We start from the raw sequence: 247205 nt of genomic DNA, 5'->3' as shown, positions 1-247205 counted from the left end.
ATGTACTGATAAATTTGTTGCTACAATGAGTATATAATTTAGAATATAAAATTAATCTATTATATTTGTTGTTGTTTTGATACAGGGTAAAATCCAGTACCATGAACACATCACTGAAGGATTTGAAAACATGCCAGCTGCATTTATGGGAATGCTGAAAGGAGAGAATTTGGGGAAGCAATAGTGAAAGCATGAAAAAAAATGACACATGGAATCTAGAAATCATTTGGATGATTACTTAGTTTCTTTATAATCATTTAGTAAAAGGTATGCTGTCTTCATGATCTAAAAACCATTAATTGTAATGCATTTGATCTACCTAATAAAATACATTGAAGTGGAATATAATTAGCAAGAGAGAGTGAAAATTTCATATTGAACAATGGCCAAGTGAACTTACTGCCTGCTATAGTTCCCTCAGGGTTATGGTAGAAAATAATGGCTTTTGAGTCCAAAAGTTTACTGCTTCTGTGACCTTGAACTTCTGATTTTTCATCTGTAAAGTGAGGACAGTAACATCTGCTTCACATACACATTATACATTTGTTTAAAACACCAGCATAACACGTGGCATATATTAGGTACTCAGTAAGTGTTAGCTACCTCCCTGCAGAAATCAGTGAATTTGAAGTGAAGATCACCACCCCTATGGCTTATGGTTACACAAGGAGAAATAACCATTGCTGATGTACACGGACTCAGGGGAGCCCCCATTGGTCCTCTGTGGGCAGGTCTAACGTGGCAGACCAAGGAAGGAATCTATCGCTTACAACAGCTACAAAAAAAGGTAACATATGGGAATCTTTATAAGCCAACAAAAATGTGAGAGATTATTATAAAGAAAGCTTTGAAACATGACTGAGGAACACAAAAGAAGACTGAACATATGGAAGTTACCATGCTCTTGGACTGGGAGATTCAGTATCATGAAATGTCAGTTCTGTTGATCAATTCTGCTACCAAATAGAGGAGGGATCAAATTGGAGTACAAGGAAAAAATAAGAGAAAAAAGTGTGCGATTGTGTGTGTGTGTGTATAAAACCTCTGGAAAGATGTATATGTGGTTTACCCTGTGACCTAAGGTCTCTGCTTGATCTCAAAAGAGTTGTTGATTTTTTTATGCTCAATGTTTTTCTTGTTGTTAGGACAGACTGATGACACCCAAACGCAATACATGCTGGACCAGAAACCAGAAGTCAAGAGCATGTGTGTATATATATACATACACACACATATATATATTTTATATATATATATATATATATATATATATATATATATATATATATATATATATTGGGTTTTTTTTTTTGGCCTCTCTGTGTGGCTTGCTGGATCTTAGTTCCTTGACCAGGGATTGAACCCATGCCCTGGCAGTAAAGTGCAAAGTCCTAACCACTGGACTGCCAGTGAATTCCCAAGAGGATATATTTTAAATTTTGATAATACTTACCATTTTTTCTTTGATGGTTAAGTGCTTTTAGTCTTTCACCTAAGAAATCTTTGCCTATCTGTAGGTCATGAAATTTTGCTCCCATATTTTTATTCTGTAAGTTTTATTACCCTTTTAGCTTTTACGTTAGATCTGTGATGGAGCAATAGGGGATTGGGATTGACTGCAAAGGGGCAAAAGAGAATTTTCTGGGGTGATTTCAATGTTCTGTTGGGATGGGGATGACATAAGGGTAGACATTTGTCAAAACTCATTAAACAGTACATTTAAATGCGTGCATCTTATTGTATATAAATTGTACGTCAATAAAGTTAACTTTTAAAAAGAAAAATAGGTCCAGTACAAAATTTAGGCCACAAAACAGGAGCTTCCTTGCTCCCAAAGTGCTATGGACTCCTGGCTTACTTTAGGGAGAAAGAAGTACAATAAACAGCCAAAGAAAGGCCAACATCTGTAAGATCCACAATCACACGTTACATTCTTTGTAGGGAAGCCTCCCAAGTGGGCACTGATATATTTCACCTTAAGAGGAGACAGGAAGAACAAAGATCTTCATGTTTCCCCCATGCCCATCTAAATCTCTTTCCAGAACTTATTTTGGGCCCAACAGTAAGATAGGTATCCATCTTTATTTTTTCCAAGAGACAAGCTAGTTTTTCATATGCCACTTATGGAATATTCCATCTTTTCTTTACAATCTATTAACAGATAACATGGTTCCACATCTAGACTCATCTGTTTGTTTTTTCCATTACATTTTTAATTAATTAATTAATTAATTTATGGCTGTGTTGGGTCTTTGTTGCTGCACGCAGGCATCCTCTAGTTGCGGCGAGGGGGGGCTACTCTTCATTGCAGTATATGGGCCTTACAGCGCGTGGGCTTCAGTAGTTGTGGCACACAGGCTTTGTTGCTCCGCAGCATGTGGGATCTTCCCAGACCAGGGCTCGAACCCGTGTCCCCTGCAGTGGCAGGCGGATTCTTAACCACTGCACCACCAGGGAAGTCCCTCCATTACATTTTTGATTGGTTGTTGCTGGAGTTCTGGAGAGTTTTTAACTACACCTATCAATCTATGCACAATTAATTTGTGCATTTCTGGAATAAAGTATTAAAGAAAACAGTGCTCTTCTGAATACAGTATTTCAGATTAATGCATTTAGAACTTTTGCCACAACATTTTAGCCTGATGCTTATGGCAAATCCATAACTGCTGCCAGGTAGCTAACTGGACTTGATATAACTCACTGCATCAAGAAAATACGATTTTTGCCGGCAAGTGCTATTATTCTACAACTCAGACATTTAGTTTATGTTCTGTGGTGTATATCCCAGGTGTACAAATCTTTTTCAGTGAAATCTTGATAGCAAAGTGGTGGTCAACATTCCATAGACATTCCCTGGTAAGAACCAGGCAGGATATCACCAATGACAGATTTTATCAGCCCCATTGAAAAGGTTAAGCAAGATCTACAGGGATTCCAATTTTAAGGTAATAAAGAATTCTGCCTTCTCTCTGGAAAATCCAAAACAATATAGATGATAAGAAACAAAAATTGGGGGGAATTCCCTGGCGGTACAGTGGTTAAGACTTGGGCTTTCACTGCTGTGGACCCGGGTTCAATCCCTGGCCGGGGTAATAAGATCCCACAAGCCGCGCATTGCAGCCAAAAAAGAAAAATTTTTAAGAAAAATTTAGGGGAAGCTGTAGAATGTTGTCATAAAAAAGACAGAAAATAACAGGTGATGGTGAAAAGATGAAACAATGATTTTACCAATTTACTCATACACTCCTGGTGGAATGTAAAATGGTGAAATTTAAAGAGGTAATTTTTTGCAGCATTATTCACAATAGCCAAGGTATCAAAACTACCTCAGTGTCCATCAACAGATGGATTGGTAAAGAAAATGTGGTGTGTGTATATATATATATATATATATATATATATATACACACACACACAGTAGAATAATATTCAGACTTAAAAAAAGAAGGAACTTCTGTCATTTGCAGCAACATGGATGAACCTGGAGAACATTATGCTAAGTGAAATAAATCAGAGAAAAACACTGGGGCTTCCCTGGTGGCACAGTGGTTGAGAGTCTGCCTGCCAATGCAGGGGACGCGGGTTCGAGCCCTGGTCTGGGAAGATCCCACATGCCGCGGAGCAACTAGGCCCGTGAGCCACAATTACTGAGCCTGCGCATCTGGAGCCTGTGCTCCGCAACAGGAGAGGCCGCGATAGTGAGAGGCCCGCGCACCGTGATGAGGAGTGGCCCCCACTTGCCACAGCTGAAGAAAGCCCTCACACAGAAACGAAGACCCAACACAGTCAAAAGAGAATAAATAAATAAATAATTTAAAAAAAAAACAAAAACAAACAAAAAAAAACTCTTTAAAAAAACACTGTATAGTACCACTTACATGTAGACTGAAAAAAAAAAAAAAAAAAGAACGCATAGAGTAGAAAGTAGAAAAATGGTTGCCAGGGTTGGGTAAAATAGGGAGAGGTTAATCAAAAGGTGTAACTGAGTTATAAGATGAATAAGGTCAGAGGATCTAGTGGATAACATGGTGACTACAGTTTTTAACACTATATTGTATAGTTGGAATTTGCTAAGAGAGTAGAAGTTACATGTTCTTGCCAAAAAAAAAAAAGATAAATATGCGAGGTGATGGATGTGTGGACTCATTTCACAATGTATATCAAATCATCATGTTATATACTTTAAATAACTTACATTTTTGTCAATTGTACTAGATTGACAAAATCTGAAAAAAGGTGAATTTTACGTAAATTCCATCTCAATAAACCTGATATAAAAATTAAGATACATATGTAGGCCTTCCCTGGTGACACAGTGGTTAGGAATCTGCCTGCCAATGCAGGGGACACGGGTTCATGCCCCGGTCCGGGAAGATCCTGCATGCCGCGGAGCAACTGGGCCCGTGAGCCACAACTACTGAGCCTGCGCGTCTGGAGCCTGTGCTCCGCAATGGGAGAGGCCGCAACAGTGAGAGGCCCGCGCACCGCGATGAAGAGTGGCCCCCGCTCGCAGCAACTGGAGAAAGCCCTTGCACAGAAACGAAGACTCAACACAGCCAAAAATAAATAAATTTATTAAAAAAAAAAAAAGATACATATGTAAGCCCAAACAATAATATTTGAAAACATATATCGTTTGGAAGAATTTTACTGACAGCGCAGGAGAAAAAGCCTCGACTGCCTTCTGAAAAGGTACTGATGAGATCCGGACGATTCACGAGGTGGAGGAAATCAGCGACTCAAAGGAGAGAAAGTGCTTGAAAACACGCATCAGAGCGGTTCAAGCCCCAGATGCCACTCCCACCCTTCATGGTCAGGGACTGTCCATCACCCTATGAAAATTTCACCCCCACAGAAATCTTAGGTATTATCTTTCACCAAAGAGAACTTGAGAGGCTTTTAACTTGGGGACCCTGGCCCTGGAGGACATAAGGCTGAAAACAGATTAAGTGGAATTCTGTATACGGGTGAACTCCAACCCCCATACTACCATGCAGCTTTCTTCCACCTGTTCCAGAAAAATAGCCAGGCTTATGGCCCCTGGCAGCTTAAGTCCTTCTCTAGAAAAACTGTAGACCCTTCTGAAGAAATAACACTGCTCCAAGGACTGACAGACACTGACATTTAGGGTTCCAAAGGCAAAATCTAAGTGAAGACCCCCATCACCCTTCCGTGAAGCCCACAAATTGACCTGCTGCTCCCATGGACTCAAACTTCCAACCCAGAGACCCTGGACTTTGAGCTGGGAACATGGATCGAATCAGACTTCGGACTGTCTCCCTCGGGGAAAGTATGTACAACGTGTGGTTTGGGAAGAAGGAAAGGGTGTGGTTATCCCAAGCCAGAGGTTCCCAAACTTTCTTGGTTACAGCATCCTTAGTAGCAAAATCCTTTTCTCACAGTGTCCCTGGGCCAAAAGAAATACCTGACTGTTCCATTTGCTAAATAGTTAGGTCCAAGCAACATATTAGTTGGCGCCATGTCCAGTAGTTATAGCTGTTTCCCTAAAATTTAAAATATCCTAGGAAGCCCTTGTGAATTCTCTACAGTGCCCTGGGACACCTTTGCACCAAAATGGGACCCAAGGTTCTAAGCTTTTCCAGGCCAGTGCTTAGAAACATTGTATCATGTTCCAGGTCTTGCTTTCCTTGCCTCTGGGACCTTGGAGGCCGTATGTTCCAGATGGCATGACTACAAAATGTTGGAAAGAAAACGGTGGAAGTCTGACTGGGAAATAAACTTTTCCTGAGTTAACGTCACTCTGATTTGTTGGGTTCTCTGTGGCCAGCACTGTGTACTCCAACTCTGTACTGTTCAACATGGTAGCCACTTAAGGCGACTGAGAACTGGAAATACGGATAGAGTGCCACATTTCAAGGTTTAAAAAACTGAGGCAGAATAAATATTTTTCCATTAAACACAACTTTATTGTTTTGGTAGAACTACAATTCACTTTAACTGTTGCACGGCACAGGACGTTGCTGTTGTATTGTAATGCTTGTACAGGAACGTGCATGACTTCTAGTATTACAGATAAACACTTCACCAATCTAGTCAGTATCAACAGACTGATTCAGTTCAGATGATTTTTTTCTATGCACTGAAGTAACATCACAATGTGTCTACTTGGATATTTTATGTAGATAGTACAAGTTAAAGAACACCTATGCAGACAGCACAAATTACAGTGACACCTATATGTAAACCATAATCATAAATTGAGACACTTATTATTTTAACTGTAATATAATAAAATTATCTAGGCTAAAAATATGGAAAAATATTTAGATTTTTAATGAAGGCATATTAATGAGGCAGAATTCAGTGCAATACAGAAGCTAGTACCACGAGTACAGCAAAGAAAAGAGTGCAAGAGGGTACAGTGCACATTCGATGATGAGTAGCAAATGCAACTCACTGCAGGCACAGCAAGATGAGAAGGCTGTTTGTTGTACACAAGTGTTCAATACAGTAGACAATATTTAAGACAGCAGCTAATAGTTATTTCATTTTTTCAGCAACAGTTTAGTGATAAGTATTCTCCCAATAGTCAAAAAATAATCCACGAAATAAGTCCTACGAAATGAGAATTACATTTCCATCAAAAAATTTAAACAATTTTTAACAGGATTTCAAGCTTATACTTGGCCAGCTATAAAATGGTTTAAATTCTTGCACATGTGCGCGCGCATGCACACATACACACACACACACACACACACACAAGGATCTTCGATGGAGAGATGATAAAAGAAACGACCATTTTAATTATGGTAATCTAGTTAGAAAATTATGAGGAAGACTTAAAAAGACACATAAAAATTGAAAATTTTAATTAACCTTCTAATTTTGCTCATAGAAGACAAGAAATTTCTCGTAATATCAAAGATCAATTGGTTCAAAATTAGGAAAATTTCAAGTACTTAGCTTTAGGTATGTAATATAAGATATAAGACACTGCCAATTGAAAACTTTGAGTACATTCTGTCTCAAAGAACATCCAAATTTATAAAGAAATGTCAATTCACTGCCTAAAAACTCAAACGCATGACAGATATTTTTGACAATTTTCCACCGGATAAAGAAGAAATTTCAACTAGAGAAAAAAATTCGTTTCTATCATAAAGATAAGACTGCAGCTGTGTTAGGTCCAAAGACAGATATACTGGAATTTTAAAGCAAGAGAATGGTATTTCCCTCATTGCTTTGTTCCACTATATGGTAACTATTGAAAATATCTGTTCAGTTTTCTGAAGCAGACTCCAAGAAGACAGACATGAATATAGATGTTAAAATTCTTCCGTACATGTGTGCAAATGATATAATCAATGCTAGTTTATGAAACTGTTGAAAATAGTGTTTTTAATGATCTTGTGTTCTTTACTGATACTCCTTGGTTGAATCATAAAAGAATTTTACAAAGATTTCCTGTACTGGGAATTCCAATTCAAGATTTTCTTGAAACGAAAGGAATGACTGCTAAGTATTCGAAAATCAAAGACAAAAAGTGGCAGTATCACACTGAATATGAATGAGCTACATTTGAAGCTTCTTAGAATGGGAAAAACTTGTGACCTACTCAGGTGAGAAAAATTAGTTAAAATTGAAACATTTCATAATATAAACAAAAAATAATGACTTTACACATTTTTCTAACATGAGTCAACATGCAAATTTTCAATGTAATCAATAGCATTGTATAAATTGGCTGCAAAATACAAGAAAAATGTGAAGAATGGTTGATACTGATAAATTTAGTTTTGTTTCCATGTATGCAATGCCTCATTGAATTTAATGGTAATAACAGAGTTGACAGAAGAGTTGAATTTATTTAAACAGATATTGCTTTGAAACTATATGCTTTTGTTTCAAAATCAAATCAATTCTTCTAATAAAAAGATGAACAACTTTGTAAATGTGGATGCAAATATCGAAGGAAAATAATTTTCTGATACTTGAAAAATTTAGGTATATGTAGACTAACAACAAAGTGCATTTGGAAGAACTATGTCAATCTACTTTTTAACTCTAAGTTTTATTAATCTCAATATGGCTCAAGTATTTCAAATAAAAATTTAGTGTATGAACTAAGATGTGCTGCAACTGTAAAATACACATGGGTTTTGGAGACAGTGCAAAAAAATAATATAAAATATCTCACCAATAATTTTTTTTACTGATTATATGTTGATATAATATTATGGGTATACTGGGTAAAACAAAATATATTATTCACCTGTCTTCTCTTACCTTTTTAAAGTGGCTACTAGAAAATCTGAAATTATTACGTGGCTCACATTCTATTCCTAATGGGCAGTGCCACAGTAACTGAAACACCTTCCAAGTGGTGTTTTAGAGCCCTCTTCTTAAACGTGAGTAGTCAAAGATCACCAGAAGTTTGAGGAAAGCCTCCAAGGAGAAGGAGAGAAAACAAGTAAAAACAACTTAGAGGAAAGATAATGAAGGGAGAGGTAATACTAAAAGACACCATATTAGCATCCTCAGAGAAATGAGTATTTCACCCATGACACAAACAGAATATGATTTTTTTTAAAAAGGAGTAAGCAGAGAATCAGAAAATGCACTTGGAAATATAAATATGACAACAAAAATAAAACATTCAAAACATTTAGTAGTAGAGTTGGAAGATAAAAGTTGACAACAGCTTCCAGAAAGAAGGATAAAAACCAAAGACATGGAAGGACTGATGTCAGGGAAGATGGAGCAGTAGGAGGTGCCAGGAATCCATCTCTCCACCTAGACAACAATTGTACTGGCAGAAAGTACCTAAAGTGATTATTTGGAACACAGGAGTCTATTTTAAGGCTTGTAGTGTCCAGGAGAAACCTTAAAGTGGTAAAGTGCAACTACTAGTGGTGGATTTTAGCCTTTAGCACAGTAGCAGCTACCCATTCCCCATCAGCCAGCCTAAACATTTCTAGTTTGACTTGCTGGAGCCAAGGTGGGCAATAAAGACCTTTTCCTCCAAATACCAGGGTCCCAGGTCCTGACTGTGGATGGTTGCTTCTGATCAAGAAGGAAGAGCAGACACAGAGGTGAGTGGCCATTCTTCCAACTCCCCCCACTGGCTAAAGTGGCTCCCAGGGGATTTAAAGCAGGGGTCCCCAACCCCTGGGCCACAGACCAGTACCGGTCGGCGGCCTGTTAGGAACTGGGCCGCACAGCAGGAGGTGAGCAGTGGGCGGGCGAGTGAACCTTCACCTGCCGCTCCCCATCGCTCCCCATCGCTCGCATTACCGCCTGAACCATCCCCCCACGTATGGGAGAATTTAGAAAGCCTCTGCCTCTGCCCAGGGAAAGGCAGGCTCAGAAAAGACCTGAGAAAAGTCTAAGCATTCACCACAGACTGATAATTGGCACAGAGACGACAACAAACAATAAAAAAAAATCTGAGAAAGAGAATCTGATTTCCAGAGCTACCACACTACAGTAGTCCCCCTCCTTATCCATGGTCTGGCTCTGCACAGTTTGTTAACAGCTGTCAACTGCAGCCCGAAAACACCAAATGGAAAATTCCAGAAATAAGCAATTCATAACTTTTACACTGCACACCGTTCTGAATAGTGTGATAAAATCTCACACCATCCCACTCCAACCTGCCCGGGATTCCCAACCAAAAACATCTTCTGCTCCCAACATCTATCCATCAACATCATGTTCAGTGATCCAGGATCACCCAAAGCAGATGATCCTTCTTCTGACACAGTGTCAGAAGGTCAATAGTAGCCTAATGCTATGTCACACTGCCTATGTCATTCACCTCATTTCATTTCATTACATAGGCATTTTATCATCTCACATCATCATCATGAATACAGTATAATAAGATATTTTGTGAGATAAACCACATTCACATAATGTTTATTACACTATATTATTATAATTCCATTTTATTATTATTGTCAATATTTTATTGGGACTAATTTATAAATTAAACTTTATCACAGGTGTGTATATAAAGGAAAAAACATAGTATATATAAGAGTTCAGTACTATCCCCAGGTTCAGTCATCCACTGGGGGTCTTGGAACGTATCCCCTGCACATAAGGGGGGATGACTATGTAAGATACACATATCCAGTTTTCAACAAAAAAATATCACAAGGCATACAGAGAAACAGGAGGTATATCTGAGGAACTCAGACCTGCTAGACAAAGACTTTAAAATAACTGTCAAATATGCTCAAAGAGCTAAAGGAAGGTTCTGAACATGTTGGCAGATCAAGAGAGAAAATGAAGAAGATTCTTCAGAGCAGAAAAAAACTGGGGAATATGTATCCATTAATGATTAATTTAAAAAGGAATGCTCTCTTTGGTCGCACTTTACAAAAAAACAAAACCATAAACATCTTGAATATCAATAGGGAAAAGCCCCAGAAGAGCTACAGGTAGATTTAGCAAAGCTGTAAGTTATCAGAACCACTCTATAGGGAGAGACACCTAAGGACTCCAACCTGAAATAATCTCTTAGAACTTGTGAAAAAAAATAAAAGAAAAACCTCATGCAAAATGAAGACTGGAAGCCCTGAAGAGAGAGCTCTCAAGCACATACCAACTTACTCTACGTTCCTCAGCAGGAAGAAAGACTTCTCCCTCGCCAACAACAGCCCGGCCAATGAGAAACCACTGCAACTCAAGCCAATGAGAAGCCACCACAACCCCGAATTCTCATTCTCCTCCAATGAACTTTCACTCAAAACAGCCCCTCCTAACTTCCTCCTTTCCTCTGTAAAAAGAACACTCCTCACCTTCCTTCTCCAGACATGCCTATAAGTTTCACCATAGTTTGCATGTCCCAGATTGCAATTTCTCTGTTATTCCCAAACAAACTCAATTTTGCTGGCCCCTGGGGTAGCCTTTAACTCTATGTTCATTAATGTGTTGAATAGGGATCTTTCCCTTCTAGTTAAAAGGACCAGGATGGAATGGGAAATTATTTCCACTCCAGATTTATTTAATTCAGCAAATCAGCTCACCTGCACCACAGATGATTCAACTAAAAGGAAGACCACTAACTAAAATCCTCAATTTTCAACTCCACCAAGTGGAGGCCCTTAAATGAAACACAAACCCTCCTGGTCTTTGCCATTACTGCAAAAAGCCAGGACATTGAAGGAAAGACTGTCACAAGCTTAAGTGCGCCAGGCACCTTCAATCCTCTAACCAGCTTCCCCAATTCCCAGGGAATTGCAGGGGTTTTCCCCAATCCTTCCCCTCAGTCAACTTAGAGAAACCACTCTCCAGCTTGGGAATGAGTCCCTCCATCCTCACTGACACCAGAGCTACAGTCTTGGGGCTCAACCTCACTGTTACTCAATAGCCCCTGACTCAGAGAATTAAAATGGTTCAGTGGGGGGGGGGGGTCTCAAAATAAACCTCCCCAGGTTCCTGTCTGTTAACCTATCCCCTTTGGTTTAGGCTCACTAAGAGACAGCTACCCTTTTCTCTTTAGTTCCTCTATCCCTGTTCATTTATTGGTCCAAGATTCCTTAGAAAAATGTCATGCTGGCATTTCTACCAAAAGGGGACGATAAATCTAGAATTTGATAGCAGCAACCAAAATAGCCAACTGGATGAATCAAATGATCTAGCTTTTAATACATTAAAGAAAGCTTGATAAATCTCCCTACTATTGATCAACTTCCCTTTTTCCTCTTCATATGAGAGAAGAAGAGAAGCACTTAGAGTACTTACCCAAAAGCATGGGGATCACCATCACCCCATAGGGTACTAGAGTTGGCAGCTAGACCCTGGGCACGAGGATACCCCTTTGGTCTTAGAGTCATTCCTGCTACTGTCCTTTTAGTTAAGGCCACCAAAAAAATAATCATGGGATCCTCTCTAATCATCTCTGTACCCCAAAGAGAAGCCCCACCTGTTCAACATATAATCCTGGGAAACCTGTCCGCCCTGCCCCCAAACATTTTAAATTGCCCAATGGACCATCAGAGTTGGAAAATGGACTTTACTCAGCTACCTCACCCCATGGATACAAATATGTCTTGGTAATGATTTGTATGTTTTCCCACTGGACTGAAGCTTTCCCACATAGACAAACTATTGCCTCTTCAGTAGCTAAAACTTACTGGAAAAAGTCATCCCTACCTGATGAACCCCTCTTGAGCTCCACAGCAACAAAGGGACCCGTTTTACTGGTCAAATATTACAGCAAGTATGTGTTGTTTGGCCAAATCTTCAGTACTTTCACTCTACACATCATCACCAGGCTTCAGGACTAATCAAATGAACTAAGTGTCATCAAAACTCAATGGGGGGGGGGCGGGGCTTTGCTGGTGGTGCCGTGGTTAAGAATCCGCCTGCCAATGCAGGGGACACGGGTTTGAGCCCTGGTCCGGGAAGATCCCACATGCTGAGGAGCAACTGAGCCCATGCGCCACAACTACTGAGCCTGCGCTCTAGAGCCCACGAGCAACAACTACTGAACCCACGTGCCACAACTACTGAAGCCCACGTGCCTAGAGCCTGTGCTCCTCAACAAGAGAAGCCACTGCAATGAGAAGCCCGTGCATGGCAACAAAGAGTAGCCCCCGCTCACTGCAACTACAGACGGCCCATCTGCAGCAACGAAGATCCAACGCAGCCAAAAATAAGTAAGTAAACTAATGAATTAATTAATTTAAAAAAAAACTAGAGTTTAAAAAAAAAACTCAATGCGGTGGGGGCGGCAGAGTCAAGATGGCAGAGTAGGAGGACACGGAGTTCGCATCTCCTCACAAGTACAACAAGAATGCATCAAGGGGCTTCCCTAGTGGCACAGTAGTTAAGAATCCTCCTGCCAATGCAGGGGACATGGGTTTGAGCCCTAGTCCGGGAAGATCCCACATGCCACGGAGTAACTAAGCCCATCTGCCACAACTACTGAGCCTGCGCTCTAGAGCCCATGGGCCACAATTACTAAGCCCACGTGCCACAACTACTGAAGCCCGTGCCTAGAGCCGGTGTCTGGCAACAAGAGAAGCCACTGCAATAAGAAGCCCATGCACCGCAACTAAAGTAGCCCCCACTCGCAGCAACTAAAAGAAAGCCTGTGTGCAGCAACGAGGACCCAATGCAGCCAAAAATAAACAAACAAACAAATAAATAAATAAATTTATTTATTTTTTAAAAAAAGAATGCGTTGAAGTAATCCTTGCAGAACACCTACTGGGTGCTAGTGGGGGACCTTGGACACCTAAGGGGATGGGAGGAATCACTGCACAACCAGACTGGGGGTCAGGCCGGAGTTCCTATGGTGGGAGCACTGAGTCTAAGACGCTAGACTAACAGAGAACCTTAGGCCCCAGAGAATATTAATCAGTGTGAGCTCTCCTGGAGGTCCTCATCTCAGCACCAAGACCCGGCTCCACCAAACTGCATGCAAACTCCAGTGCTGGATGTCTCAAGCCAAACAACCAGCAAGACAAGAACACAGGCCCACCCATCAAAAAAAATGAGATGACAAAAAAATATGTAACAGATGAAGGAACAAGGTAAAAACCTACAAAACAAAAAAAAAATGAAGAGGAAATAGGCAACCTACCTCAAAAAGAATTCAGAGTAATGATACTAAATATGATCCAAAATCTCAGAAATAGAATGGAGGCATGGATTCGGAAAATACAAGAGATGTCTAACAAAGACCTACAAGAACTAAAGAACAAACAGTGATGAACAACACAATAACTGAAATGAAAAATACACTAGAAGGAATCAATAGCAGAATAACTGAGACAGAAGAACAAATAAGTAAGCTGGAAGATAGAATGCTGGAAATAACTGCCAAGGAGCAAAATAAAGAAAAAAGAATGAAAAGAATCGAGGACAGTCTCAGAGACCTTTGGGACAATATTAAAGCACCAACATTCAAATTATAGGGGTCCCAGAAGAAGAATAGAAAGAGAAAGGGTCTGAAAAAATATTTGAAGAGATTAGAGACAAAAACTTCCCTAACATGGGAAAGGAAATAGCCACCCAAGTCCAGGAAGCACAGAGAGTCCCATACAGGATAAACCCAAGGAGAAACATGCCAAGACACATATTAATCAAACTAACAAAAATTAAATTCAAAGAAAAAATATTAAAAGCAGCAAGGGAAAAGCAAAAAACAACATATGAGGGAAACCCCATAAGGTTATCAGCTGATTTTTCAGCAGAAGCTCTGCAGGCCAGAAGGGAGTGGCAGGATACATTTAAAATGACAGGGGAAAACCTACAACCAAGATTACTCTATGCAGCAAGGATCTCATTCAGATTTGACAGAGAAATCAAAAGCTTTACAGACAAGCAAAAGCTAAGAGAATTCAGCACCACCAAAGAGCGTTACAAAAAATGCTGAAGGAACTACTCTAAGCGGGAAACACAAGAGAAGAAAGACCCACAAAAACAAACCCAAATCAATTAAGAAAATGGTAACAGGAACATACATATCGATAATCACCTTGAATGTAAATGGATTAAATGCTCCAACCAAAAGACACAGACTGGCCAAACAGATACAAAAACAAGACCCGTATATATGCTGTCTACAAGAGGCCCACTTGAGACCTAGGGACACATACAGACTGAAAGTGAGGGGATGGAAAAAGATATTCCATGTAAATGGAAATCAAAAGAAAGCTGGAGTAGCAATACTCATATCAAACAAAATAGACTTTAAAATAAAGACTGTTACAAGAGAAAAGAAAGGACACTACATAATGATCAAGGGATCAATCCAAGAAGAAAACATAACAATTATAAATATTTATGCACCCAACATAGGAGCACCTCAATACATAAGACAAATGTTAACAGCCATAAAAGGGGAAATCAACAGTAACACAATAATAGTGGGGGACTTTAACACCCCACTTACACCAATAGACAGACCATGCAGACAGAAAATAAATAAATACAAGCTTTAAAAGACACAACAGACCAGACAGACTTAACTGATATTTGCAGGACATTCCACCTGAAAGCAGAAGAATACACATTCTTCTCAAGTGCACATGGAATGCTCTCTAGAATAGCTCACATCTTGGGTCACAAATCAAGCCTTGAAAAATTTAAGAAAATTGAGATTGTATCAAGCAGCCTTTCTAACCACACCGCTATGAGATTAGAAATCTATTACAGAAAAAAAACTGTAAAAAACACAAACACATGGAGGCTAAACAGTACGCTGCTGAATAACCCAGAGATCACTGAAAAAAATCAAAGAAAAAATTTTAAAAAACCCACAAACAAATGACAACGAAAACATGACGATCCAAAACCTATGGGACGCATGGGCTTCCCTGGTGACACAGTGGTTAAGAATCTGCCTGCCAATGCAGGGGACACGAGTTCGAGCCCTGGCCCGGGAAGATCCCACATGCCGCAGAGCAACTAAGCCTGTGCGCCACAGCTACTGAGCCTACACTCATAAGCTTGTGTGCCACAACTACTGAGCCCGTGTGCCACAACTACTGAGCCCGTGTGCCACAACTACTGAAGCCCGTGCACCTGGAGCCCGTGCCCCGCACAAGAGAGGCCACTGCAATGAGAAGCCCGCACACCACAACAAAGAATAGCCCCCTTGCTTGCCGCAACCAGAGAAAGCCCGTGCACAACAACAAAGACCCAGTGCAGCCAAAAAAAAAAAACCTATGGGACACAGCAAAAGCGGTTCTAAGAGGGAGTTTTACAGGAATACAATCCTACCTCAAGAAACAAGAAAAATCTCAAATAAACAATCTAACCTTACAACTAAAGCAACTAGAAAAATAAGAACAAAGAAAACCTGAAGTTAGTAGAAGGAAAGAAATCATAAAGATCAGAACAGAAATGAATAAAATAGAAATGAAGAAAACAATAGCAAAGACCAATAAAACTAAAAGTTGGTTCTTTGAGAAGATAAACAAAATTGATAAACCTTTAGCCAGACTCATCAAGAGAAAAAGGTAGAGGATTCAAATCAATAAAGTTAGAAATGAAAGAGGAGAAATTACAAGTGACACTGCAGAAATACAAAGGATCATGAGAGACTACCACAAGCAACTATATGCCAATAAAATGGACAACCTAGAAGAAATGGACAAATTCTTGGAAAGGTACAACTTTCCAAGACTGAACCAGGAAGAATTAGAAAATATAAACAAACCAATCACAAGTAATGAAATTCAAACTGTGATAAAAAAATCTTTCAACAAACAGAAGTTCAGGACCAGATGGTTTCACAGGCAAATTCTATCAAACATTTAGAGAAGAGTTAACACCTATCCTTCTCAAACTCCTCCAAAAAATTGCAGAGGGAGGAACACTCCCAAACACATTCTACAAGGCCACCATCACCCTGATACCAAAACCAGACAAAGATATCACAAAAAAAGAAAATTACAGACCAATATCACTGATGAATATAGACACAAAAATCCTCAAGATACTACTAGCATACAGAATCCAACAACACATTAAAAAGATCACACACCATAATCAAGTGGGATTTATCCCAGGGTTGCAAGGATTCTTCAGTATACACAACACAATCAATGTGATACACCATATTAACAAATTAAAGAATAAAAACCATACGATCATCTCAATAGATGCAGAAAAAGCTTTTGACAAAATGCAACACCCATTTATGATAAAAACTCTCCAGAAAGTGGGCACAGAGGGAACCTACCTCAACATAATAAAGGCCATATACGACAAACCCACAGCAAACATCATTCTTTTTTTTTTTTTTTTTTTTTTTTTGGCTGTGTTGGGTCTTCGGTTCGTGCGAGGGCTTTCTCCAGTTGCGGCAAGCGGGGGCCACTCTTCATCGCGGTGCGCGGGCCTCTCTCTATCGCGGCCCCTCCCGTTGCGGGGCACAGGCTCCAGACACGCAGGCTCAGCAATTGTGGCTCACGGGCCCAGCTGCTCCGCGGCACGTGGGATCTTCCCAGACCAGGGCTCGAACCCGTGTCCCCTGCATTAGCAGGCAGACTCTCAACCACTGCGCCACCAGGGAAGCCCAAACATCATTCTTTTTTTTTTTTTTTTTTTTTTAAAGGATTTTCTTATTTATTTATTTATTTATTTATTTATTTTTGGCTGTGTTGGGTCTTCGGTTCGTGCGAGGGCTTTCTCCAGTTGCGGCAAGCGGGGGCCACTCTTCATCGCGGTGCGGGGACCGCCCTTCATCGCGGTGCGCGGGCCTTTCTCTATCGCGGCCCCTCCCGTCGCGGGGCACAGGCTCCAGACGCGCAGGCTCAGCAATTGTGGCTCACGGGCCCAGCTGCTCCGTGGCATGTGGGATCTTCCCAGACCAGGGCTCGAACCCGTGTCCCCTGCATTAGCAGGCAGATTCTCAACCACTGCGCCACCAGGGAAGCCCCCCAAACATCATTCTTAATGGTGAAAAACTGAAAGCATTTCCTCCAAGGTCAGGAACAAGACAGGGGTGTCCACTCTTGCCACTATTATTCAATATAGTATTGGAAATCCTAGCCATGGCAATCAGAGAAGAAAGAGAAATAAAAGGAACACAAATTGGAAAAGAAGTAAAACTGTCACTGTTTGCAGATGACATAATACTATACACAGAAAAATCCTAAGATGCCACCAGAAAACTACTACAGCTAATCAGTGAATCTGGTGAAGTCACTGCATATAAAATTAATGCACAAAAATCTCTTGCATTCCTATACACTAACAACGAAAGATCAGAAAGAGAAATTAAGGAAACAATCCTATTTTCCATTGCAACAAAAAGAATAAAATACCTAGGAATAAACCTACCTAAGGAGGCAAAAGACCTGTATGCAGAAAACTTTAAGATATTGATGAAAGAAATAAAAGATGACACACACAGATGGAGAGATATACCATGTTCTTGGATTGGAAGAATCAATATTGTGAAAATGACTATACTACCAAAGCAATCTACAGACTTAATGTAATCCCTATCAAATTACCAATGGCATTTTTCACAGAATTAGAACAAAAGATTTTACAATTTGTATTGAAGAACAAAAAACCCCGAATAGCCAAAGCAATCTTGGGAAAGGAAAGTGGAGCTGGAAGAATGGAGGAAATCAGGCTCCCTGACTTCAGACTATACTACAAAGCTACAGTAATGAAGACAATATGGTACTGGCACAAAAACAGAAATGTAGATCAATGGAACAGGATAGAAAGCCCAGAGATAAACCCACGCACCTAGGGTCACCTAATCTATGACACAGGAGGCAAGAATATACAGTGGAGAAAAGACAGTCTCTTCAGTAAGTGGTGCTGGGAAAACTGGACAGCTACATGTAAAGGAATGAAATTAGAACACTCCCTAACACCATACACAAACATAAACTCAAAATGCATTAAAGATCTAAGTGTAAGACCGGACACTACAAAACTCTTAGAGGAAACATAGGAAAAACACTCTTTGACATAAATTACAGCAAGATCTTTTTTGACCCACCTCCTAGAGTAATGAAAATAAAATCAAAAATAAATAAATAGGACCTAATTAAACTTAAAAGCTTTTGCACAGCAAAGCAAACCATAAACAAGACGAAAAGAAAACTGCCAGAATGTGAGAAAATATTTGCAAATGAAGCAACTGACAAGGGATTAATCTCCAAAATATACCAATAGCTCATGCACCTCAATAACAAAAAAGAAAATCCAATCAAAAACATGGGCAGAAGACCTAAATAGCCTTTCAGCAAAGAAGACATACAGATGGCCAAGAGGCACATGAAAAAGATGTTCAATCTCACTAATTATTAGAGATATGCAAATTAAAACTACAATGAGGTATCACCTCACAGCGGTCAGAATGGCCATCATCAAAAAGCTACAAACAATAAATGCTAAACAGGGTGCAGAGAAAAGGGAACCCCCTTGCACTGTTGGTGGGAATGTAAATTGATACAGCCACTATGGAGAACAATATGAAGGTTCCTTAAAAAACTAAAAATAAAACTACCATATGACCCAGCAATCCCACTATGGGGCATATACCCTGAGAAAACCATAATTCAAAATGACACATGCACCCCAATGTTCAGTGCAGCACTATTTACAATAGCCAGGACATGGAAGTAACCTAAATGTCCATCGACAGATGAATGGATAAAGATGTGGTATATATACATAATGGAATATTACTCAACCATAAAAAGGAACAAAATTGGGTCATTTGTAGAGACGTGGATGGATCTAGAGTCTGTCATACAGAGTGAAGTAAGCCAGAAAGAGAAAAACAAGTATCGTATATTAACACATGTATGTGGAATCTAGAAAAATTGTACAGATGAACCTATTTGCAAAGCAGAAATAGAGACACAGACAGAGAACAAACGTATGGACACCAAGGGGGGAAAGGGGTGTGGGATGAATTGGGAGATTGGGATTGACATATACACACCATTAAGTGTAAAAGAGACAACTAATGAAAACCTGCTGTATAGCACAGCGAACTCTACTCAGTGCTCTTTGGTGACCTAAATGGGAAGGAAATCCAAAAAAGAGGGACTACATGGATACATATAGCTGATTCACTTCAATTTACAGCAGAAACACAACACTGTAAAGCAACTATACCCAATTTAAAAAAAAAAAAAAAACTCAATAATCAAAATTTGCGGAAATCCTCCAAATACTTTGGCCAAAAGCACTGCCTCTGGTCCTTCTGAATCTCAGGTCCAGTCACTTTGGAACTCATAAACTCTCACCCTTTGATCTAACTGCTGGGCACCCCATGCATCTAGCTCCTGGCCTCTTTCATGTACAACTAATGAAAAGAGATATACTACAATGTTGCATAGGTCTAATTACATCTATTAAAAATAACCATGCTTGGGCTTCCCTGGTGGTGCAGTGGTTGAGAATCCGCCTGCCAATGCAAGGGACACGGGTTCGAGCCCTGGTCTGGGAAGATCCCACATGCCACGGAGCAACTGGGCCCGTGAGCCACAACTACTGAGCCTGTGCGTCTGGAGCCTGTGCTCCGCAATAAGAGAGGCCGCGATAGTGAGAGGCCCGCGCACCGCGATGAAGAGTGGCCCCCGCTCGCCGCAACTAGAGAAAGCCCTTGCACAGAAACGAAGACCCAACACAACCAAAAATAAATAAATAAATAAACAAATTTATTAAAAAAAAAATAATCATGCTTTAATAGAGCAATCCTCTTAAAGATGAAGACGTCAAACGCCACACTTTGCAGCCTGGAGATTTCTTTATTGGAAAAGACATCTCCACAAAACACTTTATTCAACCATGCTGGAAAGGCCTTTATCAAGTGTAACTGACCAATCCTTGCACCACCAAACTCCAAGGAGTTGACTACTCCTGGATCCACGTGTCTCATCTAAAGCCTCAAACCCTTATGGGACCTGCACACCAACTGGTGACCTCACCCTGAAGATTTCCAAGAACTGAAGCAGACGACAGCCAAAGGAGACAGCTTTCCCAAAATGATGAGACCAGGCCTGTATACCCTTTTCTTGCTCTTCTTATTTCCCCCCTCTTTCTTGGAAAGGCAACGCTCTTGTCCACATCTCCCAATCCATTGCAAAAGGTGAAAACCTTTCTGACTGTTGGATCTGTCACCAGAAACTCCAGTCTGCTCACGATGACTGAGACCCCTTGGTCTTATCTGTAACCAGTTTCTCTTTAATCCCAAGTGTCACTGCCAATTATATCTACAAGCCTACGGATGTTACCTACTGGGTTAGGCTGTAAGAACTGGATGTTCCCATACCTGTTTCAATCTTTCTCAAGCCACAACCATACTAGCTCAACCTTGCTCTTTTTATAAAATACATACCTTTTAATCCTTTTTTTTTTTTTTTAATAAATCAAGTTTTTTTTTTTAAATTAATTAATTTATTTATTTTGGCTGTGTTGGGTCTTCGTTTCTGTGCGAGGGCTTTCTCTAATTGCGGCAAGTGGGGGCCACTCTTCATCGCGGCGCGCGGGCCTCTCACTGTCGCGGCCTCTCTTGTTGCAGAGCACAGGCTCCAGACGCGCAGGCTCAGTAGTTGTGGCTCACGGGCCTAGTTGCTCCGTGGCATGTGGGATCTTCCCAGACCAGGGCTCGAACCCGTGTCCCCTGCATTGGCAGGCAGATTCTCAACCACTGCGCCACCAGGGAAGCCCAATCCTTTTTTTAAATTTTATTTATTTTGGCTGTGCTGGGTCTTTGCTGCGGCACGTGGGCTCTTCGTTGCAGTGCACGGGCTTAGTTGCAGTAGTATGTGGGACCAGGGATAGAACCCGGGCCCCCCACATTGGGAGCATGGAGTCTTAACCACTGGATCACCAGGGAAGTCCCCCTTTTTATCCTTTAAATGCAGCTTTTATGTGGATGCAAGGTTGCTCTAAGGCAGGCATATCTATAGACTTTAATATGATTCAAGAAAAAGCAAAGTCATGTGACAACTTAAAGCAGAGAAAGTTGAAAGATGGAAAGATGGAGAGTTTAATGCCTGCAAAGGATGGTTTGATAATTTTAGAAAGAGGTTTGGCCTAAAACAATGTCAAGATAACAGGAAAAACAGCTTCTTCCGACCAAGAGGCAGCAGACTTCCCCAGATGCCACTAAGAAAATTGCTGAGAAAGAATATCTGCCTAAACAGGTTTTTAATGCAGATGTTTAAGTGCCCTATCATGGAAAAAAATGACAAAGGACATTTATTAGTAACAACGAGAAGGAAGCACCAGGATTTAAGGCAGGAAGGGACAGGCTAACTCTACTGTTCTGTGCAAATGCAGTGGAGTTTATGATCAGGGCTGCCCTCAACTATGAAGCTGCTAACATGGAACCTTGAAGGGAAAAGATAAACACCAGCCGGGACGAGAACACTTTCTGCACTGGTTCCATCAGTGCTTTGTCCCTGAAGTCAGGAAGTAACTTGCCAACAAGGGGCAGCCTTTTAAAGTTCTTTTGATATTGGACAATGTCCCTGGCCACCCAGAACCCCGTGAGTTCAACCATGAAGGAGTCAAAGTGATCTACTTGCCCCCAACACAACATCTGTAATTCAGCCCCTGGAGCAGGGGGTCATAGGACCTTTAAGGCTCATTCCACATGGTACTCTACAGAAAGGACTGTCAGTGCTATGAAGAGAACCTAGACAGAGAGGACACCATTACAGTCTGAAAGGATTACATCATTAAAGACACCATCGTTGTTAAAAGAAAAAGCCATGAAAGCCATCAAGCCTGAAACAATAAATTCCTGCTGGAGAAAACTGGGTCCAGATGTGCATGACTCCACAGAACTTACAACAGAGCCAACCAAGGAAATGATTAAAGAGATTGCGGATATGGCAAAAAAGTGTGTGTGTTGGGGCGGGGGGGGGGTTGAAAGGTTTCAAAACAGGATCCTGGAGAAATTTAAGAGCTAACAGAATGAACAGAAGATGACTTGATGGAGATGGGTGCTTCTGATGGATGTAGGTACAGTGAATTGAAACCTTCTGGAAAGGATTCACCATTCTAGATGCCACTAAGAACATTCATGATTCATGGGACAAGGTCAAAATACCAACATGAACAAGAGTTTGGAAGAAGTTGATTTCAACCCTCATGGGTGACTTTGAGGGGTTCAAGACTTGAGTGGAGGAAGTAACTGCAGATGTGGTGGAAATAGCAAGAGAACTAGAATTACAAGTGGAGCTTAAAGATATGACTCAATTGCTGCAATTTCATAATAAAATTTTTAAGGAATGAGGAATGCTTCTTATGGATGAGCAAAGAAAGTGGTTTCTTGAGATGGAATCTACTCCTGGTGAAGAACGCTGAAATGACAACAAAGGATTTAGAATATTACATATATACACTTACTTGGCTAAAGCAACAGCAGGGTTTGAAAGGACTTACTCCAATTTTTTATTTATTTATTTATTTATTAATTATGGTCTGTGTTGGGTCTTTGTTGCTGTGCACGGGCTTACTCTAGTTGTGGCAAGCGGGGGCTACTCTTCGTTGTGGTGCGCGGGCTTCTCATTGCGGTGGCTTCCCTTGTTGCGGAGCACGGACTCTAGGCAAGCGGGCTCAGTAGTTGTGGCACACGGACTCTAGAGCACAAGCTCAGTAGTTGTGGCGCACGGGCTTAGTTGCTCCGTGGCATGTGGGATCCTCCCAGACCAGGGCTCGAACCTGCGTCCCCTGCATTGCCAGGTGGATTCTTAACCTCTGTGCCACCAGGGAAGTCCCTCCAATTTTGAAAGAAGTTCTGGTGTGAGTAAAATGTTATCAAACAGCACTGAGAGCTACTGAGAAATTGTTCATGAAAAGAAGAGCCAACCCATAAGGCAAACTTCAATGTTGTCTTATTTTAAGAAATTGCCCCAGCCACCCCAACTCAGAAACCACCATCCTGATCAGTCAGCAGCCATCAATGAGGCAAGACCCTCCACCAGCAAAAGGACTGCGACTTGCTAAAGGCTCAGATGCATTTTTTTTTTAGCAATAAAGTATTTTTAAATTAAGGTATGCACATCGATTTTTTAGACATAATGGTATTGCACAATTAACAGACTACAGTAGAGTGTGAACATAACTTTTATATGCACTGGGAAACAAAAAAATTCGTGCTATCCAATTTAGGCAACATTTGTTTTACTGCAGCGGTCTGGAAGTAAACCCACAATATATACAAGATATGCCTGTAAACACAAAGATGCACAAATCTAGACAAATTATAATCAAATTGTCAAAATCCAAAGACAAAGAACCTTGAAAGCAACAAGAGGAAGTAACTCATCGTATAAAAGGGATCCTCAATGAAACTATCTTACTTCTTCTCAGAGACCTTGGAGACCAGAAGTCTGTGGGTTGATATATTCAAAGTGCATAAAGAAAAAAACTGTTGGTTGAGGATTCTATATCTAGCAAATCTGTTTATCATAATAAAGTTCATTAATGAAAAGATCACAGCTAACATCATACTCAACAGTGAAAAACTGAAACCTTTTCCTCCAATATCAAGAATAAGACAAGGATACCCACTTTAGTCACTTCTATTCAACACAGTACTTGGGTCCTAGCCAGAGCAATCACACAAGATAAAGAATTAAAAGCCATCCAGCTTAGGAAGAAAGAAGTAATATTATCTCTTTTCACAGATGACTTGATCTTATGTGTTGAAAACCCTAAACATTACACACACACATACACACACACACAAAAACTGCTGAATAAGCAAATACAGCAAAGTTACAGAATATAAAATCAAAATTCAAAAATCAGTTGCATTTCTATACACTAACAGTCAACAATCCAGAAAGGAACTTAAGAAAACAATTCTATTTACACTATCATCAAAAAGAATAAATTACTTAGAAATAAACTTAACCAAAGAAGTAAAAGATTTGTACACTGGAAACTACAGAACACTGCTGAAAGTTGACACAAATGAATGGAAAGACAGCCCATGTTTATGGACTTGAAGACTTAATATTGCTAAAATATTTATACTACCCCAAGTGGTCTTTCGCAGAAACACAAGAAACCATCCCCAAATTCATATGGAATCTTAAAGGACCCCAAAGAGCCAAAACAATCTCAAGAAAGAAGAAAAACTCTGGAGGCCTCACATGTCCTGATTTCAAAACATACTACAAAGCTACAGTAATTAAAACAGCATGGTACTGGCATAAAGACATATAGACCAATGGAATAGAGAACACAGAAACACATCAGTGCATATGGGCAAATGATTTTCAACAAGGGTACAAAGACTACACAATGTGGAAAGGATAATATCCTCAACAAACAGTGCTTGGAAAACCTGATACCCACAGACAAAAGAATGAAGATGGACCCTTATACCACACACAAAAATTAACTCAAAATGGATTAAAGGCCTAAATATTAAGACCTGAAGTGATAAAACTCTTGAAAGAAAATATAGGAGGAAAACTTCATGATACAGGATATGGCAATGATTTCTTGTCTATGACACCAAAACCACAAGCAAAACAAAGCAAACACAGGCAAATAGGACTACATCAAACACAAAAACTTCTACATAGCAAAGAAAACAATCAAAGCAGTGAAAAGGAATGGAATAAGAAATGAAATTTTTCCTTAAAAAAAGAGGCAAAGGACTTGAACAGACATGTCTCTAAAGAAGGCATAGAAACGTCTAATGAGTACATGAAAAGATGTTCAACATCACTAATCATCGGGGGATGCAAATCAAAACCACAAGATATCATCTCATACCCGTTAGGATGGCCACTATCAAAACACAGAAAAAAGTTAAGTGTTGCAAGGACGTGGAGAAACAGAAACCCTTTGAGCACTGCTGGTAGGAATGTGAAATGGGTGCAGCTGCAGTGGAAAACAGCATGGAAGTTCCTTAAAAAATTAAAAATAGAATTATCATGATTTAGCAATCTTGCTTCTGGGTATACAGAAAACTGAAAATAGACCTTGAAGATATATTTGCACACCCATGTTCACTGCAGCATTTTTCACAATAGCCAAGAGATAGAAGCAACCTAAACGTGTATTGGTGGATGAATGGATAAAGAAAATGTGGTATCTATATACAATGGAACATTATTCATCCTTAAAAAAGAAGGAAATCCTGTTGTACGCCATGACATGGATGAACCTTGAGGGCATCCAGCAATTCCACTTCTAGGTATGTATCTCAAAGAACTGAACACAGGGACTCAAACAGTATTTGCACACCACTGTTCATAGCAGTGTTATTAACAAGAGCCAAAATAATGGCAATAACCTAAACGTCCATTGAAAAATGAATGCACAAACAAATCATGTGGTATATACTTACAACAGAATATTACTCAGTGTTAAAATAATGAAAAAAAATGAAATTCTGATGCATGATACAACATGAACCTTAAAAACATCATGCTAAGTGAAACAAGCCAGACACAAAAGGACAAGTACTGAATGATTCCATTTATACGAAGTACCTAAAATAGTCAAAATCATAGACATATGAAAAAAAAAGTCAAATAGTGGTTACCAGGGGCTTGAGGGAGGAGAGAATGGGGAGCTAATGGTTAACTACTAAGTTTCAATTAGGGATGATGGAAAAGTTCTGGACGGACTTCCCTGGCGGTCCAGTGGTTAAGACTCCATTCTTCCACTGCAGGGGACATGAGTTTGATCCCTGGTCAGGGAACTAAGATCCTGCATGCCACGTGGTGTGGCCAAAAAAAAAAGTTCTGGAGATGAACAGTGGGGATGATTGCACAACAATGTGAATGTACTTAATGCCACTGAAGTGTACACCCAAACAGAATTAAAATGGTCAATTTTATGTTATGTATATTCTACCACATTAAAAAAGAACTCTAGTGACTTCCCTGGTGGCACAGTGGTTAAGAATCCACCCGTCAACGCAGGGGACACAGGTTCGAGCCCTGGTCTGGGAAGATCCCACATGCTGCGGAGCAACTAAGCCCGTGTGCCACAACTACTGAGCCTGCGCTCTAGAGCCTGCAAGCCACAACTACTGAAGCCCGCGCACCTAGAGCCCGTGCTCTGCAGCAAGACAAGCCACCACAATGAGAAGCCCGCGCACCACAACGAAGAGTAGCCCCCGCTCGCCTCAACTAGAGAACGCCCACGCGCAGCAACAAAGACCCAGTGCAGCCAAAAATAAATAAAAAATAAATAAATTTTAAAAGGAACTCTAAAATAAGTAAATAAAAGTGAATTAACTGACAGGAAAAGCCTTGTCTTGTCCTGAGACAGAAAAGAAATTTCTTCAATATAAACTCATTAAGAGGAAACATTTTTAAATGCAAGTTCTTCATTTTGAAGTAAAATGTGTCATAGATAAAGAGCATAAAGTATAACAGGTTAATAAAAGCAATTCTATAAGGAGTCCAAAGAAGTTTAAAACCTTTTGATAATCTAACCCCAAAAATGAATTTAAATATTTAGATAACAGGCCAGACTAAATATCCTTTAGGCAATTTTATGTAAGCAGTTACTGAAACCAAACTTTTGATGAATATTGTACAGCAGGATTTGAGGTTGTCTTCTGTGCCTAGTACATGGTATTTAGAAAGTTCATACTGGATAAAGGACTTATAGGTAGAATAAAAAGAACTGCAAGTTAATAATATAAATAACGTGTGGACAACACATTTCACCAAAGGAGGTACATCAACAGCTAAAGAACACATGAAAAGATTCTCAATATCATTAACCACAAAGAGATACCACTTCAATCACTAGGTTGGCTATAATAAAAAATACAAACAATAACAAGGGTTGGTGAGGATGTAACTTCATCAGGAACCGTCATACACTCAAGTTCAGAATGTAAAATGACATAGTCACTTTGGAAAACAACTTGGCAACTTCTTAAAAAGTTGAACTAAAATTCACCATATAACCCAGCAACTCCGCTCAGGCATCTAAGAAAAATGAAAACATTATGTCCACACGAAGACTTGCACGCTAATGTTCAAAGCAGCATTATTTTTCACAGCCAGAAAATGTTAACAACCCAAATGTCCTTCAACTGGTGAATGGACAAAATATGGAACATCCATACAATCAGATAATATTTGACAATAAAAAGGATTAAAGTACCAATATGCTACCTCACAGATGAATTCAGAAAACCACACGGATGAACTCAGAAACAAGTTAATGAAAAACTAAAGACGACCACATATGATTACCTTTAAATAAAATGTCCAGAAAAAGCAACTCTAAGGAGACAGAGAGTAGAATGATTAGTGGTTGCCTAGGATCAGGGTGGGGATGGGATTACTCTAAATGGGTGTGAGGGATATTATCATGATGATAAAATGTTCTAAAATCAGATTGTGGCACCAACTGTACAACTCAGTGAATTGGCTAAAACTCACTGAATTATACATTTGAATGACTTTTACAATATATAATTTATACCTCAATAACACAGTAAAGAAAAAGGGGGTGGGGGTTATGTTCTGGATTCCCAACTGCTATTTATATAAAACTTCCTCTTATGAATGCTGGGGAATGTAAGAAGTAAACATCCTGGAACAAGACTCTTCTCAAGATTTTTACGTATTTAATTCTTAGATTATATCTTTCCAGAAAAAAAACCAAGGTTTCTATCCTTTCAGAAAAAAACTTAAGCCGGGGTGAATAATTCTGATAAGCCATATTCCTTTCATGACTAGAATGTCTCCAGCTGGTCCACTTAGCAATAACTACATAGACTAATTTATCCCACAGCAACACTTGAACTACTGTGGGGTGGTGCACAAGGAAGAAACCAAAAACATCATCCAGAAGTAGCACTGCAAACTAAACCCATTAAATCACAGCAAATATTGCTGAATCTCATGAGCATTAAGCATCTCTTCACTTCCGGAAGCCGAAAGTTTACCCGTTTTGTTCTCTTTCTATAGGAGCTGCCTCAAATTTCAACTTTAGGAACTCTGCACCACTGCTGAGTCAGTGGGGCTCCTCTAGAACCCTATGACCTGAGACCCAAACCTAACTGACCCAGGGTTTTCAGTTCCTTTTTCACAGTTAGAATTATTCAGACTCCACCACTGACATTCATAAGACATAACCCACTAATATCTGTATAGTCTATTCCTGTAAGGTCTAATTTCATAACAGAAAACTTAACTTAAAATTTATTCTGTATCATCTCTACATTCTTTTCTTGAATTTTACTATCAGTGGAGTCTCTTTAGATTTTAGGATACGTATTCTCCAGATGGTAGGGGATTGTAATGTCAGTTTCCTACGGTGGGCAAGTAAAGCTACATAAATAACTTTGCAAGTATGAGAATAGATTCCCCATCTAAAGGTAGCAGCGGCTACCCGAAACCAGCTGACTGCCCCACTGAAATATGGGCCCAGTACTGTCAGCCCTTATAATTTTTCAAAACAAGACTCTTTTTTGGGGGGTATGAAATTTCCTAATTTTTAAATGATGACAACTAATTACACACATACACACACACACACACACACACACACACAACCACCTTACCATACAGGCCAACTAAAACATGTAAAAGGGCCCAATCTTAGCTTGTGACCTTTGCCATACAGAACGTTTGCAATTAAATTACAAGAAGCTGTACTTAGTACAGACAAACTCTTTAAAAAATAGAATTCTATTTTGCAAAAGACAATCCATCCAAAATAGCCGTTTTCAGTACCCGTTTCCCCCCCAACCCCTCACCTATTTTCCTAGGACTGTTACTCTCATGGCTGAGATGGCCCAGGAGCATGCCATCGAGATTCCCAATCCCCACGGCCAAAGTCTAGAGGAAAAACAGGTTGGGGTGCTTTGTCCAACCAAAACACTCCCTGAAGGCAAACCTGTTTGAGCTCTACTGACTTGTTCCTGTGCACAGCATTTGAGCAATTCTGGCATCAAGTATTCAAAAAGCATACTGCATTGTCACTAAGCCAGAAGTTCAGTAGCTTAAATGAGTTATTTTCTACTAGGGAAACTTGAAAATGCCAAAGAATCAAAAATGTTTAACTTATTCCCACAGCTTCAGAAAGTACCAGAGGTACCAAGGAAAGAAACCTCAGAAATCATTAGTCCCACCCCTTCACTTTACCAGTAAAGAAACTAAAATTCAGAAAGGTCAAATGATTTATCCAAGGTTATATAGGAAGTTGGTCAGCAAACTGGGACAGAACCCAGATTACCTGACTACAGTCAGGTCCTCTTTCTATAAAACTACATGGTAGTGAAAGCGGAAGCTAGGAGAGAAGGCAATCTGAAGAGAAGAGGTTCGTAAGATGGGCCCTGTGCACCCCTCTCCTGCTTTTTAAATTCACATTTGGCTTTTCAGAATCATTTCACATCTCATACTACTACTTTCTTCTCTTTTCACGTGACTTTACCAACCCGAATCACTATCTACTGAAAGTTGACATCCTTGCAAAGAAGAGGGGTGAATGACAAAAAGTATCTTTTTCCTAGCTGCCAACCCATCAAAGTTGCAGCTACTAATCAATGCTGCGGCAGTTTACACCCCAGGTTTTTAATGAGGGACTAATGTGACTAAATTTCCTACTAACCAATGTTGTGGTAGTTTACACCCCCAGTTTTTAATAAGGGACAATTGTGACTAAATTTCCTACTAATCAATGTTGTGGTAGTTTACACCCCAGGTTTTTGACAAGCGACAACTGTGACTAAATCCCACCCCCCACCTTACTATATTTCCAAGAATTACTCTGCAGAATGAAATCCCCGATGCCTGATGAGGCCAGAATTACTTTTGAACGTCTTCTCGCATTCGTTACATTCATATTCTCTCCTGCCGGTATGAATTTTCAGGTGTTCTACAAGGATTGAGCTTCGACTAAAGGTTGCTCCACAGTAGTTACATTCATAGGGTTTCTCTCCAGTATGAATTCGATGATGTTCGTTAAGAGATGAACTCTGACTGAAGGATTTTCCACAGTCCTTACATTTATAAGGCTTGACGCCCGTATGAATTCTCTGATGACGGCTAAGGAGCGAATGGGTAGGGAAGGCTTTCTCACACTGGGTACACTTGTAAGGTTTTTCTCCTGAATGAAGTCTCTGATGATAAATCACAGATGTAAAATGGCTAAAAGTCATCCCGCAATCATTACACAGATACGGCTTTTCTCCAGTATGAATCCTCTGATGTCGGGTAAGGCAAGAATTCTGTCTGAAGGCTTTCCCACACTCACCACACTTATAGGGTTTCTCTCCGGTATGAATTCTCTGATGTTTGGAAAGGGATGAGCTATGACTGAAGGATTTTCCACAGTTTTTACACGTGTAGGGTTTTTCTCCAGTATGAATTCGCTGATGCTGAATAAGAGATGAACTGTCACTGAAGGGCCTCCCACATTCTTTACATTTATAGGGTTTCTCTCCAGTGTGAACTCTCTGATGTTTAATGAGGTGGGCACTCAGGGTGAAAGATTTTCCACAATCATCACACTTGAAGGGCTTTTCTCCACTGTGGGTTCGGTGGTGTGGTGTGAGTGATGAGCTGTCACTGAAGGCTTTTCCACACTCATTGCACATGTAGGGTTTCTCCCCAGTGTGAATTCTCCTATGTTTGGTCAGTGAGGCGCTATAGCCAAAGGCTTTTCCACATTTGCTGCATTTATGGGTTTTTTCTCCAGTCTCAGTTCCCTCGTCTTTATCTACGGCTGCATCTTGATCTAAATCTTTCCAACATTTTTCGCATGTAGAGGAGTTTTTTCTCTTACTAAGGGATGAGTTTTGAGTAAAGGCTACCCCACAGCTACTGCACTTCTGGGACTTTTCCCCAAAATGGATTTTCTGATGTTTCTGATGTTCAGTCAGAGATGAAGAGTGACTTAAGGCTTTCCTGCCTTCATTACATTTTCGTGGCTTTTCTCCACTGTGTTCCTTGCGGTTCGGGACAAGGTCTGAATGAAAACTGAAGGGTTTCTTGCCTTCGTTATACCTCCGAGATTTCTTCCTTAAGTAGATTCTGAGATGTTTAATTAGGTCTGAAGGTGGTTTGAAGTTATTTCCAAAAGGGCTCTTTTCTGAGTCAAATTCCTCACCCTTATTGCCTCTCCCTTGAGTTTTCTTTTGTGTGATTGCTACTTGTGAATGTTCCCTATCACTACGACCCTCCTCTAGTCTGCCATAATGTTTCCAGGATTCTCCCATCAAGTCACAATCACCACTCATTAGATACCTTTCTATTATTTTATCTAAAGTCGATTCTTCCATAAGAACATCTTGATTTCCGCCAGATTCCTTCAATTCACCGCTAAGTTCACACTCTAAAAGAAATAACAAATACAATATTTCCTGTTTGCAATAAAGGAAGCTGCTGCATTTGGGACTAAAATAGGAATAGAGACAGTAGAGACTGTAAGAAACAGGGTGTGGACAATTCTCAGAGTGTCATAAACCAGGGAAGGGAAAAGTGACATGTGGGAACTGGGGAAACTTAGAGCTTAGGAAAAATACTGAGGAAGATGAAAGGTTTGAGCTTTATAGTTAGAGATGCAAGTTCTCACCCTCATTTCAAATTTCTGTAATAGGTTCAAACTTATTCCTCTTGCCATCCAATCTATTCTCCTTCCAGATAATAATGATAGTGCAAACGTTTATTGAATAATTACCAAATGCCAGGTCCCATACCAAGCACTTTACTTGTATTTCACTTAATTTTCACAATAATCCTATGAAGTAGGTCCTATTATTATCCTTGTTTTATGGATGTGACAACTAGGCACAAAGAGTGTAAACAGCTTTCCCAAGGTTACGTGTACTGTAAGTGGTAGAGCCAGATTTTTAACCCAGTCTGACACCAAAGCCCACACTTCTGACCCCTGTACCATACTGCCTCTCCTCAAAGCAGCCAAATAGCACTAAGTTTATAGACAATGTTAATCACATCACAGATATGCAATAACACCTATGCTAGACTTTCAAAGGTTACCACAATCTGGCCCTACCAATCTTATGAATACTCTAACCAGGCATCCATCCATTTATGGTCCCTACTACACGACAGCATCTTAATACTTCATACTGCCTAGAATTCAATCCCTATGCACCTTCACTATCACAAACACAGAAAATCTGATAGGGCCTAGGGTACAAGTCCCACAATCTCCAACACCACCCTCTCGAGATTTGTGCTCCTCTCAGAACCCTGAATTCTTTTATTAACCACATCATTCATCCTGGCTCTTAGTTATGAGATTCCAGTGTCACTTTCATAAGACTTTTTAACCAGATAACTATAAAATACAAAATCCTGGATGGCTCTCAAGACTTGACAGTCACCAACATGCCATCCAGACTAAGGAAGAACTGGAAGCTTAGGGGCCACATAAGCCCCAGCCATGACCGCATCAGCAAACACCAGAAGCATCTGGGAGGCCAGGGTAATGCTGGTGGCACATGTCACCAGAGGATCAATTTCGAAAAATATCACCCAGGGTTACTCTGGGAAAGTTGGTATGAGGCATTACCACTTAGCAAGGAACTAGAGCTTCTGCCCCAATGTCAACCTGGATAAACTGTGGACCTTGGTCAGTGAGCAGATATGCTAAATGCTGCCAAAAACAAGACTGGAGCTGCTCCTATCACTAATGTGGAGCAATCGGGCTACTACAAAGTTCTGGGGAAGAGAGAGCGCCCAAAGCAGCCTGTCATCCTGAAGGCCAAATTCTTCATCAGAAGAGCTGAGAAGATTGGCAGGGAGGGGGGGTGGGCCTGTCCTGGCAGCATGAAGCTACATGGAGGGAGGTTCATTAAATGCTAACGAGCGCCTTTCAAAAAATAAAGAAATAAAATAAGACATAAAATCCCATTACCCAGAAGTTAACCATTATTTAAAATTCTGTGTATTTTCTTCTGGAAATTTTTCCGCACATTGTAGAATAGAAAATCTATGTATAATATGTACAGTTACTGTTTTTATTCATAATTCTTTCCCACCTCATTAGTTAATTCTTCATGATTTTAATCACATAATAATCCATCGTATCAATATATTACTATTTAGTTATTTCCTTATGGCATGTTTATCAAATGATTAATACTTCCTCAGAACTGAGTCATAAAAGTGGAATCACTGAACCAAAGGGTAGAAAAATTCTATCACCACATAATACATGATGAGAAGTATCTGACTACTCTTCTATGGTCAAATGCTTTTTCTCTAAACCTTTGCAAATTTGATTCATAATAAATAGTACTGTTCCTTAAATGTAAATTACATTGTTGACCAGTGATTTGGAACACTTTTTTCACGTTAACAGCTTCTTAAATTTTATTTTTGTCAGTTATTTTGGTTAGCTATCTGCTGAAGTTCCTTGCTCATTTTTCTAACATACTCAGTGTTCCTTACTGATTTGCACGAGCTTTTTATAAATCATAGCCCTTGATTCTGGCTTTGTCTGTCAAAACCTTTTTCTCCATTCTGTTGTAAATGACTTTTTAAATAAGTTGTACATCTAAATGATGCTTCTTTTACATAAGCATCTTGGGGGGAGAGGCGTGTATTTATACCAATGCTGCTAGATTTTACTCAAAACATTTTTAGAATCCGTTTTCAAAACAACTCTCCCAAATGTACTTATAAACATAAAAAGACAACTGCCGTCCTTTATTTGTGTAACTATGCTGGAAACAGCCAATAGGTTGACTAAAATGAACGGTTAATAAGATGGAATAGAGCAAAGTAAATTATTGTTTTTTTCCTTAAAATAAACCAAGGTATTGATATATAATAATTTATTTTGATTTTTAAAAATACAAACTAAATATGTTTATTATTAAAGTATAAGGAAGAAAATAGAGAAAAAATGTAATCCCTCAATGATAACCAGTGTTAACATGGAATGTTCTCCAGACAGTAAAATCCCACATGTATCTATACATTTAAACATATACATGTATATGTACATTTTTTTCCTTTTAACAAATTATACTATACATGCTGTCCATTGAACGAACTCCTATTTCTTCTCCAAGACTCAATTCAATTGTTAATTAAGCCCTTGCTCCTGTATCTTCCCACTGCTCCTTACACATGCCACCATTAGGACATACATCCCACTACCAACACGTTTAGTTCTGATGTCTGCATCTATGGCATCCATGGAAACGTGCCTCTCAGAGCTCCTCCTCCGGGGTGCTTACCCAACAGCCCCCCGCTGCTGCTCAGTGACCACCACAGCATCACACCAAGGCCACTTTGCCACAGGTGCTCCCAGTCAATTTCAAGTATGGCAGGGATACTAGGCCCATTTCCGTGAGGCATACGACTCTGATAGGTGACTCTTGGCGGGAAGACTCTTTTTTGGCTTTGCCAAGACCTCCTCAACCTGCACTTCAATCTAAGACTCATCCTACCCAGCCTTCCTTCCTTCCCTCTCTCGTCACAGGTGTCAGACCTGCATCACACTCTGACAGCAATCCCAGCCTCTTCCAGTCCCCTCCCAGCTTTCCTTCCCTGGAATTCTCCCCAGTAAGTCTCTGACCTGGCTAATCGTATCTGGGCATCTGCTTCTCGAGGACCCAAACTAACAGTCTCCCCTGTTAAACTGAACATTCCAGGACGGCAAGGTGGATATTCTAATCATCTTTCTATGTTAGCACCTAGCCCACCCAACATTTCCAAAATTCCTCCAAATGGTTTGGTAAAGCAACTACTTCAATTTCCTCCTCCACTTTTCACCGACTCACCTGGTCTGGAGCCTCTTGAGGCTTGTTTTTGCAGCAGCCGTGGTAGTCCAGCCCACTTTAGCTGGGAAATCAAATCTAACTTGGAAACTGGAAAGCCTGCTCATAGAGAAAAGAATAGAAAATGGCTGTTTTTGCCTAGAACAAAGACATTCCAACATTCACAGCCTCTGGTTCTCCAGGGAAGAAAAGGATGCTGCCAAACAGACTTCAATACTGGCATTTGAGGAGAACACTGGGGAAGGTATGGCCTTGGCGACAGCAAAATGATGCTCAACATTTTCAGCTCAATGAAGCAAAGACTCTTTCTTGGAGAAAACATTGTAGAAAAGTACATTTTTAGGACCCATTTTTAGGATAAGTCACATCACCCCTGTAAGCCCAGCCAAAACAGTTAATAGCACTTATCTTTCAATAAGAATGGACAAAAAGATACCCAGCTTAGATGCTAGATTATGAAGAGAAGATGTCTTTACCCAGAAATTCTAGGTTCCTATAGTTCTCCAGCAGCACTTCCTTATATATCTCCTTTTGAGAAGGCTCCAGCGTCCTCCACTCTCCTCTGGAAAAGGTCACAGCTACATCCTTGAGTGTCATGGATTCCTAGAACACCAAAGACAGCCTTTTTGCATTGGGTTATTCCCAAATAGATCCTAAGAATTCAGAGAAGTAGTTAGGATACAAAGTACTAGTTTTGATGGTATTCAAGTTTCTGAGAATTCCAAAGCAAACTTCAAGGTAGCTATTATACATCTATTACAAGTGACACAGAACAAGATTATGAAACAATCCCTGCCTTTGCCATTTAGTTCCTGGTGTGAAATGCTGTACAAGGATTCTCTGGAATGTCTAACACTGATCAAATTCACCCTAACACAATGATTTCTAGGATTAACAGAAAATATTAAATGAAGGATACAAATTACATTCCCAAACCCGAAATCTGCAGAATATAAGCACTACAGGCAATAATTAAACATGTAAGAGTAACATCAGTGACTATATTCTAAACTGTAATTTCCAATTGGCTCTAAGTAGCAATTATTTTCTATCACAATGAAACAAGGATCTGTGTTCAATGACAAACTCACACTTACAATTACTCCAAATTACAAATGAGCACAATTAATCCTTAAAACACACTTTCCATAGCATCCTCTACAGCATGACATTTTGAAAGGCAGTACAACAGAGTGACTATTAGCACTTGGAGTAGCTTCCTGTGACTCTTATAACAAATTACCACAACTCTGGTGGCTTAAGACAACAGAAATTTATCCTCCCAAATTCTGGAGGCCAGAAGTCTGAAATCCAGGTGTTGCGGGAACTGCACGCCCTTCAGGCTCTGAGGGAGAATCCATTCCTTGCCTCTTCCAGCTACCTTGGCTGTCAGCATTCCGTGGTGTTCCTTGGTTTGCGGCCTTATCACTCCAATCGCCATGTCCCTTTCTCCTGTTCCTGTGTTCAAGCTCTAAGTACACTTGTGATGGCATTTAGGGCCCACCCATATAATCCAGAGTAATTTCCTCATTTCAAATCCCTATTTTATCACATCTGCAAAGACCTTTCTTCCAAATAAAGTAACATTCTCAGGTTCCAGGGATTAGGAAGTGGACATATTTCAGGGGGCCATTATCAGCCTACCAGAGCACTATTATTTACCATTGTGAATAAGAATTTTTTTTCCTGACTGATAATTATTGGTATACAGGAAACTTACTGATTTGTAACCAGCTACTTTTCTCAGCTATTGTATGAGTTTCAGTACGTGTTCGGTTGATTCTCTGAGGTTTTCCAAAAAGACTATGTTATCTGTAAGTAATATACACTTGCTTCTTTCATATCTGTACTTACCTCATTTCCTTCTTCTAGCACTGTATTGGCTAGAATACTCAGAAAATACTCATTAATAGCAGTAAGGTGAGACATCCTTATCTTCTTACTTTTTATTGTGAGGACTGCTTTTAATTTTCCAACATTATCCAGCTGGAGAATTTTCTTATCGTGTTCAGGAAATATAATTCTATTTCCACCTGGCCAATTTTATCAGGAATAACTGTTGAATTTTAATAAATATTTTTGTTTTTATTAGAGTCAGACATGATCAATTCTGGTAACTGAAGTAAAATAGCATATGAAGAATGAGCTCTAAGAATGTGAAGGCTGTGAGGAAAAGGAGACTGTCTTAATTATTCTAGCGTCTTTATACCACCCAGGAGGAGCTCAGTGAGTATCTACTTAAGAATGAAAACCTGTAACCATACATGGTGACGTATGTTACCTAAACTTACTGTGGTGGTCATTTCACAATATATACAAATATCGAATCATTACATCATACACCTGAAACTAATACAATGTTGTAGGTCAATCAAACCTCAATTAACAAATTAACTTAAGAATGAAAATTTCCGGTAAAAAAAAAAATGAATGAATGAAAACCAGTGAACAGAAGCTTACTTGGGACTCAGTATTTGGAGGAACAGAAACTGTTTTATCTTCTTCAGGATTCTCCTCTTGGGAAATAACAGAATCTTGAGAGATCGTATCTACGAAGGGGGAAAAAAAACAGTCCAACCTTTTAAATGAGCTCCTCAGACTAGAAATTATTATATATGTCACTCTGGAGAAAAAGGTCAGAAAAAACAGAAAAAAAGTTTTCCCTACGCTTTGAAGACACACAGGACAGCCAAAGATACAGTTTCCTATTAAAACCCAAGCTTCCCCCCCACCTCATAAAATATCCTTTCAATTTCTAAGCTCACAAAAACTGATTTCATTCATTCCATATACCCACTGTTTTAACATATTTAATTTTCATAATAATCTTTAAAATATTTATAAGGTATATTAAGATGAAATAACACATCGGTTTTATGTAGTAAAGTGTTTTCTTCATAGTCCTTGCACAGTGGCTTGAGCAAGAATCACTTATTAAATGAAAGTGCTCTTTTGGGGAGTTTACTTTCATATCTTGAGGAGATCTCTCCCACTTCCTCCCTCCATCTATTAATCTCACCTTCCTTTTCTTCAAGCACTTGGGTCAACTCCTCCACTAGGGTCACCACTTCCTCGCTACTCTCAGGATGTTGTGACCTGACCCAAATCCTGATCTCCCCTGGCAAAACGGTCAGGAATTGCTCAAACACCAAAAGCTCGAGAATCTGTTGTTTCGTGTGGATGTCTGGTCTCAGCCACTGAATGCAGAGCTCCCACAGTTGATTCAGGGCTTTTCTGGGTCCAGCCTCTTCGGAGTAACAAAACCACCTGAACCTCTGTCTGAAAGACTCTGGGTCAACAGTGTCTCCTCTTAGGAGCGCTTCTTGATCCCCAGGGGTCTCCATTCTTAGCACCTTGTTTTGTTCACTTGAGACCAAAGTGTGAAGATCTGGGGAGATGGCTGTCATCTCGTTCAGGCTACTCCGGCTTGCAATGTGTATTACCAGGAGGAATTCAGTCCCCTTTAGACTTCGAGTGTCAACACAGGCCACCAAAAGGCACTCTCCAGCAAAATATCAAGTGTTCCAAGGATCCACTTTATGGTCTTGCAGAAACTGTCAAGAAATATAAGTTATGAAATAAATGAAACAAATTGTGACTCCTAAAAAACACTGTTCTTAGTTTGGTTCTGATACATACACACACACACACACACACACACACACACACACACACATTCTCAGAGGCCTAGAACCGCCCTACTGTATTAAAAGAATAATTTTCTCTGTAGGTGAAAAGCTGAGAAGTTACTTGAGAGTAATTAAAGGTACCCTCCAAGAAAACAGTTTCTTCAGACTAAATACTCATCAGCAAAACATATCAGAAAAGGCTCACTGCTACAAGAGGATCCAAACCTATTCCACTCCTGCCCTCTCTCAATGAATGGCCACACAATTTCCCACCAGCTGCTCAACTGAGAAACTTGACTTCATATTTGACTCTCAAATTTCTAACAAAATCAATAACCAAGATCTGGTGGTTTTATTTCATAAGAACCTCTCCATTCTCTCCTACTGAAACTACCTAAGGACAGCCTTCTTCAATTCAGTCTCACACCAAAGCCTAAGAATTCCTTCTAATATGCAAGATATGGTCCTATCACTCCCCAACTGCCTCAAGATAAAATTCAAACACTGAAGCCACAAGTGATGGTCTAGAAACCCTGCCCTGATGACCTCACCTCCAGCTCTAGCTGCCCCTGATGGACACTGCAGCCGTAAGAAGGTATCTCTCCATTTCCAAAAACTCCTTCCGCCTTTGCACTAGAGCCATTCCCTCTCCTTGGAATGCTGCCTTCTTTTCCTCTCCTACCAAGCTTACTCATTAAAACTTGACTCCTTTCCACTGTCACCTCTTGTATGAGGCTTTCTCTGATTCCCAAGTGCTCTTCTGCACAAAGCCTGCCCCGTGTTGCATGCATTTTCTCATTCCACAAATAACTGACCATATACAATGACCTGAAAGCAGGACACTAAGGAGACAGGCATGGACAGTGAAACTGGGCCCCCACCCTCACAGAGCACCCAAAAAATGACAATATAGTCTGAGATGTGCTTCACTCCGGCAAGTGAGGACACTGTCCTCCAACTGCAACTATCATACCAAAAATTACCCACCTCCGAGCACAAAGGCCGGCACACAGTATGCATTACGTCATTTCTTCCTCCGCCAAATATTAGGCGCCCACCACGTACCTGGCGCCGCGCTGGACACCTGAGACTCTGCAGTGGTTAAGCAAGGCACCTGTCACGATCTCCAGGGAGCTTACAATAAAGGCTCTGCGAAAATGTGACGCAGGCAGAAAGAAGTTCTCAAACGAGGGGGGTGCGGGGGGGAATTTGCCCCGCAGGGGACGTTTGGCAATGTCTGAAGACATTTTGGTTATCACGACTAAGGAGGAGGGATGCTACAGGTACCTAATGAGTGGAGCCAGAAAGGCTGCTAAACAACCCGCAGTACACGGGACAGTCCCCTACCCCCATGCTCACACAATGAATTTTCCCGCCCAAAATACCAAAGTAGCGAAGTTGCAAGACCATGGGCGCAGGGAAGCGATGGAGGAAAGCTCCATCCAGGAGCGCGCCCACCTCCCGCAGAAGCTGCGGCGTTGGGTGTGCACAGCGAGACTGCCCTCAGCCCCCACCCCGCCCAAGGTGCGCCCTCGGAGCCGGCGACCTGGCCGCAGCCCCCAAACTAAGGGCCCGGGGCAACCACTACCTGCGTCAGGACCCGCAGCCATGACCCACACCACCGCAACAAGCTTCTAGAAACTGGTCCTGCAGGAGCTGCGCGCGCAAGCCCCACCGGCGGGGGGCTCACTGCGCCTGCGCAGGGGCGCAGAACTACGATTCCCGGGATGCGCCTGTCCCGCTTTGCGAAAGTCCCGTGCTTTCCATAGGCTCCCAGCCCGGCCTGTTGCGCATGGTCTTTGGGAAGCGCTGGTGGTCTCAGCTGCGGAATTATTGCTGCGCCAGAGGCCTAAAGGCCTAGAGCCGTCTCAGGTTTTCAGATCTATGATGTTCTGTTTCCTTGGTAACCTCAAACCGTCCCTCCCCTCTTCCTTACCCTTCTCCGAAATCCAGGCTGCAAAAACCCACTGCAGAAGCATATTAGTGGTGCATTCACTGCAAGCCATAATTAATGTCGCAACTTGAATTAAACAAATATTAATTTTATGGCTTACACACCTGCCACCATAATGGTCCAAACCACCATCATGTCTCGCCTGGATTATTGCAATAGCTTCTTGATTTCACTTTTCTTCTCTTGTCTCTTCACGTTGCAGCCAGAGAGATGCTTAAAAAACAAAAAACAGATTATGGACTTCCTCTACTGAAAACCCTCTAAAGCCTTCCCATTTCACCCAGGGTAGAAATTCTAATTTTTACAGTGGGCTACAAGGCCGATGGAATCTGGCCACTCATAACCTCCCTGACCTCTATCCCCACTTCCCTGCTCTAGTCACAATGGCCTCCTCGCTCTCCCTCTCCCTCCAACCTGCCTGGCACGTATGGCTGACTTGCTGCCTGCCTAGGTATCCTGTATGGCTCACGAATCTTCTCAGTGAAGCTCTATCACTTCTCTGCTTAAAGTGGAATCCCATCCCCACTCCTATTTCCCCTTTCAATGTATCATATCATTTTCTTATTTGATTACTGCTTATTGTCTGCTTTTTCACTAGACTATCAATTCCACAAGGATAAGGATTTTTATCTGGTTTGTTCCATGGAAATACACTCTCCAGGCCCTAGAACAGTACCTGGCATGTAGTAGGTGCTCAACAGATATTTGTTGAATATGTGAATGGTACTTGCAGGGATTACTGGGGGAATAACAAAAAGGGCTGACGAACTCCAGAAGGATTGTCGGGAGTGTCCTATAACTAAGTGACTTTTGGAGCGGTGCCCTTGGGAGAGAAAAGTATTCTAGACTGAAGGAGCAGGGTGAGTCAAGGCTCTGAGACTTTAAAGGAACAGAACAAGCTCAACTAAATGAACCCCTGCACTCATCTCACAGACAGCAAGGCAAGCCGAGGAAACGGGGCTGCCCGAAGTCAAGAAGCTGTCCAGTCCCAGGTCTGAATGCATTTTCTTCTCCTCTACCACCTCCCCTTGACTGGCTGAAAATGGAGGGGACATCAAGGAGAAGCTGGAGGGGGCTTCCCTGGTGGCGCTGTGGTTAAGAATCTGCCTGCCAATGCAGGTGACACGGGTTCGAGCCCTGGTCCAGGAAGGTCCCAAATGACGCACGTGGAACAACTGAGCCCCGTGCACCACAACTACTGAGCCTGCACACTAGAGCCCGCGAGCCACGACTAAGCCCATGTGCCACAACTACTGAAGCCTGCGCGCCTAGAGCCCGCATACCGCAACGAAGAGTAGCCCCTGCTCGCCACAACTAGAGAAAGCCCACGCAGAGCAATGAAGACCTGATGCAGCCAAAAGAAGAAAAAGAAAATTCAATTCCTTAAGACAGGAACCTCTTATTAAAGAACTATATCATAATAACAAGAAATAGAGAATGCATAGGTTGGAAATTTAAACATGACCTTTGCCCCTTTAAGAGTTAATCTCTTATTCATTGTGCTCCTCTAGTCATCAGAACGCAAATTTTTCTAATTATCTCTTCTATTCTTGAGAAATGCTAGACCAACAGAGTACTTTGGATTCCCAGAGAATTTATGGCAACAAGGTAATTTCTTTTTTTTTTTTTTTTAATGTTATTTATTTATTTATTTATGGCTGTGTTGGGTCTTCGTTTCTGTGCGAGGGCCCTCTCTAATTGCGGCAAGTGGGGGCCACTCCTCATCGCGGTGCGCGGGCCTCTCACCATCGCGGCCTCTCCTGTTGCAGAGCACAGGCTCCAGACGCGCAGGCTCAGCAATTGTGGCTTACGGGCCTAGTCGCTCCGCGGCATGTGGGATCTTCCCAGACCAGGGCTCGAACCCGTGTCCCCTGCATTGGCAGGCAGACTCCCAACCACTGCACCACCAGTGAAGCCCGGTCATTTCCCTTTTATCTATTATCATTTCAACCTATGGTTTGTTTTTAATTTCAAGCAAGCTTAAATCAAAGTTTGGGACTTCGGATTTTCATTCTGCAACACCCAGAAATGAAAGGCTATGCTGTTGCTGGATCATTTGGTTGCAGTTCCTTGGGGGATGATCTTCAATTCCTGTTGCAGAGATCCTGGGAGCTGCCCAGTTCCTATCCTTCATGATGTTTAGTTTTTCTTTGTTTCTGTGAACTACTCCAGTACTCTTCTTCAAATATTTTTGTACATACATGAGATTTTTCTGTGCCAGGAACCAGAGAAACCCCAACTGACAGTACTCAGTGACAATATGTAGATAGTGAATAAAAGTGAGGGAGAAGAAGGGATTATAGGCTACTCCAGGGTCTCTGGTTTGATCAACTGGATGCTGGTTCCACATACACTAAGGGACACAGGAAGAAGGTTTGAGAAAGAAGATTAAAATTCAGTTGGGGATACATTGAGTTTGAAGCACATGTGGGACATCTAGGTAGAGATGACAACTGGAGAAAGAAATTAAAGAGTCATTTAGTAATTAAAGATGAGGGAGTGAGGATTGCAATGAAGAGGAGGTGGAGTGAGAAGCGGTCTGTGGTTAAAACCCAAGGAAATGCTGACTTTGAGGGGGTGGCAGAGAGAGAAGGCAGTGAAGTTAACTGGTAAGTAGAAAAGAATCAGGAGAAACTGGTAAAGGAAAACCAACAGAGGAGAATTTTGAAAGGGACGATGGAGTCAATAGTTCTAATGAGATTGGAATGAAAAAGTGTCCATGGGAGTTTGCAGTTGGTTGATCCTCAGGCAATTAATTTCAGGGAAGTCCGGGGGGTTGAGGAAAGAATAAAGGTGCAGCCTGAATATGAGAATGGGAAGAGAAGGTATTGGGTAGGTTATTTTTTCAAAAAGAGACTAGGGACAGAATAGGATAAGAAGGAAGAACACTGAAGATGCATTGTTCTGGAACAAGGGTCCTCAGGAGTACATGAAGATTTTCTTAGGATATAGGGGCATGGACAGTACTAAGAAAATCAATCTCTAGATCATATATAGTGTTTCTTCAAATTGCTTTGCCTAAGAATGCCTTTAAAAATCAGGATGTCCGGGCTTCCCTGGTGGCGCAGTGGTTGAGAGTCTGCCTGCCAATGCAGGGGACACGGGTTCGAGCCCTGGTCTGGGAGGATCCCACATGCCGCGGAGCGACTGGGCCCGTGAGCCACAACTACTGGGCCTGCGCGTCTGGAGCCTGTGCTCCGCAACAGGTGAGGCCGTGATAGTGGGAGGCCCGCGCACCGCTATGAAGAGTGGCCTCCACTTGCCGCAGCTGGAGAGGGCCTTCGCACAGAAACGAAGACCCAACACAGCCATAAATAATAAATAAATAAAGGGGAAAGAAAAAGAAGTTCTGCTTATAAAAAAAAAAAAAAAAAAAATCAGGATGTCCTATTTCACAATGGCCCTTCTCTCACTTTACAAAAGCAAGCCATGCCTCTCAGCCATCTCCCGACTAGAATAACGAGGGTTGATTGCCCTCAGAGGAAGAACTTGACGACTACCATCAAAGGGACAATTTGATATATTAAATTAGGTAATGAGGAAGTGAATAACAGCAACTGGGTATCTTTTTTTTTTTTTTTAAAGCCCCTGTCCTTTTCATTGAGATACATTTCCAATAAAATTTTACTTTTCATGTTTAATAACTCTCAAAAGCTGTAACATAAAAAAAGCTGTAACATAAAAAATATGCTAATCACTAATAGTTGAAACCTTAAAAAATGTTGTAATGTATTTATGTTGTTTTTGATAAGTTGTGTACTATTAATTATGATTATTCATAGTAATTTTTTAAATAACCATAGAAAAATTTTCAAATATTTAAATTTATATACATATTTTTGTTGAAGAAAAGGATGATAAAGTAAACAATAAGACTTTCAAGGTTAAAACTATATTGCCTTAGTATAAACTGTTGTGCACTACTCCTCGTTGCAGTGTGCGGGCTTCTCATTGCGGTGGCTTCTCTTGCTGCAGAGCATGGGCTCTAGGCACGTGGGCTTCAGTAGTTGTGGCACACGGGCTTAGCTGCTCTGTGGCATGTGGGATCTTCCCGGACCAGGGATCGAACTCGTGTCCCCTGCACTGGCAGGCGGGTTCTTAACCACTGTGCCATCAGGGAAGTCCCAGGCCTTTATTTTATTTTATTTTTTAAAAAATATTTATTTATTTATTTGGTTGCCTGGGGTTTTAGTTGCGGCACACGGGCTCCTCAGCTGAGGCATGCATGTGGGATCTAGTTCCCCGACCAGGGATCGAACCCAGGCCCCCTGCAGTGGGACTGTGGAGTTTATCCACTGTGCCACCAGGGAAGTCCCTGGGCCTTTATTTAAAATGCTACTATTTACAATAGAATTCATGGTCAAAATTTCTTCTTTTCAATTATTTAAGTAATAAGGGGAAATTTTAGATGTCAACCTAAAAATGTGCAAATGGGTTACATTGTTTTTCAAAAAAAATTTTTGGGGGGGAGATGTGAACAAAAACCTGTGAAGTCACTGTCCTAAGGAAATCAGAGGAGGTAGAATCTTCTGGTATAGGGATAAATCCTATCCCTAGAAGATAGGGGACAGGTTGCCTCATTCTCCAAAATGCAAGGTGTAGTATTATACTGGACCAGATCAGCTTTTTGCCTTTCTCCAGTGATATTTGGGAGGGGAAAAATAAAGTGAATGGTGGGGTTTGCCCAAGGTTGGGAATTGATTGGCACTGTATGTAAGAGAGAAATCAAGGAAAGAAAAACTTGAAGGTGCTAATAAGGATTCATTGCCATGAACATAAAGTGGTCAAAAACTTCGAAGTGATGATGAGGATCTAAAATGTACTCTATGTTCCTAAAAATAAAGGCTTAAGCTAATCAGGATTTTGTTTTTCTCATTCAGTAATAAAATCGGAATCAGGCTGACCATAGCTTGTATGGCAGCTCTCACAATACATTCAGAGACCTGGCCTCGTGCTATGTTTCTGCTTAAATGGCCTGTAGGTATGTCATATTCACAATATGGTCACTGGAGCTCTAGCCTTGTCTAAATTCCAGGCAGAATTAACAGAAAAGGCAGGAAGCAAAAATGACATATCTGTTGACTCAGACCCTTCTAAACAAATTACAGCTATTGCATTAGTTTCTAGATGCAGTCAGCCATTCCACAATTGGAATTGCTTCAAAAATTGCTTTTCCACAATCTTCTATGTTCTTTCCACCTAGTCTTCTAATAGAGAAGTTTGAAGCTTCTATGTTTTCAAACTCATTTTTTGTATTTTCTCTCTCTTAATTCTTCTGACAGACATACTTTTAGCATTCCTCTATCTCCCAATTTGCTAATTCTCTAGTTTGCTATGACAAGCCTACTGTTTTACTCGGTTATTAAAATTAAAAATAAAATGTTCAATGATTAAAAAAATGTACTCCAATCCACAGGAATTAGTAAAACAGAGGAAAGATTCTATATGGTGGTTAGAGATTGATGTTTCTGAGTTCAAGTTTTAGAAAGTGGAATGTTTTGAGTCATGACATGGTTTTATGTGCCATGAAATATGTCTTCAGTCAATAACTGACCGAGAGGAGCAGAGAAGAAGATCATTAGGGTTGTGCCTCTGTTGGCGGATTGGATCCAGTCCCTAACTTTTTCAGCAACCGAAACAATTAGACTTATTTATATAAGTCTTATTTATATTAGACTTATTTATATAGAATTTTGGCTTATCTGGGGCTCTTTGGGAATGGATAATTGAATCTTTTAGGATAGCTGGATTTTCTAGATAGCTTAGAATTAAACCTTTAAGCACCAAAAATTGCTTACTTATTATAATCATTTTAGATGAAAAGCTTTGTAAAATATACTTCATACTTCCTTGATTTTTGTTGCTTGAAATTAGACATAATTTCACCATTTCTTTTTTGTTTTGTTTTGGCCACACCATGCAGCTTGTGGGATCTTAGTTCCCCAACCAGGGGATTGACCCCAGGCCCTTGGCAGTGAAAGCACGGGGTCCTAACCACTGGACCACCAGGGAAGTCCCTATTTCACCATTTCTTGTTGTCAGGATTAGCACCATAAACATCACTTATTCAAGTGAAATGATTTCAGGGCCTGTGTGGTGGGTAGTGCTTTCAGTACTTTATAAATAACCGCAGCATGCTTTGCTTTTTGAGTTCTTATAGCTTCTTTTCATAATTTTCCTCCTTCTTCCCTTGTTTTCAGGGTGTCCGTTAGTACTTTTGTCATCCATGTACCTGCCCAGAAGAGTGCCCTCTAATATTCTGCTTCTACTCTGCTTTGACTGACTATGGAAGCAAGATTGTTCACCTTATCAGAACCATGCAGATACTTAGTGTGAGTAGGACCTACAAGAGGGAGAGGGGACTTCTAAGGAGTAAAATACAAATTTTTAGTTCTTGGATTTTGTGATATATTATTTTGGTTTCTCAGTGGCCTTTCTTGGCCCCCCTCTTACCCTCCCCCAATTACTTCTTGTCTGTTTTTTGAAACTGAAAAATAGGATGTACAATATTATGTTAGTTTCAGGTGTACTACATAGTGATTTGACATTTGCATACATTACGAAATAAATGATCACCAAAATAGGTCTAGTAACCGTCTGTCCCCAAAGTTCTGATATTATTGACCATATTTCTTATGCTGTATATTTACATCCCTGTGCTTATTTATTTTATAACGAGGTTTGTACCCCTTAATCCCCTTCACCCATTTTACCTTCCAGTCTCCTCCCCTCTGGCATCACCCGTTTGTACTCTGTATCTATGAGTCTGTTTTCGTTTCTTTCAATTAATTAATTAATTAATTAATCAATTAAACTTTGGCTGCATTGGGTCTTTGTTGCTGTGCATGGGCTTTCTCTAGTTGTGGCGAGCGGGGGCTACTCTATGTTGTGGTGTGCGGGCTTCTTATTGCTGTGGCTTCTCTTGCTGTGGAGCATGGGCTCTAAGTGCGCAGGCTCAGTAGTTGTGGCTCACAGGCTCTAGAGCGCAGGCTCAGTAGTTGTGGCACACGGGATTAGTTGCTCCGTGACATGTGGGATCTTCCCAGACCAGGGATACGAACCCGTGTCCCCTGCACTGGCAGGCGGATTCCTAACCACTGTGCCACCAGGGAAGTCCTCATTTTGTTTTCTCTGTTTTGCCTTTTAGATTCCACATATAAGTGAGATCATATGGTATTTGTCTTTCTATGTCTGACTTATTTCACTTAGCATAATGTCCTCTAGATCCATCCATGTTGTCCCAAATGGCAAGATTTCTTTCTTTTAATGGCTGAATAATATTCCTGTATACATGTATCCATTTCTTCTTTACCCATTCATCTATTGATGGACACTTAGGTTGCTTCCATGTCTTGGCTATTGTAAATAATGCTGCTATGAACATTGGGGTGCATGTATCTTTTTGAATTAGTGTTGTTTTCTTCAGGTAAATACCCAGAAGTGAAGTTGCTGTATCATATGGTAGTTCTATTTTCAATTTTTTTTTTCAAATTTTTCTTTTGGCTCCACTGCACAGCTTGTGGGATTTTAGTTCCCCGACCAGGGATCGAACCCAGACCCTCGTCAGTGAGAGCACGGAGTCCTAACCACTGGACCGCCAGGGAATTCCCCTATTTTCAATTTTTTGAGGAACCTCCATACTATTTTCCATAGTGGCTGCACCAATTACCATTCCTACCAACGGTCCATGAGGGACTTTCTTGGTTTTTTTTTTTTTTTTTTTGGTTGCATTGGGTCTTCGTTGCAGTGCACAGGCTTCTCATTGTGGTGGCTTCTCTTGTTGGGGAGCATGGACTCTAGGCGCACGGGCTTCAGTAGTTGTGGCATTTGGGCTCACAGTTGTGGCTCGCAGGCTCTAGAGCGCAGGCTCAGTAGTTGTGGCGCACGGGCTTAGTTGCTCCACAGCATGTGGAACCTTCCTGCACTGGGGCTTGAACCCGTGTCCCCTGCATTGGCAGGCGGATCCTTAACCACCGTGCCACCAGGGAAGTCTCCTGTCTGTTTTTTAAAGTTGAAATAAATTCTAGATAGGAAGTATCTCAAGGCTACTATTCAAAACCATAGTGCCTAGTAAGATGATGATGTTATTTAGTGGGAAAAATAAACTATAAGTAGTTTGAAGGAAGAAGCAACTATAAAAAAGCTTAAACAGTAGTGATTAGAAGCAGCATTGTAACCTGCTATAAACTACTGTATATAATGAGATGTTAAAGCCATCTTTTTTTTTTTGCCTAACAATTCCATGTCTACATATAGAAATATGTGACTTCATAAAGGTATACTTATAAGAATGTTTTACAGTAGCATTGTTTGCAGTAGTAAAAAATTGTAGAAACTTAAATGCTCATCAATAGGGGAATGATTAAATTTTGTCATGTACTTATCATGAAGGGTCTTTTTTTCTTTTTTGCAAGTCTTTGTTAAAGACTATCATGCAGTCATTTAAAAGAATGAGGTAGTTCTGCACATACAGATCAGAGTGGTTAAGAATGTAGACTCTGGGGACTTCCCTGGTGGTGCAGTGGTTAAGAATCCACCTGCCAATGCAGGGGACATGGGTTCGAGCCCTGGCCCGGGAAGATCCCACATGCCGCGGAGTCACTAACCCAGTGCGCCCCAACTACTGAGCCTGCACTCTAGAGATCACGAGCCACAACTACTGAAGCCCGCGCGCCTAGAGCCCGTGCTCCACAAGAGAAGCCACTGCAATGAGAAGCCCATGCACAGCAACAGAGTAGCCCCTGCTCGCGTCAACTAGAGAAAGCCTGTGCACAGCAACGAAGACCCAACGCAGCCAAAAATAAAAAAATAAATAAATAAATTAAAAAAAAAAAAAAAGAATGTAGACTCTGGATCCACACTGTCTGGGTTCAAATTCCTGCCTCACCACTTACTAGTTTGCGGCACTTTTGTTTTGTTCCTCAATCATCCTGTATCATAAAAATCCCTACTTCATAAGATTGTTGTAAGGATTAAATGAATTCATCCAAGTAAGACACTTTAAATAGTGCCTGGCACAATTAGTATAGCTATTATTACTGATATAGAAGGATACCTGTGATATAGTTTTGTGAAAAGGTAAAGTTACACAGTAATATGTATAGTAGGATTTCATTTTTGTCAAAACAAACAAAATCTGCGTGTAAATACCTATATGTGATTTGCACACATGTGGGATTCTGGAATGCCTATATAGGAGGAATTTATGAGTTGCTAACTGGCCTTGTCTGGAAGTTAAAATTTCAAACGAACTTTTTTTTTTTTAACTTAGATTCTATACTTTTGGCAGGGGTTGGTGGGGGTGGCTTGGCTTTAGAAGGATCTATTGGAAGTTACGGTAAGTCAAAGTTTCCCCATACTACTCCTTGGTACAGTCACTCTACACATTCATAGAAATGGTCAGGAGAGGTTGTATGCACCAAACTGTTAACAGGGATTATTTCTAGGGAGTACGATGAGGGGATGGTGAGCAGGAAGGTGGCGGACAACCTTTACTTTTACAAAAAGAGCCAAAATGTGCTCAAAAAAAGGGACTGGTTAACTTAATATACTATGAAGTCATTAATAAAAAGAGTGGTGGTGGTGTAGAGCTTTTTGAGTTAACGTGGAAGAATGTTTATGGAGGAAAAACACTGATACAGAACTTTATCATGAGTCTGAACCCCCTCCCCACTTCGTTATTTTGGGGGCCGTATACACATGTGCACAGAAACAAGGCCTTGGAGGGTGCACGCTCAACTGTACCTGTTAACCATAGTTTCCTCAGGGGAGTGGGATGCCGGGAGGGGAGGCAAGGCCTTTCATTTTCATTTTTAAATTCTGAATCATTTGCAGTTTTTACAAAGATCATGTATAATCTCTACAATAAAAGCAATAAAGGACATAAATGTCTTTAATGTTGTGTAAGTACCTTTTACTTGCCCAAGTTACATCTGGAATGACATATATTCATTTTTCAAGACATTAACTAGGGCTTTACAGATTTCTTTTAGGGATAAAGGCAATTTCAATTGTTAGGATCTTGATTTCTTCCTCTTATACCAAAAAAAAAAAAAAAAAAAGTGTATCTGACCTTGTACCTAATTTATGACAGTACTATCACTTAAAGTACAGCAATTATGCAACCCCTTAATTTGAATTCCATATTGCAAGTGTTTTTCACTAAGTGACCTCACGGACAAACTGAAGGCATAAAGTTAAAATCGCTATATTCAAAATAAATCACTCGGGTTACCAAAAAGAACGTAGGGATTAGAATTAAGATCTAAGAAAACAACTCCTATAAGCATATATACTTGAAATTGAACTTTAAAAATCTTGGCTTATTGAACTTTAGTGGGGCTTAGTGATCTTCCCTCACTAGGTAGTCCTAGTCTAGTTTCGAAGAGCATCAGAAACCTACACTTTATCACTATCTTAAGTAAAAAAAGGCGCCCTGGGCACCGGGGCTCGCCCGGGACTGAGTCAGCGGCGGGGCCAAGAAGTTCGGCGGGAGGCGCAGGGCGGGGCTTCCTCCCGCCGACTCCGAACCCGGCTCAACTTTTCCGAGTCCACGTCTCTTCCTTCGGAGAGGCGTGTTTCTCCAGGTCGGGACCAGCCAACGTGACAACTACAGACCTTTACAGAAAGAGCTCCCGTCCCGCCTCGAGGACCTCCCCCCGGCCGGGGCAGCCCGGACCAGCTCGACCAAGCCCCTCACGGACTGCAGCGCGCGGCTCCCCGAGGCCGAGCCCGCCTCTCGCCTCGCTTCTGGGCGCCCGCGTCGCGGCGCCGAGCGCAGCATCCCCGGCATGGAGACCGGCTCGGACTCAGGTCAGAGGCCTGCGCGTCCGCGTTCCGGAGGCCTGAGGCGTTCCGCGTCGGGGCTGCCGGGGGCTGCGCGGGCAAGGAGGGGCGGCGAGGAGCGGCTAGGCCGGGACGCCAGTGAAGGCCGCCGCGTGCCGGGTCCGCGCAGGGAGCGCTCGCGGGCCGGCTCCCGCGCGCGGGGCGGGCGGCGGCAGGTGGGCAGGACGAGCCGCGAGCGAGCGAGCGAGCGAGGGCGGGCGGGCGCGCGAGGGGCCCGGCGGGGGGGCCGCTGGGAGGATGGCTCAGCTCTTTCTAAATATAAAACCGGCGTGAGTTGGGCGAGCGCGGCGCTGAGCCGCAGAGCCGCCGCGCGGGCCGGGCGTACCGGGCCTCGGCCGACGGACAGCGGCGGCTCCGCAGAGGCGCCGGACTGCCGGAGAGCCCGAGTCGCGAGCTCGCGGGGGACGGCGAGAACTACGCGTGCAGCGAGGAGGACGCAGGCGGCGGCGGCGACGGCGGGCGGGCCTCGTGGGCGCAGCGCGGCCCGCGCCGAACTACCGGAGGCGGCTGCCGGCCTGTGCTGCACCGAGAGCGGCGAGCCCCCAGTGCCGCCCGTCCGTGCCCTCCCCCTCCGGCTCCTCCCTCCCTCCCTCCTCGGCGCAACATGGCTGCGGCCGCCGCCTCCGCCTCCCAGGACGAGCTGAGTAAGTGCCACGGCCAGCCTGCGGCCGCGAGCCGGAGCCGGCGCAGCGCCGGGCCGGGGGCGGCGGCCGGGGCCGGGCGGGAGGGCCGGGGAACAGGGCCGGAGAGCAGGGCCGGGCTGGCGGGCGGGCGGCGGCCGCGGTGTGCGGGGGGCTGGGGCGCTCGGGCCTGGCGGGCGGGCGGGCGGGGCGCCGGCCGCCGCCGGAGTTTGTAGGCCTCAGGTTTGCACCGTCACGTTGCGAAATTGAAACCGGAGCCCCGGGCGGAGCCACCTCTGTGTGCGATCCGCCCCGGCCTGGAGGTGGGGGGAGCCTAGCCCCCTGTCCGTGGGGGCTGGGCGGCCGGAGCCCCAGGGGGGCGGGCTGTGTCTGCCGTCCCGTCTGACCCCTCCGTGGACCCCGGGCCCAACTGTTAGGCGAGTTCTAGAAGTGGAGCTTTCGGGGAGGAGGAGAAGGTGCTGTGTTGTGACACTAGAAATCAGCGGAAAGGTCAGGAACAGGCGGTGACCCTCAGGTGGAGCAGGAAGGACGGGCGGGCAGGGAGGGTCGCGGCGCTAGCCGCAGGGGAAACCTCGGGGTGACAGCGCTTTCAGAAAGGAGAGCCAGTGCACACTTGACCTTAAACGTTGCAGTTTTCCGGGGGACGGCGATCCACGCTCGGGGAGAGCGGTGGTCACCCTGAATCGCAGGCCACCTCGCCCGCCGCCCGGGTTCGCCTCGGTGCTTTGTGGGAAGTGTAGTCCCCGGGCGCCGCAGGCCCACGCTGGGGTCATAAAAATTGAATTTTCCTAAGACAGTTTCTGATTGCGTTTGGGGTGGTTAGGTGAAAAGCTTTAGGCTGAGGTGTTTTCTCAACGCTGCCCTTCAGTTTATGAAGAACAAGAAAGGTGTTATTTAGGGATGAGGTGGGTTTTAAATGGAATGAAGCCTGGGTGAGGTGTCTCAAGCCTTGTGAAGTTTCTGTTGTTACAGCCCTCTCTGAATTTTCATATGAAAGTAGCTATACGCACAATAATTTCTGTTTCTTTGGTGCTTGGCAGTTTAAAGATACTTTTATATACATGATCTCACTTTTGTCCTCCTAACAGCCTAGTAAGGCAGGTAGGTAGGAATTATCCTTGTTTTAAAGAGGAGGCAGGCTTAGAGAGGTAAGTGCCTTGCTGCTTTGACACAAAACTGGTGTAGCAGCAGTGGTGTTTGCTCATTTTGAGGCTGAAATAAAGAATTGGTGTCACCCTGGGCAGGATGGAGAGTCTTGAGTAGACAAGGTCTCATGCGGTGGTTAGAGATAGACAGGGCCTGATAGCCACAGAGTTGATTGCTTGTGTGTCAGTTCCAAGCTGGAGCACCACCAGGCCTTTTGGGGAGATCAGCTCCCTGATCTTTTTTCTTCCATTTTTTGTTACTGTGGTAAAATACACATAATATAAAATTTACCATCATAACCATTTTTAACTGTACAGGCCAGTGGTCTTAAGGACATTCATATTGTTGTGTAACCATCACCACCGTTTATCTCCAGAACTCTTTTCATCTTGCAAAACTGAAGCTCTATGCCCACTAAACCCTCCCTTTCCCCCCTCCTCCCAGCCCCTGGCAGCTACTGTTCTACTTTCTGTCTCTATGATTTTTTTAAAAAAATAAATTTATTTATTTATTTTTTGGCTACGTTGGGTCTTTGTTGCTGTGTGCGGGCTTTCTCTAGTTGCGGCGAGCAGGGGCTACTTTTTGTTGCAGTGTGCGGGCTTCTCATTGCGGTGGCTTCTCTTGTAGTGGAGCACCGGCTCTAGACGCACGGGCTTCAGTAGCTGTGGCACACGGGCTCAGTAGTTGTGGCACACGGGTTCTACAGCGTAGGCTCAGTAGTTGTGGCACACGGGCTCAGTAGTTGTGGCACACGGGCTCAGTAGCTCCACAGCATGTGGGATCTTCCTGGACCAGGGATCGAACCCATGTCCCCTGCATTGGCAGGCGGATTCTTAACCACTGCACCACCAGGGAAGTCTCTGTCTCTATGATTTTGATATCTCTAGGTATCTCATGTAAGTGGACTCATACAGGATTTGTCTTTTTGTGGCTGGCTTATTTCACTTGGCATAATGTCCTCAGGGTTCATCCATGTTGTACCATGTGACAGGATTTTCTTTTTAAGGCTGAGTAATATTCTATTGTATGCATATGTCATATTTTCTCTTCCATCTGTCGAGGGACACTTGGGTTGCTTGTATGTTTTTAGCTATTGTGAATAATGCTGCTATGAATATGGATGTACACATCTCTCTTTGAGACTGTGCTTCCAGTTCTTTTGGATATACCCAGAAGTGGGATTGTTGGATTATATGGTAATTCTATTTTTAATTTTTTGAGGAACTACCATACTGTTTTCCACAGTGCCTATGCCATTTTATGTTCCCACCAGCAGTAAACAAGGGCTCCAGTTTTTCTAGGACCTTGCCAACACTTGTTATTTTCTATATTTTTGATAGCAGCTATCCCAGTGGGTGTGAGGTGGTCTGACGTTTTAAGTTGTTCCAGTGCAAGATATCTGAGTTCATGTTGTAGCACTAAACACATTAAAATATAAATTACTAGTTGGAATGGGGAACAAAACTAGAGGAAGAATTGGATATCATTCTTAAGTGGCTTATGTATTTGTATATATGCGGTGTGCTCCTGTACATCAGGTACCTGTTAAAACGTTTTTACTTCTTCTGGTTGAGGAATTTATTGGCTTTAGCAGCTACTGGAAAAGTTAGGAAGAAATAATTCCAGTGCTTGCTTTTTCATTGTTTTGTTTGGTCAAGTCACCAATCTTTGGCCACAGATGTCTATTGACTTGGTTTCTGCATTTCTTCAGGAGAGCTTAAATACTTGGCACTTGGTACCTTGGAATAATTTAACTTGAAATCACACTGATATATACCGAACATGTATATAAGGAACTTCAAATAAACCATTTTCAGTTTCAGAAAGGTTATAGTTAAAGGAGAGATGGCTGGTAAAAAGGTGCTTTTTAGAATTCTGCTATAAAAAAAAGGAGCTAAGTATCTGAATATTTGCTGGCTATTATTTCTGACTAGTAGATGATAATAAAAGTAAACTACTAGATGCCAGCATTGGTTCTCCCCCTAATATTTTATCATAAAACTCTTCAAAAATACAGAAAAATTGAAAGTGAGCATTCATATACCCACTACCTAGATTCTACATGTGATATTTTACTTCTAGCTTTATCACATATCTGTCTATTTTCAAGCCACATTTTAAAATGTTATTTTAGTTATTTTATTATTTAAAAAAGATTGTGGTAAGATACACATACATAACAAAATTTATCATTGTAACTTTTTAAGTGTACAGTTCAGTGGTGTTAAGTACTCAATCCATCTTATTTTGATGCATTTCAGAGTGAACTGGAGACATCAGTACACTTCCCCCTAAATGTTTCAGCACTAGCATTGTTTTAAGTGCTTTGTGTATATTCTCTTTTTTAAAGATTTTTTAATATTTATTTTATTTATTATTATTTATTTTTGGCTGCGTTGGGTCTTCGTTGCTGTGCACGAGCTTTCTCTAGTGGTGAGTGGGGGCTGCTCTTTGTTGCGGTGCGTGGGCTTCTCATTGTGGTGGCTTCTCTTGTTGCAGAGCACGGGCTCTAGGTGCGTGGGCTTCAGTAGTTGTGGCATGTGGGCTCAGTAGTTGTGGCTCGTGGGCTCAGTAGTTGTGGCTCGCCGGCTGTAGAGTGCAGGCTCAGTAGTTGTGGTGCACGGGCTTAGTTGCTCCGCGGCATGTGGGATCTTCCCGGACCAGGGCTCGAACCCGTGTCCCCTGCATTGGCAGGCAGATTCTTAACCACTGCGCCACCAGGGAAGCCCCTATATTCTTTTATTCATCAAAATAATCCTAAGAGGTAGGTAAAGTTCTTATTGCTGTTTTATGGAGTGGAAAACAGTCATTTTAGGTTCCCAAGGTCCCTCAGCTAGTAAGTGGTGGAGTTGAACTGGATTCCAGGTGGCTCACAGGCACTCATAACCAGCCTTTAGGCTGGATTACCTCCGTGTACCATAGAGTGTTCATGCTGATTAAGAGATCAAATCAGATGCATTGCTAAATTCTCAGCTACTTGATGCTTTAATCCAATGATTTAACTGCTGGTTAACACTGCTATGGTGTCCAAAAGAAACATGAAAGTCTACTGATGGAATTATAATACTACTGAGAAGAAAGAGGAAGAGTACTTGTAAACAGATATGTAAGGACCATAGCGTATGATTTGTTATAGTTAGTAATGCTAGAGTAATATTATCATTTTTGGTTCCCAGGTCTGTTATTTTGAGATGTATAACTCGTAACACTGCCTTTCTATACATTTTAAATCAATGCGTTTTACCTTTGCATTTGAAGTGATATACATGTCATAAATTTAAATGAAATCTGTAGCTGCTTTCAGTTGTATCTGATACTACACTCTGTAGGAGCTCCTGAGAAGCAGAATTGACAGGTTTGTCTTTTACTTATCTCTTTTCTTTTCTTTTCTTTCTTTTTCTTCTTCTCTTTTTTTTTTCGAGTAGTATCATAGAGTAGTATCATGTATGAAAGTTGTCAAAAGGTAAGCAGGATAATCTTGGGTTGGGGTTTGTTAAAATTTGTTATCCTTTCAAAAATATCCTGTAATTGTCACTTTGAGTCAGGTGATTGTAATAGAATAATGGTAAAGCTAATGTTTTTTGAGAGCTTACCATTGTGTTCTAATCACTTTGTACAAATTAATTGATTGAATCCTTACAACAACCCTGTGACTTCGGTACTATTGTTGTCTGGTGTTGCTTCTCTCATGTTACAGAGTTAGGGCTTGAACTCAGATTTTTTGATTCCAAAGTTTATTTTAATTCTGTGCTGCTACTGTACTAGTGTCTCTGAAAGGGAAAATATAGTTTATAAGAAGATCAACATGGCTTTTTTCCCCATGTCTTGCTAGCCTCCAGAAGAAACCTGCTATAGTGTATAAAATGTGGCAATATTCTGGTTCATTGAATAGGACATACTAGATTTGGGGGTAAGATGCCAAAATAGAGAACAATTAGTTCTGACTGTTAAAGGCAGTTCTGAAATCTAGTTTGTAAATTACGTAAGGTCATAGTCTGTAGTTTTCTTTCTTTATATTTGGGGTAATATAACTGTTTGGAATGGAATGAAATTCAGTGCAAGGCATGTGGGCTAGTTTTTCTTCTAATATTATCCTCTGCCAGTTCATGGAAAAGTTGACATTGTAGTTATATTTCAGCAATGGGTAGGGAGATTTCTGACAGAGGGAAGGAAGCATTTGAGACTTTTCACCTGGTCAGCTGTTCAGTGGTTTCATGTTCTGGGCTTTATAATTCTAAGGCATCCTTAGAATCTGATCTTCATTGGGATAAAGACAGCTCATGAAGGAGCAACAGCCTATAATCTTAAAGCACATTGATGCTATTCAACTTGACCATTCGACACAGCCACTTCAATTGCAAAAGTTGGCTAGATAATCAACATGTCAGGTGTCTTCTGAGAGAGTCTCTGCCAGTGCCAGGCATCCTAGTGGCTCTTTTAGAGAATGAGATGGGGAAGCTGTGTGTGTAGCTGTGTAGGTGAACGTGATTCTGTGAGCATACTGAAACAGCCCCAGAGAGATGGCTGCTTTAATGACAGCCATATATGCAGCTGAGCTGAGCTATGTAGAAAGGCTAAATCAAGCCTGTATTATTTTAATTTTGGGTACTTAGCCAGATCGGAAGGTTAAAATGGAAAATAGTAATGATATTTCTGTTTTTTATAATTTCTAGTTTTCTACTTCTACCCAATCTGGTTTTGAATTATGCTTTCAGTAAATTGTAATATTTAATAAAGGCCAGTGTTGGCGAGAATAGTTGGCACTGGGGCATTCCACCTTGTTCAGAAGATAGATGTTAAAATTATAGGCACTGCCAGTGTGCTCAAATGGTCTGATCTAAGTTGCTGGTCTCTGGTTTCAAGCCTGGCCGGTCTCTGCCTTGGTGCTTGCCATCTTATATGACTCCAGTTCTTTAAAAATGGAGTTACTAACATATGGTCCTGGCCTCACGGGTTTATAATTCAGTGTAGAGGCAGATTTATATATAAATATAAATAGCTAATAGGAAGTGTGATACGAAAAATGCCTAACACAGTTCTTAGAAATGTCAAGGAGTGAGGATAGTATTCCAGGCTAAGGGAACAATAGCTTGAGCTCAGTCATAGAGTTTGAAAAATATTGTGCATTTTCAGGGAAAGTTGGAAGGAGTCTGATATGCTAGAATGGGGGTACTATGGCTGCATGAAGTACTAGGAAAGGAGTTAAAATTTGGAGTCTGAGACTTGGCCTTTTCTGCCTTTCACAATTTGGGATCTTGAGCAGACTATTTTACCTTACTAAGTTTAAGTTTCTCATACAATTGGGATAATTAGAAATACTCATAGTGTTGTTAGGCTTAATGTACATGTTAATGCACTGTATAAACAATTAAATTCTGTATAGATTATTATTTTTAGTGGAGGGGGTGGTAGGAGATAAAGCTAAGGAAAGGAAAGGTTGGGACCAGCTTGCCTAGGAATGCCAACACAACTAGTTTTTATTTATTTTTTTGGCTGCGTTGGGTCTTTGTTGCTGTGCACAGGCTTTCTCTAGTTGTGGCAAGCGGGGGCTACTCTTTGTTGCGGTGCGTGGGCTTCTCATTGCGGTGGCTTCTCTTGTTGCAGAGCATGGGCTCTAGGCGCGCGGGCTTCAGTAGTTGTGGCTCTTGGGCTCTAGAGCACAGGCTCAGTAGTTGTGGTGCACCAGCTTAGTTGTTCCACAGCATGTGGGATCTTCCTGGGCCACGGCTTGAACTTGTGTCCCCTGCATTGGCAGGTGGATTCTTAACAACTGTGCCACCAGGGAAGCCCAACACAACTAGTTTGAACTTTGTTCTGTAGACAGTAGAGGACCATCAAAGGCTTTCAAGCAGGGGTGTAACCTGAGTAGACCCTTTTATAAGGATAACAGGTGGCAGTGGTATAACATTGATTGCAGGGGTCCAGAGACCAAGAGCAGCTAGACTAAAAGGAAGATACTACAGTAGCCAAGTTAGAAGAAACTTAGGGTCTGAACTGGGATAGTGGAAGTGGATTTGACAGGTAATATAATCTAGAATCCCTAAAATATGTAGAAACTATTGGCTGAGTAGTGGAGAGTTATTCAACAGAAGGAGTTAGAGAGGATTCCCAGAATCTACCTAGAGATTAAGGGGTTCGAGAGTATAGCCTCTAGACAGATTTGGGGAGGTAAGAGTGGAGAGAAGAGAGAGCAGGTTTGTGTTCAAGAGATAAATCATTTGTTGAATGAATGGGTTGAATTATTGAGGCACCCATGTTGAGTTGTTTAGGGAGACTGTTTTGAATAGTGACTAAAACCTCTGTTGAAGTCAGAACTGGTTTTGAATCTTGACTCTGGCACTTTTTAGTTTTAATGTCAAGGGATCTAACTTTTAAGCCTTGGATTTCTCATTTGTAAAATGGGATAACAAAACTATTTTATGGGGTTGTTATAAGAATGGGAAGAGATAATGCATGTTAAGAACTTGGTATAGTGTTGGGCACATGGATTACAGGTGTGTGGGAACTTTGGTTCTGAAACTTGGGAGAGTGGGGGGTGATGTGGACGGATTGTCCAGAGGACAGCTGTCTGGGGGCTATGAATATATAGGGATGAGAAGAAGACAGAAAAGAACCAGGGAAGGGGATCAGAAGTGCCTAGAGAGGGCAAAGGTTTCCCAGGGTTATGACGATCAAATGTTTGCATTCTCAGTTGTTATAATGTGTTAATCAAGTGTGCCCATCCACTAATACTCTTCTTATAAAATTATTGTGTGAATCAGACACTTTGTTCTAATTTTAATGTAAGGTTTTGTATGTTTATGATATATATGTAGACACACACAATGTATGTTGTATTGGGGTTTTTTAGCCTTCAGTGAATAACTAGCAGTATATATGTATTTTAAGTATTAACATATTTGTTCTACACACTCAATTTTTTTAAATTGAGTATTGTTGATTTACAATGTTGTGTTAGTTTCTGGTGTACATCAAAGTGATTCAGTTATACACACACACATACACATACACATATATTCTTTTTCATATTATTTTCCATTATGGTTTATTACAGAATACTGAATATAGCCCCTGTGTTGTACAGTAGGACCTTGTTTCTACACACCAGATTTTATTTATGGACATATTCCTTACTATTTCTCCAATTTGGTAATCACTATGATTTCCCACCCTCATTCTGAATTTGCAAAGCAGGGCATCAAATTAGGAGCTCTTAGCATGGAAATGAAAAGTGTTTATTTTGTTTTTTTACATGGTAGCTATGAGTATAAATCTTTTAATTGTTTTTTTTTCCCCTGGTGTTCTAAATAATAGATTCTTTATACAATTGCATATGTACGAGTGGATGAACACACCATTGGTGATCCAGAGGATTTTTGTCAAGACTGGATAAACCATGTATCACATTGATTGTAGAGGTTAGTAGATTTAGTTCCTTAGGATGTGTGCATTTTTTGTAGTAGCATTTAAAAATGCATAGGTTATCAAGTAGCAATTTCCCCCCAAGATCTTCATGGGTTTTTCTCCTTTTCTAGCTATCCTGAGAGAATCAGTGAAGTTCATTTTAGTTTATATATGCTTGAAGCTTCTATTCTCTGTAATCACATAAACATTAATTTAAAAAATTAGCAAGCAAAAGATAAAACTTGAAGATGTTCTTTAGCAGTGTGTGCAAGGAAAAGGCTGTGGGTGTTAGTTTACAAGTAGTATTGTCTGCCATGACCACGAAGTAATGATTTTATGTGCTCCAGGAATGTCATCATGGATTTAATTGTTTTATTTGTGAAAAGAGGTAAGGAGAAAGGCATCATCATGGTATTTGGATATTCCTGATTCTGCCATTTTGACATGCACTGTGATGGAAAAGCCACTTAATTCTACTTTGTTCTGAGGCTGAACAAGAATATGGTGTCAGTTTCACTCTTGGATGATATTGGATGGTCCTTTGATTGAAATTCTGTAAATTCAGATTGTAATTCTCTGATATCATGAGCTCAATATCCAGGGAGTACCTGAGATTTTGTAGCTTCAATCCAAAGGTGCATTTTGTTGCCGTCTTTCAATTTAACTACTGGATTCCCCTTCCCCCAGTGCATTCTATTGTTTTTTGGTGTGTCTGTTGCTGCCAATGGTGTATGATGCCTTAATTCATTAGGTGGAATTTTGAGTTATGGAATGAATGGAATGTTTTATAAACCAAAGTTCAACTTTAGAATAAACTTTGACTTATTTTTACTATTTCACATATCTTCATTCCATTTTAGAGAAATGGAAAATTGGAAGGTTGAAGAAAGTGTTTAGAAGAGAAAGGACATTATTTACGCCTAGATTCTTTTTTAGAGCTTTTGGACCTGTATAGATGTGTTAATTGCCATATACCGAAGGCAAGCAGGTCAAACCACAAATGCTGGGATTTAAATAGTGACTTAAATAAAAGACATTCTAGAGTTTACACATCCAAATGAGCATTGTTCTAGGTAATTAGCCGCTTTGGGTGGATCTTAACTATCATACATTTGACTTGTATGCAGTCTGAACTCTTGCATAGAATGTATCATCTCCTTTAAGCTGACTTTCATAAGCTGAACTAATCTTTCTGCTCATCAGTTTACTAACACTGATTTCTAATTGGGCGTCTGCCAGCTGCTGTATCTGGGGGAAAGGGCCTCCTTGGGAGTTGGAAGTGTTTGTGGACCTCAGTGCATCTGGAGTCTGGCACTTGTTCATTAAATCTAGGGTACAGATGAGCGCTGCTGTTTCCTCACTTGACCCAGCCCTGCCAAGCTAACTGTATGATGTCTTCTCTCCCTCCCTCTTTGTGTGTGGTGTTGCCGGGGGTTGGAGAGTGATGGGCAGGGGCCGTGTGTGAACAGGGAGGCATCGCCTTACTTTGGGCTGTACTGGGTTGGTAGGGGGCTTAAAGTAGCCTGACATCATATGCAAATGGCTAGGACTTCTGAAGTGGCAGAAGAAAGGCTTCTTTCCCCTTCCCTGGAAACAGTCTAGTCACTCGTGCATCCTGATGCAGGGGTTTCCACATTGGGGTATCTGCTTGGGCCCTGGGGCTAAGACTGGTGGGCTAGGGAACAGGAAGATGGCTTGTCTGATTGCCTTAGTTCTGGGGGAAAGGAGTATCAGCAGGGACTTTGTCAGCAGGAACCTCCTGCTCAGGACCTCATTGCCTGCAAAGGTTCTTATCTACTGACCCCTTGGTTCTTGGGCTGCCCTGGGTGGAGGGAGGCAACTCCCGCAGGAACCATGATGGATTGTCTCTTTCTGGGAATGAATCCTCCCCCAACCCCTGACTTACTATATTTGTGTTTACTGCTGGACTTTTCAACATTTTCCTTTTAATACATTGGTGTTTAATGAGTTCTTTTAAAAAAAGGTGGGGAATGGGGGAAAGCCTGTATTTAAAAACACAGAAGTGGACATCACAGTTCTAAGCATTAATTCCTAAAGAAGTATCCTACTGGCCTCATTTAGATTTTGCCAAGTATTAGAGTGGCATTTAGTGAATTGAAATGGTATATAGGAACCAGTAGATGATGTGGACTTTAACTACCAGTTAGTATTTGGTTAGATTTTTAAAAATTAATCAATTTATTTTTGGCTGCGTTGGGTCTTCGTTGCTGCATGCGAGCTTTCTCTAGTTGCGGCGAGCGGGGGTAACTCTTCATTGCCGTATGCGGGCTTCTCATTGCGGTGGCTTCTCTTGTTGCAGAACACGGGCTCTAGGCGCGTCTGGTTTAGTAGTTGTGGTGTGTGGGCTCAGTAGTTGTGGCTCGTGGGCCCTAGAGTGCAGGCTCAGTAGTTGTGGTGCAAGGGCTTAGTTGCTCTGTGGCATGTGGGATCTTCCTGGACCAGGGAGCGAACGCATGTCCCCTGCATTGGCAGGCGGTTTCTTAACCACTGCGCCACCAGGGAAGTCCTAGATTTTTAATTCTGGTAGATTGATCTACCAGAAGAGATTGAGTATTACATACAAAATCTAGATGCCAGCTAGGGCTTCCTTATTCTTCGTAGTTTTAGCCTCAGACTCCTAATTGCAGATTGTCAAAGTCCAGAGGTACTCACCCACCTACCCCTGCAATCTATCACATCCAATTTTTGTGAATTTTCTAGTTTAGTTTAACTTATGCTTTTCTTAGCTTCTGGGCTCCCATTTCTGAAAATGGTGTTTTGGTTCCACCCATGTCAGTTTGGACGTGAAACCCGCCTGTTTCACTGGTACACACACACACACAGTCCTCTTTTCCCAGGCATTTCAAGAATTCACTTAGCTCTTCAAGAGCTCGTAGCTCTTAGATGTGGTGAGTCATGGGGAAAGGGCTTGACTTTCTGCCCTTTCCTGGTCTGTCCTCCCCTTCCATCTTTTTTTTCTCCTATCCTTCTCTTTGCAGTAACTACTGCACCCCTCCTGATTTAGAGCAGAATAGTTCTGTCACACAGTCAGACCTTCTGGAATTTCTCTCCTCCTCTTCTTTTTTTTTTTTTTTTTTAAAACCTTAAGCACTTATCATGACATTAAAAACATAGGGGTTCCCTGGTGGTGCAGTGATTAAGAATCTGCCTGCCAATGCAGGGGACACGGGTTTGAGCCCTGGTCCGGGAAGATCCCACATGCTGCGGAGCAACTAAGCCCCTGTGCCACAACTACTGAGCCTGCGCTCTAGAGCCCGCAAGCCACAACTGCTGAAGCCTGTGCGCCTAGAGCCCGTGCTGTGCAACAAGAGAAGCCACCGCAATGAGAAGCCCGCGCACAGCAACGAAGAGTAGCCCCCGCTCGCCGCAACTAGAGAAAGCCCACGCGCAGCAACAAAGACCCAACGCAGCCAAAAATAAAAATAAATTGAAAAAATAAAAACTAAAAACATATAGTCCCTTTTCCAAGAGATTCTGATGTCAGGTGTTATGAATTGCCACTAATCCCCTCCTTTCCTTTGCCACAGATGTTAGATGTATAAACTTCTAAATGGCTTTTCCAAATATGAGGAATTAATATTTCATACACTCAACAAATATTTGAGCAACTTCTTTCTATAAGGCACTAAGTTAAATGCTGGGATACCAAGAAACTACTTCACAGTTTCTCAACCTGGAGTAAATGAGTAGGCACTCAGGTGGAGTCACACCTCAAAGAGCTGTTATGGTCTAGGGAAGGGATGATCGGGCAGTTACATAATGTACAGCAAAAGATAACAAGTGCCAGGAGAGATGTAGAAAAGGTCTGTGGGAGTTTGTAGGGCCAGGATGGGATGTGTAAGTGTGGAGCATGTAGTATTTGAGCTGGACCTTGAATGGAGAGGATTTAGATATGTGGAGATGGAGAAATGGTCAGGAGAGGTTGGTAGAGTATTCTTGGATGAGGGGCTTGGTTGATCAAAAGAATTGTGCAAGAAGAACATATGGTGCACTTAAGAAGCTCTTGCAGTTTGGACAGCTGTTGGGGAGCAGTGTGATGCATGGTCAGGAAGGTCCTTTGTGGCTAGATTGGTCTACTCTTTTTTTTTTTTTTTTAATTTTATTTATTTATTTTATTTATGGCTGTGTTGGGTCTTCGTTTCTGTGCGAGGGCTTTCTCTAGTTGTGGCAAGCGGGGGCCACTCTTCATCGCGGTGCGCGGGCCTCTCACTATCGCGGCCTCTCTTGTTGCGGAGCACAGGCTCCAGACGCGCAGGCTCAGTAATTGTGGCTCACGGGCCCAGTTGCTCCACGGCATGTGGGATCTTCCCAGACCAGGGCTCGAACCCGTGTCCCCGGCATTGGCAGGCAGATTCTCAACCACTGCGCCACCAGGGAAGCCCTGGTCTAGTCTTAGGAAGGACTTCCTCTCATCTGATATTCATCTCTGGCATATGCTACATGTGCTAGCTGCTTATTTTTTAATGTACTTTTATGGAAGTAGATTTTTTTCCCCCCTTGGCAAAAACCTTCCGTTTACATTTGGACACGGTGTTAAGGTGGTATAAGCAAAAATGGGGCACTTACTGTAAGGAGTCATGGAGTCTTATGGAAATAAGAGGGACCCTCAGGAGGGGTTTGGAACTAAGGACTAGATGTCCTCCAGTTCTTCCAGTTTCTCTCTGCACCCCCTGCCATTCTTTCTTCAGACCAGCTTCTTCTGATTTTGTGCTCCATGGCGTAGACGGAAGATGCCCATGTCACATCTCCTGGCTTACTCTTAGAGGTCCAGGCACTCAAGGGAGGCTTGACTCTTTGGTCCCAATTCTGAGTTCCTGAGGAAAGGAAAAATGAGTCAGGGACCATTCCTGTCACATTGGCTGTGGTCAGGGTACAAAGTCATGTTCTGCAGTTATCTAGTAAGGCTTAGTGTCATCCCTGCCTACTTTCTCTGCCTCAGCTGTGCTGTAATTTAGCATACTAGAAGGAGCATTGGGTTTGCAGTTGACCGCCTGGAGTTTGAAACCTAGCCCTGCCACTTACTTACTACCTTGGTAATCTTGGTCAACATTCTCAGTGAATTCTGGGCTCTGTTTCCTCATCTGTAAGTTGAAGCTAATATTACCTGCTTCAATAAATAGTACTTTAGAGGGAGGTACTGTGTTCTGTTGTGCACTTGGAGGATAAAGACCTCTCTAGGTTCAACTTGTGATTCTTTGTGTCATTAGCTTGGTGACCTTTGGCAAGTCAGATCCTGAGCCCCAGTTTTTCATCTACAAATGCAGATAATCGCTGCCCACCTCACAATGTTTTTCTGAGGCTCAGAAGGCCATGTGAAACTGCTTCGTGACTATAATGTATTTACATATGTGTGAAGCAGAAGAAGTTAAATACTATTAGGGAGACTGTTTTCCTTGTGAAATTATTCTGTTATAGTCTAGTGTATTTTGGTAGTAACTTGACAGATCTTTCTCAAAATATCCTGTAACGTTGGATTATTAATTGATTTATAATACAATGGGCAGTGGTCCAAGTATTTTCAGCTTTCCCTTTCAATCTCAGCTTCCACTTAAGGCTTCTAACCTGATTTATAATTTAAAATTTACTTTCACATTCAGAAAAAAATGATGTTCTTTGTAGAAAATTTAAACGAATGTAAAGAAATCTGAAACCTGTCACACTGAAATAACCATTTTCTCTTTTTAATTCACACAAGTAATTCACGCTCATGAAGTTAAGTTAGTAATGACATAGAATTAAACCAGCAAGCCAAAAAAGAGTCCTCTGAAATTCCTCCGCATAAGGATAATCACTACCTTAAATATAGCCCTTTCCGTAATCTTTTTGACAGTAATGTTTTTCTTGCATACTTTCTAAGGAATGATTTGATGTTCAAGTTGTCATGAAGAGCTGATTCATCTAAGCAAAGTGATTTATTGCTTTTTCTTTCCTTCTTTCTTTTTTATTTTTTAAAGTATTTTTTCCATAAGTGATGATATGAGTGAAAAGCCAGTATTTGCCTTTTATAATCCTGTGGAAAAAATAGCCTTTCTTCCTTGACTCAGAAGCCAAAGTTGTATTTTTTGGAGAGATATGAAGAATGAGTGATTTATGTGGACAGTTTTATTTCTCAGGAATAATTATATGTTTTCAGAATTATCAGTGGCCAGTGGTAGATAACACTGAAGTGAAGTCCTTAAACCTTTACTGGTTATTTCTTCCTTGTGGGGTAGAAGGAAGGAAGGTCCCGTCTTTCCCTTTAGATAGAGAAATTAAAGACAGGCGAATAATATGAATTAGAGAATTATTTATATTTATTCTTTTTTTAAATCTTTCTTTGTTTTAATATTTATTTATTTATTTTTGGCTGCATTGGGTCTTTGTTGCTGCGCATGAGCTTTCTCTAGTTGCAGCGAGTGGGGGCTACTCTTGGTTGGGGGGCGTGGGCTTCTCATTGCGTTGGCTTCTCTTGTTGCAGAGCACGGGCCCTAAGCGCACAGGCTTCAGTAGTTGTGGCATGCGGGCTCAGTAGTTGTGGCTTGCAGGCTCTAGAGTGCAGGCTCAGTAGTTCTGGCACACGGGCTTAGTTGCTCCGTGGTGTGTGGGATCTTACTGGACGAGGGCTTGAACCCGTGTCCCCTGCATTGGCAGGCGGATTCTTAACCACTGCACCAACAGGGAAGTCCCAATATATTTATTCTTAGTAGATTTTTTTTCCCACAGGAATGTAATAGCTGACATAAGCTAAACTGGGATTTGTTTTTTTGTTTGTTTGTTCATTTGGGGATTTAAGAATCTCAGTGTTTCTGATATGTTTCCTTTGAGACTAAATGTTTTTTTAAAGACTATTTTTTAAGAGCAGTTTTAGGTTTACAACAAAATTGACAGGAAGGTACAGAGATTTCTCATACACCCCCTGCCCCCTTATTTGTATAGCCACCCTCATTATCCACATCACTCAACAGAATGGTACATATTTTACAAAGGATGAACCTACACTGACATATCATAATTACCGCACATCCATAGTTTACCTTATGGTTCACTCTTGGTGTTGTATATTCTGTGGAGATGTATAATGATATATATCCATCATTGTAATATCACAGAGAATATTTTCACTGCCCTACAAATCCTCTGTGTTCTTCATATTCATCCTTCCTTTCCACTTCCTCCCTGGCAACTACTGATCTTTTTACTGTCTCCATAGTTACGCCTTTTCCAGAATGTCATATAGTTAGAATCATACAGTATGTAGCCTTTTCAGATTGGCTTCTTTCACTTAGTAATATGCCTTTAAGGTTCCTCCATGTCTTTTCATGGTTTGACAGCTCATTTCTTCTTAGCGCTGAGTAATAGTCCATTGTCTGTATGTACCAGTTTATTTATCCATTCACCCACTGAAGGACATCTTGGTTACTTCCAAGTGTTGGCAATTATGAATAAAGCTGCTGTAAACATCCATGTGCAGGTCTTTTTGTGGACGTAAGTTTTCAACTCCTTGGGTAAATACCAAGGAGTGTGATTGCTGGATTGTATGGTAGGAGTATGTTTAGTTTTCCTAAGTTGTTGTCTTCCAAAATAGCTATACCATTTTGCATTTCTACCAGTAAATGTTCTTATTTTTGTTCTACCATATTCTTTTTTTAAAAAAATTTATTTATTTATTTGGCTGCATTGGGTCTTCGTTGCTGCATGTGGGCTTTCTCTACTTGCTGGGAGCAGGGACTACTCTTCGTTGTGGTGCATGGGCTTCTCATTGTGGTGGCTTCTCTTGTTGCGGAACATGGGCTCTAGGCGCACGGACTTCGGTAGTTGTGGCTCGTGGGCTCTAGAGCGCAGGCTCAGTAGTTGTGATGCATGGGCTTAGTTGCCATGCGGTATGTGGGATCTTCCCAGACCAGGGCTCGAACCCCAGTCCCCTGCATTGGCAGACGGATTCTTAACCACTGCGCCACCAGGGAAGTCTACTTCCATATTCTTTAAGATTCCTTTCAAGTTGTAAAATTCTGTGATTTAAATTTCTTTATCCTTGAAACATGGATTCATTTAAAAAATTTGCTCTGTATATTATTTTTTCTAAAAAGAAATGTATTTTTACTGAAGAGTATTTGAAAAGTACATGAAAATATAAAGAAGAAAAATTACTGATGTATTTTCTTCTTTTTATATAGTATCATAAAACAATTATTATGGTGTATATATTCTTTTTAACTAATGAAATGTTTCAAGTATGAAGAAAAGTATAGAGAATTATCTTAGGAACACTTAGGTATGTCCCACTCATATTTGTCAAATCTGTACATTCTTTGCTATTAGCTTCAGGTCTTTTATTTATTTAGCTATTATTATTATATTTTAACTTTAAAAAAAAATTTTATTTTAATTATTTATTTTTGGCTGCGTTGGGTCTTCGTTGCTGCGCGCGGGCTTTCTCTAATTACAGCGAGCAGGGGCTACTCTTCGTTGCGGTGCACGGGCTTCTCATTGTGGTGGCTTCTCTTGCTGTGGAACATGAGCTCTAGGTGCACGGGCTTCAGTAGTTGTGGCACATGGGCTCAGTAGTGGTGGCTCACGGGCTCTAGAGCACGGGCTCAGTAGTTGTGGCGCACGGGCTTAGTTGCTGCACAGCATGTGGGACCTTCCCGGACCAGGGCTCAAACCCGTGTCCCCTGCATTGGCAGGCAGATTCTTAACCACTGCACCACCAGGGAAGCCCCAGGTCTTTTATTTTTTAAAGACATAAACATTACTGATACAATTCAAACCCCTTGTGTTACCCCTTACAGATTTTCCTTTTCTTTCTTTTTTTTCTCTCCTCTCCCCTTCATTTTTTCTTCTCTTTTATCTCCTTGACCAAGGGTTGTCATTCCTGTGCTGTACATATCATAAGCAATGTATATGTTGCATTTAAAAACTTGACGTAAGTGGAACCATAATGTACATATCCTGCAACTTGCTTTCTTTGTTTGATCTTAGTTTTTAAGATATTGTCATGTTGGTCCATGTGACATGTGACTCTTGCTTATTTTCATTGTTGTATGACCCTGCCACATTTTCTTTATCCATTTTCCTGTTGACTGACATTTAGATTGTTTCCTTTTTTTTTTTTTTTTTGCATTTACTGACCCCGTGGCTATGAACAGTTTCTTACAGTGTCCTTGTGCTTGTCTTTCCCTGGGAGTTTTTCTCCAGGACAGTGACACACAAAGAAGTGTGGTCTGAGGACTTGGGAATTATGTCTTGCAAATAGGGAACTTGTGGCAGAAATGTAAATCAACTCTCACTGTTAATTTATTTAACATTTCTTATCCTGGTTAAGACTTTCTCAGTGAAGCAAGAAGTGTTCCTTCTCTCTTAGAGGGCTGGTGACAAACAATTTGCAGCTGCGCTGCTTTGCAGCTGGGCACTGCTCTAGAGTATGGTCCCCTGGAGTAGGACTGCCAGGTTGAAGGGGATGTGCCTCTTGAACCTCCGTGGAGACTACTTACCTAGAGATTTGTTCCTCAGAGATTGTATCCGTGTACAGCCCATCAGTGGTGAGCCTGAGTTCCTCTTGGTTGGTTTCCAGTCTTTGCCAACATTTGAAGAGTTTTTCTAATGTGTAGGGTGCAAAATTGTATCTCATTAGTGTGTTAATTTTACGTATTCCTGATCAGTGTGACTGAGCATCTTTTTATGTGCTATTAAATGTATGACGCTCATCTCTGAATTGCCTGCTTATACTCTTTGTCCATTTAAAATCTTTGGATTAATTTGCTTTTTCTTGATTTGTAGGAATTTTAAAAGTATATTTACTCAATTTCTTTTCATTTAAAAACATTGTAGCTATTTATATCTTACTCTTTTACTTTATGGTGTGTTTTATGATATTTTAAAATCGTAACCTGTTATTTTTTTAAATTTTATTTATTTATTTATTTATCTATCTATGTATCTGTCTTTATTTATTTATTTATGGCTGTGTTGGGTCTTCGTTTCTGTGCGAGGGCTTTCTCTAGTTGCGGCAAGCGGGGGCCACTCTTCATCGCGGTGCGCGGGCCTCTCACTATCGCGGCCTCTCTTGTTGCGGAGCACAGGCTCCAGACGCGCAGGCTCAGTAGTTGTGGCTCATGGGCCTAGTCGCTCCGCGGCATGTGAGACCTTCCCAGGCCAGGGCTCGGACCCATGTCCCCTGCATTGGCAGGCAGATTCTCAACCACTGCGCCACCAGGGAAGCCCAACCTGTTAGTCTTTAATGCCTCGTGCTTGAGTTTTAATTTTCCCTTCTCAGTTTTCTTTTAAAAGCTTTTAAATCTTGCTTCTTACACTTGTGTCATTAATTTACCTGCAAGGATTTTTTAGGTTTTTTTTTTTTACATGGGCAAACAAACTTTTTCCAGTTCTTCCTGACTAGTCCATTTTTTTTCTTTCCTGAGTTGTTATGACCCCATACTCAGTTTTCTTCCTATTTTTGTCTGTTGCCTATCCTTCCCTTTTTCAGACTCTCCTTCCTCCATCCTTAAATGCTCTTGTCTTGAGCAGTCTATCTCTGGCCTTCTGTTGTTTTCTTTCTACTGCAGGTACCATACACGTGTGCTAAACCTGGACCCCAGCCTTGCTTCTTCCTTCTCTACTCTATACCCATGACCACCAAGCTCTGGCACACAGTAGGGCTTCAGTACATACTTGAATAAGTGTGTGAGTGAATGTGTGATCTAGATAGGGGAATTAGTGCTTTACAGGGTGAAGATAGCAGGGTGCTGGGCCTTGATGGAGGAGAGAATTTGGCAGAGCAGGGAGAAGGAGGAAGGGTAAATTTAGTTTGACATGTTTGGTCTTAGCTTCTTATTCATAGTAGTGAGCTTTCTCTGGTGTTTTCTGACCTTTGAATTTGTACATTTTCCTGTTGTCATAAATACCACCTGAATGAGGCAAATTCTTATGACCTTTTGGTGATTCTCTCAAACAGGGTTCCCTGTAGAAGGTGCAGTATACAGGGATAGTACCATATAAAATACAGGGTCATCGTTGTAGACAGTTGCATGGGTAGGTAAGGGTTTTTAGACTGAAGGTCAGAAGGCCCTATTCTGGTTCTTGCTTGGCTGTAATTACCTCTGTGACCTTAAAACTCACTGTGCTTTTTTACATTCAACAGTCTTTCAGTCCTCTCCGACTCCAAGTGGAGTAGACACCTTTCTTTGTACAAGTTTCATAATAAATTTTTTTTTCTTGACTTGGGCAGTAGTTACATAGGTGTTTATAATAACTCATTAAACTACACTTATGTTTTGTACGCATTTTTCTAAATGTTTTGTTTCACAATGAAAAAGATTTTAAAAACCCACAAAAGACTAGGTTTCTTACATCCCTCGTGTGCCAAAAATACTCCAGCTGGATTAAGGACTTGGATACAGAAAGGAAAATCATAAGAGCTAGAAGAAAACAGAGATAAATATATGTGTCAGGGTTTCCAGGACCACCCCCAGGTTCCATGACTTGCTAGGAGGATTCACAGGACTCTGCACATATTTGTACTCATGGCTAACATTTATTACCGTAAAAGGATAAAAAGCAAAATGAGCAAAGGGAAAAGGCACATGAGGTGGAGTCTGGAGGAAACCAGGTGCAAGCTGCCGAGAGTCCTCTCCCAGTTGAGGCACATGGGACATGCTTAATTCCTTCAGCAATGAGTTTTGACAACACGTGTGAAATGTTGTCTACCGGGGATATTCTTTAGAGACTCGTTACCGAGGGTTTTTATTTGGTGCTGGTCACATTGGCACCTTCTGCCTAACACGTACTAGAATTCTAGATTCTCAAGAGGAAAGCACGGTTGAGCATAAAGCATATTGTTTGCACAAACAGTTCAGGCACAGCGAGTAACTCTCATCAGCTCTGGGAATGGTGGGAACCCTCCTGAAATCCAAGTCTCCAGATGGCAGCCAAGGACCAGCCTTGGCAAACAAAGCCTTGTAAGGATAGCAGTCTCAGGCCCGCTGTGTTAACTCTTCTCTGCAGAATATAATATTTTTTATAATCTTAGAGTTAAAAAGGCATTTCTAAGCATGACTAGAAACTCAGAAGCCATAAAACAAAGGAATGGTAAATTTATGTTTAAAAAACTTAGATATGAAAAGAAAGAATGTGCTATAGAGTCACAAGGCATACTAGGAAAAAAGTATTTTAATGTATGGAAGAACAGGGCGTAGTTTTTTCAATATTGTATAAAAGCTTTTAGAAGTCAGCAACTCAAAAGAATAAAGTAATTTGCTGAAGAAGATATGTCAAATGATCAATAAGGGACTTCCCTGGTGGTGCAGTGGTTAAGAATCCACCTGCCAATGCAGGGGACACGAGTTCGAGCCCTGGTCCGGGAAGATCCCACATGCCGTGGAGCAGCTAAGCCCATGCACTACAACTACTGAGCCTGCGCTCTAGAGCCCGCGAGCCACAACTCCTGAGCCCGAGTGCCACAACTACTGAAGCCCGCGTGCCCTAGAGCCTGTGCTCTACAACAAGAGAAGCCACCGCAATGAGAGACCCGTGCACTGCAACGAAGAGTAGCCCTCGCTCTCCGCAACTAGAGAAAGCCTGCGCACAGCAACGAAGACCCAACACAGCCATAAATAAATAAACAAACAAACAAACTTTACCTCAGTAATAGAAGATATAAAACAACAGTGAGATTTTTTTTAATTTATCATATTCAGCTAAGGTTGATTACTTACAATCTTTGTAAGATTGATTACTCATTGTAGGAGTGAGTATAGGGAAATTGGTACTTACATATACTGCTGGTGGTATAAATGAGCACAGCCCTTTTGAAGGACATTTTTCCAAAATCTCTTAAACTTGACATTCATACCCTTTAACTCAGCAGTTTCATTTCTAGGGTTTTAGCTTACAGAAACCCATACAAGTGCACAGATACAGATGGATAAGGATGTTCTTTGTTTTTTATTTTATTTTATTTTTTTTAACACCTTTTTTTTTTGACATCTTTATTGGAGTATAGTTGTTTTACAGTGGTGTGTTAATTTCTGCTGTATAACAAAGTGAATCAGCTATACATATACATATACATATATCCCCATATCTAAGGATGTTCTTTGGAGCGTCGTTTGTGGTACTGTAAATCTGATAATAGCACAAATAGTTAAATAAATCATACTACTTCTATAGACATAGTTGCCATTATCAATTAGATCTTTATTTAGTGCTATGCAAAGATATTTAAGATTTTATACATATCCACACTTCTTTTTTTTTAGTGTAATTCTTTGGGTATTAAAACCTGACCTGAATGGATATGAGGTTCTTTATAATCTTTGACTATCCCACTTAGTGTGAGCATCCATATGTCTTATTGCAGTAATCTGAATGTATTTAATTATAGGAACTGCCCTAGAACACACAGGGTGGATAGGGTTATTTGAAATACACAGCATATACACTTTATTTTAATTCAAAAATCTGAAAAGTCCTGAGACATCTATTGCTCCAAGGGTTTTAGATAATGTGTTTGTGTTAACTAAAAGGAAAAAAAAGGCAAATTGTAAAATAGTATGTGTCATATTCCAGTTTTTAGGTTAAAATAATGTTAGTGTATGAATAGGAAAAAACAGTTCAGAATATATTCCCCACATTTAACAGTGATTATCTGAGGTTATAGTGATGTCTTTAATTTTCTTGTAAGCGAAATTAACTCAATATGAGTTTGAATAAGAGGAATAACATCAAAATGGTGGAGAGGGTGGAACTTGCCCCTGACTCTAAAGTAATGTGTGTCATACCTCAGATACTTTGGTGATGACCTGGAGGCTCTCAGTTCCTACAACGAAACACTGAGTCCTCGTGAAAGGTGAACTTGAGTTTTAGATTCCTTTTGAATTTTCAGAACTTTTGGTTACAGCCCTTCTTGTTTCTGAATAGACATGTTTGGGGGCAAAGGCCTAATTTGGATTGTCACTTTCACGGGGCTCAGTTTCCAGGGTTGAGGGTAAAGGCACGGGGTTCACCTTTCTGTGCCGTGAACAGCAGGATTCAGGCACCATACTGTTGCTAAATCTTTGCCCATATTTTGCTAACTTTGGTAGGCTGAAAAAGTTAGTGGTTGATTATATCTGCACTTTTATTAACATTTCTTTTCATAAGGTTTGAACGTGTTTGATGATCGTTTATTTAAAGCATAGATGTTTGTCAGAATGACGCAGCAGTGTTACATTGATCTCCTCCTTTGCCTCTTCCTTGGGTATGCTTGACCTGTTTGACAGGGACCCCCGTGTGATGTTTGGTGCCCTTTCTTTCCATTCCCGCATTCCCATCATAAACAATTTTACTGTGTTGAGGATGTTATCTTTTCCTTTATAGTGAGGGAGAGTAGAAAGTGTTAGGTGCTATGCTGGGGGTACATAGGAAGCACCCAAATGATTGTATGAAAAATGAGAAGGACCAGATACCACCTGTTTTTTTTTAAGCCTTTGGCACAGATTTTGCAGGTTAGTTTGTTATGAAGAATTTCACTTTTGGCCTTCTTCCACAGAACAGTTCTTCTAAGTTTCTGTAGCCAAAATCTGTAGGCAGTTTCCACTGCCTAAGATCTATAAGGTGCTGGGGCAGAGACTCCTTACCTGTAACTTCCATGGATGTTGTGGATTGAATCCACTGTTCCTAAGAGCTCCTTTTTATAGCAGCATTCAACTATTAGCAAATAGAAGCATTTGGTCTGATAAATCTCAGAGTCAGCCTTCTTGCCTTTCCTCCCTTCCTTCCCTTATTATAAATTTTAAAAGCTAAACTCAAGACTTTATTTGGATTTCATCAGTTTTTCCGTTAATGTCCTCTTTCTGTTCTGGGATCCAGTCCAGGGCACCACACTGCATTTAGATGTCCTGTCTCCCCAGACTCCTCTAGTCTGTGACAATTTCTTAGTCTTTCTTTTTTTTTTTTTTTTTTCTTCACGATCTTGAAAGTCTTGAGCAATACTGGCCAGGTAGCCTGTAGAATGTATTTTAACTTGGTGTTTTTGTTGGTTTGTTGTTTTACTCATGAGTAGATGAGGGTTATGGGTTTTTGGAAGGAATACCACAGAGGTGAAATGCCTTTCTTGTCATGTTAGTGACCCTGATACCACATGGCATCGCTTGGTTACAACAGTATTTATCAGGTTTCGCCACTGTAAAGTTAACATTTTCCTCTTTCCCTCTTCTGTTCTTTGGAAGCAAGTCACTAAATCTAGTCTACCCTCAAGGGGTGGGTAGAGGCACGAATTAAGCTCTACCTCCTGTAGGGGGAGGTATCTACATAATTATTTGGAATTCTGTAAGAAAGACTTGTCTCTTTTCCCCAGTGCGTTTAATCATTCAGTCATTTATTTATATCATGGAGTCGTGTAAATTTATTTTATACTTTGGGTTAGAATCCAATACTATGTTATTTATTTTGTTCCTCAAATTTGTTCCAGCCTTGGCCATAATGGAGCTCTTTCAGGGTGGTTCCTGCATCCCTTTGACTTATCAGGCCCTGTTTCCTTTCTAGCCCTACAGGATGCTTCAGGTTCATCTTGTTTTTTCCCTGCCTCAGCCCTAGAATCAGCCATTTCCCCAAGAGTCTGGCTCCTTTTACTGGAGAATGGTGTTTAAAAACCCAAGATCTGGGTGCTGGGTGTGCTTGTTGCTACTAGGTTGTGCCAGGTTGTGACTGCTTCTAGGCTCCCTCTGGAGATACATATCTATATCTATGTATCTATATATGTGTATATATATCTCTTCCTGTAAAAAATTATTATGGAAATTTCAAGCATATACAGAAGTACAAATTCTCAGTATCTATCACATAACTCGAACAGTTATCAGCTAGTGACCAATCTTGGTTTCACTTATATGGCCCCTCCCCATTCCTCACTCCAGCACCCCCAATTATTTATTTATTTTAAAATGAGGACCTGAATGAGGCCATGACTTTATTTTTATTTATTTTTAGTTTCTGAAATAATTATATATATTTAAGGTGTACAATGTGATAATTTGATACACATATACATAATGAAATGATTACTTCAGTCAAGCTGATTAAGATGTCTTTTTCTCACAGTTGCCTTTTTTTTTTTTTTGTGAGAACATCTGAAATTTACTCTTAGCAGATTTCCAGTACACCCCTGATTATTTGACGTAAATCTAAGTAACTTATTTCACCTGTAGATATTTTAGTCTTTATCTCTGAAAAAAAGGACCCCTTTAAATAAATTTTTTTGTTTTTTATTTTTTAATTTTAAAATTAAGGTATAATAGATACAGTAGAAAGTATGAAAGGATAGAGCTTGTGAATTTTTATAAATGTATATAGCTGTGTAATCATCACTCAGATTGAGATGCAGGACATTTCCAGCTCCTTAGAATGCTCCCTAATCACTTACGGATAATTTTTGTAAGAACCTCTAAAAAACAAACATAACCACAATACCATTGTAACACCTAAAAAATTAACAATAATTAAAAAAAATCAAGTATCCAGTCATTTGCCGTTGGTAGGTTCCCCTTTCACCTCAGCACTCTCCCCTCCCCTGCAAGGTATTGATTGAAGAGACAGAAGCTCTGAGTGTGTTAGTTGCTTGTTCTGTAGTTGCCTGGGTTTTGCTGAGAGCATCCCTTTGGTGTTAATATGTTTCTCAGTGGCTTTCTTGGTGGAAATTTGTCTCTCACATTCTGGTTGGCTAATTCCAACAGTAATGGGCAGTGATTCTGTCTTTGAAGAAATTTCATCAGTAAGATGGTGTCCCCAAAGATATATTATCCCGGTATCTGATTAAAGTTCTCCTGCATGGCTCTGCTAGCTAGGTCTAGGTGATTTCTTCAAAGCTTTTGTATCTTTTCTGGTATCCACATCCTTTAGAAAAACTGAATAACCTTGTATATAGGAGAGAAATTTGTTATTCTTGTCTTTGTTTTCCTCTCTTCTAGAGGTTAAATGACCAGGACAGTTGTAAGACAGTATAATTAGCTAGTAAACCTTTTTAGTGTTGTTTCATTGCTGTGTCAAAATCATCTGCATACAGGGCTAGCTATGGTTAAAGTTCTGGCTGAAGGATCTGCAGTATAGAAAAAAGGATTAAGCTATAAAAGTGATTAGTCTTAGTTCTGTTTGATTTGCTAAGTTCTCCTTTTCTCTTTTTATATTGTAGATCAGCTTGAACGAGTCTTTTTACGACTTGGCCATGCTGAAACAGATGAACAATTACAGAATATTATATCTAAATTCCTTCCTCCTGTTTTGCTCAAGCTGTCCAGCACCCAAGAAGGAGTACGTAAAAAGGTAAGCATGCTGGGACAGTTGGGGGAATTAAATAGTGAATAAATGGATGTATTTTATGAAGTGAGTTTTCTGTTCCCATTATTGAAATCTAGCTTCATGATCCCAATTAGGCCTTTCAAAATGGACAGTAAGTCTAGGACCAGCTTCCGTGATTTAAAAGTACCTTTTGTATGCTTAGCACAGCTGCATTTAGCTCCAGCTGTACACTTGGCATCAGTACTGGATGACATAATTGAGATAATTATTCTGGAATGTATGGAGGTCTGATCTAAAATCTATGCCCTTGAGTCCAATATGAAAGTCAGGTGGTAATGGGTCAAAAATATTCTTTGATCATTGGCTGACTGTGAATATGGCCTTAATTAAAAGTAAGCAAAAGAAATGTTTTTAAAAGCAAGATACTGTTGTATAGCTCCTATTTTAGAATTTTTTGAAGAACTGTTAGTAAAAGCTGGGTAACTGTCAAATCAAGATTTTCTTTTTTAACCTAATGTTCTACATGGGACATTTGGACGCTTCACCTTTAAAATATTCATTTGTCTTCTCGTGTATTTATACTAGACCTTTGGGTTTTTGAGCTATCATCAGGTTTCAATCCTTGAGCCACTGTAATTGATTGGCCGTGACCTTCCCGGAGGTCTGCCCTGAGAGGGATTCTGAGGGCTGATTTGAGTTCAGTGGAGAAAGAGTATCTTTAAGAATGTCTGTTTTGTTTACAGGAAGGAATAGGGCGTTCTTGTCATGTATTTGACATGCCTGTTGTTAATACTGCTTTGCTAAGATAGATAACGTGTTTGATCACGTCATTCTCCTATTTAAAACTCTTCTATGGCCTTTTCTTACCCTAAGAATAACTAGGTATAAAAGGCCTTCATGAGTTGGTTTCTGTTTCCTTATTTAGCTTCATCAATCTCATCATTTATTTGGCAAATATTTACTGGGTACCTTCTATATGCCAGGTGTTAGGGATACGTTGGTGAAGGAAAGAAACGTCTACTTGGGGAGACGAGTATTAAACAATAAGGCAAAGAGTATAGAGTTAAAATGGCAATAAATGCTAAGATGGAAAAGGATTGTATGAAAGAATATATTGGGGGACTTGATTTAAATTAAGTATAAGGTGTAAGGGAGGTGTGTAGGAAGTAGCCAGGCATAGAGATGGGGAGACCACTAAAGGCAGAGAAGGCCCTGTGCAGAGATTCTGAGCTGGAACTGAGTGTAAAACCTTCAGGGAGCTGAAGAAGGCCACGGAGATGCACCCTGTGCACCAGAGGAAGAGTGATAGGAGCTCAGGCATGGGGATTCCAGTGGCAGCCATTTGAAAGGGTATTGGTGGTAGTGACATAATCATTCTGGCTGTGGGGTGGAGAAAGACTTGCAGTGGAGAAAAGGGGAGTAAACAGAAAGAAGTTTTTGCATTAGTCCAGGCTTCTAGGCTGAGTATTTTCATTAGGGTTTTTTTTTTTTTTTTTTTTACTTTTTATTTATTTATTTATTTATTTATATTTATTTTTGGCTGTGTTGGGTCTTCGGTTCGTGCGAGGGCTTTCTCTGGTTACGGCAAGTGGGGGCCACTCTTCATCGCGGTGCGGGGACCGCTCTTCATCGCGGTGCGCGGGCCTCTCACTATCGCGGCCCCTCCCGTTGCGGGGCACAGGCTCCAGACGCGCAGGCTCAGTAGTTGTGGCTCACAGGCCCAGCTGCTCTGCGGCATGTGGGATCCTCCCAGACCAGGGCTCGAACCCGTGTCCCCCGCATTAGCAGGCAGACTCCCAACCACTGCGCCACCAGGGAAGCCCTTTTTTTTTTTTAAACTTATTTACTTAGGAGTTTTATGTTTCCTTGTATTTTATCTTTAGTAGAAAATCATTCATCTCTAACCATCTACTTTATATGTTCAGTTGTATATTATTCACGTCTATCATACTATTATTCTTAATATTCCATTACCATTCAAGTGGAGAAATTCCATTCTTGTTTCTAATTTTTTTGTTACTACCAAAGGTTTGCTTTTTTTAATGGACCAATTTAAAAGGAAAAAGAGCTTTTATATTAATTTTTTCAAGTGTATTTTTCTTCTATTTTTACTCACATTATTCCTTTTTATGTTTTCCTTTGGTGTGTTTTTCTCACATAAGATTTCAGTTTGTAAAGTACGTAATGGTAAGGGTCATTATGTGCCAGGAAAAATGCTAATCACCTAAATACTCACAAGATTATGTGAGGTGTAGGTGTTATTTCCATTTTATAGATGAAGCTGAGGCTTGGAATGATTAAGTGACTTCATTAAGGTGAGATAACAGAAAAACAGAACTGAAAACGACCTCAGTTTCCGGATTTCTCTTTGATTACTATTTTGGTTATACCCCATAGTTACACTGGTGAGCAGTATTAGGTTATTTTATTTTTGACCTAATATTAGTTGATAAGAACATTGTTTTTGGTTTCAAAATAGTGTAAAATTTGTCTGGTTTTACTGCATTCTGATTTGAAACCACAGTGAGCAAATGTTCTAGTCTTTTAAAGCATATTATTTCTGATGTTCATAAAAACTATTCATAAGATTAAAAAAATATTTCCTATTGGTGGAATATGGAGCTCAGTGTGTGGATAGGCCACTCAACACTGTGCTCTCGTTTCTCAAGAAACCTGTCTTCCAGTACTGTTGTAAATTAATAGTGAATTACAATCTCCTGCTGCTGTTGTAGTTTTTCTGATTTTCCTTTTAGTTTTAATAATTTCACCTTGATGTGTTTTTTTTTTTAAAGTGTCCTTATTTTTTTTTTTTTTTAACATCTTTCTTGGAGTATAATTGCTTTACAATGGTGTGTTAGTTGCTGCTGTGTAACAAAGTGAATCAGCTATCTGCATACATATATTTGCATATCCCCTCCCTCTTGCGCCTCCTTGATGTGTTTTGATGCACAAGTTTAAGATCTTGTGTTTCTTAGTAATTTGTATTATATTACATACTTTTCTTATCTTTCAAATCTCATTTAAGATTTCTTTCCCCAATACCTCTATCGTCTAAGACTAGTATTGTAGCCAGTGTTTTCCTTTGGTGTAAGTTAGATTGAGGAATCTTTGCCCCAGCCAGCAGTCTTAACCTTATTTACTTTAGCTGCATATCTTCATCAATATAATTGAGATGTCACATTTTTTTTGAGGTTTGGATTGAGGGCATGTACATCAGTTGTTTCGGTTATTAACCTTTCTCATCACTTCATCTGTTCTCATTCTCTCCATCTCTCCCTCTTCTCCCTTCCCTCCTCTTCCTGCCACACATTTTCTGTTTAAGAGTTTGATAACCTATATTCTGTTTTAATATAATGATTAATCAAGCAATTCTATCCACATTCTTAACATTTCAATCATTAATTTGTCTCTAAGTAAACAAGATATTTTACTCAGTTACCATCAAGTAAATTATTTTAACTTGTTCGGATTTCTTCCTTCTCCCCCTACCCTTATATTTCTTACTAGAAATAGTAATTACCTTCTTATTTCGTTTTTCTTCTTTTTTTCATTTATATTTATTTTTATTTTTCATGTTGTCCTTTATTTATCTATTTATTTTTTAAACATCTTTATTGGAGTATAATTGCTTTACAATGGTGTGTTAGTTTCTGCTTTATAACAAAGTGAATCAGCTATACATTTACATATATCCCCATATTTCTTATTTCTTTTTATTTCTTACTAGGTTGTTCCCTAGAAATTTTCTTTTGATTTTTCTTCTCATATTCCAAATAATGCTGACTTTGATCTATTGTGAATTTTTCTAACCTTTTTACAAAAAGCTTGAAGGAAATATACAAAGATGTGTTTACTTTGAGTGATGAGTCGTACAGATGATTTTTAAAAAACAACTTTGAATCCCATGGAATATTATGCAACTACTACAAAGAATGAGGTCTAAATTAAAAAGCTTATGTATTTTTAACTGGAAACAAAGCGGACTCTGTGCTAACGTGAATGATATATAGCTCATTTTTGTAAAAAGTAAACAAGTAAAATCTAAAGATATAGCTAGTGGGAATCAGCAGCATAGCACAGAGAGATCAGCTCAGTGCTTTGTGATGACCTAGAGGGTTGGGATAGGGAGGATGGGAGGGAGGCTTAAGAAGAAGGGGATATGGGGACATATGTATGCATGTGGCTGATTCACTTTGTTTTTGTGTGCAGAAACTAACACAGTATTGTGAAGCAATTATACTCCAGTAAAGATCTATTAAAAAAAAATAAAGATGTAAATATGTTTGTAGAAGTTTTTGTGGATACAGAGAAAGATGTGAAGATGAACACCAAAATATTAATACTGATGCCTTCGAGTGGCTATGAATGGACTAGGGAAAAGGGATAATTATGATTTTTCACTTAATTTATTGTAATAAATGTGTTTTTCTATTATAATTTTAAAAAGCAAGAAAATAGAATAAAGTAATAGAGATATAATCATTGTGAACTTGTATATTTAATTTATATTGTAAAATACTAATTTTGTTTGCTTTTTTTACATATCAGATTTCTCTTGGTGAAGGGGTTTTGTTGTTAAGTAAGTTTGAAAACTTTTGGAATAAGGGAAAAGAGATCTAACAGCTGAGACACCTGTTTACATTCTAAGCAGTATGCTAGATTCTGACATATCCTTCCATTTAATCCTCATAATAGCCTGTGAAATGTTATCATTTGATTTCTGCAAATGGGGGAAAGTGATTCAGAAAATGATAATAGTACAAAGCGTTAAATGCCTATGTGGACATTGTCTCAGTTCATTACAACTCATTTAACAACTCTGTGGGGTATAGGTGCTCATTTTATTCCCATTTTATCTAGGAAGAAACTGAGGCTCAGAGAAGTTAAATAACTTGCTTTGTGTCACATGACTAACAAGGGACTTTACACATGCGAGATAATTCCAAGACTAAATGATTTCTGCCAGGCTTTGCCTTCACGTGATGGCAAACATGTTCATTCTTTAGCTTATGTATGAAAGTGAATTCAGTACATGAAGGGTCAGTGAATGAAAGTTGAGGATAAAAGAATGTCTGAAAGCAATAACATAATTTTGCCTGCATGTTATTTTGACTCCTGGTAGTAGGCTTGATGTGTGTTTCCTTTTATTTGTTTTGAAGTATAGATACTTGGTCAGACTTTTATTTACTTTGAAATATAGCTACCTGGTCAGACTTTCATGATTTGTACAGTCCTGTACTCATACTAATATCTCTTGCAAATAGAACCAGTATGATAATTGGAGTTTTGGTTATTATATAATTGTTAATAAAACAAAGGATACAGATATTGATCACAAATCTAGAATGCAGTTACAATTATTAGACCATTTTTTACCATATAAAATAAGACTGTCATGTGAAAGCAGAGTATTTTTTAATAAAAGCTTACATATAAATAATTTCAGTATGTAAAATTTTGTAGTCAGTGACACTAGGGATTAATTTAGTACTGACTTTCAGTTATGTAATTTTAGGGCTCCTGACTGTCAGTTTCATAATGTTTGTTAGGCTTAAGCAGGATACCCGTAAAGTAGCTGATAATTTGTGGATAAATTGGGTGAAAGAGAAATAAGTTTTATTTTTTATTTATTTATTTTTTGGCTGCCCCGCGTGGCTTGTGGGATCTTAGTTCTCCGACCAGGGATCGGCCACTGGCCCATGGCAGTGAAAGCGCCGAGTCTTAACCACTGGACTGCCAGGGAATTCCCAAGAGAAATAAGTTTTAGACTTCTGCTGTCATATCACTATTTTAAGGAAAATGAGATATGTTATGTAGAATTCTATTTTACAGCGAACCTTGTATATTCTGACTTCTTAGAATAGGTAAAAATTAAAAACTGACCACTGCTGGTGGGAGTGTAAATTAGTATAACCACTTCGGAAAACTGTTAGGAAATATTCTAAGGCTTATCATATGTATACTTCATGACCAGGCATTTCCAGTCCTGGGTTTGTATACAACAGAAGTGTGTATACATGTGCACCAAAAGACATAGCTAAGAATGTTCATAGCATTATTCATAATGGTCCAAACTGGAAATAATCTTATATCTATCATGATATAGGAGAATGGATAAATTCTGGTTTTTTCCTACTAGAGCAGTGAAAGTGAACAACAACATGGATGAATCTCAGATATAATATAGAATGAAAAACACATGAGTTCATCCTATTTGTTCCATTTATATAAATTTAAATATGGTGTTAGAAGTCAGGAAGAGGGGTTAGTGAGTGGGGTGCAGGGCCTTTGTACTTCTGGTGGTTACAAAGGTGTGTTTACTTTGTGAACATTTACTAAGCCATACATTCTCAATTTTGCACTTCAGCTATATGTTATACTTCAATTAAAAAGTTTACTAATGAGTAAACGAATATAAATGAATGAGTAATAAGGGGAACTGATAGGGACAAAATACTATATACCCGAGGCTGGTAATTCTGTAGGCTTACTGACAGAGGTTAACTGTTGTCAGTTTAGCTGGGAGAAGGACTGGTTCAGCGGATTTCTTAATTTTTATGGGTTTATAGAGGATTGCAGGCAGTGGGTAACCAAATTTAGGAAATGAGTCAATATTTAAGGTGATAATATTGCTAGAAGAAAATTAAGTAGTTAATCTACTTAAAATTTAAAAAATTGTCATAAAAGAGAAAGTATGTAATTGTGGGCATGATTGTCTACCACCATCAATAATGATTTTCCATAGGATCCTTCTAGGAATCAGCCTAGCTTAGATCATCAGAAGAGGGCGTTTCCTTTAGCCTGGCTCCTCCTGATTTTTTCCCCTGTCATCCAGCTGAATCACAGGTCTGGACAGGCAGGAGGTTGGGTGAGGTATGTGTGGTCATGCAAGTTTCTAGGTCTTTGTAATGTATCAGGGCTCCCAAGGGTGTCTCACAGTGACAGACACTTTAGCTGAATTAAGCTCAACTGTCAGTGTCTGATAAGGTTAAAAATATGGATTCTGGAGTCAGATCTTGACTATGCCACTTGCTGGCTCAGTAACCTTGGACAAGTTAACTTCACTTCCTGAGCCTCTGCTTCCTCACGGGTAAAATGGGAACGACAATAGCAGCTCTCCAGTTGTTGTGAGAATCAGATGAGATAAGGAATGCAAAGAGCTGTCCTGCGTGGAAACTGCTCAATAAATGTCAGCTATTTTACGATTCTTCTTATCACTCATTTAACAAACATTGATTTTTAGATTTGTTGTTATTTTTAAAATTCACTTATTTCGTGATTGCTGTAGATAACTTTGAACTTTTGCTGTTGCTGTGAACATCCCTACAGCTCTCCTTAATACTTGCTTTGAAGCTAGAGCTCAAATTTCAGAAGTGATGGAGAATAGTGTAAGCCTGGCCCTCTGGAATAGTCACTTTAAATTCTTGAGTCTTTAGGTGAGGCTTTCTAAAAATCTTATATCTTAATGCTGCTTTCTTAGCAAGATAATCCCACTTTTATTGTAAGCTTGGGGTCATTTGACGTAAACCTCTGTAGCTTCCTTTCCACCCATGGGTATTGTTGACTTGTTGACCTCTATTTCTGTCTTTTCCCACTTAAAGGAGAGGAAGCTTGATATTACTTACTTAAAACTTTTTAGTAGAATCAGGTGATCTTCAAAATAAAGTAAAAATTTCTCAGCATTTTACCCAAATCCTTTTGTAATCTAGGTCCTGCTTTCATCTCTTACCACTCTGTGTTTCAGTCACATGCAGTGCACCGTGTTCTTTTAGACCTCTTATACCTTCTTATAACTGATCTTCTGCTTGGAATTTCATCTGCTCTTTGGGACTTAGTTTCCTGTCATTTCCTCCCGGAAGTCCTCCTTGATCTTAGTAGATACTTTTTCTTCCTGAAACTCTCAGTACCTTGTATATTTCTCTTGCTGTAGTGTTCATGTTGTATTTTAGTTAGTTTGGGCTTCTATAACAGTATACCACAGACTGGATGACATAAACAGCATTTGTTTCTCACAATGTTGGAGGCTGGAAGTCTGAGATCAGAGTGCCAGCATGGTCAGGCTCTTCGTCGGGAACTTTTCATGGTGTACGGAGGGCTGTCTTCTTGCTTTATCCTCAGACGGCAGAGAGAGGAAGAACTCTGATACCTTCATCCCCTTTGAAGGGCACCCATCCCATCGTGGGCACCCCACCTCCCGACCTCCTCCAAACCTGTTTACCTCCCAAAGCCGTCACAGTGGGGTTTAGGGCTTTAAAACGTGAATTTTGGGAGACACAGACATTCAGTCTGTAGCATGGTGTGTTGCTATCGTTTGTTCACACGTCTTCTGGGGGACTGTGCCTCAGTGTAGGCCCATCTGGAATCTCAAGTTTAATCAACTAAAGGACATTATAAAAATAAATTCACTACTAAAAATCTGGTGCATGGATTCTTGGGGATGGCATTTTGGAACAAGATTCTAATATTGTATACTCCCTTTCTGGGATGTCAAATTTACCTCCTTTAAGAGAACAAAGTAGCTACTGTTCATTAAAATAAGTAATATCTGAGAAATGAATTCGTTTTTAAGATATGATCAATAATTTCAGTTCATATCTTCCTGTATTTTAGGTAATGGAACTGTTGGTCCATCTGAATAAGCGTATAAAAAGCCGCCCCAAGATACAGCTCCCAGTAGAGACACTCTTGGTTCAGTACCAGGACCCTGCTGCAGTTTCCTTTGTCACAGTGAGTGTTATCTTGGAATATTTTCTGACTTACAGTAAGTTTTCTTTCATAACATTTATTAGATGTCGTCAGTATATTGGCCAGCCTAGAATTTCACCTTAGACTAAATGAAACATGAGGTGTTTTTCTTCAAAAGGACACACTGTTTTTCCACTGAGTATTGATCTGGAGGAAATGGTAGGAACAGGATAATGTATGGCCGTTTACACAGGGCAAAGGAATGTTGGTGTAATGACTTGTCAGGTATGTTGATTTACAAAAGAATGATTGATTCTTGGTAAAAGATTATGAGAGGTCAGTCTGAATTAGAAAGGGAAGGTTATTTTAGTAATTGACCAGTTGGGAAATGGCAGCCTAGGATTTAACATGGGGTCTCCTCTTAGCTTGAAAGGATTAATGTAACAAACTGGGAGAGCTGATACTGATGTGTAGTATGTAGGTTTAGGTAAGTCAAATGATTACTTTTTTCTTTTCAGTGAAAAGTAATTGCACATATGAGTACTTTATTTTATCCCCAGCTTTATTGAGGCATAACTGACAAATAGAATTGTATACATTTAAAGTGTACAATGTGATGATTTGATATACGTGTAAGTGCTTTAGACTAGATCATGCTCTCTCATATGAAGCCCATCTTAAAAGTAAGCATTTTGAGTAAGTGGGGCTGGAGTTCTTCCTGAGATATACTAGTTGGTCAAGCTGTAATAAACAGGTGATAAACATGAGGAAGGAGGATTCAATTTCTTTATTATAACAAAGCTGCCTAGGTTATTAGTCATGTGTTTTTGTTGAAATCCTAGAGTATTTCTTTCATACTTACTTGAGTTTCTCTTGTTGCATTAGAATTTTACTATAATTTATGTTAAGATGGGCTATCCTCGCCTACCAGTGGAAAAACAATGTGAGCTGGCTCCTACACTTCTTACTGCCATGGAAGGGAAGCCTCAGCCCCAGCAGGACAGGTATGCTTTCCTCAATTACCTTATTGCCCACCTGTGAGAGTCAACAGCTGCCATTCAAAAATAGATCCACACATTTGGTTTCACTTGGGCAAATACAAAGGCTTGAGTTGAGCTCTTTGAGTTGACAGTTCTGTGTTACCTCAACATTACTGTTTTGTTAATTTTATAAATTATAAAATTTCTTGTGAGCATATCAAAAAATGTGTAGAGCTAACATTTTTCTCAATCTAAATGCATTTTTATTTCGGTTAGTTATTTTGAAGCAACTGATTTTCTGTGATTGCAAAAATTTGAGATCTAATATGCTTTTCATCAGACATTTCTGTCTTGGAGGATATAAAGTTTCAGAGCAGTTTTCTTAAGGAACTAATTACTCGTTTGTATTAATATGGGAATTGGAGAGGTGAAAAGGAGTATCATCCTTGGTTTCTAGGCTTAGCTCAAAACTTCTGTATCCTACCTAGCCCTGTTGTGGTGACAACCATGAAAAGAAGTTGTGGAGGAAAGATGGATTTAAATCATGTTTTCACTTCACTTTTTAGAGCATAAACATTTTTAAAAGATTGTAATACAGATATTTACAAGTAAAATTAATAGACATTGTAAACACTTTGAAGTTTTCATGTTTTAATAGCAACAGGTATAGTGAAAGAAGAAAAGAATCTGTGTTACTTAAATTCACACAGTGGAAATTTAATATTGTATTCCAAATATTGACCTGATTGATGTTTAATTTCTTTAGATTTAGAATGACTTTATTTTTAATTAAATGTGGAAAGGAAAAAAATGATTGACAGGACATGTTATAAGTTGAACTTTACCTAAGGTTTAATATTAAATCTCTTGTGGTAATAGATATTAACACTGAGCCCATATTATGTACATTTTTCTCAGGTGTTTTTAGTGATGAGCCAGATTGGCTAAATGTCACTTATTACTCAATATCCTGAGCTTTTAATAAGAAAGAAATAAGAATGAAATCTAGGCCACGCCCTAGATTAGGACTTTGTAAATTAGTGGTATTGAAAATGAATGGCCCTTGGTACAATTGCTACTTTTTGTTATGTGATTTTTATTTTTTTGGTTTTGTCTGTTATTTGCATGTATAAAAAACCTTATTTTTTAAATAGTTGCAATAAATGTAATTGTTTTTTCAGCTTAATGCATCTTTTAATACCAACCCTTTTTCACATGAAATACCCTGTTGAATCATCAAAATCAGCTTCTCCGTTTAACCTTGCTGAGAAACCAAAGACTGTGCAGCTGCTTTTGGACTTCATGCTCGATGTCCTTTTGATGCCTTATGGGTAAGTAAAAAAAAATAAAAACAAAACAAAGCAACCTTGTTCTTGATTGCTTTTACTGTGTGCAGTCGAGTACTCTTTTCAGTGATTCAACTTTCTCTTGAAAATGAGTGTCTCAGGTTTGCTTTGCTGCAGCCCTGACCTCTTCTGAACTCCAGCCCCGCTGCTTACTGACCTTATGGGTGTGGAGCTGCTGCTCTGCTTTCAGACTTGGCCCGTCCAAGCTGAAATCAGGCTTCCCAGTAAACATAGTTTCTCTTCTTTAACTACCATCAGTGCTGTGATGATTCTCTTAGCCTTGTAGGCGCTCAGTTATAAATTGCCTCTAGCTTTCTCTTCCTCATTGCTGCGGTATCAGTTCCGTAAGACCTCCTTCCTCCTCCTCCCTATGTCCTGGAACCATTCCCGCTGCTGCCATCTAGTTTCGGCTCTTTTCAGCTCTTTTCATGACTTTCTCACCAGCTGCTCTTCTTCAAAACTTTCTACACTGCCACAGAGTTTCCTGATTTTTAAAACACAGATTTTATCAGGTGACACCTTAAAATCCCTGGGCTGTTATTTTCCAGTCATTACATGCACTCATTCATTTCATGTACTCTGTATCTCCTTGCCTGTCTACATTTTAAGAGAAGACAGTTTTCTCTGCTTAGAATGCTTCCCCATCAAGAAAGAAAGGAAGAAGGAAAGAAAGAAAACAACAGGAAACGACAGCCAGGAAAACCACTTTGAAAAAGCCTCACAAACTAGCTTAGAGGCCAGTTCTGTTGTCTCTGACTAAATCCCTGCCCTAGGCACAGGACTCTTCGTTGTCCTCATAAGGCTAAGCACCCATCTGAAGTGCCAGTTTGTGCTTTTATTGCGTTGTTGGCTTATCCCATCCTAATAGATTGGGAGCTCTTTGAAGTCAGGAGCTGTTTACTCTAGCTCTGGTTCCTGGCGTAGTGCCCACGTTGTCATCTGCTTCCAGCCTGCTCCTTTTCTAGGTTGTCCTGCTGCCAGAGATATTCTTCTAACGTATTGCTTTCATTACATTTCTTCCCTGACCAAAAATGCAGTATACGCTATGAGCATGGCATGGGGGGCTCCACATCACCTGTCCCTCCATCCAGCCACGAGAGTTCACGCTGTACGATTTCTTTCCTCTCCTTTTTGCTCTCCTCCCGCTCCTCTAATTTGGCAGCTTTATTTTCTGCACCTTCCACTACCTCTGTCATATCATTTCTTACTTCCCTGCAGTTTCTTTGTCATCTGATGACATATCATATGCTGTTGCACGTGTTGTGTTGTTATTGTCTCAACTTGCTCCAGATGGCAGACACTCAGTCTTACACCTCCTGGTGTTCCTCTGTCTTGTGCTTAGGATGGTGTTTTGCACGATGTTAGCTGTTCAGTAGTTATTAATTGATTTACTTACTGCTGCCAGTCTTGCTATAACTGAGAAATAAATGAAAACCTCCTTTTATAGTTGTTGAATCAGGAGGCAGCCAGAATTGGCAGGTGATGATGGCTTTGGTAATTTAACTTTGAAATCCAAATTTAACTTCGGCACACAATGTACCCAAGCCAGTAGTTCCTCACATTTTTCTTACCAGTGAGAATTTGCCTTGTTTATATAAAAATATTAAAATGATTCTTTAACAGGTTTTTTTAAAAAAAATTAGATGAATTTAGGAATGGAACAAATATGGTATATAGTAATGTAGAATAATCGACTGTGCCATTAGGCTTCAGGTGTTTTCTTTAATTTTTATTATAACGGGTATTTTATTTTAATATCCAGTCTGGTAATTTGTCAGCATAGAATATTAGAGTTCAGAGGGACTTGAATTAATATTCATATCAAAATTTTCATTTTGTAGATGAGGAATGCTAGTTTAATTGGTTCAAAATGAATTTATCAGAAATCTTATTTTTAATCTATAGAAGCTAAAAAAGAAATGGGATGATAAATTAATAACTAGCTGCAAAGCTGTATGCTTTGAACATATAATGGAAAAAACTGGTCCTTATTATGATTTTTTTTCCTCTTTCGATCCTTTTGAATTTTTTCATTTTTGGGGTGTATGTGCTTGTATGGTAAGTGGTTTGGAGGTTTCAGTGAGTTTTCTTTTTCTATTTTTTAAAAATAAATTTATTTTATTTGTTTATTTTTGGCTGTGTTGTGTCTTCGTTGCTGCGCGCGGGCTTTCTCTAGTTGCAGTGAGCGGGGACTACTCTTTGTTGCGGTGCGCGGGCTTCTCATTGCCGTGGCTTCTCTTGTTGTGGAGCACAGGCTCTAGGCACGTGGGCTTCAGTAGTTGTGGCACACGGGCTCAGTAGTTGTGGCTCATGGGCTCTAGAGCGCAGGCTTATTAGTTGTGATGCATGGGCTTAGTTGCTCTGTGGCATGTGGGGTCTTCCCGGACCAGGGCTCGGACCCATGTCCCCTGCATTGGCAGGCGTGTTCTTAACCACTGCGCCACCAGGGAAGTCCTCAGTGGGTTTTCTAATGCAGAAATATAAGGAGTTCAAGGAGAATTGAACAGAAATGGGAATGACTATAAATATTCTCTGCTTTGGGTATAAAACAGTAGTTCCCCCTCCACTCCATTACAGTCAGTAAACCTTTGTCTGTATTTGTCAACTAAAAACTCAAAATGTAGTGGGTCCATAGTGGCTTTTAGAACAATTATTTATAGATTAAGAATGAACATAATATTTATATTCATTGTTGGTAACTGTTACAGTTCATTTGTAACCAAGTTGAGCAGATGTACTCTAATGGTTAATTTGCTGAAGATGTAGATACCTTTTTTAGATAGCTCTAAAATTTTTCTTTATGATAAAATTTTAATTTCAAGTGTTTATTCTTCTAACAAAATTCTGTGGGAGGAAAGTATATAATTGAATGTGCTATATATATGCGTGTGTTTGTATGTGTTTATAGAGGGGTTAAATTCCTGTTTCCTTTCCAGATACGTGTTAAATGAATCCCAGAGTCGCCAAAATTCATCTTCAGCACAGGGTTCTTCTTCAAATAGTGGGGGAGGTTCTGGAATACCACAGCCTCCCCCAGGAATGAGCTTTTATGCAGCTAAACGAGTTATTGGAGATAACCCATGGACACCTGAACAGTTGGAACAGGTATCACACACTGCTTGTTCATACGGAGCTTAACCCTGCACACTTGCCCCTTTGAAGTCCGTGGAAGCATGTGTCACATAATTCCAGCATATTCAGGCTCTCTAATGAAATACGATTGATGTAATGTGTTCTCGTCATCATGTCATTTATTGGTTAAAGCCCCAGGGAAAGGGAGGAGTGGGAAATGCTCTTTAGTTTTTCTAATACTGCTTACATATTTCAAGTATAAAATATAGCTCATTTATAAATTAAGTAACTTCTTTCATTTTAGTTTTTAGTTACAGGTTTAATAATTATCGAGCTGCTTTGGTGCAGTTGAAGTACAATTTATCTTACAGTATTTAGCTTTTTAGGGCTGTACATTTTGTGTAAAGTGAGGAACAAGTGACCATATGGGGGAAAAGCATGACGCCCTTTTATATTTCTTCCTGGGAATTGAAAAATTGGCATTAAGAATTTTATTCTGGATTTAAACAGGACACAGATGTTCTCTGAGCAGCTTTTAAAAAAGACTGGTGCTCTCCAGAGAAGGCGCCTCACTGTGTCTGTGCCGTCAGGCACCTCAGGGAAGAACAGATGAGATCAGTGTGTAATTATTTTGGAATTCAAGCAACATGGGTTAGTCTTCCAATCCTTCCTTTATCTCTCCGTGGCAGTCTCAATGATTTGATCCTTTTCTTTTAGGCAGTGTAAGCGATCACTGATCAAAACAGTGTTCCCAGGAAAGGGAAAAAGGCAAGTGGGCATTCTTGCCACTCAACAAATTTATAGAATGATTTGTTCAGCAAGGGCTCTATTTGATTAGATTAACATCTTCGTGTTTTATAGCTCTTTTTTCTTCTTAAACCATGATGTAAGTAAGAAAGAAGGGTAAATAGTAACAGAAGCTACTCTTTATTGAGTGTGATCTATGGGACAGGCACTATACTGAGTACTTTGAATTATCTCATTCAATCCTCACAGCAACCTGGCAAGGTATAGAAATTGTTAGTTCCATTTTGTAAAAGGAATTGATTGAGGTTTTGAGATTCACCACAGTCTCACTCCTAGTAGTAGGCTTTGAATCTAGGTCTGTCTGAGGGCTAAAGCTATAAGTGCTGGAGAATCATTGTTAACATTATAAATTGTAATCTTAACATTAGTCATTATTTGCTGATTTCTAAGGGCTTCTGTATGCCTTTTGTCAATTTCATGATCTAGTGTTGAACAGTTTAGTTTCAAGGATGAAAGCTGTTTTCCTCTAATTTTTAAATATCTCTTTTTTTACATTTTTTTCTTTCAGATAAGACAGCTTTTATTTTTTTCAAATGATAAAGTTAGTGATAATGTAAATGTTCAAGTAATACAGAACATTATAACGAGAAATTTAAAATTACCTGGAATCCTGCCACCCTGGTTTGTCATTCACCTACAGCCTGCTCTGTGTACATGTGTGTGTACACAAATGTAATTTTACACAATACATTTTTACGTATCACATAACACACTATTTGAACTTCATTTTTTTCATTTAATAGTATATCAGGTTTTTAAATAATGTCCTTTTTAATGTCTGTATTAAATGTAATTATGTGTAAACCACATAATATGTTTTAAACTAGTCTCCTATTGCTGGACATGAGTATTGTTCTCAGTTTCCTTTGCACACTTTTTTGTGTATATCTTTGTGTAGTTGACTCCCATCACTGTGGGTGCGGTAAATGCTTGCATCTTCTCTGTTGTAGCTCTTGTTGCAGGTCAGTTGTGTTGAACGTGGGGAGGGAAGGCAGGCATTTTTATGATCCTTTTTAATTGCATCCTTTGTCATTTAGTTATTGTAAACTTTATCAGTCCTAATTCATACACATGAGAACTATCACGTAACTGATTCTTAAAGGTAAAGTTTCATTTTTCAGGTATATTTATCCTAAATAGAGTTATTTGTATTGAAATTCATAGCTCCTTCACATTGCATGAAGTTCTAAGCAGAATCTCTCTTCAGTCTGTGTTTCATTTTAGCCAGTTAGACTGAATACTGTTTGATTAGAATTTCACTTGCATTTGCAGTTCTTGCATATGTTTGAAATCATGTTTTTTTCAGTATGTAAGAATACTGAGGACAGAATTAGTATGTTAACAATAGATTAGAACTTCATGGACTGTGAGTTTAGTTCTTTTTGAACTGTCAAAACAATCCATGGAGTACTTTACTTCTGATGTACCCCACTTCTACCTGGAGGCTCCAGATTTGGACTTCAGTTCAAGGCTTCATGATTTTAGAGAGGCTGTTAACCTAAGTAGGAAGGCTTCGTATCATAATGGCCTTGGAATCTGAGACTTGGGTTTGGATTGTGCCTTCATCATTTACTAACTGTGTCTTAATCTCTTCAGCCTTGCCTCAGTTTCCTTATCAGAAACATAGGTATAATGATACTCATCTCACAGATTGTGAGGGTTAAATGAAATCATGAATATATATGGTTTAGTATAGTCCCAGGCACATTGTAAGCCTAAATAGGAGTGGCTACTGTTGTTCTATTAATCTTTGGTTTATGAGCGTACTGATATGTGAAACAGATGTTTTAGGTTGGTGGTCTTGGTTTCTCTGATCAGTGGTTTTCCTTCCCTTCATTTATCTACAGTGCAAATTGGGTATCGTGAAGTTCATAGAAGCTGAGCAGGTGCCCGAGCTCGAAGCTGTTCTCCACCTGGTGGTCGCTTCCAGTGACACACGCCACAGCGTAGCCACAGCAGCGGACCTGGAGTTGAAAAGCAAGCAAAGGTAAACTGCGTCCCTTTTAAACTTTCGAAATTAAAAAGAGGCTAGATTTCTAAAAGCTTGCTCAGCACATATTTGTTCTTTTCAGGTTTTGTGTAGTGAGACATTCAGTTTATGAGATTGTGAAATATACCTAATTTGTATGAAAGACAGTTTGCTAAAGAGCAGAATTCTGTATAAGACAAAGAAGAAAAGCTGTTTGGAGAAGTAGTTTAAAATTGGAATGGGTTAGGATTATAACCGTAAGACTTGAAACCTTTGTCTAGGTAAGTGAACTTAAAGAACTGATGTTAAGAAAAAATGTCAAAACCCGGAAGTCATTCATTTTTGATTTTTCCTCTATCTCAAATTATTTGAGATGGCTTTTAATAAAGGATACGTAGGTATTATGGTTAATAGGAAAATCAGGTCCCGTGAAAAGAGGTGTTGAATAGATCTTAATTTATACAGGAGGAAATACATATAGTAAATAGGCTCATAGAAAATATTGTGTTTAAGAAATCAAATCATCCACAATAAAACAGTGGTATGCCAATTTGTACCCATTGGTAAATAAAATTGTGCAACAGTTGATTACTCCATTTAAGTTTCTGTTGAAACTGCTATTCTTATGCCCTGTTGATTGACACCGTAAGTTGAAATAATTTTTGGAAAGCAGTTTGTAGTAGGTAATGAATCATAAAAATATTTACAATCTTTTATCTGAATCTTTTGGGAATTTATCCTAAGAGAATCATTCAAAAGAAGAAAAATATTATATTTAGAAAAATGTTACAGATTCATTCATTATACCATTTCCTGTAGTTGTTCAAAAAAAAGGAAACAAATTCAGATTTCCACAATAGGTAAATAGTTAAATAAATAATGTGACCTATTTGGAATATTATATATCTGCCCAAATGATTATAAAAATAATAAAGCAACATGTAAATTGCCTCCAAGTAATGGCAAATGAATAAAGCATAGTACAAAATGATACATGTACTGATTTCAATAAATGACATGTGCAAAGACTGGAGAATACATGAAAAATTGAAGATACTTCGTTAAAAAAATCAAATTATGGAATAGTTCTTTTTTGAATTTATTTTAATGCTCAATGTAGTTAACAAAATGGGATATCTCTAGGTCCATCCACGTTGTTGCAAATGGCATTATTTCATTCTTTTTTATGGCTGAGTAATATTCCATTGTGTATATGTACCACATCATCTTTATCCATTCATCTGTTGATGGACATTTAGGTTGTTTCCATATCTTGGCTCTTGTGAATAGTGCTGCTATGCACATTGGGGTGCATATATCTTTTTGTATTACTGTTTTTTTGGGATATATGCCCAGCAGTGAGATTGCTGGATCTCACTGGCAACTCTCTTTTTAGTTTTTTGAGGAACCTCCATTCTGTTTTCCAAAAAATCTTCCTTTAAAACTTCTCATTGTGTTTGAACTGACTCCATTCTTTACACCATACAGTAGATTGGATTGTTGGAACTATAAATGTGGTGCTCAGTTATTCTAATTAGTTTTGGTTTTGTCTATTAAAATAATTGTATTTTCCAAAAAATAGCATAACATTGTTAAGAGGTAAAAAGTGAGTTGAGAACAATATGTAGAGATCCCATTTTGTTAAATAAAAGTATCTCTTCAAATGATACGTCTGTTTCTTTATCTACCTGCCATGCCCATCCAACTATTTTACATGCATAGGAAAGAAGTCTAGAAAAAGATAGACAAAAGTTAGTGGTTACTGAAAGGGAATAGAGAGGGTTATGGTGCAGATTATAAGGAATTTTATTTTCTGTCTTATTCATTTCTGAATTTTCACAAGCATGTAATCAGAAAACTAAAACTAGAAAGGTGGCAAGAGGAAAAGTAGAAGAAACAGTGAAAATTATCCTTATTAGTTAATCACTATTAAGTTTTTAGTTTGTTTTACTGAAGTGTGTGTGTGTTTTGTCACAAATCGCTAAACCTGAAGTATTTATAGGAAGGAAACAAAGATGGAGCTTGAGGATTAGTTAGTAGCAATCAGCTGAGGAAAGATATAGGTAAATAATAAGTAGAATTATAGAATGTCTTTGAGGCTAGTGGAATTGTGGATATCCAAACAAGAGGTGGATTGATAAGCTATGAAAGAAGAGATGGATTAGAAAAACAGTCAAAGCACCATGATAAATTATGTTTGCACAAATACAACATAGTTTGAAAGCAGAATCAATGTCAAAGGAGAGAAGAGAGTATGGTTAAATCTCACTAATCAAGTGAAATGCAGGATTGCGTTATTGCTAGGTTTATAAAATGACGGCAGGGGCTGCTGCAGGGGGTGGGTGCCCATCAATAGTAAGTCACCTTATTGTGGTCCTCAATTAGGAATAAGTCTTAGTGACTAACGGCAGCAGGACTGCTCTGTAGAATTAGGTGCTAAAATTGCAAGTGGGTGCTGGGAGATAAGAGGGGGAGACTGGGGATCACAGTGACACGGTATTTGAGAAATGCCATGGGCTGCAAGCTTCCTAGGGTGTGGCTTTAATGGGTAAAATGTTTTTTGTCACTTTCTGTATCACTTTTGAATTTCCAAGTGGCTGAACAGAAGAATCATGCCTCAGGGCTCTTTGAACAAGTGTAGTATGGCTCTGCTGTGTTGGAACTGCTCCGTGGCATTGGCCCTGAGAGTGGAAGACAGTCCAGATTTCTTGAGTAGTACCAAATTGGGCCACTGGATACACTGATCTATCTTACGTTGAATCATGGTGGGATAAGTGACTTTTTTTTTTTGTTTGAAAACTAACTTGGATAGAAGTTAATCCCTTTCCTTCTCTTCTGCAATGTCAATTGCCCATTTCATTTGTGTATTTATAATATTTTTCTCTGGTAACACATATTGAGGCTATGATTTTTTGAAATTATTGGAGTGGGAGAAAAAAAATAATAATTTTAACAAGCTTTGTTGAAACCTTCTGTAGCTTGATTGACTGGAATAATCCTGCCATCATTAATAAGATGTACAAAGTATACCTTGGAGATATACCACTGAAGACAAAAGAGGTAGGTTTTTTTTGTTTACTCTCACATCATCATAAAAAGCATTTTATTGACATAGCTCTATGTATTTGAACATTTTCTCCAGGTTATTTTGATTTAAGTTGAACCTATGCTGTGGGAAATATTGATACTAGTTTTAAGCCATACTAGTCTAGGTAGATTAAAATCTCCTGGTAACTTTGTTTACCTGATCTGGTGTTTTCAATTCAGGTGCTTAAATAATGATTGTCCGGATTACGCCTCAGTGAACTTTTTCTGTAAATATCGTAGGCTTTATTGGATATATCGTTCTAAGGCTGCAGCTGCTCAACTCTGCTGTAGCATGAAAGCAGCCATAGGCAGAACAGAACTGAATGAGCATGGCCGTGTGCCAGTAAGGCTTTATCGTTACTGAAATTTGAATTTCATATTATTTTCATGCAATATACTTTTACAAAATATTATTTTGATATTTAAAAAATCATTTGAAAATGTAAAAACTACTCTTAACTCACAGACCTTACTAAGATAGATGGTAGGCCAGATTTGGCCCATGGGCTGTAGTTTGTTGACCCGTGGTCTAGAACCTAGAACAATAGGTGGGTTCTTCTGAATTCTGGAAATAAGATGTTTGCTTAATAACATAAGTTCTGTTTAGTTAACTGTGTTTAAAAGTGTTCCAAGTTGAAACTTTGACATACAAGATTATTTGTTTGCTTTCTAAACGATTAATAGTTGTTTTAAAAATCATATTAGCTCCAGGGAAAACTGGACAGCTACAGGTAAAAGAATGAAATTAGAACACTTCCTAACACCATACACAAAAATAAACTCAAAATGGATCAAAGGCCTAAATGTAAGGCCAGACACTATAAAACTCTTAGAGGAAAACATAGGTAGAACACTCTATGACATAAACCACAGCAAGATCCTTTTTGACCCACCTCGTAGAGAAATGGAAATAAAATCAAAAATAAACAAATGGGACCTAATGAAACTTAAAAGCTTTTGCACAGCAAAGGAAACCATAAACAAGACAAAAAGACAACCCTCAGAATGAGAGAAAAAATTTGCAAATGAAGCAACTGACAAAGGATTAATCTCCAAAATATACAGACAGCTCATGCAGCTCAATATCAAAAAAACAAACAACCCAATCCACAAATGGGTGGAAGACCTAAATAGACATTTCTCCAAAGTAGACATACAGATTGCCAACAAACACATGAAAGGATGCTCAACATCGCTAATCGTTAGAGAAATGCACATCAAAACCACAATGAGGTATCACCTCACACCGGTCAGCATGGCCATCATCAAAAAATCTACAAACAGGGCTTCCCTGGTGGCGCAGTGGTTGATAGTCCGCCTGCCAGTGCAGGGGACATGGGTTTGAGCCCTGGTCTGGGAAGATCCCACATGCCGCGGAGCGGCTGGGCCCGTGAGCCACAATGACTGAGCCTGCGCATCTGGAGCCTGTGCTCCGCAACAAGAGAGGCCGTGACAGTGAGAGGCCCGCGCACCGCGATGAAGAGTGGCCCCCACTTGCCATAACTAGAGAAAGCCTTCACACAGAAACGAAGACCCAACACAGCCAAAAATAAATAAATAAATAAATTAATTAAAAAAAAAAAAATGGATGCCATTATTTGAAAAAAAAAAAATCTACAAACAATAAATGCTGGAGAGGGTGTGGAGAAAAGGGACCCCTCCTGCACTGTTGGTGGGAATGTAAACTGATACAGCCACGATGGAAAACAATATGGAGTTTCCTTAAAAAACTAAGAACTGGGCTTCCCTGGTGGTGCAGTGGTTAAGAATCCGCCTACCAATGCAGGGGACACGGGTTCGAGCCCTGGTCCAGCCGTGGGATCAACTAAGCCCGTGCGCCACAACTACTGAGCCTGTGCTCTAGAGCCTGTGAGCCACAACTACTGAAGCCTGCATGCCTAGAGCCCATGATCCGCAACGCGAGAAGCCAGCACAATGAGAAGCCCGTGCACCGCAACGAAGGGTAGCCCCCTCTCGCCGCAACTAGAGAAAGCCCACGTGCAGCAATGAAGACCCAACACAGCCAAAAATAAATGAATAAAAATAAATAAATTTATTTTAAAAAAAGAGTAGAGAGGCAAACTCTAGTTATTGAGATGGGTATTTGGCATGTATTTTCTCTTTTAAAATGAAAAAATGAGGCTTCAAAAAAACAGTTAACATGCTTTATAGGCAAAGATGAAAGTTGAGCTTTTAAGCAAAAGCTAGAATTTTGGGAAATTTGTATTCATCACGATGAGCTTGACAGCTTGTCAGTGCTTACAGACTTTTCTGATGAGATTGGTCATGATATTAACATGTGATTTTTTTGTGTGTACGTGGATGTTTTATAATGAAATATTTGCTTAACTCGGTGAGCCAGTATTTTCCAAATGACCAGTGATGTGACAGAAGCATACAGGGTAAGGGAACCATTCAGTATGCAGATAGACTGGTGGAATTTAGTAGAACAGTTTGCAAATATTCCATTGATATGGTTTCAAATCCACATGGCAATTAACCTTTAAGAACCTATTGCAGGGGGCTTCCCTGGTGGTGCAGTGGTTGAGAATCTGCCTGCCAATGCAGGGGACACGGGTTCGAGCCCTGGTCTGGGAAGATCCCACATGCCACGGAGCAACTAGGCCCGTGAGCCACAACTACTGAGCCTGCGCGTCTGGAGCCTGTGCTCCGCAGTAAGAGAGGCCGCGACAGTGAGAGGCCTGTGCACCACGATGAAGAGTGGCCCCTGCTCGCTGCAACTAGAGAAAGCCCTCGCACAGAAACGAAGACCCAACACAGCCAAAAATAAAAAAAAAAAAAAAGAACCTATTGCATATCAAGTTTTGGGGTGGCATCAAATATCTGTAATTACCTGAAAAGGCTAAAATCATCCCCCCTTTTCCAGTCACATATCTTTGTGAAGCTGTTTTTTTTTTTTTTTTTAGAAAAACATAAAATTATGTGTTTAATTAAACTGAAGTATAATTCTGACAAACTTTTTGATAGCAACATTAATTAGGTTCTGTAATATGTCAGCTTATATATAATTCCCAAGATCCTTAGTTAACGTTAAAATCTAGTATAAATGGTTAAGTATAATTTTGGATATCTGGGTAATTTCTAAGTAAGATAGGATGCTCAAATATTGGTCATGAGGTATAGCCTATATCTAGCTTGGCTTCTTATTTTATTTTATTTTTTTTCACACACACACACTGTATTTTATTTTTACAAGAGATAAATAGACTGACACCAAGCATTGTACATGGATGACCACAACAAAAGCAACAATGATTGCAATTACCAAACCTGAAACACACTCATACTATGTTATAATATTGACATTCAGTCCAGTAATCCTCCACTGTAACAGCTCCTTTACTTTGCAGTGAAAAGTGATTTGTATATTCTTTGCCTCTGAGTCCTTGTGGGATTTTTTTTTTTTTTAATTCAGACAGAAAGTCACAAAAATTATACTCATCCTCATCAGTTCACTCAGTCCCATGTAATTAAATTTTTTTTTTCATCTTGATCTTTTGTTAGCACTTTTTTGAGTTCATCAGTTTTTCATTAGAGTTCTGAAAATGCTTATTCATTCAGTTCAGCAGTACAGTCAGTTACCAGAAACCTGTACTTGTCAGAGTCTTTTCCATGAATTTCTTGAAGATGAAACCCTTTTATAGGAACATATTTGCAAAAGCATCAGAGTACACCCAGAACTGTCTGTAAATGACAGAAGACTTAAAAATGACCACAGTTAAAGATTTGATGAAAGTTCATAATAATGCAGTTGACAAGAAAATTAGTTATTTCTGAGATATACATTTTAAAGTAATAACTAGGATAATTACTTATAACATTATACCAGAACATATAAGATTTTTAGAAATTTCATGTAATGTCTGAAACATTTATATTAACATATTTTCATACAAATACAAATATAAGATTTTTAGAAATTTCATGTAATGTCTGAAACATTTATATTAACATATTTCCATACAAATAACCCAATGAAAATTTAGTATTAGTTGTTTTGTTTGTTTGTTTTTTTATACTGCAGGTTCTTATTAGGCATCAATTTTATACACATCAGTGTATACATGTCAATCCCAATCGCCCAATTCAGCACACCACCATCCCCACCCCACCGCAGTTTTCCCTCCTTGGTGTCCATATGTCCATTCTCTACATCTGTGTCTCAACTTCTGCCCTGCAAACCGGCTCATCTGTACCATTTTTCTAGGTTCCACATACATGCGTTAATATACGATATTTGTTTTTCTCTTTCTGACTTACTTCACTCTGTATGACAGTCTCTAGATCCATCCACGTCTCAACAAATGACTCAATTTTGTTCCTTTTTATGGCTGAGTAATATTCCATTGTATATATGTACCACAACTTCTTTATCCGTTTGTCTGTTGATGGGCATTTAGGTTGCTTCCATGACCTGGCTATTGTAAATAGTGCTGCAATGAACATTCGGGTGCATGTGTCTTTTTGAATTACGGTTTTCTCTGGGTATATGCCCAGTAGTGGGATTGCTGGGTCATATGGTAATTCTATTTTTAGTTTTTTAAGGAACCTCCATATTGTTCTCCATAGTGGCTGTATCAATTTACATTCCCACCAACAGTGCAAGAGGGTTCCCTTTTCTCCACACCCTCTCCAGCATTTATTGTTTGTAGATTTTCTGATGATGCCCATTCTAACCGGTGTGAGGTGATACCTCATTGTAGTTTTGATTTGCATTTCTCTAATAATTAGTGATGTTGAGCTCTTTTCATGTGGTGAAGCTGTTTTTTTTTAACATACTTAAAACAACATATTACAACAAATTAAATGCTGACAGATATAAGAATCCAGCTTTCTTTTATTAAGGTGGACAGTGAAGAGATTTACAGAAAATATAAAACAACGCCACTGTCTCAGTGCAGTTCTTTGTTTTGGAAAATATAGTTTTTTATTTTTCTTAAAAATACGTTATTTATGAAAGTATATAATGGGTTTAATATTATTTTTAAGTGAATAAGTACTTAAAATATTTTCAGTTTTAATTCCTAGTATATGAAATATTGATAGGTGTTCAGTATAAACAAAATCTCTTTGGAAGCTTCAGTAATTTTTAAAAGTATAAAGGGATCCTGAAACAAAAGTTTGAGAGACCATTGATTTAGATGATCTCTCATGATTTTTTTCAATTCACAATAATTTTGAAGTGCTGAGTTATAATCACACATATTTTCAACAGGGAGCAGTTCTGAAGCCAGAGCTGAAAAGGGACCCAGTCAGTACAAGGGTCAAGTTAAAGATTGTCCCCCACCTCCTTCGTTCTAGACAAGCTGCTGAAACGTTCCCGGCTAACATTCAGGTAACTCATTCTTTCCAGAGAAAAATGGCCTGTTTACAACTTTCATGTTTGTTTAACTAGACAAAGAACTGCATTAATGGATATTCAGGAGGTAGGTTGATATGTATAACAAGATTAATGAGATTCTTTTTTCTCTCTCAAGTTTAGCTGCAGAAAATACTTTTTAATTATAGCTATAATAAAAAATATATTTTATTAATATATTAATATTATATATAAATATATATTATATATAATATATATTATAAATTTTTATTATAGAATATATGCTGTATATGGTTACCATTCACCCTAAATGTATGGTGATAATTCCTTTCAAACTAGTGCTTTTCTGAGTGGCTTTTTTCCAAAAATGGTAGCACCAGACACTTGGTCATTTAGGTGGGAAAATGAGTCATCCTTGACTGGAGTCCCTCGTGAAGGCAGTGGCCGCAGCCTCTGGATGCTGCTGCCTCAGTGTCTTCACCCCCGTCTGCCGAATGCTCATGTTAATGGAGATCGTCACTTCTTGTTCTGCTTGCCACAGTCGTCTTCCTTGTTGCCCTGCCTCGAGTCTTGCCCACTGCCAGTCTGTTTTCTGTGTTGCCACCAGAGTTATTTTTGCAGTTGGAAATCCTTATACTCTGTTGGTGTGGGATATGAGCCCCTCCGGAAAAGCTCTTGCCTTTTGGTCCAAGTAATGACCAGCTCAGCTCTGGAGACAGATTCATTTGAGCATAATTTTGTCATTAGTTACTTACTTTTGATCTTAAATAAGCCTCAGGGTTTTTCCTGTTTTTCTTTAAACATAAAAAAAAATCTGTAAAATGGATGTAATGATAGCAGCTACCTCATAGCAATGTTGTAAAGACTGAGTGGGTTAGCAGGTAGAAGCTTTAGAGCGGGGTGGCTAGTACTCATTCAGTTAGCAAGTTCTCAGTAAATGGTGGAAAGGCAGCAGTTATTTCCCTTCTGGTCTCGTATCTCACCATACCCTTGCCCTGTACCTTATGCTCCAGCAGAGATTGTTGCTGTTTAAGTATGCTGTTTTCATGGCTCTGTGTCTCCACTCCTGGCATGATGGCCCTCCCCCCTGTAGCCTGGTAAACGTCTACTCCAGTTTCAGGATTTGCTCCGGTGTGCCCCTTCCTATCTGAAATGTTCCCGTTTCCTGCCTCTCATCTCTTTCAGTCCCTAAGTAAGAACACTGTCCTCTTGCTCACTGTACGTGTGTGGTGGGCATGGGCTTCTGCCTTCGCATCTCTGCCTCTTAAGGCTTATTTGTTTAAGTGGCTGCTTCCTCCTTTTAGGTGATACAACTTTTATTCCCAGTATCTGGCTCTCTAATATTTGACTGATTTCAAGTACTCTGTTCTGTGTTTCCGTAAACATAAAATAATCACAGAGCTTCTTCCATTTCACTTTCCAGGCACTGTTTCCCTGACAGTGTTTTGATAATTTTGGTTCAGAAAATTTGGTTGTAGTAACACTACATTATATAATAAGCAGCTAGAAGTTTGTGGCAGAATATTCATAGACATCCTGTAGGTGTACACTTTATTTGTAGTTATTTATGTTTTCAAAATGAGTCCACATGTAATTAAGAAACCTGATACCCCCAAAATAATCTTCTCTGCTCATGTCCCTTGCGTGAGAGTGGCAGCCCACTGCAGCGTGAACTCTGTGTTGCTTCCTAGTGGTAGCCCCACAAATTTTGCAGACTTGTAACATCTACCATTGTGTTTGTTGTTACTCCACAGACTGTTGATTGAAGCTACTGATTGGCTTCCTAAGGCCGTCAGCTAAAATATTTGTATGAAAGAGAACTGCATTAATTTTGAAGAACAAGGTGTAGTGCAAAAGACCTACTGTTGAATCCTTAATAGTATTTGAAGATAGTAAATTGCTATTGTTAATCGGTATTCTTGACGTTGTTCCTTTTTCATAGGTGGTGTATGATGGACTCTTTGGTACAAATACAAATTCAAAATTAAGAACATTATCCCTGCAATTTGTGCATCACATTTGTGTAACGTAAGTTTTTTGAACTATTTGTAAAGTTTTCAAACTGTTGGAGTGATGAAGTGACGCAAGTATATCTTACCTAGAAAGAAATCGTATTTGCTTATCTTAAAATATTTCATATTTTAATAGATTATTTAAATTTACTTCAGTTATGTCTCTATTTTAAGTAATAATCTGAAAAGATATGTAATTATGAGATTCTTATATCTTGCTTTGTATGTGTTATTTTTTTAAAAAGGTGTCCAGAAATCAAGATTAAGCCATTAGGTCCAATGCTTTTGAATGGCCTCACCAAGCTAATCAATGAATATAAAGAAGTAAGTGACTTGTTTTTTTAATTTTTGTTAACATTTTATATTTTAAAGTATTTTCTGTTATAAACTTTGCTGGTCTATATGTTGATATAGTTAAAGTTTGCTGTTGTTCCATCATTTCTTAACATTTTTAATTGAAGTGGTGCAAATTTCAGAAATTACCACCATCTTTTGCCCTTTCTTTTTTGAAATAAGTATTAAAAACTGATACGGATCTTGAGGTGGTCTTATCATTTCTTTAAATAACATTTTAAAAAGCTAGTACATTTTATTTTACTTTTAGGCACTGTGCAAAAATGGAATGAAAAGAATTAAATTTTAGTTTATTATTTATTTCCACATAGGTCTATTTGGATTTGCTTGTTTTGAGAAACAGTGTTAATTCTTAGGGACTGAGATTTCATTGATTCAAAACTCTGTCAGACTACCAAATACACTACCAAATGTAAAATAGATAGCTAGTGGGAAGCACCCACATAGCACAAGGAGATCAGCTCGGTGCTTTTTATCCCCTAGAGGGGTGGGAGGGAGACGCAACAGGGAGGAGATATGGGGATATATGTAGACGTATAGCTGATTCACTTATATTCTATAGTAGAAACTAACACACCATTGTAAAGCAATTATACTCCAATAAAGATGATAAAACAAACAAACAAACAAACTCTGTCAGAACATGCATTCAGTAAATTTTTGATTCCTTAAGCTAAGTGGAATGAGGATTCCTTGGATTGTAGATTTTCAAATCCTGTTTTTCCTTGCTGTATCACTCCTACCATTTCTAGTATTTCAGGGGAATTTGCTAAAAAAGGTAAGGTTTCAAGAACTCTAGTTAGTATTTCTTCCTAAGTCTTAGCTAAACATGAATGCATGTTTGCAGTAGTATAGTGACCAGTATTTTGCCATTTGGATTTAGAATTGAGTTTGAATTCTAGTTTTGTTCCTTGGTGAGTTACTTAAATTCTTTGGACCTCTGTTCTTTATCAGAAAAATGAGGATAATAGTATCACTTCATTGGATTATTGTGAAGATTAAATGAGATAATTCATGTAAATTATTCAGCACAGTAAAGGCATATTAGTAGATATTATTAATGAAAAGCTATTCATTTGTTGTGCAGCTGTGCTTTGGGGCAGTGTTAGGCCTGACTCTCCTGTCTTCTTCTGTTGATTGAATAGAGCTTGCATGGTTCTTAAGGCCTTGGGAAACTTTCAGATTATTTTTATGGCGTAGTCAGATCCTTTGGATGGTTGGTAGGAATAAAAATGCTTTGGGGCTTTTAGGGGAGGAACTGTATATTTGAAGATAGGTTAGAGAGGCCAGATAAACTACAGGGCTGTAATCCTTTTACCTCCAGATGACACTGCATGTCTTCCCAACAGATGAGTCTGTAAGAGTGGCCATGTAGGTGTGTGAATCCTATGTTAAATGTATAAACTTCAGCTCACAGAAGTGTTACTATGTTCTAAGTAATGTCAGACTATTGGTTTTCCTAAAACCACGTAAAATTCTATCTGTATCTTGAGTGGGAACCTCACTAACTCACCCGAATACTGTGATCCCTTTAATTTTTTATGGTGGAGGATATGAGAAGAAGCTGTTTCCTATGGTGCAGATTTTTAGACAGTTGCTCCCCAGCGTGCTACAATTTTGGGTGAGAGAGAGTGGATCCTAGCCTGTTGGGCAGGTGAATTTTCTAATAAGTTAAGCTGTTTTCCCAGTACGTTGGTGGTGAATTTTGGTGTTTGCAGGTTATATAGTATTGAAACTATCCTGAACTTAGCACCAGCTAAGAGAACCTTTTCATATATGACCACTGCATTTTCCTTTTGGAGTAAGTTGGGGATATAAAGTTTTGTTTTGTTTTTCCTTTTAGTACTGTGATGCATTCTGGGTTTGGACATTTTTATTTGTTTTGTTCAGATGCTGATATCATATAGTTAGGCAGGGTGAGATCTAGGTTTAACAAGGAGTAAAATAATGCATTTAATTGCAGCAAAAGGGTTTTGCTGTTTACTGTGTTTTTTGTTCTGTCTGCTTTTTGTTCTTTTCTTTTTTTTTTTTTTTTTTTCCTTAATTTCAAGGACCCTAAGCTACTGTCAATGGCATATTCAGCTGTTGGAAAACTCTCCAGGTGAGTAAACTCTTTTTCAGTGAGAGATATCCTGTTGGTAAACTAAGAAAAATTGTGGCATTTAATAATGGATAGAGAATAAATTTGTTATGATTCTGAAAGGGTCATAGGTTGTTTAGAAATGTCTTCCTTGTAGAAGGATAATGAATGTGAGACATTTATACTTACATCTGAAGATGTGTTACCATATTAAATGGCAGTCTTGAAATGAGATTTTGAACTGGATTGTGTCATAATGTGTTACAGTTTTCTTGTACCCTAGAGACATTTGATTGACCTTAAATGTTCTTGTTGCTACATAAACGCTGGTAGATATAAACTACCAGCGTTTATAATCTCGATAATCAAGAGTTTTTCTAGTGATTCTCTTTTCTGATAGCATTATATTATGATTCTGAGCAGCCCTGTTTCCAAAGTTGGATTTTTTTTCTTCTGCTTAGTATGGTTTCCTGCACCCAGTTCCTCCTGGTTTCCTCTTCCTTCACTGTATTTCAGAGCAGGGGGATAGAGAAGCAGCATCCTCAGTGGTACCAGGTGCTGCTTACACCCTGGCACAGGTTCTGTGTTGGCCTGTGTAGACTAGGTCTTGCTCTTCTGCACTGTGTAGGGAAGGAGTTTGGGGGCTCAGAAGACCGCCGCTTCAGATCAGCTGATACAGCATAGGATTGTCAACAAACCTTGTCCCTTGTGTGTTGGCATGAAGTGACAAAACTCCTTGTCACCAGAGTCATTAGTTTAAATAGCATTTAGTCTCATCTGTTTTCTTTATTTTAAAATCAGAAATGTTAACTGAATGCATGGAATATTCTAGTGAGAATATCTGGATAATAGGTATATTAATCTAGAGTTATTTTATTAGGCAGTTGAAGAATTAAATATTTACTTTAAAAAGTGTTTGATTCTTTGGGGGTGGTAATCCAGTGATGTTCACGTGGTTCAGAAGTGAAAGTGCAAGTTTAGGCAAGTTTGTGTTTAGTTTCTTTTTTTTTTCCATCTTATGGAAATTTTTGATAGTAATGATGACCTCATATTCTCTTACAGTCGAATGCCCCATTTATTCACTAAGGATATAGCTCTTGTGCAGCAGCTTTTTGAAGCCCTATGTAAGGTAGGGAAACACCTGGCAAGTGTATGCTTTCTGTTTGGATGCTCACTTGGAAACCCAACAGGGAGGGAAACACTGTTTTTATCATCTTCATAGGAAGAGCCCGAGACGCGACTCGCTATTCAAGAAGCACTATCCATGATGGTTGGAGCTTATAGTACTTTGGAAGGAGCACAGCGGACTCTCATGGAGGCACTTGTGGCTTCGTACTTAATAAAGGTAGGTCCAACTATGTGAACTACAATGGCTGGTAGTATATGAATTTTACAATTTTTTTTAAACAGTTTTTAAGCTCTCAGTTTTTTTAAAAAATTTATTTATTTATGGCTGCATTGGGTCTTCGTTGCTGTGCGCGAGCTTTCTCTAGTTATGGCGAGCGGGGGCTACTCTTCATTGCGGTGTGCGGGCTTCTTATTGCGGTGAGTTCTCTTGTTGCGGAGCACAGGCTCTAGGCGCATGGGCTTCAGTTGTTGTGGCTCATGGGCTCAGTAGTTGTGGCTCACGGGCTCTAGAGCACAGGCTCAGTAGTTATGGCACACAGGCTTAGCTGCTCCGTGGCATGTGGGATCTTCCCTGACCAGGGCTCGAACCCGTGTCCCCTGCATTGGCAGGTGGATTCTTAACCACTGTGCCACCAGGGAAGCCCTACATTTTTTTTTTTTTTTTTAAGATCAAAATTTGAATTGCTTTTTGCCTTAACTCTCTATAATGAAGAGGAATATTTGTTTTCACTTGGACTGTGATTTATGATCTGTTTTTAATTCCTCGTTATTGGAATCTGATTTTAGGGAAGAAGGAGTAGTGATATTCACAGAGGCCTTATGTTTAAAGCCTTCCTTGTTGGAAAACTGTTCTTAATATCATGCTCTCCCAGTTGCAAGTGTTTTGTTTTAACTGGTAGCTGAGCACTACAGTCCACTGAGGTGGAGTTCTGTAGGTAACACTGGGTGAGAAAAGCAGAAGGAAAGAAAGGCACAATTTATGGATCAAAATGAGTCTGTAGGAAGTAAGCCAGTACCATCATCCATACTCTTCTTCCTTCTAGTCCTCTTCATTTGCCTGCCATGGGAGTTTGCAGGAGAATTTTTAATATCTGTGGTTATATACACATATGTATACATGATATATAATATGCAATATAAAATAATACATTATGTATTTGCTTTAGTCAGTTCTTTGTCCTCCATTTCTAGGAGTAGAGAGGGAGATTAAAGAGGGAATGATGTCAAATATTGGTGAGATTAATATGAATTGCATCTTAACTGAAATTTGGCTGCCACGTTTATTAACACATTTATATTGAGGAATTATTAAAGGTTCAGAAAGGTATCTGGTTTCTGTTGAAATATGACAGGATAATTATGTACACTCAGAAGGCTTATTATATATAGCGTCCCATTGTCAAATGCTCTTGGTGTCCAGTGTACCTGGTTCATGATCATATAACATGGACAAAGAAGTATAGGCTTATTTGGAAGCTCATTAGAGTCAAATACTTAAAACTTTTTGTAGGTAGCCTTACAAGGCAATGGAATGCTTGTGTAATGCACATGGGTGCTGGTTATACTTATGCAGATCAAATCATGTAACAGTATTACCAAGCCAAGGTAATTTATTTTCTTTTCTCAGACTACATGTAAGGCAACCAGACCCTGGGCTAAATCATATAGACTGGTCCTTAATATCATTGCCCTTTACAGTAGCTCCAAAAATGCTAAAGAACAAGAACACCTGAGTAAATGAGGTAGTACACGTTTCTAAGCATCTCTCATCTCACTTAGGTTGTGACTGGAGGAATGACCCAGGGGGAAGATACACGAGAGTAAAGCTTAAGCATCAGTAGACTCTACAACTGCTTTTCTGGTTGAACTTCGTATTCATAGATTACAATCTTAATCTATTTAAGTTAATTGGATATATTTATGTAGTTGAAGCTTTGCTTTGGAGTCAGTTTTAATTTAAGAGCTAATCTGAAAGCGTTGGTGGTATTTTGCTTTAAATTTGTAGGGATTCCAAGTAAGCTCTGTTTGTGTTCCCTGCAAAATATCTGAATTTCACTCATGTGACTGAGAGTTTAAGAGTTGGAGAAGCAGAGGTGGTGGCTAGAAACTGCCACAGTGACCTTGGTCTGATGGTTGGGCCTGAGGATGTGCATCTGCAGAGAGATTCTCTGGTTATGGTCTTGGTGGGGTTTCCTGCTCTACTTGGAGTGTCCTCTTAGATCATAATAGTATTCTTTAAATAGTGTCATTGTCCAAAGACTTTTAAACAACATGATTAAAGATCTTGACTAAATGATGTTTTATTTATTTAGATATATTTATTGAAATATCAACTTAAATTTTGATTGTTTACAATTAAAATGACTCAACTGGAATGAGTTGTTGGTAATTGAATTCTTTTTTTTTTTTAATGTGTGTGTGTGTGTGTGTGTGTGTGTGTGTGTGTGTGTGTGTATGTTCGTGCGTTTCTGTGTCAAATAGCCTGAAGTTCAAGTTCGACAAGTGGCTGTGAAATTTGCCAGCACGGTGTTTCCCTCAGATCATATACCGTCCAGATATTTGCTCTTATTAGCTGCAGGAGATCCGTAAGTTTCGAAGGTGTTAATTTGAATTTGGGTTCATTTAAAATTTAGTTGAAAGTTGAATAAAATTTATGTTGTTTGCAGTGTTCGTCTATGGAATTTAGGAGCAATTTATTAGGGTTAAAAGTATGGCTCCCTTGATACAATATATAGACCTGTAGTCATACCCTGTCTTGTTTTTTCCTGTGAGTAAAATTCAAAGATGAAAGCCATATGACTCTCCACATCTAATGAAATTTCCAAAAAGAAGCGATTGCTTATCATGTATTTTATGCCTCTTTGCATAGATAGCCAAAAATATATTTAAGACAGATGACAAATAAAATTGCTGTTCTTAGTCTTCATATGATCATTCTCCAGTTGGTGAAATTTATTTATGTTTCTTATTTATCTTTCTGAAAGACGGGAGGAAGTTCATGGAGAGGCACAACGAGTTTTAAGGTGTCTTCCTGGTAGAAATAGAAAAGAAAGTGCTTCTAAGCAGATGCCATCTTTCCCAGAAATGGTATATTATATCCAGGAAAAGGTATGATATTTAACTTCAGATAATAGTTTAAGTCATATAATGAATGATGAAAATAAACTTACATTTTTTTAGGTGACACATTTTATAATGCTAATCACTAAATGTTGAATAGTTAGTAAAGTTTCTAACAATGTTAATACAATAAGAGGAAGGTATGAAGTGAGGAGAAAAATATAAATCTCAGATGTAATTAATCTGTTTTGCCCAAATCTAAATTACTTACAATTCCTTTTATGTTATTCAACATTTTGGCTGTGTTTATTTTATTATTATTATTATTATTATTTTTTTTTTAAATTTTTATTGGAGTATAGTTGATTTACACTGTTGTGTTAGTCTCTGCTGTACAGCAGAGTGAATCAGTTATACATAAACATACATCCACTCTTTTTTAGATTCTTTTCCCATATAGGTCATTACAGAGTATTGAGTAATGTTCCCTGTGCTATACAGTAGGTCCTTATTATTTATCTATATTTTATATAGTAGTGTGTATATGTCAATCCCAATCTCCCAGTTTATCCCTTCCCCCCCTTTTCCCTCCTGGTAACCGTAAGTTTGTTTTTTACAACTTTGACTCTACTTCTGTTTTGTAAATAAGTTCATTTGTACCGTTATTTTTTATTTTATTTTATTTTTTTAAAATTTATTTATTTATTTATATTTTTGGCTGTGTTGGGTCTTCGTTTCTGTGCGAGGGCTTTTTCTAGTTGCGGCAAGCAGGGGCCACTCTTCATCGCAGTGCGCGGGCCTCTCACTATCGCGGCCTCTCTTGTTGCAGAGCACAGGCTTCAGACGCGCAGGCTCAGTAATTGTGGCTCACGGGCCTAGTTGCTCCGTGGCATGTGGGATCTTCCCAGACCAGGGCTCGAACCCGTGTCCCCTGCATCGGCAGGCAGACTCTCAACCACTGCGCCACCAGGGAAGCCCTGTACCATTATTTTTATTGGCTGTGTTTAAAATTTTTACCCTTGGCATGACATGCTTGAAATATATCTTTTCTATTTTTAAGGGCATTATTTAGGGCAGCATAAGTTTAAGAATGCTTCAGGGAGCAGTTCAGACTTTTTCCACCATGATCATAAGAGAGCATTGCGTCTGCTTTTGCAAGTCCCCTGTTTTTGCTGGTAGATCGGAGTATTGACAGTCATGACCCCCCACCCTGACCCTATCCTACTTTTTACGTTGATGTTTCTCTTGGTGTGCTGGGGGGATACCTTACTGCCCTTCACCTCTACTGGTGGTCTTAGCTTTTTGCTTAGAGAGACATCTTAAGGGTGCTGGAGGTCAGTATGTAGCAGCCGTGATTCTCTTCTCCATAACACTGTCGTATTTGTGGGCAGAAGATGCTTTTGTGCTAATATTTTCCTTCGACCTGTATTATTAATGAAAATAACTGGCATGCAGCGCCCTGGGGTGACTGTCAGTAGATGCCTGGAGTAGGTTTATTCTTTTTATTTTATTTTATATTTTTTACTTGGTACTGTGTCATCTTTGCAGCTTTTTTCTTTTTCTTTTTTCCTTTCTTTTTAAAGTATAGTTGGTTTATAGATTTATTCTTTTTAAACAAGCCAGTCAAAAGGCAACACATCTGTAACTTAGGGTTTGAGGTCCGTGCACAGTCAAGCATGATTAATGGAAAAATGCTTTGACTAGAAAAAAAACAGTAGCAGACAATAATGTAGTTAGAAATACAGTTATTGTTGAGTTGAGAAAGGGTACACGTGCTTTGTTTTCCAGTAATTGATTTTTGGGGTTTATTTTTATTAGGCTTCCCATCGAATGAAAACGCCAGCCAAGTATATGACTGGGACAACTGTCCTTCCATTTAACCCAGCAGCCTTTGGAGAGGTAGGACTGGCATATATTTCTATTTTGCTTTCGCTAAAGGTTCTTAGCGATAATGTCACAGTCAAAGAGATGACTGTGAATTTTCTGTGTTCGAGGTAAACCCATAGAGTGACGTCATTGTTTTATACCAGGTTGTTTATTAGGAAAACAGTACTTAGTAATTGGTATTATTTTAAATCATAGTGGAGTCTAGAAATACATTTATCTCAGTGAGATTCTCTTCGTGAAAGAAGTAGATGCTCTGCATTGGTTGCTATTGGGAATTTACAGCAAATTAGATTTGAATTTTAAAGCCAACAATATATTGAGGTTATTTGGATTATCCAGTTTTGAAGGTTGGAGAATTAGATTATCTCATTTACTAAGGGAAATTCTGTTGTTTCAGTCATTGACTTGCACTAATTAAATGGCAAGAGATAATCTTGTTCAGAGTGAGTAAGAAGACTCATGATGAAATTACTGCCTGTCCTGTTCTAGCTGTCAAGGAAAGAGCTTCCAGAGGACTCCTTAGTAGCTAATTATGTCAGAGGTTTTTAATGACGTCGTAGCTACTCTTCTGTAGATGATTTGAACCCATTTTCTCAAATTCTTGTGTCAGTGGAGATTAAATGCAGCTGGAGTTCCACAGGAACAGATCATTGGTCCCGGGTTTCTGCCCAATGTCTGTCTGTCTGTCTCTCTCACATACATACACACACATCTTTAAAAATAAATAATGATTTTCCTTGTTATATTTTAGACTTTAAAAGTGGAGTTTGTGTTTTAACTCTGTTAAAAACCACTCTTTGGATTATAAAAGCTGGTTATGTAAGTTCTGCTCCATTGTGGTAATTTCAGTTTACACGTTGAGTCGTGTTTTCCAGCTTCTGTGAGGGCTGTTGAATAGCTTTATGAAGGAAGGTGGGGAATCAAAGCTGGGAACTGTCACTTTGAAGAATATCTCCTGCCTTGAGTTTTTGAGACGCTTATCTGGTGTCCTTCTTGCTTCTGTCTGTAGATAGTCCTGTACTTGCGCATGTGCCTGGCTCACAGTGCGGGAGTGGTGCCCACCTCTCAGAGTTTGGCTGATATGCAAGATCACGCCCCGGCCATTGGACGCTATATACGGACTTTAATGTCGGGCAGCCAGACAACACCCTCCTCGTCTTCTTCCAAGAGTGGGGAAACCAACCCTGTTCAGATCTACATCGGCCTGCTTCAGCAGCTGTTAGCAGGGGTTGGAGGTAGGCGGTCATGACGCTGAGGATTATACTAAAGCACTTAAGCAAAAATCTAATTTTAAACTCAGCTGAGAATTTATAGCAAAATTATTTTCTGTCTTCTCTCCTACAACTGAACATGAATCTTTGTTTCTTTTCTAAACTTGCCTGAGTTCATCTTTGGTCCACTGTTTCTTTTTTCAGAAAGAAATGCTTAACAATAGGTAATATAGTTTTACTTTGGAAGTGGATGTGAAGAACAGGGCATCTTTTTATAGACAATAAGTCTGTATATTTGCTGTATTGAATCACATACTGTATTTAGGTTAACTTTTGTAGAACTGGGGAATGCCTCCTAAAGCTGTAGCCTTATGCTTTAAAGGAATGTAGTGATCTCTGTACGTTTATTGCTTTTCTTGAAATCAGAATGGTTCTGAATTCCTTCTTATTTAGGTTTGCCAGTCATGTACTGTCTATTGGAAGCTGTCTCAGTGTATCCAGAAAAGCTGGCTACCAAATTTGTAGACAAAACCGAATGGATAAAGGTATATCCTGTGCATGTGTATTTCTTTTTGATTCTGTATATTTTAAACTTTGGTCTCATGATGTCGCCTTCCTACCAGTATTTTGGTGGCCTTTTCTGCCTTGAGGTCATTTTGAAACTCTCATCATTAAACACTTACTGGGAAGCGTGTAGGTCCATGTATTGCAGTGATCCATTTAGGTGAGAGGGGGAGATGAATTGGGAGTCTTATAAGTAAGAAAAAATTATTTTTCTGTTTTAAAAGTTTAAAAAAGTAATAAATATGTATAATTTAAGTAAACAATTATGTAAGATGTCTCCTTTGCATAGTCTCTCAGCTACCCAGATCCCTTCACCTTCCTGCCTCTTCCTCTCTCACCTGACAGACATGCATAGGTTATCACTTATTTGTATATGGTGTCCCTTCTAGAGTTTATTTATGCATATACACACAAATGAAATTAGCATTTTTGATTTTTCTTCCTTTTTTCACACAAAAGGGTATTATACTTTTCACACTGTTTTTTAAAAAATTAATTAATTAATTAATTAATTAATTAATTTTTTTTTGGCTGTGTTGGGTCTTCGTTTATGTGCAAGGGCTCTCTCCAGTTGCGGCAAGCGGGGGCCACTCTTCATTGCGGTGCGTGGGCCTCTCACTGTCACGGCCTCTCATTGTGGAGCACAGGCTCCAGACGCGCAGGCTCAGTAGTTGTGGCTCACGGGCCCAGTTGCTCCGCGGCATGTGGGATCCTCCCAGACCAGGGCTCGAACCCGTGTCCCCTGCATCGGCAGGCAGACTCTCAACCGCTGCGCCACCAGGGAAGCCCTTCACACTGCTTTGTACCTTACTTCTTTCGCTTAGCGTTAGAACATGGAGTTATTCCTGTATAACTACAGAGAGAACATCCCCTTTGTTTTAACGACTTCATTGTTTTCCACTGCATGAACGTGCCATAATTTATTGTAGGTCCTTATTGATGGTCAGTTAGGGTACCTCCAGTCTGCTGCAATGAACAAGCCATCATTCTGAATATGAGTGGGTATATTTTTAGATAGATTCCCCAGAAGTGGAATTGAGGACACATGGATGCAATTTTAATAGATAATGCACATCCTCCATATGAGTAGTTCCAATTCACACCCCCACCGGCCATGTTGGAGAGTATTTTTGTCCCGTGGTCACACCAAAAGGGTTACCAGGTTTAGCAAATAAAAATGCAAGATACTCAGTTAAACTTGAATTTCAGATAAACAGTGAATAATCTTTTTTATTACAGGTCTGGCTCATATAGTTTTGTATACCTTTTGTGCTACATAATGTAGTTCTTTTTGGAAAATGCAGGTTGAATTATGGTAAAATGTACCAATTATTTAAGTGTGAAAGCATGAAGGTAATTTACCAAGAGGAGTGAGTTTTGTTCTTTTCTGGAAAAACTAGTCTCATGAAATTGCTTCTAGTTTAAAAAGGTTTTTTAATTCTTTGTGAATATTTGCTGATTTTAAAATGATCTTAGAGTTTTTGACCTTTGATCTTGTAGATCAGGGGTCATTAACCTGTGGTCCATGTGCCAAATCTGGCCCGCCTCCTGTTTGTATGGGCTGCAAGCTAAGAATACTGTTTACATTTTTAAAGGGTTGAAAAAAAATTAAAAGATGAATAAAATTTCCTGACATGTGAAAATTAGTGTCTGTAAAATTGTACTGGAATCCAGCCACACCCATTTGTTGTCTATGACTGCTTTTGCACTGCAATAGCAGAGTGGAATCATTGCGACAGATTTGGCTCTTTACAGAAAACACATGCTGACCTCTGTTTCAGATCAGCTGTGTATTAATTCCACCTGTTTTATACTTTGTATCTTTGATGAAAATGCACATAAGATTTTGGTCTATATACCTCTGCTTTTATTTTGTTTTAAAATAATAGCTTGTTGTGTTCTTTTCTCATAGTTACCAATAGATGGAACATTGTAATGTTTTCAATGTTAGACGTTGTCAGCAGGGAGATGATCATATGTTATGTGTGTATTTCTTTTTCTGCACCGCTCAGAGTCTGATGAATAGCAGTAAAGAAGAGATGCGTGAACTGGCAGCATTGTTTTATTCTGTGGTGGTATCTACAGTGTCAGGAAACGAGTTGAAGTCAATGATAGAACAGCTTATAAAGACTACAAAAGACAATCATGTATGTTATCAGTTTTGTCTTTATCCTTTTTTGTGGGAAATAGTTTTACAAAAGCATCTAATATATTTTTACTTTTTGTGTTCTCATTTGTAAAACGAACTCATAAATTTCTTGCCTTTATGATTGTAAAGATTAAATGAGATAGATAATACATGGATTCAATCAGTTCAGTCAACAAATTTTGAGTGCCTTGTGTCTCACAGGCATTGTTTTAAGTGCTACGAATACGGCAGGGAGTGGATACATGAGAAGCTCTAGTAGTGCTTGGTGCTCAGAAATGTTAGTTCCTTTTTTCTTCCCTATCTACTGCCACCTCTCATTGTAGCTGTCCCGTTAGGAAACACTGTTGAAACCATGTGCTTTCAAATATTTTATTTGCATTTGGAGGTTTTAGCAATTAGAAATAGGATCCGTTCATTGTATTTTGTTGGCAGTAGAGGGAAATTATGCTTGAAAGTTATGACGGTATATTTACCTAAGTGTTACTTATAAGCTGGAAGAAAGTGTGGGTGCTTATGAGAGCATGCGATGGAGTCACCTCACCCGGAGTTGGAGCTGGGTATGGGATGAGGGAATCTAACTCCAAGTGAGTCAGGACTCAGCTTAACGTCTCAGAATTCTGTGTTTGAAACTCAAGTTTTCTCTTGTTCCCTAGCCGATTTATTAACATCCAGTGGAGCCTCACATGATCACTTTATTCTTTAGCCTTATATGTTATTGGGGAGGTGACTGTAGTAAACACACAGTTATTTCATTGCATTCTCACACGTGTGAGAGAGACAGACATACGGTATTGTGTTGTTAAATCCAGAGCCCGGAGATACAGCACGGATCCTTGCTTGCATTGGGATTCACAGTAGGAAGATATTTGGCTAAGAAGAAAATGAAAATGGCAGAGCAGCAAGACGTGGAGACAAATGCTGATTTTCTGCCCGAACAAGAGGAACTCATTCAGAGTGCCACAGAAACTATCGGTAATTAATGTGTTTATGCGGATTTGGATGTCAGCATAAGTAGGTTACAATTTTTTTGAATTAGGTTAAAATTTATTGTAACATTTTAATTTCTTTTTATAGCATTGCACTCTAAATACACGAGCTTTTTCACAAAATCTTGATGCTAAATAAATTCTGTGTTTTTAATAACAGTGCAAGTACTCTAGTTTTTCTCTATACATTTTTTCTATATGTTTCTATTTAACAGAGATGATTCCATTATGGGAAAAAATGTAAACATTAAGAAAGGACATGACTCTGGTGTTTTATTACTAAAGAAATGCTAACAAATTATCAACTGGAAAATATGTTATAGACTTTGATTTTGGTTTGCTGTCTTTAAAAAAATCTTGAGTACATTGCTGGTTGCTTTGGATTCCAGGGGTAATGGTATAAAATTCTCTTTTGTCTAAATGTGTTTACAGGCTCATTTTTGGACAGTACATCACCCCTCCTGGCAATTGCTGCCTGTACAGCCTTGGGTGAAATTGGCAGAAATGGTCCACTCCCAATCCCCAGTGAGGGGTCTGGCTTTACTAAGTTGCATCTTGTGGAAAGCCTGCTAAATAGAATACCCTCCAGTAAAGAAACAAATAAGGCAAGTCTCTTCCTTTTATCCTTCTCTTCTGAAATTCTTTCCATTCATAGGTAAATAAATGAGTAAAAACAGAATCATAGTCAGGATAGATGGCGTTACAGCTGGAGGAGGGATTGAATGTGAAAAAGAATGATAAAGAAGAAAGTCTAGGTGACTGTTTAATTTTGAGTTGGGGATGATTTGTGCACCGCTTTTGTGTGTATACCATATGACCCAGTTACTCCAATTTAGGCCCATAACTGTTAAGATTTGGGTAAATATTAAATGTATCAGGTAATTCTTTTGTCATGCAAAAGGGGGGTAATAAAGTGTTAAATAGTTTTATGATTTTTGTAATTTCAGACCAAATCTAAATCTTAACTTCCTATACCTAGTTTGGTTTTAAGAAGTCTGGGCATTAGTAAGCAGTGTGAGTAATCTCTGAGGAAAAGGACACTTACGTTTTTTTTAGTTTTAGATAAAAACTTTCATAGACTTTAAAAATTTTCTTTGGGATAAGAACACCTCAGTGTTGAAGTATAAGATGATTTAATGAACAGAAGAATCAGCTTACTACAAGTTTAATAAATATGTAATTTTATTCTTGATCTAGCTACTATTTAAAACTTTCTGAGATCACAGTAGTTTTTATTAGCTGTTAGCAACTAGTCATTACCATCCATTGTTGAGCACTTGCAATCTGCCAAGCATATGCTGAGTGCTTCACATGCATTAATTAATTGAATCCCCAGAAGATCTAGTGAAGTAGGTACAATTGTCATCTCTATTTTCCGAGATGAGGAAATAGTGTCACAGAGAGGTGAAGTAACTTGCCTGAGGTCACACAGTTGTAAAGGCTATTAAAATGGTCAAGCTGTGACTTGATCTTAGGTCCTCTGGGCCCAGAATCTACATTTATAACTGTTACAGCTTGTAGGATAATGAACTAGTTAAAGACTTTGTTCTTCCTTCTTTTGCAGCTGTGGACCCTTAATGAACTCAGTTTTATGTCTTTCTACCTCCAATGTCTTCTAGACATAATTCTGTAAAATTGGATACTTAAAAAAAAAATTGTGCTGATGCATTAGTTAGACAGACTCCCCCTCCCTGCTTTCTCATTTTGGAAACATTTTTTCTGGGACCAAGCTGTTATATACTTCATTTAAAAAAAAAAAAAAATTCTGTGTTCTTCCAGATGAAAGAAAGAGCTATCCAAACACTGGGATATTTTCCAGTTGGGGATGGAGATTTTCCTCACCAGAAACTCCTGTTGCAAGGTCTGATGGATTCTGTGGAGGTATTTATATTGCTATCTGGCTGTTAGTCATTCAAACAAAAGGCATTTTTCTTAACTTGGAACTTTGCGTGCTGTGAGGTTTTAAATTAAAACTTTATTCATTTATTCACCAAGTACTTACTGAGTACCAGCTGTGGGCCCATCACTGTGGTAATCATAGCATTGACTAAATCACCTCTGTGGGGAAGTTCTTTTCTCATGATTTTTTAAAAAATAAATTTATTTATTTATTTATTATTTTTGGCTGTTGGGTCTTTGTTGCTGTGCACAGGCTGTCTCTAGTTGCGGCGAGCGGGAGCTACTCTTCGTTGCGGTACACGGGCTTCTCATTGCGGTGGCTTCTCTTGTTGTGGAGCACGGGCTCTAGAGTCCGTGGGCTTCAGTAGATGTGGCGTGTGGGCTCTAGAGTGCAGGCTCAGTAGTTGTGGCACACAGGCTCAGTAGTTGTGGGTCGCGGGCTCTAGAGCACAGGCTCAGTAGTTGTGGTGCACGGGCTTAGTTGCTCCGCGGCATGTGGGATCTTCCCGGACCAGGGCTCGAACCCGTGTCCCCTGCATTGGCAGGTGGATTCTTAACCACTGCGCCACCAGGGAAGAGCCCTTCTCATCATTTTTGAGTAAAGCGTGGTGCAGTGTAGGTAGAAGGGGAAATGTACCCATTCAGCTAGATGTGGGGAGTGGGTGCCAGTATTCTGGTTGCCCTTGAGTCTGATGACTTCGCTTCTGTCTTCTAGGTAAATGTCCAGTGTGGTGGAGAAGACCTATAAGTAGACAACTGCTAGCCAATATGATGAGTGACCTAACACAGTCTGATGTGGGCCCTGACTGGGCCTTGCTTCTTGTCACTTACTCACCAGCCACTTTTGTTCACCAGCCTCTTAGTCTTTCTTTGCTCTGAGCTTTTGAAAGACCCATGCTTCCTTCTTTCTCAGTTTGTTGCTATAGCTCTTTGAAAAGTTTCCTGACCCTTCAGACTCGAGTAGATTCTTTATTTATTTGTGCTTTCATGCTGCTCCGTACTTTTCTTCACAACATTCATCACAGTTGCTAATTGCCCACTAGGCTGAAGGCAAAGTCTGTTTTGCACCCCCATCCTCACCCCCTTATACAACAGGGGCCTGGCAGCGTAATTGGTAGTAGCAGGACCTCAAACATTTTTGGAAGAGTAGCTGAATGAGGAGATGTTTGCGTGTAAGGCAGTGGACTCACGAAGGCGGGCGTGAGCACTTCTGTCTGGGAGAGCTGGTGCACGTTTTTTGGTGGCAAAGTCGCTGCTGGGCCTTGAAGGAAGAGAGGGAGGAGAGGGGAGAGCTGTGGTTGAGGAATAAGGCAGCTGAGTGATAGAGCCGACATTAGGATTCAGGTCTCTGGATTCTTGAGGGAGTATTTTTAAGGTGAAATTTTTTGACAAGAAATTATAACCATATCTCATTCTCCCTGGATGTCACTGACATTGTAACGTCTTGGGGAAAAGCTTGTGATGTCTCCTTTCTCATCTTTTTTCTTTTTATATATCTATGGTAGAGATGGGTTTCTTCCAGTTTTGTTTAAATGAATGAAGGTTTGTCTCGGTTCTTAACTTGCTACTGAAGACATTATTTTAAGACTTTAGAAGTACAGAGCTATATGAAAAGCTTGAAACATGCTAGAGAGACTGAAGGAGGAGAATTTTAAAAAAGCAGGAATCAAGAGAAGCAAAATATCTTCACAGTCATCTAGGACAAAGTTCTAAAGGTTTTTTTTGTTGTTGTTTATTTTAACTTTTTATTATGGAAAATTTCAAACATGCACAGAAGTAGAGAGAATAATAATATAATGATCCCTATTTACCCACTCTTTATTTCTAGAATATTTAAAGCAAAATCTGGATATCATCTCCACAAATAGAGTTAGGGAGTATTGTTTTTGTTTGTAATACCAACTATGTTGTTATTAACATGTAAACATGTAAAAAACAGGCACATAAAATGACTCCCTAATATGGGATCCTCTGTGTTGAGGTAACCTTTTCTCAGCTTAGAGTTGCCAAGAGAAACTTTTGACCAGGAAAGCTGTAGGACTGAAGCCTTCAAATACTTTTTATCAGAAGGAAGTGTGCGGTATCAGCACTTAACACCTCAGCAAGCCTAGAGCATTTAGTTGATTGAGCTTGGAAATGGCTAGACTGTTGTCTGTAGGCTTTACAGTGTTCTCCCAAAAGGCCCATATTCCCATACCCCTCATATTCTCTGTTCTTCATTCTCTTCTTCCTCTCCTATTCTTAGTTCTTTTCTGATTCCCAGCAAACATTAGAGGAAAATGCCAAAGGGAACTGAGGCTGGCCCAATTCCGTATTAGTCAGTGATTCATAATTGTGAGATGTGTCAATTTCTAAATCTGATTTTAAAAACTTGAGTATGTATAGTTCAGAATATTTTAAACTTTTGATTTTTGAAACAGTTCCAAATTTACAGTGTGGTTGTCAGAATAATGTAAAGAACTCCTGTATACCCTTTATCCAGACTTACCAAATTATAGTATTTTACCACGTTTGCTTTGTCATTCTCTGGTTTTTTTTTCTGAACCATTTGAGAGGAACTTGCAGATATCATGTAATTTAAGCGTGCAGAGAGGAGGTGTTAGTAAATGATAAAGGCCGCTGTTCAGGGTGCAGTTACTACCAATCAAGTGTCTACTAGATGCTTTATGTACGTTAACCTTGTTTAATCCCTACGGGCCTGACGAGGTGGATGATGGTATTATGTATGCTCATGTTACAAGTGACAAAGTTGAGTCTCAGAGTTTAAATAAGTGTATGTAGCTGGTGAGAAACAGAATTTCTACCAAGACCCGTATGGCTTCACAGTCCATGCCCTTCTCCCCCAAGTAAATGGTTCCATTCTTCCAAAGATTAAAAATCCCTGCTTAGTGGTTCCCTGCTGAGGGGGAAGGGTGCAACACAGACTTGGGAAAAGATCCTCAAGTCATTCTTGGGTTCTCCGTTCCCTCACCCTGCCTCACTTTCCAACCATCCCGTTAGCTGAGAGCATTGCAGGCAAAAGAGTAAAAACAAAGCATGCTGAGAAACAAGACAGTAAGCAGCTTTTTTGTGGAAATGGATGTTTTTGGGCAATGTTCTCTCTGACTCCTGACTTTTGTCCCCTTCATTGCAGGCCAAGCAGATAGAACTTCAGTTCACTATCGGCGAAGCCATCACCAGTGCTGCGATAGGAACTAGTTCCGTGGCCGCCCGGGATGCCTGGCTGGTGACTGAAGAAGAATATACGCCCCCTGCCGGTACTGTATAGTCGGCTAATCGGTTTATTACCACCAAGTAACCCTCTTCTGTTCTTGTTATCACCTTTGAGCAAAAGAAAAAAATGTATACATTCCATTTTAACTCTCTTTCCAATATTTATATATGTCTTATCAGTTTGGCTCAGTCAAGAAAGATAGTTGGTTAAAGGAGACTGAGCACAAAATGAACGAGAACTGTTTCTTCAGTCCTTTGGCAAGCAGGCAGGGGAGTTAGCTATCGATTACCTTCAGACTTGTGCTCTATTCGTGAGGATTGGTGTGTTTAGCCAGTGTTAGAGGTTGAGGCCTAGTGGTTTCCAAGTTTTGTGTCCCCTAGTCCTTTATCACACAGTGCAGGTCGTGCAGCAGGTGCCTCTTCACTAAGTCACTCTGGCTTTTAGTGACCACATGGGTGAAGGGGCATGCGTTCTCTGACGACATGTTACAGGTACTGTGATTTCACACGTCTCGTGTGCCGTGAACATCCTGCAGGGCACAGGATGGCTCTCCACAGCAGTGTCCTGCCGACCTCAGTAATGCCGAGGTTGAGGAACTCTGAAGTGCAGAGGAAAGGAGAACAATGGCGTAGTAGCTGGAGGAGGAAAGTGAGGTTAATAGAGGTTGGTTTGCCTGTTAGTGTTTAGATGGAGATGGGAAGGATACGGTAGAGAAAGAAAGATTGCTGACACTAGAGAGAATGGGGATAATTAAAAAAAATTAAGACAAAACTAATATAACATCTTAAATTAACTATGCTCCAATAAAAGTTTAAAAATTTAAAAACAAATAAATAAAAGAAAAAATATTTATTTTAAAAACTCCATGTGCAGTTAAGGTCTAGAAGGAAATATAAAGGAAGAAAAATATTTTTTTTTTTCCTGCTGTCACTGTTTAAGTGAGTAAAATTACATTAATCATATGGGTATTAAAAAAACTTAAGACAGTTTTTTAAAAAGAGAAGTTTTAGGTTCAGAGCAACATTAAGAGGAAGGTGCAGAGGTTTCCCACACCCTCTACCCCTACGCATGCCTAGCCTCCCCCACGATGGTGGTAATTTTTCATTCTAGGGAGCTGAAGTTATCTGAGTACCTTTGAAAGGTTATTTAGTTTATGCTAGGTTCTGAAATGAATGATTATCAATTCCTTCAATTTATTTAAACACCTTAGTCATTTAGATCTTAATATGTTATAGGATTGTTGTATTGAGTAAATGTTGATTAAAATTTAATCTTTTTCAGGAAGCTCTATTCAGTTATTTTAATTGCTTCTTATTCTTTCCCTTTCCCTAGGAGCTAAAGTTAATGATGTGGTCCCCTGGGTGTTGGATGTGATTTTAAATAAACATATCGTCAGCTCCAACCCACATGTGAGGCAAGCAGCCTGCATCTGGCTCCTTTCCCTTGTGAGGAAGCTCAGTACCCATAAAGAAGTGAAGGTGAGCCATTCTGTAAACGTGATCCAGCTCTGCTGGAAACTGTTCATGAAATATTTATAATAGAAAGGTGGTAGGAAGGGAAGTGTATGAGGGTGAGGGCCACTAACCAGTAACACGTATTTTGAAATAAGCTATACGTGAAGGAATGAAGGATGGTACCTGATATGTATGGGCTGGAAGATGATTCTTAAGTTGAAGGTTCAATGTCTGAGGAAGTGGTGAGGATGGGGAGGCTCAGACTGTGTGCGATAGACCACCTGTAAGTGCTACAACCTTCAGGTAATTTGGCCACCTTCGAAGATGAGAGCACAGCAGGGTTTGTGACTGCCTCTGGTCGTGAGACTTCACAGGGGTTGTGTGCCCTGAGAGCAAGATTTTTATTCTCCCAAGGAGGAGGAGTTTCAGTGTTCTGAATGCCTTTTTTCTTCTTTCAGTCTCATCTTAAAGAAATTCAGAGTGCATTTGTTTCTGTTCTGTCAGAAAATGATGGTAAGTAATTGGTAAATATTTGATTTCCAAACTTCTTTAAACTTGTATTTTAAATTTTGAAAAATCTGGAGTAATGAACATAAAAGAAGGCTACAGGAAACTTGATTCTTAATGTATTTATTTATTAATTAGATCATTTATTCATTAGATCAGTTTTGCATTTAAAAGTGGAGCCGAGGCCTTCTTTGACATTTGTACTTGTACCAAATAATAGCTTTCTTCTACTGATACTTAGAATTCCTTTTCTCTTTGTGATTTAAGCCAGGAGAGAGTGAAAATATTTGTGTTAGACATTTAAATAGTAGCTTTGTTTTAAACATGTGGTCTAATGTTGACTTTCCATTTAAAAAATTACATGTGGGCGTCCTGAAATCCTGTGATTACCTCTCATGTGTGCAACGTGCATCCATTGACCCTTTGTCACCATGCACTGCACACTAAGGCCCAGCAGGGTTGACTTGGTTTGTGAGTTGGATCTTCTGTGAATGTAGTTCTCATTTACAGAGACTTGCTGGTGTCATGTCCACTCAGATGATTTAGTATGTTTTTAACAAAATAGGCAGGTTGATTATGTTTTCATATCTTTACTTTGATATCATTTTGGGTTAATGTTACAAGTCTAAATTTTTTTTTACTTGATGGCCAGAGGACAAATTTTTCTTAAAAGAATATTGTTTTGTCTGACTTCTGTGTAGAACTTAGCCAAGATGTTGCCTCAAAAGGCCTTGGGTTGGTGTATGAACTGGGCAATGAACAAGATCAACAGGAGTTGGTTTCTACTCTTGTAGAAACACTGATGACTGGCAAAAGGTACAGTGAACTTGAAAATTTCAGATTTGAACACGCAGGACAAGTTTTGCGCATACTGAGAATATGAAGTGGAAGAAGGAAAGTTCAGCTTGTGATTTTCCTGTTTATTAAACCTTTTCTAAATTGCAAGTCATCGATTGTTATGCTGTGGATAGCAGTTTAATTATCCAGTGTATACTGTTTAGAAAGTAAACTAAACTACTGTTTAGAAACAGGCAAGTAATTCAGGCTTTGAAAATTGAATGATCTTGGGACAGGTAAAGCATTGGATTACAGAAGTACCGTAATTACAGTTGGCTAAATGGAATGAAGATGTGGAGAGGAAGCATGTCACGCAAGTCCGATCTGTGAAGAGGAAGAGGGGGGCAGTCATTCTCGTAATTGGTTGCTGTTTTATGTTACCTTCCTTGTAGGAAGAATAGTTCTCAACGTGTGACCACATTTAATTCAGTGTAACTTTATGTGGGATGTCTTTTATATCTATTTGTTCTTCCTAGGCTTCATTTTACAAAATTCTCTGGCTGATGGGAAGGGTTAGTTGACTTTTACATCTTGCACACTGTAGATACTTGATAGGGAATTTGATTTTATAAGTTTACAGATGAAATGTATGCATTAGTTGAATGGTGGTATGAAAATTTTGAGGCTAATTTAAATTCTTGGTGTTGTTTTCGTTTAGAGCTAAGCATGAAGTTTCTGGAGAGACAGTGGTGTTTCAAGGGGGAGGCCTTGGCAAAACCCCTGATGGGTAAGTGTGCCAGATCCATTGATCAGTCACTGTAGACATCTTCTCTCCGTTGGAAAGGGTGCTCACCAGGTTGATTTCCACCCTCGTGGGAGGTGTTGTGTGTTAGTGGAAGAAGAAAATGTCAGTGAAAAAACCTAGTGTTCTAGATTGTGTTTCCTGGGGGAACAGACTGAGATGGAGGTGTGTATGCTGGAAGTTTATTGAAGGGTGCCTGGGGTCGTCACCCTGGGGGAGTGAGGAGGCAGGACAGGTCCGGTGGCCGAGGAGGAGCTGAACTGCTGCCCGCGCTTACGAGATTGTGACCCGTCAAGGAGCTCTGGGACTGGGCTGGGAGGGCCTGCAGGGAGGTCCTGCTCTATGTCCCCTCCTCAGGTCTTTTCACCGCCTCAGTGACTAGCCGTTGGTGGTGGGCTGCTCTCGGGGAGGACCTGACCTTGGACTGAGGGCAGTTCTGTCAGCTCCCAGCCAGTGGGTCCTCAGGGAGGAATCAGCACCCACTGCACCTAGTTTTTTTTTGGGGGGGGGGGCGTCTCTACTTGGTGCTTTGGAGTCCGCCAACTTGGCATTTCAAATTAATTCGTAGAGCCTTACCTCTTTTGTCTTATCATTATTCCATCATGGTTATGCTGTTGCTTTTCCTCTGAAAACCCTCAGGTCCAGCTGCAGCTTGCTGGGCCTTGCTGGGGAGTCCCCAGAGCCCTGCCTCAGGCTGTCTCTCCCGTAGCTCCGTGTTTTCACACTGAACTTGTTTCATTCCGCTTATCCTCCCTCTAGATTCCCTCTGAGTTTTAAAAAAAGTGCTCACTTTTCACAAAATAATGAAAAAGATCAGGTAGTTGAGCAAATACAGAGGGAAGTTAACAGGACTTGAAGAAGTTATCAGGATTGGGACGCTGTAGCTTAGAAAAGGCATAGGGAGGACAGAAGTTGTCTTCAGACGGCTCTCTTAGGATCCTGAGAGAGATTGGTGCACAGTGTACTGAAGAATTATTGCTGTCTCCTGAGGTGATGAGGGCTCCACCCCCATGGGCATCACAGGTGCCTTAGGTCATTTACCAGCCATTGCTGAGAACTGAATTAGGCGACTTTTTATATTCTCGTCACCCTGGTTCTCTGCCTCTGTGGTAATGAGATAACTCAATATTGGAAATTTAGCAAAAACATAATTTTAAAATGTCCTAGTAATATTGGTAATGTAATTTTTAATAGTCTGGAGGTGGAGAAATACATTACAGCATACTTTTTCATTTTTGTTTTCAAGCCAGGGCCTCTCTACTTACAAGGAGCTTTGTTCTCTGGCAAGTGATCTTAGTCAGCCAGATCTGGTGTATAAATTTATGAATCTAGCCAACCATCACGCAATGTGGAACTCTAGGAAGGTAAGTGGCTATTGCTGGATATTTTATTTTTTTCTTCCCTCCAAATCAAACCTCCTGCATTGGCAGACGGTGACAACTGTTAATGCAATGTGTTTTGTAAAAGTCTGTGATTAGAGAGATCTAGACCACCATATAGCTGCTATTATTGATTGGTAAAGCTGGACACCCAGTAAATCAGGCTCTATTCAGGGACAAGGATAGGAGGAGGAAGTATTTTGTGATATTTAATATGTGGATATTATATCTGAGCCACTTTGTTATTATTTTTTTAGGGTGCTGCTTTTGGTTTTAATGTAATTGCTACCAGAGCTGGAGAGCAGCTAGCTCCTTTCCTGCCTCAACTAGTTCCTCGTCTTTATCGTTATCAGTTTGATCCCAACCTTGGCATTCGACAGGCCATGACAAGTATTTGGAATGCGCTGGTCACTGACAAGTCAATGGCAAGTATCTGTGAACCCTTGTCCCAGATTACACATGGCATGTAAACCCATGCTCATCTTCCTTTCTACTTTGTGTACTTATTTGTTTAAACAAGCAGACTTTCTTTCATCCCTTGCTTTCTTCCTTCTTTCAAGGTATCAGAGATGCTCATGGCAACATTTATTGAAATCTCAAAAATGGAAACAATCTAAATGTCCATTGGGTGGATGGTTAAGGAAGTGGCAGTGTATCCACACAAATGGAAAACTGTATGTCGATAGTTAACCACTGATGTAGTGGAGAACAGGTCGTGGTTCTTGCCTTCAAGGAGTTCACATAGTTGGGGAGGTAGATAAGGAATCAGGCAATTACCATATTTGGTTTTTTCTCATCTGGCTGCTTCTCATATTCTCCTTCACTGTTAGATACGAGGATTTCTCCGGGCTTGCCTCTGAGTACCGTTTACTCTCTCCACTTTCTGTTTTTAGATGAGCTCATCAGTTCCAGGGCTTGTAAGTGTCATCTTGATTGTGATGGTTCCCAATCTTTACTTCTGGCCCAGGCACGACTTGTGCTCCTGACTTGTCTATCTCACTGCCTGTTTGACATTGTCACTTGGATGTTGTTTCGAGATACCTTAGACTTACTTTGTCCAGAACAGGACTTAAAAAAACAAACTTCCCCCTCTCTTCTCCTCGGCGTTCATTAATTTACCCCAGCTGGGAAACTGGGCATCATCCTTGATTATTGTCTGTCTCACCCTCACCCTCAATTGAATCCAGTAGCAAATTCTGTTGATTGTGCTTCCAAAATATTTCTCCCTCCCTCCTTCCCTCCCTCCCTCCCTTCCTTCCCTTCTTCCCTCCTTCCTTTCTTTCTCTCTCTGTTTCTCTCTTTCCTTCTCTCTCTCTCTTTTTCTCGTTCTTTCTTTCTTCCTCCCTTCCTCCCTTCCTTCCACTGTGTGGCTTGCGGGATCTCAGTTCCCTGACCAGGGATCAAACCCGGGCCCACAGCAGTGAAACCGCTGCATCTTAACCACTGGATCTCCAGGGAATTCCCTCCAAAGTACTTCGTGAATCTATTCTCTTTTTTCCTAATTCTTCCCTGATGAACAGGTTGTCATCTTTCTCTTCTCTTTGCCTTCTTTCATTTAATTACCAATAGTAAAAGTGATTTTTAAAAACGCAAATTGGATTGCATTTTGGGTTAAAATCCTTTGGTGGCTTCCTAGTTCACTTTTAATAAACCCCATGACCCTTACTGTGTCTTTCCATGCCTGAGCATGATGCAGTCCTTTCCTCTGTCTCCAGTCTGATGCTGGTAGGCACTGGAGGGTTCCATCTTGAGGGTTCGGTGAGTTCTGTTTGCTCTAGGAGAGTACTTGGTACCACTGGGTCAGCTGAGACCTAATAGGTCGAGTTCAGGGCCCAGGCTTAGGCTCTCAAGATGTGAGTGTCATCTCTGTGTGAGTGGAAGGTGAAGCCACAGATGTGGATGAGATCACTATGGAGACTGTCTAGAGACATGGACATAGAAAGACATCAGTTTCTTAAATCTTAGGTGAGTTATTTCCTCCCTGTCTTGGTTTTCTTAAATGTAAGTGAGGATAACAAAACCTCTCCTACCTACAAGAGTAAAAGTGGAAAAGCCATAAGTTTTGAAGTTCTTTGGATTAGCATAAAAAGTGAATCTACTATTGGTGTGTAGTTATTACCAAATGGATAAGTGTATATCAAAACTAAAGAGGCTTAAAATATTAAATTCATCTTCGTTCTGAACAATCAAATGCTTCTTTATGTGCCAGACGTGGTGCAGGGTACCAGGGAGGCAAAGACAAGTGAGACACTGTCCCTGCCCTCGAGGTCTCAGTGTGAAGGGGCAGGACAGTTACTGTGCTGTCTGATACAATGCGCTTAAGAAGGTGCCGTGGGAACATAGGGCAGAGTAGGCCAGTCCTGTCTGCGAAGGTGATGCCTGATTTGAATCTTGGACAAGCAGGAGATGGAAGAGGTAGAGGTAGTGTGTGCTAGGGAGTGGAGGTGAGACAGGACATAGAAGAACTTGGGCGCGAGATGGTCCCAGGAGGGCTTCGTATCCACGCCTGGGTGATTGGACTTTATTCTCACGCACTGAGGAAAATAAGAGGATCACGTTTGCATTTCAGGATGATCAGCTGCAGCTTTCAGCAACTAAAGTGGGGAGAGAGTTGTGGACTGAGAGGCCTAGGGAGACACTTAGGCTGTTACGTACAGAAACACAGTGTGGTAGAGATGAATCATTTGATTATTGATGGATTTTGCATTCTCAGTTTTATCCTTTTGCTTTCATTAGGTGGATAAGTATTTGAAGGAAATTCTTCAAGATTTGGTTAAGAATCTAACCAGCAGTATGTGGCGAGTTCGAGAATCCAGGTACCATTTTTGGAAATATAAGACTAGTCAAATAAAACTGAATTTTTTTTCCCTTCAAATTTCCAGGTTTTATACTTTGTGCCAAAGGAATAAGTTAAAACCACTAAAAAGCATATTTCTGGTTGGGTTAGACAGTTAATGATATTTAAGCTCTAGTCAGTGGTTTTCCTAAGTTGTATTAGTTTTTGTAAGTATGAAATAACAGAAGTAGATCACTGTTAAATTAGACATCAAGATACATTTATATACTCTCATGACTTTGTAGGGTAGCATTTATTTATACATATATAATTTATGTTTATTCAGTGCCTGCTATGTGCTTGGCAGTGTGCTAGGCCCTGGAGGTATATTGGTAAGTAAAAAATGATGTATCATCTTAAAGAGATTGTATTATAGTTGTGGGAAATAGACATTTGATGAGTGTACATGCCATGTGCCTGTGTTATATTTGAGGCACCAAGAAGAGAGTAGTTATTGCCGTCGTGGGGTGAGGGGGGTTAAGACTAGAAATATAGGCAGAATCCATATTCTTGTTTGATATGAATGTTTCATAGTAAAAGATTGAGCTTTCTAGATCATATATTTGAAAGCAAATTGTTTATTTTCAGCTGTTTAGCTCTGAATGATTTATTGAGAGGAAGACCCCTAGATGACATCATTGATAAACTTCCAGAAATTTGGGAAACTCTCTTTAGAGTACAAGATGATATAAAGGTACTATATACATAAATCTGCATTTATTTATAGAATAGCATAAATTGGAATTGTTAAAATATGTATGTTACATATTTCACAATTCAATATCCAGACAATTTTTTTAAAAGACCAGAATTTTCCTCCAGAGTTTCAGTTTTGATGTGTCTGTGAAGTGGCAAGTTTAGGTATCTTTAGATCTAAATTAAATTAAATTAAAAAAAAAAAAAGGGTAACTACTGCCTGATTTTCTTTTAGTAGAGATCTTGTGATGCTGTTGATGAGGAACAAATAACAGTTTAGAAATAATCCAAAATAACTCTGCTTAGATCAGCTTCGTAAGTTGGATCAGTCATTCCCAAATAACGTGACCAGTTTCTCTTTTGCCTCGGCAGTCAAAATTTTAGATTTTTCCATCTTACCATTAAAATTAGGCACTTCAGTTTTTTGCTTTATTCATCAGAGATTTTTTTTAAGTCTTTCAGAATCTTCACATAGATCTCTATACATTTGCTTTTATAATACATTTAGTTTCTAAACTGTTATACTTAATATCCATATTTTTGTAAGGTCAAAATAGGTTATATCTAATTTAAAAAATAGTAGTATGGCATGGTAGTATGTTCCTTGACGGGCAAAGAGCCTAGTGAAACACCATTTTTTACCTGGTAATGAAAGTAGGATTTTTCATCAATTTGTGTAGTTTTGGAGGCAGTTTAAATACACCTTTTGGGGTAGATGAGAAGGAAACTCTGACGTTGTATAATGTCATATTTTTCTCATTTTTAGGAATCTGTACGAAAAGCAGCAGAACTAGCTCTGAAAACGCTGAGCAAGGTGAAAACTCCTGTCTTATACTGGGGGGTGAAGTGGGGCAGGATTCTATGTGACAGTGAAAATTATGACTTATTTTTTTGTCATATAAAGTGACATTTAGTTGCAGTGTAACTGGCTTCATGTTACAGCCCACTTCTAACAACGAATGGGAAACTGGTTGCTATTACATTAGAATACTAGTATTTTTAACAAAGTGTGTCTCTGGGCTCTTTAAATGGAGAGCTCTTCTGGGCCTTTATATAAGATAGGACTTTCTCTTGACCCTGAAGTACACATTACATTTAGATCAAGCAACATCTATTCTCTTTATTATTGCTATGTTTATATGTTAAACTGCCTTTCATACTTACGAGGTTGGCAGCCTTTTTGAAACTGGTTTCCCACTTGAACTTGATTTTGTGGTATATCAGGGCCTTCTAGTATATTAGAAGGTTTTAAATCCAAGTGTTTCTTATTCCACATTTGTGTTCTTGACCTCTGTGTTATGCTGCCACCCAAAGTTATTGATGATGCTCATGATAATAATACCTTAAGCCTTCCTCAGAGTGCTTTCTAAACATTTTCTCATTTCATCTTCAGCTGTTTCCTGTTTCACAGATTAGAAGACCAAAGCTTAGAAAGTAAAATGCATTACCAAATTTTCTGTTTAATTATTGGCAGACATAAGACTCAATCCCAGATCATGAGATCTTCTTTTTCTTTCTGTGATATCGTAGAAAGTAGAGTCACTTATCCTTTTCAATGGATATAGGAAGTAGGAAGTATTTTGTCAGATGAACACGTTATTGGGTGAGAGATCAGTTTCACTAATTTCCATGCTCTTTGTATGTGAGGTTTGTGTGAAAATGTGTGACCCTGCCAAAGGAGCAGCTGGCCAGAGAACCATTGCTGTCCTTCTGCCCTGCCTTCTGGACAAAGGAGTGATGAGTCCTGTGACAGAAGTTCGAGCCCTCAGGTTTGAATTAGCTGATGAAATTGAATGTATTGGATTTACTTAGTTCTTAGCCACCCAGTAGAAATTAGGTTTCTTTGAATGTTAGATTCTTGAAAGAATGGAGAAATGAGTTGAGGAGAATCCAGTGGGGTGACCCAATAGCAAATGTGAGAAGTGGTGAGTGAGAACATTTTTGCAGAGACGTTCTCATGGGAGCCTTGCTTTTGTCCAGCCTTCTGCCACTCTGCCTTAACCTTGAGTAAAGTGTGTTATTTTCTTGTCACTGGCCTCTGCCCCCAGCAGGTACATCTTCCTATTCTGCTACGCCTCAGGTCCTTGGGAGCTTGCTTGTTGGTTATACCACTTAGTAACGTTTCACAGATTATTATGTTTAAAATAAACTGTTTACTGCCTGTGAAATATTCAAGAAGTACACATTTAGATATATATGGCTCTTTTAAGTTAAAATCAGCAGTGAAGGATTCTATTTTTTTTTTTTTTTTTAACTAGAGTGCTATCTGGGAACTTCATCTGTTCCATTTTTTATTTCACTCTTGAGAGTAGATCAAATTAATAGTACCAACACTATTTCATGGTAACTAAATAGTTGGTATGGGAAAGCTCTTCTTAGAAGGATTCAGCTAACAAATGCAAAGGAATGATAAAATTAGGATATCACCATTTTGCTATCCTCAGTAAGATAATCCAGGTAATGATCATAAGTGGCTCCTGAGTCCACTGGTAAAGGCTGACGGGGGGAGCATTATAATGGATGGTTGGTTCATGCCGACCAAACTTGAACCTGCTGTTCACTCTTTAACAGCACAAAAAAAGACAAGCATCCTGATGTGATGAGACAGGACATGTGCAGACCACCTGTGAAAGATTCTTGTTTTAAAAAAAATTGAACTGAACTTGATTTAGCCTGCAGATCTGTATAAGCTACAGAGGAACCTGTTAAGTGACACCATCAGAATACAAATCAATAGCTTAAAAAAAAGAGGACGGAGAGAGCATTGTTGAAAAAGATTCAAGAAATGCAGTAAATTGCAATATGTAGGTGGACTCTGGATTCGATTTCAGCAAACCAACTCTTACGGACACTTGTGAAACAATCAGGAAGTTTGGATATTAGATGATATGAAAAAAATTCTTAATATTTTTTAGGTGTGAAATGGTATTTTGATTATGATAAAAAGTCCGGGTCTCTTCATGATACATACAGAAGTTTAGTTAGGGAATACGCTTCAAAATACTACAGTGGCAGGGGGAAAAGTATATGCATGGTCTGTATGTATGGTGGATGCCTAAGTGAGACAGAATTGGCCAAAGGTTGCTGGTTGTTGAACTGGGTGGAGAACATACAGAATTGCATTTATGATTCTCTTTACTTTCATATATGTGTGAAAATTTCTATAATAAAAAGTAAAAACAAAAACCAAAAAAAAAAAACAACACAGAGCTAAGACCAGGCTCTGTACCCAAGGGAGTATGTTCCTTGATGCAGTAAAGTGCAGGAGCTCCTCGTGATTAGACCTGTAGGGCTTCTTGCTTTTGTTAAAAGGACTCAGGAGTTGTGTTTTGTGTGTCTGTAGCATTAACACCCTCGTGAAGATCAGCAAAAGTGCAGGAGCCATGTTGAAACCACATGCACCAAAACTCATCCCAGCTCTGCTAGAATCCTTAAGTGTATTGGAGCCTCAAGTTCTCAATTATTTGAGTCTCCGGGCTACAGACCAAGAAAAGGTGAGTTGACAACACAGCCATACTGGTAATTATCATGAAGGGAGAGCCCTGTTAAGATACTCACCAGGCCTTCCAGGGTCCTTGTCTTTAGACAAACTCCATGACTCAGATGATACTTTCACCACTCTTGAAACACCTCAGCATCTATAACCACATGCCGTGTTTTCTTAGGTGGGGCGGCGAGGGCTCATACACTGTTCTGTGAAGTGAATGAAAAATGACACTTCCGTCCAAAAAAATACATCAATACATTTATTTAACACAGTTTTTTGTACATGTTTGTTTATTTTCTAGGGGTTGGGTCTACACCCTCAGAGTCCTTCTATGGACCATTCCTGCTCTGCAAATCAAGAGGATTTGTAGCTAGACTTTTGCATAGTCCAAATTAATTATTCTGCTTTTTAGGTATACTGTAGTTCCCTAGTCTCTGATCAGAGTTTTGTTTTGTTTTGTTTTTTTAATTACAGATGAAACATATTTATTGTGAAAAGTTAAAACAACACAAAAGAGTAGAAAGTAATCCCCTAGGAGTCCCTCTGCTCTGGCAGCACAGTATCATTTCCTGAGGAGTACTCACTGTCAGCAGTTTCCTGGGTCTTTTTTCAAATTCTTTTGTAGTCATAGGCTGCAAAATCAAACAAACATACTAATTTTAAAATAGAATCAGACTGCGAATATTGTTCTGCAACTTGATTTTTGTTTTTAACAAAATACCATGTGTATATATATATACCTATTTCATTCTTTTTAGTGCATGCATAGTATTCTACAGTGAGATGATTTTGAAGTTTTGTGTGAGAGATTTTGTGGCATCAAAAGTTATGAATGTTCTGTTTTCTCCACATCTTTGCCAACATTGAATAATATCAGTCTGATAAGCAAGAATCTCATTATTCTAATTTAGTTTCCTATTATTAGTGTCGTCCATTGTCTTTTCATATTGTGTTAGCCATTTATAAATATTTCTTCTGTGAGTTGTATGTTTCTACTCTATGTCTGTTTTTCACTTGTTTATGTTTTTACATTTGTCTTTATTAGAACTGTCAAACTCCTGTTACATGATTGTAAAAGTTTTCTCTCAGTTCACTATTTGGTTTTTAACTTAACTAAACTATTCTGTTCTAATCACTTACTCTGTTTTCCCTTTGCCTCTGATATTGCTGTTTCTTCTCCAGTCATCATTCTTTCCTCTTTCAGCAGTAATCTTGCCTTTCCTAGGTTCTCACCTACTAGGTGTTGAGAATTAGGAAACATAAATTCTACTCCAAACTTTGCAGCCCTAGGCAAGTCACTTTTGTATGCCTAATTTTTCTCACTTATTATGTCTGGATAGTGTCAACCTCTCCTGTACCACAGTTGTTTGATTAAAATGCTATTGTATCAATAGATAGGAGGGTCCTTTATAAAGTTAATACATGTATAAAATTAAAAATCGTGTATTAGATAGAAAATTATTTAGTCTGTTTCTTTATTTAATGGAGGGAGAACCTGAGGCTCAAGAAGGCTGGATAACTTGCTCAGAGCCATACTATGTTCTTTTCTAACTGCAGTTAATTTCTAACTGTTGTCTGCATTTGTCACTTACGGTGAGATGCTGCCTCCACATATATATGGTTGAGTGTAGGACAAAAGAAATTATTTAGACTTGTGTTTGAATTTGTTGTATCTGTATATTATTTTTTAAAATATTCCTTAATTTGTCAGTAAAGCCCAGTTTGAGTGTGTGGAGGTTCTTCTTTTATTTTGGCTGTGCCGTGTGCAGCTTGTGGGATCCTAGTTCCCTGACCAGGGATCGGACCCACGCCCTCAGCAGTGAAAACCGCAGAGTCCTAACCACTGGGCTGCCAGGGAATTCCCTGGAGGTTCTTCTTAATTGATTGAATGTGCTTGCATTTGTGTTCTCAGGCTGCGATGGATAGTGCCCGACTCAGTGCTGCCAAATCCTCTCCCATGATGGAAACAATCAACATGGTAAGTGCCTCACGTAATGAGAACATTTACGTTTGCTTACCTTAGAGTGTAATTGTTCAAAGTCTTCAGGTTACATTAAATGAAGTAGAGGTTTAAGGGATGAGTCAAGGCAGCTGTTGTGACTCTAGTTTTTTCTTAGTATAGTTCTTTTTTCTTTTCCTGTATTACTAAATGGAATACTTGCCACAATACTAGATTGCATTAGTCCAGATTTGTGTTACACAGGAGAACAATATATTAAAAGGTCTGCCTATAAATCTATATCTGTATATCTTTTGGCCTGTCTGTTTAGAAAGTTCGGATACTTGTCTCTGCCTGAGCATTGTCTCTGGGAGGACCTAGGAAGGTGTAAGCTGGAGGTGTTAGTGAAGTAGGCAGCATAAAAGGTAGGGAGAGAGAACTGAGCAATGTTGGTAGGTTGTTCAGTTAAAGGAAGGGCATTTGCAGAAAAGAGCTGCTTGGCACCAAGTTTCGAAATTCCAATGTTTCTGGAATCATGGGTTAAGAGTCTCTAAGGTCACAAAAGCCGACTCTGCTGTGCATTCTCTGGAGTGGTTAATTGAGAGCTTGTGAGCTACTGGAAATTGTTTTGATGGGCAGATCACAGGACTAGACAAGAGAAGAAGGAATTTTTTTAGTGCTTACTGGGGAACTATTACCAAAATTTGGTCTAAGGATGTCTTTGTTGGATTATGAGGGGAAAAGAAAGTTTAAAGAAATAGGTATAGTTAGCAAATACCTTATAGATATGCTCATCAGTAATAGAATATATGTCATTACATTTTCAAAAACATAGTATAGCAAATTCAGCTAAGAAGTCAACTTTAATAAGATGGCTTGATAGGGCAGGCCCACGGAAGAAGGTCAGTTTTAATCTAGGTCTTTTACACTAAACATGGATTGTTAAAGAAGAAGTAGGCCCAGAGAGATCCTCTCTTCTTGGGTGCTCATTATTTATTTTCTCCTTTATAAATCAATGTTTTTTATTATTTTTGTTTTGTTTTTAATGTAGATCCACTGATGAATGGTTTTCTTGTTTGTAGTATAATGATTTTAACATTGAAATTGGAGCAAAATCAAACCAGTGGTTTTTGCACTTCATGTCAAAACCAGTTGGGTACATAGTTGACATGGGCAGTTTTTAATTCAAGATGTGGTACTGACTTAATTATTTGCTAAGGTTAACTTTATATTTATTCTCTTCCAAAAGTGCCTGCAATATCTTGATGTGTCGGTGCTCGGTGAGCTAGTTCCTAGGTTATGTGAACTGATCAGAAGTGGTGTAGGTCTTGGAACTAAGGTAAGCAAGTGTATTTTTCACAAGAGGAATTTGCATCTTCATTAGTTTGGGCCACAAAAATAGAACAGCCGTCATGTGTGAAATTCATTTTTTTTCTTAAAACCTGACTTTATTTTATGTTAACTATTTTGTTTCTATGACTGCACTAATAACTTAAAACATGTAACTCATTCAGAATATAGAACATGTGACTTATATTCAGTAAACATTGTCATACTTTTTTAGTGGAATCATTTCTATCCCCTGGTTGCCAGGTACATGCCCTCTGGGTCCTCGTTCATAATCAGTTATTAGTGGAAATGCTTATCCAGTTATCAAGTCATGGTTGCTTAAGGTGGTGATTAGCATTTGTCACAGAGGAATCAGCAGGTATTTAGATGGAAAAATGTCTTCCTTTCCAAGATTTTTCAAGGATCAGATCCCACGCCCTACACTTTGAAAACAAACAACTCACGTTTATTTCTCCTGACAAAATTAACATTTACTTCTATTTTAAAATTTTAGCATTTATAGATCAGGAGAAAGTTTAAAAGTTGTCCGTAAGTTTACCACCCATAGGTAATTGCTGTTGATATTTCAAAATGTTTCCTTCTGGTCTCTTTCTGTGCATGTGTCTTCTACGATGTCCTCTCTAATGGCCATATACTCTCTTGTGTGGCTGAAACATCATTTATTTTAACCCATCAAGGAATACCTGATTTGTTTTCAGCTTTTTTGATACTAAACAAAGCACTGTGATGAATGGTTTTGGACACATCTGAAGCTGCTTCCTTTGGTTAAATTCCTAGAACTGGAAATGTTAGAACAAGCATGGACAAGATGACATGTTGCCCTCCCAAAAGATTGTACGAATCTCCTTCTCACTTGCAGTGTATGAGAGCAATGTACACTTGTAGCAAGACCTCTGCAGGAAGTCTTGAAGGAAATCTTTGTGTTAATAATTTAAAATAAGAGTTTTACTCTTTCTAGATAGAATCTTGGAGGGGCTGTAAGGCTTTGTGTATTTCTTTAAATCTTTGACTCCTAAAACAAAGGGTTTCATAGAACATTGTGACCATCAAATTTAGACCTTTGCCTTTGTAACCCTGTAGGGAGGCTGTGCCAGTGTCATTGTGTCATTAACCACTCAGTGTCCCCAGGACCTAACACCTTACTCAGGTGAGTTTGTCAAAACCACTGGGGTGATGTTTTTGTATGGCCATGTCTTGTGTGACAAGGTTTTAAAAGGAAAAACAGTGATCATTCAGACATGCTTGTGATACCGTGTACTCTTTCTTCCCTCAAACTCTCCCACTTCTACCTTTATCTCTGTTTGCAAGAGGTACAGGATGATCAAGTTTAGCAAGTTTTTACTGTTTTATAAGTGTTTATTTCTTGGTGGTATAAGGAGGTGAGAGTATCTGCTATTCTGTACTGTATAAATGGTTTATTACCATTTATATTTAATTTTACATCAGCATTTTTCTTTTTTTAATTGGCTCCTAGACGGCGCTGATGAACTTTATGTACCTAACTGTTGTTTTTACAACTGTCCCTATAATAGTCTAGATTAATTAATAACAGATTAATTTTTAATTTTATACCAGGCAAAGAGAAGCAAATGGATATACAAATGTAACATGCAAGGGTTCTAGACTACTACGGAATAAGTCAGATATTAATTATAGGGTTAAGTTTGTTTTGGTCCTACGAACATAGCAGAGCATTTGGTCAGCCAAGTATCAGATTTTTCTTCTTTGTTTCCACTAGGTAAACTCATGAGTGCTTTGCTTAGTGGCCTGACAGATCGGAACAGTGTAATTCAGAAATCCTGTGCATTTGCCATGGGCCATTTAGTTCGGGTGAGTTGAATTTCTTACTTAGTTAAGTAAGTATACTTTGATAATTATGAAGAACTGACCAGGATTGTTTCTCTTCCAGACGTCACGGGATAGCAGCACAGAGAAACTCCTGCAGAAACTCAATGGCTGGTATATGGAGAAAGAAGGTACCTTTTTTTTTCCTACTTAAATTTTTGTTAATTTAGATGTAAACAACCTAATGAAACAATACAAATCAGGTCTTACCCTTTCTGATTTTATGTGGTTTGCTAGGAACATTTCTGATTGATTTTACTGGTTTGTTTTGCTGTGGTACAAGCCGAGCAATGGTCTGTTTTGATCAGTTACCCTTAAACGCAGTAAGTGTCATAAAGATTGTTTTTTTCTGCTTCTCTTTAGAACCCATCTACAAGACCTCTTGTGCTCTGACTATTCATGCTATTGGACGGTACAGCCCTGATGTACTGAAGAACCATGCCAAAGAAGTTCTGCCTTTGGCATTCCTAGGCATGCATGAAATCGCTGATGAGGAGAAAGCAGAAAAAGAAGAATGTAATTTATGGACTGAAGTATGGCAGGAAAATGTACCTGGTTAGTAAACAGTGCCTGTGAATTAAACCTGTTTCTTAAGAACCACAGTTGAAATTTTTAACTCATATTTTTTTATTCATAGACTTCTGTAGTTACTTTCCTGGGACCTTAACAATGTGTGTCCCATTGGGTTCTCAGCCCATTCAAATTTCCAAGTTCTCAGGCTGGCGCTCAGAGCTCTTTTCTTTCCTCCCTCATTGCTGCCCATATGAGAGAATAGAAACTGCTCAAGCGAAGCAGAGCTTTGCTTATTTCAGTTGAGAATGAGCAGTGATTTTTGTGTTGCCTTGAGTATTATTTTAGAGTAGTGCTTCTCCACTCTGCTCTTCACCTTGACACGCGTTCATGGACGAGAGCCCTCCTGCGGACATATCCAGTTCATAACGTCCTGCTGTTGTAAAGATTTCTCACACCACCACCCACTTTCTCTCCCTTTCAGAGAGTAATGTGGTGTAACCGTTGAGAATCACTGCTGTAGATTGATGGTCACTGACTTTTATTCCAGACTTAGAAAAGAAAAATCAGTTAGTTTATATATATATATATATATATATATATATATATATATTTTTTTTTTTTTTTTGGTCACTTAAGAGTTGCTTTTAATTTTGCTTTAGGTTCTTTTGGTGGCATTCGGTTATACCTGCAGGAGTTGATTACTATCACCCAGAAGGCTTTACAGTCTCAGTCCTGGAAAATGAAAGCCCAGGGTGCAATTGCCATGGCATCAATTGCAAAACAAACCAGCTCCCTGGTACCTCCGTATCTGGGAATGATACTGACCGCATTACTGCAAGGCCTAGCTGGACGAACATGGGCAGGAAAGGTAAAGGAACCATTCATGCCCAGTTAAATTTAAGGTATCCTTAAAGGATTATGACTTCATCTTTCATTTTTCATTTTCTTTAAAAATTAGAATGTTGTTTTGTGGGACATCAGATGGGTTGTTTTTGTAAACCAGATTTCCTGGGCAGTTGGGAAGCTTTGGGTAAACTTTGCCTGATTAAATGTGATATTTCATCAAAGTATAACCCACGTGTCCTTGAATACTGCACAGTAGTGCTGGAGGTTGATTTTTATTTATCATGTTCAGCTTTCCGAGAGAAGTCTTAAACCAAGTGGTCACGCTTTTGTCCCTGTTGACCGCGTGAACAGATCAGAGTTTGGGCATATGTGAAATTGAGTAGCAAGGCAAGCTGTGTCTAAACCCCGGGCTGAGGATGCCCATCTCTGGGGCCTCTGAATTAGTAAAAGTCATTTTTTATACAAGGGTGATGGTAGGTTATACATAGTGACTACTCAGTGGGGAGCGCGAGACTGTGGCCTTAAATACCGTCTGGTTGACGTGGTAGAAGCCAGTAGTGGCCAGTGCAGAACTGTAGACGAAGTACGGGTCTAGGAGTCAGACACAGTTCTGATTCCATTGTTGACGCTTCTGCCTCTGTGACCTTGGGCAAGTTGGTTCTCCAGGCTTTATGAAATGGAGAGGAAGACAGTTACCCTGCTTCCGTGGTTTGGAGTAAAACTCTGTGGATGTGCTTGTTAAACAGTTAAGTGTGTCAAAGATATGGTGACTCTGGTTAATTTTTGTTGTCATAATTTTTAAAAATTTATGAGGTAATTATCGTCATGTACAGTGTATGTAAATGACACGTTTGCCTAATAGTATTCCCTCATCTTTCAACCCTTTAGGAAGAACTGTTGAAAGCCATTGCCTGTGTGGTGACAGCTTGCAGGTAAATGTTCCTTCAGTGAAGATGCCATTTCTTAAACTGCACGTGAAAGCTGCAGCCTTTGTTAACTGTTGTGATGCTTTTGTATGGATCCTGCAGTGCAGAGCTGGAGAAGCCTGTGCCCAGTCAGCCTGGCGCCAGTGAAATCCTCCAGGCTGTTCTGAAGGAGTGCTGCAAAGAGAATCCCAAATACAAGATTGCAGCAATCAGCTGTGCAGGGGATGTCTTAAAGGCCACCAGAGAAGACAGATTCCAGGAGTTTGCTGACATTGTCATACCTCTCATCAAGAAGGTAATGATCGCCATATCCTTTCAGGTCTGGTTTATACTTAAAAAAATTTAAAAAAAAAAAGGAAAGAAAGAAGGAAAAGATTTTCCTGTGTCCTGTTTGCATATTTTAGTAGGATTCGTGTAGCTGCAAATAGCAGAAAAATCCCCACATATCATGGCTTCAAACAAGGTAGACGTTAAGTCTCTCACAGAAGAGTTTAGGGAGTCTGGCTCTTTGCGGCTCCCAGCTCTGCCTTCCCTGGGGTGTGGCCATTGTCTTCATGGTCCACCGTGTATCTGCATTCCAGGTGGGTGATGGCAGAGGAGATGAAGAAAGGATGAAGGATCAAAGTAGGTATGTCAGTTCTCTCTTAAGGAGAGTTCCTGGAAGCTGCTACAGGGCCCTTTCACTTCTATCCCACTGGCCAGTGCTTAGCCGGGTGGCCACACCTGGCTGCAGGTGAGGCTGGGAATAGTAGTCTTCATTCTAGGTATCCGTTTCCCCTCCATGGGAGAAGGGTGGCTGTTTTTTGTTTTTTTAAAAAACAAACGCGGAACGATGAGTTTATTGCCAGGGTTTCATCCTGCGAGCCGGGAACCTCAGGGCTGTGGGAGCGGTGCGTTCCCGAGAGCGGTGTTGGAGTGGGCGGACAGTCCCTGTCTTGCTGCTGATGAGCTTTGCCTTGAAAGCATGTGCTGCAGCCACCCCGGGCACCCCAGAGTGAAGACAGACTCTGCCACGTGCTGGGGGACTTTGATCAAAAGCAGACTTTGGTTTCATTTGGAAAATGAAGTGCTCGTTTTTAAAGGTTGGGCACTGGTTCAAGGAAAGAAGAGTATGGTTTACCTATTTACTTTTTTGTGAAACATGAAAAATTTTAAATAGCATTCTCATTCTGTTTCTTGTGTTGCTGCTAATTTGCTGTTGTAAAAAAGCTGTTTAAATGATTTCTGTTAAGAGGGAGGGGAAATGGGGATATATGTATTCATGTGGCTGATTTACTTTGTTGTACAACAGAAACTAACACAGTATTGTGAAGCAATTATACTCCAATAAAGATTTGTAAAAAAAATAAAAACAGTAAGAAAAATAAATTCAAAGTAAAATAATTAACTCTCAGAAAAAAAATTTCTGTTACATACATAGTGATAGTGTATGGATTTGGGAGCCTGTATCACCAGCTTGCTGGACAAGTCACTTCTCTGCCTGTTTCCATATCTTATTAAGAAGGAGTTTGGATTTAGATTATAACCGGGTTCTTCCTCCTTTAATTTCGTGATTCTAATGCAAGTCTTTTTTATGTTGTACTCAAAATACTACATATATGGTATTTTTTTTCACCTTTTCCTACAGATTCCTTTAGAGGATTTTCAAAACTTATTGGAGAGGTGTAGTACTCCTGTTACAAAATCTTTTTACAAATAGAAAAACTCATGGTAGAGACTGTAGCATTTAATTCTTGGTTAACATCTCGTACTCTGGTACCCTGGTTGTTTGAATAGTATGCCTGTAACTTTGAAGGAAAAAAAAAATTAAAATTTGCTTTCCTTTTTTTTTGACATGTCCTAGAACTCACCTGAAAGCATTGGAGTCCAGACAACCAAAAATGAAGATGAGAATGAGAAGGAAAAGGAGCTCCAGCTGGAATCTCTGCTGGGAGCCTTTGAGGGCCTGGGCAAAGCCTGGCCCCGAAATGTGGAGACCCAACGTAAGCAGCAGAACCTGCATTTGAAGAAGTGCTGTGGCCAGGGGTTACTTCATGACAGCAAAGGTGTTCCGTGTGACGAGTTATAGCTGCTGTTTCTTGTAGAGCCTGACTGATTAACGGCGAGAATTATCCAGTATAAATTTTACTCCTACGTTGGCAGATAATCTCATTGACTGTTAGTTTTCTAGGGCTGCTGTAACACAGTACAACAGACTGGGTGACTTCAACCAGGGAACTGCATTTTCTCACAATTTTGGAGACTAGAAGTCTGAGATCAAGGTGTCAGCAGTGTTGGTTTCTTTTGAGCCCTGTCTCCTTGGCTTGTAAATGGCCATCCATGTCTCTGTGTCCAGTACATTCTTATAAGGACACCAGTCGTCTTGGGTTAGGGCCCACCCTAATGGTTTCTTTAAAACCCTGTCTCCCAACTCAGTCACATTCTGAGGTACTTGGGGTTAGGATGTCAACATGTGAGTCTGTGGGACACAGCTCAGCCCATAACAGCCATGATACATTTTATGTAGATGGTTTGACTATAAAACGAATTCTTTTACTCTTCTTTATGGTGCTGTATTCAGAGGAATCCACAGAACTTATTAGTGAGGTCTCTTCATCTCAGAATTAATGGCCTTGTTGCCAAATCTTCAATAAGCAAATGAAATCTCTATTTCCCTGAGAAACTTGAAACTTTCTGAGAGTTTTCCAGAATTGAACATATCTTTCCAAAGGGTTAAGTAAATAAAGAGTAAACCTTTACTGTTGGATTGGGTTGTAGTTAGTAGGAGTTCGCCTTGTGTTGGTTCCTGCACGGCATCCTACATCTTAATATTCATGAGTGTTATGAAAAGTATTGTTGACTGTGATTGGATGTTTCTAAAATCAGGCTTAAGGTTGTCTTTGAGCCTTGCCATCCTTTGTGTGGACTTCAGAAAGTATATTTGCTATGTATAGGGAGGGTTTTCCAAAAGATACAGATTTGTAAGAGGTCTTATTTCTTGGTTTTATGTTATGGACTGCAGTGGAAGTCCACTTATTTGACATCATTAGGACTACTAACTTTTGCTTGATAGGTAGAAGAAGTTAAAGTCGGGAATTATATAAAAAGATGATACATACACAAAGCAGTTTTAGTATAAGGAACAGAAATGTACCTTTGCTGGATTGGTTATCATCTGGGGGAAGGGCCAGGGCCTTTGAGGATTTGGTCCACACTGGCTTCTCGTATACGTCTTACTCATAATGTATCATCTTCAGTTTCTGGTTTTGTTTCTTTATAGTGGAGAAAGAAATTACAGTCTCTTAGGAAGCAATTCAAGTGCAGAATTGTAGATTTTTTACCCTCATCCATCTTTACATTTGTGAACCATACTAAATTCTGCAGCATTTGAAAAATAACTACTTTGTTGAGTTTTATACTCCTGTTTCATCACTTAGCATAATATTAATTATATAATTATAACAGCAAGTGCAGTTGGCATAACAGGTTTGGATAAAGCACCGTTGACTCTTGTTAAGCCTATAACATGCAGAAGCTTGTGAGCCTCCAGAGTTCTGCTCTCTTTGGCTGTCATTCAGGGTGTTTTACGGGGAAAAGGCAGTGTGGTTTAGACTCTGTGTCAGTTCCTTAGAAAAGGATATTGCCTTGACAAAGAACACTTATGAACAGATATATAGGATTTTGGGGGGAGGGGGTGTTTCTGATCAGGGAAGTTTGTGGGAATTGGACATAAAGTCATGCTGAAGTGTTTCCGAAATGTCATGGCTTTAATTAAAGGCATTTGTTGTTTTAATTTTTCCTCTCCCCTTCTCTCTCTCTCTCTGTCTATCCCTCTCTGTCCCTGTCTCTCTCTGTCTCTCTGTCTTCCCCTCACTTGCTCTGTCTCTTGCTCCTTCACATGCTCTGTCCTCCTCTGCCCCATTCTTTTTTTCCAGGTTGTTATCGTCAAGAGCTTTGCAAACTGATGTGTGAGCAGCTAAAACTCAGCACGTGGAAAGTGCAGCTGGGAGTCCTACAGTCAATGAATGCCTTTTTTCAGGGGTAATTTGCTTCACAGTTCAGTCATTTATTTCACCTTCCCCTACCCCTTAGCATTTTATATATAATCAGTGGATTTTTTTTTTAACATCTTTATTGGAGTATAATTGCTTTACAATGCTGTGTTAGTTTCTGCTGCAGTGGAATTCTTTTAAATTTTAAAACTAAAAGCTAAAGTGACATCATAAAGCAATATATACAGATCGAAATTGTGCCAGAAAGGTTTTGGAATGTTTCTTAATAACTAATATTTGTATCTTGCTTTCTGATTTGTACAGATTAATGCTTTTAGAAGAAGAACATGCAGATCCTGAGGCTCTGGCTGAAATTCTGCTTGAAACTTGTAAATCAATCACATATTCTTTAGGTGAGTGGTAAATTGACATAGATAAGGAGTGTTCATTTTAAAGCTCAAGGAGTTAAGCTTCAAACATTCCCTGCCTTGCGCTAGGATCTAAATTTATGGAACAACTACTGAACTCTCCTATTTAATATACTCAATATGCGCCCCCAAACTGGAATGTATTAATCTGGAACTGTAATTTAGGATTTCAACACCTAGATTAGAAAAACCTTTGTGACCAGTATTTTTTAAAACCCTGTACTTGGAAATAATTTCAAACTTACAGAAAAGTTACAATAATAATGCATGTAATACTTGTATATCCTTTACCCAAAGTCACCTGTTAACATTTTGCACCACTTACTTTATTACTTGCACTTCTGTATACATACTTTTTCCTCAACCATTTGAAAGTATATTGCTTACATCTTGCCCCTTTCCTCTTAAATTCTTTAGTGTGCCTTCTTTTACATACCAACTTTAGATAGTATAACATTGATGCAGTATTTTTTAACCATTCATATTCTGGGTTTTCAGTTGACTCAGTAATGTTCTTTATATAATGTTTTCCTCTCCTCCATTAAGGAATCCAGTCCGGAATCATTTAGTGAATTTAGTTGTCGTGTCGTTGTAGTCTCCTTTAATCTGGAACACTTCCTCAGCCTTTCTTTGTCTTATGTGACATTGACAATTTTGAAGAAAAGCCTCCCCCTCCCCCCATTTAAAACTACAATGTTTCTTATTTGGTGTTTGTCTGATGTTTCCTTGTGATGAGATCCAGGTTATGAATTCCCAGTAGGGCTGCTCTATAAGTGATGTTATGTCCTCTCACATCAAGAGGCACACAGTGTCCACCTGCCCTCGTTGGCAGCATTAATTTTGATTCCCTGGTCAAGGTACTACTCAGTTTCCTCTACTCTATGGTTACCATTTTTCCCCCTTCTGTCTGATAAGCAGCCTGTGGAAACACACTTTAAGACCATTCAGATAACCTGCTCCTCTTCAAAGTATCTTCTCTGGACTTAACATGCATTGATGGGTTTTTCCAGAACCAGCTTTTACTAAGATGATTTTCCAGCTCTAGCACTTCTTCCACATCTACCATTTGACAGTTGGCATCCTCCCATAAGCAAGGTCCCTCCCTCTCTCGAACTCTTTATTTATCTATTATCCATATTGATTCATGGATTCCTTTATTTTCCCCTTTGTTTATAATTATTTTCCTTAATTAATTTGTTGCTCAAATTATCCCAGATTTGGCCAGTGGAAGCCTCTTCGAGCTGTCTCCTGTGTCCTATTGCTGGCTCGCCACCATTCTTTTAAGCGTTTGCATACTTCGTAGCATGACAGCCTGTTATAAGCTCATCTTTTGCTTCCTTTGTCTTGGGTCCGGTTGTGTGTTAGTTTTTTCAGTAAACAGTTTCACTGTGAACTAGATGCTGTGTCTAGAGTATACACCAAGGAAGCATATTTCAGTTGTGATTCTTGGAGGTAGCCGCATGCTTTTGGGTAAATAACTGGCAGCTGAGAAACTAGTCTTCACAGGGTCGGGTCGCAGCCAGGTGTCCCTAAGTTGGCCTTACCCCTGGGTGATGTAATGTTCTTTGGTAAAATGAAGAGGTCATGCAAACCTAAAGACCTTTCTTCGGTATCCTGTGAAGCCGACTTTTAAAATGGGTCCTTTAAATATTGCCATTTGTTGTGGAGATTGGTGTATTTGATATATTTGACAGCTTTTTTTTTTTGAGTAAGGAATGTGGACATATAGCACATTTCAAGTATTTGATGATAATTGGCTAAGGGAAGCTTACTTAGGAGCACGTTTATCTTTCCCTGAATTTATAATTTCTGAACATCTTTCTTTCGGTAACACCAACTTAATCTTAGATGTTCTGTTTGTAAGGCATATATAAAACAAATAATGTGAACTATTTGATTTTCTTCTTAGAAAATAAGACCTACTCATCTGTGAGAACAGAAGCTTTATCTGTGTTAGAATTGCTGCTTAAAAAACTTGAAGGTGAGTTCTTGATATTTCTCATTGGAGGACCGGAAAGCCAGGAGACTTTATGGCATATGTTTTTGGAATTTTTTAGATTTTCTGTTGTTGTTTTTAATAAGCATATACTCCAAAATGTAAATTAATATATTTGTACATGGAAGTGGAATATGCATAGCTAAAACCTTCCAATTTTATGAAGTGTTAAATTTGGTACTCTTTTATTTTATATACTTTTAATGCATTATGAAGCTATGGTTATCTCAATGAAGTTTTGGTTTCCATTGTGAATCTTGAGTTAATCTTGGTTAATTACAGCAAGAGGCTGACAGTGGCAGAACAGAGCTCACTATACGCATGTAAATAAACAATGACACTGAAAAGTGGAGTTAGGAGAACATTTAACAATTATCTACCTGAGTCATCGAATTTGATAGCAGTTTTCTTAATCCTATTTTTTTTTTTCCTGTTTTCCTTTTTTTAAACCGTCTTGCAAAGAAGCAGATTTCGTCTAATGGTCTGTTCTATCACTGGTAAAAGAAGACTGTTAGCATTTTCTCCAGTGGTGTATCTGTTACTGATTTCAAAAGGAGGCCTCTTTTCGTTTTTCATTTTCCTCTTTTTATTATTTTAACCACGTGGATGAAGAATGGGGAATATGGAACACTTTTCTCTAGAGCATTGTGTATCTGCTGTTTCTCCTTCTGTCTCTATGTTTGCTTAGCAATTCAGGCTCCTCTGTCAGGGGTCCATAAAACAGGCCGTTTAGACTCAGCGACACTACACGTCTCATAATCCCTTTCTTCCTTGTTGAAGTAGAAGAGCTAGACACTTAGATATATCTCTGAATTCTCACAGTTTGCCAAATATGTATGAATATATTCTAGATGAGGAAAATGAAGCTCAACAGTGAAATAACTTGCCTGAAACCACATTGCCAGAAAGTATCAGAACCTCATAAACAAGATTTAGGATCTGATGTACTTTATGAATTTCTAATATTTTGAGTATGCCTGTAGTTCTCTGATGCTTTTCTTAAAGGAGTAATAAAGTGTCATCTGTTCAAACTGTCTTTGCAGTTATGAAATTTATTGAGGATTTTTTTTTACTGAGCATATCATACAAAGATATATTCAGCTCAATTGCTGAAATAGCTTTTTTTGTTACTGTGTGCCCTGCCTCAATACTTCCTGCTTCCCAGTTGGCTTCAGGCTCCCTTCATTCTCTTTGTCCCACCTGCTCTGGGGACAGAGGATGAAACTCCCTGATTGGCCCTCAGGTTATTGTCAGTAATTAGATTTGGAGACAACTCTTAAACCTGTGATCATTATATACAGAACTGTTACCACAGGGTTGCTTTGCATTTATTTTGGGGATAGGATATGTGGAAGAAAAGCAGAAAGAATAGTTTTGGATTCTCTGCTTGCTTCTTCTATAAGGATTCTTTTGTTGTTCTTTCTCTTTCCATTCAGAATCTAAACAGTGGGAAAGTTTGACATCTGAATGCAGAGTGCTCCTGATTGAGTCTTTAGCAACTATGGAGACAGACAGCAGACCTGAGCTGCAGGAGAAAGCATCATTACTGAAGAAAACACTTGAAAATCTGGAATAAATTAGAAGGGGAAGAAACAAACAAGTGCCATGTTCATTGGGGGTTGAAATGGTGGTATTCTTTGTGGGGAAAAGTAAAGATTAATCTGTAGCATGCATCATTCCTTGGCTGAAATAAAAAAAAAATGCCTTAAATTTTGTTCCTTATTAGCTTTATTTTACTTGATGTTTTAAAAGTATCTGGGCTGAATAAGCTAAATGGAACCTTGGATATTTGAGAGGTGGTTGTGGTTGTAGGTGAAACTGACAGAAATAGCTGTTGAAAGAGTTAAAGCTGTTATTAAAGGAATAGACAAAGTTGCAGAGGAAGCTGCATAAAAATCTTAGAACTGCATCCAAATTTTAAAAAGTTATTTCAGGAAGGGGCTGTATCAACTACTTAGTTTAACCCCCTTCTTTACACCTGAAGAAACAGGTTATGAGATGACGTAGCTTCCTTTCAGAGGCCTGTGCCGAGGCTGGAACCTGGGTGATGGATGACCTGCCCAGGACACTTTCTTTTACAACCTGCTGCTAATCAGTGCTAACCCTGGCCTACCTGAGAAACTCCCAAGATGAGATGGTACAGCAGTCCTGGCACCAGAACTGAACTGACCCATTATGTAAGCACCACTGGATTCTTGCAGTTCAGAAGTTGAACATTGTCTTGTCATTTGTTTAGATGATTGGTTTTTAGAAAATGATTATCTACCAACCTTACAGGTTGAGATGGAGGGAAAATTTGGTCTCCATGTAATCGTCCTCCTTTTATAAGCAGATGAAGGTAGATTAGGACAAGATTGTTCATTTTGTCTGTTATGTATTTTGCAAAACACAAACCAACAACGAAATCGTGACTGCTTAGTTTAGACCATTTATAATCTCAAAACTGTAAAGACAAATTAAAATTTTCTACCCGCTTTTATGCTAACAGTCACGACTATGGGATAGAAAGGAAAACATTTTAATTAGCCATCTGTGAATAACCTGATACCATTCAAAGTAAATAATTGCAGCTAGGGTTTCTTCCTTTCCTTATGCTGCTCAGGCCCCTGCCTAAGGATGTAGGGTAAGGGGAAAAAACAAATTTAACATAAGTGTTTATTAAAGTAAAAGGAGAACTCTCTAGCTCACCTTGGATTCCAAGCACAAAATCGGCTTACACTCAATACTGACCCCATGCTGACAGTAACACCAGGGTGGAAACTCCGTGTTGTTATTTTTTGTGGTCTCTATTAACCAAAGTATTTAAAATTTTCTTGACTGTGACCCATAGTAAAACTTTTTTCATCATGACCCAGAACAGTGTGTGTGGGGTGGAGGGGAGGGAGGGAGGGAGAGAGAAACAAAGAATGAATATAAAATCTTTAACTGAAATAAAATGTTTTGTGAAATGGTACATACTATGTGTGATCTGCTTTGATCCCTCCCCGCCAACTCCCCACCACCGTTTTGAATGCTCTTTCAGACCCACTAAATTCATTTCCTGACTCATAAATGGGTTGTTACTCACAGTTTGAAAAACACTGCCATAGATAGTACCTAAACCTAGCTGCATATGCTATGTTCTGGGGTTGCTTCTGTTTGGAAAAGGGGTTTACAAATGAAAATTTAAGTGTTTATTACCAAAACATCCTCTTAGCTGGTACTGAATATAATTGTGAGTTTTAGTAGCATCATGAATTTTAGGTAAACTATCGTGGACTTCCACTTGAGAGTGGTGTTTGCTTGGGGAAAAAAAATCAACTCTGGGTGTTTTTCAGAAAGCTTGCGTTCTCATAGGACTTGGTGTTTTCCAGATCTGTATTTCCCCCTCCATGAAGTGCTCTCTGACTTTCATTTACAGTACCTGGGATACTCTTCCTAGGCAAGAGTGCCATGTAGGTCAGGTATTGTTGGAAGGTGAGAGTGTAAGGGCAAGAATTGTGCTCTTGGCCCGTATCAAGTTTAAAACCTCATCAGATTTTATGCTTTTTAAACTTTTTGTTACTCAATATTGGGAATTTCCCATGGTGCTGAGAGAGGTGCTAAGATACTTGAACCTTAGTGCTTAGTGCTGTTGAATTAATTTGTTTTAGTTTTCTAAGCACGTTTCTAAGTTTTACACTTAACTGCCTTCATCTTGACCAGCCAAGTCATTTGTACAACTAGTAACATTAACCATGGTCTCCCAATGCAGCTTGTGTTGGTGTGCATGGGCACACATATTTATTTAAAAGAGTTAATAACTGAGAGTTTGTCATTGTGGAATGTTGATGTTAGTGAACAAATGGCAAAAGGACCCGTGAACATTTATATCTTTGGCCTTCATTTCCCAAAGCTACGTGGAACAGATTTTTATTATTTTTTTCCCTAGGAATATTCAGTGCTACTTGTCATATAGGCAACTGATTTAGAGAGTCTACTGAATTCCTTATTCCTGGAATATATTTCGTCACACTAGATAGATTGTCACAAATTTATTGATATGTGAAAAGGAGGTACCTGAAATTTGGCAATTGGAAATCAAAACAAAGTATAAAATTGTCTTTTTTGGTGATAAAGAACAGCCATTTCTTTAATTAATGTTTGTGTCTAATTTACAATTGCCGGTGTGTCTGCCTGTAATACAGTGTACCTGCACAATAAAACTGATTGCCACCAAATCCCCATTGCTTTACCCTTCCATCTTTTACTTGTGTATTCACTAATGAGAAGAGAAAAGAAAAAAAGATGTGACCTTGTTGGTCTGTGCTCTGGTAGCATTTGCACTGTGTGAACACTGTCTGCCCGTTGGGGGAAGTTTCTATCTGCTGCTGCCACAATATATTCATGCTGCTTGTGAAGTACAGGGAGTTATTTTGACATTGGCACTCATTGTAATGTACAAACTGTTGTTAAATGGATGTATATGTAACAGATTTTTGTATTTTATATGCAAAGTCTTCATAGAATCCTCTGCAATATGTACTAAGCTAGCTAAGCATGTGGTAGTCTTGAAAGGAAAAATCCTTCCCATGCCCAAGAAGATATTAAGTGGTAAATAAAAGCTGCATGATCAGTTCTTTGAAGTGGTGCATTAATTTTTACTGGTTCTCTGGGAAAATAGTTAACTTCCAAGGCAGTGCCTGGTTATACTTTAAAGACCAAAAAAAGCCCTACTGCCTGCAGTATTCTGAGCTACTTCTACCAAGCAGAAATTGTTGTCTTAAGTGTCTGGGAGTTCCAAGGCAAAACACAAACAGAAGCAAGGCACCTGAATAATTGCTGCTAAATGCTTGGAGAGAAGCAATCATTGAAAGATTGGAGTTTTTGATATAGGTAATCCCTGATGAACACATAGAAACAACAAGCAGATCTGCTTTTGATTAAGATTAACATACATGGCTATGCACATAAAATATCAGAGCTATAGGTACATCCTATGTTGTAAATAGCCAAACAGATTCTAGGCTGTGGCTTTTTGTCCGACATCTTAGCGAGGCGTAGTGGTAGCAGCTGCTCTCCCGGCTTCGCTGTGTCGCCCAAGAATGACAAGAAGAAGAAGGATGCCGGAAAGTCAGCCAAGAAAGACAAAGACCCAGTGAACAAATCTGGGGGCAAGGCCAAAAAGAAGAAGTGGTCCAAAGGCAAAGTTCGGGACAAGCTCAATAACCTAGTCTTGTTTGACAAAGCAACATAAGACAAACTCCTTAAAGAAGTACCCAACTATATAAGCTTATAACTCCAGCTGCCGTCCCTGAGATACTGAAGGTTTGTGGTTCCCCGGCCAGGGCAGCCCTTCAGGAGCCCCTTAGTAAAGGACTTACTAAACTGGTTTCAAAGCACAGAGCTCAAGTAATTTACACCAGAAATACCAAGGGTGGAGATGCTCCAGCTGCTGATGAAGACGCGTGAACAGGTCCCACCAACTGTATATTTTGAAAAATAAAACTTTATTAAATCAAAAAAATGTTTAGTCTGTGGAAGATATGCTTGAAGGGGAAAGGTACCTTGCTTTTTCTCTTGTAGCAGCTAAAAAGCCTAAGCTGCTCCCTTTCTTCTATGCTTTTCCTCCTTTTTCCCTTCAAGCTAGTACCAGATTATTTGATTAGAATAACAATTGGTTTTTAAAAAGTGGAAAACCCACAACTAGAAATATGAAAATCACTAAAGGAAAAATCTTATTGGTAAAGGCAAATATACAATGAAGATAGTAAATCAACCACGTATGAAGCTAGTATGAGCGTTAAAAGATAAAAGTCATAAAATCATCTATATCCACAATAAGTTGAGGGATACACAAAACTAAAATATGATGTCAAAAATAGTAAATGTGATTAGCTCTAGTAGTTTTCTGGTAGCATCTTTATTATAAAGCAGAATCTAACACACCATTGTAAAGCAATTATACTCCAATAAAGATGTTAAAAAAAAAAACGTGGAGGGGGGTAAAAATGCAAGGATGTTAAAATGCATTCCAACTTAAGGGATCTGCAACTTAATCGCATATATATATACAGATTGCTATATATAAACCTCATAATAACCATAAACCAAAAATCTATAATAGATACACAGAAAAGAGAAAGAAATCCAGGCATAATACTAAAGATAGTCATCAAATCACAAGGGAAGAGAGCAAAAGAAAAAAAAAGGAACAAGAAAGCTACAAAGACAACCCCCAAACAACAAAATGTCAAAAGTACATACCCATCAATAATTACTTTAAATGGACTAAATGCTCCAATCGGAAGACACAGAGTGACTATATATATGTTGCCTACAAGAGACGCCAGATCTGAAGATGCACACAGACTGAAAATGAGGGAATGGAAAGAGGTATTCCATGCATGTGGAAACGAAAAGAAAACCGGAGTAGCAATAGTTACATCAGAAAAATTGACTTTAAAACAAAGACTGTGACAAGAGACAAAGAAGGACATTACATAATGATCAAGGGATCAATCCATGAGGAGATATAACAATTGTAAATATATATGCACCCAACATAGGAGCACCTCAATACATAAAGGAACACCTAATACATAACATACACCTAAAACACCTAACATAGGAACACCTAAATACATAAAGCAAATCTTAATAGATATAAAGGGAGAAATCAAGAGTAACACAATAATGGCAGGGGATTTTAACACCCCACTTAATAATTTTCATATATAACGTACAGCAGTGTTAATTATATTTATATGTTGTACTTTAAATTCCTAATACTTATTTAACTCATAACTGTCAGTTTGTACCTTCATTCTATTTTCCTACCTCCCAGCCCCCACCTCTGGTAACTACATATCTAATCTCTTTTTCTGTGAGTTTGTTTGTCTTTGAAGTAAAAATTGACCTACAACACTATGTTAGTTCCTGGTGCATGGCATAATGACTTGGTATTTCTATACATTACAAAATGATCACCAGGATAAGTCTAGTTACTATCTGTCACTGTACAAAGATGTTATATTATTATTGACTTATTCCCCACACTGTACATTTTATGCCCATGACATTTATTTCGTAGCTGGAAGTTTGTACCTCTTAATTTCCCTTACCTGTTTCTCTCATGCCCCCAACTCCCCTCCCCTCTGGTAACTACCTCTTTGTTCTCTATATCTATGACTCTGTTTTTGCTCTGTTTGTTCAGTTGCTTTGTTTTTTAAATTCCACATGTAAGTGAAATCATACAGTTTGTCTTTTTCTGTCTGAATTACTTCACTTAGCATCATGCCCTCAAGGTCCATCCATGGTGTTGCAGATGGCAAGATTTCATTATTTTTTAAGACTGAATAATATTCCATTGTATTTATATGTATATGTGTGTGTATATATATATACACATATACACACATATACACACACATATATATGTACATATACATACACATATATATACACATATACACACATATACACACATATATATGTATATATACATATCACTTCTTTATCCATCTGTTGATGGGGACTTAGGTTGCTTCCATATCTTGGCTATTGTAAAGAATGTTGCAATGAACATGGGAGTGCATATATCTCTTTGAGATAGTCATTTAGTTTTCTTTGGATATGTTCCCAGGAGCGGGATTGCTGGATCATATGGTAGTTCTATTTTTAATTTCTTGAGGAAACTTCGTACTGTTTTCCATAGTGACTGTACCAGTTTATATTCCCACCAACAGTGCACAGGGTTCTCCTTTCTCAGTGCTGAATTTTTTTTAATAGATGGTGAAATGTTCTAGGATTGATTGTGCTGATATTTGCATGACTGTGAATACACTAAAAAAAAAATCATTGAATTGTACACTTTAAATGGGGGCAATTGTATGGTATATGAATTATATCTTAGTAAAGTTTAAAAAAAAAGACAATCCATTGTAACTGGTTGGGGCATTTTAGAGTATTTGTAAGTTACAGATAACGAAACATGTATTGATTATTTTTCCATACACACTATTTGTTAAAATATGTTAATAAATTGTGTTCCCTAACAAAATGAAGCACAAGATACCACTAGATACCCATTGAAATGGCTAAAATCAAAAAGAGTTACAATACCAAGCATCGGCACAGATATAGAGTAACAGAATTGTCATATATTACTAATGCAGTTTCAAAATGGTACAGCATCTTTTTTTAAAAATAAATTTATTTATTTTATTTGTTTTTGGCTGCGGTGGGTCCTCGTTGCTGCGTGTGGGCTTTCTCTAATTGAGGCGAGCGGGGGCTACTCTTCATTGCAGCGTATCGGCTTCTCACTGTGGTGGCCTCCCCTGTTGCGGAGCACGGGCTCTAGGCGTGTGGGCTTCAGTAGTTGTGGCACGTGGGCTCAGCAGTTGTGGCTCGCGGGCTCCAGAGCGCAGGCTCAGTAGTTGTGGCGCACAGGCTTAGTTACTCTGCGGCATGTGGGATCTTCCTGGACCAGGGCTCAAACCCGTGTCCCCTGCATTGACAGGTGGATTCTTAACCACTGTGCCACCAGGGAAGCCCCCTGGTACAGCATCTTTAAGAAACAGTTTGGTATATCATATGAAGTTAAGCATATACTTGCATTATGACCCAGAAATTTTACTCCAGAGTATTTACCCAGGACAAATAAAAACCTATGTTTGCACAAAAACTTGTAAGTGAAGAGCAGAATTATTCATAATAGCTCAAAACTGAAAGCAATCCAAATGTCTATCAACTAGTGAATAAACCGTTGTGACAGATTTATACAGTGGAATACTACTCAGTAATGAAAAGAAATGACCAATACAAATATAAAATATTTTGCTAAGTGGCAAGGCTGTATATTATATAATTCTATTTATAGGAAATTCTAGAAAAGGAAAACTATAGTGACAGAAATCAGATCAGTAGTTTCAGGCATGAGGTCAGGGGAGACTGACTGCAAATGAGCACAAGAGAACTTCTTAGTTGTTGGGAATATTCTATACCTTGATTATGGCCATAAAACAAATTATGGCTCTCACTTATTTAAAACAGCTCTCCATTGTCCACAAAATTAAATTTAACCTACTTAATCTGGCATAAAACCCATTTATGATGTTATTACTGCCTACTCTTAACAACTTGTAAGTTTATGCTTCTGCCTGACTTTTGTCAATCAAAACAACTATCAGATGCAAGACTGTGCTAAACTAGAAGTTCTGTGTTTAGAAAATAAGGCTTCTTGAGACCTCCTTGTTCACCAACAATTCCAGTGTGTGCTTGGAATCTTTTTTGAGTCATCTGGGGAGAAGCCTCCATGGACCCTCTGTACATTTGTGCTCACATAATTCCATCATGAAATGTATACAATCTGAGTGCTTTCAGGTGTTCTTTTTTATATGTAGCTCCCAATATTACACTTTAAATTTCTTGACAAAATAACTTTCTCTTTGAATCCCTAAAGAATATTTACTCACAGAATGTATCCTATCTTTTAATTGGTTTTACCGAGGCTTTTTAGTCTGAGATCAGCTCACCAGTTCTGACCGCAGCTTGAATAAACTCCTGCCTAAAGGAAAAAAATTCTCAAATCCAAAATCCTTACCAAGTTCACACTACACAGTCTCTCACAAATATTACCCTTAAATAGTCTGAATTCCTGACCCAGACTCCATGGTATATGAGAAAATGGCTATTGTTTTACGGCAATAAGTTTTGGATACTTTATTATGTAGCAAGAGGAAACTGATACTTCTGATAGTAAATTTTCATACCATGTTGGAAAATCACTTAAAATCTACTAAAGGTGGGCTTCCCTGGTGGCACAGTAGTTAAGAATCCTCCTGCCAATGCAGGGGACACGGGTTCAAGCCCTGGTCCGGGAAGATCCCACATGCTGTGGAGCAACTAAGCCCGTGTGCCACAACTACTGAGCCTGTGCTCTAGAGCCCGTGAGCCACAACTACTGAGCCTGCATGCCACAACTACTGAAGCCCGTGCACCTAGAGCCTGTGCTCTGCAGCAAGAGAAGCCACCTTAATGAGAGGCCTGCACACTGCAACAAAGAGTAGCCCCCGCTCGCTGCAATTAAAAAGAAAGCCTGTGCACAGCAACGAAGACCCAATGCAGCCATAAATAAATAAATAAATAAATAAATAAATAAATTTATATATATATAAAAGCTAGAGTAAATATTTAAAAAAAAATCTACTAAAGGTGACTTAAGCGTGTTCTGTCACTTACTGCTTTCACTCCTAAGTATATGCTCATGCACAGACATGAACCAAAAGGCACACATGCAGGTTTGTAACAACATTAGTTGAAGCAGCCAAAAGGTAGAGCGAGCCAATTAAAATGTCTAACAACAGAACAGTGGATAAAGTATGTTATGATCATAAAATGGACTATCATATAGTAATAAAAAATGGACAAACTGCAGCCGTATCAACATGGATCTTGCAAGCATACTGTGGAGGGAAGGAAGCCAAACACACCACAATGCATAGTCTGATGGCATAAAATCAGCAGGTAATGTTCTGTGTGTACTCGAGAAAAATGTGTATGTGTATTTGTATATTTTGTTGGGTGGGTGTTCTATAGGTGGTGTGAAATCTGGTTGGTTTATAGTGTTGTGCCAGCCTCCTATATCCTTGTTGGTATGCTATCTAGTTTTTTTTTTTTAACCAATTATTGAGAGTTCAGTATTAAAGTCTTCACCTATTACTGTTGCATTGTCTAGTTCTCCCTCTAATTCTGTCAGTTTCTGTTTCGAGTGTTTTGGGGCTCTTCTTTTCAGGTGCATATATATATTTATTTTATTTAGGCTTTTTAAAATTTTTATTTTATTTATTTTATTATTATTTTTTAATTTATTTACTTATTTGTTTTTGGCTGCGTTGGGTCTTCGTTGCTGTGTGCAGGCTTTCTCTAGTTGCGGCCTCTAGTTGCGGTGAGCAGGGGCTACTCTTCGTTGCGGTGCATGGGCTTCTCATTGCCATGGCTTCTCTTGTTGTGGAGCACGGGCTCTAGGCGCGTGGGCTTCAGTAGTTGTGGCACGTGGGCTTGGTAGTTGTGGCTCGTGGGCTCTAGAGCACAGGCTCAGTAGTTGTGGCGCATGGGTTTAGTTGCTCTGCAGCATGTGGGATCTTCCCGGACCAGGGCTCGAATCCCTGTCCTCTGCATTGGTAGGTGGATTCTTAACCACTGCCACCAGGGAAGTCCCCATATATATATTTATAATTGTGTCTTCTTGATGGGTTGACCTTTCTATCATTACTAAATATGGGCCATATTTTCCTGTTTCTTTGCATACCTCATATTTTGTTGTTGTTGAAAACTGGACATTAAAAATAATATTGTGTGGCAAATCTGAAAATCAGATTCCCTTCCCATTCCAGAGTTTGTTGCTGTTGGTGTGTTCTATTTTTAGTGACTTTGTGAACTAATTCTGTAAAGTCTCAATTCTTTATTGGACCTGACCAATGAAGTCTCTACTCAGTTAGCTGAATGGTCAGCTAATGACTGGACAGAGATTTCCTTAAATACATTGCACCAAGAAGTTCCCCATTCTGGCAGCTACTCCTGTTTCTCCATTAGCCAAAGTTCAATTATCCAAGACTAATAATATAATAATAATAATAGAGAATAGCTAAGACCAGCCAACAACCTATAATTCAATTTGAGCTATCACTACTTTGATAGATCCTTAGTCTTCCCGCCCAGACCCTCAGGGCTCAGTCCGTCTTCCACCCTGTGTTGAGCAGCTTCACTACCTCATCGTAGATGATGAACACGAGGGCCACGTCCAGGCAGGCCCGGCCCCGGCGGGGGACGATGCCACTGTAGAATGCTTTGAGCTCCTCATCCCTCAGGACCTGCGGGAAGCCGTCCACCTGTTCGGTGTTGCCCCGCCTCCCGGCCCTGCTTCCGGTCTTGACCTAGTCCAGAGGCGTGTTCCCAAAGACGCTGGCTGTGCTCGCGATAGCTTGGAAACCCCGTGATCAGCGGTTTCAGGGCCTAGCTAGAGTTGGGTCCTGGGTACCAGTTGTGTAGGGAGCTTCTGACCAAGAAGCGGACGGCCCGCTGGGATCTGCCGGCTGGCGGCCCTGGTAAGTCCTCTTCAGCCCTTGTTCCCGAACAATCTCCCTGACCCCGTGGTGGAGTCCTCTGTACTGTGGGTTTAGGGGAGATCTGGTCGTGTATGAACGTCACCTCGATGGTCTCCCTGGGTGCACGGCCTCGGCCTCACGGGCGCCCAGGCCACACAGCAGCCCACGTGCTGTCCAGAGGTCCCTGGGCATCCCGCGCGTGGGTGCTGAGGAACGCGACCATCCTGGACCTGATGGCTGCTTTGGGGCTGGAGCCGTGGAGCGGGGAGGAGGCCTCGGTGCAGTCCGGGGCACCTGAACGGCGGACCTCCTGCCATACTCAGTCCCAGTGCCCAGGGACCCGGCCGTGCGAACGCGCGTAGGGCTGCACCTGTGTCATCATGTACCCGGTGGGGAAGGTGATGCAAACTGCGGTCCGGCCGCTAGGGTGCCTGTGGGGACCAGGGACCCGCTCCTGAGAACCCTGCCGCCCCGCCGACGCGGACTTGGCTGCGTCTGAGCCGCTGGGAGGCCTAGCCGGTCCCCACGCTCCACCCGCGTTGTCCTGGCGAGGCAGAGGGGTGACACGCAGGTCGAGCCCCTCCAGAGTGAACTTTTAAAAAACATATTTATAATTAGGCATTTAGGTACCCCAAATATAAAAATATTGTGGAGATTCTTGCAGCCATTGATAATTCAGTGTCTAAAACGTTTAATATTTGTGTAAGAAAAATAAAATACCTTAGTAAAAAAAAATTTAAAAATTTTTTATTTTATTGAAGTATAGTTGATTTACAATGTTGTGTTAATTTCTGCTGTACAGGAAAGTGATTCAGTTATCCATATATATATATATATATATATACACACACACACACATATATGTTCTTTTTTGTATTTATTTCCATTTTGGTTTATTGCAGGATATTGAATATAGTTCCCTGTGCTCTACAGTAGGACCTTGTTGTTTATCCAGTTTATATAATAATAGTTTGCATCTGCTAATCCGAAACTCCCAATCCATCCCTCCCCCACCCTCCTTCCCCTTGGCAACCACAAGTTTGTTCTCTGTGTCTGTGAGTCTGTTTCTGTTTCGTAGATAAGTTCACTTGCGTCATATTTTAGATTCCACGTGTAAGTGATATTTGGTATTTGTCTTTCTCTTTGTGACTTACTTCACTTAGTATAATTTCTAGGTCCATCCATGTTGCTGAAAATGGTATTATTTCCTTCTTTTTATGGCTGAGTAGTATTCCATTGTATATATGTACCACATCTTCTTTATCCATTCATCTGTCAGTGGACATTTAGGTTGTTTACATGAATTGGCTATTGTGAATTGTGCTGCTATGAATATAGGGGTACATGTATCTTTCTGAATTACAGTTTTGTTGGGCTATATGCCCAGGAATGGGATTGCTGAATCATATGGCAACTCTATTTTTAGTTAGAAAACATATTTTTTAATGAACTATTTAAAGATAAGTTGGAGGGTAAGTCACCCCTTTAATAACAAATACTTCAGTATTTAACAACAAGAAAATTCTCTTACATAACCACAGTGCAGTTATGAAGATCAAGAAATTTAACTTAGGGACTTCCCTGGTGGTCCAGTGGTAAACAATCCGCCTTACAATGCAGAGGATGCGAGTTCAATCCCTGGTCAGGGAACTAAGATTCCCACATGCCGCGGGGCAGCTAAGCACATGTGCCACAACTATTGAGCTCACGCGCCTCAAGGAGAGAGCCCATATTCCACAAACTACAGAGCCCATGCTCTCTGGAGCCCACATGCCACAACTGGAGAGAGAAAACCCGCACGCCACAATGAGAGAGAAGCCCGCACACCACAACAAAAGATCCTGCATGCCTCAGTGAAGATCCTGCATGCCACAACTAAGACCCGACACAGCCAAAAATAAATTAAATAAATAAGTAAATCTTTAAAAAAAATTTAACTCAAAAAAAACTAAAAAGAAAAAAGAAATTTAACTCTGATACCATACTGTTATCTAATTCACAGCCCATATACCAATTTTGTCCATTGTCCTAATAATGTCCGTTAGAGCTAAGTTTTTCCTGGTCTAATATTCAGTGCTGGGTCATGCATTGCCTTTAGCTGTCATGTCTCTTCAGTCTCCTGGAATATTTCCTTAGCCCTTTTGTTTTTCTGTTTCCCGACCTTGACATTTTTGAAAAGTATAGGCTGGTTATTTTGCAGAGTATCCCTCAATTTAATTTTGTCTGGTTTTTCCTCATGAGTAGATTCAGGTTATGTGTTTTTGAGAGGAATCCCACAGAAGTGATACTGTGTCCTCAGTGGAGGCACGTGGAGTCAATATGTCCCATTATTGGTGATGTTAAGGTGGCTCTCTGCTGTAAAGCTATTATCATCTTGTTTTTGAAATTAATAAGTAGTTTGTGGTGAGATACTTTGACATTATGTAAATATCCTGTCTCTCATCCAGCTTTTACCTATGCAACTGTGATATTTACATCTACCTACTGTAACATTTTACCTATTATAATCTATTACTATAACAACCTAAACCTTGATTGATGATTTTCTAACTACATCATTCTTCTATGTTTATATTTTGGCATTCTACTGTAAGGCAGACCCCTCCTTCTTCCCTCCCCTCCCCTCCCCTCCTTTCCCCTCTCCTTCCCTCCCCTCCCCTCCTTTCCACTCCCCTCCCCTCCCTCTCTCCCTCCCTCCCTTCCTTCCTTCCAAAAGAATTCATGCATTCTTATTTCATTCTATGGATTATAATCCATTTTTACCATTAGTTATTTTGATGCTCAAAATAATCTGTCCCAGACCTGGCCAATGGGAGCCTCATCAAGTGGGCTCCTATAGCCTTTTGAAATATCCCAGTTGTTCTTTGCATACTTCCTTATGTTCTAGTGCAATAAGGTACTCCAAGCGAATCTTGTCCTATTCTTGCTCTAGCCTTGGCATCAGCCATTTCTCTAAGGAGCTACAATATGTTTCCTATTAGTTGAGAATTGCATTCATTTAGAAACCAAGGTGTGGGTGGAGGTGTTCCATTGCTTAAAGGCCCTCTCAATATGTGTAATTGAATAAAAGTTCGATCACTCGTTGGGACAAGTGGCTTAACGAGTAAACTTTCTTCCTTTAATCTCTGAAAAGTAGAGAGCGGTTTCACAAATGAAAAAAAAAATACATGTAGTTTCACCAATGAAAAAAATACGTCTTAGAATTCTAGGGATACCTTTTTTCTATATACTGTTAAGTATTCTACACTGTAATCTTTCAAGAAAAAAAAATTTTGATATAACTAGGTTGGACAGGGAGGAGTAGAAGACTCTGTTTTTATGAGTTCTTTGAAATTATTTTGGGGGAACTGTGGTTCACTCAGTCTCAGTTTTTAAAAGTTTGATATAATTGGATCTTTGGGACATTATCCCTGAAGGAGCTGAAGTTTCAAACCTCTGCATATTATAGTTGCTGAACTGTTAATTGTTCAGGGACAACAGGTGTTTCCCCAAAACAACAGGTGATTTAAATTTACATAGTATTTCAGTTGTTATACTTTGGTATTTTTAGTTACTGAGGTAACAGTCAATACTTTTGAAAAAAATGAATTGCATTTTTGACTTTCATGTAATATGTTTAACATTTTTAACATAGATGCATTCATTCTTTCTTGCACATAGCTAACTTTATGAAGTATATCATAAATAATATTTTAATTGGAATTGGTGACAGGGAATTGAATTTTTCTTGGATACTATTTCTAAACAGTAGAAAATATCAAGTTGAAGGCAACTGGGCTGATTTTTCATTCTAAAAAAATTGTGGGAGTGTCCTGTGAGGAGCTTCAGTACACGTCCCAAGCTAAGGTGTCGGCTCAGCCGTTTCACAAGGAACTCTGGTCTGAAGGGCGGGGGGCAAGGCCTCTGCACGGGGCCCGCTATGAGCAAGTGAAACAGACTAAGCACAAAGGGAAAAAAGGTGGATGAGCTAGGCCTGAAGTGAGACTGCCAGATTTATGTCCTTTCCAGATGAAGTGTGGATCCTCTAGCTACAAGAGGTGTGAAGAGAGAGGACCTTCAGGATGGCGGGGGAGTAAGACGTGGAGATCACCTTCCTCCCCACAAATACATCAAAAATGCATTTACAGGGGGCTTCCCTGGTGGCGCAGTGGTTGAGAATCTGCCTGCCAATGCAGGGGACACGGGTTCGAGCCCTGGTCTGGGAAGATCCCACATGCTGCGGAGCAGCTAGGCCCGTGAGCCACAATTACTGAGCCTGCGCATCTGGAGCCTGTGCTCAGCAACAAGAGAGGCTGCGATAATGAGAGGCCCGCACACTGCAATAAAGAGTGGCCCCCACTTGCCGCAACTAGAGAAAGCCCTCGCACAGAAACGAAGACCCAACACAGCCATAAATAAATAAATTAATTAATTAAAAAAAATGCATTTACATGTGGAACAACTCCTACAGAACACCTAGTGAACACTGTCAGAAGACCTCAGACTTCCAAAAAGCTGTGTGGCTGACAGGGTCTTGGTGCTCCAGCCAGCTGCCAGGCTTGAGCCTCTGAGGTGGGAGAGCTGAGTTCAGGACACTGGACCACCAGAGACCTCCCGGCCCCACGTAATATCAATCAGCGAGAGCTGTCCCAGAGATCGCTGTCTCAACGCTAAGACCTAGTTCCACTCAATGACCAGCAAGCTCCAGTACTGGACACCCTATGCCAAACAGCTAGCAAGACAGTAACACAATAATAGTAGGTGACTTTTACACCCCACTTTCACCAATGAACAGATCAACCAAAATGAAAATAAATAAGGAAACACAAGCTTTAAATGACATTAAACAAGATGGGTTTACTTGATATTTACAGGACATTCCATCCAAAAACAACAGAATACACTTTCTTCTCAAGTGTTTATGGAACATTCTCCAGGATACACCATATCTTGGGTCCCAAATCAAGCCTTGGTAAATTTAAGAAAATTGAAATCGTATCAAGTATCTTTTCCAACCACAAAGCTATGAGACTAGATATCAATTACAGGAAAAAATCTGTAAAAAATACAAACACATGGGGGCTAAACAATATGCTACTAAATAACCAAGAGATCACTGAAGAAATCAATGAGGAAATAAAAAAATACCTAGAAATAAATGACAATGAAAACACGATGACCCAAAACCTATGGGATGCAGCAAAAGCAGTTCTAAGAGGGCAGTTTATAGCAATACAATCCTCCCTCAAGAAACAAGAAAAATCTCAAATAAGCAAGCTAATCTTACACCAATTAGAGAAAGAGGAACAAAAAACCCCCAAAGTTAGCAGAAGGAAAGAAATCGTAAAGATCAGATCAGAAGTAATGAAAAAGAAATGAAGGAAAAAATAGCAAAGATCAATAAAACTAAAAGCTGGTTCTTTGAGAAGATAAACAAAATTGATAAACCATTAGCCAGACTCATCAAGAAAAAAATGGAGAAGACTCAAATCAATAGAATTAGAAATGGAAAAGGAGAAGTAACAACTGACACTGCAGAAATACAGAGGATCATGAGAGATTACTACAAGCAACTATATGCCAATAAAATGGACAACCTGGAAGAAATGGACAAATTCTTAGAAAAACACAACCTTCCAAGACTGAACCAGGAAGAAATAGAAAATATAAGCAGACCAATCACAAACACTGAAATTGAGACTGTGATTAAAAATCTTCCAACAAACAAAAGCCAGGACCAGATGGCTTCACAGGCAAATTCTATCAAACATTTAGAGAAGAGCTAACACCTATCCTTCTCAAACTCTTCCAAAATATAGCAGAGAGAGGAACACTCCCAAACTCATTCTACGAGCCCACCATCACGCTGATACCAAAATCAGATAAAGATGTCACAAAAAAGGAAAACTACAGGCCAAAATCACTGATGAACATAGATGCAAAAATCCTCAACAAAATACTAGCAAATAGAATCCAACAGCATATTAAAAGGATCATACCCCATGATCAAGTGGGGTTTATCCCAGGAATGCAAGGATTCTTCAATATATGCAAATCAATCAATGTGATACACCATATTAACAAATTGAAGCAGAAAAACCATATGATCATCTCAATAGATGCAGAAAAAGCTTTTGACAAAATTCAACACCCATTTATGATAAAAACTCTCAGGAAGTAGGCACAGAGGGAACTTACCTCAACATAATAAAGGCCATGTATGACAAACCCACAGCCAACATCGTTCTCAATGGTGAAAAACTGAAACCATTTCTACTAAGATCAGGAACAAAACAAGGTTGCCCACTCTCATCACTATTATTCAACATAGTTTTGGAAGTTTTAGCCACAGCAATCAGAAAAGAAAAAGAAATAGAAGGAACCCAAATCGAAAAAGAAGAAGTAAAACTGTCCCTGTTTGCAGATGATATGATACTATACATAGAGAATCCTAAAGATGCTACCAGAAAACTACTAGACCTAATCAATGAATTTGGTAAAGTAGCAGGATACAAAATTAATGCACAGAAATCTCTTGCATTCCTATACACTAATGATGGAAAATCTGAAAGAGAAATTAAGGAAACACTCCCATTTACCACTGCAACAAAAAGAATAAAATACCTAGGAATAAACCTACCTAAGGAGACAAAAGACCTGTATGCAGAAAACTATAAGACACTGATGAAAGAAATTAAAGATGATACCAACAGATGGAGAGATATACCATGTTCTTGGATTAGAAGAATCAACATTGTGCAAATGACTATACTACCCAAAGCAATCTACAGATTCAGTGCAATCCCTATCAAACTACCAATGGCATTTTTCACAGAACTAGAACAAAAAATTTCACAATTTGTATGGAAACACAAAAGACCCCGAATAGCTAAAGCAATCTTGAGAAAGAAAAACGGAGCTGGAGGAATCAGGCATCCTGAATTCAGACTGTGCTACAAAGCTACAGTAATCAACACAGTACGGTACTGGCACAAAAACAGAAATATAGATCAATGGAACAGGATAGAAAGCCCAGAGATAAACCCACACACATATGGTCACCTTACCTTTGATAAAGGAGGCAAGAATATACAGTGGAGAAAAGACAGCCTCTTCAATAAGTGGTGCTGGGAAAACTGGACAGCTACATGTAAGAGAATGAAATTAGAACACTTCCTAACACCATACACAAAAATAAACTCAAAATGGATTAAAGACCTAAATGTAAGGTCAGACACTATAAGACTCTTAGAGGAAAACATAGGCAGAACACTCTACAACATAAATCACAGCAAGATCCTTTTTGACCCACCTCCTAGAGAAATGATAATAAAAACAAAATAAGCAAATGGGACCTAATAAAACTTAAAAGCTTTTGCACAGCAAAGGAAACCATAAACAAGACGAAAAGACAACCCTCAGAATGGGAGAAAATATTTGCAAATGAAGCAACTGACAAAAGATTAATCTCCAAAATATAGAAGCAGCTCATGCAGCTCACTATAAAAAAACCCAAAGAATCCAGTCCAAAAATGGGCAGAAGACCTAAATAGACATTTCTCCAAAGAAGATATACAGATTGCCAACAAACACACGAAAGGATGCTCAACATCACTAATCATTAAAGAAATGCAAATCAAAACTACAATGAGGTATCACCTCACACCAGTCAGAATGGCCATCATCAAAATATCTACAAACAATAAATGCTGGAGAGGGTGTGGAGACAAGGGAACCCTCCTACACTGTTGGTGGGAATATAAATTGATAGAGCCACTATGGAGAACAGTATGGAGGTTCCTTAAAAAAGTAAAAATAGAACTACCATATGACCCAGCAATCCCAGTACTGGGCATATTCCCTGAGAAAACCATAATTCAAAAAGACACATGCACCCCAATGTTCATTGCAGCACTATTTACCATAGCCAGGACATGGAAGCAACCTAAGTGTCCATCGACAGATGAATGGATAAAGAAGATGTGGCATGTATATACAATGGAATATTAGCCATAAAAAGAAATGAAATTGAGTTATTTGTAGTGAGGTGGATGGACCTAGAGTCTGTCATACAGAGTGAAGTAAGTCAGAAAGAGAAAAACAAATACCATATGCTAACACATATATATCGAATCTAAAAAAAAAAAAAAAAGGTTCTGAAGAACCTAGGGGCAGGACAGGAATAAAGACGCAGACGTAGAGAATGGACTTGAGAACACGGGGAGCTAGAAGAGTAAGCTGGGACGAAGTGAGAGAGTGTCATGGACATATATACACTACCAAATGTAAAATAGATATCCAGTGGGAAGCAGCCACATAGCACAGAGAGATCAGCTCTGTGCTTTGTGTCCACCTAGGGGGGTGGGATAGGGAGGGTGGGAGGGAGACGCAAGAGGCAGGGGATATGGGGATATAGGTATACGTATAGCTGATTCACTTTGTTATACAGCAGAAACTAACACAACAATGTAAAGCAATTATACTCCAATAAAGATGTTTAAAAAAAATTGTGTTTTCTTTACTAGTTTTAAGAATAGCACAGAAAAATTGTTTCTTTGAAATCATCTCTTACAATAATATAATAAAGTTTTTGTAGGAAATTTGTTGAATATAAAATCTAGCAGAGAAGTCCCTAAGAAATCATCTCTTAACTAACAAATGAGTAAGAACTAACTGCTGGGATGTAGTAAAAATGGAGCTTTTAGGAAGAAAAGCAAAAACTGCATGCTCAGGTGCTGCAGAGGGCAGTAGTACTGACAAGTGTTCTCTAGAATACTCAAAAGAGTATTCAGGGTTACTGATAATGTTTGTACCTCACTGTAAGCTGCTGGAGGTCTGATGACTAAAACAGAAAAAAAAAATGACAGGATTTGCTAATAGCCTGGATATGTGATACAGTGGGGAAGAGGTCAGAGATAATAATGTAATATAATGAAAAGTATTTGACAAATATCATGCCACTGTTATAGGGCCATGTATAAGGTATTGCTCACACCATTATTATTTTCACCATAACCATTTAGACCAGGTTTTTAAATATGAAGAACTGGGAGACAAATGATAATAATGACTGTATTAGTGATGAGAAAGTGAAGACTGAACTATTGTAAGATAAACCATATAACTAAGGAATTTACCTGTGAAAGAAAGAGCAAAAATAGGATGGCAATTTACATATGTAGCATGACAATGAAGGGAATTTTTAAGAACAGTATATTTGAAAATAGAAAAGAATTAGTGGGGAAAGGAAGAAGATTGATGGTGATAAAGAGCAATATCAGTGCGTAAGCAAGGTAAGTTTTTGTAATTTTTTTTTTTGGCTAATAATGTGAAATGTAAAAAAAAAGAAATAAAACCTTAAGTGTCTGGTATATAATTAGATGATCTATAATTTTTTATTATATTCACTCGTTTGTTTTATTTTTTAGATTCCACAAGTAGTGATATCATACAGTATTTGTCTTTGACTGATTTCACTAAGCATAATACCTTCCAAGTTCATCCATGTTGTTGCCAAGAGATTTTAAGATAATTTTTAAAGGGAGTTTAACTTCTGCATTTTCTGGATCTTCATGAGTTTTAATGTATAATAAGAGTATTGCCTGGGTATAATTTTTAGAACTATTTACATACTCACAAAGGTATGGGTCCCAATAATGAATGAAACTGTACAGGGGATGTAATAAGTGTTTAAATGAGGTAGGTTATTTGACATGACTTGTAAACTGGCTCTTACATAGAATCAGAATGGGTATCCACAGTGCTTCAAACAATGTCATCATTTTTAAAACAAGTATGTGGACCTCTAAGCTGTCAGCTGGAAAGGACAGAGTTCATTTAGACCCAGAACTTCATAGGTGTTAGTTTAAAACTCATTTATTTGTTCCTTTCAACATTCCTCCTCTTCTTCCAGTGAAGATCATTACTGGTTTTTATTTTTACAAATGTGCTTTATTTTCCTCATTTATTTGACTAACTTTTCTAATTAGTGCTCAATGTTCTTTCATATTTTTCATTACTCAGTATTTTCAAATCTTTACTGAAAACCTGCTGTGTGCCAAGCAAAGGATTACGAGCTGAGATTCAAATATTAAATTTGTTTATTCTTGTTTTCAAATTCACTCTTTTCTAAATTTTGTTTTGAAAGAAGGGCAAAGAAAACTGAAGAGACTTCTAATCTACTGATTGTGCTCTTCAGACCCAACACCAAGCTGGCTGAGCTCTAGTTGGTTCGTCTGTAAGTTGCTGACCCACCACTGAGGGACACAGGCCAAACCTGTTTCCCCTCCTCTTAGATTGATAGATACATTGTCCTGTGATTTCTTATGGTAAAATTGTGCTTATAATAGTGAAAATAAGTTCGAAAGTGTTTTCTTAACTCAATGAACATTATACTTTATCCCTCTCTTTCTGTCCTCAGATGAAATGAATAGAATAATATTAGAATAACTACAGGTAAAAGGAAGCAAATGCAAGGCGAAAATCTCACCAGTTGGAGTTTTTTTTTCCTGGAAGGTTTTTCTAGATACCCAAAGTTAGAGATTGTTCTCTTCGTCTTCAGCCTTATAATGCATCTGATAACCCTCTTGGGCAACAGCACTCTTAATCACTATCCTAGATTCATGCCTTCAAACTCCCATGTACTTGTTCCTTGGAAATCTCTCTTTCATGGATATTTGTTACATATCTGCTTCTATTCCCACTTTGCTGGTGAACTTGCTGTCATCCCAGAAAACCATCATCTTTTCTGGGTGTGCTGTACAGATGTATCTGTCCCTTGCTCTGGGCTCCAGGAGCAGTGCCTGCTCCTGGCTGTGATGGCGTATGACCATTACGTGGCCATTTGCAAGCCGCTGAGATACCCCGTCATCATGAACAGGCAGGTCTGTGTGCAGATGGCCACTGTCTCCTGGGTGAGGGGCTCTCTGACAGCCCTGCTGGAAACCAGCTTCACCCTGCAGATACCCCTCTGGGAATTTCATCCCTCACGTCATGTGTGAAATTCTGACAGTGCTGAAGCTAGCTTGCACAAGGTCATTGCTCATGGACACGATAATGCTGGTGGTCAGCGTGCTCCTCCTGCCCGTTCCAATGCTCTTAATTTACATCTCTTATGTCGTCATCCTTTCCACTATTCTGAGAACCAGCTCAGCAGAGGGAAGAAACAAAGCTTTTTCTACCTGGGGTGCTCACTCAACTGTGGTGTTCTTGTATTATGGGGCTGCACTCTCCATGTACCTAAAGCCTTCTTCGTCAGGCTCACAAGAAATAGATAAAATCATCTCATTGCTTTATGGAGTGCTTACCCCTATGCTGAACCCCATAACTTACAGTTTATGAAACAAGGAAGTCAAAGATGCTGTGAAAAAAGTGCTGGGCCAAATATACTTGCAGCAAATACAGGAAAATCTCTGACTGGGGGCCTGCAGTTTCGCCAGGGGTATGCTCCTGGCAGAACTCACCAGAGAGATTCAAGACAATATACTCACCCTTAGAACACTGACTTGAACTTGAGTTCTGTCATCTTACAGCTGTGAGATAGGTGTATACAGAGTGATTGCCTATGGGCGATAATAGGTTCCAATTTGCATTTAGTAGTAATTTCTGTCTTTTCTGTCGTATGGTTGTGAGAAGTTTGGGGCTATAGGGTCATCACACATTTGCTCCAGAAGGAAACTTGTATGAATTTAGAGTCAGTGAATGTTGGTGCAGAAGAAACTTGTCTATCATTTCTGCCTTAAATCCTTTCCAGAATGAGGTGAGAGCATAAACAAACAAAGAAACAATAGAGATTGGCCTTGGTTACTTAAGCGAGAAAAGAGAATCAGTGAAACAGAATCAATGAAAAATTAAAAGACTTGCTCAACATCACAGTTGTAGGTCCAGAACTGCAACCCTTATCCTTTGGACTTTTTCGCCAGAGCTTGTTCTACACACTGAGTGGCTCCCTAATTACCCTTCCTCATTCAAAACTCATTAAAACTCTTGACTTCCTGAGTAAGGCAGCAATGCCTACTTGATTTGCTCAGCTGCCAACCTTGCTTTTCTAAGCACCTAGATACTTGCACAAATTGTATGAATTCCTATGCCAGTATACCACCCATACACTAATTAGGTCTTTTTTTTATGTGTGTTTGTTTTTTTTCTTCATTGGATGATTGACTTCACAAAGTCATGGGTTCCTGTTATTTTGTACGTTTTGTTTACAGCAGTCATCCAGTAAACTAATAAATTTATCAGCTTTCAACCGATTTCTTTATTTGAAAAGTAAGTACCATTTGTGAAAATTATGAAGAAGAAACAGCATGGGCCAGGAGGTCTATTGCTTTGTTAATATCCAACAATCACAGAGACAATATTTACATTTGTTGTTTTAAATCTTTTATTTGTATGAAAATATTGCTTCTTAAAAATGCAGATTCTGGGTCCCTACTCTCAGATGTTCTGATTCAGTAATAATCTAATATTATCAGATTATTCTGATAATCTGCACTTATAATAGATCCCCAAGAAACTCTGAAATAGGTTATAAGATGACCATACATTGGGAGACATTATTTCCAGTGAAAACCTATCATTCCAAAAGAAAAGTGGAAATAGCTCTTATTTATCCATTTTTCCTTTTCCTTTTGTTTTTCCCCCCATTCTTTCTGCCTCCATGTGTACCTTCTCACTTGCCTACCTCCACTTCTACAGTAGGGAAGGGGAGAGGGTTTTGAGTGGAGGAAGGTTAACCCACTTGAAAAATTTCAAAATATGAAAGACCTAAAAACTTTTAGTATTGGACGTTGAGTTCTGGATTGTTTAACTCTTAGACCATTCCCTTGGATCTGCGGCTTCTATTACATGTTCCTGGATGTGTAGCCCACACAGAGAGACACTTGAAATAATCCCATGGCAAAATTCTGATGATGGAGCAAGGGGACAAATTTGGTGCCACATGTTGATGCCAAGAGATGTTTGATGGTGGGGGATGGAAACAAGCCCTGAGTAAATGGTTTTAGGATGGTAGGGGAGAGCTGACCAGGAAGCTTTCATCCTAGAAGTAATTCTTTTTCTCTTAGATACCTCAACCTTTTCAACCCAACTACCACACTCATTTCCTGGCAATTTTAAAATCATTTTGAAGTGACATTTGATAGTAGGCTTTTATTAGAGTAGCAGAGCTGGATTTTATAGTAGAGTAGAATGAATTGTCTGCCTCCTAGACTTAGTTATAATATGTGTGGTACCAAATATAAATAGGAAGAATCAGAGTTACAGAAGTAGCTGAAATCTTTACTGCAAAGAATGAGCTATGAGAATTTGAAGACACAGAGACTGAACACCCTTAGTAATTAGTATATCAGCTTTGACACAGGGAACTGAGTGTATTGACATGGGTCACTGAAGTAGATTATAAATGATCCTGATGTGAGAAGAGGACCCAGGATGGAACCCTGGCAGATATCTCCCTAGTAGCTCTTGGCTAAGAGGTTAGGAGTTACAGTAGTTACAGTGATATGTTACATAAAGTTACTGTGAAAAACAACAAGCGAATATAAATATAAATGTGTTTCATATATTACAGGCAATACTAAAGTTCATTATTGACAAATGGTACATTCTGTCATTTGGGTTAGATTCCATCTCAACCAGTACTAATTACAATCATTAGTTTTATAGATTCTCAGGTAAGGGATCCTTGTCAGGTATCATTAAAAAGAGGAATATATTTGACAGAGAAGGTAAAACCACCTCTGACAGAGTCAGTTCCTGAATGAATGATATGACCAGATTTATGCTTCAAAAAAATCAGATCATGTCATTTCCCCGTTTAAATCCCTTAGTGGCTTCTTCTTACCCTAAGCTTGAAGTCCTTAAGATGTCATGCACAGACTTTCATAATCTGATTACCCACCATTTACATCCTCTGCTCTGGGAACCCCAAATTCCTTTTAGTTCTATTAAAGTGTTGGCTCTGTCTTCTTTTATTAAAAGCACTTATCACAATTTGAAATTTGATAATAATTTGTGGGTTTACTTGTTTAATATCTCTCTCACTAGTCTGTGGGTTCATTGAGGCAAGGACTGTATCAATTTCATTTACCACTGTAGACCCAGAGCTTAGCGCAAGGTCTGGCATAGGGAAGACATTTGGTGCATACTTTTTGTGAAGGACCAAGTGCTCAGTGAATATCTGTTGAATACAAATATGCATATAATAAACTTTTGATGGCTCTTCAAATAGGTACTTGACCATTCCTGTGGTGAGAGAGATGAGGATGCCAAAGGTGACTTCCAGGTGTCAAAGAAGGCTGATATGTCATTAACTGCCACAGGGATACTTGAAGAGGACCAAGTTTGGGGGTTGAAGGGTAAACCATGAGTTGTAATTTAGACATGTGGAATTTGTCATGATTTCGAGATATATAAGAGATATCAAGGAGTCATTTGGATATGCTAGTTTGGAATTAACAAGAAAGATCAGCCTGGAGACATAAACTTGTGACATATTTGCATATATATAATAATTTAAGTATTGAACATGGTTAACTTAACTAGGGAGAGAGTATACAGTGAGAAAATTGCCTAAGTGAAACGAGAGGAACACTAATATTTAAAGCCCATCAAATAAGAAAAACCAACAAAGCGGCATTGAAAAGGAGCAACCTCTAAAGCAGGGAGAGGGCAGAAGCCAGAAGACAAATTCCAGTTTTGATCAAGATGAAATAAGCCCACTCTACCCTGCTTTTCCCACTGAATGCAATTAAAAACTCTAGACAGAATGCATGGACCAGTCATTTGAGGGCTCTGAAAAATAAATGGTAGCACCCAGACCTGGGAAGGAAACTAGAACACAAGGTACCAACAAACTGATGGTGAATTTTTTTTTTTCTTTCTCTCCTCCACCCATCCAGCACCTCTTGGCCTAGACTCAAGGGCAGCCTGAAACCCAAACCTACACACTGGGTTCAGAGAGAAAGATAGAAGAAGCTCCAAGAGAAGCTCCCTTTTTGTGGTCTGAAAAGGAGAAATGGGGAGCAAAGGAAATTTCCTGATTTAAAAAAAATTATCTCTGGGCCAAACTCCCAGGCAATCCTGTGGTGACAGTGGCAGCACCAGCAGTGGTGGCTGGGCAGGAAAGAGAACCTTCTTCCTGACTAGAAGAACTGTGGTCCCACGAGCTTGGGAAGAGTCCCCACTGCTTTTTTTTTCTCTCTCTATCCTCTCACTCTTTCATACCTGAGGCAGGGACTTCCAGCCTCCAGAACTATGAGAAAATACATTTCTGTTATCTAAGCCACCCAGTCTGTGGTACTCTGTTATGGCAGCCTGAGCAGACTAATGCATGGCCCTTGCTTCCATCTCCAAGGCCAGCAAAGATGAGTCCAGTCTTCCTCATACTGCATCACTCTGACCCTGCTTGTGTCATCACATCTCTTTCTCTAACTATCTCTTCTGTCTCCTTCTTCCAGTTTTAAGGACCTTTGTGATGACCTTGGTCCAAGACAGATAATCTCTTTATTTTAAGGTTAGCTGATTACAACCTAATTCCACCTGCAACCTTTATCTTCTTTGCCATCTAATCTAACATATTCACTGATTCTGTATCCTGATTGGATGTGGACATCTTTGGGACCTTTATTTTTCCTGCTACATCTTGATTTCAAAAGGACTGTGCTGTGAAATGGGAACACTTTTGGATTCTTGGACATTCATGCAGAACTTACTCCAATTCCTAAAGACCCAGAATGACACTGCAGTATATATGTCAGTGAGTCTGCCTATGAATCGCAGGTGATTGAGATTCACTTCAAAGTTCACACATGGAAACTCTGAAAACAGCCCCATGGTTACTTCCTCAGTTTGCATGTAATATTTGGAATAGATATTATCAACAAGTGGTACATCCCCACGTTGGCCCTATGAATTATGGAATAAGGAACATTATAGTAGGAAAATCCAAGCTGAGGCCCCTGGAACTTCTCTTTGCTACCAAATTATAACATTAAAGACCATATTGCAGGACTTCCCTGGTGGCACAGTGGTTGGGAGTCCGCCTGCCAATGCAGGGGACATGGGTTCGAGCCCTGGTCCGGGAAGATCCCACATGCTGCAGAGCAACTAAGCCCGTGTGCCACAACTACTGAGCCTGTGCTCTAGAGCCCGCAAGCCACAACTACTGAGCCCACGTGCTGCAACTACTGAAGCCTGCATGCCTAGAGCCCGTGCTCCACAGCAAGAGAAGCCACTGCAATTAGAAGCCTGCACACCACAACAAAGAGTAACCCCTGCTCGCCGCATCTGGAGAAAGCCCGCACACAGCAACGAAGACCCAACACAGCCAAAAAAAAAAAAAAAAAAAAAAAAAAAGACCATATTGCATTCCTGGTGGAATCATAGAAATCAAAGGCTTGGCATAAAAAAGAACAAAATAATGCCATTTGCAGCAACATGGATGCATCTAGAGATTATCATGCTAAGTGAAGTAAGTCAGAAAGAGAAAAACAACTACCATATGATCTCACTTATATGTGGAATTGAAAATATGACACAAATGAACCTATTTATGAAACAGAAACAGAATCCCAGACATAGAGAATAAACTGGTGGTTGCCAAGGGGGAGAGAGGGGAGAGGGATGGATTGGGAGTTTGGGATTAGCAGATACAAACTGATATGTATAGAATGGCTAAACAACAAGGTTCTACCGTATAGCACAGGGAGGGAACTATATTCAATATCCTGTGATAAACCATAATGGAAAAAAATATGAAAAACAATGTGTATATATATATGTATAACTGAGCCACTTTGCTGAACAGCAGAAATTAACACAGCTATACTTAAATTTTTTAAAAAAAGGAAATCAAAGTCTTAGAAGATTCAAGGAGTGGTGATTTCTATCACATCCTCAAATTTCCAAATTGGTAGGTGCAGAAGACTGACAGGTTTTGGGGAATGAAAATGAATTAAAATATACTTATTTTTATGGTGGTTCTAATTGCAGCTACTTTTCTAGACCTTATTAGAGTGGTGGCTTCCTTCCTTCCTCCCTCCCTCCCTCTCTCAAAAATGTGGAAACAAGAAACCATCTGTTTTCACTTGGCAGAGTTAGCAGTATGCCTTTACCTCCACCAGATTACTTCAGGCCTTTTCCTCAATTCTCTATTTCTATTTGACAAATAGATACTGGGATATTGGTCTGTAGTTTTCTTTTCAAGTGATTTAAACAATACTAATACATTTTAATTTATTTGTTTATTCATTAATGATTCAGTAGATATTTACTCAATACTGAATGAGTGTGAGGTGCTTTTTTGGGTGTCATGGAGGACACAGACATAAGCAAAACATGTTTTTTTGTCCTTAAGGAGTCCAAAATCTAACAGGAAAGACATGTGTGAAAAAATCTAAAAACCAAGGCAGAACAATCACTTCACATTATAAATAATGCTTTTGTATTACCATACATCATGATGATAACAAACCTTTAGGTGATTTCTTTGTCTTGCTTTGGTATAAGGGTAATGCTGGCCTCATAGAATGACTTAGGAAGTGTTTCTTCCTCTTCTATTTTTTGGAAAAGTCTGAGAGCATTGGTGTTAATTCTTCTTTAAATGTTTAGCAGAATTCACCAGTAAAGTTTCTGGTCCTGAGATTATCTTTGTTGTGAGAATTTTGATTATTGATTCAATATTTTTACTAGTTATAGGCGGGTCCATATTTTCTATTTCTTCATGAGTCAGATTTGGTAGTTTGTGTGTTTCCAAATTGGAAAGGAAGAAATAAATAATCCTTGTTTGTAGATGACATGATCTTATGTATAGAAAATTCTATACAATTGAAAACAAACTCAGTGGTTGAAGATACACGATCAACACACAAAAATCAGTGATATTTCTATACAATATCAGTTGACAATGCAAATAAGAAGTTAAGAAAACAATTCCATTTGTAGTAGCATCAAAAAGAGTAAAACACTTAGGAATAAATTTGATTTAAGAATTACAAGACTTGTACACTAAAAACTACAAAATTGTTGAAAGAAAAGAAGACCTAAATAAATGGAAAAATATTTCATGTTCATGGATTGGAAGACTTAATACTGTTATTAATTTTTAATTAAATTAAAAATTTAATTGTGATTAAAAAACTCATACATAAAATTTACCATCTTAACCATTTTCAAGCGTACAGTACCATAGTGTTAAGTATATTCACATTGTTGTGCAGCACATCTCCAGGACTTTTTCATCTTGCAAAACTGAAACTCTATACGTACTGAAAAACAAATCTCCATTTCTCCTCCTCCTAGCTCATGGCAACCATGATTCTACTTTCTGTTTCTATGAATTTGACTAGATGCCTCATATAAGTGGAATCAGACAGGATTTGTATTTTTGTGACTGGCTTATTTCACATAGTATAATGTCCTCAAGGTTCATCAGTGTTGTAGCATGTGACAGAATTTCTTTTTTTAATGAGGTTGAAAAATATTCCATTGTATGTATATACCACATTTTCTTTATCCATTCATCTATTGATGGACAGTTGGGTGGCTTCCACCTCTTGGCTATTGTGAATAATGCTGCAGTGAACATGGGTGTGCAGATATCTCTCTGAGATCCTCCTTTCAGTTCTTTTGGATATATATGCACAAGTGAGATTGTTGGGTCATATAGTAGTTCTACTTTTAGTCTTTTGAGAAACCTCCATAACAGTTGTTAAGTTTTCCATACAGCTGCACCATATAACATTCCCACCAACAGTGCACGAGGGTTCAATTTCCCCACATCCTTGCCAACACTTGTATTTTTTGTTTTTTGTTTTTCTTATATTAACCATCCTAATGGCGGTGAGGTGGTATCTCATTGTGGCTTTGACTTGCATTTATGATTAGTGATGTTGAGCATATTTTCATATTTGATTAGTGATGATTAGTGATGATTAGTGATTAGTGATGATTAGCATGATTAGTGATGTTGAGCATCTTTTCATATACTTTTTGGACATTTGTATATCTTCTTTACAGAAATGTCTATTCAAGTCTTTTGCCCATTTTAATTATTTTATTTTATTGTCTCTATTATGTCCTTAATTCTTCAATATGGGTAACTTGGCTCTTTTTTTTTCATTAAGACTTTAGAGTAGTTTTAGGTTCACAGCAAAATTTAGGGGAAGGTACAGAGATTTCCCATATAATCCCTGCTCTTGCCCCCTTAGCCTCCACCATTATCGACATTCCCACCAGAATGGTATGTTTGTTGATGAACCTACAGTGACACATCATAGTCACCCAAAATCCATAGTTTACATTAGGGTTCACTGTTGGTGTTGTACATTCTGTGGGTTTGTACAAATGTATAGTGACCTGTATCCATCATTATGTCATCAGAGTATGAAACTTTACAGTATTTGTAATTTATAAAATGGAGTAAATTTCTTAAACTTGAGAGTAATACTTTCCTTGGACATTTTATGAGTACTCTGAAGCACCCCCACATCTCAATATTGCACTGTTACTCATAAATAGAATCATTTCACTTTGAAGGCACTTCAAATTCCCCTTAGGAAACTTTCTGAGAAGAAGAGTTCCCCTACTAATAAGTCTCAATTGGATTTTCCCAAGTTCACTGCAAACCTATTGCCTACCCGTGGGGCTAAATCCCACGGTGTCTTATTTAACCTGTGTGCACCTCCAGGGCAGCAGGGCCACATGGGTTCTAAACTGTAATGAAGCCCAGTGAAACACAGCTCCCTCCAGGGCAGTCAGAACTGGCCTGTGACCTGTACTTGTGTAGTGGGAATAGTGTCATAATGAAGAACTGAGGTGCTATAGAGAAAGAAAAGCATTATGATTATCTTGGTTAGGTAAATTTTGTCAACAAAAGTATGTTCTAGTGCTATTTGGAGAGCTAAGTCAAGTAGCTGCTCCTCAAGGGGCCATGGGAAGATCTTCTCAGAGGAGTAGTGGAGCATCTGGAATGAGAGAAAGACTAGGTAGAGTGGTGTGCGTGCATTTTACTGCTCCCTGAGCAAAGAAGTACCTTCCCAGTATGATTCTTTCTTCATCTTCTATTTCCTTTCCTCAAATGGGCCTTCAGATTAACCTATACAACATTTCCCCCTACAGGCAAACCTTGCTTTATTGTGCTTCACTTTATTGCACGTTGCAGGTAGTGTTTTTCTTTTTTTTTACAAATTGAAGGTTTGTGGAAACCCTGGGTCGAGCAAGTCTATTAATGTCATTTTTTCCCAACAGCATTTGCTCACTTCATGTCTCTAGTGTCACAGTTTGATAATTCTTGAAATGAACTTTTTCATTACTATTATATTCGTTATGGTGATCTCTGATCTTTGATGTTACTGTTGTAATTGTTTTGGGGCACCATGAACTGTGCCCATATAAGATGGTGAACTTAATCCATAAATGTTGTGTGTTGTCTGACTGCTCCACCAACCATTGTCCCCCCATCTTTTCCCCTCTTCTTGGGTCTCCCTAGTCCCTGAGACACAATATTGAAATTAGACCAATTAAAACCCTACAGTGGCCTCTAAGTATTCAAGTGAAAGGAAGATTCGAACATCTCTCACTTTAAATCAAAAGCTAGAAATGATCAGACTTACTGAGGAAGGCATGTCAAAAGCTGAGATAGGCTGAAATCTAGGCCTCTTGTGCCAAACAGTTAGCCAAGTTGTGAATGCAAAGGATAAGTCCTTGGAGGAAGGTTCACTACCGTAGTGAACACATGAATCATAAGAAAGTGAAAACAGTCTTGTTGCTGAAATGGAGGAAGTTTTAGTGGTCTAGATAGATGATCAAACCAGCCACAACATTCCCTTAAGCCAAACCTAAGCCAGAGAAAGAACCTAACTCTCTGCAATTCTATGAAGGCTAAGAGAAGTGAGGAAGCTACAGAAGAAAAGTTGGAAGCTAGCAGAGGTTGGTTCCTGAGGTTTAAGGAAAGAAGCTGTCTTTGTAGCATAAAAGTACAAGGTGAAGCAGCAAGTGCTGATGTAGAAGCTGCAGCAAGTTATCCAGAAGATCTAGCTAAGATAATTAATGAAGATGACTAAACAACAGATTTTTAGTGTAGACAAAATAGCCTTCTATTGGAAGAAGATACTATCTAGGATTTTCATAGCTAGAGAGGAGAAGTCAATGCCTGGTTTCAAAGCTTCAGCACACAGGCTGGCTCTCTTGTTAGGGGCTAATGCAGCTGGTGACTTAAGGTTAAAGCCAATGCTCATTTACCATTCTGAAAATCCTAGGGCCCTGAAGAATTGTGCTAATCTACTCTGCCTGTGCTCTAGAAATGGAACAACAAAGCTTGGATGATAGCACATCTGTTTACAACATGGGTTACTGAATATTTGAAGCCCACTGTTGAGACCTACTGCTTAGGAAAAAAGATGCCTTTCACAATAAATATTATACTAATGCTCATTTGACAATGCACCCAGTCACCCAAGAGCTCTGATGGAGATGTACAATAAAATTCATGTTTTCATGCCTGCTAACACAACATCCATTGTGCAGCCCATGGATCAAGGAGTAATTTCAACTTTCAGGTCTTATTATGTGAGAAATACACCTCATAAAGCCGTAACTGATGGGTCTGGGCAAAGTCAATTGAAAACCTTCTGGAAAGGATTCACTGTTTTAGATGCCATTAAGAACATTCATGATTCATGGGAAGAGGTCAAAATATCAGTATGAACAGGAGTTTGGAAAAAGTTGATTCCAGCCCTCATGGATGACTTTGAGGGGTTCAAGACTTCAGTGGAGGAAGAAACTGCAGAGGTGGTGGAAATAACAAGAGAGCTGGAATTAGAGGTGGACCCTGAAGATGTAACTGAATTGCTGCAGGTCTACTGTGGGTAAAATGCTATCTAACAGCATTGCACGCTACAGAGAAATCGTTTGTGAAAGAAAAAGTCAATTGATGCAGCAAATTTCATTGTTTTGTTTTAAGAAATTGCCAAAGCCACCTCCACATTCGGGAACCACCACCCTGATCAGTCAGCAGCCATCAGCACTGAGGCAAGATCCTCCACCAGCAAAAAGATTATGACTCACTGAAGGCTCAGATGATGGTTAACACTTTTTTTAGCACTGAAGTATTTTTAAATTAAGGTATGTCGACTGAAGAAAAATGAACAACCTAAAAGTTGCGAGTTAAGATTTATTAGGAGACCTTACTGAGGACTGATAGCCCCGGGGACAGCCTCTCAGATGGCTCTGAGGAACTGTTCTGAAGAGGTAAGGAAGGAGCCAGGATACATAGGAGTTTTTGCTGAAAACAAAAAGGAACCGAACAAACCCATGTAATCGAACATCAAAAGATTACTGCTAATAACAAAAACAGACATCTCAAGTTAATGATTTAAGTGCTTTCTATGTATGGGAAGATGGAAGAGTCTGGGCTCATTGAAATGATTCCTTAGATATGCATCTTATCTGTCTAGGGCCAGTGTCCTGAGCACAGAATATTTCCTGTTTTTCTCCATCCTGAATTCCCTTCAGGGTGCACCGTGGTGCGGGGGAGGTTAGGGGGAGGGTCTGCAGTGGCTGATGGCTTGATGGTGCACAACATTCGGTATTTACTGGAATGGCAGGGACCATTCTGTCTCCACAGGTATGTACTTTTTTTTAGACGTAGTGCTATTGCACACTTAATAGACTACAGTATAGTGTAAATATAACTTTTATATTCACTGTGAAACAAAAATGTCATGTGACTAGCTTTATTGTAATATTGACTTTTTTGCGTTGGCCTGAAACCTAACCTACAATATCTCCAAGGTATGCCTGTATTCTTATCCTCTTGACCCACTGTAAGGGAAGAAAGTTCCTTTGACATTGTATTAATAGTAGCACACTGCCCAGAACAAATCAAGGGCTAGTCCCCTCCTACTGCATATGTGTCAGAACTATGTCCACAATGCCTGTTAATTTTAGATGGAATGTACCACCTACTTTAGCAATTATTCTGAGCAGTCCTGGTCCAGGGGCGGCTACTTCCAGTATCAGGTTGCCTACCAGCTGTGCTTCAAGAAGAGCTTTAGTAGCTCATCAAAATTCTTTAAAATTTTCCTTCTAGCATTTGTTGTTTTTCAGCCAAAAGACAAAGGTTAGTGCCGGATGGATGGAATTTACATCTGGAAAATGGCATTCCAACTTAAGAGAGACATTGATAAACAGGGGCTGAGTCATATTTTATGCAAATATTTTGTAAGCACATTATCCTTGAAAAAAATTATTTTACCTTCTGTTGTATTTTTAAATTGCACAGTCAATGAATAAATATATTCTTGTAAAAACTATTAAAGTGAAATGCTTTAGCAGAATTCTCCTTTGAATACATTCACACTGGTCCCAGACCCCCACCCCAGAGGTAATTCCTCTAATCAGAACTTTATGCAATACTCTAGTAGTTCTTGAACTTGACTGTGCTTGAGAATCACCTGGAGAGCAAGTGGCTTGATTCCACAGCCCCCAACTCAGAAATTCTGGTTCAGTAGTTTTGGGGTGGGAAGTAAGTATGTGCTTTTCTAATTAGATCTCAGATAATGCTGATACTGTTAGTACACAAATCACATTTTGAATAACGCTACTATTGGCATATGGTATAGAAATGGTATAGAGTTATTTAATACAACTTTATGTATATGGTTTCATGCAAATGTTATACTGTTTGCATTGTTGTATAAATTGCTTTTAAAAATTAACAATGTGTCTTAGAAATAGCATCATGGCAATACATAAAGATTTGCTGTATTTTTCTAAGCTCCTGCAGAATATCATATATTTTCTTCTAATTTATTGCGTGCTTTTAATTTATTAGAATTACTTTTCCTTTCTCGCACAACAATTTATGTTCCCTAGAGTTAATACTTGCCTTTTTAATGCTTTTTTTAATGTTATTTTTAATTAACTCAACCCCAGACACCAGCCAGAGTGTATATTTTCTTTCAATATATTCACATACATTAATTATTGTATAAATTTCATCTTCTGAAGAAATCTTTCCTCGGATACTTCTAACTTGCTAAGTCTTTACAGGCCACTCTTTAGACTTGGTATAGAACTGTGATTTTTGGATCTCTCTTTATATTAGCCCGAGGGTTGCTTTTGCCTCTGACTATGGTTGTGTTCCCTGATTCCTGATTTGATGTCTTCCTCCTTCTTGGTTTACTGCCTTGTTTTTTTTTTTTAACATCTTTATTGGAGTATAATTGCTTTACAATGGTGTGTTAGTTTCTGCTTTATAACAAAGTGAATCAGCTATACATATACATATATCCCCATATCTCCTCCCTACTGCCTTGTTTTGATGACCATCCTTCAGTAGCTTCCCAGGAAAAGGTGCATAAGTGCTAATTTCTTTGAGACTTTGAATGTCTGAAAATATCTGTTCTGTTGATGGTTTGTCTGGCTATAGAATTCTAAATGTTTTGAAATTTCTTGATGATATGCCTTTGTATGGATTTTTTTCACCCATTGTGAGTACTACCTGGAAACTTTCGATATTAAAACCCACATCCTGGGACATTAAACAAAATACTTTGATGATTTTCTTCCCTTTATTTTCTTTGTCTATTTTTCTGGAACTTTTGTTATTATGTTGGAACTTCTGGATTGGTACTCTAATTTTCTAATCTTTTATCTCTCTTTGCGTTTTTGGTTTATCCTCTGGGAGATTTTCTTAATTCTATCTTCCAACTTTTCTGTGTAATTTTTCCTGGTTTTGATCATATTTTTAGTTTCCAAGAGGTATTTTTATTCTTTGAATGTTCCTTATATACCACAACTTCTTTATCCATTCATCTGTCAATGGACACTTAAGTTGCTCCCATCTCTTGGTCATTATAAATAATAATCCTATGAACATGGGGGTGCAGATATCTCTTCGACATAGTGTTTCTGTTTCCTGTGGATATATTCCCAGAATTGGAATTGCTGGACCATATGGTAGTTATATTTTTATTTTTCTGAGGAACCTCTATACTGTTTTCCATAGTGGCTGCACCGATTTACTCTCCTATCAACACTGTGCAATGGTTCTGTTTTCTATACATCCTCACCAGCACTTATCTCATGTCTTTTTGATGATAGCCATTCTAACAGATGTGAGGTGATATCTCTGTGTGGTTTTGATTTGCATTTCCCTGATGATTAGTGATGTTGAGCACCTTTTCACGTACCTGTTGGCCATCTGTATGCCTTCTTTGGAAAAATGTCTATTCAGATCCTCTGCCCATTTTTTAATTGAATTTTTTTTTTTTTTGCTATTGAGTTGTATGAATTCTTTATATATTTTGGAAATTAACCTCTTATCAGATATATGATTTGCAAACATTTTCTCCCATTCCATAGGTTTCATTTTGTTAATGATTTCCTTTGTTGTGCAGAAGCTTTTTATATTAGATTTTGATTTATATATTTCAAAGCTATTCAGTTAAATCCGTAAAAAAATCATGATTATTGTATCTTCCTGATGTATTGAAATGTGCTTGCATAGTTATTAATATATAATAATCCTCTTGGGTCCCTCTAGTAAGTTTCATCTTGTATTCAATTTGACATTAATATTGTTACAGTTTATTTTCCATTAAGCATTTTTAATATATCTTTTTAAAAATTGTAGTATAGTTGATTTACAGTAGTGTGTTAGTTTCAGGTGTACAGCAAAGTGAGATATATCTTTTCTCATACCTTTGTTTCAACATTGTCTTGTTATTTTGAGCCTGTTTTTTAAAAATAGCAAGAGTTTATTTTTAGGCTCCTCAGTGTGTGTCTGTCTTCTAATATAAATTTTACTTCTTCATATTTATTGTTATTTATGATATACTTAGGCTTGTTTCTACTCTTATTTATTTACTCATTCTTGCTTCTCCCTTTGTTCATTTGTCTCCCCATTCCCCTCTATTCATTATCGAATTGATTGTTTCTCTATTTTTTCCTGCTATTAGAAGAAATAATGCCATACACATATTTAAGCTGACATCCAGGCTCTCTGTCATGTAATTTTGCAATGCCCTCTTAATATCCTGGAGCTAACAATGTCTATCAATTAATATCTACATCTGTATCATTTGCCTATTGCTATGATGATGTTTTATAACAAACTAAATAACCTAAATAAATCCAAACAATAGCAGTCTTTTTCACCATTCAAGCAGCTGTGCAACTGAATTGAGGTTCAGCTGATGTAGACTAGGCGTGGTGGCACAGCTCTGCTACTCGCTGTAGCTCTGTGGGATGGTTGGAATAGCTTTGCTTCAGGCTGTGGCGGTTGGGTGGTTCTGCTCCATGTGTCTCTCATTCTTTTCTGGGAACAGTAGGGGAGCTGGGGCAGGTTCTTCTAATAGCAGTGGTGGAGACACAAAAGAGTGAGCTTAATCCTGAAAGCCCCTTTCAAGTCTCTGGTTGATTAATAGTGGCTACTAAGCACGGAGTCAAGGGGTGAAGAAATAGACTCCAGGATATTAAGAGGGCATTGCAAAATTACACGACAGAGAGCATGGGTGTACAATCCTATTACTAAGGAAAGAGAGAAAAGTTAGAATAACGATGCAGTCTACCAGGACGTTCTTCCCTTTAACAAGATGCATTTAAAAAAATGTATATAGTTCCCCCGTTATTCCTACCTGTCGTCTTCTGTGTTGATATTTGAGATTTTTGTTGTTCGATATTTAAAATTGCTATTATTTTTAATCTAAACACATATACTTATTGAGATAAGGACCTATAGGGCACTGCATGGATCTGAGTTCTTGCAGTGGATGCTATAATGTGCTGATCCGAATCTCCATCAGGAATGAAAGACTCTCAGCTGTAGAGAATGCTGCCAGCAGCCAGTTCTCAGCTCTCAGCCACCATAAAGGATCACCTTGACTGAAGACAGCTGCCTTGACAAGGTCATGCCCTCTTCCCAGGTGGTCACATTCAATGACTGTTCAATACAAGGGTATAAAAGTCCAGCCCTCTTGCCCCAGTTTGGGATGGTTCTGAAGGGTAATCCAACTTTTGGAACTCCTCAGAGAATCAGGTAAGGCTTCTTTCTGTTATATTGTATGACTGCCCAACTTCCGCCTCATCTTGCTCCCTTCTCTTCCCCAGGTGTTTATCCTCAGAGCACTCCCTAACAAACATTTTTACACACTAACCTCTGTCTCGGGAATAACTTGTGTTGGTCTGAAAACTGCTAAAGGTCTTTCAGTATTATGCCTTGTGGTTTCATGATACAGAGCGTATACACACAAGTAAGAATTAATTCTTTTAAGATAGATGGGTCTGCTTACCTGTCCTCCCCCCCATTTTGGAAAATGGAATGTTGCATGTAATGGTCAAACGTGATTGACTTCATCAAAATGTATTTCCAAAGCAGTACGTGGAAGGAATACTTCTGAAAAATCAAACCTTTTGAAAACACCAGAATGGGAAAAGAAATACTTATCTGCTAAATAGTCATGGGGAATTATGTACAGTGAACCTACACATATACAGTGGGGTTTTGATATTAATTTACAACTGGTGTGTAACTATGAGAGTTTTCCTTTTTCTATCAGGCCTAGATTTCTCTTCTCAAATAATTTAGGTTCTATTGGTGTTTTTCCATGTAGTGGACATGATGAAGCTTTATTTGCATAACATTTTTGAGGACATGGAGGTAGAGTATAGGCCAAGATTTCTTCCTTGAAAGAAAGTGAAGGGAGTGTTGAGGACAGTAGGATTCAAACAAAGAGGGGATAAGAACTCTACATAAATTCTTGGTGAAACAAGGAGAGAATGAAACTCTGAGAGTGGAAATGCATAATGGATCTCCATCTTGGGATGTCATTTGGGTTCAGCAGGGGGAATTCTTTTGGGCATGACATTCTAGGGTTCTTAGCCAGGTGCCTTTGGCTCAGCTGAATACCTTTTTCTCAGTTATCATAGCATTACTTTTTTCATGATCCAAAAATGTTGTAACCCCTCAGATGTCAGAAACTTCTGGAAAGAGCTATGATCATTTAAGCAGAGAAAAGCAATTTCCAACTTCGGGGCATTGGTGGAAAGCACCAGTAATTGCATAGACGTGTGAAGAGCACTGGTGGTCAGAGGTTACTGATGCTAGCAGGTGGGCAAGAAGAACATTGATAATATGAACTCTTGTGAGAAACTAACAAAGCTGAGTATCGGCTCAGAACAAAACACCGTATTATCGTCACCCAAGTTCTTCATATTCCGTCTAGCTGGTATACTCTGGAGGCAATCAGGGTCTGTTTCTCCTCCTCTTTCTCCTCCTCTCTCTCTCTCTATCCTTCTTTCAGAATGCATATTTGTATTTTGGATTATCTCTTTCCACGTGTTTTGATGCCATTTCCTTCTACCCGAATCTGATCTTTCTTAATGACCTATTGTTAGTTGAAAGTAATGTATGGATCTTGTTAAAGTAAATAGAAAAAAAAAAAAAAAAAAAAGAAAGAAAGGAAAAAGAAAAAAAGGAGGAAAAAATAAATAGATTTACCCCCAAAGACAAATCCCTTGATTGTTTAAAAGGATAAATTTATTAATGTCTTTTAATTGACTTTTTTCCAAACAGGATTATTTTGAATCTTGGGCTCATACAAATTTTTATAGGCACACTAGGGGGCACTGTTGAGTTATAAATATTCCAGTGCTGTTTGCCTGGTTTATATTAATGCTGAACTTGCAACTCCTTTCCTTGATGTCAGTATTTCACCTTCTGTGCTAGCAGTAGGATATGAAATAGACGTGGAGATTTGCTTCCAGTGCAGAAAAAAAAATAATGATGACTTAAAACAGCACTTGTTGATGAAAGTTAGAGAAGAAAAATGCATATTTGTGAAGGAGTATTGATTTTTCTTCTTTTGGCATTTTTGGATTATAAATTCACATTAGTGATACAGCCAATATACAAACCGCAGTTGTAGCAACCAGAGAAAGAAACAGGATATGACCCCCTTTGTGAGACGCTCATAGTATTCTCAAGGAGGCAGGGGAAAACTTCATTCATCTGCAGTTTATTCAGAATGTTCTTTTCTTTTACTTGTCATTTTGGAATGGATTTCACTGTTGCTAAAAAGGTACAGGAACAACAGCCTCAGAGCTAGAAATCATCTGTTTCTTCACAAAACAAGTTCACCCCAGATCAGCCATGTGACCTGCCCCAGCAGTGCCCAGCCCTTTGACCCGACTCTTGCTGGAACAGCATCTCTTTTGGGACTGAAAAAGAATTCATGTTCTAAGTCCTTCATACTATTTCTCTCAAGTTTGGTGCCTGCTATAATGTTGAGTCCTTTTTCCTTTTAAACCAGGTAGTGAAAAGTAAAACTAAAAGCCCAAATCCATTCAACCGAGAATTCGATGTGCAGATTTGAGATAAAATAAGCCACGAATATTTGAGCAGTATCATGATATACATTGCACAATTAAAAAAAAAGTTGGTTAGGGTGATTTGAGTTTTCTCATTGGTAGAGCTAGGTTAGTTATGTGGCCATTTAAATTGTTTTAAACATTATTCAAGCCAACCTCAGAAGATTATTAATTTTTAAAAATTTTTTGTGTTAATAGAATCATGTCTAAGTCTGGTTTTTTTCCATCTACACTTAATACAGTTATATCAGTTCAGAAATATTTCAGGAATGATGTGCTCTCATTAATTTCCATTAAAAGCATTTATTAAAAACATGCATTTGTTATGTAGTTACTATGCACAACTAGTTATGTGTGACTCCTAGTCACCTGATGTCCGCCCTCCACCGAGGCACCAGATACACCTGGATTTGCATCCCAGCCCAGCGGGTTTTTCGTCCTGGGGCTCTCTTGGGCAACTTAGTTGATTCTCAGAGTCTCAGATTGATGAAGATAATAATACTTTTATCATAATGGCTTTATAAGGATGAAATGATGCACTGATGTAAAGTGGTCAAGTTGGCAAAGTATTCAGTGGAATCCAGTGTGCTCCTTTTCACATCTGCTTAAGATCAGCAGTGATGCAATAGACAGAAACAGAGTCCAAACTGCCACATCATAGTGTGTCCTCACATCACTCTGAAAAAAATCTCACAAAGGAAAAGAAAATACTACAAATGGGGATGCACATTTCATGCACTGTGGTGTCAAAGGAAAAGCATATTTCCTGTCCAAAACCTAGAATACATTTGAGCTATTTATAGTATATGCTGCACTCCAGAGTATTTTAATCAAAGTCTTGTGAATGACTTTGTTTTTTAATTAGTTAATTAATTAATTATTTTCTGCGTTGGGTCTTCATTGCTGTGTGCGGGTGAAGCGTTCTCTAGTTGCAGCGAGTGGGGGCTACTCTTCGTTGTGGTGCGTGGGCTTCTCCTTCAGTGGCTTCTCTTGTTGCAGAGCACAGGCTCTAGGCACACGGGCTTCAGTAGTTGTGGCTCACGGGCTCTAGAGCGCAGGCTCAGTAGTTGTGGCACACGGGCTTAGTTGCTCTGCGGCATGTGGGATCTTCCCGGACCGGGGATCAAACCCGTGTCCCCTGCATTGGCAGGCGGATTCTTAACCACTGCGCCACCAGGGATGTCCCTTGTGAACGACTTTGGATCAAAGAAATGAATCAAACAGTCAACAGAAGTAGAGCCTCTATTTCCTTAGTGCCCCGTATTCATGCTTAGAATATGGTGCTTTTAAAAATTTATATTAAAAACAAATTTTGAAAAGACAATAGAGCTCAAAGTCCAAGAAGTGCAAATGAAGATAGATGGATATAAAGGAAACAGTCTCCCTTGTACTCTTCTGATCATTGCCCTTCCCGAAGGCAGTGTCTGCTATATTCTTGAGTATCTTTCTATTGAGAGCAGATAGGTAGATAGATAGATGGATGGATGGATGGATATGAATATGGACATAGATATAGATATAATCTTTTCAAACATGTGGGATATATCTTTAGGCTAAATTGCTAGAAAAAATATCAGCAATGCCTGTATTCTTCAGTAGCACCATTTATTACTTTTTTAAATCATAATTTGATGGTATAAATGATATTCCAGTGCAGTGTCAAAGAGTACTTTTATTGTGAGTGATATTAATCACCTTTTAGGAGCCATTTTCATTTTTTTCCTGTGAACTGTCTTTTCATGTCCTTTGCCCATTTTAAATTGGACTCAGTCTTATTAAGATATTTATCAATAAAAATGTATTAGGAAAATAAGACCTTTGTCTGTAATCTGAGTTATGAATATTTTCCCCAGTTTTCTATTTATCTTTTGGCTTTTCTTATGTGAGTCTTAATATGCAGGCATTTTACATTTTTCTGTGAACAAGTCACTCCAAGATTATAAAAACATAGAATTTGCCACATGCTGAACTTCTAAGTGTATTTTGCTATGTTTAGTGTTTAGAACATTGCATCTTAAGAGAATTTTTTTTTTAATTTTCTGGAATTATTATCTTTCACTCTGAAGAAATATAATAAATGTATTTCTAAAAGAGTTGGCGGAGACCAACATGGATTATAGAAATGGATAATCTCTAAGACTAGAGTAAGACGTCATAGCTCATTTGATACCCTTAGAGGCCTTGCTTGGCGAATATAGGCAAATGATTTTAATTAGCATGTTGTGTGCCTGTAAATGGATGCTTCTAAAGAGCCTGAAATGAGTCCTTTTCTTAATTTGTTCTTTTAAGACAACTTTAGTTTAGAGGAACCTCTGTGAGGTACCCTGACACTAGGAATATCTCGTTGGCATGGCCAACTACTTTTTACCATTTCTGGGCACGTCTGTCATAGATGACAGGCATATCTTGCCCTCTTCAACAGCGAAAGTTACACTCTTAATATAAGTTCAGAGAACTCTTTTATTAATGACCTTGTTTACATTATTGATATATGTATGTGTGTGTGTATTCTAAAAGACAATGATGAACCTCAGTGGACAGTTTCCAGAATGTTTCTCACAAACCAGTAGAGCCCAACCTGATGAGGTTTCTCTACATTATTTGCAGAACATCAGACCATCACGTATTATATTTGTAAATATTTAAACAGTGTCATTGGGAGAAATTTTGGTTTATAAAATTGTTTTAGAAGTAAAATTATTTTGGAATTAGAATTTAGGTTATTGTAGAAATGTGCTTGGAAACCATTTATATAATTGTAAAAAAAATCCTCAGTGATTAAAAATGGTTAAAGAAAGGCAACGGGTGGGTTTCTTTACTGGTTTCTTCTCAGTGCTCCCCCCCACCCCCAACCCCAGAAGTCTCTGGCTTGTGTTACTAAATGGCTACCTATGGCTTTATTCAACCGTTGTAACTTAAGACTCTCAGGGCTGGTTTCTTTGAGTGAAGGCTGCTGGATTGCTCTTTTTCCAATAAATATAGAGTCTGAGTTTTTTCATGGTAAGTAGACAAAGATTCCCTTTGAAAAATGTAGTCTGAGCGCCAAACACTGGACTCATTGTCTCTGACACAATAAGTGCCACATTCAGTCTTTAGAAATGGTGAGCAATTTTCTTGTATTCAAGAACCAAAGAAGTTTTACACATCCAGAAAAGTGATGCACAGCTGAGTTTCCAATAATGCTAATACTGTGTGTGTGAGTGTGAGTTCACACTGTGATGTGTACCGTGCTGTCCCCTGACTGGTATATGCCACTCATGGGTCAGCTTTGGGCTGCTCACGATGAGTTATTTACTGGGTTATACAAAGAGAACCCAAATGAAAGTAAAAAGGATTCCTGCTCATGTGCTCATGTTTCATTTTGCATATGAGGGTAGAGAATTAGATTATATTTGTCATACACATTTTGGATGTAATGTGGCATTCCAAATTAGGGGTGGCCTTGTGTCAGGTTCTCCAGAAGCTGACCCTGAATTGAGGATTTATGTGCAAATGATTCATTCGGGAATTGCTCCTAGAAGGAACAAGTAAGGGAGTAGGAGAAACATATCAGTGAAAGGAAGGAATCCAAGCAAGGGAACAGTTTCTGACAAAGTTCTAGCCTCAGCTGGATCATACAGGAGAGCTTTGGAGAGCAAGTTATAGCTCAGATTTTGTCCCAAATTGAGGCAAGGGGAGCTGGGATTTCATAAGTCACTCGTAGGCTAAGAGCCACCCAAACTAAACTAAGGGGGACCCGAACTCTCTGATACTCTGAGATACTTCCAGCCCTTGGCACAGGTAGGCAGAGTGGCATCTGTGGCTGAGGGAAGTCTCCGGAAGATAATCACAGATGTGGGCCCACAGAAACAAAAGCACAAAGAAGCTGGGGATGGTGGGCATGGGTACAAAGAAATAGCCAAAGGGCTTCAAGGGGATCCAATACCAAAAGTTATTTGCTAGAGGGATTACTTCTAAATTCTAATTAAATGATTCCCAATCACTAAAAAAAAAATTCACTTAGTGATTCTGATACATTTTTTAAAAGAATTGTTACTAAGTAAATGATTCTGATCAGATATTAGCTTAGTCAGGGGCTGCACTATAGAAAATCTTACTCCTTAGTATTTCTCAAATACACCAGGCACACTGCTGTCTCAGGGGCTTTGTACTTGTTTCTTCTGCCAAGGTCTCACCCCACAGATTGATTTTCTTTTTAAAAAAATTTTTTAAAAAAATTATTTATTTTTGGCTGTGTTGGGTCTTCATCGCTGTGCGCGGGCTTTCTCTAGTTGCGGTGAGCGGGGGCTACTCTTCATTGCGGTGCGTGGGCTTCTCATTCCGGTGGCTTCTCTTGTTGCAGAGCTTGGGCTCTAGGCGCGAGGGCTCAGTAGTTGTGGCATATGGGCTTAGTAGTTGTGGCTCGCAGGCTCTAGAGCACAGGCTTAGTAGTTTTGGCGCACGGACTTAGTTGCTCCACGACCTGGGGGATCTTCCTGGACCAGGGATCGAGCCCGTGTCCCCTGCATTGGCAGGCGGATTCTTAACCACTTCGCCACCAGGGAAGTCCACATAGATTGATTTTTGATAAAAAGTGAGAAAAATACGACTTTGTGATAGAGGAATTTGGCTGCTTCACCCTGATCCAGCCTTGCCATCATTGACTAGATGTTGTATACTGCTTAATGTGAAGCAATATGAAATATACAACATCCTCATGAATATTCTTCCCCAAAACTATTTAAACAGAATCTGATCAGACCTCCCCCTAACTTCCGGTTTACAACATTAATATGATAGTTTTATACAGTCAATGTCCTTTGGATATTGGGTTTGCCCACATATTTACCGTTGTTTCATCATCCTTCTTTCATCTCAGTCATTTTACCTGCAATCATTTTCCTTCTATCTGAGGTATATCTTTTAGTGCTCTGCTGACCAATATGATAACCACTAATCACGTGGATATTGAGCACTTGACATATAACTACTCTGAATTGAGATTTGCTGTTAATGTAAAGCACATGCTGGATTTCAAAGACCTAGTACAAAAATGTAAAATATCTCATGAATGATTTTTTATATTAATTACATGTTGAAATGATACTCTTTTGGGTATATTGGATTAAATAGACCATTATTCAAATTGACTGTACCTTTCTTTTTGCTTTTGAAAATGTGGCTACTAGAGCATTTAAATTTACATGTCCCTCCTATTTTATTTCTATTGGATAACTCTGTTTTAGAAGTGTCTTTAATGATGGTCTAATGGTGGCAAATTCTTAATTTTTGTTTTGTCTGAAAATGTCTTTATTTTACATTTGCTCTTGAAGTCTTTTTTACATATACTAGGCTAGATTGAGTTACTTTCTCTTGTATTGATATTATTTCACTGTTTCTGGTTTCTGTTTTTGCTGATAAGACGTTAGTTAGCGTTGTCACTCCTTTGGCTCTAATTTGTCTTTTCTCTGGCTGCTGTTTGAAAAATCTGCTGGTTTTTAATATTCTGATATTTCATCATGATGAATCTAGGTATGGGTTTCTTATTATTTATCCTGCTTGGGATTCACGGGGATTTCTGAAACTGTGTATTAGTTTCTTCTGTCAGTTCTAGGAAATTACTAGTCATTATCTCTCAGATAGCACTTCGTCCCCATTCTATTTCTCACTGCCTTCTGAAACTCCAGTTAGACCTATGTTAGACTTTTACTTTATCTTTCCTCTATTTTTCACCTACCTTTTGTGTTTTCCTCATTTTTGTCTCTGTAAGGTGCATATTGAATTAATTCTTCATAACTACCTAACATTTTGCTAATACCTTTATCTGTGTCTAATATTCTGGTTCAGCTCCTCCATGGAATTTAATTTCAATGATATTATTATTATTTTTTTGTTATTTTAAGTACAATTTGATTCTTTACAAATCTGCTTATTTGGACTTAGTCTGTTCAGGCTGCTATAACAAAAATGCCATTGACTGGGTAGCTTAACAACAAACATTTTTTTCCTCACAATTCTGGAGGCTGGGAAGTCCAAGATCAAGGTACCAGCAGATTTGATATCTGGCAAGAGCTTGCTTCCTGGTTCATAGATGGCTGTCTTCATGCTGTGTCCTCACAGTAGGAAGGGGTGAGGGAGCTCTCCGGGGTCTCTTTAATAAGTGTGCACATCCCATTCATGAGGGCTCCACCCTCCTGAGCTAATTACCTCCCAAAGGCCCCACCTCCAAATACCATCACATTGGGGATTAGGTTTCAACATATGAATTTTGGGGGGACACATTCAGTCTATAGCATTTTTTAGTTTCTTGTTCTTTAATCATATTTTAAATACCTCACTTCTTTAAAGATTTTAATCTAACATACTTTCCCATACTGTGTCTAATAATCCCCAATAACCAAACTCTTTGCAAGTCTGATTTTGCACACTGTTATTACTGCAGACTTTCTCTGATGGTACCTTCTTTCTTTGCATACTTTGTGATTTTTGACTGTTAGCTGTCTATATTCTTTGGAAAAAGAAATTTTTTTTTGAGAATTCTTTGAGGCCGGTGTTGAGAGTTGATTCATTCCAAAAGGATTTATATTTGCTTCTTCTAGGAGCCTAGGGGCGTTAATAATCCAGTGGGACAACTTTAAACTAAATTCTCAGTTTCAGGTTGTTGGACCATCCAGTTGGTCAGAATTTCAGACTCTGTGGGGTCTGCTTATGGACTGAATTTTAATACTACCTTTTTACTCATCTCCAAGTAGGCAATTTTCTCTGCTGTCCCCTTGATGCGTGAGGTGAATTTAATTCTGCTCGTCTTACATTGATGCACATGTAGCCCTTTGCAAGCCCATTTATAATTCCCACAGTCTTCCATGAGATTGCCCATTTCAGGTGAGCTCTGTCTTCTTTCGGTATCTAAAGAATTCAGATTCCTTTAGCACAGTGTTTTCAAAATGTGGTCTACAGATTTCTAGATTTCTGGAAAGGTCCTTCTGGGCAGCTCCAGGGGTCAAGGATGAGCACAAGCCCATCTATCTGGATTCTCTCACCTCTGAAAACAGAGCCACTTCACTTTTACCTGTTTTATACACCAAGTTTCTGTGTTAGTATTCATTTGAAGGAAGGAGCGAGCTGTTAAGACATTTCTGAAAACTACCCTATTTTTTTTTTTTGGAGGAACTGGTTCTTTATTTCACAAAGACACTTATGAATTTTCAGGATCAAAACAGTTACACTATTGGTTTTTCTTTGTCGCAATTGGCCCCCAAAGAGACCACACCAAAGGAGAGTACATTTTAAGCCAATTAAGCTGCAGGATGCACACCTAACAGACCTCACTGAAACCTCACCAAAACCAGCACACTGCCAGCCCACAGACTGTAGAGAGCTCTCACAGCTAGATGGGGTGACCAGTGTGCCCCAACCCCAAAGAAGCAAAGTTTCAAAATAATATAAAATTTAAAAACAGTGAAAACTACTCTTTTGATGTGTGACTAACATCTTACGTTATTCACTTTTGGAAGCTTCACTGAATATTTCAGTATACCAAAAACTATGAATGCTGAAGGAAATTGATCCCAAGAGAAAACAATGGATTAAACTGCCTAAAAGGACTTATGGGAGGGGCAAATGACCTAATAAGAGGAGATGGATATAAATTATTTTAACAAAAAATTAGCCAGCTACCATGAAGAAGGGCTTAACTAAAATGAACTATGACTTGCATGTGAACTCAGGTCGTGAGTGGGTCAGCTTAGGGGTTGATAAAGTGTCAGCTCCTTTTGTTTTTACTCTTTTGTGACAGTGTCTAAGATACAGCTCTTCCTCCACTGAATGCACAAGGATAGGATGCTGGTAATTCTGTTAAGGCCACACACGGGCACTGATTGGCTGTGAGGTGGGCAGATGACTTGAGAATGTCCGTGGTAGGGACATCAGTGGGCATCAGTGGGATTGAAGTCTCAAGGTGGAAGACTAAACTTAAGGAACATCCAGACCACCAAGAAAGGAAGTTTTCATAACAGAGTACTTATTATATGATGGCGAGTGAGTGGATTAAAATACAAGGCTAAAATTTGAGGAGGGGGCTAGAATGAAGTGTAGGGTTTAGAAACATGGTTGAAGATGTAGATGGGAGTATGGTTTTGGGAGCTTGATCATTTCCTGTTTGGCACTTGTAACTGGCTTTTGCTGGGATCAGTTTTAGCGTGGGGTAAAAAGCACATATTCCTTCTCGTCCCCTTTCTCTGTTTTCTTCTTCCTTATCATCTCATATTTTATCTTGTAGGTATAATCACATGTTTTTTTAAAAAGCCTTCTCTTTCTGATTGATTTTTTAAAAGAATGAATAACTTAACATAAGATATATATATATATATATAATATACAATATTATATGTGTATATATATGTGGGAACACTATTTATCTGGAGAGAGTTATGTTGAGGCCAAGTGGCAGGAAATGATTGAGCTACTGAAGGGGTGGGAGTTACTGTGACTCAAGGTTGCCTTTGAGCCACAGAAAACCTTTTCCAAGAGGGCCCTGGCTGACGTGCTGATGCATTCCAATGCTCCCAGCCTGAAGCAGTTGGGTTGGGAGGGGGATCAGCAAAATGCCTGGAGATGTGAGCTTTCCTCTTTGAGGGATCTGACTTCTCTACTGAATGAGTGCTGGGGAGACTATGAGGCCAGCCAGGCCCTCTGGCCCTCAGGCTGCAGCATTAGGAGGAAAGTAAGGATTTCCCATCTCAAGAAACCCCCTCTCTCAGGTGAGAATGCTACCACTGGCACAGGGTGTCCAGAGGAACCTGTTCAGCTGGAGTGATTTATACCTTCGGTAGACCCTCACCACAGGCTGTGATGGTTTTTGTGGCCTTTTCTGATATGGCATCACCTAGAACACGGTGCCAATACTGTGGCTGTGTGGCAAGATCTAGGAGCCTGTACTTTTAATAAGTATTCTGGTGATTCTGATACAGAGAGACCAGCACTCTTTCAAAAGATGTAGTTTGGAACCACTGATTTAATGCATAGACAACTGTGATGTTGCATCTGCAGAAAGGACAGGCCTAGAGGTTTTACAGTAGCCCTATCCCATCCTGAAACATGAACTTCACTGGGGCACCTTTACTCCTATTCCCATTTTCTGATTTTCATACTCCAGCTCTAGGGATTGGCTTCTGGCCATCCCCTGTTTTGCAGATACATTCAGACTCCCTTTCTCTGGTTTCCTGATCCCATTCTCCTGCTCATCCCCCCATCTGGATGCTTGACTGTAATTCCGGGTAAGGGATGTGCTGATCCAGATCTTGCCCCTTAGCATTTACGCTGCTCAGCCTCCCTATCAGCAAATGGCACTTGGACATTGAAACTGCTTGAGGACGTAATGCATCCTCCTTATTACCGGTTTTCATAAGGAAGATTTTCCCCCTAAAAGCTCCTCCTATATTCTTTCCTTAGACCCATCTCACACAGTCATGGGTGAACTACCTGATTTAAGATTTTGAGAAAGGAACTGGGCATGCTTAGCTCAGCCCCTTATTTCTTCCCTTTTCTTAGAAGCAGACTGCCTGAAGGAAGCCCACGGACTGCTCGGCTCCTCTGTGCTGTACACTCTACAGGTACAAGCCCCAAAGTAGAAAAGTCTGAGCTTGTCCATTTGGCCTGTGGTAGGTAGACAAGTCTGCCTAATTCTGGGCGTACATATTATATTAGCGAGCCCATCTATCTGGCTAATAGATGGAAAGCCTTGTCCTTGCATCTAGCCTGTATAGAAATAAAGGAGATATTTTGGCCCTCATCTGCTTGTTTTTTGGTCTCTCTCAGTGGGTTCAGAATTCCAGTAGGAAAAGAGGAGTGCCATTCATTTGGGTTCCCTCAATTGGTCCCAAATCCATAATATATGACGGACGCTTTCTTAATTGCTTAAGGTAATTTGAAATCCTAATGTACTGTGCAGATGAAGTGCAAATCCACATCTTCCTCTCTACACCTCCTGAGCTTTTTCTAAAGCAAAAGAATATAAGCCAAACATAAGACATAAACTGTGTACGTATGTGTACCTTGTGGAGCATACAACTCATCTTGCTAATGACTTGTTATGGGAGAGTGAAAAGGTGACATGGTATAGTGGCACTGAGGAATAGTGAAAAAGCACAGGAGACGAATAACCAGAGGAATCGAAGTGTAAATTACACTCCATCACTTAATAGTTGAATGACCTTAGACATTTTACTTAAGCTTTAGAACTTTACTTATTTCTTCTTAAAATGAGACTAGTAATACCTAGCTCTTAAGACTGTAGTGATAAAATTAAATAGAGCTTGAAGGACTTGCCATATAGAAGGAACTTAGAAATAATAACTTTCCACTTCCTGTGTGGATGCAAAAACCCGATCTCTTGATTTTCATTATAACAATATTGTGCTGAATTTGAATGTTTTCTAAATAATATTCTACCATGTTTAGTAAGAGGCTTAGGATATTCTGTTTTGTTCCCATTATCTCCATTATCTTATGGAACTTATTCCTTTGAATGTGCTTTTTTTTTTTTTAATGGTTTTCCAAGGTGAAGGAGTAAAATATATTCATCTGCCAAACAAATTAGCTAAATACTATTGTTCTCCTTTGTGCATGGCATATTTTATGAGTGGATTTGGAAGATAGACTAAAATTATGAAATACAAAAATGTCACTTTAAATTGATCTAAAATTAAGCTGGGTTTAGCTGTGTTTCTTTTTTTTTTTAACATCTTTATTGGAGTATAATTGCTTTACAATGGTGTGTTAGTTTCTACTTTATAACAAAGTGAATCAGCTATATATCCCCATATCTCCTCCCTCTTGCGTCTCCCTCCCACCCTCCCTATCCCACCCCTCTAGATGTTCACAAAGCACCAAGCTGATCTCCCTGTGCTATGTGGCTGCTTCCCACTAGCTATCTATTTTACATCTGGTAGTATACATAAGTCCATGCCACTCTCTCACTTCGTCCCAGCTTACCCTTCTACCTCCCCGTGTCTTCAAGACCGTTCTCTACGTCTGCGTCTTTATTCCTGTCCTGCCCCTAGTTTCTTCATAACCACTTTTTTTTTAAGATTCCATATATATGTGTTAGCATATGGTATTTGTTTTTCTCTTTCTGACTTACTTCACTCTGTATGACAGTCTCTAGGTCCATCCACCTCACTACAAATAACTCAATTTCATTTCTTTTTATGGCTAATATTCCATTGTGTATATGTGCCACATCTTCTTTATCCATTCATCTGTTGATGGACACAGGTTGCTTCCATGTCCTGGCTATTGTAAATAGAGCTGCAGTGAACATTGTGGTACATGACTCTTTTTGAATTATGGTTTTCTCAGGGTATATGCCCAGTAGTGGGATTGCTGGGTCGTATGGTAGTTCTATTTTTAGTTTTTTAAGGAACCTCCATACTGTTCTCCATAGTGGCTGTATCAATTTACATTCTGCCATCTTGAAGGTGTCCCTGTGTTTCTTCTTATATCAGTAGTTCACAAAGTTTTCAAGTCGGAAGTGTCATTTTTTCCCACCTTAAGTTGATTTTAGGTAGCTATCTGCTGAAAAACAGGCATGTGCCATATCAGATTGCAGACTCCTTGATCCAATTTGCAGCCCTCCACAGTTTCAGATCTCCCAGATTGGGCAATATTGCCTTTTGGGAGACATTTTGGGGTTGAAAGGGTCTTCTTTAGATCAGGGAACTCAAATCATTTTTCAGGACGCTATGCTTCTTTGTGCTCACATGAATTGTCAGCATTCAGATAATGGCCCCAGTTTCAGCACTCTGAAGGGTCAGCATTCAGGTGGGGTCAGATGGAAGGGCATTTCACATCCTCCTATTTTATCTGTCACTGTCTGTGGCAAACAGCTTCTCCCAGGTGGGTTGGATAGTTAATGGGCTCACAGTTTACTGTTTCCTTCAGTAAAAGGTGAATAGAGGATTACATACTGTCAGGTCAAAGTGATGACAATACTTTCTGTGTGTGTGTGTGTGTGTGTATGTGTGAGAGAGAGAGGGAGAGAGAGAGAGAGAGGGAGGGAGAGAGAAGGGGAGGAACTTACTGCTTTGTCTAATTTTGGCTCCATGGGACTGATGATTTGTAAAAGTGTTCTTCCTTCTATTATAGCCCAAATGTTGGGACCCATCCGAGAAATTCATACATCTAAAAATCAAAAGAAAATACAAGTGTAACTAGAAACATTAAAAAATGATGTTGATTTTTACCGTTGTTTTCTTGTGGCTATGGGAGATGGGGTTTCAGTGCATACCTTAGGACAAAACTCCTTAGAAGTCCTCTTTAAACATCTTTTTTTCCCTAAAGTTTCACTCCATCTATTAGCTCCTATATTTTTCCCTTTTCTTTTTCTTTCTCACCCTTTGCCTGAAGCTCTTCATCCCCTTTTTCATCCCTCCTCAGAATTCTACCAGCATATCTCCTTCAGACATTAATCAAGAAAACGGGCGGCTGACAGCAGGGAGATGAATGAAAACCCAGGTCTGATCATCCTTGTCCCCCAAGCATGCCTATTGGGAGCCCCCCTTCATCTTACCAGTCTATCATGGGATAGCACCATGGAATGGAAAAAGCACTGAATCTTCTGCCACCAACAAGTGGTGTGGCTTCAATAAACTTATTTGATGCCGAGCGCCGTCTTCCCCATTCTAAAATGGGGCTAGTAATACTTACCTTCCTTACCTCATAGGGCTGCATGAAGATCAAATTCAATGGTGAAAGTACTTTTAAGAATTGGAAACCGCTTTGATGCTGCTATGGGTTCTAGAATGAGAATGTGATAGGTGAAGGGGGTCTTAGAGTTATCTAGTCCTAATCTTCACTTCAGCAATGGGGAAATTAAAATCCAGAAACTGTCATAACTCACTCAAGGCCATGAAGACAGGTAGAAGCAAAAATCAGGTTAGAGCCAGTACTCCCAATATTAGAGACTATAGCTAGAATGAGTTTTCAACTGTTCATTAATGAGTCAACCACAAATTGATCGATTGGTTGTCACTTCTGGAAGTGATGCTAGCAGATCAAGGATGTGCTAGGAGGAACAGAGTCAGAGACATTGCTGATGGTAGACAAGGAAAACAACATTAAACAGGGTGTAGGAAAGAGGGGTGAGTTGTCACAAGAGGCTGGCTGGGGACTTTAGCGAGGCAGTAGCATTTGTTATTTTACCTGTTCTAAAATGCTATGTAAAGATTTCTTTTGTTTGGAATATTTATTTATTTTGCACGATTAACGATAGATTAAAAAAAAAACAAAAACAAAAAAAACACGATAGATTAGCCACTCAGATTGAACTAATTCCCTGTATTAATTATGGCTATGTAACATCTGCGGATGTGTGTCAGAAGTCTATTTACTGGAATGAGAAAATTTCCCTTACCCATGAGTCATGAGAATCTTCTTGCCACTGGAGTTTTATTTTAATGAAGCCAGGGGTTAAGCAATTGGTAAATTATTTGGTTCATGATGTGCAGATTCTCACAATCTGCATCCATGTGTTGCTTATTTTTTAGTCTTTGGTTCTCTACCCCTTGCGTGAATAATCCTCAGCTGAGGCAGATGGTCAGAACATTCTCTCCTTATAACAGGCAATGTCGACCCGATGACCAAATGGTCACTAGGTAAGGAGCTGGTGCTCTCTAGACATCAGATTGACGTGTGTTAGGAATGAACTTAGCTGGTTTACTCTTCTTTTGAGTTTTTTCCATTTAAATGTCACATGTATGTATTCTTAAAGCTTATTCTATTATCAATTGTACCATTTTTCCTCAGCAGTTTCATCAAGGGAAGTTTCATTACCTCTTTCTTTGAAATGATACTCTCCATCTGTTTTTGTTGGCAACACAGGGAATAATTTCCAGTACCTAATTAAAGTTATGCGGACTGACTTTCATTAATATGTCACTAAATGTTTCTAACTATTGTGCATTGTTTACTTAGAGAATTAAAATCAAGGTCCCTTGATAGTCACTTTCTGAACTTTCTAGAATTCACATGTGTTCTGAGGCCCCTCTTTAGAGGTACTAATGCTTTTTTTGTTGTTGTTGTAGAGAGAGCAGTGTTTAGTATGAGAGAGAGTTCCTTGGAGAGCTCTGTGTTTAATAGGTGAGACTGATAAGCTCATTCAGGTTCTTACCATGAGTATAAATAGATGGCTCTGGTCCAAGTGTGGAACTTTAATACACATTCACGGTTTAGACACTCTTCTTGTACAATTTGGAAATTCTCATTTCTCAAAGCGTATTTTATCTCATCACCTCTTAAACTCTTGAACCTATTCTCAAGATGGACTTAGGTACAATATGAATTCATCTGCTCATTGCTAGATTCATAACTCAACACAATTAATTTTGTTTGAAACATAATGGACTCTGAAAGGAACCTTTCCAATGATAATATGGTTGGATTATTTCCTTAAAAAATTGCCATTCACAAAGGAGATAGAAAAGGGGGACAGATCTTAAGAATGAGAAGAACTGACTTATTTTGCTCTAAGGCAGTAAGGGGTTTTGGGAAGAGAGAGTGAGAGAGAAAAGAGAGAGAGAAAAGAAAGAGAGGAAAGAGAGGCAGAGAGAGAAAGAGAAGCTGAGAGGGGGAAAGAGAGGAAAGAGAGGCAGAGAGAGAAAGAGAAGCTGAGAGGGGGAGAGACAGGAAGAGAGAGAGAGAGAGGAAGGGAGTGGGGGGAGGGAGAGAGAGAAAGAGGGAGAGAGAATATAAATCTTAGATAGCAGGTGCTGAGATCGGAAATTCCCTTGGATCCCGTCATCCTGGTACTGGCTGTGTCTTGGGAAATATGGCTGCTGGTGGGTATGTATAAGGCTGAAATAACTAAGGAGCAGAGTTGAATTTGGGCTATTGGTTGAGAGGTTCATAGAGGCCTATGAACCCAAGTGACATGGACCAAGACAGTACAGCATGTGTCTGTGTTTCCCCTTTTATCTTTTTGCCCCTGAAGTTTTATTTTAATGAAGATAGTGATTAAGCAACTGGTAATCTCTTTGGTTCATGAAGTCCAAATTCTCAGAATCTCCCTATGTGTGTTGCTTATCTTTTAGTGTTGGGTCCTCTGCTAGTTAGTTGAGTAAACTTCAGATGAGTTGCATTCCCATTGGTAGAAAAGCCTGAACTGAGAACGCTATGCCTGGCAGTGGACACAGTTATCACAGAGATGATGGGCTGAAAGATTTTGGTGGAGGTCTGTGCATTTTGCCTAAATCTGGCAGGAAAGAAGTTGATCTTGCCTACGTGATGAAACCATCTGGGCTTCAACAGGGACGCCATGTGGCAGCGTCAGCCCCAGTGGTGGTAGAGAATAGAGTTATCTGGTAAACACATTTTCTCTCTAAAAGGGACTTATAACCAGGAATGAAGCCTTGAACTGGGTGGTCAGTTCCTGGGGTTGATGGATTTACCCTGGGTGTGGTGGTAGTTTGTGGAGAGAGATGAAAGTTTCAAAAATGTGACTTTGTTTTCTGCTCTAAGCTGCTAAAGCAGGCAAATATCCATTGCACAATATTAATTCCATGGGATTTCTCTTAAAACTGGGAAATCAAGACATCAACTTCCAGTTGAAGAGAATGCTTATGTTTTCATTATTACATTTGATCTAGAATATAGAGAAATTCCATAAATGGTAAAATATCAAAATTCAGATAACAGAGGTCATGCTATTATGCAAAAACTGGTGAATCCTAGAAGACTTTAGGGAGATCTTCTCTCTCCACCTTATGAGGAAGAGCTCATCCTAATAACCTCTGGTCAGTGTTCTTTATCTGAAAAAAGGAATTTTTACTTGTTTTGCACGCAGCAAATATATCTAGGACATTCTTTGGTAGGTAGAAACAAAATTTACAATTCCAGGGTCTTAGTATTTACATGGTATTTGTCTAATTAGAATATCATTTGACTGCATGTATTCCCAAACTAACATACACTTTTTTCAGTTTTATTTTATTTTTATTGAAGTATAGTTGATTTACAATGTTTCAGGTGTACAGTAAAGTGATTCAGTTATACATATATATTCTCTTCCAGATTCTTTTCCATTATAGGTTATTACAAGATATTGAATATAGTTTCCTGTGTTATATAGTAGGTCCTTGTTGCTTATCTATTTTATATATATTTGTGTGTATCTATTAATCCCAAATTCTGAATTTATTCCTCCCCCCCTTTCCCCTTTGGTAACTATAGGTTTGTTTTCAATGTCTGTGAATCTATTTCTGTTTTGTAACATATATATATATTTTTTGACAACAAAGGAGTATCTTTTATTCACATTTATACCTTCTCACCCCCCACACAAAAAAATACAGGGCCGGGCAGGGCATCTGTTGCCCAGGAGGATGACAGTAAATGTTGTAAATACATTTTTTAAAAAGCCATAAAATTATGCATCAGAGAACATAAATTATGAATATAAGGCTTGAGGAGGAAATATGAGCTTTATGACCTTTTAACTCATCTGACTTACCCTGCAACCCAATGGTAAAGGAGAGCATTATGGAGAAGACTATGACTTTCAAATCATAATGGCCAAGATTTGAATTGTTTTTCAGTGTGACCTTGAGCTTCAAATTCCTTATCCATAAAATCAGCTTTGTTATAAGGATAGTCTTTTAAATAAAATTCCTGACAGTTAGTAGTTGCTCATTTAATGGTAACTTTTATTAATATCCCTGTTTGTGTTCATGAATTGTACTTTATGTGTATACATTCAGGTTCTTACATAAATTTTTAAAAAGATTCTTACATATTTTGCCATCTTTTTCAGAAATAGCATGCATCATGTTGGTAAACCTTGGTAGCTGATTATATCAGTAACAAAAACCTCCTTGTCCAATTAAATAGTGTACGATTATAAAAACTATAACATATACATTGTTTATATAGATATCATTTACATTCATTTATAATCTGTATCTATGATTCCTTTTTTACTTGGGCACAAGGTCTAAATATTGGATTCAGAGTTACCTAAAACCTGTGAAAAATTACTAGAGAGTGCAGTTAAATGGAATTTTAATGGGCAAAGGAAATGAAAAAAATTATTTAGAAAGATAATGAAGTTAAATAAATGTGGAAAAAAACTCCCTTGGAAATTAAAGAAAAGGAAACAGTGAGATACCACTTCCCATTAATTAGTGAAATAACAAAGAAAAGAAGGAAAATGGTCAACTAGAACTTGAAATTTTTAAAATGACAATACCCCAAATTTGAAGAGGGAATGATGAAATTGATACTTTTTTTATTTTTGTTTTTGGTGAGAGTACATTTTGCAGGAAAAGTCAAATTGAAAAGCTAATTTGACTATATATATTTATCAAGAATCAAAATTGTTTATTCACTTTGACTCAATATCCTATCTCCTTCTGAGAATTTAGAATGCTTTGGGTCAGGAAAAGGCTAAACGTGTTCCTTACAGTATTAGAAACAGCTTAAGTGTTTAAATCTTGGGGATAGTTTAAAACATTTTATGTTCAATAAATACGAATTAGGAGTTTGGGATTAACATATACATACTATATGTATAAAATAGGTGAACAACAAGGACCTACTGTATAGCACAGAGAACTATACTCAATATTTTATAATAACCTATAAAGGAAAAGAATCTGAAAAAGGATAGATATAAATGTATGTATAACTGAATCGCTTTGCTGTGCACATGAAGCTAACACAACATTGTGAATCAACTATAATTCAATAAAAAATAAAATAAAAAAAAATGAAGCTAGTGAAAAATCATGAAGACCACAAGGCATATGAAGATGCCTAATGATAAACTTTTAAGGAGAAAGGAAAAACATAAAAATTAAATGCACGCTATCATAACAAGTACAAAGCTTTGAAAATGTCCTTTCTCTTCGTTCTAGGAGGAGGTAGGTCTGGCTTATTTCTCAAGTCACTGACATCCCCAGACCTAGTGAATGATGGCCTCCCTTGAGTCCTCATTCCCTACTCCTAAAGTCAACTTGCTGTTTACAGAAACTACTTGTTTCCCTCTCTTTTCATTCCTTTGGACCACACTAAACTCAGTTCTTTAAAGAGCAACTCTACCTAGTATCTAAGTGTTCTAAGACATTTTTAGACTCCGCCCTCTTATGTTTACTATTTACTGTCCATGGGGCTAGGGCAAAGATCTGTAGGGGAAAGAGATGGTGCTGGAGAAAAATCTGAGTAGCATACACAATGCTGTACTGAAGATGACCCCTTCCTTCTGATCCTGACCCCAGTGTGTTTGGCCTAAGCAATTACGCTTCATGTTCCCATTTCTTATGATTGGTTTTTAACAAAGAAGCTTGTCACTTTTTGGAGTAAATAGCCCCAGATGGGCCACTCCCCCAAACATCCAGTCTTGCCCAAACCCATCTAAATTTAGAATGAGCACATTTTAAATGCTGTTATACCAATAATCACCTACACTCCCTCATCCCTCACACAGACTTGGTGGGGGGGGGGGGTGTCTGTAGGGCATATGGTGAGCTTTGAATAGACTATATTATTACATAAAATACTGACAATTTTTTTTTTCTGAGTTAGTTTGGTAGTTTACAGGTTGGTTTTCATTGGTTACATTTGTTTTTGTTTCTTATACAATATAGTTCTAGTTCTGCCACTGAATAATTGGATAAACATGGGAAACTTTAAATTTGAATTCTGGATTTATGAAAAGAGCAGGTAGAAGTTGATGTCTTTAAGACCCTCATCAGGAAACTCTGGGTGTCTTGGTTAAGTTCAAGGTGGCTTCCATGGGCCATTTATCTTCCTCTCAGATTCCCAGGACTCAGCCTGTATTTCTCCCTGTCACTACCTGCTTCCTCTGTTGGGTTTGTATAACCCTCAGATCCCTTGGCATTGGCTTCAGTATTTTCAGATCCTTTTTGCCTTTTTTGGTGTGTGTATGCTGAAAGGAAGCAATTATGGCCTTATGGCTTTGAGCTTTACTGTTGTGAGAAGACAGGGCACAACCGAAGTAACAGTCCAGAAAGTTAAAAAAATAATCAAAGTTATGTACCTAATCTATATTTGCCAAGTTCCCCTTTAATATGATAGCTGGAAATGTCTTTTAGATGGTTCTAAAAGTTGCTTTTAACAGATGACAGTTTTAGTATAGTTAATTCACTTTGTTACAAAGCAGAAACTAACACACCATTGTAAAGCAGTTATACTCCAATAAAGATGTTAAAAAAAAAAAAAAAGAGACGACAGTTTTAGAGTAAGCTATTTAGAAGGGAGCCTGAGATACTGCTATTGCCAGGTCTGGTGAAATTTTCAATTTGTCTTCTAATCTTTTTTCATTTATTATTATTATCATCATTATCCATCCATCAGTCCGTTTGTCTGTCCATCCATTTATTTATTTGTTTGTTTATTTATTTAATTTTTTGGCTAGAGTTTTTCCAGCTTTATTGAGGAATAATTTGAGAAATAAAATTGAAATATATTTAAAGTGTACAATGTGATGACTTGATGTATGAATCCAGTGTGAAGGACTCACCATTAAGTTAATTAACACATTCACCACCTCACATATTTACCTTTTTTTTTTTTTTTTTGGTGTGACTTTTTTGGCAATTTTATTTTTATTGATTTATTTATTTTTATTGGGATATAGTTGTTTTACAAAGTTGTGTTAGTTTCTACTGTGCAGTGAAGTGGAGTTCACTGTGCTATATAGCAGGTTCTCATTAGTTATCTATTTTATACATATTAGTGTATATATGTAGTCCCAATCTCCCAATTCATCGCTCCTGCTTTTTCCCCCCTTGGTGTCCATACGTTTGTTCTCTACATCTGTGTCGCTATTTCTGCCTTGCAAACCAGTTCATCTGTACCATTTTTCTAGATTCCAGGAATATGTGTTAATATACGATATTTGTTTTTCTCTTTCTGACTTAATTCACTCTGTATGACAGTCTCTAGGTCCATCCATGTCTCTACAAATGACCCAATTTCATTCCTTTTTATGGCTGAGTAATATTCTATTGTGTGTATGTACCACATCTTCTTTATCCATTCATCTGTCGATGGACATTTAGGTTGTTTCCATGACCTGGCTATTGTAAATAGTGCTGCAATGAACATTGGGGTGCATGTGTCTTTTATTTTTATTTTTATTTTTATTTTTTTGGTTGTGTTGGGTCTTTGTTTCTGTGTGAGGGCTTTCTCTAGTTGTGGCAAATGGGGGCCACTCTTCATTGCGGTGCGCGGGCCTCTCGCTATCGCGGCCTCTCTTGTTGCGGAGCACAGGCTCCAGATGCGCAGGCTCAGTAGTTGTGGCTCACGGGCCTAGTCTCTCCGTGGCATGTGGGATCTTCCCAGACCAGGGCTCGAACCCGTGTCCCCTGCATTGGCAGGCAGATTCTCAACCACTGCGCCACAAGGGAAGCCCCAACATGTGTCTTTTTGAATTATGGTTTTCTCTGGGTATATGCTCAGTAGTGGGATTGCTGGATCATATGGTAATTCTATTTTTAGTTTTTTAGGGAACTTCCATACTGTTCTCCATAGTGGCTGTATCAATTTACATTCCCACCAAGAGTGCAAGAGGGTTCACTTTTCTCCACACCCTCTCCAGCATTTATTGTTTGTAGATTTTCTGATGGTGGCCATTCTAACCGGTATGAGGTGATACCTCACTGTAGTTTTGATTTGCATTTCTCTAATAATTAGTGATGTTGAGCATCTTTTCATGTGCCTCTTGGCCATCTGTATGTCTTCTTTGGAGAAATGTCTATTTAGGTCTTCTGCCCATTTTTTGATTGGGTTGTTTGTTTTTTTGATATTGAGCTGCGTGAGCTGTTTGTATATTTCAGAGATTAATCCTTTGTCCGTTGATTTGTTTGCAAATATTTTCTCCCATTCTGAGGGTTGTCTTTTCATCTTGTTTATAGTTTTCTTTGTTGTGCAAAAGCTTTTAAGTTTCATTAGGTCCCATTTGTTTACTTTTGTTTTTATTTCCATTACTTTAGTAAGTGGGTCAGAAAAGATCTTGCTGTGATTTATGTCCAGGAGTGTCCTTCCTATGTTTTCCTTTAAGAGTTTTACAGTGTCTGGTCTTACATTTAGGTCTTTAATCCATTTTGAGTTTATTTTTTTGTATGGTGTTAGGGAGGTGTTACATTTAAATTTTACTCTCTTAGCAAATTTCAATTATACAATACAGTATTGTCAACTATAGTCACCATCTTATACCTTAAATCCTCAGACCTGATTCATCTTGTACCTAAATGTTTTTACTCCTTTCTCAGCCTCTCCCTATTTCCCCCACCATTCTGCTCTCTTTTTCTGTGAGTTTGACTTGTTTTCTTTCATTTTTGATTCCACATATAAGTGATACCATGCAGTATCTGTCCGGCTTTATTTCACTTAGCATAAAGCCCTCCATGTGTGGCAAATGGCAGGATTTCCTTCTTTTTAAAGGCTGACTAATAAACAGCCTAAGTATGTGGTGTGTGTGTGTGTGTATGTGTGTGTGTGTATCACATTTTCTTTACCCATTCATCTGTTGACACATACTTAGGTTGTTTCCATGCCTTGGTTATTGTGAGTAATACTACAATGAACATGGAAATGTGGATATCTTTTTAAGATACGGATTTCATTTTCTTTGGATACGTATCCAGAAGTGGGATTGCAGGATCATATGGTAATTCTATGTTGAATGTCTTGAGGAATCTCCATACTGTTTTCCGTAGTGTCTGTACCAGTTTACATTCCCACCAAGTACACAAGGGATCCCTTTTCTCCACATCCTCACCAAAATTTTTCTTTTTTCTTTTTGACGATAGACATCTTAATAGGTGTGAAGTGATACCTCATTGTAGTTTCGATTTGCATTTCCCTGATGATTAGTGATGTTGAGCACCTTTTCATGTACCTGTTGGCCATTTGTATATCGTCTTTGGAAAAATGTCTGTTCCTGTCCTTTGCCCGTTTTTTTTTTAACATCTTTATTGGAGTATAATTGCTTTACAATGGTGTGTTAATTTCTGCTTTATAACAAAGTGAATCAGTTATACATATACATATGTTCCCATATCTCTTCCCTCTTGCATCTCCCTCCCTCCCACCCTCCCTATCCCACCCCTCTAGGTGGTCACAAAGCACAGAGCTGATCTCCCTGTGCTATGTGGTTGCTTCCCACTAGCTATCTATTTTACATTTGGTAGTGTATATATGTCCATGCCACTCTCTCACTTTGTCACATCTTACCCTTCCCCCTCCCCATATCCTCAAGTCCATTCTCTAGTAGGTCTGTGTCTTTATTCCCATCTTGCCACTAGGTTCTTCATGACCTTTTTTTTTCCCCCTTAGATTCCATATATATGTGTTAGCATACTGTATTTGTTTTTCTCTTTCTGACTTACTTCACTCTGTATGACAGACTCTAGGTCCATCCACCTCACTACAAATACCTCCATTTCGTTTCTTTTTATGGCTGAGTAATATTCCATTGTATATATGTGCCACATCTTCTTTATCCATTCATCTGATGATGGACATTTAGGTTGCTTCCATGTCCTGGCTATTGTAAATAGAGCTGCACCTTTGCCCGTTTTTAAATTGAGTTGTTTGTTTTTTTGCTATTGAATTGTGTTTCTTGTATATTCTGGATATTAACCTTTTGTTGGATATGTGATTTACAATATTCTCTCCCATTCCATAGATTGCCTTTTCATTTTTTCATTTTGTTGATGGTTTGCTTTGCTGTGCAGATGCTTTTTTTTAAAATTAATTAATTAATTAATTGGTTGCGTTGGGTCTTCATTGCTGCGTGCGAGCTCGCTCTAGTTGCGGTGAGCGAGGGCTACTCTTCGTTGTGGTGCTCGGGCTTCTCATTGCAGTGGCTTCTCTTGTTGCAGAGCATTGGCTCTAGGCATGCGGGCTTCAGTAGTTGCGGCACGTGGGCTCAGTAGTTGTGGCTCACGGACTTAGTTGCTCTGCAGCATGTGGGATCATCCCGGACCAGGGCTCGAACCTGTGTCCCCTGCATTGGCAGGCAGATTCTTAACCACTACACCACCAGGGAAGTCCCAACTGTGCAGAAGCTTTTTAGTTTGATATAATCCCACTGTGTATTTTTGCTTTTGTTGCCTTTGCTTTTGGTGTCAAATCCAAAAATTCATTGCCAAGACCAATGTCAAAAATCTCATCCCTTATGTTTCTTTTAGGAGATTTACTGTTTTAGGTCTTTGCTCAAATCTTTAATCCATTGATTTTTGTGTATGATGTACAAGAGGCATCTAGTGTCATTCTTCTGCATGTGGATATCTGGTTTTCCCACCACCATTTACTGAAGAGACTATCCTTTTCCTAGTGTACATTCTTGACTTCTTTGGCATAAACTAATTGACCGTATATACATGGGTTTATTCCTGGAATCACTATTCTGTTTTATTGATTTATGCATCTATTTTTATGCTATTTATGCCAGTACCATACTGTTGTAATTATTAATACTATAGCTTTGTAGTATACTTTGAAATCAGGAATTGTGATGCCTCCAGGTTTGCTGTTCTCTTTCAGGATTGCTTTGGCTATTTGGGGTCTTTTGTGTTTCCATATGAATTTTAGGATTGTTCTATTTCTGTGAAAAATTCCATTGGAATTTTGATATGGATTGCACTGCATCTGTAGATAACTTTGGGTAGTAAGAACATTTTAACAATATTAATTCCTGTAATCTGTGAACATGGAATATCTTTCCACTTATTTGTGTAGTCTTCAGTTTCATTCATCAATGTTTTATAGTTTTCAGTGTGTAGATCTTTTACTTACTTGGTTAAATTTATTCCTAAGTATTTCATTCTTTTGGTGTTATTGTAAGACATTGTTTTCTTAATTTCTCTTTCTGATATTTGTTGTTAGTGTATATAAATACTACTGATTTCTCCCCCCTGATTTTGTGGATTGATTTTTGTATTCTGTAACTTTACTGAATTCATTACTTAGTAATTAGTTCTAACAGTTTTTTGGTGGAGTCTTTAGGTTTTCTGTATAATATGTCATCTGCAAATAGAGAGACAGTTTTACTTATTCCTTTCTGATTTGGATGCCTTTTATTTCTTTCTCTTTACTCATTGCTCTGGCTAGGACTTCCAGTACTATTTTGAATAAAAGTGGCAAGAGTGGGCACACTTGCCTTGTTCCTAAAGCCATAAAAGTTGAGGCACTGGATGTATGGTCCAAACCCATCGCTCTTCAGAGAGAAACTGTGAGTTGGGGGTTCCCTCTTGATTGTAGGGGACGGTGCTGGGGTGAGCTTTATGGGGAGAGTGTGTCTCAGCCTTTCCCACCCATTTCTGTGTGAGTATTTTCTCATTTGCCCAGAGTATTTTCTCATTTGCCCAATGTATAAGAATCATTCAGCTCCTTCTGGATTTTTCTCAGAGAGAATTGCTCCATGTGTAGCCATGTATTCATGTGTCTGTGGGAGCAGGGAAATTTAGGAGCCTCCTGTGTTGCTATCTTGGTCCAGAGTCTCTCTTACATTAATTTATTATTTAATGTGATAAATAAAACAATATAGTTATGTACAGAATGAAAAGCAGCACATTGGAGAGCTTGACTAATTCCAGGAAAGACTTTAGGGAGAAGATGATATCTGAGCTAAATTTTAAAGAAATAAAACAATTTTTTTCCAGGAAGACCAGGGAGTTCAGAGAAATTCCAGGCAGAGGAAACAGTATATGCAAATGCACAGAGATATAAAAGAGTGTGGTATGGTAGGGCCATAAGGACAGATCAGTTGAGTGAACAAGAGTCATGTCATAAAGAGCCTGAAGTGTCTTGCTAAGGAGCTTGGATTTGATATTTTTGAAAATGGGGAGCAATTTTTGAAAATGAAGCATTCAAGCAAAGGAAAGTATGATTCTTTTTGTTCCTTTAGAAGGATGGACTGACAGTAGACAAGGCTAGAGACACGAGAGCAGCTGTGAAGATGTCCAAGTAAGAGATGATGGATACAGGCATTAATCAGTTGGGATGGAGAGCAAATACAAATTTTAAAATATGTAGGAGATAAACTTGGTAGAGATTGATATTTTTGGTATTGGAGGTGAGGAAAGCAAAGGAGTCAAGGGTTACTTCCTGCCTCTGGCTTGGGAAACTTGGTGACTTTTGTGACCATATACATAGAGAGAGGCACTGGAGAGGTAAGGCTCTTACATTAGGATTCCAGGTTAGGCTGCTATGATAGAGATCTCAAAAACACAGTTCCTGAAAAAAAGATAAAGTTTATTTTTCTCCCCTCTAAATGTCAGGACAGCGGGTCCAGTGAACTCAAAACCTTTTCCTTCTCTCTTTTTGTTCTGTCATTTTCCAACGTGGTTTCCATGCCAAGATCTAAGATGGCTGGGCCAGCTCTGGCCATCATGGACACATACTATGCACACACCTTCCCCTCAAGGGCATGGTTTAGAAGCTGACCTCATCATTTCTGTTTATATCCATTCTGCTCACATACATGGACCAATCTTAATCACAAGGCTATATCAGATGTGAAGGAGGCTAGGAAAAGTCTTAACTTGGGCAACTATGTGCCAGTTAAAATTCTGGTCTGTTATTAAAGGAAAAAGGGGAGCATGGATAGTGGAGGACAGACAGCAGTGTTTGCCATATGTGTGTCAAGTTTCAAGTGGAAATGTCCAGTATGTATTTGGAATATATAAGCCTAGATCAGAAATGGGGTCTGAGTTGAAGGGAGGGAATTTGCATTTAAGGAGTATGAACTCTTTTCATTCTTCCCCTGCGGCAGATACTGTCAGTTCTCCCCAAGTATCCATCCTCCTCATCTTCCTATCGGCAACAGGAGTTTTAGAAGGGCAAGTGGCTACTCAGCTTAGAAACTCTGCTTACCAGCCTCTCTTGCAGGTAGATGTTACCATGTAATGAAAGAATGGACTTTTAAATTAAAACCATTTTTTTTTTAGTTAGACATGCTGGAGCAGTAGAGGAAGAAGAGAGAATGTTGGCAACTCGAGGCCTTACACAGTTTGGCCAGATGCCTCCAACGTTCACATTTAAATTACTTTTCGCCAACTTTCGTAGTTTTTTTTTTCCAACCACCAGATTGCAAAGGCCTTAAATTCACAGGGTTACATCATTCCCATTTGACCAAGAGCAGTGCCCTTTTGTATGAAGACAACTTTTTAAATGTAACTGTCACTTACATTGAATTGTTTCAGAAAAATAATTCTAGGCTTCATTTCCTTCTACCTTCTTCTATATGTATGGATGTATGTATGACATATGTGACAGTTTCCACCACTAAACTGTGAATCCTTAGACCCATGTATAATTTAGTCATCTTTGTACCTTTATGTCTGTCATGCTGTAGGTTCTGTATAAATGTATCTTGAAGTGGATAAAACCAATAGGAGCAGCTCTCATATCCCATCTTTTCCCTCTTTCCACCTCTCTTGCTATCACATGTTCGTTTTTGGAAAAAAGGCAAAGTGGAGGTTTTAAAAGCCCGACAGCAGAAAGCTGCTTAAGAAATTGCTTTGAGTCCTCAGGAGGGAAGCATGACAGGAGGTGAGATAATGGGTTTTATACACTGCATAGTAAGTGTAATAAACTCCAAGCTGGGAGGACAGCAAGGGTGCTCTGAGTGGGTTAATTGGTGCCCTGCCTACACTTGAGAGGAAAATAAATTTTCAACCACATCAAAGTCTCCCGAAGAAGAAAAAAAAATGCTCATTAAAAATGCCATTTCCAGGAACCCTGGCAGCCAGACAGTAAGAAGGCTGAAAAATCACCTCTGTCGAGCTTGCTGCTCCCTCAAACTTTGAACTCTTTGCCTTGAGAAGAACAAAGAAAGTATGTAGATAATATATTTAAATTCAGCTTCTTAGAAAGTGGAGTGATTTAGCTAGAGTTGGCCTCCATCAGTTTGAGGCCTCCTAAAGCCTCAAAATTTATTACTAGGAATGTGTAAAAATTCACCCCTGGATACGCCTCCATCTCATAAACTGCTTACAGCATAGTACGTGGATGCATCCAAAATCATCTTGTTACTACTCATGATGGGGGACGATGCTGAGAAAGAGCAGATTGGCTTCTATATCTAATCCTGATGGAAGATTTTATGGTTCATAGATTTTTTTCTACCATTTACCTCATTTATCCTAAGACTGAATCATTGTTAGATTGCTGAGGACAGGGAACGTATTTTATTCTCTTTTAAATTTCAGAATCATTTTATATTTATGGAAAGGTTGCAAAACTGTTATAGAGAATTCCCATATATCCTTTACCCAGCTCCCCCAATGTTATAATTCTACCTAACTATGGTACATATTTCAAAACTAAGAAAATAACATTAGTACAATACTCTAAACTAAACTACCAACTTTATCCAGATTTTGTCAGTTTTTCCACTAATGTCCTTAATTCCACAATTATTCCGTAATTCCGTAATTCAATCCAGGATACTGCATTGCATTTAGATCTTATTTACTTTTGTTTTCTGGTACCCAGAACAGTGCTGGATAGGTGCTCAATATATGCTTGCTAAGAGAACAAACTGGAGAAAACAACCAGAATTTAACAGATACTTAGGAGGGGATTCAGAGTGGGAACCATGGAGGTATCTGCTGCACAGAATTCAAGTTGGAGGATGATTTCACAGCAGACCCTGGATCTGGTAGCTGGCAGGTCATTGCAGGCTTGTCTCCATAGCGTCAGTGGAGGGATGGGGGCAGTGGACAGCTTCAGTGGCTGAAGGGTGAGTGGGAAGGGGAGACAGTGAGTGCAGAGAACTTTGAAAGCAGTTTGTCAATGAAAGCACGGAAAAGTTCAGTGATTGAAGGAGATATAGGTCCCGAGAACAGTATTAGGAAAGGGAATGGTGAACCTGATTTGTAGTCAGAGAAAAGGAAAACTTAAAGGTGGGGAGGAATTAAGGCCCAATAAAGATGAGATGATTGTTGAAGTCACAGCTGGGAGAAAGCAGGGGGAATAGGATTTGGAGTCTAGGTGGAAAAGCTAGCCTTTGGAAAGGAGGAGAAAAACTTCTTTCTGCTGAAATACAAGAAAGGGGGGAATATGTGAATGAATGTCTTGGATCTATTTGCCCAATTTCCCTCTTTTCTTTTTCATCTAGTTTTAATGGCTTCTAATTTTTAAAGAGAAGTAGAAAGATCAACCTCTGAGAGTGAGGGAAGCAGGAATGAATTGTAATCAAGGCCCTCAGAGACTGATAAATATTGTTGGAGTATCTGCTCTGGGTTAAGGAAAATGAAATCAACTGAGAATGAAAGAAAAGAATGATAGAGCATCCTTGAGGGCCTGGAGATCTGTTACATTTTGGGTCTGGAGCTAATGATACATTGGTGCCACTCTTAGGCTGCCAGACTCCCCCGAGGACATGCTAGCTTTTAAAAATTCACTTTTCCATTTCCTTTCATATTATTACATCATTGGTCAAATTATTTGCTTTGTTCTGGAATTCAATTAACCAGCTTTGTTGAACTAACAATGGATAACTTTTGTTATGGAGTAGCCTGTCATATTAACAAAGGAATTTTTCTCCTTTGTTTATAGTAGATAATTCTAGGAATATTTATCCTAATAAAAACAATAACTATAATCAGAATTTCTTGAGTACCTGTTATGTTGTAGCACTGTACTAGACATTTTACATATACTAGATATATGTGTACAAGGCATCTCAGTTTCAAATGTGGGAACTAAGTCTTGGAGAGAGTCATTCTTTCAACAAGTATTTATTGTGTCCTCCATGTGTCAGGTTTCATTTGAGGCAATTGGGATACATCAATGAGAAACTAGACAAAGATCCCTGACATCAATGAGAAACTAGACAAAGATCCCTGACCTGTGATGTCACATTTTAGCAGAAAATCTAAGTGGGTAACTCTCTTAGTTTGGGCTGCTATAATAGCATACCGTAGACTGGGTGGCTTATAAACAACAGAAATTTATCCTCATAGTTCTGGAGGCTAGAAGTCAAAGATCAAGGCACTGGCTGATTTGACATCTGGTGAGGGCCTGCTTCCTAGTTCACAGACAGCTGTCTCTTTGCTGTGTCCTCACATGGCAGAGGGGGTGAGGGGCTTCCTCTTTGGGTCTCCTTTATAAAGGCACTAATCCTATTCACGAGGCCTCCACCCTCATGACCTAATCACCTCCTAAAGACCCTACTTCCAAATAGCATCACATTGGGCATTAGGTTTCAACATATGAATTTTGGGCGGAACACAAATGTTCAGTAAATAGAAGAAAGTGATTTGCCTAAATTCACATAAGTAAGTAGATACAGTGACTTACTAATATTTGGTTGCCTTGTGTCCATTTCACTTTCTTTTGGTAATCTTTTGGGGACAATTTGCCACTTTCCCTATTTGATACAGTTTTGTAGAACAGTTAATCAGGGTGTATGCTGTTTTCAAGAGTAGGTGTATGTATGTAGCACATTCTGCTTTCCATCAAGTGGGCATTTGATCACATCTTTGTCGTTTTTATGGAAATGGCTTATCTTTGAATAGTTCAGGCTGTGTCTGGGAGTTTTTATTTTGAAATAAACTTTTTGAACAGAGGAAAGAAAAAGAGTAGGCACATGACTAGTCTTTACTAGGTTAATTGACTAGGCCAATTGAATGATTTATTTATTTTTCATGAAATTTGAATCCTGTATAAAGAAAAACAGGACTGAGAATCATTGGAAGTCATCCAAACTTCTGTTTTCCTGAAGATTTTTTTTGAAGTGAGATCCCCTGATGTGTGGTTTTTGTCTTTTCCAAGAGTGGTTTGCCAGCCTTTCCTTGAATTCTGAGATCTCCCCCACAGTGTTGCATCATCATCATCATTTTTGCTTAAGTTAGCCTTAGTTTCTGTTGCTTACCATCAAGGAACCTAGATTTGTCTAATTCCAGAATCAGTCCCTTAAGTGCATGAAGCTTCACTGGCATACATGCCACAACACATGGGAGTTCCTGAGGGTTGTTCCAGGACTTTTTGTTACTATACATTTGCTGTTTTGAAAAATTTCTGAATCTAGACAGAGTAGGAGATCAAATCATCTTTGTCTCTTGATATTGAGCATGACTTAAGATGAACCCTGCTTCATTTCCCTTGGGATATGGAACAAGCTAGACAGAATATCAAATTAGCTTTTGCTCAGTTGGCCCTCCTACCATTGTGAAGTACTTTGAGGATTGGGCAATGGTCTTATGGCAATTTCATGTACTTGTTGTGACATTATTCCAGCTCCATGGGCCCAGTCCACAGCTCCCGCTACCTCTGGAGACTTACACTGCTGGCCCTGGCTGTCAGTGTTCAGCTGACATTATGAGCACAGGCAGAATAGCCAGTATTGCTGTCACTCGCAGGGATCATCTATATTTGTGGAAACATGGTAATGCTGTTCCTAGCCTCCTTGCAGGACTGCAGCATTGTACACACATTAGGTACCACTCAGATCGTAAGCATCACAGGTGGCACTCCCAGAGTCAAACAATGGAGTGTCCCTGATTCCTGGTGTGGAACTGGCTTCTTGCCTCTTTCTTCCTCCTTGGTGTGATACCTCTGGATGCTGGCCCAGACTTCTTTCTTAGGATTCTCTTTGTGGTTGTTTCCTCATGCTTTCTCTAGGAGTTTCAGACTCAGAACTTAGCTCTATCCTCTGGATTTCTTTTTCTCATCTGTTTTTTTTTAAGAATTTTTTTGTGTGTGTGTGGTTTTTTTTTTTAAATTTATTTGTTTATGGCTCTGTTGGGTCTTTGTTTCTGTGCGAGGGCTTTCTCTGGTTGTGGCAAGCGGGGGCCACTCTAAATCGCGGTGTGCGGGCCTCTCACTATCGTGGCCTCTCTTGTTGCGGAGCACAGGCTCCAGACGCGCAGGCTCAGTAATTATGGCTCACGGGCCCAGTTGCTCCACGGCATGTGGGATCTTCCCAGACCAGGGCTCGAACCCGTGTCCCCTGCATTGGTAGGCAGACTCTCAACCACTGTGCCACCAGGGAAGCCCTCTCATCTGTTTTATACAAGAGCTAATTCCAGGATATGCTCTGTATGTGCAGAGACTCTCACTACTCTTCACCCCTCGCCTGCCTGACTCCTGATCCTGCCTCTTCTCGCATTTTCTATTGAACGCCACTAAAGAACCGGCTTTACCACTTACCAGCTCTTTGCAGTGTAAGGGCAGGACCATTCCTCAAATTGACAGAGCTCAGTGCAGAGATTCAAATGAGTGTTCACATATCATGATATCTCAGTATTTATGTTATACGTCAGGCTAACACATTGTTACATAAAATATCTTCTGTCCACCTATCTTGACTAATGTACCTTCATAATGAGTTAGAATGTCAAGTTTCTTGGACTTCTCAGAGTTCTACTCCTGAACACGGCAGCCTGAAGGAACCTGACCCCTAGTCCATACTTTGGCTCCCTCTTTTCTTCTCACTCTGGCTCTGTCCAGTACCATGCGTGGACTCATTTGCATGTGTGTGGATACCCCAGCCTATAGGTACAAGTGTCATCCACGTCCACATACACAGGTCTCTCTTGGCCACTCCTTGGGCCTAGGAGTATCCTATTCATTGGCATGGCCTAGTCTGCTCTCAGGATGAAAGGCCCAGGGAAGTAGTCTGCTCTGGTTCTGGAAGTGGGCTCAGGGCCATTTTTGGCAGGGAATTCTGGGGTCCAGGTATGAGAAGAATGGTGTTGAGGGAGAAATGCAGGCTGTGGGTAACCATGTACCCTTGGCTCCAGGAAAGCCTTGCTCCATGAGAAGGGACATGGTCAGAAGAGCTCAGGGGTCTTCTTCCCCAAGTTTAAAGGTATAATGGTAAATGGCCCAGCCAGTCTCATTCTCCTGTAGTGCTGGCAGTGTATGTCAGTTCAGCCACGCTCTTCATCTTCATAGGGAACATTTGGGGCAATATGGAGATAATGGTCATCTGTATGTTCAAGGTGAGGAAAACGTAAAATACAGTGTTTCTGACCTACTTCTCAGAAGGCAGTGAACATGAAGAGAGTCTTATTGTCTCTGGCTTTTCAGGAACTTACGTAAATGAAATCAGTTGTTTCCGAATAGCGTTATGGACTAAAATGGCAAGTATAAATGAGAAACAATTCAAATATCACATACGTGAGAGAAAGCTCCACGTGGTCCCAACATCAGTGAATATTTCACTCTTAATTCTGTGCAAGAATTAATGACAGATTGCATTCTAGCTATTCTGCCTTTATTCCATAGAGCAAACATTTATTGACTATCTATTATGTTTTGAATTCTGACTGCAAGGCTAGGGAGGAAGGAGTTAGAATTTGAGCTGCATATGGAGGGATAAGTAGGTTATTGGTGGATGATCAAATTGGGAGATGTCCTTAACAGGCAAGTTTCCTTGTCTGTACATGGGGATAATGATAGTGCTTATCTTATAGGGATTTTATGAAGATTAAAAGAGTAACAAAGGACAGACACATAGATCATAGCTTGTACTCAATAAACATTAGCTATTCCTATGATTTCTTTCTGGGAAGAACGATAAGATAAAGATGTGGAATATGAACTTGTTTGAGGAACAGGGAGCAGATTTTTGCAGAAAAACAGTTTGCACAAGAGAATTGACTGGAGATTAGTTTAAAGAGCTGATTGAAACCAGATTGTATCATCTGAAAGAATTTAAATATTGTTCCATAGGAAAGGGGACTCACTGAGATCAAGGGGAAACTTGAGTGGACACATAATAAGATTTATCATTTTAGAAAATTCACTCATATGATGTCACAGAAGATGATTTAGAGATGGAAGAGAATAGAAACAAGATAATCTGCAATTAAGATAATAAATGGGAAGGAATTAAAGTAGGCTAAGGTTGTGGAATGCATAAGAGAGGGTGAATGTTGGAAGTAAATTTAATGGCACTTGGTTCAAAGGGTTAGGAAAGTCAAGTGACAAAGATACTTGAAGGTTTCTGGCTGTTGCAGTAGCTGAGGTCAAGGGCAATGAACAGATATTTCAGTGAGGTGATAGAGTGAGAGAGAAGAGGCCTAAAACATTCAGTAGAAAGGATATGTGAAGGAAGAAGGAACAACAAAGGAAAAATTGAAGGATAATGGGAAGGAGAAGAGATGATGCCAGCAGAGAGTTAAAGGAGCTACAGGAAGAAGGTGGGGTTAAGGTTGGAAAGTGCCAAAGGTGAGATGCTAGAATGAGATAGAGATTGAAAAGTGGCCATTAGATTTGCCAGTTGGGAGGTCATTGGTTATCTTAGTGAGGCTGAGAATTGATTAAGTGACAAGAAGAAACAGCTTGTTAGATCTAGTTATTGTGAATTTTGGGGGCATTTTTTCTTTTGCCATGTTTGAATATATATGATACTTCTATAAAAACAAAAGTAAAACCATATTTATATTTGTGTATGAATGTATTTGTATATTTGTTTCTCAGAGATATGGAAAAATAATGCTTTGTGGTTAATAGTGTTTACTTCAAGATAATGGGAATTAAAGAGTAGTGGAGAGATATTAGTAATATTTTCTTTGTAAACTTTTTATGGTTTCAGTGTATTTTTATGGTTTAAGAGTATTTCTTTTATAATAAAAATATTCAAAATATGACATTTACTAATAGTTGGTAACTTGAAAAAGTAGATTCGTGCCTACCAAAAATTAGATGAATATTGGTAATAGTAATAATAATAAATAAAATAGAGTATAAATAAGCCACAGAAGAAAATAGAGTGAGTAAGTATCAAAGCTCTGAAGTGTGGATGACTTCCTAAGCTCAGAAAAAAATACAGATATCACAAAGGAACATACTTATTTCTAGGTAAATATTATAAAAATTTTAAAGTTAATTATAAAAACCTCATAACTAAACATAGATGGGGTAAACACTAGATTGGGGAAAGCTGCAGCAGATGTAGCAGAAAGTCTAGTATCTTTATTATACAGAGTCAGGAACATGTAAACTGTTAATAGATGGGTAAGGGCTTCCAGCAAATTCTGGTACATAATTTCTGCAAGCTCTCCATTTTCTCTCCCTTCTTTGAAAGTTGAGTGGGAGAAGTGACCTCTGAGTGTGCTTCCTGTGAGGCAGGTTTTCGTTCAAGAGAGCAACTGTCTTTTCTCCCTGGACTCACCCTCCTTCAGAACCAAGAGGTGTTTTTTGTTTTTTGTTTTTTGTTTTTTGCCTTGCTGAGTGCCAGGTTGGTCTCACTTCCTCTCTGAATCTTGAAGCATTTAAAAATAAAGTGACTGTACTCAGAATCTTCTCAACTTTCCAAACCCTCTTGACTGGAAAAAAATTAAAACAAAAGCCTTGTTGCACTGAACTACCTTAAGCCAACTTTGAGGAGTTCCTGACACAGAGGTTATGCTGTCCTTTTGGCTTAGGGTGAGCTTTTCTAGCCATTTTAGATAAAACCAGTATTTTATCCTGGTCTCTGAAATCATGCAAAAGAAGAACTTCCAAAACATTTTAAAAAGCAGAAAAACCAAAGACGTCATCAAAGTCTTCAGCATTTATGGACAGAGCAAGACTCAGAGGGACCTTCCAAGATACCCTCTCTGTGAATAATTTAACAGAGTGACATAGAAAGAGTAAAACTTTACTAAAGTAGAGTTCTTGATTGTTTTGTTCATTTGAGCACCACAGCTTGGTTCTAAGAGTCAAGCAGAATCTAAGTACCTATATTTAATAATTTTTATGGGACTTTTTGAGAATGATGACATAATTTGTCAAGAATCCACACTCTGAAATAAGAATTACATGCTCTAAATTGGGCACATCTACACATGAACTACATGTGAAACATTATCAAGTGGGATCCTCATATCAGTTCAAACTCTCACTTGCTCAGTATGTGGTGATATCTGTTAGAAACTGAATAATTTTGGTTCTGATCCAGCCTACCCTTTCCCTTGCATTTTTGCATATCTGCATTAGAATGTCCCTTGCCTGTTTCACGTTTACCAGGATTTGTACATTTCTTAGTTTTTGCATTTACAAATGTCCAATATTCACTTTCTGTACAGGATTTTGATTCTCTATAATTTGTCCAGTAAAATGCTCATCAGATGCTTGAGGTTAACTGTGGGGGTATGTGTTAGTTTGTTTGCTGGGTCTAAAGTTCTGGTGCTCCATCCTGTTTTTAATTCTCTGCTGGCTTTTTGCTCTCCAGTACTCTCCAACAGTGTTTTAGAACCTTTTGCTGCCCATTAGAATCCCTGATGAGGGGGTAGATTTTAAAACGTATAAGTGCTCAGGTCACACTCCAAACTCATCAGAATCTATTGGGGTGAGACTTGAACATCAATATTTTTTTAAAGCTCCCCAAGTGATTCTAATGTGCAGCTTGATTTGACAAACATTACTCTAGGGTTAAAGGGGACATTTTTGCGCTATTTCTTTTGGTACGAATTCACTTCCTTGTTGGGTGTCAAAAGTAAATTAATCATCTGATTCTATAGTGCAATGATACTTCCTGTGTAACTCTATTAAACATCGCCTTAGCAGCAGTAGCCTTTTTAGATAAAACCAGTATTTTATCCTGGTCTCTGAATCGTGCAAAAGAAGAACTTTCAGAACATTTGAAAAAGCAGGGAAACCAAAGACTTGATGATTTCAGGGCTCCAAGTCTGAAGCATTCATGGCCAGAATGAGACTCAGAGATCTTCTAAGACACCTTCTCTGTGTGTAATTTAACAGAGAGACATAGGGCGAATAAAGCTTTACTAAAATAGAGTTCTTAGCTCATGAATATGGCTATTTAAGCATTTCACATTCAGTATTATGTAGGCTGGTAGCTAGCATTATTAGTATGGGAGAGCCTTCTTTAAGAATTGGGCTTCTGATTACAGTTACTTGTAAGCTGATTTTCATGGGGTGAGTGGTTATCTGTCATCAATATTAAGTTGATGGAGGAGTGATAGACTTTTCTTTTTATTCTAGGGCTGGAATTTTTATGATGGGTTTAGACCTACAGGGTTTCTGAGAGATGGCAATTTCTCTGTTTTCTCTTTCTCCAATCCCTACATGTAGGGATTTGAAGGTGACACATCACCTATTATCCTCATGCAGAGTGAGAGTTTAAAGCTTTCTAAATAATGTTTGATTCACACCACCCTGCAGGGGAGGCCAGTGTGCCTGTAGCATCTCTTTTTCCAGGCTGTTGTGTATAGGGCCAGAGGCTGGATTCTGAGGGACAGTGCCTCATTGGAGACTGAGAAGCAGGTCCAAGACTGGCCATAAAAGCAAGAAGCTGGCATGAGGCTAGATTTAGAAGCCTTAAGTTTAACTTTGAGCCCAACTCTGAGGCCAGCAGAGTTCAATGAACTAGGAAAAATGAGAGGTGCACAATGAGTGACTGTGAAGTAGTTTTGGAAAATTCTGGAGATGGAGATCAGTGATTCTAATTTTTGACAACATCATGCCAGGTGTCTCTATAGTGAATATTATTTACTAGTGGTTCAGATGGGATGGACACTGAAATAAACATCCCCAGGGCTATTTTGTTTGAATGGTTTGGTATATTCCAGAAGTATTGGCAATATTTATGCAAACATCAATTTTGTCTCTGCCTCACTTGTAACCAATTTCAAATTAATATAGTGAAAATGATGTTTTAGTGAGGTTTATTAAGGCAAACAGTTTGTGACGCTTGTGAATATAAGTCCATCAATTCCTTCATTTCTTCATTCAGCAAACGTTTATTGGGTGCCTACCATGTGCTAGACCTATGATTTAAAATGTATAGAATTCATTTTTGCCACTTTAAAAAACATCTTTATTGCGATATAATTCATATACCATAAAATTCACCCATTTAAAGTGTGCAAAATATATGATTTGTCTATTCTGGACATTTGCCTATAGATTTGTCTATTCTGGATATTTGATATAAATGGAATCACACAATGAATGGTCTTTTGTGTCTGGCTTCTTTCACTTAGCATAATATTTTCAAGGTTCATTCATGTTGTAGCATGTATCAGTACTTCATTACTTTTTATTGCCAAATAATATTCCATTTTATGGATATATCACATTTTATTTATTTACTCTTTAGATGATGGACTTCTGGCTTGTTTCTACTTTTTGGCTATTGTGAATCATGCTGCTATGGACATTCGTGTACACGTTTCTCTTGGGTATATACCTAGGAGTGGAATTGCTGGGTTATATGGTAACTAAGTTTAATCCTATGTTGAGAAACTACCAAACTATTTTCCAAAGTGGCTGCATCATTTTACATTTCCACCAGCACTGTATGAGGGTTCTAATTTCTCTGCATCCTTACCTGCACTTGTTATTATCTGTCTTTTTGATTGTAGACATCCTCGATTTTGCTACTTTTAATGACAAATATATGGTGTTTACTACCCTTTAGGTTTTTGTAATTGGGTTTTATAAGTAACAGGACAGAAATTGTCTACTTTGAAATTATGCTGTTGCAATGGAAAGTTTTATCTTACGCTGGTTTAGTCTTTATAAAATAAGATGCAGTATGAGAATCTTTGCAGCAAAACAAGGTAGATGATATAGCAACTCTGAATGAACTCTATGAATGAAAATTAATTCATCCAAGATCGGAAAACCTGTGGCACAGTGAGCTCTCAGCGTTCTGAGAACCGGGGCCGTTTGGTAAAGCATGAGCCAGATCCTCACGGTTGTTTGCCTGAGGATACGAGAGGTCAACACAGCTCTCAAAAGACTTCCTCTTGAAAGATGAAAAATATGATTGGCAGGAGTGCGGAAAAGTGCCAAGATTGAGAGCAAGACTGGTTCCTGATTCTAAGACCGAATCATGACCTCTGGATCAGGACATGAGAACAAGAGAGCTCTGTATTGCTAGTGTTGGATATGAGGGCCTGCTCTGTCCCAGGCTGAGCATCTTGCGCTGCAGGTAACATCTGGCAGCAGGAATGAGAGACAAGCCCGCAGCTGCTGACTGTCAGCTTTCCCAGAATCACACGGACAGCAGAGTCCTAATCCTACCAGGCCTCGCATCCTTACCAAACGGGGCCACCCCTCAAATTTAAACCCTTCTTGTCTTATTTGTTCCCGTACTTGCTTGCTGTTAGTGTTGTGTAGTCCTCTTGCCTGACCCAAGTACACACTTACTCCTCTCCCCTTCCCAAACGTTTCCTGGGTGCCCTCTGGAACATTCATTCCTTATTCGACAAACTCTGTTCTTTTCAATCTCTTTTTCCGGCTGCCTGCATGGCATGCGGGATCGCCAAGCAGCATGGGCTTCCCCGACCAGGGATGGAACCCGCGCCCCTGCAGTGGGAGTGAGGAGTCTTAACCACTGAACCGTCAGGGAAGTCCCTTCAGTCTCTTTTCTGAAAGATCCTTCCACCTCCTGCCTTAACTGAAATGGGCTCTCACTTCAGGGCTCACCCCTCCCCCTGCGGCCCCCTCAAGTGGCGGCAGCTCATTCACTCAACTCTCAGCTGCTAGAGAGATCAACATCCCGCTGACCCCACTGCACTCGACAACCCATCCCTCTTCCAGTTCCACCGGAGATGTTCCCTCTGGTGAAGTTCATCCTATCTAGCTAAGCTGTCCTCTATGCGCCAGATCACTGATGTCATCCATGACTCCTGCTCCCACATCATGTTCATGGACCGGTCCTTGGCTCAGTCCTTGCATTGTCTGAGTAAATGCCATGCCCATATGGACAATGTCCCCAGGACCCTATCCTCACAGTTCCCTGACACTTTATTTCATTTATTTTTTTAAATAAAGTTTTTCTTTTCTTTTCTTTTCTTTTTTTGGCCAGGCCACACAGCTTGCAGCTTGCAGGATCTTAGTTCCCCGACCATGGATTGAACCCGTTCCCTCGGCAGTGAAAGCACGCAGTCCTAACCACTGGACCACCAGGGAATTCCCTCCCTGACGTTTTAAACTCTAATGACTCTCAGCCACCCACTCCAGGACCACACCTTAGCCTCATCAGCAAACCTAACATACCCAGCTCTTAAATCTTATATTCTAAGTACTCACGGTTTGCTATAATCCCTCATTCAGCTTGCTCTCTCTCTCACTTGTTTTATGCCTGGTTTTTTGCCTCATTTTGGAACTACCTTCTCTCAACCAAAAATGTGTAGCAGTGGGGAAAAAAGCAAGGCTTTGGTTACATTTTGCTGGGTTTAAACCTATGTTTATTGTTTGTTGGATGTCTATATTTTCTCGTATGTTAGTTGTTCAGAGTTGTCCTTTGAGTAATTTATTTCAGGTAGGATCAGTTTGGGACCTTTGCATACCTGAGAATGCATTTCTGTTACTTTCACACATGTCATGTTGTCTATATGTGGATTTCTTTTTATTGTGTTTTCCCCAAAAAACTCAAAACACATTGCTGCATAGTGCTTATTGTTGTGTCATTCTGGGGCCAGACTGAGTTTTCTTTCTTTCTGTCTAGTAGACGGTGGTAGTTAGTGTTTTCCTCATCTAGTTCTTCTGGTTCCTTTGGGAAAATCCATGTGGTTCTGTTGAGCCTCATTCTGTGCCGGCCCTGACTCCCCTCCCCACGCCCCACATAATGCAAGCAGATCGGTCAGAGTGCCAGTCACTGGAGATAGTGGATTGCTTCTCACCGGGATCCTGACTCAACCAGGGCCAATCAGAACTTCCCTGGGATTGATATAAGGAGTTGACAGAAAGAATTGTTTCTGCTAGGTTTGATTAGTAAACAATGTGAGGCTGGGGTAACAGAGGGTACTGATAGCTGTCTCTCTCTCTGTCATTTGTCTGTCTGTCTATCTATCTATCCATCTATAGATATATCTAGATAGATAGGTAGATAGATATAGATAAAGGTAGAGGGAGAGAGACTGAGAGAGAATGAATGTGAAAATGAAGGTAAGCAGAGGCACACAGACTTGAGAAATGGAAAGAGGAAGATAGCTCTGAAGATACCACGTGGAGCCTAATTCAGCTGACTCTAAACCAAATTCATTCTGGACTTCCCAGATTACATGAATCCAAACTTTTTTTTTTTTGCTTAAGTTAAATTTTTTCTTAAGCTAATTTGAGTTTCTTTTGCTTGTAGTTGAGGGACTTTTGACCAGTAGTAATGAATCCATTTTTCCCCTTTGAATATTTGTGGGGTTTTTTTTCCTATCCATGAAGTTCAAAAATGTCTGCAGAATATGGTTAAGTTGAGATATCTCTTTAGTAGATTTGCTTGAATCTGTAAAATCAATCACAAAAGCTTTTTTCTATTATATCTCTTAATACTGCTTTTGTTCTATTTGTTCTTTTCTCCATATGTTGAATATATGACTGGTGATTTATATTTGTCATTTCTTGATATTTCAACTTGTTAATCTTTTTCTCTGTAGTCTGAGAAAACTTCCAATGTTTTCTTCCATGTCATGGATTTGATTTTCTATATATATATAGAAAGTATATATTTTTTCTCAATATATATATATTTTAAAATTGAAGTATAGTTGATTTACAATGTTGTGTTAGTTTCTTGTGTACAGCAAAGTGATTCATATATATATATATTCTTTTCCATTATGGTTTCTTACAGAATACTGAATATAGTTCCCTGTGCTATACAGTAGGACTGTGTTGTTTATCTATTTTATATATAGTAGTTTGTACCTGCTAATCCCAAACTCCTAATTTATCCCCCCCTCCACCCCCTTTCCCCTTTGGTAACCATAAATTGGTTTTCTATGTCTATGAGTCTTTCTGTTTTGTAAATAAGTTCATTTGTATCATATTATAGATTCTACATATAAGTGATATCATATGGTATTTGTCTTTCTCTTTCTGACTTCCTTCACATAGTATGATAATCTTTAGGTCCATCCATGTTGCTGCAAATGGCATTATTTCATTCTTTTTTATGGCTGAGTAGTATTTCATTCTGTGTGTGTGTGTGTGTGTGTGTGTGTGTATATATATATATATATATATGTGCCACATCTTCTTTATCCGTTCATCTGTTGATGGACATTCAAGTTGCTTCCATGTCTTGGCTATTGTAAATAATGCTGCTGGGAACATTGGGGTGCATCTACGTTGTATATTTTGGTCTTGATCACTTCCAATGAAAGTTTGCCTTCTATTATATTATTTTCCCATGTTACTGCTGTATTAAATTCAGATTTAAAAAAAAAATTTCTGCCTATTTCTCAGCCTCTGCTTTTAAGGCTGTAAGCTTTATGTTTAATTAGTCTATATTTTCTTAAATTTGTGGAAAGCACCAAGAAATTCATCTGAAGTTTTTCTTCCCGTTACAAATCTTTTTCAAATGCATATGCTTCCTCTGCAGAATATTTTCATATTCATAGGCTCATATATTTCATAGCCTCCTTTTTTCTTCTATTTATATCTTCTTGAATAAAGAGAGGTCTATTTGCCTTTGGTGTTTACCTGTTTAACCATAAACAGAGTGGCTGAATTGTACTTGGATCTCTTCCCTATGTATCTGATGATGATGTTAATAATAATATTTTAAGCTGGAGGACTGACTGGCATATATTTACATTACCAGCAGATTAAGGTGAGCGGAAAAGGAGCAGGATTTTGGACTATCACATGGACTATCACAAGAACTTAGTGTTTATTCATCGTCTTCTTTCTTTGAAGCTGTTGTGCCGGATGCTAGCTCTCTGTGCACAGCTCTCCACGTGGCGTGGCTGTGTCTGTCCTCCATTCTTGCTCTGCTGCCCAATGCCTCAAAAAGGAGGCTTGCCTCCCTGGGGAGAAGTGCTGCTGTTTCCGAGAAGTCTCACCACACTGCCTGCTCCTGCTTGGTGGAGCAAGAGGATGGTCCCTGGGATATCCTTGAGTAGCTGCTTTTGAATGGTGCTGACCCACAGCTACAGCTATGACTCTAACAAGTGCTCCCCTTCTGTTCTCTGCTGCCCTCCTCCCAGCCCTTTCCCCTCCACACTTAGGAGTGGTAGTAGGGCTCTGCCAGGATGTTGTTTACTTCCTTTTTTCTCATTAGAGGGTCATAAGTGTTGTCTCTAGATGTTGTCTTTCTGGATGGTTTTATCAGAATCATTTGGAAGCCATACAAAAGGATCCTTCTCAATTTTTAGCACGAATGCAGGTTTTCTTTCATGTTTATGTTCCTTTTCTCATTTTGATGAGGTTTGGGAGGAAAAGAGGAAACTTGGGCTTGGTTTTTCCAAGTATCTCTTACATCCGTACCCCCTTTATTCCCTCTCCACTCTTCCTGCTTTATCTCATATCTGATCATGTTTCTTTCTTGATAGAGTCTCCTGCTGGATCTTCCTGCCTCTTTTTTGGCACTGCTCTCCTGGCATTGGCACTTGGTAAGATAGTGGCTCGGCTCCAGGAGATATTTTGTTGTATTGTTCAAGTACTCATAAGCAATTCTACTGTAGCTTAAGCAGAAAACAAGAAGTCCAGGGGTGGTCAGGACTGGTAGGGTGACTCAGTGATGCCATCGGGTTCAGGCTCCTGCTGCCTTCCCACCTGCCGCTTTCCTTGAGGTCTGTTGCACCTCCAGGCTGTGCAGGTCTCCCAAGAGGGAGAACGGGGAGAGGAAGAGGAAGCACCAAGAGACTTCTGCCTACATTTCTTTGGTAGCAGTGTGTCTCCTACCACGCTCCTAGTCAACAGGAGGCAGGGAAAGTGAGTCCTTGCCTTTTACAGACTCTATGGCAGAGGCAGGCAAGGAAGAAAAGGGTGGGGAAAGGAGGGGGGTCAGCTAAATTCTAGTGCAGGTCACCTTCCTTGTTCCCACACCTGTTGGCCAGAGGAAAGTCTCCTGCCCATTCATAATCATGGCCTCGGAATGTTGTTTTTATAGAGGGAAAAAAAAATGTCGATTGGAAGGGGAGTGGCCCTAAGTGGGTGTTTATTCTTTTCCCCATCTACCACCTCCAGACCTCTGTCTTTCCAAATTAGAGGATATTAGGATTTTCCCCCAATTTTCTTCCACTTTATCCCACCACACTGCACAATTCTTTCAAGAACAGTGATATGTGGATGCGATAGTTGTGGAAGTTTGCACTGTGAGCTTGGAACTTTTCCATGGATTTTACATGGACTACTTTTGTTCCATAATTGTGCTTCCTTTTTTTTTTTTTTTAAATTATAGTCTGTCTCATGAGGAGAGATTTCTAAATATATATGTATGTCACCAGCTTTCCCAGAAGTACCCTTGGTGTTTTGTTTTGGGGTTTTTTTTCGGGTGAAGATGACGGTGTGGCCCCAGGTCTTCAGGATCCTTGCTTCTCTCATATCTGAGGCCCTGCTTATTTCTTTTCCATCCTCTACCCCACATGCTCCGGCTGCTCCTTGGCATTTGGGACCGCTCCAGACATTAAGTGGCTTTTTCCATTTCTTTTGTGTGCCTCAGCGGCCAGAGCAGGTTCACAGTTGCAGCCCAACCACGGAGAAGGTCAGGAAATGCTAATGGGACATTTAGCAGCAAGTGTTCCTGCTTGACTTTCCAGGGAAAACAAACTTGAATTGACAGAAGGAGAAACGCAGTTCTATCTTAATGTCGAAACGGTCCCAAGTTAGGACTGCCTGTTATATTAGTCCTTCATAGATGTTATTAAAGATATTATTTCACAAGAAATGACAAGGAGTGGTAGATCATTATCGTCTGTGTCACCAGACATATTCCCTGCTGAATACTTCTTTTGTAACATATTAGAATTCGAGTGTGCTTAAATGCAGTAAATTGTGTACATTAGAGTTATGGTGAAGGGACTTCCCTGGCGGTCCAGTGGTTAGGACTCTGTGCTCCCACTGCAGGGGGCACGGGTTTGACCCCTGGTTGGGGAACTAAGATCCCGCATGCCGCATGGTGTGACCAAAAGAAAAAAGCAAAAAAAAAAGAATTATGGTGAAAATTTGAATTTGAATTCTGAGAATAAATGTATAATTTTGTGATGTGTGCTACTACAGTTGTAATTCAAAAGACTTTTAATCCACATACCTATGCAGAAACATCACTCCCTATAAATATTATTAGGTATTCTTGTTCTCCCCCTGTGAGGCTATGTGATAAAGTGAAAAGATCAGGTGTTTTAGGGTTAGAAAAGCTCTAAGTATGAGTCCTGCATCTCACATTTACCAACTACGAAATCAGAGAAATTCCTTGGTTCCTGATTCTCAGTTTTACCATCAACGGAATGGTGAAAGTGGCAATTTCAGAGTTGGAAGTATCACAATGCAGGATATAGTTTGTAAATTGCAAAGCATTATATATATGTAAGTACATACTATTTTGTAAACTGCTTTTTCATGTAACAAACTACAACACACTTTCTATGTGGATGGGTGATATTTCATTACATAGATGAACCAAACATGTAGGTTGTTATATATGTGTATCTATCTTTCTTTCTATCTATCTATCTATCTATCTATCTATCTATCTATCCGTATACTGTCTAAGAAGCTTTCAAATGTATAATAAGTATTGTTAACTATAGTCACCATGCTGTACCTTATATCCTCAGAATTTATCTTATAACTGAAAGTTTGTGCTTTTTGACCACCTTCACCCAGTTCCCCCATTCCCCACCCTGTGCCTCTGGTGACCACTCATCTGTTCTCTGTATCCATGAGTTCACTTTTTGTTTGTTTGTTTTGGATTCCATAGGTAAGTGAGATCATACGGTATTTTTATGGATTGTTCCAATTCATTGTAGTGATCACTTATTGTTTGTATAATCATGAGAAATTGTTTTTGTGGTAAAAGCTCACTCCCAACTTCTGCAATGCAAAAAAAATTCTATAAATAAGATAAAAAGGCAAAAGACTACTGGCAATATTTTTTACAGCATACATGGCAAATAGGTTAATTTCTTTAAACACAACGGCTTTTAAATAAATCAACAAGAAAAGTTGAGAACCCTGATATAATTTAGGTGAAGAACATGAGTCAGCAGTTTATGGAAAAAAACCCCAAACAGGTGGCAAATATGTCTATCTTCTCAAACAGCTTTCTTTTAATTAAAGAAATGAAAATCAGAGTTCTTTTTTTTTTGACTTGATTGGTAAATATTAAAAGGTTTGAAAATATTAAGCGTATTTGAGGATATAGGAAAATAGACACTCCATGGATATTTAAATTTGTGTGACTTTTTAGGAGTCAGTTTTGTAATATCTTAAAACATTTCAATGCAGATTTTGACCCATTATTCTCCTTTCCAGGCATTTATCCTGTAGAAATACTTGATGAATATGAAAAGATAGCAGTATATGTCACTGGACATTTGTGCATATGTATGTGTCAGCAAAACAAATAACCAATCTATAAGCTACCTGTATAGCCTGTATATGGCTATACATGGTACTGCTCAAATTTATGAATATTCAAAAAATGGAATTTTATATAGCGACTGAAAACTGGACTGATTTCTGCATACTTATTGGAAAAGACATTCCTGATTATGTCGATAACTGGAAAAAGCAAGTTCAGACTTGTTTTTATGCTTTTGTGCACTTATATCACATGATATAGGCTATTAAGTAGGAAAAAACATGATTGTATATTCATAGACAACTTCTGGAAGAATAAGTAAGAAATTGTTAACAGTGATTACCTTCTGGGAATTAGACTGAAGAAAGTGAAGGAAGAGGGGAGGAATTTACTTTTTACTCTATTAGTTTCTGTACCTTTGGAATTCGCCCCCCTCCCAACAATATTTGCTTATGAAAAACTTCAAACATATGGAAAGTTTAAAAAAACTGAACAGTGAATACTAATAAATTTACCACCTAGCTGCTATAATGAATATTTGCTATAATTGCATTATCACTAAATTAAAAACAAGGATGATGAATTATTTTTACAATTTAGTAAGTAATTAGAGTTTAGCAGGAAGAGTACATTAGAGTAATTAGATAGCAAAATCAAAAAGTACATAAATCTGCTGGAAGAGAAAACTAAATAGGGTAATGTGATAAATATAAGGAGTTTTTAGGAGCACAAAGTTCAAGGTAACAGTTCTGTGCAACAGCAAAGACAGAGGCTCTGAACCTTAGGAGGGCTTTCCTGCCTGCAGTTCTTCAGACTTGGGGCCAAGGGAGGATGGTCCCAGGGCAGAGAAACCTCTGGGCAGGTAGCTTTTTGGCTCACCTGGAAGACCTCTAAGCCTCTTCTCCGACTTGAGCGTGTGGTAATCACCAGGGAAACTTGCTAAAAAGCATTTGACCCCCACAAGCTGTATCTTTGTGTGTGGAAATGAAAGATCTCACGAAAGTGTAAACCAGTTTGGATCTGAGTGAGGTCAGGAGAGGAGAGTTTTGTTTTGCTTTGTCTTGTTTTTTAAACTTCCTAGTTACTCAACACTGAGCTACTGCTCTGTGGGTAAACCTTGATTCAGTAGAAAAGAGTTGCAGTCCAGAAATCTGAATTTTTAACAAGCACCTGGTGACTTCATTGCAGGTAAGTGTTGCAAAATATTGTCCTTTTGTAAGGATGGGGTTTATTTAGGCCCCATGAAGATCCAGCTTCTCTAAGAGTCTGCATGTTACTTTGCCAGGAGGGCCTATCTTCTCCAACAGCTCTCACTCATTTTCCAAATGAACTTAATCATGAAACTCCTAAGGAGCAAACCACAAAGGGCTTTATCTCTTGGTAACTGATTTCATCCAAGGTGTTGGAAACCAGCTTGGACCTGGGTGGCGGGTCTAGAAAGAGGAGATTATTATTTTTTAACTTCCTAGCTGTTTGATGTTTACATTCTGCCTAAACCATCACAGGGGCATCTGATGCCATCTTCTCTAACCTTCGATTTACTGGCTCTTCCTGATACACGTGGTTTAATTCTTTAGTTTTCTAAGGAAGAAAATCTCCAAGTCCCTTTTCCTGGTTTTTTCTTTGGCAGCTTTTTCCTACTGTTATCACAGAGTATTTGAATTCTCATCAATTTTCTTGTGACTTTTGTGGAATGCGCTTGGTAGAGCAGCAGCTGTTGTATCTTCTACTTAAAACAGGTTTTCTTCCCCTGAAGGATTAATAGGGAGGCAAACTATTTGCAGTTGCTTCACTCCACCTCTGACAGTTCTTTAACCCCATGAGAAAGAAGAATCTCAGAGTTTCTCATTCTCTCTCAGCATGACAATTGTCATGAGTTCTTCCTTGTCCATTCTTCTTACCTTCTCTTTTTCTGTGTTGGCCAGTCAATGTAAGCTGAGGAATTTGTTTCTATGGTGACCCATCGGCCAAAAGAAAACATGCTGTACCAAGGAATGAGTAACTTATTTTTATTGTTTTTTATTTTTTTTAAAATACAATGGACATTTCTTGTTCTTCCTGTGCATTGTGCTAAATGCTGGAGACACGGGTGAAAAAGCAGGTAACGGCAGCCAAGTCTTCAAAGAACCTTGATAACTCCAGGTTGAGAACATCCTGTATAATGAGGACCAGCATAAGTAAAAGTCTGGAAGTGAATTTGTAGAATGGAGAATATTCAGATATGATTGGGATACAGGGTGCTTGGTGAGAAATAAAAGGTTCTTTGAAGACTTGGTGCTGCTGTCAAAATCTGAACATTACTTAATAGGAAATTACTTCTTAATTAAAAAAATGAAGATATGGAGAACACATCATTCTGGTGTAAAAACAATAAAATAATACTGCCATTTTCTTTTGTATTCAGTTAGGTGAGGGAAGTATGAGAAGAGATGATAAGGGTAGAGATGATGAAAGGAAAAGGGGAAGAAATTCAGATTGATGGTCAGAAAACAAGAAGTATCAGCAAAGAGAAAGCTACATAGAGAAAAAGGTTGACAAATACGTATCCTAAGGGCCCACAACGGTGTCTGGCACATTGTAGGTGCTTATGAAATAGCTGTTAAATGAAGGACAGGATGAATGGCACGGGGAGAAAGAAAAATAAAAGGAAATAGGGAGATGCACATGTCCAGAAAATATCACGATATTACAAGAAAAATATTGAATGACAACCAATGCAGATAGAAATACGTATATCCAAAGGAAGCAGATTGGAAAGGGAAATAGGGAAAGAAATAAAGGATTGGGACTCAAGGAGGCTCATAAACTTTTGCAAATACTATTGACCAAATGATTCTTTGTGGGTACTGTGTCTTGGGTGCTGTGCTGGGTATGTGATGTGGACATGGGGAAAGCCATTCAATGTTTTTGAGTTTCATCTGTTACAACAAATTATAGGTGGTAAAAGGAAATGGAATCAAATACAGTGTTGTAAAATGTTGTGATCTGATAAAGTTAGTGATGGGTGCATGGGATTTTTGCTGTACTATATTTAAGGTTATGTTTGAAGCTTTTTGTAATAAAAAGATCTTAGGGCTTCCCTGGTGGCGCAGTGGTCGGGAATCCGCCTGCCAATGCAGGGGACACGGGTTCGATCCCTAGTCCTGGAAGATCCCACATGCCAAGGAGCAACTAAGCCCATGCGCCACAGCTCCTGAGCCTGCGCTCTAGAGCCCGTGAGCCACAACTACTGAAGAAGCCCACGTACCTAGAGCCCGTGCTCAGCAACAGGGGAGGCCACGGCAGTGGGTGGCCCACGCACTGCAGGGAGGAGTAGCCCCTGCTCGCTGCAGCTAGAGAAAGCCTAAGCGCAGCAATGAAGATCCAATGCAGCCAAAAATTAATTAAATAAATTAAAAAAATAAAAAAATAAAAAGATCTTAAAAAATAATAAGATGGTTAATAGCTGAGCATGGGCCCATCTAGTTCTTCCCACTCCCACAGAGTCATAGTTAGAATTGTAAACATGGCCAAAGATTGGATAGATGGAGGCAGATGGGAGGAGGAGGTCATGTTCACTCCAAGGGTTGGTGTCTAGGTGACTTAGGGGGTGATCTAAGGTTGGTGCCTAATGGGATGAGGTTTGGAAAGGAAGCTAGTAAGTTCATTTGTTAGTAATGTTGGGGGAATGCTCAAGGAAATATTTGTAGAGTTTCACAAGGCTCAGTGGAGAGGCTCACAGATGGAAGGCGTGGAGGTGGGGAGAAACGGGGGGTGGGGGGGATGGCTGGGGAAGGATGAGAAGAGAGGCTGGGGCCTTGCTTATAATTTTCAGTAGTGAAGAAGGAGGGGCTTGGGTGCAAGCCTGGAGGGAGGGTGTGGAAGCTGAATTTGCTGAAATTTCCAGTCACAGCATTCCTGGTGGAATGTTGAGTTGCTGGCCTCTGCAGAGTTCTTTGCCTCCCAGGTGCTGGGCACAGTTGCTCAGAGCAGCTCCTGCAGGGAGGGTCAAAGGTCAGGAAGGAGGGCAGTCAGAGGAGAGAGCTGGAGATACGGGCCTCTGCAAAATGCTCTTATTTTTCTTGGCATTTGACAGGTGGTCTAGATGAAATCTAGCTGGGAGCCAAGCCAGTCAACAGATTCCCTTAACGATTTTCACCACCCCCAGAAGGTCCTCCCTTGTTTAAAGAATCTCTTCTTCACATTTTTTTTTCTTTTAATGGTCATTCTACTTCAGTGTTTATTTGCTAAATGACATTTTAAGGGAATAGGCATAATAACCTAGTTCAATGAAAGTGGTTTCTGAAAATGCCATATCAGTTTAATTAATCAAAGAAAATTTAATGTTATTGTGAATTCCAGATATTTAACACTATTTTTTTTTAGGAATTGGAGGTACCTAACTCATTAATTGAACTAGAGATTTTTTTTGATGTCTGAGATTAAGAAGTAATTTTCAAAAATTTTGTCTTCATGAAGGAAGATTCCTAATGCAATGATTATTGATTGGTTTAGAAAAATCATAAATCCACCTTATAACATGCTCATGACAATAAACACTGTTATCACCATGGATTCCAAGCAAAATCATTATCATGTCCCAAATAAGTACCAGCTGTTTAGAAGATCATAGAGGGGGATGGGAGAATTCAAGCTTAATTAATTATTTCCTTGGTTAGAAAACAGAATCTTCAAACAAAGAGAACATTATATCTACAAGACACTAGCATTTCTAAGATTCCACCCACAGTAAGGCCAGTGAACATAAAGCCAAGTCTTTCACTGGATTTTGAATCACTTGTACAAACTTGGAAAATTACAACAGAGTAACTGAGATTGTGTCCAGATAGCTGAAGTCAAGACTGGTCTGCTTCCTTTTCTATGTCCCGTCCTCTGCAACGCCCCCCAGACCCCCAGCCCCGAGCATACCAGCTGCGGTTCTTCTCTTTAATTCCTTTGCATCCAGATTGTCATCAAATCCTATTTCTTAAAAATATCATCTATGTGATTCTTCAATATCAGTTTCCATCAAACTTCAAAACATAATAGAGTAAGCAGCTTAATTAAAGTTATTGAATCCCAGGCACTGTCATGTACACTGTCATATTTTATCTTTATAGCAACCTTCCAATAAGGTATTATTATCGTTATCATCACAGTTTCACAGATAAGGAAACTAGGCCTTACAGCAGTGGGTCTCAGCAGTGGCTGCCCGTCACCTGGGAACTTTGAAAACTGTCAATACTCAGGCTACCATCCATCTGGACCAATTAAATCAGAACCTCTGAAGGTAGGATCTGGTCTTCTGTATTTTTTTTAAAGCTCCTCAGGTGAATACGAAGTACAGTGAAGGTTAGGAGTACTGACTTTTAGAGCAGTTAATTAACCAGCACAAGGTCACAGGGCTGATTGATGGAGTTGGGGTTGAAATCCAGGTTTGTTAGATTTCAGAGCCTCATCTTAAACCCCTCTACTATATCACCTCTCAAAGTCTTTAAGGTTTGTTTTAAAATAAAAAACAAGTATTAACCTTTCTGTTTTCATATTTTAGATACCTGTAGAAAAGTGCATAAAACATGTAGAGCTAATGAATGATGATATAACACACAGCAGTATAAAAACCATGCAAATTTCAAAATAGGACACTGTCAGCATCTCAGGAACTGCATTATGTGCTCGTCTCTGATCATAACTTTCGCCCTTCTCCATAGAAGAATCCTACCTCCTGACTTTTTTGATAATCATTTCTTATGTTTTTGGGCACGCTGAGAGGCTTGTGGGATCTTAGTTCCCTGACCAGTGATTGAACCCAGGCCCTTGGCAGTGAGAGTGCAGAGTCCTAACCACTGCACCGCCAGGGAATTCCCCTATATTTTTCATTATGTTTGACCACTTATGGATGTTTTTCTAAACAATATTGTTAAGTTTGCCTGTTTTTGAACTTTATATGGAAGGATTCATATGGTATGTATTATTATTTTGTCTCTGGCATTTTTTTTTGCGACTGGCTTTTTTTTTTTTCTTAATGTTATGCTTGTGAGATTCTTCCATGATGTTATGGCGATCTATTGTTGCTTCATGTTCACTGGGATATGGTGTTCCATTGTATGAATATACCATAATTTAAAAATCTATTTTACTGATGACTCTTGGGTTGATTCTAATTTGGGGCAGTTGGTAACATGTTTCTTGTATATGTACATGAGACTCTCTAGAAACAGACTTATCAGGTCATAGGGTATGTCTATTTTCAAATCAATAGGTAATGCTAATCGAATTTCCAAAATTGTTATGCTAATTTACCTTCTACCAGCAGTGTATGAAATTTCTTACTGCTTTGCTTCCTGACTAGCACATGGTAGTGTCAGACTTCAATGTTTGCCAGAGAGGTGGTTTTGAAATTATTATAACTTTTTGAAAACATGATTTATTTATTTATTTAATTTATTTTTGGCTGCATTGGGTCTTAGTTGCGGCCTGCGGGATCTTCGTTGTGGCATGCGGGATCTTTCGTTGCAGCACGTGGACTTCTCTCTAGTTGTGGCGTGTGGGTTTTCTCTTCTCTAGGTGTGGTGCACAGGCTCCAGGGCGCGTGGGCTCTGTAGTTGTGGTGCATGGGATCTAGTTGAGGTGTGCGGGCTTAGTAGTAGTGGCGCATGGGCTTAGTTGCCCTGGCATGTGGGATCTTAGTTCCCCAACCAGGGATCGAACCTGCGTCCCCTGCACTGTAAGGCAGATTCTTTACCACTGGACCACCAGGGAAGTCCCTATTATAAGTTCTGGTATTTTTAATTTATATTTTTCTGCCTACCAAGAAAATCTAAAATCTTTTCATACATTTATTATCTATTTAGAGTTCCTCTTTCGTGAACTGTTTATTTGAACTTTTGTGTATTTTTCTATAGGTTGTCTGTGTTTTTTCTTCTTGATTTATATAAGTCCTTTATATATTTAGGATTCTAAAATATTTTAAAAGCTTCATAGTTTTGCTTTTCATATTTAGGTTTCGATTCGCATGAAACTGATTTTTGTGTGCACGGGAGAGAAAGGCAAATTTTCATTTTTCCCCATATAGATACCCAATGGTCCCAATACCATTTTTTGACAAGTCTGTCCTTTTCTTTCTGATTTACAGTGCTGTTCTGTCATATACCAAGTATCTATGCATGAGCCTCTTCTGGCTTTTCTGTTCTGTTGTGTTGGTTGATTTGTCTATCCTTGAGCTAATACCACATTATCTTGATTATTATATGTTTATAATAAGTCTTGATATCTGGTCAAGCAAGTCCTCCTAACTTTTTCAAAAATACCTTAGGCATTCTTAGATATTTATTTCCATAAAATCAGCTTATCAAATCTCACAATGAAACCTGCTGGATTTTGATTGAGTTTGCAATATGTCTATCAATCTACTTGGGGAAATTTGTATCTTTACAATTTTGAGTTTTCAAATCCATAACATGGTATATCTATCCATTTAAAAAAAGATTTTCATTAATAGCTCTTAAGAAAGTTGTCAGGAATTCCTTGGCAGTCCAGTGGTTGGGACTCCACACCTTCACTGCCGAGGCTGAGGGTTGGATCCCTGGTTGGGGAACTAAGATCCCGCAAGCCATGCTACATGGCCAAAAAAGAAAAAAAAAGTTGTGTAATTTTTCTCCTTACATTTTTGTATGTCTTTCATTTAAGTTAATCCTGTGTCCTTCGTGTACGTGAAATATTGTCTGTTTAAAGTGTTAACTGTATAAATTTAATAATAAATTTAATTTCTAATGATATATGATTGATATGAGGCTAACATAGTCATAATACCACCACCTGACAGGGATACTAAAATACTGAAAAATTACAGACCATCTTACTCATGACCGTGATGCAAAAATCCCAAAAAAATTTAGCTAATCAAATTCAACACTGTACAGAACAACTAATTTATCATCACCAAGTTGCATTAATTCCAGGAATGCCAGGTTAGTCTAATGTTTCTAATATTAGAAACTTCATTTACTGCAACTCACATACTTACAAATAAAAAGAGGTAAAATATGATTATTTTGATAGTGTAGATTTTTTAAATAAAATTAAACATTCATTCATGATTTACAAACTAATAATAGAAGAAGACTACCTTAGTCTAAAAAATGTTAGCTTCAAAAACCGTAGGGCAAACATTATTTTTAATGGCTAAACACAGAAAACATCTCTTTTTAGATTAAGAAGATTCCAAGGATGACTTATGTTTAATATTAAAATGGAAATCCTTGCCAGATCAATTTGGTAAGAAAAAGAAAGAAAGGCATAATGATTTGAAGAGAAGAAACAAAACTGTCATTATTAACAAATGATATTATGTTCATTGAGAATTCAAAAAAATTTATAGATAAATTAGAATCAATAAAAGAATTTAGTAAGTTTGCTTGGTACAAAAATCAATATACACAAATCAATTGTATTGCCTTATACCAACAACCAAAAGTTAATGTAATTGTAGAAACACATACTATTTAAAATAGTGAAAAAATATACACTACCTGGAATTAAATGTACCAAATACTTGCAAACTTTTAAGGACAAAATTGGAATATTTTATTAAATTAACATTAAAATCCATACCATGTTCATGGGTTGGAAGTTTCAAAATCATAAAAGTGGCAAATCCCATCAATTGATCTGTAGATTTGATGTAATTTAAGTCAGAATACCAACTTGTTTTTGGTGAACTTGCCAATCTGAGTCTAAAATTTGTATGGAAAAGCAAAACTTAATAGCTTTAGTTTTAGCCAAACTAAAAGCAAAACTCATTCCTGAAGAAGAACAATGGAGGTGGAATGCCTGACAAGGTATAAAGAATTATTATAAAGCTATAGTATAGTAAGTTGATATCTGCAAATGCAGAAACAAAGACAAATGCAACAGAGTAGAAAACTCAAAACCTTTGGTACTGGCACAAAAACAGAAACATAGATCAATGGAACAGGATAGAAAGCCCAGAGATAAACCCATGCACATATGGTCACCTTATCTTTGATAAAGGAGGCAAGCATATACAGTGGAGAAAAGACAGACTCTTCAATAAGTGGTGCTGGGAAAACTGGACAGGTACATGTAAAAGTATGAAATTAGAACACTCCCTGACACCATACACAAAAATAAACTCAAAATGGATTAAAGACCTAAGTGTAAGGGCAGACACTATCAAACTCTTAGAGGAAAACATAGGCAGAACACTCTATGACATAAATCACAGCAAGATCCTTTTTGACCCAGCTCCTAGAGAAATGGAAATAAAAACACAAATAAACAAATGGGACCTAATGAAACTTAAAAGCTTTTGCACAGCAAAGGAAACCATAAACAAGACGAAAAGACAACCCTCAGAATGGGAGAAAATATTTGCAAATGAAGCAACTGACAAAGGATTAATCTCCAAGATTTACAAGCAGCTCATGCAGCTCAATAACAAAAAAACAAACAACCCAATCCAAAAATGGGCAGAAGACCTAAATAGACATTTCTCCAAAGAAGATGTACAGATTGCCAACAGACACATGAAAGAATGCTCAACATCATTAATCATTAGAGAAATGCAAATCAAAACTACAATGAGATATCATCTCACACCGGTCAGAATGGCCATCATCAAAAAATCTAGAAGCAATAAATGCTGGAGAGGGTGTGGAGAAAAGGGAACCCTCTTGCACTGTTGGTGGGAATGTAAATTGATACAGCCACTATGGAGAACAGTATGGAGGTTCCTTAAAAAACTAAAAATAGAACTCCCATACAACCCAGCAATCCCACTACTGGGCATATATCCTGAGAAAACCATAGTTCAAAAAGAGTCATGTACCAAAATGTTCATTGCAGCTCTATTTACAATAGCCAGGACATGGAAGCAACCTAAGTGTCCATCATTGGATGAATGGGTAAAGAAGATGTGGCACATATATACAATAGAATATTACTCAGCCATAAAAAGAAATGAAATGGAGGTATTTGTAGTGAGGTAGATGGAGTTAGAGTCTGTCATACAGAGTGAAGTAAGTCAGAAAGAGAAAAACAAATACAGTATGCTAACACATATATATGGAATCTAAGGGAAAAAAAAAAGGTCATGAAGAACCTAGTGGCAAGATGGGAATAAAGACACAGACCTACTAGAGAATGGACTTGAGGGTATGGGGAGGGGGAGGGGTAAGATGTGACAGGGTGAGAAAGTGGCATGGACATATATACACTACCAAATGTAAAATAGATAGCTAGTGGGAAGCAGCCGCATAGCACAGGGAGATCAGCTTGGTGCTTTGTGGCCACCTAGAGGGGTGGGATAGGGAGGGTGGGAGGCAGGGAGATGCAAGAGGGAAGAGATATGGGAACATATGTATATGTATAACTGATTCACTTTGTTATAAAGCAGAAACTAACACACCATTGTAAAGCAATTATACTCCAATAAAGATGTTTAAAAAAAAAAAACTCAAAACCAAAACTAATATATATAAACTCAGTTTATGACAGCGCTTTCATTGAAGATATACTTTACAATAAAAGAAGCTATGAAAACTGGTTATTCATATGTGAAAAAATGAAATTGGGTTCCTATTCACACCATAGCCTCCTTTCCAGTAAATCCACCTGTGTGAAAAAGATAAATATGAAAGATAGAACTACACAATCTGTCTAGGAAGTTATCTCTAAAAACTTGGAACAAGAGTAGGTTTCTGGGACTTCCCCTGTGGCAAAGTGGTTAAGAATCCGCCTGCCAATGCAGGGGACATGGGTTCAAGCCCTGGTCTGGGAAGATCCCACATGCTGCAGAGCAACTAAGCCTGTGCGCCACAACTACTGAGCCCACATGCCACAACTACTGAGCCCTCATACCACAGCTGCTGAGCCTGTGTGCCACAGCTACTGAAGCCTGCGTGCCTAGAGCCTGTGCTCCGCAACAAGAGAAGCCACGGCAATGAGAA

General features: G+C 39.2%; 3 protein-coding genes and 2 pseudogenes across 8 annotated transcripts; 3 read left to right on the top strand and 2 right to left on the bottom strand.

Annotated features, from left to right (window-relative positions):
• Window positions 1-27421: 27421 nt before the first annotated feature.
• On the bottom strand, window positions 27422-40464 carry ZNF483 (zinc finger protein 483). 2 transcript variants are annotated; one of them, XM_057548904.1, is made up of 7 exons: window positions 40385-40420; window positions 39784-39888; window positions 38187-38721; window positions 37628-37716; window positions 35644-35770; window positions 35171-35266; window positions 27422-31746 (listed from the first exon to the last, which is right to left on the bottom strand). In XM_057548904.1, exons 3-7 carry the CDS (start codon window positions 38572-38574, stop codon window positions 30176-30178), a joined length of 2271 nt encoding a protein of 756 aa, XP_057404887.1. In that variant the 5' UTR covers window positions 38575-38721; window positions 39784-39888; window positions 40385-40420; the 3' UTR covers window positions 27422-30175. The 2 variants fall into 2 exon arrangements, with proteins under 2 accessions (XP_057404887.1, XP_007178276.2); XM_007178214.2 differs by lacking the exon at window positions 39784-39888 and having other exon boundaries at window positions 40385-40464.
• A 10811-nt stretch (window positions 40465-51275) lies between these two features.
• ECPAS (Ecm29 proteasome adaptor and scaffold) lies at window positions 51276-154234 on the top strand. 5 transcript variants are annotated; one of them, XM_057547837.1, is made up of 50 exons: window positions 51276-51562; window positions 60697-60800; window positions 77948-78078; window positions 86665-86781; window positions 87625-87743; window positions 88901-89050; window positions 92002-92170; window positions 94792-94931; window positions 97892-97973; window positions 103237-103356; window positions 105284-105369; window positions 105599-105677; window positions 107759-107808; window positions 108850-108916; window positions 109010-109132; window positions 111397-111500; window positions 111900-112023; window positions 113794-113874; window positions 114872-115097; window positions 115527-115618; window positions 117650-117784; window positions 118596-118758; window positions 119205-119377; window positions 120552-120653; window positions 123805-123928; window positions 125218-125363; window positions 125798-125852; window positions 126548-126662; window positions 127342-127410; window positions 128672-128789; window positions 129062-129229; window positions 131541-131620; window positions 132229-132334; window positions 133103-133150; window positions 133984-134105; window positions 135680-135830; window positions 137736-137801; window positions 139012-139101; window positions 140193-140259; window positions 140851-140942; window positions 141022-141088; window positions 141321-141512; window positions 142130-142338; window positions 143205-143248; window positions 143345-143537; window positions 145086-145224; window positions 147157-147262; window positions 147538-147626; window positions 149551-149622; window positions 151074-154234. In XM_057547837.1, exons 2-50 carry the CDS (start codon window positions 60779-60781, stop codon window positions 151211-151213), a joined length of 5523 nt encoding a protein of 1840 aa, XP_057403820.1. In that variant the 5' UTR covers window positions 51276-51562; window positions 60697-60778; the 3' UTR covers window positions 151214-154234. The 5 variants fall into 5 exon arrangements, with proteins under 5 accessions (XP_057403820.1, XP_057403819.1, XP_057403818.1 ...); XM_057547835.1 differs by lacking the exon at window positions 51276-51562 and adding an exon at window positions 51864-52239; XM_057547836.1 differs by lacking the exon at window positions 60697-60800.
• LOC114237155 (40S ribosomal protein S25-like) lies at window positions 151262-155113 on the top strand (annotated as a pseudogene).
• Window positions 155114-161327: 6214 nt separating this feature from the next.
• On the bottom strand, window positions 161328-161967 carry LOC114237156 (tricarboxylate transport protein, mitochondrial-like; annotated as a pseudogene).
• Window positions 161968-172063: 10096 nt separating this feature from the next.
• LOC114237142 (olfactory receptor 2K2) lies at window positions 172064-173096 on the top strand. Its single transcript, XM_028165385.2, is given in 4 exon segments — window positions 172064-172281; window positions 172283-172472; window positions 172475-172650; window positions 172652-173096. Coding segments are annotated over 4 exon segments (942 nt in total). The 5' UTR covers window positions 172064-172150.
• Window positions 173097-247205: the final 74109 nt, after the last annotated feature.

The sequence above is a fragment of the Balaenoptera acutorostrata genome, chromosome 6 (assembly GCF_949987535.1).
Source record: "Balaenoptera acutorostrata chromosome 6, mBalAcu1.1, whole genome shotgun sequence".
In the NCBI taxonomy this organism is placed as follows: domain Eukaryota; kingdom Metazoa; phylum Chordata; class Mammalia; order Artiodactyla; family Balaenopteridae; genus Balaenoptera; species Balaenoptera acutorostrata.
The sequence above is the reverse complement of the archived record's forward strand: the minus strand, read 5'-3'. Positions and strand labels throughout refer to the sequence as shown.

Coding starts and splice junctions, on each gene's coding strand:
- ZNF483 (XM_007178214.2), bottom strand. CDS start 38,574: ATGACAGCCATCTCCCCAGATCTTCACACTTTGGTCTCAAGTGAACAA. Junction 37,717..38,186: donor AGTGCTTGAAGAAAAGGAAG/GTGAGATTAATA, acceptor CCCCCTTCGTAG/ATACGATCTCTCAAGATTCT. Junction 31,747..35,170: donor CTCAAGAGGCTCCAGACCAG/GTGAGTCGGTGA, acceptor TATTTCTTTTAG/AGTGTGAACTTAGCGGTGAA.
- ECPAS (XM_057547834.1), top strand. CDS start 52,200: ATGGCTGCGGCCGCCGCCTCCGCCTCCCAGGACGAGCTGA. Junction 112,024..113,793: donor TATATTATATCCAGGAAAAG/GTATGATATTTA, acceptor TATTTTTATTAG/GCTTCCCATCGAATGAAAAC. Junction 143,249..143,344: donor TGTGTGGTGACAGCTTGCAG/GTAAATGTTCCT, acceptor TGGATCCTGCAG/TGCAGAGCTGGAGAAGCCTG.